This window comes from Staurois parvus, unplaced genomic scaffold (assembly GCF_062004578.1).
Source record: "Staurois parvus isolate SC_StPar_1 unplaced genomic scaffold, SC_StPar_1.0 ptg000126l, whole genome shotgun sequence".
NCBI classification, from domain to species: domain Eukaryota; kingdom Metazoa; phylum Chordata; class Amphibia; order Anura; family Ranidae; genus Staurois; species Staurois parvus.
Genome location: NW_028317922.1, coordinates 3266695 through 3549742, shown reverse-complemented (window position 1 = coordinate 3549742; position 283048 = coordinate 3266695). Strand labels below are relative to the sequence as shown.

The window sequence follows — 283048 nt, the reverse complement described above, 5'->3', positions numbered from 1 at the left end:
AACACTGAATTCAAGCCACAGTACACTGTGAAGACAGTGAAGCATGGTTGCGCAAGCATCATGATATGAGGATGTTTCTCATACTACGGTGTTGGGCCTATTTATCGCATAACAGGGATCATGGATCAGTTTGAATACATCACTTGAAGAGGTCATGCTGCCTTATGGTGAAGAGGAAATGCCCTTGAAATGGGTGTTCCAACAAGACAACGACCCCAAACACACCAGTAAACATGCAACATCTTGGTTCCAGACCAACAAGATTGACATTATGGAGTGGCCAGCCCAATCCCCGGATCTTAATCCAATAGAAAACTTGTGGGGTCACATCAAAAATGCAGTTTCTGAGGCAAAACCAAGAAATAGAGAAGAACTGTGGAATGTAGTCCAATCATCCTGAGCTGGAATACCTGTTCACAGGTGCCAGAAGTTGGTTGACTCCATACAACACAGATGTACAGCAGTTCTCAGAAACAGTGCTTATACAACTAAAAATTAATTAAGTGATTCAAAGGAAAGCAAAATCTTCAAACATTTTTCAGTTTATATAGTGGATGTTTGAGTTTGTAAAGAAGAATACAAACACTGCTATTTTTTTGAACAGTCTAATATTCACTTTTCTTCAATTTTTTAGAGGAACAACAAAAATTTGATATATTTTTCTTCATGTTTTGATTTGGAATAGAATGTGTAGTGTTCCCAATGCATTTGTGTGTATGGAAATAAAAGCTATTAGAAGGATTTTGAGCTTTACTCACTTTTTTCAACACACTGCTATTATTTTGAACACAACTGTATGTCCAGTGCACTGGCGGTGCAGATTCAGTGCTGATTCAGTGCAGTTTTAAAAGAGTCATGTCCGATTTCTGAGCAGTGCGGTCCAGTTCAGGTGCAGATTACAGGCTATTGACTTCTATGACGTAAACTTGATGTGAACCTGTGAACAACTACTGTATCAATTAGCTGTGAAACCTGAGCTTCAATATGCACCATCAGCTCTGAGGACCCACTCTGCAGTTTAACCTTGAAAGCCCTGGCCAAACAAGATCCCAGCCTGCTACTAAATGGTTCTATCATGAACTCCAAGTTAGTCTACAAAGAATGGGACCAGCTGCAGGTACGAGACAACATTATGTTTTAGAGGGGTCCTTCAGAAGATTCGGAATAAAGGTGACAGTTGTTCCCACCAGAGAAACACAGACAGGCTGTACTAATGGCTCTTCATGATGAACACGGCACTTAGGACCAGAGAGGACCTTTACATTGGTTAGGGACCACTTCTAGAGAAGAAGAGAACTACTGTCATTCATACTTACAGTGCATTCAAAGGAAAACTCTACCAACCAAAGCTGCTCCCATGTGTCACCTACAGAGTCAAGGGCCTATGGAGGTGGTGTGCATTGACATTTTATGCCTGGAACCTGATGCCAGTGGGAGAATCTATGTTCTGGTGGTAACCAATTACTTTATTCAATATGCTCCAGCCTTCCCCACCAAGGATCAACAAGCAGTCACTGTGGCAAAAGTACTGGGGGAAAATGTTTTAGTGCACTATGGTGTACTGCAACAAATACAGTCTGACCAGGGCAGGGACACTGAGAGGAAACAAACTTGTTCACAAGCTATGTGAGCTGCTGGTCACCCATAGGGAGATTTTCAACCTGAAAGGTTCAACCGCACTCTGTTGAATATGCTGCAAATTTTTCCCTCAGAAAAGAAACAGTATTAGGGAAATCATATTGCAGCTGTAGTTCATGCCTACAACAGCATGACTAATGATATCATGGAGTATTTCTCCTACAGATTAATGTTTGGGAGAGAAGCTCAACTGCTGGTTGACCTAGCTTTCGGAACCTCTACGGATCAAACATCCCTGACTTCATACAAGGGTATGTTGACCGATTACGGAAAAATCTGAAGCAAGCCTATGAGAAGGTGAGAGAGACTGCAACCACATGAGAGTAAAGGAATAAAAGAAACTTTGACACCTCAAGGAGAAAGTACAAGACTTTCAGCCAGGGGATCACATGCTGTTTAAAAACTTGGGAGCACTTAGGGAGCATGGGGATGTAACCATTAGAACCATGTTTAAAAATAAGTGCTTGCATAATACTGCCCCCTGTGGAGGGATATCAGAGTTATATGCTCTGTTCATTAGTCAACATGCCAAACCATCCTATCAAACAGCTTGGGAATCAGACCTTGTTGAGACGATGAAGAGAAGGAGTGGACACAGTGGTCAACCATTGTGCACAGGGGAATACTCAACACCACTCTAGTGGAGGCGAATTACAAGTTGTTATCTAGATGGTACCTTGTACCAGTGAGGCTGGCAAAGATCTACCCTAGTGTCTCATCTTTGCGCTTCCGAGGAAGTGGGCAAGTAGATGATATGTACCATGTCTGGTGGTCATGCCCAAAGATCCAATGATTCTGGATCCAAATGTTTAGTCATATTATCTCGGTAACAGGGCAGAACATCTCTAAAAATGCCAAAACAGCACTATTCACTGACATCTCGGATGAGATCCCCAGACACCTCCGAACCCTCAATTTCTTTATCTTCTCAGCTGCTAAAATAACTATAGTGTGAGCATGGAAGTTACCTGTGCTCAATATTATTCTATTCAAACATAACATCTCATAGATCATGATTAATGAAAAACTGACCAGCATCCTCAATACAGAAAAGCTGATGCAATCCCAGAGTGGTGATTGGCTTTAACTAATGGAGGCTATTGAAGACCTAACTCTGAACCTCTCTCTCTGTGAAGCTGGACTAATAAAATTTGAAGTGACTGGCGCCCTTCATTGTCATGTGGCACTCTCCACTGCGTCAATGGGCCCACCCTAAGGTAAATGCTAGCCTTCTCCCTACTGGAGATGAGCTCTGAGGTTAATCCTTGAGAGACTTTGTTCATGGTTCACTTAGTTATAGTCAGTTCAGGGATTTAGTAATCAATGAAGATCTGTGTGAGCAAGTTTCAGGAATTGCGGCTGCAACTGTGGTGTTCGCTACCTTAGCTACATTTGGAGCTCTAAAACAGTATTCATAGGTCTGACCGGGATGGACATTAGGAATAAAAGATTTATGTCTAGTAGGGGAACAAAGTGGTACTTTCTAAGGAATAGAGCTTTGGTCACTACTAGAGATGAGCGAATTATTCAAAAATTCGATTCGGCCGATTCGCCGAATTTGCGGGAGAAATTCGATTCGATGCGAATTTATTCGCTGCGAATTTAACTTATTAAAAGGGTTTCTAGGCTTCAGAGAGCCTTTATATTAGTGCAGAACACTGTACCTTTAATTTAAATGCCCTTGGAGTCTGCTGGGGAAGAGAAATAATACTGTCAGTCAGTATGACATGCAGATGAGTGCCGTCGATCTTAGAATCACCGCACACTTCACTCATTTGGGCAGTCACGGGGCACGACGAAGAAGAAGAAGAAGAAGAATGAAAAGAAGAATGAAAAGAAGAAGAAGAAGAATGAAAAGAAGAAGAAGAAGAATGAAAAGAAGAATGAAAAGAAGAAGAATAAAAAGAAGAAGAAGAAGAATGAAAAGAAGAATGAAAAGAAGAAGAATGAAAAGAAGAAGAAGAAGAATGAAAAGAAGAAGAAGAAGAATGAAAAGAAGAATGAAAAGAAGAAGAAGAAGAATGAAAAGAAGAATGAAAAGAAGAAGAATGAAAAGAAGAATGAAAAGAAGAAGAAGAAGAATGAAAAGAAGAAGAAGAATGAAAAGAAGAAGAAGAAGAATGAAAAGAAGAAGAAGAAGAATGAAAAGAAGAAGAAGAAGAAGAATGAAAAGAAGAAGAAGAAGAAGAATGAAAAGAAGAATGAAAAGAAGAAGAAGAAGAATGAAAAGAAGAAGAGAAGAATGAAAAGAAGAAGAAGAGGAATGAAAAGAAGAATGAAAAGAAGAAGAAGAGGAATGAAAAGAAGGAGAAGAGGAATGAAAAGAAGAATGAGAAGAATGAAAAGAAGAATGAAAAGAAGAATGAAAAGAAGAAGAAGAATGAAAAGAAGAATGAAAAGAAGAAGAAGAATGAAAAGAAGAAGAAGAATGAAAAGAAGAAGAAGAAGAATGAAAAGAAGAAGAATGAGAAGAATGAAAAGAAGAATGAAAAGAAGAATGAGAAGAATGAAAAGAAGAATGAAAAGAAGAAGAAGAATGAAAAGAAGAAGAAGAATGAAAAGAAGAATGAAAAGAAGAAGAAGAAGAATGAAAAGAAGAAGAAGAATGAAAAGAAGAAGAAGAATGAAAAGAAGAAGAAGAAGAATGAAAAGAAGAAGAAGAAGAATGAAAAGAAGAAGAATGAGAAGAATGAAAAGAAGAATGAAAAGAAGAATGAGAAGAATGAAAAGAAGAATGAAAAGAAGAAGAAGAATGAAAAGAAGAAGAAGAAGAATGAAAAGAAGAATGAAAAGAAGAAGAAGAGGAATGAAAAGAAGAATGAAAAGAAGAAGAATGAAAAGAAGAAGAAGAAGAATGAAAAGAAGAAGAATGAAAAGAAGAATGAAAAGAAGAAGAAGAAGAAGAATGAAAAGAAGAAGAATGAGAAGAATGAAAAGAAGAATGAAAAGAAGAATGAGAAGAATGAAAAGAAGAATGAAAAGAAGAAGAAGAATGAAAAGAAGAATGAAAAGAAGAAGAAGAAGAAGAATGAAAAGAAGAAGAAGAATGAAAAGAAGAAGAAGAAGAATGAAAAGAAGAATGAAAAGAAGAAGAAGAAGAAGAATGAAAAGAAGAAGAAGAAGAATGAAAAGAAGAAGAATTCCAGTACAGCAAAAAGTGTATCTGCAGAGAGCTCCGCTATTTCTGACAGTTCTCTGACAGTTCCTTCACATTTACAGCGGTTGAAACATTGTATCTATTTATTTCCGAATAAAAACATCTGTATCCTAAATGGAAACAAATAGATACAATGTTTCAACCGCTGTAAATGAACTGTCAGAACTGTCAGAGAACTGTCAGAAATAGCGGAGCTCTCTGCAGTGACACTTTTTGCCGGCTGATCGGGGAAAATTCGATTCGTGCACCCGAAGTTTGCTAAAATTCGGATTCGGTGCGAATCGAATTTTTCCTAATATTCGAAACGAATTCCACTTCGCCAAGTTCGATTCGCTCATCTCTAGTCACTACCATCATGTGAAATTTGCTGTAGGTGTTGTCTGAATATGTTTAATGGTGTTGTTGCACATTTATCTGTTTCTTTTGCCACTGCAGGTAGAAACCAGAGGAGAACTTCAATCAGGATGTCAGGGCCTTTAGTTGCACCAGGATACTGCATGTTTAGCTCAGGGATTAATCAATGTCAGAGAAGAACATGGTGATGTATAGCAGTTGATTAGCCTCTATTTGTTTAGGTACTCTACCTTTATTTGGTTTTCCAGAGTCTGTGGAAGTCGTCTGATTTTAAGGGTGGGGAGTGTGCGTAGCCACCCTATACTTCAGGGATGTTTAGTGAATTTACCTTTCCTAGGTAATAGTTTTGCCTGGAGAATTTGTATTTTCTCATTTGACTTCTCCCCTATGTTGTAGGATTGCTGCAGCACTCTTCTGCCATCACTCGGTGTCACTGGCAATTTGGGCCATAGTTTTAGGATGGTGTTACCAAATCTTGTATTATTGAGCCTTTATATCCTCTCTGACTACCACTAGTAGTTTGGTGTTTGTTGGGGGAGGCTATAAAAGCTTGGGAAATGGCTTAATGAGCTCTCTCCCCCAGGCTATGAAGGATAAAGGCAAAATGTTTGTGCTGTGTAGGCCTGAATCCTATAGGGTCTGGCACAGCATTCTTCAAGCTGCCTTGCCTGTTCAAGGAGGGTATGCTTTCAAGGTGGAAGAGCCCAGTGAATGTCTGCAGGAGGGGGATACCAATACTTATCTCTGCTCTAGCAGTATTCACGAGGTCACTCTCAAGCCAACATCTTCCCTTGTTTTTCATCATATTTGTTCATCTTGATTGGCTGGAATGACATAACTTCAGCACATGTACTGTCAGGGAGCGAGGAGCCAGACACAAGGAGGTGCAATTAAAGATAGGTTTATTATACAAAAACAAGACAGAGTCTATGCAAGTCCAACAGCAACAGCGGATGACTTGGTAGAACAGTAGCCAGGAAGGATGGTCGCCAGAGCCGGAGTCAGAAGCCAGGAAGGATGATCGCCAGAGCTGGGGTCAGAAGCCAGGAAGGATGGTCGCCAGAGCCGGGGTCAGAAGCCAGGAAGGATGGTCGCCAGAGCCGGGGTCAGAAGCCAGGAAGGAGTCTTGCCAAAGCAAAGTTGGTATCCAGGAGAGCAATGAGAAACTAAACAGGAGCTTACTGCTGTGCAACAGACAGGACAAGAATGCAATGGACAGCTACAAACAGCAGATTTATATAAGATAAGCCGCCCCCTCCAGGGGGAGGAGCCGCAGAGGGCTGAAAGCATAAAGGATCCCACAATGCTTTGCAGACACCTAAGATGGATGCCAGCACATGGAGCAGCACAAGCCCTGAGGAAAGGTAGGACCTTGACAGTACCTCCTCCTCAAAGGCCCCTCCCCCTCCACGGCTCAACATAAGGCTTCTTGGGAAATCGGGCGTGAAAAGCACGGAGGAGGGCAGGAGGATGAATATCCGCGGAAGTAACCCAGGAACGCTCCTCGGGACCATAACCACGCCAATGGACCAGGAACTGCACCCGACCGCGGACCAACTGAGAGTCCAGGATGCGACTCACCTCATACTCCTCATGACCGTCAACCTGGATAGGATGTGAGGCTGAGGCGGAGAGGCAGTAAAGCGATTACAAACCAGAGGCTTCAACAGGGATACATGGAAGACATTGGAGATACGCATCCCAGGAGGAAGAGCAAGGGCATAGGCAACCGGGTTCATCCTGTGGAGGATGCGCAAAGGACCAACAAAACGGGGAGCCAGATCCGGTGCGGGCACCCGAAGATTGAGGTTATGAGTGGACAACCACACCCGATCTCCGACCTGGTATGAAGGAGCGGCAACCGTCTACTATCAGCCTGGAGCTTCTGGCGCTGAGCTGAGTCCTTCAAGGACCTCTGGATCTGCCCCCACGAGGAATGCAGGGCAGCAAGATGGTTATCCACAGCTGGAATGTCCTGTGGCGAGAACAACTCAGGCAATACAGCAGGTTGGAACCCATAGTTGGCCATGAAGGGAGACATCCCGGAGCAGGAGTTGACAGCCGAGTTCCTTGCAAATTCTGCCCATGGCAGGAGATCGACCAAATTGTCTTGATGGTCTGAGATATAGCAACGAAGGAATTGTTCCAGGGCCTGGTTGGAACGCTCCGCAGCCCCATTGGACTGCGGGTGGTAGGCCGAAAAGAAGGAGAGCTTGATATCCAACTGGGAGTAGAAGGCGCGCCAGAACCTGGACACAAACTGGCTCCCACGGTCCGAGAGAATCACCTTAGGTAACCCGTGCAAGCGAAAGATCTCCCTGGCGAAAACCGTAGCCAGTTCTTGTGCAGTCGGCAATTTCTTGAACGGAACACAATGGCACATCTTGGAGAAACGATCAATGACCATAAGAATGACCGTATGGCCTCGAGACGCAGGGAGGTCTACAATAAAATCCATGCCCAGGTGTGACCAGGGACGCTCCCCATTGGGAATGGGTTGCAGAAGGACCAATGGAAGATGCCGAGGAGATTTATTCTGGGCACAGACAGAACATGCCGCTACATATGAGAAGATGTCGGAATGGAGAGATGGCCACCAGAATAAACGAGAAACGACCCAGGACAACTGGTTCCTCCCTGGATGACCGGCAGTCTTGGAATTATGGTAGGTACGCAGCAAGCGGGTGCGCAATCCCTCAGGTACGAAACATCTACCAGCCAGTCTCTCAGAGGGAGCATCAGTTTGAGCCGCCAAAATCTGCTCCCCAAGGGGAGAAGTCAGGCTGGTACGAATGGCAGCCAGGATCTGATCCGGAGGTATGACCGAGGTCGGCTCAGAGTCCTCCCTGGACAACTCAGAGTATTGCCGTGACAAGGCATCAGCCCTGACATTCTTGGAGCCAGGCAAATAGGAGACAACATAGTTAAAACGAGAACAGAGCCCATCTGGCCTGATGGGGCGTCAACCTCTTAGCTTCTGAGAGATACGTCAGGTTCTTGTGGTCAGTGAGAATGAGGACCGGAACCGCAGAACCCTCGAGCAGGTGCCTCCATTCCTTGAGAGCCTGAATAATGGCCAACAACTCCCTGTCTCCAAACTGGTAGTTGCATTCTGTGGAGGAAAGCTTCCTGGAGTAGAACCCACAGGGAAGTAGGGGTCCATCGGGCGACCGAGGCTGAGACAGGAGGGCGCCTACTCCCGTCTCAGATGCATCAACCTCGAGGACAAAAGGCAACCCAGGATTGGGATGAGACAGTCTCGGAGCCGAAGTGAAGGTGGATTTCAGAGCTTCGAAAGCTAAGATGGCCTCGGATGACCACTCGTGGGGATTACTACCCTTCTTGGTCATATCTGAGAGAGGCTTGGCCAGCATGGAGAAGTTCCTGATAAACTTCCGATAATAGTTGGCGAATCCCAAAAAGCGCTGAATGGACCGGAGACCACTGTGATGAGGCCACTGCAGAACCACCAAAACCTTCTGAGGGTCCATGGAAAATCCCACAGCGGAAATGATGTAGCCCAAAAAGGCAACCTGGGATAGGTGAAATTCACACTTCTCGAGCTTACAGAAAAGCTCTTTCTCACGTAACCGTTGCAGCACCCGCTTAACATCCTGGATATGAGACTCCATAGACGCAGAGTAAACCAGGATGCTGTCCAAGTAAACCACCACGCACTGCTGCAGCAAGTCACGAAAGACATCATTAATGAACTCCTGAAAGACCGCAGGCACATTACACAACCCGAAGGGCATAACCAGTGATTCATAGTGGCCGGTTCTGGTGTTGAACTCGGTCTTCCACTTGTCGCCCTCCTTGATCCGTACGAGGTTGTACGCAGCCCTAAAGTCGAGTTTAGTAAAGACCGTTGCTCCCTTGAGGCAGTCGAACAACTCGGTAATCAACGGAATTGGGTAAGCATTCTTAATCGTGATTCGTTTGAGACCCTAAAATCAATGCAAGGCCTCAATTCACCTCCCTTCTTTTTCACAAAGAAAAAGCCAGCTCCTGCTGGAGAAGTAGACTTGCGAATGTGCCCCCGGGAAAGCGCATCCGCAACGTACTCCTCCATGGCCTGATTCTCCGCAACCGAAAGAGGATACACCCTGCCACACGTGGAGTGGCATTGGGCTGTAAGGTTATAGCACAATCGAATGGACGATGAGGAGGCAGAGCACCGGCGCGCACCTTGTCAAACACATCCAGGTACTCCCCATAGTCAGTAGGCAACACAGAGTCCGAGGAGGCACACAACACCTTAACAGGTCCACGGATGCAACCGGCCCAGCACTGTGGAGAGCACAAGAGAATCTCGGCCGACCGCCAATCAAAGGTCGGATTGTGCTTCTGAAGCCAGGGATATCCCAAAACCATGGAGTAGTGCGGGGAAGAAATTACCTGGAAACATGCCAACTCCCTATGAACAGCCCCAATAGCTACTTCAACCGGCAGGGTCTCGTGGGTAACCTGCGGCGGTTGCAGGGGCCTGCCATCTATCACCTCGAGGACCAATGGAGTAACTTGAGCCTGCAGAGGAATGGAGTACTGGGCAGCAAACGAACTGTCCATAAACAACCCGCCAGCACCAGAGTCTACCAACGCCTGGGCCGTCACCGAGCCTTCCGCCCAAGAGAGGACAACGGTGATTAGCGGTTTATCTTTGCGGGAAACCGGGGATGAGGAAACTCCACCCAAGATCTGCCCCCAACAGGATCTCAGGTGCGAGCGTTTCCCGGACGGACCGGACAGGACTGCCGAAAATGCCCACCGAGACCACAGTACATTCATGGCATTTGTGTAGTGTCAGGGAGCGAGGAGCCAGACACACAAGGAGGTGCAATTAAAGGTAGATTTATTATACAAAAACAAGACAGAGTCTATGCAAGTCCAACAGCAACAGCGGATGACTTGGTAGAACAGTAGCCAGGAAGGATGGTCGCCAGAGCCGGGGTCAGAAGCCAGGAAGGATGATCGCCAGAGCCGGGGTCAGAAGCCAGGAAGGATGGTCGCCAGAGCTGGGGTCAGAAGCCAGGAAGGATGGTCGCCAGAGCCGGGGTCAGAAGCCAGGAAGGAGTCTTGCCAAAGCCGAGTCGGTATCCAGGAGAGCAATGAGAAACTAAACAGGAGCTTGCTGCTGTGCAACAGACAGGACACGAATGCAATGGACAGCTACAAACAGCAGACTTATATGTGATAAGCAGGAGCCACAGAGGGCTGAAAGCATAAAGGATCCCACAATGCTTTGCAGACACCTAAGATGGATGCCAGCACATGGAGCAGCACAAGCCCTGAGGAAAGGTAGGACCTTGACAGTTACATGGGGGTTCATTCATTCTGGCACTGTAGAATGCTGACACTGCATATTGAGTTGCCATAATTGTTTACTTAAGACAGCTTCAATAAATAAGATATAGGGAATTATTAGGGAATGCACAACATCAAATGAGATATTTTATGGAGGCAGCTAAGTGTCAATTTTATGATAGGAACATATTCAAATTTCCAAAATCACCTTCCTTTGTGGTTCTTGGCATTTGGTCACATGACACACAATAAATTGGTGTTGAAAGACTTCCCTCTTCTTGACACTCTAATTACAGATCTGAACAAAGAGAGATTTATTTTTAATGACCTGCATTTACACTCAGGGCAACCAGCCCAACACATCCTATTAGGACTTAGGATCTTATTACTATGAGAGTTCCCCAGCTTGTCCTCCCCTGGAGGCACTGAAGAGTGTAATAGCATTGCCAAACTAGATATCTAACATTTGTTGACCTAGGTCAGGGTTTCTCAACTAGGGTTCCAGCAGAGGTTGCTAGGGATTCCTTGAACAATGAGCAATTTTTGCCTCTCAAATAAGTTCCCACTGACACCATTGATCTTTTTAGATATCTGTAAGGGAGTAATTCTTCCCGATGTCCAGAAGTGTAAGGAGCATTCTTCTCATTGACCATTACATTTTTGTATCATGACTTGTAGATAGAGTAATTTTTAGCAGGGGTTCCCTGCGACCAGAAACATATTTCAATGGCTCCTCTATGTTGAAAAGGTTGAGAAAGGCTAACCTAGATGCTTTATGAGCTAGGCTGAATATCTTTTTCATAATGGTAGGGTTTAATGTGCAAATAAGGTCTCCTAACAGCTTGAGCTGATGTGGGAGAAGCTAGACTAATTTAGCGAACCCTATAAAAGTTTTATAGTATTGTTTTATACCAAAAGTTACGGTGAAACATGTTTAGGTGCTGACAATTATTTCATCAAAACTTTTTTTCAGAAAGTAAAGGCTCCATAAATCTAATTTAGGAGAGCAAGTCTGGCCTTTAAGCGAGTCTAAAGAACTCCAGTCCAAGGAGGTATTGAGGTGCACTGCTTGTAAAGTACCTATACTTCTCCATTCAAGGCATCAAGCAGTATGCGTCCTCTCTGGGAATAAAAGGATTTTTAATACTGGGTACAAAGAAGATGGCCAAGGAGATATTTGCCGCGATTCACGACTTTTGCCTAGGGCCTGAGGGAATTGTTCTGTCAAGTTTTTTTTTCATTAAAGTTTAATAAGTAACACATACATGACACATCACGATAGGAAAAAAGAAGTTATCACTCTGAAAGTCATGTTCAATACATAGACATTTTATTTTTGTAATGATGAGGATAGCACAGTATGAGCACTGCATACTATATGTCAGCTAATAAAAGTTTGTCCCAAGGTTGCCAGATCATGCTGAATTTATACAGGGAATTGTTCCAACTTGTTCTAAGTCTTTCCATGAATTAGACATCGTTTATGCAACAATATAATTTGTCCCATGAGGGTAGTGTCTGTTTTTTCCATTTTAAAAGATCAATTTACAGTATAGAGATCTGAACATTTTTTAAGGTAATCCATGCAAATGCATCAGAATCTAAAGGTGGCAGGTAGCCAACATAGGGCCTTAGTAATTCACTGATCATGCACCAATATGTCTGTGTTTTTGTACAAGTCCAGAAGATGCAGCATGTGGAACCATCAGCCTCATAACATCCCCAGTTAGGTGGGGGTAATTTCCTGTAGACTAAATGCCTATGTTAACAGGCTTTGGACTTGTGTCTACAGGCAAATGGGGTTTGCTTTTGACAGTATCAGATGCTTCTGAGGTCATTAAGAATATACTGCACGTACAGTAGACATGTAGATGACCTTTTCTGATATGCTTCAAGCTGCTATTGCATGTCCACAGATTTGTATGGGAAGCAAAGCAGTTCTGAAGTGAAACAAAGCATGTAGGCTCAAGCCCAAGAGGTAAAACAACTCTGCAACAAGATTAAAAAGTAAAAAAGATCTATGTATAAAGAAAAGAATTAATACTTAGGAAAGAGTTAATACATATACTGTATATTCAGCGTAGTCCCCCTGCTGAGAGATGTGGTTCTATTCACCCATTTCTACCACTGTGCTTTTTGGTATGTAGTTTGCATCTTCATTGGCTACCATGTAATTGGACAAGAGTTGGAGTGACATCCTTGTTTACTTAATTTCAGGCCACTTGTTCTATGCTAAAGGAGTGACAGTGAAATTGTTCATCAGATGATAAGCTTGACATTAGGATATATGGACTAAAACAACTTCTTGTGTCTTTCCCTAACAATACTTTTTAATAATTTATTGTCTATGGTAGATCAATAATAAGTATAGGAGGTTTTCCTGTATTGATTTTAAACCCTTGGAAGGAATAGCTATTTGTAGTTTTCAAAGTTACATGATAATGTAAGGACATTCTGTACCACAGTTATTCATTGAAAAAATAGATAGTTGATAGGACTATCATATATTCTTCAAACCTGTATGAACATAGAGGCCAAATTGGAAGTAGATAGTTGGGAGCATGTGGATGTCACACAAACATCTAAATATTCCTTCCACACATAGAGAAATTGTAATTTGAATAGGTTAAGCTACTCTAAAGGTATATTGAAAGCTAACACTTTGTAGCTAGGTACAATGACTCTCCTGCTGTAACATTGAGCAGAACTGTGCTGTCGGCATAAGCTTGCATTGGGGCCCTAGCTTAGTAAGTCTCAAAAAGGCGAGGAAAAAAAAACATTTTTTAAAACTGTATTTTGTAAGTTTGGGTTATCCAAGAGGTTGCATAGAACCTAAAATTAAAATTGTGTGAGATCATTTATGGATAACCCCATTAGAACATTTCCAACAAAATAAAGAACAGCTGTGAATGAAAATGTAACTGCAACCTCTCCCAGTCTTATACTTATTGCCCCAATCCAGTGAGATAGCGACTGCAACCGCATCAACAAAACACAGCTGCTTGTCAGAGTCATCTTGGCAGGGCTCTCACATGGGCTCTGCACTCTCATTCAGTCTTATGAGAGTTAGTCTGGATTACAATCTCATATTCCAGATCTCTATAGGATTGGATGAGTGTGCAGAGTGTATGTGCAGGTCTAGTTAGGAGAATTTTGACAGGAGGCTCTGCAGTGCACTTACACAGAGAAGCAGACCAGTTAGATACAAAAAATTCCTTAAAAAATTAGCTTTAACTTCTAAAAACCAATTGTGTCTGAAATTAAACATTTAAAATTGAACTCCAGGGAAAAATAATTTTTGGACATTATATAAAAATATATTTCCTCTAATGATGGGTGTCCAATATGTGGATACTACTGCATTAGGTAAAACTATTAATTCAACCCATACACTACTATAAGCCCTGATTGCCCAGCACTGAAACTTATGCTATGGGCTATATTACAGTGATGATGGTGGGTCAGTTGCTCGCCACCTCTTCCATTCACAAAATCTCTTACAAAGTGTTCCGTTAATGGACAAGGAGAGATTGTGACATTCGTACACTCCTGCTCTCCCACCTTGCTAGTGGGAACACTAGAAATTATTTTATTAAAAGAAGGAAATATTAAAAAAAGAAGTTAAACATATTGGCCTCACAGGACCATGTGCAAGAACATATGTATTATGATTAACTATTTGGGTGTGGATACATTTGAATTATAATGGTGCAGTAATGCTCATGATGAATTCATATTTCCCCCTTGTGCCATCCGTACATGGATTGAAATTTGGCCTGTACAACTGATCAGTGTATTTTGATGGTGAGGAAATCTCCCACTGTAAGAATACAATAGTTCAGTGGGGAGAATTCCCTTACCCACCTTGAGTGCATGGGGTAATTGAGTCAGTTATTTTCATTCTCCCCTTCTGGTTGAACATAAAAATGGCTCATTTGTAGGCTGCTTTACTTATATTGTCTGAGCCTGACACTTGGCTGGAGCATCGGGCTGTCAGAGGTCACATGAAGCCTGACAATTGCTGCTGGTCAACTCCTTGACTTCATATACTGCAAATTCAGAAATGGAAGACAGTGTGTGAAATTAAGAAGTTTACAGATAAGCAAATGTTCTGATTGCATTGGTAGTACCTACACCTCGACATTCCCGTTGACATTCTGATTGCATTGGTAGTACCTACACCTTGCCATTCCCGTTGACATTCTGATTGCATTGGTAGTACCTACATTTCTATACTGTTTTCAAAGCAATGATTTGAAGTAATGAAGCTCCACTTGTTTACAGCATAGACACACACACACATTTTTTATTTTTACATGCCTTCATTAAAAGCATACCATCTTTGCGTGCAATACTATCCTAAACTGGAGAGCGAAGTTAATTTAATAGGAAAGCAACCCTAGGGCGCTTCTACAGCACAATGGATTTTTAACATGGTTACTTTTAACAGCACTGGATCTATTAACCAAGGCAGTAGGAAGAGCAATATACAAAGTACAGTAAACCTTTCTAATTGGACTACCTTTTTCTGATTTCAAAATCCATGACAATGGCTTTAATGGGAGTTGATATCTGGGGCAAGGATGTCCAACCAGGTGCCCCAAGTTCTGTATCCATATACCTCAGCAGTGCAAACACTGTAAATAATTTGTATGATTTGTAATGTAATTAATGCAGCTATGTCATTGATCCAGCCTTGCTGTTGCTCTTCTCCATGTTTCTCTACTAGGCTGTGCAAAATAGATTAGCAGCTCTTTGCTTCCTGAGTTCTTGAGCCTGCACTACTTTGATCTACTGCAGGACCCCCTGTCCCAACAGGATGGTTGGACATAATCTTTAAGCAGTCTATTAAATGCTATAGTAACAGTTTTCTAGATTGTTTGAGTGGTAGGAGGGTGTACTAGACACTGGGGTTGTTGTAATGGGAAGGGGGCAACTTATAAGGTAATGGGGGCCTCCAATGCAGCCCCTAATGTCTCCAAAAGGCTGCATATAATATTTATTACATTTAATGCTTCAGAGAACTGTCAGACTGAAGACTTACTAGAGGAAATGGTGGTAATGATAGTGTTTTACAGGAGTGGTTGGAGACTAAAGTCATGGTAGGAGACAGTTAGAGACTATGGACATGTTGCATTGTACTGCTGGACTTTACTACTACAGTATTTTCTGGCGTATAAGACTACTTTTTATACTTAAAAATATACCCCAAAAATTGGGGGTCGTCTTATACGCGGGGTATAAAATGTGAACCTTGAGTTTGTTTTGGTCAAGCTGGCTGGATGTGTGGTAATACTGTACATACAGTATACCATGCTGAGCCAAGCTGGCTTAAAACAAATGTCCCTATGACAGATTAATCTGTCAGCCCGCTGGATGTGTGGTATATACAGTATACTGTGCTGAGCCAGGCGGTTTCAAAAATGTACCGGTACGTCCCTACTGTAATCAGCCCGCTGGATGTGTGTATGTACGGTAGCTGCGGCTACATACAGTATACACTGGGCCAATCACGGCGAGTGATGTATTCTACTAATGAATACAAAGCCTGCTCGATTGGCTGAGTCAGAGAGGTGGGCTGATGATGTCACAACCTCAGCCAATCCGAGCAGGCTTTGTATTCATTAGTAGAATACATCGCTCGCCATGATTGGCCCAGCATATACTGTATGTAGCCTCAGCTACTGTACATACACACATCCAGCGGTCTGATTACCGTAGGGACGTACCGGTATGTTTTGAAACAGCTTGGCTCATTATACTGTATATACCACACATCCAGCAGGCTGTATATATACTGTATACTGTATGTAGCCGAAGCTACCGTATTACCGCACATCCAGCGGTAACCATCTGATTTGGTATTTGATCCATATGATGACTGTCTTACAAATGTATCACAAGATGTCATTCATGAACTTATGATGTCAGAGGATGAACATGAGGATTTTGAAGGATTTTAAGTACTGGTAAGTCATAACCATTTCAATTAAAATATCTGATGTTTTTAAATGGTGTTGCCTCAGAAGGGGGGTAGTCTTATATGGCGAGTATAGCCCAAAGCCTACGTTTTGACTGGAAAATTAGGAGGTCGTCTTATACATCCAGTCGCCTTATACACCGGAAAATACGGTATTAAGAGACCTTTTACAAATCAATATACCCTCTGCTGAGTGTTGGGGCCTAAGGGCCACACTTCAAACACCGCATGTGTAACTTGAACTGCAGGTTGAGCACCAGGGCTCTAAAGTTTATACTTAGATGAAGATGCTGGATCAGTTGACAAAATGCTGAGAGTGTGATCTACAGAAAGAAACCATGCCATCCAAAATCTACAGCTATGTTTTAGCCATTTGTACAATTTTCAACAAGTGGTCACAATGTGTGTGCAGTGTGTTATCCCTTATGTATCAAACTGGTGCTTCAGGGTGCTTGTGATCTTTTAAAAACCCAGCAATGCATCTGGTGAAAGGAGAATTCTTATTGTAAGTGTTTTCACTGTATTGTTGGTCTTTGCAATGTTTTTTAAGAATGCTTTAAGAATGCTTGCATTTCACAAAGTTCTATTTACTGTATATGTCCTAGAATGGTTTATAAATAAAATTGCTATACTATTTATAAAAAATCTTAGATAGCTTCTTTTTACCCAATATGCATAAATGGTATAGCAAATCAATGCACTGGATATTTAACACTAGGATGAAAATTGGAAAAAATCTAAAATTTTCCCACATCTCGTTTTAGCTAAACGATGGTATGTCTGTAGTATAAATATAATGGATTTTGTATAATTGAAGCAAAAAACGTGAAAGGCTGATACAGGGATGAACACAAGCAGCCATTGTCACATGCAGCTGGACATACACATACTACAATCTAAATTAAAACCTATCTCTTCAGGGAAGCCTCCTGCCTTCAGCTAATAACAGAATCTTCTATTCCTCCTACCAGTCCATCCCCCACAGTTATTACCTTTTGTACCACTGGCCCCTCCCTCTTAGATTGTAAGCTCCAAGGAGCAGGGCCCTCTTATCCCTCTTGTATTGAACTGTATTGTTGCTGTATTGTCTGCCTTTATATTGTAAAGTGCTGAGCAAACTGTTGGCGCTATATAAATCCTGTATAATAATATAATAATAATAACTGTATAAGTCTTATTTATAGAACACAGCTACGTTCACATGACATATATCTGTAATGTAAACTGTAACAGGCACAAATGGATACTTAGGATTAATGGGAAGCTGTCAAAAACCCACAGAGAGGGTGGAGTGATCATGCGGTTGTAATGTGTGTTACTGTTTTTGCATGGAAGAATGTTAATTCATTTTGAATAATGTCTAGAAGACATCATATAATAAAATAATCATCTATTAAATGAAATAGTTCAGGTAAAAATAATAAACAGTAAGACTGGTTTAAACTACTGTGATGCGATTTTGACTCAATTTGCAGTGCGGTTATGTAGTGTGACTTTGATGCAACTTTGGTTGCATTTTGGATGTGATTTGTATATTCTTTGGGGCCAAATCGCCTTGTAAATTTCACCAAAGTAGCACAGGAACCTTTTCCAAAATCGCACTGTACAAATTCGCATTGATGTAAATGGGCGCCATTCACAATAATGTGATTTCTCTTGTCATGCAATTCTGTGTGACTCAAGTTGCATGGAGTGTGAACCAGGCCTTAATAAAACTATACAATTCAAATAAAAAATTGATTCCACTTTTTTACGGCTACTTTAATGTGTTTAGTCCCTATTTTAGTGGACCTCTCGATTCTTGTATATCCTTAGGGTGGATTGTGTGGAACATGCGTGTTTTTATTTTAATGGAATGGTTATATTTTGGACACATTTTACAGCACATCACAAAATTTGAGAATTTAAAGAGAACCTGTGACCAAGCATTTACATACACTTAATGAATGATAAATGAGTTTTAAAACAAGATCTCACTGACCTCTTGTAGCTGCAGACACTGTGGAACAGTTTATCCTCAACATTCACAGTAGAAGCACTTAAAGTGATATTTATTTTTTTTTAAATAACAAACATGTCATACTTACCTGCTGTATGCAATGGTTTTGCATAGAGCAGCCCTGATCCTCTTATTTTCGGGTCATGCGCCGGAGCTCCTGGCTCCTCCCCGCCACTTGCTATGGGGGTATTGGTGTGTGCTCACTCTCGAGCCCCGCTCTATGCATCCATAAGACACATAGAGCCACTTTTCTTTGAAGGTAAAAGACCTTCAGCCTTTACAACCACTTTAAATTGATCAAGTCATTATCTAAGCCTGCTCAGCTCACCCTGCTCTACTCTGAGATTTCAGTTTTAAGGCAATTTTTCCTTCAAGGTTTCCATGCCTCGTAATTTAGGCTTTCTACAATCTGTCACCCAAAGGGCAGGTAGCATAAAGTCTTTGATGCTCTGGGCTGAAATGTGTATGGAACTGATTAAACATATGGAGTCAGGGAAGCATCAGTCATGCTGACTATAATGCAGAATACAGCATTTTAGGAGATACTGCAGTCCTTGGTGGTTTTAGTGGACCTCAATATCACCAATGAATATGAATCTCAAAGGTACAACAAACCCCTCTAGATGAACTATATACATTGCAATGGTTTTAGCAGCTGTCAGCACTTTACAACTGTTAAGTGGGAGATTCTGCCTTCCCTTAAACTAGCGGATCAATTCAGTGTTGTAACATGAAAAGATCCAGGCTTAGCCTCCCTTTACATATCCAAGAGTCTTAGTAAATATCTTATTAAAGATGAAATGCCTCCTGCATGGAGTTTGTGTACTTTGACTTCAAGCACTCTGCTTTTTGTGGGGGAAAAAACAGTGATCCAACCGTTTAGGCATGGGAAATTAGTTATGGTGTATTCAATACATAGAGTACAGTTGTGGTAGTTAAAACAAACAAAAAACAAATACCAATAACATTAAGTTATAAAATGATATTAAGCACTTGCCTTAAGAGGATTTAACCCCCTTCCTGACCAGGCCATTTTTTTGCGTTACAGCGCTGCGAGGTCATGCAACGCTGCACCCATATGAAATTTTTTTCCCCACAAATAGAGCTTTCTTTCTGTGGTATTTGATCGAATCTGCATTTTTTATTTTTTGCACTATGAAAAAAAAGACCGACAATTTTGAGAAAAAAAAACTATATTTTTGACTTTTTGGTATTAAACATGTTCAGTAAAAAAAAAATCAAATTTCATCATAAATTTAGGCCAAAATGTATTCTGCTACATGTCTTTGCTAAAAAAAAAAATCCTAATACGTGTACATTAATTGGTTTACGTGAAAGTTATAATGTTTACAAATGGCGGTATACATACTGGGATTTTAATTTTTTTTTTACTGGTAATGACAGTGATCAACAACTTATAGCGTGACTGCGGGACTGTGGCAAACATTCTGACACTGGGCGGAACTGACTTAGTGTCACTGACATCCCCAGTGACACCAATACAGTGATCAGTGCTAATAAAAAGCACTGACACTGTACTAATGACACTGGATATGAAGGGGTTAACATCTGGGGCGATCAAAGTGTGCTGTGAGCTTTTTTACTAGAGGCAGTGTGTTTGTGCTTCACTGTAAGCACATTGCTTTGCATGGCTGTGCTATGCACAGCCATTCAAAGCAGTGTGCAGAAGCTGACAGGGAGGAGAACTGTTTTGTTTACAAACAGTTCTCCCCTCGTCGGAGATGCTTAGCAATCACTGGGTGCTAGTGAGTAATCACCGCCCGGGACCCGGTGATTGACAGCCGCGGGCATGATTTTGTGCATCCGTGCCGCCCTGTAGCAGTATATTTGCTAAAGTATAGGGCAGCAGGAATGCGGTTAAAGAAACTATAAGCATAGTACAATTATTTTATTGATAGTGGAGTTTTTCTTTTAAAGAGGTAGAAAACTCGTATATTAAAATAAAATAAATAGACCCCCTGCAGGTTTAAGTCATAATGTACTAGTATGCACTGCATACTAGTTTATTATGATCGACTTACCTACAAACGGAGCCCTTTGCCGCTGCAGTGTCTCGGGTCTTCCTGGTCCTCAGTGGCTTCCATCTATGCTTGGTCTTCCTTCCAGGTTTTGGATCTTCTGGCACTTGAATGGTCAGGCCGAGGCAATGTCACTCTTGCGCATGCACACAGGAGTCACATTGCAGCAGCATGCAGAGTGGGCTGTAAATGTGGTCTGAGCTGGTCATGTGCGGCTCAGATCACATTACCCGCTGACATTTAGGTTCTCTTCTGTTATATACACCATGCCTGTGTGCGCAATTTTTAAATCTTAACTTCACTACAACTTTAAAGTTGAACTCAATGCTTATTATAGGTGTTCATTAAAAATATTAATTATTTGAAGGCACCCTGAATTTGTTTTGATTTTGCTTTTGATGTCCATTCATAGCAAAGCTCAGAATTGGAGAGGGAGAAGCAGCAGAAAAAGCCAAGGTCTGCTGTAGTGCTCACATGCTAACAAGCAACATGCTGATAGGAGGAGTAGACAAGACAAACTCATCAGTCTGCTGCTTCTCCCTTACTGCCCAATTACTGGCTGGGGACAGGGATAACAACATATACCTAGATGGATTACTGAAGGGCAGTGAAGAAAATTCAGGCTGACTGTGCTGCTCAGTGGGAATGTGTAAACAAGAATGAGTGGGCAGAAATACAAATCCTTTGGTAGGTAAAACAGTTCTCATATATGTAGTTCTGTTAGCATGCTGTTTATGCAGACATAGGTGCAACAACCATTCTCATAGATTATCCACTTGTAGACAGCGCCATGTATTTTTACTGTGGCAGGGCTCTGTTCTGGATCATGTATACTTACATGATCCAGCATTCCCGAGTAGGTGGTGCACCCGTCACCTCATCTTTGTTGTCATTTGGTACAGCACAAGTCAGTCAGCAGGTCCCGGCTAATGATTTATGGCCAGGACCTGCTAATTGGCCTAGTGAATCACAGTACAGAGGCCTGTGTGTACTAACACAGAGCTCTGAACATGGAGCAGAGATGTGCTGTTTTATTCTCCCTGTAAAGCAAGGGGGAAAAAACACCACATCTCTTAGCAATGCAGCACACATTACACATTTAACCCTTTGATGGCCCCTAGATATTAACCCCTTCATAGCCAGAGTCATTAGTACTGTGACAGTATATAGTATTATCACTGAGCACTGTATTAGTGTCACTGGTGATGTCAGTGTCAGTCAGTTCCCACCCAGTGTCAGTGTCAGATTACCCACTGCACTATAACAGTTGCAGTAGAGGTCGCTGATCACCACCATTACTAGTATATAAAAAAGAAATTCCAGTATATATACCATCCTTTGTAGACTCTATAACTTTCACACAAACCAATCAATATACACTTATTGGGATTTTGTTTTACCAAAAACATGAATCAGAATACATTTTGGCCTAAATGTATCAACAAATATGAATTTAAAATTGTTTTATTGGATATGTTTTATAGCAGAAAGTCAAAAATATTGTTTTTATTTTTCAAAATTCTCCGTATTTTTTTCATTTAAATAATAAAATATATAAAAACGCATTGGTGATCAAATACCACCAAAAGAAAGTATATTTGTGTGAAAAAAAAATTATAAAAATTTCATTTTGGTACAGTTAAAGTAGAGCAGTGCCTAAGAGCAAAAAATTAGCTGGTCATTAAGGGGGTAAAACCTTCCAGAGCTTTTAGCTGAACTACACTTTACATAGTTCATTGGGGCCAAGCTGGTCCAAACAAACTATGTCCCTTACTATGGGCATGTGCTGTATAAACTTTATTTAACGGAGGCTACATACAGTATACAGCACTGTGTTCCAGGTGCGAGCAGAGATCTTCCTGTCTTATATTATACCTGGAACACAATTGTGTCTGGGAGCGGTGCTCAGCCATTCATAGTAAGCGATGTATTCTATCAATGAATACAAAGCTTCCTCTGATTGGCTTCCTCTGAATCAGAGCAGAGGGCTGATGATGTCACAACCTCTGGCTCATCCATTGAGAGGAAGAGTACTATGTAAAGTATAACAAAAGCTGGAGATCCGCTTTAAAGCGGTAGTAAACCGCAAGAAAGAAATTTTTAAAAAAAGTTCCCTGCAAGGTAAGCGCTGTCACCACTGTAGAAGCTTCCATCTTCACCCGTCTTCCTTCCGGGTTTACGAGCTCCAGCCGTCTGACAGGCCGGACCACGATGACGTAATTCCCACGCATGCGTTCGGAATTCCTGGGCCACGGCACACAGCTCTGAAGAAATGGCATGGGTATGCGCCAGCCTTAATTAAGAGAGAATATCTCCTAAACAGGGCACATTTAGGAGATTTCATTTTACCTACAGGTATGTTTTATTATAAGCTTACCTGTAAGAAAAATTAAACAAAACAAGTTTACTACCACTTTAAGTAGTTATACTGTGGTAAATAGTTCTGACAGTTAGTAGTAGTGTGTTTTATGTGTGAGCCTTCTATCATGTAATGTTCTTGTGTCAGGAATGGACTCGCCAATAGTGGTGGGACTCACCTGCCTTGTGGGTTGCAGTACCAGGACTGGCCAGCGGGTGCTCTCAGTAACCAGAGGCTCACTCCTGCAGTCAGCCAAAACACCTGAGGCTGATTGCAGAAGGTGCATATAAGGAATGGCCAGACTTGCAATCAGGGCCTTGGTGTATATTTCCCAAGAGCCCCTGTACCTGCATCCTGTCTGCTTCCTGTCTGATCCTGCTTGGTCCCTGACTCTGATTGAACTCCGCCTGTCCTGACCTCTGCTATTCCTGACCACTCTCCAGTCTGCTTCTTTGTACCTTGTCTGCCTGATTGTTCCTGACCCGGCCCGTCTGACTACGCTCTGCCTGCTCCTTTGTACCTTACCTGCCCGTTTGCTACCGACCCGGCCTGCCCGACTACGCTTAGTATTGTTCTTTTGTTATCTGTTGGGGGTTTGGTTTGGTTTGTTTGCACTGTGTTTATGTTTAGTCTTGCACTGCGTTTATGTATTGTTTAGTTTTAAATAAATTATATTGTTTATACTATATCTGAAGCCTGCGTTTCCCTGTGTCAGTCCACACACCTCTGGTCATACCCGGAGCCCTGACATCATGCAAGTGGAACTACATGGGTGTGATGTCATTTCCTGTCTCTGATTCTGATGTTCCAAATAAATCAAGAAGGATTCACACATGTTTTTGGAACTATTTTGATTGGTAAAAGTCATATCTGCAGCTGCTTTCCCACAACACCATCTATGTATTTACCTGTTTGCCCAGATTTCAGCCTTGAATGAACTGGTGTATTGCCTCAGCCAACAACAGAAAGGTCTTTCACAGCAGTTTAATGGAAGTGAACATTGGCATGCTGAAGAACAGTCTCCAGTACAGGCTCCAGTAAGAGCAGCACTGTGTCCTTAAAGGCTTGAGACTTACAGATAGATTTTGCATGGTCCAATCCCTTCAAAAGCTTTAGTTCAGCTCTGCTGCCAGCAAGATGACATTTCCTTGCTTTTATTTTTCAACAACATCTTATATAAAATTTATCAAGCAAGGAGAGAAAAAAACCTCTTTCCACATGGACACAGTTTAAATATACAAATGGAAAGATGGAAAATCTGCAGCATAGTGAAACCACTTCTCCAGGCTGTCTGCTGCAATGAAAGCACACAACGCGTCTTTTCCGAGCACACAACCAATGAAATATTTAAGGTATGAGAACCGCACTTACTTAATTCATTTTTTTTCTATGGAGCCCTGTAATTTCCTGGTAATTATTGTTTTTAAAGGGTGGCACACAGAAATAGATGGGCCAGCAGAATACAAATTGTCTTTTTTTAAATGATTGAGGCTTTCTGAAATTCCATGGATTTCAGCAGCAATGTCTGCCAAAGGGGAGAGGGAAAAAAATGGTTGACTTGGTAAAATTAGAAATAGCTGTTGAAGCTTTAAATTACAGAGAGACAAGTTGTTCCATGTGAGAAGTGTAGACCAGCCTTGTGGGGAACGTGCAGCATGTAATTCATACGCTAGCAAAAGATGATATGTTATTCTGAATATGGGCACAGGCAATAGCATCTTTTAGAGGATGTGGTTGGATGTTTTCTGTACCTGTATTGCAGCCCTGACAGGCCCAATGCGTTGCCAAGGTTCAAATCACAGCTTTTACCACTAAATGACAGAGATGTGGAAGATGACACAACAGTGTTTTAGTTGCGCTACCATAATAGAGATGTTTCTGAAATGTAGGACCCGAATTTATGAAAGTGTACCCCATATAACTTTTAATTTCAGACAAAGCAACCAAAATGATATGAACTTTGATTAGTACATATTACAATGACTTATGAAAATGCCTGCCCAATTTAAGTCTAGGGTCACACTGATGCAGTGCAAATCAGATGCGATGTCACTTTGTGATTCAAAGTGCGGTTTATGTTGTGACAGGTTACATAGTTACATAGTTAGTCTGGCTGAAAAAAGACAAAAGTCCATCCAGTTCAACCATAGAAAAAAAAGTTATAATCCTATACCCACAGTTGATCCGGAGGAAGGCAAAAAAACCCCAGCAAAGCACAATCCAATTTGCTCCTGCTGGGATAAAAATTCCTTCCTTATCCCCCGAGAGGCAATCGGATATTCCCTGGATCAACTTTACCTATAAATGTTAGTATCCGGTTATATTCTGTGTATCTAAGAAAGAATCCAGGCCTTTTTTCAAGCAATCCACTGGGCTGGTCAGAACTAATTCTTGAGGGAGTCTATTCCACATTTTCACAGCTCTTACTGTTAAGAAACCTTTCCATGTTTGGAGATTACATTTTTTTTCCTTCAGACATAAAGAGTGCCCCCTTGTCCTCTGTGATGACCTCAGGGTGAATAGCTCTACACCGAGTTCACTATATGAACCACTGATGTATTTATACAGGTTGATCATATCCCCCCTTAATCTCCTCTTCTCAAGAGAGAATAAATTCAGTTCCTCTAATCTTTCCTCATAGCCGATCTCCTCCATGCTTCGTATCAGTTTATTTGCCCTTCTCTTGTGCAATTCTAATGCAAATTAATGCAATTTCTGAGGCATAGCTGAAGATAGAATTCGCACCAAACCTGCACTATATTCACACCTGGACCCTTTTTTTTATTGGATCAGAATCGCACCAAATAGATATGAATGGCATTCATAGAAAACAATCTTTTTTCAGATGACAAGTGAATCTATAACTTTCAGATTTGGTCTAATCTGCATGGAATTCTCATCAGTATGAACTGGGACTAAACTGTGCTAGCAGAAATCAGCTTCTCTAATTTCTACAGTTTGTGGTTGTCAGTCAAAAAAATGACTTTGATTGTTGTGGGTAGCAACATATGTTCTCGTTGGCACACTTTACGACCGTTATCAGTTTTTACTCTTAAAGTGGAACTTTGCTCAAGCTCTGGAATCTGACATACCAATTTTTTTAATTTACTTTTTTTCATACTCTAACCTGCCCAACCTCTATTCTCATAATGTTCCCTCTACTTCTACCTCCTGGGAAAAGCACATCACAAATCCCAGGGGGCATTAGCACAGCAGGTGGAGGATCGACCTGGCAGTTCTCCTGATGATGTCAGAAAGGATGTCAGAAAGGAAGATGGTGGTGCAGGACCCAGTATGCAGCAGCAATTTGGACCAGTTTGGAGCAGGACCATGATGGATTCGCTGGGCATGTATGTTTTCTGAAGACAATCCAGCAGGCAAAGTAAGAGGGTAAAGAAACAAAAATATACTGGGGTTAAGATCCTCTTTAACCGCTTCCATACAGGGCACTTTTACCCCCTTCCTGCCCAGGCCATGTTGCAGGTTTCAGCGCTCTCACAATTTGAATGACAATTGCGCGGTCATACAACATTGTACCCAAACTAAAATTTTATCATTTTCCTCACACAACTAGAGCTTTCTTTTGGTGGTATTTAATCACCGCTGGGGTTTTTATTTTTTGCTAAATTAACAAAAAAAGCCCGAAAATTTTGAAAAAAAAACACGTTTTTCTTTGTTTCTTTTATAAAAGTTTGCAAATAAATAATTGTTCTTCATAAATTTAGGCCAAGATGTATTCTGCTACATGTCTTTGGTGAAAGTAACCCAAATTGGGATGTATTTTTTAGTCTGTAGGAAAGTTATAGAGTTCACAAACTATGGTATAGATCTGAATATTGATCAATCCTGAAGTACTGACAGCCAATCTAATTTCTTGAGGCCCAAGAATGTCAGAACAGTACAGATATCCCTCAAATGACCCCTTTTTGCAAAGTAGACAGTCCGACGTACTTCATAAGAGGCATGGCGAGTTTTATGAAGTTGTATTTTTTTTGTCATAATTTTTTGGAAAATGAAAAAATAAAATAAATTATTTTCACTATTTTTTTTTACATACTGTCACTAGTGCACTACAGCGTCATCATATAACTGACATGGCGGTGATCAGGGACACTGACTGGTGACAGTATGAAAAAAATATATATATCATTTTTTAAATTTTTTTTTTTTTATTATTTTTAATTTTTAATTAAAATTTTTTTTTTTTTTAAGATTTTTTTTTCATATTTCACCATGACCAAAGTAGTACAATGTTACCATAGTAACATTGTACTACATTGGGGAAGTGATCAGTAATTTTTTTTTTTTATACACAATTTGCTTATAGCAAAGAATTACTTTGCTATAAGCAAGCATTTACCTGAATGACATCAATTCATTCAGGGTTTTTTTTTTTTTTTTTTGTGCTTAGCTGTGATTTGGCCACGGCTAAATACATGACACAGCTGGGCTGTGATTGGCCCAGCTTGTGCATGGGATCGGCGTGACTATTCACAGCTAGACACACTAGTATACAATGGATGGCATGAATGAAGCCATCCATTGTATACAACTGTCATGTGACCTGCTGTGATTGGTCACATGGTACCGGCAACGGGGCCGGTACTCAGATCTGTTATCGGCCGTGTCTGAGGTACACGGTCAGTGACAGATCGCGCCGCTGCGTGGTTCTGCAGGCGCGCAAACTGTGCATGCCAAAAAGGACGCCATATGGCGTCCACCCGGAACGGTGAGGGTTTTTGCCAGCTGCCATTCGGCCATAGGCCAGGCGGGAACCGGTTAAGTTCTAAATCTTAGAACATGTCACAGGAGCGATTCAACATTTGTGACAACTAGCTATTGACAGAATAGCTACCAAGCTACTAACCTATTCATATGGAATCCCTCCATTACTAGCCAGGCCAGCTTTGAGTTGCTGTCACACTGCCCCTTGCGGCTTTCCAGGCTAGAAGGGAACATTATCATTAGAAGCAGTGGTTCCCTTACCTAGGTCATTCTGCCTATCTGACATCATCCTCAAATTGCATCTAAAAACAAATATGTAAGTATATTGCTTTCTTATTTAGGATGTAGTAGATAGCACAGTAAGTTACCAGATCACAAGCTTTCTGTATAACATATTTTTTTGAACAGGTATAACAAAGTGCTTTCAGAGGTACATTTAATAAACCAAATCTAGCAGACAAGAAAAGTCCTTTGTTATAATTAGGATAAGGGATGAGCCAAACCTACCTAGGTTTGATTAGAGGCAACCAATGGAATCCAAATATTAAAAATCAGTTCTGGTATTTTTCTAGTCTAATAGGCAAGGAAATGTCAAACAAATGGCATTGGGAGCCAAGCTCTGAGGACCTCACGTACAAATCAAGAGAAGAAAAATTGTGAGGTCTCCTCCAAAAGTTCGCACCTGACCCTTACCGAAGCATGCAGCCTGGCAGGCCAGGAAAGAAGGGGAAGTTTGACAAGTGTGCACCCCTCTTCCTGAACTATACTAGGCCACATTCCCTCAACATGGGGGATGGGGGGACACGGCCCACTTCCCCACAAACTTGGCCAGTTGTTGTGGAGGTCTATGGGTAAGTGCGCAGACGGATGTTCTGATAGGTCTCTCCATTCGTTTCGCACGGTCAGGGAAGCAGAAACATAGATCTTGTGAACCGTGCGGCCTACAATCTCATAATTCATATCTACATGATCCTTAGACTTATTTGCATAATAAAATACCCCTGAAGAGGTTGCCGCTTGTGCAGCTGGAAAGTTATAGGCCAAAATATGGATTATGAAAGATGTTGGTTCTAATTCAGAGTTCCGCCCGACGATCCCTCCCTAAACAGAGTATTTGTCAGTTACTCAGAGCCACCCCCCTGCTGGGGGACTTTAAAAAACAGGCTAGCAGGCCTAAAGAGTAAGTTGAAGACATCTCCCATTTGTAACATCAATACCACCTGGGGAGACCCTGTCACTTGCAACTTGTATCTGCTTACATCAATGGCAAGTAACTTAACCCTTTAACTTCTACCTGTTATCTCTTTGCTGTGCTATGGTTCTTTGTGTGTATATATATATATATATATTATATTATATATATATATATATATATATCTTAGTTACATCTTTTTCTGTAAATATTTTATTGCACCTGTTTGACTCTTTTAGTAATAAATCTTTCTTTCTGAAAGTGTTAGACTGTTTCTAAAGCGCTTAATTGCAATTTACGAATTCCTGCCTCTAAAGAGACGCTACTGTATTTGTTTAATCCTCTGCCCAATCGTCCTGTGGTGACCGTATTGGACAGACGACTTTTTAACCATTATAGTGTATATTTGATAAAGAGAGTTTCCTCTTTCTCTGTACAAAAAAGGGGTGGTGGCAGTGTGTAAGGGTCAGTTGCGTAATTAACCTGACCCAGTAACAAGCGCATCCAGGCTGCAGGCACAGATTGAAATCCATTAGCTGGAAAATTGCTGTATAGGGTGCAGTTGGGTGTGGCATTGTTACTCACGTCACATCACAGTCTGGATCGGCCAGTCCTTCGGTCACGAGTTTGGTGAGAAGGTCTGGGGTCTGACGCCGCGATCGTGACATATTTTTGGCAGCAATCGCGGGATTGTCGCATGTTGGTGGTGGCGATCTTGCGATCCTGACAATACCAACCCCCCATGTGACTGTGTAAGAGGGTACACAGTCCCATTGTATAGAAAAGTGAAATAGTAATATCATATGGCTTCAGTTCACACCAATGCGCTGCATTGGTTTGCACCTGATAAAAAAATAAGACATTTAGCTTTTATGCACAAACACATTGAACCACTTTGCAATGTGCTACAGTGCACAGTAAAAGCATTGCATTAAAATATAGGGAAAAGAGGAGTCATAGAAAAGACACTTCCAATGCATGTGCATTGTGTCCTCAGTACTATGTGAGCCAAATCCCCCCACTGTCTCTGATTTTGAGGGACTGTCCTTCATTGGAAAAAAGTCCTTCTGTCCCTCTTTCCTCCTCATTTGTCCCTCATTTTGGGCTGATCTGTATAGTTCTTTATAAAATGAACTACTTATCAAAAAGTGTTTTACAGTGCTAAACCTTTCTGCAATTTCTAAATTGCTGCATTGAAAATTTCGAAAGTCAATATAAAGGAATAGTAATGATACAGAAAAAGGAACTTGTGGGTTTAACCAATTTTTTTGCATAATTCTCTTTTAAGGGGGGCGTGACACAGAGTGTGTCCTGTGCTTTCATACTTTTACTAATGGGTGTCCCTCGCTCCCATCTCAGAATGTTGGGCGGTATGTGTGCACTGTGAACAAGCCCTAACTATGTTGTTCAATGCAACTACCTACATTTCTCATCCTTTTTCCAATCTACTTTTTAAAAAACGTGTGTATGGTATCTTCTGGCATGCTTAAGGAAAAACAGGCACTCCCCTACCATTTGCCAGTCAGTTTTATTCACATTATTAAATTACCCCTTAAGTACCGAGAGGATGAAGGATCTTTTGTGGGGGATTTAGACTCCTAATTATTAGTGCCAGATTGGGGAGAAAAAATATTGCATCATAAAAGACTTTCCAGATGACATTGGTGAACCACATGATGTTTGATTCAGTTGGGCAACAGTATTACTGAGTAAAGTATTGCATGGCTACAACATTGCAAATACATTTCCAGAGAAACATAGCTGTTAAGCCTTTAACTGCTATAAAATGAGGCAATATGTCCAGGCCATGCAACAAGCAGACCATCATTTATGACTTAGTATGGGGTGACACTCCCACTGTCAGAAATCGTGATAATTGCATGCAGATTTTCCCCAAAATTTTGATAACATTTGGAGGTTAATTCTGCCTTTTTATCTATGGAACAGTACATTGTATATACCTGACACAAACAATATTGAATGCCAATGGAAAGTAATATAAACCAGGAACAGTTCCAGTGACAAAATATAACAAAGAAGAATCTAAAATGATTAAATTTGTCCCTACCAGGATTTCTTACCAAGATAACAGCATGATGTTGTGCAAGAGGGGCACAGATTGCCATGAATTTTCACCCTAAATTGGTTGCTAATTGGAAAGAAAACCTGTAACAGTGTGGTGGGTGTCACAGAGTCACTCATAACAGAGTGCGTTATCAAAACACCCAAAGCGCGCTTGTGACCACTAGTCACTTGATAATGCCAATCAGTCCATTGATGAGAGTCTGTTGATGTGGTGCGTGTTGCAGAGTCTCATGCCAATGGATTAATGTGTGAGTTTGGGGACCATAACGAATTAAGGAAAGAGATCTCAATGACAAACATAATATTGATAATAAAGTCTTTATCAACACACCTAAGGTGCGTTTCTGACCACTAGTTCCTTCCTCAGAATAATGGTGCAATGCACTCTGAAAATGCAAATTATTTATTTATTACAGATACTTAATACTTAGCACTGTCAATTTACACAGTATATTACATATATATAATGTACATTCACATCCGTCCCTAACCCTCAAGGGGCATACAATCTAAGGTCCCAAACTTACATTCATACACTAGGGCCAATTTAGACAGGAGCCAATTAACCTACCAGCATGTCTTTGGGGTGTGGGAGGAAAGCAGAGTACCCGGAGGAAACACCCACAAACACAGGGAGAACATGGAAACTCCAGGCAGGTAGTGTCATGGCTGGGATTCAAACCAACAGCCCTACTGCTGCTAGGTGGAAGTGCTAACCACTTAGCCACTGTGCTGATCCTAATCACTTTGTTGATGAGAGTCTCTGAATATAATGTGTATTGAAAATGCACAATCCCAATGCACACTTTCCTGCAAGAAATGGCTGTATGCATAGGTGAGTGCTACAGCGACCGTCGGCTGGAACCGAGTAGAGTCAACAGAGAGAAATGTCACTGGCACACCAAGGATCTCCAATGTGGGTCTGAAAAGGCTTTAATCAAGGTTTACATAGTTACAGCAAGACAATGTTTCAGAGTCTCGCAGGACCCCTTTGTCAGGCACATGAGATCCTTGGTGTGTCGGTGACATTTCTCTCCATTTCATATGGTGTGTGTCGCAGAGTTGCTTGTCAAAGGATTAATTAGTGTATTTGTGGACCATATTAAGGAAAGAGATCCCAATGACAAAAGTAATCTTGATAATAAAGTATTTATTAGAACACCAAGGCGTGTTTTGTGACTACCATTCACTTCCTCAGAATATTGTTGCAACAGACTCCAGATACACTAATCACTCCATTCATGAGAGTCTCTGTGACACACACATCTGTTTTTTTTTCCCTACACCGGCTAAGTTAATTTCACCATCCTGATGTCCCCCAATGTTATCAGTCCATGCCCACTTTTTACCTGTAAACTACAGAACTCCTGCCCCCTATGTTAGGGAGATAAGGCTGGAAGGTGTTTTATAGTCCAAATCAGAAAACTATTTCCTTACAGCACTCAGTGGTTCCTCCTCCTCCTGCCAATCAAACACAATTACTGTATCCTGTAGTGACATGGAGGTCAGCAGAAGGAACCACTGAGCACTGAGGCTTGCACCAGAAATTTGACATCCTCAGAAGTATCGGTTTTTTACAATACTTTTAGGAAATAAAGCCGGGGGGCAATTACCCTTCAACGGGGTGAAGTTTGGTGGCATAGATAGCAGGAGAGTTAAAGTATAACTAAAGGCAAAACTTTTTTTTTTTTGTTATAAAGGAAAAGGATTAGAACATTTGACATTTTTATTACTGTCTGTGCTCCCCTTAGTGATATTCACCCTCTCTACTGTATTTGTCATGTATACTGTTATCAATAAAAGTGAAAGAAAATCCCAAGTTTAGGGTTGTCCCCAGGACAAGACTCTTCCAACAGGTAGTGACTCTGATGACTTCCAGGGATTCATTTACTTTGGAGGGATTTCCTCTCAATTCCTGTTTTGGCTATGAGACAGGAAGTGGAGGGAAATCGACCGAATGGGATATAGAGGACAAAAACCTGTCAGGGGTTATAACCTTCCCTTACTCCATCCCAAGTAAAAAAAAAAGTTTTACCTTTAGTTAGACATTAACCACTTTCTGCCCTGCCGCTGTACATTCACTGCGGTGGGGCGGCCTGGGCAGGCACAGTTATATATATATAGGACTACCCGCTTCTGGGTCTGTGGGTGCACTCTAAACGCAGAACTGTAATCTGGTTGTTATTCTCCATGGAAATCAGGAAGAAAAAAGCTAAATAGTACAGAAAAATCAGCAAATATTACAGAAATTAAACAATTGACCCATTGATTGCCCCTAGATGTTAACCCCTTCCCAGCTAGTGTCATTAGCACAGTGACAGTTTACAGTAATAGCACTGATCACTGTATTAGTGTCACTATTAATGTCAATGTCAGTTAATCAGTTAGTGAACCTCCTAGCCAGTGTCAGCACCAGATTTCCTGCCACATTATCACAGTCCCACTATAAGTCACTGATTACCGACATTGCCAGTGTAGGGTCATAACTGCGTAAATTCTAGTATATATACCAAAGCTATAACTTTCACACAAACCAATTAATATACATTTATTGGGATTTTTTTTTTCTAAAGACATGAGGAAGAATACGTTTTGGCCTAAATTTGTGAAGAAATTTTGTTTTTTTTACTTTTTTTTTTAACGGACATGTTTTATAACAGAAAGTAGAAAATACAGTTTTTTTCCCCAAAGTGTTCGGTCTTTTTTTGACTATATTAAAAAAAAAGCCAAGTGGTGATCAAATACCACAAAAAAAAGCTCTATTTGTGTGAAAAAAAATTCTATACATTTTGTTTGGGTACAGTGTTGCCTGAATAAGCAATTGCCAATTAAAGTGTCACAGTGCTGAATAGCAAAAAAATGCTCTGGTCATGAAGGGGGTAAAACCTTTCAGAGCTCAAGTGGTTAAGTATTTACAGTCTTCATTTTGGTTACCATGTTTACTTTTTTATATATTGATATTTATGAAAGTGATATGGGGATGGCTTTTGCTGCCCCCTTCAGAAAATGCTAGTTGCCTGGCTGTTATGCTGACCCATCTTCAAGTCACTAACCTAAAACAAGTATACAGTTCACTAAAGAAAGTGTGAATTCTATATCTGTATACTTGTCCCAAGTTAGTACCCAAGGTATTGAAGCAAGAGAGCCATTGCGACAACCAAAGAACTAGCATTTGCAGAATGAGACACCGATAATGGCAGCCTCTATACTTCACTCAGGAAAGGTTTTCTTTACACAGGACTGATTGAGGTCAAGCACACCAAACCTTCTGCCTCCTGAAATGAAAGTTTGATAACACATGATTGTGTTCAATTATCCTTGTGCAAACAGCAAAGGAAAAGAAGGATCAGAGACAGTTTGTCCTTCGTTCCCAGTGAAAAATGCTGATGTGTGTTTTTTGCCACCTGAAAATACATGAACCGGCCACATCCACCTCCACACACAGCCCATTATAATTCTGAGATACCCACCAGCCCAGCTGCCTTAGTTATTTCAAGGACACTCCAGGGATTCTAAGCACTCTTATGTGGGCCGCAGACAGCACAGGACGTCAGTAGAGCGCGGTGTGCGTCCTTCTGTGCTGGAGCCTCTCATGTTGGTGCTGTTAGCTAGACCGTGATCTCAACAGTTGAACAGAATGCAGGAAATAATCAGGAAAGATTAACGTTTGGTCATGGTATTATCCCCAAATAAATGTGTTAATCTGAGCAACACTGACAATTTGAAATTGTCAAATCTTAGCTCAGTGTGAATGAACACAGTCAAGTGAATAGAGGGTGTACAGACAAATATTGCTGGAATCCACAGACTAAATCTGTGTTCACTACAACAACAACAAGCATGTTTGTTTTGAAGTGTATGGGTACCTTTGTGTGGAATCTTTACAGATTTCTTAAACTTAAAATCTTAAACACGAATGAGCGCTTCCCTCATAATGTGGAATTCGTCCCATCTTTCCCTATGGCTGTATGATTTATCTTAAAAAAAAAATAAAAATAGGATGGCTTTTCCCTGTAATATTATGGGCACACATTTTTTTAATGGGAATAATCATCTCATAAAACTTAATTTTAACAATTAAAATATAGAGAAATATCTAGTGTAAAAAAGGTGATTCTAGTTGAAGGGTGTTACTTAGAAGAGTCTTTCGCAACAGTTTTTCAACACCCTTAGGCATTTACTCCTATGGGGGGGGGGGCAGTAAACACACATGACTGTGTCACATTTTATGGACAGAGGTCTACAAATGCCACAGCCATGTGCTTTGCATCAAGGTGCGAAACAATTATCCCTGCTGTTGTGTGTGGCATTCAGCGCCACCCACCAAACGTGACCCAATCAACTGAATGGGGGTGTTCTACAACCCCCCCAAATTGGTGTGCAATGCAAATGCAGCAGATGGGGGTCTACATATGGTGCAGTCATGATGCTTCGCATCAAGGTGCAACAAAAATGATCCCAATCACAACCTATTCAACTAAATGGAGGCATCCCACAATTGCCCCACAATGGTGTGCAATGCAGAGGGTTGCAGCATCCTGGTGCAGGGTTAAGGGGTTAATGCAGTTAAAAGGTATGCAAAATCTCAAGCCACCCATGGTGAACTGTACCTTATAAATAATATTATAAAACCTTTTTTCCACCTAAAACACACTTACACCAACCTAGATCAAGCCCTGATCACCAAGAAGCAATGGCTATCACATTGACCAGACGATCGTGAGCTTGTCCTAATGGCTCCCAATTGTTACTCTAAGAGCAGGAGCTGTAGATGAGAGTTTGGTTTCCATGCTGGGGCGTGTGGTTGACCCTGCTCCCAGCACAAACACATACTGTAAATATTATGCACCACAGACTATGCAGTACCATGTACTGTCAAACATAGGAACAGAGTAAATGAGCAGCATGACTATTTATTGTGTTGCAGCCAATCCCTGGGGAGATGTGCCCAGAAGGTGACAAGGGAGCACATAAATAAGCTTTAGAAAAGCAGTGTCTTCCTGTTGAAGGATTCTGCCTGTTTAGATAGAGGGTGGGAACCCCCTGCCTCAAGCCGTTCTGCTGTTTCAAGTTGTAGTTCGTCGAGATCCTGACCTGGCAGAGCCAGGGGGTCTACATCTGGAAGTTCTCTCTGACACCCCAAGATTTCACTCAAGGATCATGTTCCACATAGCCTTACTAAAAGGCACCTGGAGGAAGCTGAAGGAGCCCAGCTGCTCCCCTAGCCTCGTGAGTACTGCTTTACTGCAAGATCCTGGTGACTGTGTACTATTGGAATGGCTGGGCCAGGTAAATCCTCTCCTGAGAGGTACATACAAACTAGTCCCCTATAGTTTTGTGGAAAGACTTTACGCTAAATATTTTACTAAGCAGATCCTCATTTGAGAGGTACATACATTAGTTTCTTGTGGGAGAACCATCCTCTTAACTAGGATCATGTAGTTCTCCTCCTGAGGAGTACATACCTCTGTCCTCTTCTAGGCTTTCACAGGAAGCCTGTGCTCTGAGCTGAGCAGAAGATCTGTTCCTGAAGCTTGCAACATAGAGAAGTGTATTGTCTTGTTTCTGTTAGTGGTTCTAGAGCATCCCATACTACCCTACACCCAAACCAAGTTACCTAAATAAAAAACAAAACAAAAAAAAAGAAATCCCTTCCTGAAGCTTGCAACATAGAGAAGTGTATTGTCTTGTTTCTGTTAGTGGTTCTAGAGCATCCCATACTACCCTACACCCAAACCAAGTTACCTAAATAAAAAACAAAACAAAAAAAAAGAAATCCCTTAGACCGCTCTTTGTGTCAGTGTGCCTGGACTGTGCTGTGTGCGTGCTGGCAGCCTCTGCACTAGTGAGAGAGAACTCTGGTCATCATCATTATCTGTGCTGCTGGTATCAGGGAGGAGTGTAGTGACTATGTTTTCATTACCATCAACCAGTGGCCCTCTCTGGGTTGCGTTACATTTGCTTACTATGCCTTGGTATGAACTGTATCCTGGTGTGAAGGTGGCCATCTTGATAGAGGCAGGAATTTGCTTCCTATATGAGAGCCTCCAGTAAGAAGAACAATGATTGGCAAAGTAGTTGGCATTACCAAATCTCACTGCTCAGTCAGAGCTCACAGTGCCTTAGATTTCACACTGCAAACATATACAGTGGGGCAAAAAAGTATTTAGTCAGCCACCAATTGTGCAAGTTCTCCCACTTACAAAGATGAGAGAGGCCTGTAATTGGCATCATAGGTAGACCTCAACTATGAGAGACAAAATGAGAAAAAAAATCCAGACAATCACATTGGCTGATTTGGAAAGAATTTATTTGCAAATTATGGTGGAAAATAAGTATTTGGTCAATATCAAAAGTTCATCTCAATACTTTGTTATATATCCTTTGTTGGCAATGAGGTCAAACGTTTCCTGTAAGTCTTCACTAGGTTGGCACACACTGTTGCTGGTATGTTGGCCCATTCCTCCATGCAGATCTCCTCTAGAGCAGTGATGTTTTGGGGCTGTCGCTGGGCAACACAGACTTTCAACTCCCTCCAAAGGTTTTCTATGGGGTTGAGATCTGGAGACTGGCTAGGCCACTCCAGGACCTTGAAATGCTTCTTACGAAGCCACTCCTTTGTTGCCCGGGCGGTATGTTTGGGATCATTGTCATGTTGGAAAAGCCATCCACGTTTCATCTTCAATGCCCTTGCTGATGGAAGGAGGTTTGCACTCAAAATCTCACAATACATGGCCCCATTCATTCTGTCCTGTACATGGATCAGTCGTCCTGGTCCCTTTGCCGAGAAACAGCCCCAAAGCATGATGTAGCCACCCCCATGCTTCACAGTAGGTATGGTGTTCTTTGGATGCAACTCAGCATTCTCTCTCCTCCAAACACGATGAGTTGTGTTTCTACCAAACAGTTCTATTTTGGTTTCATCTGACCATATGACATTCTCCCATTCCTCTTCTGGATCATCCAAATGCTCTCTAGCAAACTTCAGACGGGCCCGGACATGTACTGGCTTAAGCAGGGGGACACGTTTGGCACTGCAGGATCTGAGTCCCTGGCGGCGTAGTGTGTTACTGATGGTAGCCTTTGTTACGTTGGTCCCAGCTCTCTGCAGGTCATTCACTAGGTCCCCCCGTGTGGTCCTGGGATTTTTGCTCACCGTTCTTGTGATCATTTTGACCCCACGGGCTGAGATCTTGCGTGGAGCCCCAGATCGAGGGAGATTATCAGTGGTCTTGTATGTCTTCCATTTTCTAATTATTGCTTCCACAGTTGATTTGTTCACACCAAGCTGCTTGCCTATTGCAGATTCAGTCTTCCCAGCCTGGTGCAGGTCTACAATTATGTTACTGGTGTCCTTCGACAGCTCTTTAGTCTTCACCATAGTGGAGTTTGGAGTGTGACTGTTTGAGGTTGTGGACAGGTGTATTTTATACTGATAACAAGTTCAAACAGGTGCCATTGATACAGGTAATGAGTGCAGGACAGAGGAGCCTCTTAAAGAAGAAGGTACAGGTCTGTGAGAGCCAGAAATCTTGCTTGTTTGTAGGTGACCAAATACTTATTTTCCACCATAATTTGCAAATAAATTCTTTCCAAATCAGCCAATGTGATTGTCTGGATTTTTTTCTCATTTTGTCTCTCATAGTTGAGGTCTACCTATGATGCCAATTACAGGCCTCTCTCATCTTTGTAAGTGGGAGAACTTGCACAATTGGTGGCTGACTAAATACTTTTTTGCCCCACTGTAGCTATAAGTCTGCAGACAGGAGTGACTAGGCACATTCACATTACAGGACGTACACTGCTATTTTTCAGGAGGAACTCAAAATAAAAAGTATATTTCTCAGGATATTCATTAGGCACAAATAACATTTCTAAGTGTTCTCGATAACATTTTTATGTTCAGGTCCACTTTAAGATCATGACATATTTATGTTTTAAAATATACTTTGTGAAATAATATACAAAAGAGTTTATATAGTCACTATCTGTTGTTAAATTCCTTCAACAGGGATTAAATTCCAATGAGAATTGCTGATATTCTGTGAAGTCATGAAAAAAATAGGAGAAATAATACAAATAAAAAGGAAGTTGGGGGGGAATGAAAAGAAAAGGGAATGGGTATATCCACAATGGGAAATTACTGTTCTCCAGAAGTCAACTGCATCCATCCCATCAGTGAGTAAGAAAGCGAATAGTAGGAAGTAAGAAACATTTGAGCCAATGTTCCCATATTTTTGATTTGTTGTTAGTAATTCTGTGATAGTAATTTATTGCTGGGACTAAATAGTATATTTTGTCAAAACAAACATACATTATGCCTGAGGTTTAGAGTTAGTTTTGTGGGTTAAAATTAGATTAAAGCTTACGTTTAGTGAAATTTTCTAAAAATGAAACAGCACCAGGGATGGTACTTACCAGGGGCGGACTGACCATTCAGAAGCTCGGGCACTGCCCGAGGGCCCTGGGTCAGTAGGGGGCCCCATGAGATGCCCCTGGTACCTTTGTCATGAGTTGTCAGTCCGCCCCTGGTACTTACCATGAATGAAGTGTCCTTTCTGCTGTGTTCTGCTGAAATCCAAAGTCCTCTGCCCCCAGAAGTTGTAGTTTTCTGGTGCTGAGGGAGTTAATATGAACTGTTGCACCTGTGGCAGCCACTTGTTAAAAGTGCTGAGTATGCCCAACCTTCATGCCCCCTGCTTCATTCATAGAAGCCGTACAATTGGTTTCCATTTACATCATGATTCAGAATATGCTCAGTGTGGTCTTCACTTGCTTAGGCTGCTTGTTGTATTCTACATAATTCAATGTACTGAAGAACAAAGCAGAATTTCTATCTATTGTAGATTACTGTACTGGTAAAAGTGATGGAAATTCTGCCTTATTCTTCAATATATTTGATTATATAGAATATAGAAACAAGCAGTCTGTGTAATAGAAACGTACTCCTTGTGAAAGGCATGTCTGTGCTGGAGGGCCTCTTACAAAGATTATACTAGCTCAAGCTAAAAGTTAGAAATGACACTTTTATATTAACTCTATACTATACACAAGTGGTTGCTGACTATATAACAATACATTTCTCCATTTCTAACTATGCATTTGTCACTATGGTACGTCTATCTTTTATAATAATGTGGAATTTAGGACTGTGAACATAGCTCCCCCCTTTTGCATTCCCAGCACTGGCACTGCACCAGTGAAAAAAAATGGCTGATGCCACCCCTGTAGGCTAGCATTGTTCAGCAGAATTCATGAGCTTAGCAATATTATTTGCATAAGGCTAAACTGACCATAAGAAACAGATAATCATTAGCTGGATTTTCAACAGTCTTATGCCTTTTCGGAAATTTGGGCTGTGCATGCGCACCTAACTATCCTCAGACATATATGACAATCTCAGTGTTAAACACCTAAATATAAATTACTTCAGGTAAATATTAGTGTATAAATACAGTATATCTCACTGGACAGTAACTGCCTTTTGAACTCTTTGGGACCTACACTGCTAATGTACCAAAATGTGCTTCACACCAACCACACATAAAACATATAAACATATTTAAAGTTGTGTAGTGCTCTCTCCAGTCTATATCTAGTATCTTATTCATAATGTATCAAGTGTAAAATAAGTTTAGCCAGGTTTCCACTTGTGTAAATTTTGTCATGTGTATCAAGTGCAAGCTTTATCCACATATACTGTATAAAAGTGATTCCCAATGCTCATTAAATATAATCCTGCACACTCCAAAGCCAAAAATATTGAAAAACGTAATATATTGCCTAAATAGATAAAGTGGACATTAAAGTCCATCAACACAATCCAAACACATTTGTGCGTAAATTGTGTCCATCAGTGCAAATACTGTAAAAAAAACCTCTTTATTCTTCAACCACCACTTGGTACTTCCACTGCCTACACCACATGACTTTGAACATGACAGTTGAATACTTACCTTCTGTGATAGAGCCCTCAAAGGACAGCTTTTTGAGGATAACAGCAATTTTACAAATGTAAACCCACACAACAGCGGACATTCAATCGCCTCTTTTCCTCTCACTGTACTCCTTCCAGTTTAATCTTGTTATTGATTAAGACAAGTTTTTTTCATAGATAAAAAGCTAATAGGGACATCAAATGCCCTTCATAATAAATTGAGTTTATTTAACCTCATACAATTGCATTTAAAATAGGTATAAGGTATAAGATGAACAGGCAAAACAATCTCCCCTTTAGACATAATCACAGCTATGTAAGTAGAGCAGTATCCTGAAACTGCACACCATCCCCATCAGTCCTGACTAGTTCCTGAGTGTCTCTGCCCATGTCAGCTCTGAAGTCACTTCCAGCTGCCCTGAGACAGAAAGAGTGGAGACAAATAATTTTTTTTCAGGTAAAAAAATGTGTATTTACTATTTTTTTCTTAGGAGCCTGTAAAGCAGATCGCGGGTGCAGTGTCAGGCTCCTACAAACTGTCAGTGTAGCTGTCTGCCTGTACCTCCTACATACAGGCAGTTGATTCAGTCCAGGAAGAATCCATGAACTATGTGGATTAGAGATGAGCGAATCGAACTTGGCAAAGTGGAATTCGTTTCGAATTTCAGGAAAAATTCGATTCGCATCGAATCCGAATTTTAGCAAACTTAGGGTGCACGAATCGAATTTTCCCCGATCAGCCGGCAAAAGTGTCACTGCAGAGAGCTCCGCTATTTCTGACAGTTCATTTACAGCGGTTGAAACATTGTATCTATTTGTTTCCATTTAGGATACAGATGTTTTTATTCGGAAATAAATAGATACAATGTTTCAACCGCTGTAAATGTGAAGGAACTGTCAGAGAACTGTCAGAAATAGCGGAGCTCTCTGCAGATACACTTTTTGCTGTACTGGAATTCTTCTTCTTTTCATTCTTCTTCTTCTTTTCATTCTTCTTTTCATTCTTCTTCTTCTTTTCATTCTTCTTCTTCTTCTTTTCATTCTTCTTTGCATTCTTCTTCTTCTTCTTTTCATTCTTCTTCTTCTTTTCATTCTTCTTTTCATTCTTCTTCTTCTTCTTTTCATTCTTCTTCTTTTCATTCTTCTTTTCATTCTTCTTTTCATTCTTCTCATTCTTCTTCTTCTTCTTCTTTTCATTCTTCTTCTTCTTCTTCTTTTCATTCTTCTTCTTCTTCTTTTCATTCTTCTTCTTCTTCTTTTTATTCTTCTTTTCATTCTTCTTCTTCTTTTCATTCTTCTTCTTCTTTTTCTTTTCATTCTTCTTCTTCTTTTCATTCTTCTTCTTCTTCTTTTCATTCTTCTTCTTCTTCTTTTCATTCTTCTTCTTCTTCTTTTCATTCTTCTTCTTTTCATTCTTCTTTTCATTCTTTTTCTTCTTCTTTTCATTCTTCTTCTTCTTCTTCTTCTCATTCTTCTTTTCATTCTTCTTCTCATTCTTCCTTTCATTCTTTTCATTCTTCTTCTCATTCTTCTTTTCATTCTTCTTTTTCTTCTTTTCATTCTTCTTTTCATTCTTCTTCTTCTTTTCATTCTTCTTCTTCTTCTTTTCATTCTTCTTTTCATTCTTCTTCTTCTTCTTTTCATTCTTCTTCTTTTCATTCTTCTTTTCATTCTTCTTCTTCTTCTTTTCATTCTTCTTCTTCTTCTTTTTATTCTTCTTCTTTTCATTCTTCTTTTCATTCTTCTTCTTCTTCTTTTCATTCTTCTTTTCATTCTTCTTCTTCTTCTTTTCATTCTTCTTTTCATTCTTCTTCTTCTTCTTTTCATTCTTCTTCTCATTCTTCTTTTCATTCTTCTTCTTCTTTTCATTCTTCTTCTTCTTCTTTTCATTCTTCTTCTTTTCATTCTTCTTCTTCTTCTTTTCATTCTTCTTTTCATTCTTCTTCTTCTTCTTTTCATTCTTCTTCTTCTTCTTTTCATTCTTCTTCTTTTCATTCTTCTTCTTCTTTTCATTCTTCTTCTTTTTCATTCTTCTTCTTCTTCTTTTCATTTTTCTTCTTCTTCTTTTCATTCTTCTTCCTCTTCTTTTCATTCTTCTTCTTTTCATTCTTCTTCTTTTCATTCTCCTTCTTTTCTTCTTTTCATTCTTCTTCTCATTCTTCTTTTCATTCTTCTTCTTCTTCTTTTCATTCTTCTTCTTCTTTTCATTCTTCTTCTTTTCATTCTTCTTTTCATTCTTCTTCTTCTTCTTTTCATTCTTCTTCTTCTTCTTTTCATTCTTCTTTTCATTCTTCTTTTTCTTCTTTTCATTCTTCTTCTTTTCATTCTTCTTCTTCTTCTTCTTCGTCGTGCCCCGTGACTGCCCAAATGAGTGAAGTGTGCGGTGATTCTAAGATCGACGGCACTCATCTGCATGTCATACTGACTGACAGTATTATTTCTCTTCCCCAGCAGACTCCAAGGGCATTTAAATTAAAGGTACAGTGTTCTGCACTAATATAAAGGCTCTCTGAAGCCTAGAAACCCTTTTAATAAGTTAAATTTGCGGCAAATAAATTTGCATCGAATCGAATTTCTCCCGCAAATTCGGCAAATCAGCCGAATCGAATTTTTGAATAATTCGCTCATCTCTAATGTGGATGCTCACCAGCTCCTAAAAATAGGTGGAACATGTAACATGTCCCCGAACGTGAACTTATCCTTGAAACCTTTATAGAGATCCTCTCCCACTTATTTCAAAATGAAAAACAACATTTTATCTTGGGTACAATTTGTGTGGTTCATACATTTACTTTTAAAACACACACTTAAAACAAGCCCTATAGTCATTCTTCAAAAAAGGTGTCCTTCCATTGCTCAGAAAATAAACAAGTAGGTTACCTTTTACCCAAAATATATAGTATATTTGTATGCTGAGTACAAATCGATGTTTGAAGCCAAGGGTGTGCCATCTCATATTATTTCATTGTCTGCACTGAAATCGTCCCTGCGGTGCCTGAGAATGTGTAAGTGAGGCTTGGACATGAGATCAGTGTCAGTGACGAATGTGAATAGTTCAATGGCCTCTGTAAAATGTTAAAAATAACAATGGCACCAATTGGGCAAAATAAAGAAAATTATAAGAGGTGATTTAAGGTAATACTGTTTGCTCTCTAACAATTGTGTAATCTACATTCAAAGCATTACATCATGGCCGTGAAAGGATATAAGGATATTAGTAGGTTTTACGGACTCGATGTGCACCGCCAGCCAGGACAAGACTCTAGGGAGCCAACAATTTACATTACGTAAAGAGATCAGAAACATCAGCAACAATTCTTGCAGTAAGTCTTGCTCAGACCTTGATGAAACTTATTAAACAAAGGTCATTAAGGCCTCTCATTCATCTGATGTGCCTAGTAATGTCTCCTGCCAGCTTTCCCTGGGCTTCTGTTTTTTCCTTAAACATGTGGTGAGGTGGTCACAGTCATCCACAGATTGAGAGAATGCACCAGTGACCATGTCTGCTTCCTCCCCCGGCACACAGACATCGCTCTCTATTTTTGCTGATGGATAATCCCACAGAAGCAGCTGACTTCCAGGCACACTAATGCTAGCAGCTGACTAGCAGAAGGACTGATCTTAGATAAAATGCAGACTGAAGCACAGCCAGTCAGTCAGTTCACATCATTAGAAGGTTTTCAGCTGTCAGCCAGATACCATAATCAGGTTTTGTGTGTTTCAATGCCGTTAACTCCTTGTGCTCTGACAACTACTAGGAATATACAGTAGGTCCAGATGTAAGTTCCAAGCACAAGCTAAGTTGGAACCCCAAGCACAAGCTATTGGTTGGTACCCCACCATTGGGAATTGGTTACGTAAATCACCTCAGCTGTAACCGGCAGATGTAATGATGGTCCTATTCTTTGCAGTTTTGTAGGCAATGCTGGGTTATTTGTCTCCTGTCAGAACAGCTGTGCCAGTTGTTGATTGCAGTACCTGAGATTGATTGCAAAGCCTGATAGTGACCGCAATGTCTAATAATGACTGTGATGTATGATGCCGAAGGAATCGCCTGATATTGACTGTAAGACACAATGCCAATTGCTATGCCTGATACGGATTCTGATGCAAGAGGTTGAACTGACTAATGCATACAGGTGGGGTTTCAGCTTAGACCACTGGTATTATACTTAAACCATACTATTATTTACATACGTTATTATTATTATTATTTTTTCTTTATGCTTGCTTTGTTACATACAACTTAAATACAATGATCAAGAACTTTGTGGCCTATAGGAAATAGAATAGCATTCCCACAATTTTCCTGTCCAGGTGCTTGCTGTTCCAACCAAGAAATCCAGATATAAAAAAGACACTTGTGTCCTTACTTCAAACTAAGCACAGTAACACATCAAATAAGCATGGTGTCTCATTACATCATTACATTTCATGGCACCCACATATATCTGGCCAGTGCACCACAATCCATGTGTGTTTTAGTGCGCCACAGTGTCAACCATCTGTGCATTGCAGTGCACTGCAGTAGAAGAAAAAATTTGCAGGTCCATAAATCTGCATTATGGGGCATTGGGAGTCTATTCAGAATAAATGGGCTGCCTTCCCACGATGTACTGCAAAAGCCTGACTTGAAAACCTACACCTTCTTCCCCTAGTCATACTTCAGAAGGCCCCAGTCATTTTAGAAGGTCAAAACAAACAAAATAACAGTAGTTCAAAAGACTCCGTCCTCAGTTATTTCCGCTAAGATTTTTTCTCATAAGATCTAAGCATATCTCTTACCTTCAGAATAGGTAGGGAAGTGGCTGATAAGTTCAATCATTATACTCCATCCAATGCCCACTCAGAGCACTGCAGAGCCACACCATCCTGTTTATCACATCAGTGGTATCCTGAAAAATGAGCAGTGACTACAGTGACACTCTCAACTAATTCCAGAAGTTTTGGGTTCTTGTGCAATTTGCAGTTCATATAGCAGGAACATTGTAGAGCATAATTTCATACAAGTGAACTTTATTGAAAGCTGCATTTATTGACAAGGTTTCTTTCAGGAGCAAGAAATGTATTTTAATGTATTTACCTACAGTATACCTACAGTGTCACCATAAGGAAGACATGGATTCTTCAAAACATAAGTCAACTAAATGCATTGGTGCCTTTTTTACCATGTTTCTTAAGAAGATGGATCATCTAATTATTTGTTTTGGGAATATCACTTATTTTCCTATATGGTAGTGATTGTACTATACTGAGTAAACTGTAACGTTAGGAGGACTATAAATCCTTCAATCATTTACAGTTGTGCTCAAACGTTTCCATACCCTGGCAGATATTGTGAAATTTTGTCATTTATATTGAAAATATGACTGAACATGGCAAAAAAACTTTGGCTCCTTTTTAAATCATAATAATAACAGAAATCATCCAAATGGCCCTGACCAAAAGTTTACATACCCTGGAATGTTTGTCCTTGGTACAGACACACAAGGTGACACACACAGGTTAAAATGGCAATTAAAGGTTAATGTCCCACATCTTTGGCTTTTTAAATTGCAATTAGTGTCTATATATAAACAGTCAATGAGTTTGTTAGCTCTCAAATAGATGCACTGAACAGGCTAGATACTGAGCCATGGGGAGCAGAAAAGAACTGTCAAAAGACCCATGTAACAAGGTAATGGAACTTTATAAAGATGGAAAATGATATAAATGATATCAAAAGCCTTGAATATGCCAGTCAGTAATGTTCAATAACTTATTAAGAAGTAGAAAATTTGGGGATCTCATGACACAAAGGCAAGGTCAGGCAGACCAAGAAAGATTGCAGCCACAACTGCCAGAAGAATTGTTCAAGGAGGACATTTCCTTGAATCGTACTATCAATAACTGTGCCTCAAACCTAACATATGATCAAGGGATCAATACAATAAACTCTATGACTTTTAAAAGGAACCTGAAGTATCTGTTTATAATGCTGTTCTTAGAGAAAGCCTGGAGTGTAGGCATGTGCACACCAGAAATCTTTGTTTCGTTTTTGATGCATTCATTCACTGAAGAATTTTGTTTCATCATATTTATGTTGTCCCAATTCATTTTCAAAAATTTGTTTCATATTTTCAGCATTCTTTTTGTATATTTGTTGGTCCAGGTGGATTTGAAAAAATTAGCAGTTTTTCTGTAAGAGTGCTATATATTCAATATATTATTAAATTGGACAGATTCGATATTTTCGTATGCTAGTCCAACCAACAAAGAGAAATGGCATGAGCCGATTGCACATTCAACTAGCGCCATGTGCATCCAAATGGAATGAAATTCAGATCCATTCATTATCCAAATTTAAATTATCAAAGAAATTAAAATTGAATTCATTTCCTCATGGGACGCCTACTATTGCATCATTCATCCAAATGAAAAAAATGCATTTGTTAATTTTTTTTCAGAATCATTGACATTCATTACCATGTCTATCTGAAGATTCATATACTTCAAAAATGTAATTTTAATCCGAAAAGCGAATGGAAACGAAACACAGATGTCTACTTGGGTGACCTATCCACCGTATTTGTAGCTTACATATGCAACTTGATTTGACTAACTGTAAAACAATATGTTATGTCTTCCCTCTTGTACAGTAAGGGCAGCCTGGCCCCAGCAAGACCACCTACATATCACAGACTCCTGGCTGGACCTGTCTGGAGTAAGTCAGTAATAATAGCACAAAGAATTTAGGATGGCACACATGTTGTGATCTTTCCATGGGCATAAGGTCACTGTCTGTTTTGACCACACACTTTGACCAAGAGAATTATATTTCAGATGTCCTATGGGCCTTCTATATGGATATGAATAAGGAAACACACAGTGTTCCAATTCAACTGTACATGCTGTGCTTATCATACAACAGGCAAACTAAGCTAGAGACTGTGCTAAAGCATTTCATACCACAGACAACATCAGGCAAATAGGTATATACACTTACCAGCGTCTTTAGTAGGTACACCTGTTCAATTGCTTGGTAACACAAATTGCTAATCAGCCAATCACATGGCAGCAAATCAATGCATTTAGGCATCTAGATGTGGTGAAGATGACTTTCTGAAGTTCAAACTGAGCATCAGAGTGGGGAAGAAAGGAGATTTAAATGTATTTGAACATGGCATGGTTGTTGGTACCAGACAGGCTGGTCTGAGTATTTCAAAAACTGCTGATCTACTGGGATCTGCATGCACAACCATCTCTAGGGTTTACAGAAAATGGTCCGAAAAAGAGAAAATATCCAGTGAGTGGCAGTTGTGTGGATAAAAATACCTTGTTGATGTCAGAGGAGAATGAGCAGACTGGTAGGGTCTGCCCATTCAGATGGTAGGATCAGAATTGTGTGTAAATGACATGAAAGCATGCATCCATCCTGCCTTGTATCAACGGTTCAGGTTGGTGGTGGTGATGCAATGGTGTGGAGGATATTTTCTTGGTACTAGCAAAGTGTACCTAAAAAAAGTGTAGTTAGTAAATGCATTGGAAAATGCACACCCTAATATGCACATGAACATACTCTGTAATGAGTATGCTAGTGCTGAAACCATAAATTGGGTTTCTTCATAAAAACTCAAATACCCAATAAGAAGAAAATAATGTTTAGCATACAACGCAGCTAATGTTTTCAAGATTTGCAAATATTGTAAATCGCATAGTATTGTTGGTCCATGAAGCTTTAATGGAGTGCTAAACAATACTGAAGGCATGCTAAAATTACATCCCGATATTGACTGAGAGGCCACTTTAGAATGCTTTATGTTTCTCGTTGTGATGTTTCAGTAATTGCAAACTATGTACTCACTCATTGAAGGACACCTGTAGTCAAAGAATTATGGAGGCTCTGTTGACCTCCATCTAAGAATATTAGCTGCCTAAATGTCTCAGCCATCAAGACTTTCTGAGTCACTGACCCAGAACAAGCAAACAGAAAGTGAAGTCAGAACTCCTGATCTGCATACTTGTTCCAGGTCAGTGGTTCTGAATGTATTGAAGCTATTGGATCTTCATGACTGCTAGACAGCTCGAATTTTCTAGTAAAGGTCAGCAATGGCAGACTTCATATCCTTTCAGTATGTTTCCTTTAACAGTTAACATGTAAACAATATAAAAAATGAGTGCGCTGTACACTAAAAAATCATAAACAATAATAAATCAAATAAATACTGCTACATAAAAAATGTGCATAAATTAACTGAAATGATTTAAGTCAACATTCATATATTAAATAATTAAAAGTTCCAAAATCCAAAACACAGTGCTGTGTGCTAAAGAAATCCTCCAACGGAAAGTGCATATGTGTCCACAAATGCTTGACACAAAATAAAAAATCAGCCTCTTACCAGACACTTTGATCTCCAATCAAGAGATCAAATGAGCAGATGGTGTTCAGATCCCACACTGACATCCTAGTTAGCCGTATCAAGGAGATGAATGGACAACTGCAGGTTCACTTGAACAAATGTATCACATCAGACAGCTCTCAACATCATGCAAGGAAAGGTTTTAAACAGAAGAAGAAAACTTCAAAGTGCGACCTGATAAACCAGCAAAGAATTTATTAAAGTGTTGCACTTACATAGATAAGGTGCATAAGGGCAGTGCAAATATTTAAAATTCCCCCAGTGTCAGACCAGGGAGGAGCTTTCTGTGATGTCACCTCGTTCCAACCGTGGTCTGACACCGCGGGTCGCACTATGAAGTTTTCTTCTGTTTTAAACCTTTCCTTGCATGATGTGGAGAGCTGTCTGATGTGATGGATTCGTTCAAGTGAACTTACAGTTGTCCATTCATCTCCTATTCATATCCTTGATAGGGCTAACTAGGGTGTCAGTGTGGGATCTGAACACCATCTGCTCGTTTGATCTCTTGATTGGAGTTCAAAGTGTGTGGTAAGAGGCTTAATTTTTTCTTTTGTGTCACAATTTGTGGACTCCTATGCACTTTCCGTTGGAGGATTTCTTTAGCACACAGCACTGTGTTATTGGATTTTGGGACTTTTAATTATTTAATATATGAATGTGGACTTATATGATTTCAATTAATTTATGCACATTTTTTATGTAGCAGTATTTATTTGATTTATTATTGTTTATGATCTTTTAGTGTACAGCGCACTCATTTTATATTTGTTTTGTATTTTCTGGTGTTCAAGGAAAGAGTAGCAGCAGTTCACTAACTGTTTCACTATTGTTTCAGAATATATATTTTTTTTCAAACATTTATTCACATACTGTATTCGCTGGGGTGTAGCGCAGGTTTTTTCCCCTTTTTTCTGTCTAACATGTAAAGAATGAAATGCAAGAGAATAGCTGTGGTTTATACACTATAGAGGAATTCTGGTGAAGGAAAAACTAGTTTTTGGCTTATGTAAGGAACCAGAGACAAACTTCCAACTGAATTTTTACATTAAATACATTTTAAATTTTATGGTAAAAAACAATATTTTGCCATGAACACACTTCACTGAATCCTTGCCTAGGTAAGGATGAAGTGTCCAGCTACCCACTGCCTACATCACATCCCAGGAGCCAGTATGTTGGTATTTCGGTGTGATATCTTGCTCATACACAGACCCACAGTGCATCTGTGCATGGACAAACTCCCCCTACTCTTGTGCAAACTGCCACAAATCTTTGCTTGTACCATAGACCTGGCATATCTGGGTATGCATGAGCTTGCAATCCAAGATGGCGGTGCAGGAGCAAAGTATATAAAGTGTATAAAGCCTGAAGAAGGTATCTCTTATACCTCATTCACATGTGTGAACTGATTCGTATACTTGTGTGACAGGTCATTTCCACCTATGCGGGATGCACACATGTCCCATATTAAAGGAGAAGTATAGCCATAGCCATTTTGTCTACACTTCTCATATAGATCACAGGAATGCAGTTTGTTCTGCACTCCTGTGACCCATTTTCAGACAAAGTCTGATGATGGCTGATGTCACAGAGTTGGTCCAGGCTCTGAAATTATCTCGACCATATGGTCAGGATTCACCCAGAAACCTGGACCTGCATCTGGCTCAGCCTCTCAGCGTTCTGACAAGAGCCTGAGTGAGTCCTCCCCACTCCCTCCACAACCCAGCGCTCCAGTGAGCACTAGAGGGGCAGAGCAGAGAGCCAGAGACTGACAGTGCTCTCTGATCAGAGTGGAGGAGGGGAACTGAGTGATCAGCATTTTTTGATTGCTCAGTTCTCAGTGCATAGACAGCAGAGGACAGATGCAGCATCAGATTGATGCTGCATCCACCTAGGTGAGTATAATGCGCTTTTTTTTTTAAAGCCCATACTTCTCTTTTAAGAGTTTAAGGCCTTATTTACACAGGTGAAACAATCCGTATGCCCATGCAAAGAGCCATCTTTATCTGTGCGAGATCACATGTATTATGTGCAGCCACATGTAGGCAGCCTGTTCAAATCAAAAGACAAGTGGCTTCATGGATCTGCACGGGTGTACAAACGCATCTGACTGTGCATCAGTGTGAGACTGATGTGCAGATCAGAACACAGACTGACTGCGTCCTAATCTTGTATGGGTTTTGCACGAATGTACAGTCAGGGATGCTCTTGGACATGCATACAGATCCATGCAGCTGCCTGTCTGTCATTGATTTTAACAGGCTGCCTGCTTGCACCTGCAAGGAACACCTATGCATCCCTCGTTGATGAAGGCAGCCCTTCGCATCGGCGTACAGATTGGTTAGCCTGTGCGAATGAGTCCTTATTGAAAAAATACTCAAAGATAGAATTTAGTTGTGTTGCTGCATCCAGCAGCAATTGTCTGGACTGTATTGTCATTAGTCATTTCTGCTTTGGTTGTCATAAAAGATCCCATAGTTTTTTAGGACATTGAGCAGTTTTATAAAAAAATGAACGTGACAACCCATTGTGCCCACTATACAAGAGTACCCTGGCTGTCCAACCTTATAACAAGTAGCTATGCTGTGTACATACGCTTGGTACCCATCGAAGCTTGAGAGTAATAGGATGAGAATATCCCAGGCTATTGTGCTGCTAGCACTGTTTAATTTATTTTTAGATTTCATAATGCTTAATACATTGCTTTTCCATTACCATTAGACTGAAGAGCACACAAGAACTGCAGATTAATTCTCCAAGCCCTGGAAATAAACAAACAGCAATGAACACAGAATGATACTGGGCAGACACGCAGGCTGAATGTTTATGAACCATTCAGATGCAGAAATAACTGCTGTGTTTTATTAGGAATGCCTTCTGTGTGCGTCTAACTTTATAAACAATATTTTTAAATAACTGGTTATCTTTTTATGTGCTAGATATTGCATTCTATCTTCTATATAGGAACAGGTCACAAATTTCCTTTTGTGTTGTAAGGGCAAAATGTTTCATTAAAAGAGGCCCTTTGGGAAGCCATGCTGTGAATCAGGCAATAATAATATACAGATAAAGTTTAGTGTTTACTAGGAGTTTACCTAGTGCCTATAAAACCATTTTTTCTGCATTTTAGTGCATTGTGAGGCCCAAAGAAGTCAATGACATTGCATCAAAATGGCAACAGATGTTAACCAGCCTTGGTCAATGGCTGTTACCTTATCAACTGCAAATTCTAAATTAAAAACCCATTTATAATGTGCATCAAAACACACTATGCATACACAAAACACACATTGATACAAGACAATGCACCTACTGAATGCTACCAAAAAATAATGTCCTCTACACATAAGTATAGATCTAAACAGGCCTTAAAAGATACTAATTAATTTCATGCTTTCGTCCATAACAACCAGTACCAATAATGTTGGAAATTATCACGTAATTCCTTATTCTTCTACATCAGCTTTTCTCAACCTTTTGACCTCAGAGGAACCCCTGAGAAAATTTTCAGGGAGCCCCTGCTGAAACCAATTCATCAGGAAGAATACTCCTTTACAGTGGTGATCAGAACATCCCCTTATAGACAGTGAAAAAGATCACTGGAGTAATGCTGCTAGCTTTGCCAAGTGGGGTGGTCTCTAAAGGTACCATCAGATGGGATATCAACCAGAAACAACTCAAGGAACCCCTATAAAATTCTGGAGGAACACTGGTTCAGAATGGCTGTTCTACATTATGGGTAAAAGTCAGACATGTGTGTTGCAGCCTATGAGGTGTCCTTAAGATAGCCACTCATCTTAACAGTTTGATTGTACAATTTACTTTTGGAAATAACCAAAGCATTCACCATTTTCCTGGATTATTAGGAAAAACTAGACCTGTGCTTTGCATACTACAAGGTGTTCTTAAACTGGCCACTCTTTCCCAATCTGATTGTACAAACATTTCAATTTACCAGCAATTATATATTGTATGTGAGGGCCTACCTGAACAGATATAGATTGAGTGGATTGACCAGGTAGACCCTATGCAGTTTTTGGTAAATTGAAAAATGTGTGACCAGCTTTATATATATTACTTTAAAGTGATACTAAAGGCTCTGTTGTTTTTTTTTCTTAAAATAAAAAAGAGGTTTTTATACTTACTGGCTCTCTATTGTACATTGCAGCCTCTTATCTCCTCTTCTCCGTCCCCCAATAGCAAGCCATTTCTATGGTGGCACATGTGCAGGTTTCCTCCCAAGCCAGGCTGCATGAAAAAAAACCCCTATGACTTTAAAACCACTTTAATGTGAAAAAGGATGCTGGCTCTTCCCTTGAAATACTTCTCAAGCAATTGTGTAGAGGAATAACTCCATTATTATTTATTTTGAAACAATTGTTCAGAGATATAATTTCCATTAATATCTGCATGGTTGGTACAACTTTCTGTACAGTAGATTTTATCTGGCGCCACACCATTGCACTTCTGAAAGCACAAGTAAAAACCTGTGTTTAAGGCTTGTTTCACACAGTCGCCAACCATTGACTTGAAAGCGGACATGGCAGCCACTCAGCTCTATGTGCGTAAAGGGTTGGCATCTAACTGCATCCAGGCTCCAACACCCTTTCCTAACTACAGGTAGATAATTGGTGTAAGGCTAAATACAAAAAGCAATGGCTGCTTTCAGCCTGTCACTACTTCGTACAGGCTGAACGACCACTGCTATTTGCATAAAAGCTGATTCTCGCCACTGGAGTCTGTTGTATGTGGCTAAACGTACATACTGTATGAAGGACACCTTATTGCCTAAGTTCTGGTACATAGACTGGTTACTTTATGTAGAATCATATCTAATGCCTATGTGGCTGTGAGTTCTACCCAACCAGGGAAGCCATGAAAGTCAATATAGCTGCAATGACACAGGAGTGGCAAGAAGCTGCCAGCAATGAACCTGCAATCACACACAGCACAAAATAAAAAGAATGGTTCACTAAGTGTCCCTGTGTATGCAGTCATTTGGTTTAATACATTCTTTCTGGGCTTTCATCTGGGGGTCACTAGGCATCAAAGACATTCACCACGCCCAGCATAGCGATTGTATTTATGGGTCTTCACTAGGTCTGTCTCTTAACCACTTGCCTACTGGGCACTTTCACCCCTTTCCTGCCCAGGACAGTTTTCACCTTTCAGCACTTTGAATGACAATTGTGCGATCATGCAACATTGTGCCCATATGACATTTTTTTTATAATTTTTTTTCTACACAAATAGAGATTTCTTTTGGTGGTATTTAATTACCACTGAGTTTATTTTTGTTTTTGCACCATAAACAGAAAAAGATGGACATTTTAAAAAAAAAAATGCCTTTTCCTTTGCTTCTGTTATAACATTTTGCAAATAAATAATCTTTCTACACAAACTTAGGTCAAAATGTATTCTGCTACATGTCTAGTAAAAATAACCCAAATCAGTGTTTATTTTTCAGATGGTAGGAAAATTATTATTTTTTATTATTATAATTATACAGGATTTATATAGCGCCAATAGTTTGTGCAATGCTTTACAATGTGAGGGCAAACAGTACACTTACTATACAATTGAATACAGGAGGATTTCAGAGCTTACAATCTAAAAGGGGAGGGTCAAGTGATACAAAAGGTAATAACTGTGGGAGATGAGCCGATGGAGAAAATACATGTACAATTTTTAGGTGGACGCAGGATAGGCTTCTATGAAGAGAAACATTTTCAGGGATCACCTAAAAGTGGACCAAGAGAGTAACGTTTTTTTGAGGCGGAGAGGGTGGTCAATGGCAGCTGGGAGGTCCAGAAGTAGGAGTACAGAATAGTGTCCATCGGTTTTTGCTGTTAGTAAATCATTTGTGAGTTTTAGGAGATCAGTTTCTGTGGAGTGTTAAGGGCGAAATCCAGACTGAAGGGGATCAAGAAGGTTATCTTTGATGAGGTGGTTGCTCAGTTGGTTATAGACCAGGAGTTCAATGAGTTTGGAGGAAAAGGGGAGCAAGGAGATAGGATGTAGGGTCTAAGGAAGGCTTTTTAAGTATAGGGGTGACTAGTGCATGTTTTAGAGTGTTGGAGAAGGTGCCAGAAGAGAGGGAGAGATTGAAGATTTGAGCTAGAGAGTGTAAGATAGAGCCAGAGGGTGACCGCAGTATTTGAGAGGGAATAGGGTCCAGGGGACAGGTGGTTAGGTGGGCATTAGACAGAATTTTAGCAACCTAGTCAGTAGTAGAAAGGCTGAAAAAGGCTAGTGTTGCGTATACCTGTGGACATGGGGTTTTAAGTGGGGGAGTTACCTGTAGAGTGGGGATTGTATTATGAATTGTATCAATATTATGTTTGAAGTGATTGGCGATCTCCTGAGCAGTGAGTGAGTTAGTGGGTGGAGGCAATGGAGGATGAAAAAGAGAGTTAAATGTAGAGAAGAGTTGACAGAGACTGGATGAGAAGGTGTTAATGAGAGTGATAAAATAGATCTGCTTGGCAGTGTGGAGGCAAGATTTGTATTTTTGGAGGGCAGTTTTATAATGGTTGAAGTCTTTGTGAGACTTAGTCTTACTCCACAGATACTCAAGAGCGTGGCTGCATTTTTTGAGACTTCTGATATTGTCTGTTTGCCAGGCTTGTGGGGGTCAGGGTCTGATTCTCTAGTGAAAGGGGTGAGCTTGTCCAGGGCAGAGGACAGGGATCTATTGTAAAAAGAAGTGGCTAGACTGGGGCAGGACAGGGGTGAGATATTAAAAATTGTAGGTAAATGTGAGCGCACTAAAATTCAAATATAAAATATAAGCAGCTGTGCACAAAGGTAACCAGATAAAACCTTAATTAAACACTAAATATAAACAAGTGCAGCGCTAAAAGTTAATAGTAGTAATAAATAATAGGTGCAAAGTCCATATGTAATAAATAAATGGTTAAGAGCAAATAAAATTAATAGTTCATATAGGTGACTAATTTGTGCTCTTATAATCCTGATTGCTCTAGTCCGGGTGTCGGCAACCCGCGGCTCCAGAGCCGCATGCGGCTCTTTTTCATCTTTGCTGCGGCTCCGGAGCACACTGCCCACCAGGTGACAGGCAATAGGGTTTCAGTGGTCGGCAAGCTGCGGATCGCAAGCCACATGCGGCTCTTCTGTGTGCCGGGCGCCCGCTCCCCTCCCTCCTCTCGGGCGGCCGCCTCAAAAGTCAGGACTCTTTTAATCCGGCCCGCAGAGCGTGGAACATTGGCTGTCAGGATGTAGGCGGGGCAGCCAGGATGTAGGCGGGGCAGCGTGACGAACTCCTCTCCTCTCACAGTCCGCGCTGAAGACCGGAACACAGCGCGGGAACACAGCGAGAGGAACGCGCGGAGCAAAGGTAAGTGAATTGAGACAATATGGGGGATGAATTACTATATGGGGGATGAATTACTATGGGGGATGAATTACTATGGGGGATGAATTACTATATGGGGGATGAATTACTATATGGGGGATGAATTACTATGGGGGATGAATTACTATATGGGGGATGAATTACTATGGGGGATGAATTACTATATGGGGGATGAATTACTATATGGGGGATGAATTACTATATGGGGGATGAATTACTATGGGGGATGAATTACTATGGGGGATGAATTACTATATGGGGGATGAATTACTATATGGGGGATGAATTACTATATGGGGGATGAATTACTATGGGGGATGAATTACTACATGGGGGATGAATTACTATGGGGGATGAATTACTATGGGGGATGAATTACTATATGGGGGATGAATTACTACATGGGGGATGAATTACTATGGGGGATGAATTACTACGTGGGGGATGAATTACTACGTGGGGGATGAATTACTACATGGGGGATGAATTACTACAGGGGGGATGAATTACTATATGGGGGATGAATTACTATACGGCGTAGCTACTCAACGTGGTTCAGCTCCGCCTCGCCACGAGTAGAGTGCCTGGTGACGTCAGGCCTCCTGTGTGCGAGGGGGAGGAGTGACAGAGCCGAAACCAGCGTGGCTAGCGTTGCATGAGTGTGAAGAAGAACACAGCACTGCGCGGGAGTGAAGAACAAAAAAAGGTAAGTTAATTTAACGTTTTCTATGAAAAGTAGTTCTGAGGGGGGGTTAAAAAAATATTAATAGAAAAGTGACAACAATATAATAATATATTTATAATTTGGATTACATTGGGCCCTCATATTTACCGAAGGCTATGATTGTGATTATGACGATACACTGTGGCCCTGATTAACCCTTTGCTTACTGGGCCCTTAAACCCCCTTCATGACCAGAGCGCTTTTTGCGATTTGTCGCTGCGTCACTTTAACTAACAATTGCGTGATCGTGCGACGTTGTACCCAAACAAAATTGTCGTCCTTTTTTTCAAACAAATAGAGCTTTTTTTGGTGGTATTTGATCACCTCTGCGGTTTTTATTTTTTGCGCTATAAACCAAAAAAGAGCGACAATTTGTTTTAAATGTTGCAATGGTTTTACGGCTCCCAGTCTTTTTTTTCCCTTCGGAAACGGGTCCAAGTGGCTCTTTATGTCTTAAAAGTTGCAGACCCCTGCTCTAGTCGGTGCTTGTGCTTTCATAAACGGAAAGAATGCGCACTCACTGGACGCGCAGTTATAATGCGTGTTGTAAAATATATCCTGGTGTCATCAAAGGATCATCAGGGTCAGGTCTGGTGTGGAAATCACTCCCTCTCAGGGTGGATGGATCCTGGCATTTTAAATGATGATCCAGGGGTGTCCAGAGTTCCCCATAAGGGATGGATGGGTACAGCTCTCAGGATAAACAGGAGGCTCCCTCTCTGGAGGCTTGCAACTGGTAATGGGCGTCTAGGAAATTAGTACTCCACACTGGTTGGAGGCCGAAGTGACAAAAGGGTTTTTCTTTGCAGCTATAGTCCAAGAACCCCTGGAGGTGATCACAAAGCTCAAAGGAGCACAGGTGCTTAGAGCAGTTCACTGGTAACTACTTCAGGAGGGATCAGGTGGGTAGTTCTTAGGCAGGTGGGTGAGACATCAGTAGCTACTTATAAGAGCACGAATTAGTCACTTATATGAACTATTCATTTTATTTGGCCTTAACCATTTATTTATTATATATGGACTTTGCACCTATTATTTATTACTACTATTAACTTTTATCACTGCATTTATTTATATTTAGGGATAAGATATTGTCATAGAGGTGGTCAGTAGCAGAGTGGAGAAGAGAAGGGTTAAAGTGGCGAAGGTCTCTATGGGTAATTGTTAGGTGGTTGGAGTGAGAAGTGGTGGAAGACAGAGAGAGAGTGAAAACTAATAAGGTGGTGATCAGAGAGAGGAAAAGGATTGTTGGAGAGGTTGCACAGAGTACATAGGTAGGAGAATACAAGGTCAAGGGTATTGCCTTCAGAGTGAATAGACGCATATACCCATTGTTTCAGGTCAAATAAGGAGGCTAGACTAAGAAGTTTAAAAGTAGCAGGAGTGTGAGTATTAACAGGGATGTTGAAGTTGTCGAGAATGACTGTGGGAATTTCAGAAGAGAGAAAGTAGGCTAGTCAGGCAGAGAAGTAATCAAGGAAGGTTGATAACGGTCCAGGGGGGCAGTAGATGACAGCAATTCATTAAAAAATTGGAGAAAGTAGATGTACACAGTGAGCTTCAAACAATGAGAGGGACAGAGAAGAAGGAGAGTGAAGCTGATAGGTGCTCTGTGGGGATAGGAGGATTCCCACTCCACCTCGCTTGCATCCACTGGGTCTGTGGGAGTAAGTTCAGAGAAGACCACCGTGGGAGAGGGAAGTAGGAGAAGCAGTGTCAGATTCATAAAGCCATGTTACGGTGATAGCAAGTAGATTAAAGAGGTCATGAACAGAGGTGAATTTGTTGCAGATATAGCGAGCATTCCAAAGGGCACAGGAGAAGGGTAGACTGGTTTTGGGAAGAAGAGGAATGGAGACTAAATTGTATGGATTGCGGCTACTGCCAGAGGGTGTAGGGTGATGGTTCGTTAGTTACAGTTAAATAAAGGATGCCTAGGGTTTGGGGATATCTCTCCAGAGAAGCAGTAGGATGAGGGAGGTAATATGAGAGTACGATTTATATGAGGGGACATGCATGTGGGATTAGAATTAGGAAGATATGATGAGTGCAGTGATAAGGGGAGGAAAGAAGTGAGGGTGATTTATACAGATTGTAGGTTACAGAAGAGGGGTGAAGGAAACAGAGTTTGAGGAGAGAGGACACAACCTTAAAAAGGAAATGTAGAGAGCGCATGTTACAGAGAGGAATGAGAGCTGAATGGGGAAACGAAGTCACCTGCAGTGTGATGTTTTACAAAGTAGCTTGCTGTAGATTTTTGATTTGTGCAGTCGCTGAAGTGCAAGAGCGTAAGTGCCACTTAATTAAAGAACCCACTTTTTTTGTAAGAACCCCAAAATGCACCACCCTGGCATGTGCCCCCCTCAGCATGTGCCTCCCCCATAGAGGTGATCTAGATTTATACTGTGGTGGGTGGGTGTGGAGTTTGCCAATTAATCAATCAGAAGTTAATTTAAAGGCACACAGCTAGCAAATCAAACTGCAAGAGGACCAAGAGGGCGGGGTTATAAAGATTTAGATCAGTCAAAATGTAGGTAAGAAACTTAAAGACAAGATAAACAACACAATAATATGAACAGGGTTTACCAGAAAGACATTGAGAGTTGTCAGTCTGTATTCAGTTTAAGGTAGAGGTGAGTCCACAAACTATGGTAAATATCTGAAAATTGATAAATCATGATGTACTGATGGCCGATCTCATTTCTTGAGGCCCAAAAATGCCAGTACAAATACACCTCAAATGACCATTTTTCAGAAACTATACGATCTGAGGTATTTAGAAAGAGGCATGGTGAGTTTTTTTAAGTTGTCATTTTTTGTCATCATTTTGTGGAAAAATTAAGAAATGAAAAAAATGATGTTCACAATTTTTCAGCATCATCATATAACTGGTGTGGCGATGATCAGGGACACTGACAGTATGTAAAAAAAAATTATTATTCCATCTTTTTTTTCTACTTCTGTGACCAAAGCAATATAATGTTACCGTAGTAACATTGTACTTCTGGGCACGTGATCAGGATGTTTGTTTTACACATTTTGATTGGTTTAACAAATTTAATTGGAATAAGCAAGCATTTTTACTGAATGAAACTGATTCATTCAGTAGTTCCACAAAGTCTGCTATCCTCCAACTGTTCCTGTCTAGCCATACCATTCAGGTAACTACCCCACCTCCTTGCACCCTTTAAATTACCAAAACTCCTCCCATACCTACACTTCCCTTTATTGACTGCTTCTTTAAACTAACACATAAGAGAATCTCTAAAAGTGGGCCACCATCGTGAATATTTACAATTTAAACATCAATATGCAAACCAGTACCATCAACAATATTAGCACCTACCCCTTCCATTAACCTAGAAAAATAATCCAGAGACCCACACTAATTTTCTGTGTCAGCTTCTTGTGACCTTCGACAAATAACTTTGCTACCCCATACCCAGAGCACTAAAATTACACTGTAAGCCCAGTCAGTTAGTGAATGTGAAACTATTCAAATCACTGAAAAGCAACACCAGAAAACTAGTAAAATCGTAAAAGCTGAACTCCAGGAATTATCTATTTTTAAACATACATTGGTCCAGCTTGGTTCTATATAAGTCTTCGTATGACGCATCTGGAGAGATGCAAACATTTACTGTAGTAGCCTGTGCTGCATACAATCAGCGCTGGTCATTTCTAGGTGCTGTTCGAGCAACTTGCCTTCTATATATTGAACACAGGGGGGTTACTGTCTAGGCACCTCTGCCATCTGGTTTCAGTTAATACCAGACCTTCTCTGAATGGATGAGGTAGAGAAGAGGGGCAGCTGATGTCATGATCTCCACCTTGTCCAGTCAGAGAATGCCTTGCATTTATTGGAAAAAAGCAAGGCATTCTCTGAATGGAGGAGGTGCCGAGTGAGTAATCCTGTCTTGTTTCACGACTGTCATATGCCTTTAAGAGTTTCTATATTTTGTTTCGGCTCCTTCCTTTCCTTTGGTTTAGTTAATGCTGTATAGATAGCCCTCCTCCTTTCCCAGAAATGCATTGGAGCTCTAGCCTCATGTCATGGAGCAGGAAACATTATGATCTTTTGACCTATCGAATGTTCATTGTTGTAAGAATCTCTCAGTTTATGGAATAAACTTCACAAGATCTACAAGATGTCCTATCGATTGAGTCACTGACTGTGGTATCAAACTGAGGTTGAAGTTATCGCTATCTCATCACAACGGTAAGTTACAGAGATCACACTATCAATGCTTAGATTGGAGAACAGTCAGAAGATCAGTGGAATGCTTCGTAGGATCCTGGCTAGTCAAAGGATCAGTGAACTGTCTTCATAAGAATCCTTGCTAGCTGGAATACATAGTGAGATGTTATATGGATACTGGATATAACAACTATAGAGAGGGCAGCCACCTCTACACAATGTACATGCCTCCAAGTATATCCCAGCATAACACTCATCAGTGTCAGGACAAATTATTGATGTGAATGTTTTACAACTGCAAGTTTATACACTGCATTTGTATACATTACCACATGGATTGCCTGTGAACTTATAAGAAAGAAAAAGAGAATCTTCCTGCAATCATTACCTAGAAAACCTGAACTCAGCCTCAGAAAAAGTGATACATTTCTCTGTAACCTTTCTATCAACCCCTCTCCTTGCTAACATGATGTTTCAGGAAAGTAATGTACAGTCTGGGGAAACTAATACACAACAGACAATCAGACCTTCATCCAGAGCAGGACTTAGATAAAAGAGAAAAACGCTTAAGAAATCCAACCTGGAAAGTGCAAGAAAATCTTAATGCTGACAAGTTAGAATTGCTGTCTAATATTAATGACTTATGGTCTAATACTGTTAAATGCATGTCTGCTCTCTCCCAACAATATCATGAGCCAATACAACTAGGCGGCGCTATCCAGCAATTGAATGTTGCTTATGAGAATTATCAAAGACTGTATGTTAAATATATTGCCTTGTTAAAGCGGTACAACATTCAAAGGTCATTGGAAGAATTAATGAGTTTTGAGGAGCTCAATCTTGAAAGAGACAATTTAGTGGTGCAAACAAAGACAAAGGCAGAAGTGAGAATGGCACAGCTCCATGAATACAGATCTTATCACTCTGCATCTACTAGACGCTCCTCAAGATCTTACAAATCCCTATCAAGGTCTTCTACACTCGGTCAACAACTATTAAAAGCCCGTGCTGATGCTGAAGCTTCAAAAATTCAGGCAGCTTTGCCAAAAAGAAAGCAGAAATAGAAGCTCAGGCAGCATATAAGAACGCAGAAATGGAGGCTCAGGCCACACATAAGAAAGCAGAAATGGAGGCTCAGGCCACACATCAGAAAGAGAGGCTCAGGCCGCAGAAATAGAGGCTCAAGCTGCATATAAGAAAGCAGAAATGGAGGCTCAGGCCGCACATCAGAAAGCAGAGAAAGAAGCTGAAGCCACACGTCAAAAGGCAGAAATTTAGGTTTTGGAAAAACAATGTGAGCATGCCACAGCCATGGCAAGGTTAAGGGTCTTAGAACAAGCCGCTAGTGAAAACGAAAGAGACAACAGTTCCAGACACTCAGTTGTATCTTATGTCTCAGATTCTTCACACACCTCTCCAGAATGTCAAGTCCCTGTCACAACAGCCAAACTACTCCATCAAAGCCTCTTCTCTGCACCTACCGTACCTCAAGACCATTTGCCCTTATATCCTCCAATACATCAGACTGCAGCATCTCAGCTAGCCGCAGACATTGGTGTGTATTTAATAGACCGTCCATCATACTTTGGCACCAACAGAGTACCTCCTAGCAAACCAACATGCCATTGGACTCTAAGCCAGCTCCGGCATTGAATGCCTTAGCAGCAACATATGTTCTCAAATCACTCCACGTAAGTCCACCAACTGTCACAACCAACTCTGTTCAACCTGCAGTCATGCACTCAAAATATGAAAACACAGACATGTCACAGTTTGCTAAATACATGCTCCGCAGAGAGCTTGTTAAGACAGGCCTCACCAAGTTTGATGACAAGCCTGAAAATTACAGAGGCTGGAAATCCACTTTTAAGGCCACAGTGAGTGACCTAGACATCAATGCCACAGAGGAATTAGATCTACTCATCAGATGGCTAGGTCCCCAGTCTACTGAACGCATCAAGAGGCTAAAAAATAGTTCATATTGACAACCCTGCTGCAGGCCTTAATGCTGCTTGGGGCAGACTTGAACATACCTTTGGCAGCCCAGAGGCCTTTGAAGATGCTTTATTCAAAAGATTGCAAAGCTTCCCAAGGATTTCTGTTAGCGACAATCTAAAATTTCAAGAACTCAGCGATGTTCTATTAGAGCTTCAACTTGCTAAGGCTGACATCAACTTACCTGGTCTCAGTTACCTTGACACCTCTCATGGCATCAAATCTATTTTCAAGCTACCATATGGAATTCAAGAAAGATGGGCAGCGCGTGGATCAAAGTATAAGGAAGTACATAGAGTTACCTTTCCTCCTTTTTCCTACTTCTGCAAGTTCATCAAAAGAATTGCAGACACAAAGAATGACCCAAGTTTCTCATATGGGGACTGTAACCTTTCAGTACACTCTCTCCAAGACCTACAAAACACGTATGTCGCACAGAGACCGTAGAGGTCCAGTGTTAGTGAAAAGGACTAATGTTCTACCTGCACCTGCTACAGTTCTTGAAAAGACTGATAAAAATAAGAGGATTGAGGACCCAAATTGCCAGTGTCCAATACATAACAAACCACATCCACTTAAGAAATGTATCAGCTTCAGAAAGAAAACCCTCCTAGAACATAAGAAACTTTTGAAGAAATTTGGGGTTTGCTACAAATGCTGTGCCTCCACAGAACACTTTGCAAAGGACTGTAAAGCGATCATCAAATGTATAGAGTGTGACAGTGGTGACCATGTGCAAGCTCTTCATCAATATTCGCACAACTCTACTATGCTCACAAACAATCTTCCTGAGGCAAAGCAAGGCGGGGAGTGCCCAGATCAAGCAGCACCTACCACCCTAGTGTTCTCTACATGTACAGAGGTCTGTGGAGAAGGATTCTGCGACAAATCTTGTGCAAATATATGCTTGGTCCGTGTATACCCCAAAGGTCTACCTGAAAAGGCCATAAGACTGTATACTATTCTGGATGATCAGAGTAACAGATCTCTTGCAAGAACACAGTTTTTTGAACTGTTAAACATAACTGGAGATGCTCTGCCTTATACTCTAAGCACTTGTTACGTCACTACAGAAGTCTTAGGTAGGAGAGCCAGTGGTCTTGTAGTTGCTCCTCTGAATGACAATGTGGAAATATCTTTGCCCCCTATCACTGAGTGCAACCAGATTCCAAGCATCAAAGAGGAGATCCCTACTCCTGAAGCTGCTTTTCACTATTTTCACTTAAAGCACATAGCCAACCAAATACCAGCCCTCGATGAAAGTGCCGATATCCTGCTGTTACTTGGTCGAGACATCCTAAGTGTGCACAAAGTTTGTCATCAAATCAACGGTCCACACAATGCACCATATGCTCAGCGTCTGGATCTAGGATGGGTCATCATAAGCAATGTCTGCTTAGACAAGGACAGGAGGTCCTACTCAGTCTCTTCCTTTAAAACACATTTCCTGCCAAATGGACGAACAACTTGTTCTGCACAACGACCACTTAAATATATTGTGAAAGAAAGACTGTTTGAAAAAGGTGCACAACAGCACATCATACAAGACAATAAGAAAGCTCTTAATCTCTGGGATGATAACATCGGCAACACAGTGTTTGAGGTAACCACTAAAGACAATGAGTTGGCAGCTACCATAGAAGTCAAAGAATTCTTGAAAACCATGAGTAAAGAGCTCTACCAAGATGATTCCAACAGTCAGGTAGCTTCTCTACCACTTTGTACCCCAAGAAAGAGACTACCAAACAACAGGGTACATGCAGAATCTCGGTTTGTTTCTTTAAATCGCAGTTTGAACCAGAAGCCTGAGATGAAAAAGCACTTTGCGGACTTTATGCAGAAGATGTTTGAGCGAGATCATGCTGAGCATGCACCTCCTCTTATGGAAGGAGAAGAATGTTGGTATCTACCATGCTTTGGTGTCTACCATCCTTGCAAGCCTGATCAGATTAGGGTGGTCTTTGACTCAAGTGCTCGTCATGAAGGTGTCTCCCTCAATGACAATCTTCTCACTGGGCCTAATCTGAACAACAATCTCATAGGAGTTTTACGTCGCTTCGGACAAGAGCCAATTGCTGTTATGGCTTACATTCAGCAGATGTTCCACTGTTTCATCGTCCGTAAAGATTACAGAAACTTCCTCAGGTTCCGATGGTACCGCAATAATGATGTCAACAATGAAGTCATAGACTATCGAATGAAGGTACATGTTTTCGGTAACAGTCCTTCTCCTGCAGTAGTAATTTATGGACTGAGGAAAACAGCTCAAGAGGGTGAGAAAGAATTTGGATCTGATTCAAGACAGTTCGTCGAAAGGAATTTCTATGTAGACAACTGACTCAAATCTCTGCCCAATGAAGAAGCTATTGACCTTCTTACTAGAACCCAGAACATGCTTGCCACTGCAAACCTCAGACTTCACAAAATCATCTCTAACAGTGACAAGGTCATGGTAGCCTTTCCTTCTGCTGACCATGCTGTCAGTGTGAAGAAATTCCAGCTAGGATCTGACCTGTTACACAACGCAGTCTTGGATTGCTTTGGAATGTTAAACAAGACACATTCACATTTAAAGCATCAGCCTGTGACAAGCCCTTCACAAAGTGAGGAGTATTATCTACAGTGAACAGCATTTATGAACTAAAGTTTATTATAATAGAAATCATAGATTTCGGTGGGAAGTGTCATGTTTCACATGACTGTCATATTGACTGTCATATGCCTTTAAGAGTTTCTATAATTTGTTTCTGCTCCTCCCTTTCCTTTGGTTTAGTTAATGCTGTATAGATAGCCCTCCCCCTTTCCCAGAGATGTATTGCAGCTCTAGCCTCATGGCATGGAGCAGGAAACATTATGATCTTTTGACCTATCGAATGTTCATTGTTGTAAGATTCTCTCAGTTAATGGAATAAACTTCACAAGATCTACAAGATGTCTTATTGATTGAGTCACTGACTGTGGTATCCAACTGAGGTTGAAGTTATCGCTATCTCATCACAATGGTAAGTTACAGAGATCACACTATCAATGCTTAGATTGGAGAGACAGAACAATTCCCCTGCATTCAGCGTACAGAGGGGAAGCCACTGAAGCAGCACCCAGAAGAGACAAGCACTGGCTGCATGTAATGCAGACTACTACAGTGAATTTCTGCATTTGCTGCGTCCCTTTGGATGTGAGATATGAAGAATTAGAAGTGGCTTTTTAAGCTGGTACATGGTGTACTCAGTACGGACACCTCCAGCAAAAGTCCTGACTGAATGTTCTGGTGCTTGGGATATGCAGATCTTGGAATGTGCAAATAAGCAGATGTTCTGATATGCAGATGAGAACTTCTGACCTCACTGCATGACTAGTTTTTCCAAGTGTGTGATTCAGAAAGTATTAAACGTTTCCAATAATTTTCTCATTTAAATAAAGTTTAAAGTGTATCTCCACTTTTGCATTCACATTTGAGAAACCCCCGCTATATGTTTATGTGTTTCCATTCACACTCAAGCCTTGTGATCTATAAATCTTTGTTAGGGCAAACAGTCTTCAAATCTAGTTTACAACTGGTAATTAGATCTGTCAGCATAGTGCAGACTGAGTTAATGATGGTAAATGTAATTCTAAAGCCTCCTCCTTAAAGCGTGTATAGAATCAAAAATAAAAATGTAATAAATTTCAAGTTACCAGTCCATAGATGTAATGGCTGCACTAGTTTTCATTTCCAGCCCTATATTCCTTTGTTTTAACCCAGTAACCCACTTCCTCTCTTAGGGTGACAACACTCACTCGTTGAACTGTATTTATGGAGGAGCAGAACTCTCACACTAGGACAAAGTCCCTTAGGACTGCAGAACAACTCTCTCCCCTTCCTCATCCCTATAACATGTTGTTGGGGGGGGGGGGGGGTTAGTGTTCTGTATTTTACAGAGAACTACTAATAAACATCAGCACAGGCAGAGGACACTAGAAGTTATGAGCTCACAAGTTGTCTTGCAGGATCAACAGGTATTTATATGCACTTACCAAACAGATATTACCAAACACTTTCAATGGTATATATAACAGGCCAAAAGGGAGCGGATTTTACACATACATTACCTAGAAGGGGAAAGCTTTTTTAAACAAGTTGAAAGTTAAGCAACAATTTTGAAATACTATTAAGTTACTCTATGTGAATGTGTAACAAATATAAAGTAGGTGAGATCCCAAATTGGCTGCAAAAGTAGAAATACACTTTAAATTCAGATTATGAAACTTGGTAGTATTACAGTTGTGGCCAAAATTATTCAACCCCCACTGAAATTGAGTGTTTTGGCCAGTTTGACATTGCTTTTGATCATTCAGTCATCTTGCTTACATTTACATTAAAGAGGCACTTGTAGGTCAGACAAATATAACATAACAGTTATAATGAAATAACCACAAATGTCTTTTCTGTGCTCACAGCATTATCAGTTTTATTCAACCCCCAAGTGACATTCAATCTTAGTACTTAGTACAGCATCCTTTTACAGTTATAACAGCTTTTAAACGTGAAGCATAGCTTGACACAAGTGTCTTGCAGCGATCTACGGGTATCTTCGCCCATTCTTCATGGGCAAAGGCCTCCAGTTCAGTCACATTCTTAGGCTTGCGCACTGCAACTGCTTTCTTTAAGTCCCACCAGAGGTTCTCAATCGGATTTAAGTCTGGTGACTGCGATGGCCACTCCAAAATGTTCCAGCCTTTCCTCTGCAACCATGCTCTAGTGGACTTGGAGGTATGCTTGGGATCATTGTCCTGTTGAAAGGTCCAACGTCTCCCAAGCCTCAGGTGTGTGACGGACTGCATCACGTTTCCATCCAATATCTCCTGGTACTGAAGAGAATTCATGGTACCTTGCACACGCTGAAGCTTCCCTGTACCTGCAGAAGCAAAACAGCCCCAAAGCATGATTGACCCTCCACCATGCTTCACAGTAGGCAAGGTGTTCTTTTCATCATAGGCCTTGTTCTTCCTCCTCCAAACATAGCGTTGATCCATGGGCCCAAACAGTTCTAATTTTGTTTCATCAGTCCACAGAACACTATCCCACAACTTTTGTGGTTTGTCCACATGGCTTTTGGCATACTGCAGTCGACTCTTCTTATTCTTTGGAGACAGCAAGGGGGTACGCCTGGGAGTTCTGGCACGGAGGCCTTCATTACGCAGTGTGCGTCTTATTGTCTGGGCTGAAACTTCTGTACCCACATCTGACAAATCTTTTCTCAGTTCCTCAGCAGTCACACGGGGACTTCTCTCCACTCTACGCTTCAGGTAGCGCACAGCAGTCGAAGTCAGCATCTTCTTTCTGCCACGACCAGGTAGCGTTTCAACAGTGCCCTTTGCCTTGAATTTGCGAATGATGCTTCCTAAGGTGTCTCTTGGTATGTTTAACATCTTTGCAATCTTCTTATAGCCATTGCCCTTCCTGTGAAGAGAAATCACCTCTTCTCTTGTCTTCCTGGACCATTCTCTTGCCTTCACCATGTTTGTAACCACACCAGTAAATGTCTAGAAGGAGCTGAGTATCACAGTCATTTTAAAGCTGCCTAATTGGTGCTTATTATGCTTGATTGCTGCTCGGTGACATCCACAGGTGTTTTCAATACCTGATGGAAAGCACCTGTATGAACCTCTGTTCTTCAGAGTGGTAGTCTTTAAGGGGTTGAATAATTGTGGCAATGAAGAAACCACATAAGAACCATTTACTACTGTATTACATAAACAATTGATGTCATTTTAGTTGCATTTGGGTAGTTACAACGTCCTTGTAGGATTTGATTCTGAATACAATTCCAAATGTACACTATAGTCCCTAAACCCCTTTACAGCATTGGGGGTTGAATAATTTTGGCCACAACTGTATGTGGCCATGAGCAGACACCTGTGATAAACATCAGACTGTTTCAGTAGCTGAAAATTTGCATTTCTTTCTGGTACTGTAATTAGTTCTGCGTGTGTCTCTGGGACTTCCATACACTTCATATTTGGAATTGAAATGATGCTACTATGTGGTTTATATGTAATTCTATGGTGGAAAGTATCTGTGGACAGGGTACTTTGGATAGAGCCTGCAGCTATTTTTATCAGAGGCTGTGCCTCTAGAATTTGTTATTCTTTACTCTACACATACCTAGTATTAAAAATAAATATGTATACTATGAAATGATAGGCAACAGCTGTTGGTAATATTAGAGGTGTGGTGCTGTTGCTTGTTTTACATGTATTACCATTGAATTTTACGTAAGAACAATAGAAACCACAGATAAGATGTAGCAACCAAGACTTTTCCTAATACAGCTGAAATGTGCAGGGACATACAAAAGTTACATTAACAGCACCATATGAGAGCTACCCGTGAAACATTACTCAACCACAACCAGCTTAAAGTGGTTGTAAAGGCATAATGTAGTCTCTGCTTCCAGTCCCTCTTCCCATATACTTACCTGAGCCCAATCTCGATCTAGCACTGTGCAGGAGATCAGTGGTGTTGCTCTCTCTCTCATCACAGGAGACTCAGCAGCAGCTGGTGCCATTGGCTTCTGCTGCTGTCAATTAAGTCCTGCAAGCAGGGAGTGGGGGTTGGGGCCTGAGCCACATTGTATGTCTATGGACTGAAGTTCCTATTTAAAGCACAAAGGGCAGCACAGTGGCTAAATGGTTAGCACTTCTGTCTGACAGTATTAGGTTTGGTGGTTCGAATCTCAACCACGGCACCACCTGCCAGGAATTTGTATGTTCTTCCTGTCCCTGCATGGGTTTCCTCCAGGTACTCCAGTTTCTTCCCACACTCCAAAGACATGCTGGTAGGTTAATTGGATCCTGTCTAAATTGGCCCTAGTATGTGTATGTATGAATGTGAGTTAGGGACCTTAGATTGTACACCCCTTGAGGGTTAGGGAGTGATGGGAATGTACAATATATATATGTAAAGCACTGCATAAATGGACAGCACTATATAAGTACCTGAAATAAATAATTAGCCAAACAGCTAAATATAGCGTTTAACCGCTTCCTGTCTGCCCTATAGCAGACATACTGCTACAGGGCGGACCGGGTTCACAAAATCACGTATATATATGTGACTTTGCATTTTTGGGTAGATGGCGTGCGCACCTTACCCATGCTGCGTTTGTCAATCACTGGGTCCCGGCCGGTGATTGCAAGCATCTCTGAAGGGGGGAGAACTGTTTGTAAACAAAACAGTTCTCTCCCGTCAGCTCCTGCACACTGCTTTGCATGGCTGTGTGCAGCACAGCTATGCAAAGCAATGTGCTTACAGTGAAGCACACAGACACAGCCCCTAGTAAAACAGCATACAGCACACTGTTAACCCTTTGATCATCCCACATGTTAACCCCTTCCTGCCCAGTGCCATTAGTAGTGTCAGTGCTTTTTATTAGCACAGATCACGGTATTGTGTCACTGGGGATGTCAGTGACACCAAGTCAGATCCCCCCAGTGTCAGAATGCCCGCCGCAGTCCCGCTATTAGTAAAAATTAAAAAAAAAATACAAATCCGTAAACCAATTAATTTACATGTATTGGGATTTTTTTTAGCAAAGACATGTAACACAATACATTTTGGCCTAAATTTATGACAAATTAGATTTTTTACATTTTTTTACTGGACATGTTTAATAGCAAAAAGTCAAAAATATGTGTTTTTTCTCAAAATTGTAGGTCTTTTTTTTATAGCACAAAAAATAAAAACTGCATAGCTGATCAAATACCACCGAAAGAAAGCTCTATTCGTGGGGTAAAAAGGACACAAATTTCATTTGGGTGCAGCGTTGCATGATTGCACAATTTTCAGTTAAAGAAACTCATCGCCATAACGCAAAAAATGGTCTGGTCAGGAAGGGGGGTAAATCCACTGGAGGGCAAGTGGTTAAGCAGATACTGTATATGTCTTCTGTTTACCTTACAAAGAATTTGTAATTCTATACAATCTTTACACACCTCTGTCTCAATGCACAACCAGGATGATCTGTGCAGTACTCGCTTGTGCAGCTTTACTGCTTACCTTGTCACATGCATGCTAATTTGACAGAGGTGATGTCCAACAACCAAGTTGGAGGCAGAGAATTAACACTGAAAGCTTAAAAAAATCAAGAAATATGTGTATTGTCTGCCTAGCTGGTGACAAGCCAAAAATAAGTATGCATGAGTATATTGTAGATATATACAGTACATAAAGAAAATTATTGGTACCATAGTGGTGAATGTATATGTATGCATATGAATATGTACTGTATATGTATGTACGAGGTCTGACAATTTAATTCCTGGAATGCCTTCAACGTAGCATTATGGTCTTGAGTCACACAGCCATTCACACTTGAGTGTGTTCTGATATGTTCTAATTTGCACTCGCCTGGGTTGCAGATTAGTTGACTCTGTCTTTATGGAGTAGTAGAAGAAATAACGCGTGCGTGCATTGCGCTGTTGGTGTAAGATGAGGGACAGAAATCTGGTGCAGCAAATTAACATCAAATTTGGTGTGAAAATTGGCAAAAGTGAAAGTGTAACTTTATCTCTGTTACAACAGACTTATGGTGAACATTCCATGAAAAAACCAAGTGTGCTCAGATACACGATGTCAGTAAAATAAGACATGCTGCAGTTAAAGCGGAGCTCCACCCAAAAGCGAAAGTTCCACTTTAAGCCTTTGTTCCCTACTCCCCATTAAGGACTGGCACCTTTGGGGAGTGGGGAGGGAGCGGGTGCCCAAATTGACAGGTACCCGCTCCCACTTCCGCTGCAATCACCTAGGAGATCGGAAGTTGTCCTCCCCCCTCCCTCCCCGTAGTCTTCTGGGACACGTGACAGGTCCCAGAAGACTGCGGGGCCATTTACAAAGCACAGCACTTCTTGCACAAGCGTAGTAGGCACTCGGCTGTGAAGCTGCAAACTGTCACAGCTGGGTGCCCACACTGAAGATGCCGGCGACAGGGAGAGAAGACGGCCAGTGAAACCAGCCGTGGTGAGGACACCGCTGGACAAAGGGACAGGTAAGTGGCTGTATTTTAAAAGTCAGCAGCTACAGTTTTTGTAGCTGCTGACTTTTATTTTTTTTTGCAGGTGGAACTCCACTTTAAGCACATCGGAACGCAGTGTATTGATGAAGTAGAAGTAGAATTTTGGCTTCTGCTATGCAAAAAAAGGAAAAATGCACATTAACAGAGCGAGTAAAAGAAAAAAACACATGCACATTAACACCAGTGCATCAATGCACACTAAACACAATGCAGATGTTGTGAATCCTATTTAAGAAAAAAAAGAAAAGAAATACCCCATAAAAGCTTTAAACATGTTAAAAAAGCAATTTGTCCTCTTTTCATATATTTTGTTGTTATTAGAGATCATTTATATTTTTTTTGGAAAGGAAAGGGTAGAGAATACCAACGTTTGCACATTAAAGACTAGATGCATGCTTGTGTGGGTGTATCTCAATTTTTTTTATGTTGCTATATAGCAAAAATAACGCACAAAATTGTCAAGGACAAATCTAATGTCCTTATTGTTATGGATGGATTGGATCACCTATGAGGCCATTTATTGTTTAATTATGTGTTTCAAGGTAAAAAAAGTTATTCATATGAATATAAATTGGTCAAAAAAACAGGCTGTCTTAACACAAATACCTGTTAATGCACAACAAGGGACTGGAAAGGTATAATCAGGATTTAAGGTTTGTGTGCTTTTATATGGTTTTTTTTTTTACATTAACTGCAATGAGAGCTTCAGGGAGAAGTTCTACTTAAATGCTACCTACATATTGCTTTGGGACTTTGGGTACGTGAATACTTTGACATGACAATAGGGAGGGACAATTTGGAGCAGCAGTGACAGGTTCACTTTAAAGTGGAGGAGGATACTATACCGAACACACTTTTCCCCCACCACACAATATAGAATGTTCGGTCACCCACAGGAATTGTCTTCTATTACTGTTTCTGTGGTCCGGCGGAGAGGTAAATTTGTCTTGGTTTCCTCTTAGTGGCCATATTTGAACCTGGTGGGTGAGAGGAAGGGAAGAGGAGCAGCAAGTGAAGTAGTTAGAGGGCGGCAGGCATGGGTGCAAAAACTGGGGTGGAATGTTGTGGCAGGCATAGTGGTGAGGGGGGGTTGGCACAGTGGAGAGAGTGCAATTTGTGGTGGTAAGAGAGCAGGAGGAGGGAGTATGCTGTCAGATCAGACACAATGATGACAGTATGGGGAAGGTGTGATGTGGCAGGCATGGTACAGTGGTGAGGACTGGGAAGGATGCGGAGGCAAGAGTGGAAAGTAGTTTGTTGTGGCAGGTAAGGTAGGAGTAGGGGTAATCAAAGAAGCTGTAATTATTATTATTTTATTATTATACAGGATTTATAAAGCGCCAACAGTGTGTGCAGTGCTCTACAAAATGAAGGTAGACATTACACTTACAATACAATTTGATACAAGAGGAAACAGAGGTCCCTGCTCGTTAGAGCTTACAATATAGGAGCAAGGGTTAAGTGATACAAAAGGTAATAGCTATGGGGAATGAGCTGATGGAGGAAATAAAAGTTATACTAGTTTACTAGTTAGAAGCAGGATAGGCTTCTGTAACCCCTTGACGCCGATCGTACGCAAATATGCGGTCTCTCAGCGGCTGGGCCTTGATGCCGAGTGGCCGCATATTTGCATACCATTTGAAAACACATATGTGCTAAGAGCGCACGCCTTGCGCACTTCCAGCACATATGTCAGTGTGTCACGGAAAGGTCCCGATCTCCCCTTGTGATCAGGACCTGTTCCAATCATGTGACAGTGAATCATGGGAGTCACATGACCCTAAAACCCCACCCCGCCTCCCGGCGTCTGAAATCCCTTAAAGGGCTGGGAGGCGCCGACGTGAAGAAGTTAAAGAGAGAGGTTTGCAGGGATTGTCTAAAGGTGGACAGATTAGGAGATAGCCGAACAGATTGGGGTAGGGAGTTCCAAGAGGCGAGCATGGGAGGAGGTGACATGGGAACTAATTAGAAAATAGAAGGTCTTCGGAGGATTGAAGAGAGCGATTTGGTTGATATTTTGAGACCATGTTGGTGATGTTGCTGGGGGCAGAGTTGTGGATGGCTTTGTAAGTTGTTAGTATTTTGAATTATTATTCGTTGAGCGAGTGGAAGCCAGTGGAGGGATTGGCAGAGAGGGGTAGCAGACACTGAATGGTTGGTAAGGTGGATGAGCCTGGCAGAAGTATTCATGATGGACTGGAGGGGGGATAGCCTATGTAAAGGTAATCCAATGAAGAGGGAGTTGCAGTAGTCAAGGTGAGAGATAGCCATGGAGTGAATTAGGAGCTTTGTGGTATCATTGGTTAAAAAGGGGCGTATTTTGGAGATGAGGCAGCATGATTTGGACAGGGATTGGATGTGGGCCTGAAAGGAGAGTTCAGAATCCAGGGTTACCATGAGCACCCTGGCATGCGGGGATAGGTTGATAGTGGTCCTATTGATCCTGACCGAGAATAATAAAGTGGGAGTAGGGGACGTGGGAATGAGGAGGGGTGGGGAGGGGTCACAGGTGCTGTGGTGAGATAAAAGCACTGTCCCCACATCCACCATCTTCTCCCAATTAAACAACCACCCCCTTTACTTCTTTACCCCCGTTCCACCCCTATAGTACACCTCCCTTCAGATTCAGTGTCAGGAGTCAGAATTAGACATCACAGGAGGACTAGAATGAAAGCAAGATCCTAATGATCTTTGGAGGCAAGCTGGGTGATCTGCGTGGAGTAAGGTGAATAGATAAAATAGAGGAAGGGGACCCCTAGGGCACAGGTGGCCCTCGGTAATCGCCCACTTTGCCCATCCCCTAACCTCAGCCCTGCTGTCCAGTGTGACAGATATGAGTAAATCACAAGATATACAGTACCTTATGTTGTACTGGAGGTCACCTTCAGACGCAACATTTAAATGTGTACTTTGCTTATTAACTTTTTAATATGTGTGTTTTTTTACTAGGTACATAATTGTGTTTATAGCATTGTTTGAACATAGCTTAAAATTCGATTACTGGTTACAATGAGAAGCTGTCAAGATCACTCAACAGTTTTTTTTATCACCATAAAAGCAATGTATTGTAGAAATCACAGCTTTCCTTTCCAAAATTATTCAATATTTAAAAAAATAACAATATGTAAGGTTAATCTCTGGGCAGATGTACATTATCTCCTTAATGCCAGCCATACACATTCTGTATATGTGGCAATTGCTAAAATGACCATCTCCATTTTAACTACAGTTTTCGCAAGTCAGCCCCACTGTACATACTAGTTAAAAACCTAAGGTATATGTTACATTGCCTTGATATTTGTTTATATAATTCACCATAGGGTCGCACTGGTACCATTGTTTTTAATAGGCGAGTACGAGTAACGATACTTATGTCCAAGTATTCGTCGATACCGATACCTTTGCAGTGCGATTTGAGCCAGTACAAAATGAATGGGCTCAAATTGCACTGCAAAGAATAGCATGTGATTTTAACAGGAATGCGGTGTGATTCTTGCCCCAATCACATGCAGTTTCCCTGTGGGTGCGATTTGAACCATACAACGGCCGACCAATTAACCCATTAACGGTCAAAAATCGGCTGATTTTTCTTTCGGCCGAGAAATCGGCCAATTTTCGACCCATCTATGCCCTGCATTAGTGTGCTGCAGCATCGGCCATTTTTCATGTGGCCATTGAATATGAGTGATTGGGCATGTTGGAAATTATTTGAAAAACAAACGAATTCTAATCAATGATTGGAGAATTGTGCAAGACATGTAATTAAGAAAGAAATGAGCATGGGCTGTGACCTGGAAAGAAAAGACTATTCCCAGCCAAGAAAATTATTTTCTGTAGCAACATGAGGTGAAATTGCAGGCTTGGTTGGTCAAATTTTGTAATCAATAGTGGCACCCTCAGATTACAAAACGCACGAAAATTCTGATATAAAGAAATTTAATTCAGATTTCGACCCATGTATGGCCTGCCTTAGCTGGAGTTTGGCTTCAAATTGTTAAAGTCCATTTAGATCTGCTAATCTAGAACTACTCTCTTCCCAGACTGACAATGCTGCTGTCTCCATTCCTCCTCCATCCAGAGTGGAGACACCCTAAAACAGGAAGTGTGTTACTGTTTGGATCACCATGTAAAATTAAGAGAGAAAAGGCCTTTTAAATTAAAAGAAAAAAAAATGAATGCAGCTGCCAAATTTAAAGTGGTTTTAAAACTCAGACATGAAATCTGAATAAAGCATACAGAGTTGGGGGGGGGGGGTGCTGATTCCCTCCAATCAGCTCTCAGAGCTCTCCTCACTGAGCTCTGTAGTGTGTAATATCTGCTCCCTGCCCCATTTTCACAAAGCTCAGACAAGCTGTATACATTCTGGACTTTAAACAGATGTAGAGAAGAGGAGGCTGCACATAAACAGGTACAACTTATGTAGGAGGATTTGTTTCATCTCTGTGTGTCACCTCAGGCCAGTCACTTCACTGTGTATATGTAATGGTTTACAACCACTCTAACACTTGGCAAACTGCATAATATAAAATTTTTGTTTTTAGTTTTAACACTTCTTTTGCTGTATGGGGCACAATAAAAAAATTAGTCCCTATAAGCACATTTGAAAAGTTGGTGCAGAGAGCACTGTGAATGTACCTATACTGAACAAACCATAACAACCAATAAGATTTAACCTTATTGTAGTCCAATAAATTAAGCTGTTATTTCTGAATTGTGACAGGTTTGACATTTTTGTTAACATTTCTTTATTGGATTAGCCAGATTGTGTTTGAATGTCAATGAGAAAATGGTGGCATGCCTACACATATCCTACAACAGTTCTTTTTAACCACTTGTCCGCTGCCCTATAGCAGAAATACTGCTACAGAGTGGCACGGCTGTGCAAAATCACGTATACATACGTGATTTTACATTTCCAGGTAGGGGGCCACCATTGGTGGCTTCAGCTGTCAATCACCGGGTCCCAGCTGGTGATTCCCTGCCAACACCCGGCGATCGCCGAGTATCACTGACAGGGGAGAGGTCTGTGTGTAAACAATACAGATCTCTCCCCTGTCAGCTCCAGCATACTGCTTTGTATTGCACTGCATAGCAGAGCAATACAAAGCAGAGTGCTTACACTGTAAAACACACACAGCACACAGTAAAACAGCACACAGTTAACCCTTTGGTCACCCCAGATGGTAACCCCTTCTTGCCCTGTGTCATTAGTACAGTGTCAGTTCTTTTTATTAGCACTGATCACTGTATTAGTGTCACTGGGGATGTCAGTGACAGTCAGTTCCCCGCCAGTGTCAGAATGCCTGACGCAGTCCCGCAATAAGTCACTGATCACTGCCATCACTAGTATAAAAAAAACCAAAAAAAACTCCAGTATATATACCACCATTTTTAGACGCTATAACTTTCACGTAAACCAATTAATTTACACGTATTGGGATTTTTTCTAGCCAAGACATGTAGCAGAATACATTTTGGTCTAAATTTATGACAAAATTTTATTTTTAAATTTTTTTACTAGACATGTTTAACCACTTGCCTACTGGGCACTTATACCCCCTTCCTGCCCAGGCCAATTTTCAGCTTTCAGCGCTGTCACACTTTGAATGACAATTGCGCGGTCATGCAACACTGTACCCATATGAAATTTTTATAATTTTTTTCACACAAATATGATAAAATGGTGGTATTTACTTGATGCTAGGTGTTTTATTTTTTGTGCTATAAACAAAAAAAGAGCAAAAAATTAGACTAAAAAAGGTTTTCTTTGTATCTATTATGAAATTTTGCGAACAGGTAATTCTTCTCCTTCACTGATGTGCGTTGATGAGGCTGCACTGATAGGCAGAACTGATGGGCACGGATAGGAGGCACTGATAGGTGGCACTGATGAGCTGCCACTGATGATGCTGCACTGATAGATGGCACTGGTGGGAAGCATTGATGGGCAGCACTGGTAGATGGCACAGCTGGGCACAGGTGGATAGCACTGATGGGCACAGGTGGCTGACACTGATGGGCAAAGGTGAGTGGCACTGTTGGCCACAGGTGGGTGGCACTGCTGAGTAGAACAGGTGGGTGACATTGATGGGCACAGGTGGGTGGCACTGCTGGGTACAGGTGGGCAGCACTGATGGAAACAGGTGGGTGGCGCTGCTGGGTACTGATCATCAGTGCACTGATCATAAGTGCCCCAATGATTAGTGCCAATCCCTTCGCTGACAACTACAGGTTCTCAGCAGTACTTTGACAGCATGAGGAAAGTGCAGTCGAGAACCGGCAACTGTATTTCCGTGTATCGCCAGTTCATTGGACACAGCTGATCACGTGGTAAAAGTGTGTAGGACACAGTGATCACCAGCAGCACTCACAGGGGGGCGGGTTCTGGAATGATGTCCATGGACATAGTCCCAGGAATCCACAACCGCGCTGTAGCCGTCCTTCGGCTATAGTGTGGTTGGGAACTGGTTAATAGCAAAAAGTAAAAAAAAAATTTTCTCAAAATTGTCAGTCTTTTTTTATTTTTAGCACAAACAATAAAAAACACCCAGGCAATCAAATACCACTGAAAGAAAGCTCTATTTGTGGGGAAAAAAGGACATAAATGTCATCTGGGTGCAGTGTTGCAAGTCCGCGCAATTGTCAGTTAAAATAATACAGAGCCATATCGCAAAAAAATGGCCTGGTCAGGAAGGGAGGTAAATCCTCTGGAGGGCAAGTGGTTAATCACTGACTATACTTATGAATCATTTTATAAATTATATGCTTTATTTTTTAAATATCAAAAAAGCCAGATTATTTAAAGTGTATCTAAATTCAAGAACAAAAATTCATAGTTACTTTATTAAACCCCTATATAATAGCATTTGGCAGGTGATAGGTACTCATGATACACATGTGTATGAGAGAGTGTGGGGTGCTGGCAGCTGAGCAATAGACTTTTTACATAGCAGCTCACAAAACACACTACAATTTAAAGTGCCAAAGCTTGACATGTTGGATTTGACACTAATTTCCTTGCTACATTATTTTTGCTGAAAATGTGATTTAACTGAGAAACAGTAAAGAGCATGTAGGACTACAAACCAACTTCCTCTCTTCTCCATAACAGGGGGAGAAGTTTGTAGTCCACATGGATAGCAGGGGACAATGCTGATAACAGTGCAGAGTCTAAGAGTTCAGAAAGTTAACAGCTCACAAGATTTCTGATTTTCTGATTGGGTGAACAGCTTTTGTTTTGCACTTTTTTTGCAAACTAATATGTGTTGCAATAAAGGGAGAAGATAAGAGAAATTTATTGTTGGAGTCTACATACACTTTAACCTTTCAAAATACATTAACAATAGGAATTAGCATGGGATCAGTGATAGCCACAGTTGCAAAATATAGTAAAACTAAAGCCATCATTAATATATAATTAGCATTTTCTGTCTAATAATAATGTGTAACAGCTTCATTTGATGTACAGCTATGTGTACAATTTACCCTCCACTCTCAGGACAGATCAGACAGCAAAGGTCGCTGGAGAAATTGGAAGGTCGTGTTCCTAGTGGACAGGTCAAAGGGCAACATTTTTTGAACTGGTGCCAAGAGTCTTCTGTAAATGTCTGCATTGTCCTGTCCATTCATATATATTTATATCTTCACGTATATAGCTCTAGCCTGCTTGAAGATGAGACAAGACATTTGTGTCAGAGAAGAGTTGTAGCCTAGCGATTGTTAGTGATGTTCAGTGAAATGTCAACTTTACATATGCAATTGGGTATTTCTAAAATGTTTGTATGAGATGAAATGGAAAGCTAGCCATACATGGATTGATATTTGGCTGGTTCAGCAGGGACTGGCTGAATTTTGATCCTCGTATGGGCAACCTGCATAGGCAAGAACCCTAACAATATATACTGTACGTATGTAAAGAGCAGCGTAAATTGGCAGCACTATATAAGTACCTGTAATAAAATAAAAAACATGCTTTTGTTTGTATCTAAGACACAGCTCTCCTACTTACTTTATAATACCACTTAGGCTTAGTTTAAACTAAGGGGGATAGTAACAACAGGTGGTTTAATGAACACAGCAGCGGAGGGGGCTGTACACATGTGGACCATGGCAAGAATTATAATCCTTGTCACGTTTTATAATTCAATAAATCAATTCAAAATCACTTACAGACAGGGGCGGACTGACCATTTGGAAACTCGGGCACTGCCCGAGGGCCCGGGGGGCAGTAGGGGGCCTCATGAGATGCCCCTGGTACCTTTTTTGAGTTTAGGCAAGGACACGGGCCCCATGATCCCCTATTGCTCAGGGGCCCCATGAGTTGTTAGTCCACCTCTGCTTACAGACTTTATTGCCAATCACGAGCATTAGGTAATGAGCCCAGTGTGAGGCGCATGATGACATTACTGACCAGGGGCAGACTGACAACTCATGGGGCCCCCGAGCAATAGGGGATCATGGGGCCCCTATGTCCTTGCCAACACTCAAAAAAGCCTATGAAAAAGGTACCAGGGGCATGTCATGGGGCCCCCTACTGACCCTCGGGCAGTGCCGAGTTTCCAAATGGTCAGTCCACCGCTGTTACTGACTCCATCCCACTCGTTTCATCACTTCTGGACTTCCTCCGTGGCATCAATAGGAAACTCTTACTATCTCCACTTCTCAATATCTGTTCAGTTCCACTGTCTCTGTTTTCATTCACCAAACTTATGAAGGCAATAGAAGGCAAGATAAAACGGCCCAATAAAACCGTTAAAGTGATTCTAAGTGTATGTTATTTTTAAATAACAAACGTGTTATACTTAACTGCTCTGTGCAATGGGTTTGCACAGAGCATCCTCAATACTTCTCTTCTTCTCCTGCCAGCACTCTTGGCTTCTTCCCCCACCAAGTGCCTACCATAGCAAGCCTCTTGCTATGGGGGCACTTGTGCATACTCGCTCCAGAGACACTATACGACACACAGGGCTCAGTTCACTAACAGTTATTTTTCTCTTAAAATCTGAGATAAAATAATGCTTTTTTCAAACTTTTTTTTGCAATTCAAAATATAAAGCATGAATTATTTCATCAAAATGTGAGCTATTTTACTCATGAAACCATGCAGTATTTTATCTCATGACAAGAGATCCAGTGGAATGGATACAGTAGAGAAGGATTAGAACCCCTGTCAGTTTTTATTGCTAATAAAGAGGCAAAGTGTTTTCACACCATAGAAATATGCCAACTCACTAAGCCAGTGTGGTCCCTGCAGCATATGTATTCAATCGTGTAATTAGGTTTTGTACTGTCCTAGGCAACACAAAAATTGTCTGCCCCCATGGACACCAACCAACACAACCCCCCCTTCCCCCTCCCATGGAGAGAGCCTGACATTGACCAACAACACCCCTGCCCCCCACCTGGGAGAGCCTTCCACTACATCCACCCACAGCGATAGAGAGACACTCATCTTCACAGCTCTGGACATCCCCAGGAACGTGAGCCAGGCCCTACATACACCATCAAGCAGCCTGCAGCCTCTCTCAGATCCCACCTAGTTCCCATGGTGCGTGTGTCCCTTCTTTCATCGCTTCTTCTGGGGAGAGGTGCTGCCCCCTGAAAATTGCTGCCCTAGGCAAGTGCCTTGTTTGCCTTGTGGTAAATATGCCCCTGTATGTATTAATACAAAAGAAAAAAAGTGACTAGAATACCAGTCAAAGGGAAGCTGCTTTCAAAGGACAGACATGATGTATCAAGAACAACGAAGTTAAATTAGGTAAATACAAAATATCTTTATAATTGTCAAATATTGATTGAAATTGGTATACAAAAATCACAAACACATATATATTAATACCCTTCAACCAATAAAAAAGACAACGTTGTCATTGGGGAGATTTTCCTTGACTTTCAGAACCAGTGTCCCCATCGGAAGATTTCCCCTCTATTACTTTTCTGGGGACAACCCAAAATTTGGGATTTTCTTTTACATTTACTTTCGATGATAATGGTAAATAGGACAAATAGAAAGGGTGAATCTCCCTAACAGGGACATAGACAGCAATAAAAACTGACAAGTGTTCTAATCCATCTCCACTCTATCCAAAACAGAAAGAAAGGGTTTGCCTTTAGTTATACTTTACATAAATCAGCCCCAATGACTCTGTGTCTTTCCATATTTAGCTTTCTATGCATTACTGCTGAGAAACTGATCCAAAGAGGTAGAGACTCCTCCAAATTGGTGATTCTATTTTACATTCCTTAACCACTTGCCTGCTGGGCACTTTTACCCCCTTTGTGCCAAGGCCAGTTTTCAGCTTTCAGTGCTGTTGCACTTTGAATGACGATTACGTGGTCAAGCAACATTGTACCCATATGACATTTTTATCATTTTGTTCACACAAATAGAGCTTTCTTTTGGTGGTATTTAGTTGCCAATGGGGTTTTTATTTTTTGCACTATATAAAAAAAATGTGAAAAAAAAAGTATTTCTTTGTTTCTATTATAAAATTTAGCAAACAGGTAATTTTTCTCCTTCACTAATAAGTGTTGATGAGGCTGCACTTATAGGCAGCACTTATAGGCTCTGATAGACTGCAATGATGAGGCGGCACTGGTGAGCATTGATGAGGAGGCACTGATATAGGCGGCACTTATGGGCACTGATAGCTGGAACTGACTGAGGACACTAACTGGCAGCACTGCTGGGTGGCACTGCTGGGCACAACTGCTGGGTGGCACTGCTGGGCAGCACTCATGGGTGGCACCGCTGAGCACTGGTGGGTGGCATTGCTGGGCACTGATGGGCAGCACTGATGATGAGACCACTGATAATCAGCACACTGATTATCAGTGCTGATGTCCTCTGTGATATTTGCCAGTTAGCGGCAGTACTTTCCTCATGCTGTGACAGCATAAGGAAAGTGCTGCTGATAACCGGCAACTGTATTTACTTTGTGATCTGCTGTGTCATTAGATGGGCAAATCGGCCGATCTTTTTTACTAATAAAAAATCGAAGAAGAAGAAGAAGAAGAAGAAGAAGAAGAAGAAGAAGAAGAAGAAGAAGAAGAAGAAGAAGAAGAAGAAGAAGAAGAAGAAGAAGAAGAAGAAGAAGAAGAAGAAGAAGAAGAAGAAGAAGAAGAAGAAGAAGAAGAAGAAGAAGAAGAAGAAGAAGAAGAAGAAGAAGAAGAAGAAGAAGAAGAAGAAGAAGAAGAAGAAGAAGAAGAAGAAGAAGAAGAAGAAGAAGAAGAAGAAGAAGAAGAAGAAGAAGAAGAAGAAGAAGAAGAAGAAGAAGAAGAAGAAGAAGAAGAAGAAGAAGAAGAAGAAGAAGAAGAAGAAGAAGAAGAAGAAGAAGAAGAAGAAGAAGAAGAAGAAGAAGAAGAAGAAGAAGAAGAAGAAGAAGAAGAAGAAGAAGAAGAAGAAGAAGAAGAAGAAGAAGAAGAAGAAGAAGAAGAAGAAGAAGAAGAAGAAGAAGAAGAAGAAGAAGAAGAAGAAGAAGAAGAAGAAGAAGAAGAAGAAGAAGAAGAAGAAGAAGAAGAAGAAGAAGAAGAAGAAGAAGAAGAAGAAGAAGAAGAAGAATTCCAGTCCGCCATAATATTTGACATTAAAAAGTATTGCTGTTGCAACAATGTATCTATTTGTATCTGAAAAAACCATCTGTATCCGAAATAGATACAAATAGATACAATGTTGCAACCGCTATACTTTTTAATGTCAAATATAATAGCGGGGCTCTCTTCAGGGACAGAAGTAATTAAATGCCGGCCTTGGACAGGAAGAAAATCGGCCAATTTTTTTTACTGTTGGTGGTAACGTCGGCCTATTGAACGACCGATTTTTCATTTTTTTAAAAAAAAACTGGCCGTTTTTTCCCCCGTCTATGGCCTTCATTAGTTCTCTTTTACAAAAAAACTGCCTATGCAGAAAAGGGGCGTCTGTGGATTAAAAACAAACTGTGCAGCTCTGACTAAAATTGAATAATGTCCATACTATAGATGTAGGCCATTTATGTACCTCATTAAGCCTGACTGGACCACTTCTAGGACGTTGCTAAGAGAAGCCTGACTGGACCACTTCTAGGACATTGCTAAGAGAAGCCTGACTGGAACACTTCTAGGACGTTGCTAAGAGAAGCCTGACTGGAACACTTCTAGGATGTTGCTAAGAGAAGCCTGACTGGAAAACTCTCAGGATTTTGCTAGAATGTTGCCCAGGAAAGGCTCAGCTATTCCTGCTCCCCTCCACCATCACAGAAATGAACTCTCAAACGTTGAGCTCCTACAACAGGGGAGAAAGCGCATGTTAGGGGGTCTGAATCAGAGAAAGAACTTGCTCTTGTGATGAAGAAAGTAAACAGTAATAGCTGGGCCTCTCTTAGCAACATGCTGGGAATTTTCCAGTCATGCTTCATGAGGTATGTTGGTGGCCTACACCTATATCAAGGACATTATTCCATTTTGGTCAACGCTGAACAGCCTGTTTTCATCTGCATACAGTACCCTTGTCTGCATAGGCAATCTTTTCGTAAAGGTTAACTATGTCTTTAAGATTTCTATATTCCATTAGCAACATTTGAAAATTTTCCTACGAATCAACAAATAAACATATGAAATCCACAGGGAAAAAAAATGTATGATATTTTACGTAGTATGAGTAATATAAAACACTTTTATGTGGTTATAAACAATTGTTTGCTCAAAAACATCTGTTATCCATCCCATTGTTTCGCAAATAATAAAGTCATTGCGCTAGAATAATAATTCTAATTCGCACATAAATCTTTATACTCCCATTAGCACGATTTCATAACTCAACAAAGAAACAATGACTGCATAAGAGTAACAATGGTGTTACCTAACCTATAAATAGATTTATTTATTTCAGTTACTTATATAGCACCATCTATTTACGCAGCACTTTACATATATATTGTACATTCACATCAGTCCCTAACCCTCAAGGGGCGTACAATCTAAGGTCCCTAACTTACACTCATACATACACATACTAGGGCCAATTTAGACAGAAGCCAGTTAACATACCAGCATGTCTTTGGCGTGTGAGAGGAAACCGGAGTACCCGGAGGAAACCCACGCAGGCACAGGGAGAACGTGCAAACTCCAGGCAGGTGGTGCTGTGGTTGGGAATCGAACCTAAGACCCTAGTACTGCCAGGCGGAAGTGCTAACCATTTAGCCACTGTGCATGAAAAAAATCTACAAAAAATGACACAAACATTTCCACACAGTACTGTGGTCACTCTAGTCACTCAGGACTGTGATGCTGATGTACTGTAGCTGGGGGCTAATTGCCGGAGGCCTAAATGAAAGCCAGCAGTGAGCGGGTTAGAAAACCTACATCAAGAAAACCTGTAAAGAGGGAAATATGGAGGCTGGCAATGATGACCTCCTTCTGAAACTGCTACTTTCCTGTCTTTCCCTGGGTTTAATATTTAGAGACACTGAGCTTGATTTACTAAGACCCCGTTCACACCTGTGTGTAGCAGAAACGTGGGAAGAAACATTGAAAAATGCATAATGCGGTTGTGGTCCTATTAATTCTTAATGGCACCCCAAAACTGTGGGTAACAGTTTCCCATTTTGCCACTAATTTTTTGTGTGAAAAACACATGCAAAAACTCATGATGTAAAATGTTCTTGGCTCAGTGCTGAAATTTGGTACAGGAGCTTCTGTAGTACGTTTTTTGAGTGGAGGGAGACCTATACAGATGACTTCAAAAACAGGGTTAAAAAAAGTGCAACAAAAGACCAAACATACAACGCTGTAGTGTCACTCACTTTTTACCTAGCCTTCCAAATGTATGCTCACTTCGCATTTGAATGTTAGCAAGTTAAACCTTCACTTTTATTGCCCTTTCATGTGTGAGAGAAATCAAAAAGCAGGCTGTTTCCTAGCATATGATTGGGTATTCAAAGTGAACATGGCATCACCTTATTCACTCACTTTGCTAGGAGAACAGCCTCTATGCCTTTAGTAAATCGACTTCACTGACATGGAAGTAGTATGCACATTAGAAAAACAGAACTTTGCATATCTGTCCTTACTTATAAAGGCCGGCCATACATGCAGGGGCGTATCTACCGTGAAGCAAACAAGGCATTTGCCTAGGGTGGCAATTTTTAGGGGGGCTGCAATGCCCCCCATCCCGAAAAAAGGGACCCTTTGAGCAGCGACGGACAGCGGGAAGATCGATTTTTGGGGCGTGGGGGAGGGCAGTTGCAGAGCAACGGTCGTGTACCTCTCCCTCCAGCAGCTGACGAGCCAGAACCAGGGGACAGCCTGGAACAGAGAGAGAAGTGGCAGAGATAAAAGAGCCCAGAGGAGGTGAGCTGTGATGTCATCTGTGGGCTCTCCCTCCTGTCATCCATCCAGTACATTACACACTGACAGATCCTATGGGACTGCACACACCTCCCCCCCCCCCTTCCTGCTGCCGGAAGATCAGCAGCCCTTGGAGGGGGGGTGGTCACATACGATCTGAGGAAGAGGGGGGGAGAGAGGGGGGAGAGAGAGGGAAGAGAAAGAAAGGGAAGAGAGAGGGAGGGAAGAGAGCGGAAAGAGAGAGGGAAAAGAGAGAGGGAGGAGAGGGAGAAAGAGAGTGAAGAGAGAAAGGGATAAAAAGAGAGAGGGAAGAGAGAGAGGGAAAAGAAAGAGAGGGAGAAAGAGAGAGAGGAGAGAGAGAAAGAGAGAGAGGAGAGAGAGAAAGAGAGAGATGGAAGAGAGAGAGAGGGAGAAAGAGAGAAAGAGGGAGGAGAGAGAGGAGAGAGAGAGAAAGAGGAAGAAAGAGAGAGAGAAAGAGGAAGAAAGAAAGAGAATGAGGGAGAGAGATGGAAGAGAGGGGGGGGAGAGAGGGAAGAGAGAGGGGGGCAGAGAGACAGAGGGAGAAAGAGAGAGGGAAGAGAGAAAGAAAGGGAGAGAGAGAATCATATATACATACACACACTTCTTCAACTCTCTCGCTCTCTCATTGGAGGGGGGGGGAATTTTTGTGTTGCCTAGGGCAGCACAAAATCTAAATACACTCTGGCATACGTAAGTCGATTTCCAAAACTATTTTTCGCTGTTAGTGGGGCAATGGCAACGGACGATTTTCGTGGTTCCTCCCCATTTTGTTAATTGGGCATGCTGAAAAATTCATGAAAAATGACCGTTTTTCTAAATCATTGGTGGCACCATCGGATTACAGAACAAATTATGTTTTCAATTTTTGATCTAAAAATTTTTGTCATTCGACCCATGTATGGCCTGCTAAAGTGCTGAATCTAAAGAAACAGCATGACAGGCCAATGAGATACAGTCATGGCCAAACATATTGGCACCCCTGCAGATAATGCACCACTTCGCCCAGAAAATTGTTGCAATTACAAATATTTAGGCCTTTTTATGTTTATTTCTTTTGTTTGTATTGTATGACTCAAAAAAGTGGAGAAACAAAAAGCCAAATCTGATACATTCTACACAAAACCCCCAAAATGGACAAAATTATTGGCACCCTCAATTTAACATTTGGAAGCATACCCCTTGGAAAAATTCACTGAAATCAATCGCTTCCTGTAAGTATCAATTAGTTTCTTACACCTCTCTACTGGAATTTTGGACCACTCTTCTTTCACCAACTGCTCCAGGTCTCTCAGATTGGAAGGGTTCCTTTTCCCAGCTACTGTTTTGAGATGTCACCACTATATCCCCTCACTGTAGGATTCCTTTAACGCTTTCACTGCAAGAGCCGTTTTTTGGGGGTTTTTTTGCGCACATGTTTAAAAAAAATCATTTAGGCCCCCAAAACATTATATATATTTTGAAAGCAGACACCCTAGAGCATAAAATAGTCATAGTTCCAATTTTTTATGTCACATGATATTACCGCAAAGGTTTAGGAAATGCAAAACTTCATTTAAAAACTCACTAAAGTGAATTTTTAGGCAAACAAATGCAAAAAAATACCCAAATTTTTGGTAACATATAAAAGACGATGTTACAACAAGTAAATAGATACCCAACGTGGCGAACCTTAAATTCTTGTGCGTCTGTGAAATGGCAACAAACTTCAGCACCCTACATTATCTATAGGCGACACGTCAAGAGTCCATATAGGTCATCAGTTTAGCGTTGCGGAGGAGGTCTGGTGCTAGAATTATTGCTCTCAATCTGGCCTGCATGACGATATGTAACATTTGTATCACAATCAACAATTTCATGCATAGGTGCCCTCGACGTGTGCATTTACGTTTGTACATATATGTGGGGGTCTCAATTGTTTTTGGGGGGGTGGTGGAGTATATTATGTGCTTGGGTGTAACTTTAATTTTTTGTAATTTATTTATTTTTTTCCTTAAAGTGTTACTAAACCCAGGACTTGCATTCACTATAGCTGGTCTCCCACAGTACACAGAACATGGAAGTGCAATCATCTTAGTAAATATAAACCGCTAAATACCTTTTCTCATCAGCAGTTAGAGCAGTCTAGTGACTTCTATCAGTGTCCAGCTGAGCACTGGTTAAAGCTTGTAGGAGGAGTTTTCATTTTGCTCTAGGAGGATGTAGAACCTTTGCCATCTGTCTAGACAGTTCTGATTGGCCCTGTGCTGATCACATGTACTCTCCCAAGAAAAAAAACCTCTCTGGCAATACACGCCAAACTGAGCATGTGCAAAGTGACTCCTCAGGATATGTCTTATCAGGAGATAAGAAGGAGACACTGGAAGAATGGGAGGATCAGAGAAGTCAGGATCAAATAGCATTTTTACGCAATGCAGAGGATTATCCCCCTAGGTTCCACAGTGAGTATAACAAGCATGCTTCACTGCATATATAGACTATTTTTAGTTTTTTAGTTTGTAGTTACACTTTAATTCTCCTATGTGATGATTTTTTGGTGATAAGTTCTCTTTAATAAGAAATTCAGGGTCTAAAAGACCCTTTATGTCTCCTCTGTGGTCCACTGAATGTAATGCAATGCAGATCATCGCACTGCAGTTCTAAAGAGCTGCAAAGTGGTTTTCGATAAACCACTGGCTGCCTGAAATTGGTAAATATAAAACATTCATATGCAATATTTCCAGGGTCATGCCTCTGCCTGAGGTGCTCATTTTTGCTGGTCCTGTACATTTCATACTAAACTGATTAAAAGAAATTCAAAAAATCTTTAGCATAATAGATATATATTAAACCCTCTACATTCAATTCAGATGATGATGGCTTCAAATGAAACGTGAGATTGGGGCTTCTGTTCTTGGAAAGGCAGGGGTTAATAACATTAAGATTGTCATTGTTGGGTATAAACTGGTATTACCCAAAGCCTGGCCCAAGTGCTGAAAGCTGTGAGCTGGTTGTGACATATCATGCATGTTATTCTTATAGGGGCCTCCGTCTATACATTTAGAGGGGATCTATTGCAGTACCAAAAAGGAACTGTCACATGCAGCAAATGACTAATCAGAAAAGATACTAATAAGGTAATGTAATCTGGGCAATTCCTAGTTTACTTTTTATAATGTAATTACAGTGTATCCATTTATAATAATTCTAGAGTAAAACCAAACATCTGGATAAAGTGGTAAGAGGTTAGAACCTCTGCCAGGCATGTAGTGCTATCTATGTCTCCATATGGGAGATTCACACTTTCTAATTGTCCTGATCACCAAGTTCACTGGCAGCAAAAGTGGGGATCAATCCAAATGTTTTGGTTGTCACCTGGACAGGAATATAGGAAAATCTTCCAATGGGGACACTTGATCCTGTGATATTGTCTAAGTCCCCATTTAGCCTTCACGATTTGGAATTTGTGTGACATGCTTTTGGGTACCATTATCCTTCAATGACACCCCAAACACGATACAATTCTGCCATGATTGCCGTGCAACAGGATCACATGGCAATAGCGGCAAACCACACCTTTAAAAATCGTGTGAAGTTTGTCGCCCAAAAAGGAACAGGAGTTTCTTTTCAGGCGATAAACACGCACAAGGCAGATCATTCAAGTGAGTGGGCTGGCCTTATGAGACATGCAAAATCATGTGAGAATCGTGCTTTTGTATTTTCTTGATATGTGAACGGTGCCTTAGAGGGGATATCCCTCACCTTGGAAAGCTATCCTCTCGATTCCTGTTGAGTCTACAGGACAGCAAGTAAAGGGAAATCTCACAGAAGTAAAAAAAACAATATGACATAAGGTGGACATAGAATGGTGAATCGAAATTCAGCCATTTCAGCAGGCACATGCTAAACTTTGTTCAGTGTGTGTTGTCCTTGTTTGACTGAAGTCAATTGTTAATGTAGATCGACTTCTCTCAAACAAACAAGTAGGAAAACTTTTTTCTAAACTTTTAGCTGTACCCACTGACTACCAACACTGAATCCCACTGTCAGAATACAATGTCCAGTGGCTGGACAAAAAAAAAAGGAATCATCCTTGGCCAGCTTAACTCTGGTGCTCTACTCTTCAACAGTAACACGTCAAGTGTAACGTGAACGATACATGTCTACATTGTCTCAAAAATGTTCTTGAAAAGTAAACTTTGTTCAGACTTCTATGTTGTGTAGCAGCTCATATTTGCTTATTGTCTGGGCACATTACTATTAATAAGTAATTCTCGCTTACCAAGAACATGGTCAGGAAAATCTTGCTACTACTGGAAACAAAAGCATCTCTTCCATCAGATACATTTATTATCATGAGGATATATTCACACCTCTGTATTATGGTATGGTGTATTTAAAGGTGTCCAGGATACTGCTCACAAAAGATAACTAGGGATCACCATACACACTACAATCTGACCATACAATCTTTATATATACCAAAACTATATAATATGATGAGAAAAATTAATAATAGCGCCTATGGTCAAAATTGTATAACTTACTAATAGTGTACCAGCTGCAAAAAAACCACCATATATAAAGTGTACCAATTAATAAATAATTTGCGCTAGTAAATATATATAAATATATGTAAAGAAATCATCAAATCATAAGTCCAGAAAAATATATATATACCAATACCACAGAAAAATATAAAAAACTTTTTAGGTGCAAAAAAACTTTTGTGCAAAAGGAGTGTCTCAATATAAAAAAAGTGTCTCAATATAAAAAAATTTCACCAAAAAACCTTGATAATATAATGGCAGATCATCCATAAAAATATCTTCAGAAACGGAAGCTCTCCAACACACCGATCCTCATCGATCGAAATAACAGGACGAAAAACTTTGTAGTTAATCGAAAATCCACTTCTCCAATAGAAAAAGGACCACCTTCAAACGTATCCATGGGGGGAAATGCCAAGCACTCGAGAGAAACAGAAAGACTTCATGGTGCAATATTATAAAAACCAATTCCTTTATTAGGTACTCATTGCACTTACTCAAGAGGTGTCCCAGCCGACACCAGCATCAACAGCAATCACATAAACGAGCCTGACTACTCAGCACATGTGCAATAGCTGGCAGTCAAAAACGTAATGACATCACATCAATCAAGCTCCGCCCTGATGTGATGTCATTACGTTTTTGACTGCCAGCTATTGCACATGTGCTGAGTAGTCAGGCTCGTTTATGTGATTGCTGTTGATGCTGTTGATGCTGGTGTCGGCTGGGACACCTCTTGAGTAAGTGCAATGAGTATCTAATAAAGGAATTGGTTTTTATAATATTGCACCATGAAGTCTTTCTGTTTCTCTCGAGTGCTTGGCATTTCCCCCCATGGATACGTTTGAAGGTGGTCCTTTTTCTATTGGAGAAGTGGATTTTCGATTAACTACAAAGTTTTTCGTCCTGTTATTTCGATCGATGAGGATCGGTGTGTTGGAGAGCTTCCGTTTCTGAAGATATTTTTATGGATGATCTGCCATTATATTATCAAGGTTTTTTGGTGAAATTTTTTTATATTGAGACACTTTTTTTATATTGAGACACTCCTTTTGCACAAAAGTTTTTTTGCACCTAAAAAGTTTTTTATATTTTTCTGTGGTATTGGTATATATATATTTTTCTGGACTTATGATTTGATGATTTCTTTACATATATTTATATATATTTACTAGCGCAAATTATTTATTAATTTATATAATATGATGCCCTACCTAAATTATTCAATCAGTCTGTGTCCAATCAGAAAAGCCTTTAGGGTCACCATACACTTTACAATCTGACCGAGCAATCTTTGTACAATCCACTTTAGATTTATCAAAACTGTGTAATATGAGGACCTTCCTAAACTATCTACTCAATCTGTATCCAGTCAGACAGGCTTTATGTTACATACTTGTTGGTAGACCTGAAGGAGATCGTACAGTGCCTTGAAAAGTATTCATACCCCTTGAATTTTTCCACATTTTGCCATGTTACAACCAAAAAACATAAATGTATTTTATTGGGATTTTATGTGATAGACCAACACAAAGTGGCACAGAATTGTGAAGTGGAAGAAAAATGATATATAGTTTTAAAAAATGTTTACACATAAATATGTGAAAAGTGTGGCATTACATCCACTGTAAATGACTTATTATTATTTGTCAATAAAGAGTTCCTATTCTTAAACCATTATTATTATTATTCAATAAAGAGTTGTTATTCTTAAACTATTATTATTTGTCAGTAAAGTTATTATTCTTAAACTATTATTATTCAATAAAGAGCTCTTATTGTTAATAAACTATTATTATTATTTGTCAATAAAGAGTTCTTATTCTTAAACTATTATTATGAAGACGATATAGGGGCATCTGTGTCTTGCAGTGTATATATGAAGGAGATCCTGTGTAATCTGTGTCATGCAATGTATATATGAAGGGGATCCAGTGAAGTCAGTGTGTTGCAGTGTATTTACGAGGGAGATTCAGTGTAGTCAGTGTCTTGCAATGTATAAATGAAAGAGATCTAGGGCAGTCAGTGTCTTTCAGCGTATGTATGAGGGAGATCCAGTGCAGTCAGTGTCTTGCAGTGTGTATATGAAGGAGATCCAGTGCAGTCAGTGTCTTGCAGTGCACATAATATATGAAGAAGATCTAGGGCAGTCGGTGTCTTGCAGTTTATATGAAGGGTATCCAGTGTAATCTGTGTCTTGCATGTGGAGGGGATCTAGGACAGTAATTGTTTTGCAGTGTATATATGACGGGCAGCTAGGACAGTCAGTGTCTTGCAGTGTATATGAAGGAGATCCAGTGCTGTCAGTGTCTTGCAGTGTACATATGAGGGAGATTCAGTGTTGTCAGTGTCTTGCAGTGTATAAATGAAGGAGCTCCAGTGCTGTCAGTGTTTTGCAGTGTACATATCAGGGAGATCCAGTGCTTTCAGTGTCTTGCAGTGTGTATATGAGGGAGCTCCAGTGCTGTCAGTGTCTTGCAATGTATATATGAAGGGGATCCAGTGCTGTGTCTTGCAGTGTATTTATGAAGAGGATCCAGCACAGCGCTGTCAGTGTCTTGCAGTGTATATATGAGGGAGCTCCAGTGCTGTCAGTGTCTTGCAGTGTATGTATGAAGGGGACCCAGTGCTGTTAGTGTCTTGCAGTGTATATGAAGTGGATCCAGTGTAGTCAGTGTCTTGCAGTGTATATATGAAGTGGATTCAGTGCAGTCAGTGTCTTGCATTGTATGTATGGGGGAGATCCAGTGCTGTCAGTGTCTTGCAGTGTATATATGAAGTGGATCCAGTGCCTTGCAGTGTATATATGAGGGAGATCCAGTGCTGTCAGTGTCTATCAGTGTATATATAAGGGAGATCCAGTGCTGTCAGTGTCTTGCAGTGTATATATGAAGTGGATTCAGTGCAGTCAGTGACTTTTCAGTGTATATATGAAGGGGATCCGGTGCTGTCAATGTCTTGCAGTGTATATATGAAGTGAATCCAGTACTCTCAGTGTCTTGCAGTGTATATGTGAAAGGGATCCAGTGCAGTCAGTGTCTTGCAGTGTATATATGAAGTGGATTCAGTGCAGTCAGTGACTTTCAGTGTATATATGAAGGGGATCCGGTGTTGTCAAAGTCTTGCAGTGTATAAATAAGAGAGATCCAGCGCTGTCACTGTCTTGCAGTGTATATGTGAAAGGGATCCAGTGCAGTCAGTGTCTTGCAGTGTATATATAAGGGAGATCCAGTACTCTCAGTGTCTTGCAGTGTATATATGAAGGGGATCCAGTGCAGTCAGTGTCTTGCAGTATATATATGAAGTGGATCCAGCGCTGTTAGTGTCTTGCAGTGTATATATAAGGGAGATCCAGCGCTGTCACTGTCTTGCAGTGTATATGTGAAAGGAATCCAGTGCAGTCAGTGTCTTGCAGTGTATATATAGGGGAGATCCAGTACTGCCAATGTATATATGAAGTGGATCCAGTGCAGTGTCTTGCAGTGTATATATAAGGGAGATCCAGTGCTGTCAGTGTCTTGCAGTGTATATATGAAGTGCATCCAGTGCAGTCAGTGCTTTGCAGTATATATATGAGGGAGATCCTGTGCTGTCTGTGTCTTGCAGTGTATATATATGAAGTGGATCCAGCACTGTTAGTGTCTTGCAGTGTATATATAAGGGAGATCCAGCGCTGTCACTGTCTTGCAGTGTATATATGAAGGAGATCCAGTGCAGTCAGTGTCTTGCAGTGTATATATAGGGGAGATCCAGTACTGTCAGTGCAAATATGAAGTGGATCCAGTACAGTCAGTGTCCTGCAGTGTATATTTAAGGAAGATCCAATGCAGTCAGTGTCTTGCAGTGTATATATGAAGTGAATTCAGTGCAGTCAGTGTTTTGCAGTGTATATATAGGGGAGATCCATTAATGTCAGTATATATATGAAGTGGATCCTGTGCAGTGTCTTGCAGTGTATATATAAGAGAGATCCAGCGCTGTCACTGTCTTGCAGTGTATATATGAAGAGGATCCAGTGCAGTCAGTGTCTTGCAGTGTATATATGAGGGAGATCCAGAGCTGTCATTGTCTTGCAGTGTATATATTAGGGAGATCCAGTGTTGTCAGTGTCTTGCAGTGTATATATGAGGGAGATCCAGTGCTGTCAGTGTATATATGAGGGAGATCCAGGCTGTCAGTGTATATATGAGGGAGATCCAGTGCTGTCATTGTCTTGCAGTGTATATATGAGGGAGATCCAGCGCTGTCATTGTCTTGCAGTGTATATATGAGAGAGATCCAGCGTTGCCAGTGTCTTGCAGTGTATATAAGAGAGATTTAGCATTGTCAGTGTCTTGCAGTGTATATATTAGGGAGATCCAGCATTGTCAGTGTCTTAAAGTGTATATGAGGGACATCCAGTGCTTTCAGTGTATATATGAGGGAGATCCAGTGCTGTCAGTGTATATATGAGGGAGATCTAGTGCTGTCAGTGTATATATGAGGGAGATCCAGTGCTGTCGGTGTATATGTGAGGGAGATCCAGTGCTGTCAGTGTATATATGAGGAAAATCCAGGCTGTCAGTGTATATATGAGGTAGATCCAGTGCTGTCAGTGTATATATGAGGTAGATCCAGGCTGTCAGTGTATATATGAGGTAGATCCAGTGCTGTCAGTGTATATATGAGGTAGATCCAGTGCTGTCAGTGTATATATGAGGGAGATCCAGTGCTGTCAGTGTATATATGAGGGAGATCCAATGCTGTCAGTGTATATATGAGGGACATCCGGTGCTTTCAGTGTATATGTGAGGTAGATCCGGTGCTATCAGTGTATATATGAGGGAGATCCGGTGCTGTCAGTGTATATGTGAGGGAGATCCGGTGCTGTCAGTGTATATGTGAGGGAGATCCGGTGCTGTCAGTGTATATGTGAGGGAGATCCGGTGCTGTCAGTGTATATGTGAGGGAGATCCGGTGCTGTCAGTGTATATGTGAGGGAGATCCGGTGCTGTCAGTGTATATGTGAGGGAGATCCGGTGCTGTCAGTGTATATATGAGGGAAATCCAGGCTGTCAGTGTATACATGAGGGAGATCCAGTGCTGTCAGTGTATATATGAGGGAGATCCAATGCTGTCAGTGTATATATGACGGAGATCCAGGATGTCAGTGTATATATGAGGGAGATCCGGTGCTGTCAGTGTATATATGAGGGAGATCCGGTTCTGTCAGTGTGTATATGAGGGAGATCCGGTGCTGTCAGTGTATATATGAGGGAGATCCAGGCTGTCAGTGTATATGTGAGGGACATCCAGTGCTGTCAGTGTATATATGAGGGAGATCCAATGCTGTCAGTGTATATATGAGGGACATCCGGTGCTTTCAGTGTATATGTGAGGTAGATCCGGTGCTATCAGTGTATATATGAGGGAGATCCGGTGCTGTCAGTGTATATGTGAGGGAGATCCGGTGCTGTCAGTGTATATGTGAGGGAGATCCGGTGCTGTCAGTGTATATGTGAGGGAGATCCGGTGCTGTCAGTGTATATGTGAGGGAGATCCGGTGCTGTCAGTGTATATGTGAGGGAGATCCGGTGCTGTCAGTGTATATGTGAGGGAGATCCGGTGCTGTCAGTGTATACGTGAGGGAGATCCGGTGCTGTCAGTGTATACATGAGGGAAATCCAGGCTGTCAGTGTATACATGAGGGAGATCCAGTGCTGTCAGTGTATACATGAGGGAGATCCAATGCTGTTAGTGTATATATGACGGAGATCCAGGATGTCAGTGTATATATGAGGGAGATCCGGTGCTGTCAGTGTATATATGAGGGAGATCCGGTTCTGTCAGTGTATATATGAGGGAGATCCGGTGCTGTCAGTGTATATATGAGGTAGATCCAGGCTGTCAGTGTATATATGAGGGAGATCCAGTGCTGTCAGTGTATATATGAGGGAGATCCAGTGCTGTCAGTGTATATATGAGGGAGATCCAGTGCTGTCAGTGTATATATGAGGTAGATCCAGGCTGTCAGTGTATATATGAGGTAGATCCAGGCTGTCAGTGTATATATGAGGGAGATCCAGTGCTGTCAGTGTATATATGAGGTAGATCCAGGCTGTCAGTGTATATATGAGGTAGATCCAGGCTGCCAGTGTATATATGAGGTAGATCCAGGCTGTCAGTGTATATATGAGGGAGATCCAGTGCTGTCAGTGTATATATGAGGGAGATCCAGTGCTGTCAGTGTATATATGAGGGAAATCCAGTGCTGTCAGTGTATATATGAGGTAGATCCAGGCTGTCAGTGTATATATGAGGTAGATCCAGGCTGTCAGTGTATATATGAGGGAGATCCAGTGCTGTCAGTGTATATATGAGGGAGATCCAGGCTGTCAGTGTATATATGAGGTAGATCCAGGCTGTCAGTGTATATATGAGGTAGATCCAGGCTGTCAGTGTATATATGAGGGAGATCCAGTGCTGTCAGTGTATATATGAGGGAGATCCAGTGCTGTCAGTGTATATATGAGGGAGATCCAGTGCTGTCAGTGTCTTGCAGCGTCGATGGATATAGTTCTCCCTTCTCCAGCACACATCAATGCTCGCTCTCTCACTCACACACCCAGCAGATAGATCTCCACCTCTCGCCTGGCTGACCCTGACACCCAATCCGGATGCTAATTGTATTCTATTAGAGCGGGGCTGTGCCGGGGGCGCTGATTGGCTGCCGGCTGTCAATGTGCAGTGTGCGGCTGGAGTTGAAGCTTCATTCTACACGGGAGGTGCGGGGACGGCAGGCAGGCAGCATCAGTCAGCGCACAGCCGCATCCTCCTCCTCCTCTCCTCATCATACATAGACAGACAGGCGGGGGGGAAGGAGCATCACCTTGTCCTGGAGAAGAGCACAGGGGGCCCAGCCATCATCATCATCCACAGCTTCCCCTGGGGTGACAGCAGCAGTCAGAATGGAGGAGGACACCGCACACTGACCCCCCGGAGCAGGCACCAGGCAGGGAGAATCATGTAGACATACATTGCACAAAGGAGCCCAAGTCATTGCACTGAGCACAGCCACCTCTGACAGATCTGCGGCACCTAGAAATAGGTCATTGGCTGTGATTGCTGGAATCCAGTGCTAATTCCAGGACTACACCCCTCCATCACAAGTGTCCCCCCTGCCTGGCTCCAGCTTCCTTCCATTGCAGTGTCCCAGCACTTCCTGGCCTTCAGCTGTGCCCACTCTGCCATGTAGGAGCATCCACATCCTGGACATACCGATGTTCACCCATTGTGTCTTCTTTGTATCCTGGGGCCCCTGTGTGCCCCTTATATCAGACAGCCCAGCACTCACCATCCACAACATTTGCTAGCTGCTGTCAGTGCTCTCCATACCTCCAAGTCCTGTAGGACCAGATCTGAAGGCTTCTTGGCATTGCCAGCTGGGCTGTGCATGCTTGCTTCCTTTGCCTCTGTGGTCCTGCTTCCTAACTCTTCCAGTTACATTTCTTGGCTGATCCACAGAGGACATGGAGAGGATGTGTGGATACTCATGGTGGCCTCTCGGACTGGTCTTCTTGGTACACTGGGCAGCAGGAGATACAGGGAGCAAAGCCAAGAGCTGTGAATCGGTGAGACAGGTGTACAGTGCCAGAGGCTTTAACCTCAATGGGGTGCCCCTGTCAGAGATCTCAGGTGAGTGGTACAACTTATACTCTGATTCTTCAGGACAGCCAATGATGAAAGGTGGACATTGAGAAAAGATTCTTTTGTTTGTTTTGTTTTTGTGAAATGTTATTCACATGCCTTAAGAAAAGAACTAAATTGCAACGGTCAGCACAATCCTCAGCCACTCCAAACAAAAGCTGTAGAACTCAAGTAATATGTCAACGCTTTGTAGAGGATGGCTCAGAAGAGCAGCATGTGGCCTCCAGCTGTTGAGGAACTAAAGGTCCAAGCATGCTGTAACAGACAGCATGTTGGTACATATACCTCTTCAGTAGTTTGAAGGCATTGATCTTCTAATTTCTGCCTGAGGCTATGGGAGACCATAAAATGATCCCCATTCTATGCTCTGGAATTTCATCTTATTTTGCCAAATCTTCAATACTTGCCATTGTTTGGTTCCGTCACTGCATACATTGTCACAAGAGTCTGTTGAGTTCTGCTAGTAAGGAAGCCAGCAGGTCAAGATCCATTTTGTTGTAGTTCTGAAACTGTACTTATGGGTTCACATTGCTGTAACAAGTTTTTTATAATTCCTACACCAGCCCTTACCAACAAGGGTTCCAGTGAACCCTTGAGTCCCTCTAAAGGTTGCTAGGGGTTCCTTGAGCAAGGAGCAATCACCACTGACACCAGCAATCTTTGTAGATACTGTTCTCCTTATTAACCACCACTGTTATGAGCATTTAGTAGTTATTAGCAGGGGTTCTCTGAGACCTAAAAGTTATTTTAAAAGGTTCCCTCGTTATAACAAGGTTAGGAAAAGCAGAACTAGACTGTATCAGTCACACTGGAATTGTTAGTCCGATCAGTGGACTCAATACATTTTAGTGCTAATTATAAAACATGCAATAACCCACAACCACCAACCAGAAATTAGCTTTTAATTAGACCCCTTCTAACTTGCTAAGAGCTGTTTTCTGTTTTGTTGCCAGTGGCTGAATGCAAACCACCCTTTTTTGCACTGTTCTAATTAGAACGTTTTGTTCAAAATCATGGCAGCGAGAGCTGGAAAATAAATGTTTGAAGTCTCCTAATTTCAGTGTCTTAATTAGGCTACAACTGTCTACCTACTAGATAACCACTGAAGAGCTGTACTCTGAGCTCTGCTGCTCCTACTTTGTGTAGTTATCAACACAAATGAAATATGTTTCTACTTTAGTATATTTATGATTATCATTTGTTACGCAAGGAATAAATAACGCCAGGGACAGTTCTTTGTACTGTATATAACAGAAAAACGTCCAATAATTCTAAAAAAGGAAGTATTTTTCAGACGTTCTTATGTCCATCTAATGTATCTGTCAGTTGACAGTTATACTGTGCAGGGGCGGACTGACCATTTGGAAACTCGGGCACTGCCCGAGGGCCTGGGTCAGTAGGGGGCCCCACGAGAGGCCCCTTGGTACCTTTTTCATAGGCTTTTTTTAGTTTGGGCAAGGACACAGGGGCCCCATGGTCCCCTATTGCCCGGGGGCCCCATGAGTTGTCAGTCCGCCCCTGATACTGTGGTATGTATTGTAGCTTTTTCATAGACCATCTGACAGAGTATGGGGTGCAAGTAATTGTAAGATAAATTTGGGGTACAAGTAATGTTAATGCAAAACTCCATTGTTCTCGAATCAGAAATATCCTGCTACTGACTTAGATAGTATTCTAGTGATATAGCTATGGTATAGTATTCAACTAGTGGTTAGCACTTATACCTTGCAGCACTAAGGTCTTCAGTTCAAATCCCTAACAGGACATTGAATTTGCATGTACTCCCATTGCCTGCATGCATTTCCTCCAGGTACTCTGATTTCTATCCCCCCCCCCATCAAAAGACATACTGGTAGGCTATTTGTTCCTTTCTAAATTGACCCAAGTATGTGTGTATATGCATGTGAGATAGGGACCTTAGATTGTAAGCTCCTTGAGGGCAGGGACTGATGGGAATGTTGAATATGCAAATTGCTGGCGCTATTTAAAAACATGTAATTATATAACACTTACACCCGACTAACCCATGTTCTATATGGTGGGAAAAATGTTAGGACCTGACTGCTCACAAATCAAAGAAACAAATTCTTGTTTATTAACTGATAGAATTACCAGACATGAATAAGGTGTCACAGTCATGCATATCTACCCTGGCATTGTAGCCAATTTTCCAGTACCAGTTCAGTCCAATCCTCAAGTATAATTGCCTTGTATTAAGATTTCAGCCGCACACTGGTAGTGACAGCTTGGGGAGTTCTCTACCGAGCCCTCAGGTGTTTGCCAGCGAGAGACTTCTGAGCCGAGACCTGTTGGGACATGCTGTCATACAGTTGCTTTAGTCTGACTTCCTAGGCCAGTGACACATCAGAAAGCATTGCTGCAGTCATGTGATTATATATGGTAAATCATTTTTCATGACTGGAGGAAAATAGGTAAGACCTTGAAATGCTCTGCCAATGGTCAGAGTCCCTTAGCCTAGGTTCACAATAATGCAGTTCGGGAACCGCAGCGATCCATGCACATTTCCCGAACTGCATTCCAATCTCGCTGCCCTTGCAATCTGCTGCGGGTGTCAGTAAAAAGTTAACAACACCCCAAACAGGTCAGAAACGCAGGGTGTTTTCCTGTACCGGATAGCATAGCACAAAATAACCATGTGATCCGGTTGCGGTGTGGCTGCAAAAATGTGCATGCACATCTTTGGTGTGATTTGAGCCCATTCAAAATTAATTGGCTCACATCGCACTTCACTGAATCGCTTGGGAATAGCACAGGCATGCAGTGCAGTTCCTGTGTGATTCACATGCAGTTCATAGTGTGAACCGAGGCTTAGGCTTCATGCACATGAACAATGAAGCTAAAAGTACGCTGGACGTACAATTTCTAGACATTTTCCCATGCCTTGGTAGCTGCAGGTGTTGCTTAAAGCCTGCTGTACATGGTCATAGTCTTGTAAGTGCTGAAGCTTCTTTGCATTGGCATTTACCCACGCATGCGCATGCAACATATTTCCTGAAACTGGACGTTTTGAAAATGCCCAGAATTCTATACTCCTCATATTTTTAAGCTTTCTCCATCTGTGGTCATGAGACCTTCAAACAGTGAAACAGTTAAACCTAGAGCAAAAGCGATGCTCATGAATAAAGCAAAAGTTAGGAATCATTATTGCTTGGCCAGTAATGTGTTTATTATGGTCCATTCTTCCTCCTTTATTTGTGTTAGTAAACACTGTTTAATGACTGCTGCAGCTCTTAAGTCAGTGTTATATGGCAGTTATTTGTTTAAGTAGACTGATTTATGGCAACACTTGTAAAGCTGGGCACACAGAAACTATTAGAGGAGCTGCAAATGTTTAAGATAAAGAATACCAATCTTTAGACTTTATAAAATCACAAATATATATATAGATCAATATACAGTCATGGCCAAAAATATTGGCACCCCTGAATTTCTGTCAAATAATGCAACACTTCGCTCAGAAAATTGTTGCAATTACAAATGTTTAGGCATTCTCATGTTTATTTCTTTTGTTTGTATTGGTATGACACAAAAAAGTGGAGAAACAAAAAGCCAAATCTGACACATTCCACACAAAACCCCCCAAAATGGACAGGACAAAATTATTGGTACCCTCAATTTAATATTTGATAGTGCACCCCTTGGAAAAAATAATTGAAATCAGTTGCTTCCTGTAACCATCAATGAGTTTCTTACATTTCTCTACTGGATTTTTGGACCACTCTTCTTTCGCCAACTGCTCCAGATCTCTCAGATTGGATGGGTTCCTTTTCCCAACCGCTTTTTTGAGATCTCTTCACAGGTGCTCTATGGGATTGAGATCTGGACTCATAACTGGCCAGTTCAGTACTCTCCTGCGCTTTGTCATGAACCATTTCTGGGTGCTTTTTGACATGTCTTTTGGGTCATTGTCTTGCTGTAAGACCCATGACCTCTGATGGAGACCCAACTTTCTGACACTGGGCCCTACATTGCTCCCCAGAATTCTTCAGTAGTTTTTAGATTTCATAATGCCATGTACACGGTCAAGACATCGAGTGCCTGAAGCAGCAATACAACCCCAAAACATCAGTGAACCTCCACCATATTTGACTGTAGGGACTGTACTCTTTTCTTTAAAGGCCTCATTGCTTTTTCAGAAAACAGTAGAATGATGGGCTTTACCAAAAAGCTGTAATTTTCTCAAAGCTTTGCGCATGCACAGTAGGGAACCGGCTGTGAACCTTGAGATTGTCCATGCTTTTCCACAATTTTTGTTCTCAAATCTTCAGACAATTCTTTGCTGCTCTTTCTTTTCTCCATGCTCCATGTGGTACACAGAGACACACAACAGAAAGGTTGCGTCCTTTTTTCACCATTTTAACCGGTTGCTGATGTGATTTCTATATTGTCAGCAGCTGTTAATTGATACAGGTGAGTTTAATTACAAATTACAGGAGCATCACAAACTTGGAATGCAGTTATTTCTTACAATTTTGAGAATGTGCCAGATTTGGACTTTTGTTTCAACACTTTTTTGTGGAAAGAAAGAAAGAAAGAAAGAAAAGAAAGCTTCTGTATTGAGCCTCACCAGTAGAATTACTATGAATCTTATCGGTTCCTGCACGAACCCTAGCATAGCTATTAACACTACAGTCCTACACCCCAGTCACACTGATCCCGACTCTGAAATCATGCGACTTACAGTGAAGTCACATGATTTCAAAGTCAGATGACATGCCGATTTGAGGTGCGAATTTGCAAGACATCTGACACAGATGTCTGTGCAAATCGCACCAAAAGTATTTAGAAATTGGTGCAGCTCCAACCAAGTAAGAACCAAACTAATATGACTGCTGTAATTGCAGACAATAGGGTGTGACTTGCCATTCGATTTTCAAGTCGTATGGCATGCAGATCGCATGCCAAGTTGCACCCAGTGTGACCGGGGTATAATTGTACAACCTCCTTTGAATTTACTAAAATACCTTTGAATACCAAAATTTTGTAATAAGAGGATCAATATAAAAAAGCCAATCTTATACAATCAGCCAGCCCCCTACATTACATAGTTGCTGGTAAATCTAAAGTTTAAGGATTGTATAGGGTATGCTTTAAGCTCACCACGCATGTTACAATCTGATTGCAAAATTTCCGCTATATCTACCAATCCTAGATTGTAAGCTCCAAGGAGCAGGGCCCTCCTATCCCTCTTGTATTGAACTGTATTGTCTCCCGTTATATTGTAAAGTGCTGAGCAAACTGTTGGTGGTATATAAATCCTGTATAATAATAATATACTAACAAGAATGTAGTGCAAGGGCCTTCCTGATTGGACCCAAAACAACTGTTTAGGTAGGTTCTCATATTGCATAGTTTTGGAAGCTCCAAGGTTGATTGTACAGTCAGATTGTAGCATGTATGGTAAAGCTAAGAGAGATAGCAGATACATAGATATTTCTTTACCTGTAAGCCTCACCAGTGTAATTAGTGTTGATCTCATCAGTTTCAGTCACATAATGGCAACCGTTTTTTAGATCTGGATAGAGCAATTAGGGGTTATAACCACTTGCGGGTTTCTTACTGCATTTTTATCCCCCGACATTGCGGCTGCTTGGGTGCGGACGCATTTTAACCTTTTCATACTCTATCTAAAATGAAAAAAGAAATGTTTTTAGATATACTTTAACCTCCATTTATGTATAGCATTGAAATTTCTGTTCTAGCTCCTATACTGCTGGACAGTCCCAAGCTCATTAGACATAACAGTAGAAAATATAAAGGGGCTGTGATTCAGCAGAGCAAATCAAATAGGAGCCATTAACTGTGTCCTTGCAAATGTCAATAACGAATGAGAACCCCTAGACATAGAACCATGATTGTCTATTAGGAAGGTGTGACATGCTGATTTGCTCTTCTTTGCTTATCCTGAGCAAAGACTGAACTACAACCACCAGCGATATGGCTGCATTCACACTTTCATGTGTTTTTGTGGACATCTGAGGCTTGAGCTTTTTTTTTTTTTAAATAATTTTTAGTTAATAGAAAATTAGTTACAAGGGGAAAAAAGCATGCGTTATGTGCGTCTTTGTGCATTTTTGCTCCTACCAAAGCCTACAGGGGCAAAATATGTTTGAAGCTTGTAGCTCATGTACTTTTTCAAACTACAAACTCCAGCCCTGCTGTGTAAAAACTTAAAGAGACAGATACCAGGTCACATTCAGGTGCTTACACTGCTTCCCTTTAAAAAAAAGACATTGCGTCTTAGGAGGAGCCATTGGGCAGTGATGGGTGGTGGGGCCCAGCCCCACCCTGTGTGTCTTACGGAATACAGGTCTCAGGAGTGAGCACACACAAGATTGATCTGGCGGCACTCAGCAATGGGGTGGAGCTAAGAGGAGGATCAGGGCTGCTCTGTGCAAAGCCATAGCACAGAGCAGGTTAATAAAATAAAAACAAAGCTTTAGAACCACTTTAAGACCTGGTTCACACTGCAGTTCCCACACCTGCTGCGGTGTGGGAACTGCAGCAAATCCTGTTAGTTTCCCATACTGTATTGCAATCGCTTGGTGTCCATGCAATCTAGTGTGGATGTCAATGTTAAATTAACAACACCCTGAAACAGATCACAAAATGCAGTGCGATCGCCAGAATTCACATTGCATGGGTGTTCACACCCATGTGATGCAAATCAGGTGTGGAAAAAAAAGGTCCTGCACCTTTTTGGTGCAGATGGGATGTGATTTGAGCCATACAAAATGTATGGCTCAAATCGCATCGTACATACATTGCATGTGATTTGCACAGGAATGCGCTGTGATCCCTGTGTGAATTACATGTGGTGTCCCGCATCGCACACATGTGAACCTAGACTAAGTCTAATATACCTACTACAAGCTTGACCAGCTATTGTAAACCAGTCATGAGACTAATAAAGAAGCTGTCATTGCTTACCTCCTTTTGAAGATACCAGTTGATTGACTATTATCCTGACCCCCAATTCTCAGTCCTTTGTGGAACAAGTATACAGATCAGGAAAGTCTGAGAAATGTAAGAATTCTTGCTGGAAATCGCAATCTACAATACTGCCTGATTAATATCTTAATGTATGTAAGTGAAAGCGAAGGACTAATTGAATTCTCTATAGTAACTGGGCCTCCATGACAAATTGGCATTGGATGATATATGAATATATTGTGTATGTTTGGCTTACACTTTACTTGTCCTGTATTAAGTGGACAAGTGTGCAGTGCTGGATGTTTATTATATGTGCATGCTGTACTCATGCAAAAAAAAAAAGGTAAAAAAAAACCACTGTAAAAAAAAAAAAAGTACAAATTCCTTACCTGCATATTTGTTCTGGGTTCTGGACACTAGGGGCTTCTACACACTAAGGCAGCCCATAGATTATTCTATTTTTTTTTTAATGAAAACATTAATGACTCAGTTCCCTCATCCACACAATCAATGTGGATGGGGGAATCCTTCCACTGTGTCTTTGTGCTCTGACAACAGAGAGACTTACTTCCCAGCCCTCAGAATATACTGATCAGCACTGCCAGCTATAGCCAGCAGCACTGATTGAATGGAAATTTTCCAACAGGAGAGTTGTACAGAAATTAGTTGGTAAACAGACTTTTGTACAACCATCCTGCCCATATGTGAATCAAAACTTGTCTGGTCCCTGCTGATCTGTGTATGGCCAGCCGATAAGCCTGCACAGGAAAATAATGGCTGGTGTCTGCTCTGTAAGGGGGAGGCAACCAGCTAGTGTTGCCACCTCATCCCTTTAAAACTGAACACATATGAATTACACAGGTTCTGTGGCTAATTTAATGCAAATAAGGCACTAAGTTAAATTACCACCTTAATTAGCCATAGTACCTGTGTAGGTAATATGTGTTCGGTTTTAAAGGGATGAGGTGGCAACTCTACAACCAGCAGAAGGAGCAGTCAGCAATGGCAGCCTCCATGGCTCAGCATGACAGGTGTCCTCCAGAAAGTAAGCATTTGAAGCGTAGAGAAAGTTGGATTAATTTTTACAAGTGGTACATAAAGGGCAGAAGGGCCTCCAGGCTTCATGGCTTATGACTTAGCAGGAAAGTCTATTTTAACGAAAATGTACTACAAATATAGATACATTTATATATACAGTGCTCAGCATAAATGAGAACACCCCAGCAGATTTGTCAGAAAACCTTTACTTTGCTTTCAGAATCAATATTTTCTATAGGACACTATACTACAAAATAATCCCACAAATTCGGGCCATTGCTTGCAAACAAGATTTGTTCATTTGCACACACAAAAAAGTATTTTTCCTAACAAATTCATTAAAGACCATGTTGCAAAAACAAATACCCCCTAATAAAAGTCTTAGGAGCAAAGCTAAATTTTAGACAACAAAATCCTAATTAACAAAAATTCAACTACAGGTGAGTCTAATTATTCAATAAACAGGTGTTAAACAAGAAAACCCCTTATTTCATGCTGTCTGCAATGGCACCACATGGAAGAGAGAGAAAATAATTTCTTTACACAAGAAAGGTAAAGGCTACAAGAAAATCAGCTTTACTTATCAGTCAGAATACTGTAGCAAATGTACTACAAAAATTTAACAAAGATGGAACTGCAACCATCTTACAGAGATGTCCAGGCCATCCATGGAAGTTAATATCTCGACAGGAGCGTCTTCTGATGAGAAGGGTTGAGGAAAATCGCCATGCAAGTTCACTGCAGTCAGCTAAAGAAATAGAAAGCCAAACTGGGGTGATCATTTCCCATGACACAATATGGCGTACAGTGCAGAGGATTGGCGTGCATGGGTGTCGCCCACGAAGGAAGCCTCTCCTAAAGCCCATGCACAAAAAAGCCCACCTAGAATTTTCCAGGGCCCATGCTGAAAAACAAGACTATTGGGACTCTGTACTCTGGAGTGATATGACCAAGATAAATGTTTTTGGAACTGATGGCTTCAAAACTGTACAAAGAAAAATGCATGGTGCCTACAGTGAAGCATGGTGATGGCAGTATCCTTCTGTGGGTCTACATGAGTGCTGCTGGTGTCGGGGATGTGCATTTCATTGATGGTATCATGAATTCACAGATGTATGGCTCTATATTGAAAGAGAAGATGCTACCATCAGATCCGTGCCCTTGGTTGTTGTGCACTTTTCCAACTTGACAATGATCCAAAACACACATCTAAGGCCACTGTTGCATTTCTGAAGAAGAACAGGGTGAAAGTGAATATGTGGCCAAGTATGTCTCCTGATCTGAATCCAATCAATCACCTATGGGGAATTCTGAAGAGACAAGTTGAGCATCACTCTCCATCCAGCATCCAAGTTCTAAAAGAGATCGTTCTTGAAGAAGGAAAAAGATCAGTGTTGCAATATATCACCAACTTGTTCATTCCATGCCGAGAAGACTTGGGGCTGTCCTTACAAATCATGGAGGTCATACAAAATACTAGATGGAGTAGTTTTTGCTGTGGGGTATATTCATTTTCGCATCAACTAATTTGAAATCTAAGTTATATTATTAACCTTACTTTCATATAATGAGCTAAACAAATGTTCTACTATAACACTCAATTTTGGAAATTGTTCTTGTGTTCATTGAGATGTTGCTTAAAATCTTACTTTTCAAAAGGGGTGTACTCATTTATGCTTAGCACTGTGTGTGTGTATATATATATATTTTTTTTATTATTATTTTTTTTTTTATATGGGGGATGTTTAGCTCAGTGGTAGATGTGTTTTTAGCAGTGAGTACACAGCAAACAGGAAATATATTTAATGACATGGTAGCCCATGTTTATTAAAAAGGCAAAAAACAAAACAAAAGTCCAACATAAGCTTTCCCACACAGGGGTTTTTCTCCAACAAAATACAAATGTAAAATACCGAGCCACTTGGCTCTCTCTGGCCAGCAGTACTTCTGCTTGTTTGGGTCTCCCAGACCACTAGCTATTTCATGCACACAGCCTTGGGCTTCTTGAACACACACAGCCTTGAGCGCCTTAATGCACACAGCGTCTATCTCCACACAAAAGCTCTCTCAATGGTAGCACTGCTCCAACTCCCCTCTACTCCTCCTTTAACTCTCAGCAGACCATCATTATAAGGGCTGTGTGCACCAGGGCCCACACCCTGTTGGTTGTTCACAACACCCAAACGCTGATTTCTTCCCTCCTAAGGCACTTTGAAATCTCCCAGACTATGGAGCCCCATCCAGATTAGATTAGATTACATTTTCTCCTCTCTAAATCTATGCTGCATAGTCCTGCACTCAGCATATGTGCAATCCCTGTGTTCTTTTCCTGGCCATTTCTACCTATATTCCCCCACAGATAGAGCCTTGCACTGTTACAATATGTATACGTTATCAAGACTTTTTTTCAGTGGGAACACAGGGGAACGCAGTTCTGGCACCTCCAACACTGAATGTACTGTATGTAATGGCAAGGGGTGCTGGGATGTGCTGGAGGACCTGTTGATGCTGGCTGATGTGGGATCTATTGTTGCTTCAGGGGATCTGTTTTGTAGGGGGTCTATTGTTGCTGGGGAGATCTATTGTTGCGGGTGGGTATATGTTGTTGCTAGGAGTGGGTCTTATGATGCTGGGGAGCAACTGTTGCTGGGAGAGATCTACTGTTGAAGGATGGTTCTATTGCTGCTGACTGCTGGAGGGTCTATTGATGCTGGCTGCGGGGAGACCTGTTGTTGCTGCCACTGGTCTGTTGTTGCTAAAGGGGTATTTTGTTGCTGGTGGTCCATTGTTGCTGGGGGTGTCTATTGTTGCTTGCTGCAGGGGATCTGTTTTTATGCTTTTCTTATCATTAACTACCTGCCGACCGCAGATAGCCGAATGACGGCTTCACTGCGGCCGGCCAGTTCTGGTAGGACGTCATATGACGTCCCCCCAGAACGCGCTCTGGGGCGCGCACCCGGCGATCTCTGTGATCGCTGTGTCCTACGGACACAGCTGATCACGTGATGTGGTAAAAGGCCAATCACAGCGGCCTTTTACCACCTGATCAGCGGTGTCCAATGACACGCTGATCAGAGGGAAATGCAAGTGCCGGTTCTCGGCTGCACTTTCCTCACGCTGTCAGATCGTGAGGAAAGTACTGCCGAGAACCGGCAGTTGTCACAGCGGGGATCGGCACCGATCATCAGGGCACTGATGATCAGTGCCCTGATGATCGGTGCCCAGCAATGCCACCCGCAAGTTCCGCCCAACTGTGCCCAGCAGTGCGCCCACTAGCTCCGCCCACCTGTGCCCAGCAGATCACCCACCTGTGCCCAGCAGTGCACCCACCTGTGCCCAGCAGTGCACCCACCTGTGCCACTCTGCAGTGCCACCTACCTGTGCCCAGAAGTGCCACCTACATGTGCCCACCTGTGCCCACCAGTGTCACCCACCTGTGCCCACCCACCAGTGCTGCCCACCAGTGCCACCCACCAGTGCAGCCCAGCAGTGCTGCCAGTCAGTGCCCAGGGGTTGTGCCAGTCAGTGCCGCCAGTCAGTGCCCAGCAGTGATGCCAGTCAGTGCCGTCTATCAGTACCCATCATCAGTGTCACCTATCAGTGCCGCCTATCAGTGCTGCATATTAGTGCCGCCTATCCGTGACACCTCATTAGTACTGCCTATCAGTGCCCTTTAGTGCTGCCTATCAGTGCCCATCAGTGCCGCCTATCAGTGCCCATCAGTGCTGCCTCATCAACGCACATCAGTGAAGGAGAAAAAATGCCTGTTTGAAAAATTTTATAATAGAAACAAAGAAACTTTTTTTTTTTTTTTTCAAATTTTTTGCACTTTTTTATTTATAGCGCAAAAAGTAAAGCGCCCAGTGGCGATTAAATACCACCAAAAGAAAGCTCTATTTGTGAGAAAAAAATGATCAAAATTTCATATGGGTACAATGTTGCATGACCGCGCAATTGTCAATCAAAGTGCGGCAGCGCTGAAAGCTGAAAATTGGCCTGGTAAAGAAGGGGGTATAAATGCCTGGTAGGCAAGTGGTTAATAAATTCCATACAAATCACGTAGCACCACAAAATAATACTTGGCTCTGTATTCTTTAAAAAGGCTATACTTGGAGGTGGGTAGGGGGTGGAACCAAGGAACAGTCCTTGAAGGTGGGTAGGTGGTGGAACCAAGAAACAGTGCTTGGAGGTGGGTAGGGGATGGAACCAAGGAACAGTGCTTGGAGGTGGGCAGGGGGTAGAACTAAGGAACAGTGCTTGGAGGTGGGTAGAACCAAGGAACAGTGCTTGGAGGTTGGTAGAGGATGGAACCAAGGAACAGTGCTTGGAGGTGGGCAAGGGGTAGAACAAAGGAACAGTGCTTGGGGTGGAACTAAGGAACAGTGCTTGGAGGTGTGTAGGGGGTAGAACCAAGGAACAGTGCTTGGAGGTGGGTAGGGGTTGGAACCAAGAAACAGTGCTTGGAGGTGGGTAGGGGGTGGAACCAAGGAACAATGCTTGGAGGTTGGTAGGGGATGGAACCAAGGAACAGTGCTTGAAGGTGGGCAGGGTTGGAACCAAGGAACAGTCCTTGAAGGTGGGTAGGGGGTGGAACCAAGGAACAGTGCTTGGAGGTGGGTAGGGGGTGGAACCAAGGAACAATGCTTGGAGGTTGGTAGGGGATGGAACCAAGGAACAGTGCTTGGAGGTGGGTAGGGGGTAGAACTAAGGAACAGCGCTTGGAGGTTGGTAGAGGATGGAACCAAGGAACAGTGCTTGGAGGTGGGCAGGGGGTAGAACAAAGGAACAGTGCTTGGGGTGGAACTAAGGAACAGTGTTTGGAGGTGTGTAGGGGGTAGAACCCAGCAACAGTGCTTGGAGGTGGGTAGAACCAGGAAACAGTGCTTGGAGGTGGGTAGAACCAGAAAACAGTGCTTGGAAGTGGGTAGGGGGTGGAACCAACAAACAGTGCTTGGAGGTGGGTAGGGGGTGGAACCAAGAAACAGTGCTTGGAGGTGGGTAGAACCAAGGAACAGTGCTTGGAGGTGGGTAGGGGGTAGAACCAAGAAACAGTGCTTGGAGGTGGGTAGAACCAAGGAACAGTGCTTGGAGGTGGGTAGGGGGTAGAACCAAGGAACAATGCTTGGAGGTGGGTAGGGGGTAGAACCAAGGAACAGTGCTTGGAGGTGGGTAGGGGGTGAAACTAAGGAACAGTGCTTGGAGGTCGGTAGGGGGTGGAACCAAGGAACAGTGCTTGGAGGCGGGTAGGAGGTGGAACCAAGGAACAGTGCTTGGAGGTGGGTAGGGGGTAGAACCAAGGAACAGTGCTTGGAGGTGGGTAGGGGGTAGAACCAAGGAACAGTGCTTGGAGGTGGGTAGGGGGTGGAACCAAGGAACAGTGCTTGGAGGTGGGAAGGGGGTAGAACCAAGGAACAGTGCTTGGAGGTGGGAAGGGGGTAGAACCAAGGAACAGTGCTTGGAGGTGGGAAGGGGGTAGAACCAAGGAACAGTGCTTGGAGGTGGGAAGGGGGTAGAACCAAGGAACAGTGCTTGGAGGTGGGTAGGGGGTAGAACCAAGGAACACTGCTTGGAGGTGGGTAGGGGGTAGAACCAAGGAACAGTGCTTGGAGGTAAGTAGGGGTGGAGGCAAGGGGTGACTTGTAAAGTGAGAGTTCCTGTACCTATTCTCTGAGAAAAAATGCCTTGCATGTTATTCAAGCCATTTTGTGGTTAACGTAATTAAAAATTACCTTTCAATCTGCAGCTGATATGATTTCCTGAACAGTCCCAGATTCAGATGTTGCTTCTTCATTACCAAGACAACTGGGATCATACTTTACAGTGTCTATGTATTGTACTGAACTCCCCAATAAATGTCATTTTCTGCTCACATGATTTCCTCTTATTACAAGATGGGACTGGCCATATGACTATAGCAGACAGACCTTCCCACTTAGCACTCAGGAAGAACCAAGAGACTGGAATGCATTTGTTGGTATTTACCAAGCAGTGTCAGGTAAGAATTTTTAACAAAGTTTGTTAGAGTGGAGTTTGTTAAAGTGGTTGTAAACCCTCACATATACCCAGTGAAGTGACTGGCCTCAGGTGATACACAGAGATGAAACAAATCATCCTACATAAATTGTGCCTGTTTATCTGCAGCCTTCACTTCTCTACATCCATTCAAAGTACAGAATATATACGGCTTGTCTGAGAATTAAAAAAAAAAGGGGGGGAGCTAAAATTACACTCTGCAGAGCTCAGTGAGGAGAGTTCTGAGAGCTGATTGGAAGGAAGAGACATGCCCTCCACACAGCTTACAGGAACAGAGCTAAGGCTGTAAATATCAAGCTGTGTGCTGGAGATCCCTCACCTGTCACCTTTTTTTCTCTTGATGTCAGAAAACTTGTCAGAAGTAACTTATGCAGATAGCAGAGGAATAAAGCAGCAGACAGAAATGACACTTAGCGTTCTTAATTGAGACAAGTACACATTATAGAGGGATAGGCTTTATTCATATTTCATGAATAAGGTTTTCAACCACTTTAACTGTTTCCCCAAAGAAATTTCAGGTTATAAATGTTCCATAAATGTTTTTAAAACCTTAATCAAACATAGAACTGTTGTTTTCTGCATTGTTTTTATTTACATTCCGTCTACTAGCACATGTACAGAGAATGCTACACTTAAGGCATACCCCCAATGAAAACTGTCACAGTTGTCAGTATACTTATGTCAGCTCCCTAATGACTATTCAAGCTGTCAAGTGGCTGGTGTCCTGACTGCACACATGTACAGTATCATGACAACTGCAGATCTGAGAAGAGACTGAGATGACTCTGTCCTCAACAGATAGGAGTCTTTAGTTCTCCTTATGTGTCTTGTTCAGTGGTGGTCGGGTTTCAACCTTCCTTACCTTGGCCTTGTCTCTGAGCACTGAGCACCTTGTACTTCTGGGCACTCCAGGTAGGTTGTAGTTCTGGAATATGATAGCACTGAGGAATAATAGGTTCCTGGAAGCTTAAGTTTGATTCTTCTCAAATCTTTGGCATTTAATTTGAGTCTTTTTTTCTCAGCACATTTCTTGCGAACCTGTTTGACTATTTGCAACAAAACGTTTGATGGTTCAGTAACCATGCCCAAATATCTTAGCAATTTCAAGAGTGCTGCATCCCTCTGAAAAACTTTTTAACATTTTTGACTTTTCAGAGTCAGTTAAATCTTTTTTTGGCCAATTTTGCCTGAGGAAAAGAAGCCGCCTTATAATTACGCACACCTTGATCTCCTTAGGTGACACCGTCCCTCATTACACAAATACACATCACCTGATGCTTAAATCCGATAAGCATTCAAGTTTATACAGTTTGGAGTTGGAGAGTATGCATACACATGATTATTTGATCAACATGCTTACTTGCCTAATAATTGTGCACACAGTGTATTATTACAGCAGTCACAAAATAATTGCTTGTAACATTGTTGTGGCAGTGGGTTTTGAGTGGCGTGTGAGATCCTCATTTACATGTGGGACCTGATGCTGGCAATAGACATTAGAACCAATTAGATCTGTGGATGCAATCTCCTTTCATATAAAGGAGAGGCGTGTGAACATACACTGTTGTATTGACCATCTCACTTGCTCATGAGCTGTGCTGAGGCAGGCCATGCGTGATTTTTTTTTTATAATTCAATCAGCAGGTTAAACGAAAAAAAAAATGATCCGATTCACCCATCAACACGTTTGAGGTGGATGGGGGAATTCTTACCACTGTGGTATTGTATTTTGACAGTGGGGAGCCTTCCTCGCCATCAGAATACAGTGATCAGTGTTGTTGGGTTTAGCTGGTGGCACTGATCGGTCAGAAAAAACCCAACAGGTTGGTTGTACGTAAGTCGATTAGTAGATCAACTTGTGTACAACTAGTCCGCCCTGTCCCTGCTGAGCTGGACAAATTTTGATCCTTGTATGGCTAGCTTTAGAGTGAGCATACACCCCACTAGTTATTTCTCAGGGAAACAGTGGTAACTGGACAAAAAAAATCATCTGTTATCTACAGACACAATCCAAAAAATTAAATATAAATATGTGAAATAACTCACCGTGTTAAGATCAACCTTGATGGTAGTTGGTTGTGAATGCACACAGAAATCTGAATCTTCTGGTACTTCAATAAAAATGAACAATTATACCTTGCAACCATTTGTGTTTAACCCAGTGGAGCAAGGTGGGGGACCATTATGTACACATCTCAGGCACCAACTTTCCAACCTGTCTAATTACTGCTCTGCCTCCCCTGGCATCTCTTAGGCAGCAGTGTCTACTCATGTCATGGACATTAAAGAGGAATTCCGGGCAAAAACCTCTTTACATGTCCATGCTGCTGATTTCCTACCTTCATTGAATATGTCATCCATCTGCTGGTTCACTCGGTAATTGCAATGAGATAGCCTATTCATTTTCATATCAAACAGTTCATTCTCTTTGGTTCCTGTTTTGAAGACCAGTGGCTGTTATGCCTCCTATTCCCCCAGCCATTGGTCTTGGCAGATCCCTGCTGTAACTCTTTCTCCAGGAAGCAGTGATGTAATTTAGCCCCGCTTGCAGTGGCGGGCGGGCCGAGACTCTCAAACACTTTCAACATGTACAAGCCTAGTGTACCCGTCCACATTTACTACAATTCCCAGATGTTGATGGGAACTGTAGTTTCCTTTTACTATAGACTAAAGAGAATGGAGAGGATTTGATGTAATCCCTGCTGTTACACCTCCTGGTTGGCAGTGCAGATGCTGTTATCTTCTGAATTACAAAGATTAGGTCATGACAATTCAGTAAGACTTTTCTCCTAAAAGGTAAGGATTTTTAAAGTTGTATTAACTGTTTAGTGTTTTGTGTAGGGGGTGTACTAATGGGTGATTTTTTTTTGTCTATCCCGGAGTTCTTCTTTAAATCAAAATGTTTTCCAGTAAAAAATAACTGGAAATACTGTCCTCAAATCTCTATGAACATATTAACACTTTTTATTTTGTTTGAGATAGATTGGAGAGAAATTAAACATCTGTCAGGTTTTTATTGTCCCAATTAGGGGGATTCATCCTCTTTATTTGTCATGTACACAGTTATTAGTGAAAGAAAATCTGAGATTTTGGGTTGTCCCCAGAACAGCAAGGCTTGGTTCACACTGTTGTGACTTGTGATCCGTCTTCTGAGACCCCAAATTGCATGACATGTAAAATCCCATGTTTGTCAATGAGAGCTGTCTTAATTAGCATTACTGCAGTTGCTCCGACTTTAGAAAAGGTTCCTGTACTACTTCAAGGTGACTTCTATCCGACATGTGCCCATAGACTTTAATGGAAGTCACCTCCAAGTTAGATCCTTATCTATATTGATGTGATTTGGATCCGACATTACAGGCATTCCCTGAAAGTCGCTTCAAAGACGCATCAAAGTAGTACTTAAGTCACCAGGAAGTCGCCTGGCAAAGTCGCACAACTTTCTGGTCACAGAAGTGTGAACTGAGACTAATAGAGGGGAAATCGTCCAATTTGGCCACTAGTTCTGGTGAGATTTACTCTCACCTCCTCTTTTGGCTATGGGATAGGAAATGAAGTGAAATCTCTGCAATGGGACACGGATGGCACAAAAAAACAAAACCTTGACAGGCGTTATAACCCTCCCTTACTCTATCCAAAGTGAAAAAAAAGTTTTGCATTTTGTTTTATTGTAAGCTGGCCACATACTAATCAAAATTCAGCCAGCCTCTGCTGGACCGGCCAAATTTCAGTGTTCTGCCTTTGCTTCTTAGCATACTAGATTGTAAGCTCGAAAGAGCAGGGCCCTCAAACCCCTCGTGTATTGTATTGTTACTGTCTTGTCTCATATTCTGTCCCCCTTGCTACTGTACAGCGCTGAGCAAACCCTTTGGCACTATATAAATACTGTGTAATAATAATACGTCAATTATTTAATCAAATACTGTTGGTGTCGAAGAAACATGTCAATAATATTTGTGATGATCATCGGCTGTAACCAATCAGCTGCAGCCACTGATCAGTGTATGCTGATAGCACTGGGTACCACTGTCAGAATACAATGTGCCAGCATGAGGGGGCGCATTGGCCACCCGTACAGAATAAGGCAGATTAACGGTTCTTAGTTTGCTTGAAAGAGAAATGATAACATTATATCCCACGTTCCTATTGAATTCTTTATAAAGGCTCTGGGATGTCAGCATGAACAAAGCTATCTGTATTAAGAACTGATAAAAAAAACCTGCAATTAGTGCATGTATCAAGTGTAACAATAAGGCCAAAACCCTTCGCAGTGTCATTCTGGATGAAAGAGCCATTGCAAATAGATGGCATGCAATAGCATCACACATAAGAGGTACTCAGGATTGATTTGTGTGCATGGATTAATGAAGAAAAATAGCTTTGGGGGGCAGAGCACAGTTGAAACAAGATAAATCTGTAATCAAGGAAGTCATCAATGCTATGAGGTTTCCCCCTGAGGTTATCAGAGGAGTGAGAAAGGGGAGAGGAATGTGTGACTCACTGATCAGTTCTGTGCCTGGAGAAGAAGAGCTGGATGGTTGGACAATGGAGAATAAGGAGTTGAAGATCACACGGACAGGAGAGTGACAACAGTCAAGGGTCAGATGAAGGTAGAGGTAGGGGACTTTTGAGCATATGACTAAAGCTGGCCATAGATGATTCTTTTTTTTTTTTTCACTGAAGGAAAAAAAAACCTAAGAGTTTTCTCCACCCACACAAGCGAGGTAGATGGAGGAATCCCCCACACTGGGGCATTGTACTTAGACAGCGGCTGCCACTGATGTCAGAATACACTGATCAGTGGTTGCAGCTGCTGATCCACAAAAATTTTCCAATGTGTATTGTAGTCTGTGTCTTGTGTCTAATGATCGTCTTCTGCCAGACAGGGATAGCCACACACAGATTGAAATTTGGCCAGTCCCTGCTGAACTCGCTGAATTTTAATCTATTCAATCTCAGGTATAGGAGCCCTTACTGCTATGCTTTGTGTTAAAGGATAAGTTCACCTTTCTTGAAAAAAATATAAAATGCACATCTTGTTTTCCTACAGGAGCCCACAGAGCATTGCACCCATGATCAGTGGATTGGGGGTGCAATGTTAGGCTCCTGCAGACACTTTATCCAGCTTCATGATTGTGTATGGGTTCATGTTTGAAAGCTGGAGAAAATGTCAGTGGGATACAATAGAGTGCTCATCAGCGCCCCTTGCAGTTTATGTAGATGACTACAAGCCATTCACAGTTTCTTCATTCACAGATTGCTGTGAATAAATGACACAGCTATGCGGGCAGAGGTTCCCCTCCTGCTGTCACAGAGGAAGGGGTGAGGGGAGTGACTGGGGCAGGTATTGGAACATGTTACATATTTTTTGAGTGTGACACAGGGTTTTGGTCCATCTCCTTGACTTAGAAACCCTTGTTCAAATATTTTACACCTTTCTCAGATGCCAGTTATGGACACCTACAAAAGCCTACCCTTATCTATCTATATGCTGTACTAGTATTTTCTGCTAGTAGTACAGTTCATATAGTGACAACTCTAAGGAGCCTTATATCACTGATGTATTTGGTTAAGCGCCGTGAATTTCTGTTATGCCATTGGGGCTTGTCTTTCACATGAGCTCCCGGGAGGAGGTAAAAACAGGCAGTTGAGCCACAGTTTTACCACCTACCTGTACACGTTCCATGGCTGTGATGCTTTGAAACTCGCTCACTGCGGTCAATAAGTCTGTACCACAAATGTTTGGCTTGCAGTTTCTGTACAAAATTCCTGTTAGACTGGAAAAAAACATATTTTTAGTTACTTTGCAAGTCTACTTAAATAAATTCTCGGCATGGCACATAAACAAAATATAATTTTTCAAAAGTTTTACCTTTTATACCTAAAACGCAGTCCCTGAGCACCAACCAAGTAACTGGTTCAAAATGATGTGATCAGTCTGCTGCAGGCAGGAGGAAGCATTTCATCAGTCTTCCTTCCTTCAGGCCTTATGCACACTGGAGGATTGATGCATGTGTGTTGAATCCTGGTGTATTTGGATGGGAGGCACAGGTATAGTGTCCAGGCACGCTGCCTGCAGCCCATCAAAATATATCTCAGGCTGAAATACGCAGCAGCTGAAGTAGCAAGTGGTACTCGCATTTAGAGCTGTTTGCGTTTTGGGACATATCCCCGGAATGCAGAATTCCAGGGTAGATGCTGACCCTGGGTAATGGTTGGACAAAGTTGGTTCTACCCCCCTGGAAAGGTAAGCAGATGAAGACATTGTCAGGGGGGGTAATGTGGTCTCTGTGAAATGTAATAAGTGATGTCTCTTAGAGTGCAAGCTCCAAGGTGCAGGGCCCTCCTAACCCTCTTGTATTGTTGCTGTATTGTCTCCCATTATATTATATATAAAGCAAACTGTTGGCGCTGTATAAATCCTGTATAATAATAATAATGTAGGTGTTTCATTTACACATTTCTCTGCATGAATATACTAAGCATGAAGAATCATAGCTGATGCTAGGTTGACTTTAAGGGCTCATCCACTATGTACGGAGACCTGCGTTGTTCTGAACCTGATGCAAAGTCTCTGCATGGGGACTTTGAAAACAGTTGTTTTCTATGTGCCCCGTTCACACCATGATGGACCAGAAAGGTGCAGAAAGTGCTGCATGTCTCCTAGATTGAAAGCTCTAACAAGCAGGGCCCTCTGTTTCCTATTGTATTGTAACTGTTATGTCTACCTTCATTTTTTAAAGCTCTGCACAAACTGTTGGCGCTATATAAAACCTGTATAATAATAATAATAATAATAATGTCTCAGACTGTTTACACACCACACCAGAATTTTGGTGCATAGAAATAAATTAATTTTCACTTTATGACATTTCAATGAAGTTAAAAAAAAAAAAAGTAAATAATGTCTTACATTATAAAGACAAGACACAATTCATATAGAACGATCACCAGCCGTGTGCATGGATCATTTTGTTGTAGCAAAATTCTATAGATGACATATACATGGTAATTATTTGTATTATTATTATACAGGATGTATATAGCGCCAACAGTTTTCCCCCAACATGAGGGCAGAGCGTACAGTTAACATACAATTCAACACAGGAGGAATCAGAGGAAGCAATTAGAGCTGTCATCATACATGAGTACATTCTGTAATAATATATTGTATAATATAATAGTATATTACAGACATATCGTGTGTGGATATATAATGGAAATAAGCATGGTCAAACATTATTTAGAAGCTCCCATCTGTTGTTTTGTGGAATTATCATTGGAATCATCTTTCTATTTGAGGTACAGTAAGGGTAGCTGTTTTGTCTTGCTGCAAACACACAAATATGCTGTATAGGCAGTGCGGCTAACAGAGGGCTTGGATATCTTAAAATAGGTGTTTCTATAATAAGCACATAACTGGAAGGCTCATAATAAATATTAAAACTGATGATGGAGAGAATAACAAGTGCTGCTCCTGTTCCCTGTAATGTGTTGCAGAAATTGTTGTTTACCCTCTTATGTAAACCCAATCACTAAAATCTAACATAAGCTTTTATCATGGTAATTTCATTTCAAAGGTAATTTTTAATATTTTTAAATCTGTATCTTTTATTAAAATAATACATTGTTATCCTGCTGTAAATGTCTTTGTTTAGGCATTTTCTGTTATAGGGTGGCAACGTTCTGTTCCTGTCTCCCAGTTATGCTCTTGCATTTTCACAATGTCACACGGGCTTCTAATGGAGACTAAGCCCTGGTTCATATATGTGCGTTCCTGAGGGCCACGTTTTGCGCAGGCACGAGAGCCCGTTCATTTGAATGGACTCCTGTGCCCCGGGACATGCAGGGAAGAAGTCCCTGCACTTCTTTGGAAACCGCAGCCCGCACGGGAACCTCTGTTCCTAATGCGGTTGCAATTTCGAGTGCGGGCGGCGTGCCATTAGAATTAATGGCACCCGCCCACAGGTCCTCATTCTTCTGTGTGGTTGGTGTGGCTGCACAGATTTTTGTGTGAATCCACAGCGGCACCACCCGCACATATGTGAACCAAGCCTAAGGCCTCATGCCCACGGGGTGTTTGCCCATCTCTCGTCTTTCCTCCTGGCAGCAGAGTTTTGGCAGAAAAAAATGCTTAACACTAAACGCCTATGTGTGCATGGACATATAGACTAACATGCAAGGGCATTTAAAGGCAGAAACAAAAAGTCAACTGCCCCTAACAGCAACTTTGAAAACTTCCAGTGTGCTTGAGGACTTAGCAAAATCCGGATGCGTTTCCACATGCTCTTTTTTTTATGCTTTCCGGTGTGTTTTTGATGCATTTTCAATGCATCCACTGCATTTTTCTCCTGCTTTTTTCTGTTAAAGTTTCCTGTATTTTCTCTTCTTTTTTTTGTGCTTTAATGAGCTCCGTTATGTTTTTGATGCAGTTTTTAAGCATTCCAGTAAGCTTTGGTGCTTTTTTATGCTTTTTGTTGTGTTCAAATATATTCCTTGCCGAAAAAATGCAGCTTGTTCTACTTTTGCTGACTGTACAGTGCCTTGTATTGCAAAAACGCAAGGCATCACCCCCCCACAGCCGGCATAGAACAGACACTATCTCAGATGCTAAAAAGGATTGTTTTAGCGTGTAGCTAGTGTGAATAAGCCCCTAGGGTTTACATTTTCTTTATGAGCATCCTATTGATGACCTGTTTTCAAGGATGTGAAGAAGTCCTCAGGAGTCTAAAGCGACACAAGTAGAATTTTGTTAGAACGTTCTTACAGAAATAGTCAGAACATTCTTTCTTGCCTTCATTAAGTCAGCTAGTTTAGTTGGAAAAACTTCATCCAGACCTGCTATTTGAATGGCATCCCAGACGTATTAAACATGTTCCATTACAGTATGTACAATTTTTCCCGTACGAAAACCACATTCCCAGTTAAAGTTTTGTTCATTCGATAAAAAGTTTCCAGCCTGCTCTTTTGATTTGATCCCACCAGCTATTAGAAATTTGAACGAATGTTCTGAAATCAGTTGTTTTTAAATGAAATTTTACCTGGGCGTACCCATCATTATATGTTAAAGAGGAAATAGAAGCATCTTATGTGTTTTAGTTATTCACTAAAATATTAGTTTAATATAAATCATTTTACCATTATCTAGGAACCATGTGATCTTTGCGTAGGGTTGTAGGTGAATTTTAATCATAGCAATAAATAGTTTTTTTTTTTTCATTGAAAATATTAACATGATTTGTTAAAGCCATTCTCTAGGCAGATATAAAAGCCACAAATTAATGCAGCACTGTAATCATTAGTATATATTGTAATTTCAATGCACTTTTCAGATGCAGTCAGCGTAATACCTGAATTTGATCTGGTATCAGCCTTCCGCAGTCCCTGTACAGCAGGGCTGGAGTGAGAGAAGAAGAAGCACCACAAGGAGACAATCAATTATTGTGCCTGCAAGAAGCATGCTAATAGGAGGAGAAAGCAGAGTGAGAGAGAGATGATGTCATCACTGTGCAGCTTCTCCTTCACTGTCCAGTCACAGGCTGGAGGTGGGTCCAGGATGACATGGGTTCAAAGCAAGTGGGTTGAATGATGCTGGACATCAGGCTGAGAACAGCTAGTGGCAGAAAGAAGTAGTATGGGAAAGAGCTCTGGATAGAAAAATATTTCAGCAAAAGCTGCTTTTTATTTTATCTTTTATTGGGATATTCTTTTTTTTATCTTGGTTTAAAACTGACATTGCCTTACTGATTCATTTGCAGAGTGAATTTTAATGATAGGTCCATTATAAGTTAAAACAAGCACTAAAACAAAAAAAAAGAAAAGGAACAACCATAAACTATAAGAAGAGCATTCATGTTCAAAGTTCTTACCTTTCATGACCCTAATCTCAAACCTTATAGAGTACATTCCCTGGGGTAATAGCCTCCTTTGAAATAATTACTGGTGCGGTTTTAGAGGCTCACGCTCACAGGTGTTGTTTTGGTTACCTTTGTAAAGGGTCTCCTTCCATGACTTTAGTTTGTGTTTTTTTGATGCATGGGAGGGAAGACCGTCCGTAAAGTATAGTGTGTGCCTGAAAAAGTGATCCCTACTTAAAGCAGACCTTCATCTAAACGTCAAACTTGGGCTGTCCATACCTATACAAATTTCAGCCAATTTGTAATGATCTGGCCAAAATTCACTCCATGGGTGACTCTTACCTCTTTGCCATCCAACATCCTTTGATTAAAAAATTGAAGGAGCTGGACTGAAATTTTTGGGCCAAACAGCAGCTGCATTTAATAGGATGCATCAGCTGCCATGTTGATTCTGATGTCATCGAGAGGCCTCCCAGCTGTTCTGGGTTCAACTGGCAGGCCTCACGAGGACATGCCACTAGGCCTACCAACCTCCTCTGTGATTGAAACAGTAAGGCCTTCTGGGACATGTGGTGTACACATCCTAGGAGGTACGGGGGGCACAGTACACGTCATTCTCCTAGGTGAACGACGTGTATAGGAGACAGGTCCAAACCCGTTTTTCTAAAAAAAAAAAAAAATGTAAACAAAAAAAAGCCACTACACAGGTAGCAGAGTGGGAGGGGTGGGCAGGAGGCACTTTCAATCTGCTTTAGGCCTCATCAACATAGGATTTGTACGGTGTAAGAATCCAGCATATTCTTGTGGTTGGATTCACAGGTGGATGAGGATAATTGTGCTGGTGGATGTAATCGCACTTGAAGGGTTTTCCTGCAGTTATGGATAGATGATCATCTCAGCACACTCCCATAGCTGTGACTGCTATCAGCCTGGTAACAGGGTCTCTTTAAACTTCAAACTATCTACTAAATGGAACTTTACATCAGCCTAACTCCAGCTTTAAAATAGAATTCCAGTCTAAATCTCACCCCTCTCCTAACACTTATGATGACTAACCTATGTAAACAAGAGGTATATACTTACCTGGTTTCAGCTCCGATCACGTGACCTGGCTCCCCTGTGTCAGCCAGTGGCATCTGCAGGGCAGAGGGGAGAGTGCTGACAATGGTTCCGACATGGGATCTTTTGGGTGACTTCACCACTTCCAGGTATTCCCATCCATTGTTGAGTGTTCTCTTCCCTTCCCTGTAGCCGCTGAACTGCAGCGGGCTGAGAATAGGTAAGTATATACATCTATTTTACACAGATTAGTCAGCACACATGTTAGCAAGGGACATTTTTAAGACTAGTTAAGTTGAGGCTGGAATTCTACTTTAAAGCATGAAAGCAGCTATAAGAGCACTAGAGGGAGTTTGGATTGTGCATGCAGAGCATTCTGTAAACAGTTCTGATGAACTTGCAGTCGACTCCAATGGAATGAGGGAGCAGATTGTAGAATAGTGGTAGCTGGTACCAGCTTGGCAGTGGGTGAACAACAGTGGCCAGAGCTGGATTTGTAACGTGCCCAATTTAATGTTCACTCCAGCAGCAAGTGTCCAACCAGCTTCAGACCACGCAAAGACATGATCCAGTTGATGCATGTCCTTATCTGAAGATATAGTCAGCACATATATTTTATTTTTTGGGCAAAAAAATTTCTTGGGCCAGAACAAACATTATGTCATATATCAGTAACAAACTAATTGAACTAACATCCAAGTTGGCACCAATCCTAAAAATCCAGGCTGCCAGATACAGATGATCCACACTTTCTCTGTTAGATGTGTTGACACATACTGAAGTTTTTTTCTGGTGTTCAAGGACCATACTTCCTGAGGTCCAGTAAACAATATAGTCTGCTCCTTTGATGATGTGGCAGGCATCAAGGGTAGGTTGGACTGGGCATCTGACTGCTCACCTGGTCAACCTGTTACTATGACGTATGGGTGTTCTGTAGGTCATTATGAAGAACAGAGCAGCAAGGGCATGCATGTGCCACTTAGATTTACTTGTATGCCAATCTATCATATCTGGGGTCCTTAATTGCTTGCCATACATTAGAATGCACCCTTGTCTACAAAGGATGAAATGACTCTTCTATTACCCCAGTGCTAGGGTAAGAGGTTCTCATTTGGAAGTCATACTAATTTATGGAAAACCCATCCTATTTCAAGGCAATGCTTGAAGTAAAACTTGGACTTGAGAGCCCTTTTACAAATGTGTGATAAAAATATACAATAAATATAAAGACCACATAGATATCTAAAAGGAGAATAGTTTTAGCTTTCCAATGAGTAAGCTTTCATAGAAGTGTGTGTCACTTACGGTAATCTCTCACAATGCACTTGGTTACAAAAAGGAGAATGTAAATTGATTCTGAGGACAAATATAATGTAGCTCTGAGTATAGTGGGTATGGAAGAAAACATTTACTGTGTATGGAGGTTGGGGGGGGGGGGGGGGGCTGCACACAGAATGAATGCAGAGAATGTATTAAGGTAAAAAAAGAAACCCTGTAGCCTTTAGAACCACTTTAATAAATATTTTCCTAAAGTAAATTTCTGTCTGTTTTTCTTTTGACTAGCTGTTGATTTGCTAGAAAAAGGTGAATGTAATATAAAATAAATAAATACGAATATATATACACTGCTCAAAAAAATTAAAGGAACATTTTGAAAACACATCAGATCTCAATGAGGAAAAATAATATGCTGGATATCTATACTGATATGGACTGGGCAATGTGTCAGGAACATAAGGATGCCCCATCGTTTGATGGAAATGAAAATTTTCAACCTACAGAGGACTGAATTCAAATACACCCCGAAAATCAAAGTGAAATAATGATGCAGCAGGCTAGTCCATTTTGCTGAAATTTCTTTGATACTTTATAATTAGTAGTTTGTATGGCCCCTGCGTACTTGTATACATGCCTGACAACATCGGGGTATGCTCCTAATGAGATGACGGATGGTGTCCTGGGGTATTTCCTCCCAGTTCTGGACCAGGGCATCACTGAGCTCCTGGACAGTCTGAGGTACAACCTGGCGGCGTCAGATGGACCGAAACGTGATATCCCAGAGGTGTTCTATTGGATTTAAGTCAGGTGAGCGTGGGGACCTTTCAATGGTATCAATTCCTTCATCCTCCAGGAACTGCCTGCATACTCTCGCCATATGAGGCCGGGCATTGTTGTGCACCAGGAGGAACCCAGAACCCACTGCACCAGCGTAGGGTCTGACAATGGATCCAAGTATTTCATCCTGATACCTAACGGCAGTCAGGATGCCGTTGTCTAGCCTGTAGAGGTCTGTGCGTCCCTCCATGGATATGTCTCTCCAGACACTCACTGACCCGCCACCAAAATGGTCATGCTGAATGATGTTACAGGCAGCATAACATTCTCCACGGCTTCTCCAGACCCTTTTGCATCTCTCACATGTGCTCAGGGTGAACCCTCTCTCATCTGTGAAAAGCACAGGGGGCCAATTCTGGTGTTCAAAATCAAGCTCTATGGTGCCAGGCAGAGAGCACAGGGCCCACTAGAGGATGTCGGGCCCTCAGATCACCCTCATGAAGTCTGTTTCTGATTGTTGCGTCAGAGACATTCACACCAGTGGCCTGCTGGAGGTCATTTTGTAGGGCTCTGGCAGTGCTCATCCTGTTCCTCCTTGCAGAAAGGAGCAAATATTGGTCCTGCTGATGGGTTAAGGACCTTCTATGGCCCTGTTCAGCTCTCCTAGAATAACTGCCTGTCTTCTGGAATCTCCTCCATGCTGCTGAGACTCTGCTGGTAGACACAGCAAACCTGGCAATGGCACGTATTGATGTGCCATCCTGGAGGAGTTGGACTGCCTGTGAAACCTCTGTAGGGCCCAGGTATCGTCTCATGCTACCAGTAGTGACACTGACCCTAGCCAAATGCAAAACCAGTTAAAAACAGTCAGAAAAGATGAGTAGGGAAAAAATGTCAGTTGCCTCCACCTGTAAAACCATTCCTGTTTTGGGGGTCGTCTCATTGTTGCCCATCTAGTGCATCTGTTGTTAATTTCATTAACACCAAATCATCTGAAACTGATTAACAACCCCCTCTGCTACTTAACTGACCAGATCAATATCCAGGAGTTTAATTGACTTGATGCTATACTCTGACTAAAAAGTTTTTCTTTTTTTTTTTTCAACCACAGTTTAAATTTTCATACCTGCTGAATGTTTGTTCTTTAATTCAGCTGGAAACAATCAAAAAAGATTGAAAACAATATTTCATACAGGTCTATTTTTCTACAGTTAGAATTACAGTCTTGAACAACTGGATGGACTGAAGGACCAGACTATATAATGTGTGAACACAATAGATTGGGGTGACTCGTTTCCATTTGCATGCAGCAGCACAGAACAAATAAAATTTCCACTTTGTCATCTGTACATAGAGCTGTGATCTGAATATAAAATTTGCAACAACACTTATTGTAATAACTTTATGATGCCATAAACTGTGATGTGCCTATGTGGGTTTCCTCCGGGTACTCAGGTTTCCTCCCACACTCCAAAGACATGCTGGTAGGTTAATTGGATCCTGTCTAAATTGGCCCTAATATGTGTATGTATGAATGTAAGTTAGGGACCTTAGATTGTACACCCCTTGAGGGTTAGGGATTGATGTGAATGTACTGCTGTGTAATAATAGGACCAAAACTAGACATAGATTGTATTTATGCTTGTTGAGCACAGATGTTACATGTTCCTGGTTCTGTCTAACCACAACCTGAATAAATGTCTATACTGCTCAATCCATACACTGCTGTGTGCAAATGACTGCTGGGGCAAGTAAAAACTTCCTATAGCATAGGATAGGTGCTAACTAAATTTACAGGGACAGGGTCAAGTGTTGTGAAATTACCTTTAGAGACTTTTGTCCCTAGAAAAGTCTTTTATTTCTGTTATTACCTTAAATAAAAGTAGTTTTACAAATTTTTTGAAACCTATTGAAATTATCTTGACTTTTTCAATTGATACTGTATGTGAAGGTATTTAGAAACATCTTGCAAGATTTTGGACTCTGTATAAACTCCTAGTGACTAGATCAGCCTTTCTCAACCTTTTCAACACAGAGGAACCCTTGAAATAACTTTTTGGTCTCAGGGAACCCCTGCTATAAAATACTACATCTACAACTCACAGTACGTTAGTGTGATGGTCATTGGAAAGAATGCTCCTCACACTTGCTGTCATTTGGTAATAATCTCGTCCTTACAGATAGCTAAAAAGATCAATGGTGTCAGTGGGAACATATCTAAGAGGCAGAAATTGCCCATTGGTCAAGGAACCCTGGTTGAGAAACCTGGGACAAGAGTGTACAACCTGGACTGTGGTCTCACGGGAGATTCATGTGGTTAAGCCCCTCTGCTCTAATAGGAACTATTGTGATTAGATAGAATAGTATGTAACTGATGTAGGTATTGTTGAATGGATGAACTAATTAACTAGGTGTGGGAACTGTATCAGTGGCCTCCATTAACAACAAAGGTGTCAGTAGATGTGTCATCTGATTTCATTTTGGTAGGGAAATATATTTAAAACACTGTGAGGAACCTTTTTGATTTCCTTGCTGACAATTAAAATGATAGAGTGTGTATATATATATATATATATATATATATATATATATATATATATATATATATATATATATATATATTATCCATGCTAAATAAAAAAAATGCTGTCATTAGATTATGTAATACAGAAGCAAGAACCATTTTCAGTGCAGTCAGAGTGAAATAGTCCCTGACAACCTTTTCTCTTCAGATGGGAATAAAAAATGTTGTGTCTCTTCTAATCAATTCTTAAAGGGGCGGTCTTGTCTGCCATTTTCTGCTCTTCCTTTTCTGTTGCCAATGCCTCCTTCTATACATCCTATTGAGTTTCCACCCTGCATTGTGTGCTTGCTTTTTGACACAATGGCTGACAGACCCCTTTGTTTTCCAGTGGATCCCTGTAATTAATCTTATATTCTGCTCAGGGGTGAATAGACCAGTTAGTCTATGAAATGCCTGAACCAGAGAACACTGGGACTAAATGTCTGAGGCAGGAAGAGTCCGCATATGATATGTGTAATTCACAATAAGACATCTCCTCACAGTTCCCTTCTCTGGGGCAGCACGGACAATGGACAGCAAACAAGCTTTGGTACACAATATTATTTGTAATAATAAGTCAGGGTAAGGATTCTCCCATAGTTATAGGATTTCTGTAATAAGCAGAGCTAGTGTCAGCTGTACAGATCATGTCAGTTATGGATCCAAACATGGATTCAGGCTTAACACAGAGCTTCAATAGTATTTTAATAAAACCGACAAGCTCTGCACCCTCGTACTTGAGACAGTTTCTGACGCAGAAAACATAACAACGGCATAGGAAACCATATTCTATAAGTTTCTATGCTAACATCATGTAATTAAGACCCCGGTCACATGAGCATTGCTGAGGCATTGGTGATATGGTCTCTCCTAAAGGTGAAGGACAGCTAAGCAGTGGAGGTGAAGGACCAGCTCTGCCAAAAAATCACTGTCCTGAACCCACATCTCTGGCAATGGTAACATAACTGGACACAGGGAAATCATGGATATTGGTAGTCATGAACTAGCAGCAGGTAAGTTCTCCAAGACCTTTAGGCTTGTTTCAGATCTATGTGGGCTGCGTGCAGGGCAGTCAGTTCATTTCAATGGGCTGCCATACCCAGGAGAAATGTGGGGAAAAAAGTCCTTAAGCTTACTGTAAAATCACGTCACACCAAACTGCATGGTGGTAATGCATGGAGGTGCCCGTGTATCTGCTAAAGAGCCGTGCGTTTCTGCGCATGTTGGGAAGGCACACAATTATGTAAGCGTTCCTGGCACGTATAGATCTGGCCATACGTGAATTGAAATTTGGCCGATTCGGTGGTGACCATTTGAATTTCGATCCATGTGTGGCCACTAGTTGCACAGAATTCAATATACAGATCAGCTTTTGTTCAACCGCCCTGTCTGCATTTTTTCACTCAATCAACGCTGCAGGCTATAGAATGCGTGGATAGGGGAACAAGGCCATTTTTTTTTTCTGTTGAACCCACTGGTTGAACGAAAAAAAAATGAATCCACATATGGCCAGGTTAAAGTGGAGTTCAAGCTGAAAAAAGCAAAATAAAAGTTAGCAGCTACAAAAACTGTAGCTGCTGACTTTTAAAATACAGACACTTACCTGTCCCTCAGTCCAGCGGTGTTCTCACCACTTCTGGTTTCACCGGCCGTCTTCTGTCCCCTGCACCGTCATCTTCAGTGTGGGCACCCAGCTGTGACAGCTTGCAGCTTCACATCCGGGTGCCCACTGCGCATGCGCAAGAATCGCTGTGCTTTGTGAATGGCCCCGTAGTCTTCTGGGACCTGTCATGTGTGTCAGAAGACTACGGGGAGAGAGGGAGGACAACTTCTGCTTCCACTCACCTAGGTGATCGCAGCAGAAGTGGGAGTGGGTACCTGTCAAATTCGGGTACCCCCTCCCCTCGCTCCACAAAGGTGTCAATCCTTAATGGGGAGCGGGGGACAAAGGCTTAAAGCGGAGCTTCCCCTTTTAGGTGGAGCTCCGCTTTAAGTCACATATTTTCACAACTTCTTTGTACATTATTACACTATAGTAACAATTTGTAGTAAAAAAAAAACATTTTAGGGACTGAAAATAATTTATTCTGGCCAATGAAATAAATTAACACTGAAGAGCTAAATGTGCCTAGCATTAACACATGTTTAGATGTATTTACACGGGTCAAGCATTTTTTCTGCCAAAACTCTGCTGCTCCTTAACGCACTGGCAGTGTTTTTTTTTTCCTGCCTCTAAATTTTGTGTTCATGGACACATAGGCTAACATGCAAGGGACTTTAGAGGGGGAAAAAAAAACACCCGACGCCCCTAGGAGCAGCTGCAAAAATGTTCAGTGTGTATGAGGCCTTATACTATATAAATAAACATATGCAAAGCCAATGGTATGGTATGGGAAAGTGAAGTATATCTGAAAATGTTAACAGCATAGACAGCCTCTATTATTATTATTATTATTATTATTATACAGTATTTATTTAGCGCTAAAAGGTTTGCTCAGCGCTGTACATTATACTGGGAGACAGTACATGAGGCAATACAGTAACAATACAATACACGAGGGGTTCGAGGGCCCTGCTCTTTCGAGCTTACAATCTAGGAGGGAGGGGATAGTGGTACAGGAGGAAGTGGCTGTGGGGGATGGAGTGGTAGGAGGAGTGGAGGAGATCGGCTGTTAGGTAGGGGTGGGGTAGTCTTCCCTGAAGAGATGGGTTTTCAGGGTGCGCCTAAAGGTGAGGAGGGTAGGTGACAGTCTGATGGATTAGGGTAGTGAGTTCCAGAGGATGGGGGAAGTCCTGGAAAAGTCTTGCAGTTGGGCGTGGGAGGTGGAGACCAGGGAGCTAGAAAGTAGGAGGTCTTGTGAGGAGTGAAGCGTACGGGCTGGGTGGTATTTGGGTATGAGGTCGGTGAGGTAGTTTGGGGCAGCGTTATGAATGGCTTTGTATGTCAGTGTTAGTAGTTTAAATTTAATGCATTGGGTAATTGGGAGCCAGTGGAGGGAATGACAGAGGGGGGTGGCAGAAGAGGAGCGGTTGGTAAGGTGGATGAGTCTGGCCGCTGAGTTCAGGATAGACTGAAGCGGGGATAGCCTGTGTTGGGGTAGGCCGGCAAGGAGGGAGTTGCAGTAGTCAAGTTGTGATGTGATAAGGGAGTGAATGAGTTGCTTTGTAGTTTCTGGAGTTAGGAACATGCGTATTTTGGAGATGTTGCAGAGGTGGAGTCTGCATGAATTTGTCAGCGATTGGATCTGGGGCTGGAAAGACAGATTGGAGTCTAGAATGACACCTAGTACTCTGGCTTACGGGGGGGGGGGGGGGGGCTGATGGTGGCGTTGTTGGTCGTGATGGAGAGGTCATTTGCAGGCTGGGGGGAAAACTAGGAGCTCGGTTTTGGCAAGGTTTAATTTGAGGAAGTGGAGTGACATCCAGTCTGTCATTCAGAAGGCTAGTGATTCGGGTGGAGACTGAAGGAGTGAGGTGAGGGGTAGAGAGATAGTGTCAGGTACCGTATGAAGTATAGTAATATTCCCCCATAGTAAGCATAGTAATTAATCCCCCATATAGTAATTCATCCCCCATAGTAATTCATCCCCCATAGTAATTAATCCCCCATATAGTAATTCATCACCCATATAGTAATTCATCCCCCATAGTAATTCATCCCCCATAGTAATTAATCCCCCATATAGTAATTCATCACCCATATAGTAATTCATCCCCCATAGTAATTCATCCCCCATATAGTAATTCATCCCCCATATAGTAATTCATCCCCCATATAGTAATTCATCTCCCATAGTAATTCATCCCCCATATAGTAATTCATCCCCCATAGTAATTCATCCCCCCCATATAGTAATTCATCCCCCCTATAGTAATTCATCCCCCATAGTAATTCATCCCCCATATAGTAATTCATCCCCCATAGTAATTCATCCCCCATATAGTAATTCATCCCCCATATAGTAATTCATCCCCCCTATAGCAATTCATTCCCCATATTAATTCATCCCCCATATTAAGTCCCCAAGTCCCCCCTGTGTCAATTCACTTACCTTTGCTCCGCGCGTTCCTCTCGCCGTGTTCCCGCGCCGTTCCGGTGTAGCATGAAAATCTGTCTCCTATGAGGATCTGTCCCCCTCGACGTATCTGCGCATGTGGCAGTTTCAGGCATTAGCAGCCGATCGGCGATCTCCGGCACATGCGCAGATACGTCGAGGGGGACAGATCCTCATAGGAGACAGATTTTCATGCTACACCAGTCTTCAGGGCGGACTGTGAGAGGAGCCTAGCGGGAGCCTAGCTCCGCGGGCCGGATTAAAAGGTCCGCCGGGCCGTATACGGCCCGCGGGCCGTAGTTTGCCCATTGCTGGTCTAGAGTGACACCTAGGACTTTGGCTTGCGGGCTGGGACGGGGTGGCGTTGTTGGTCATGATGGAGAGGTTGGGGGGGGGGGCGCGGGCTGGGGGGAAAACTAGGAGCTCGGTTTTGGAAAGGTTCAATTTGAGGAAATGGAGTGACATCCAGTCTGATATGTTGTTCAGTAGGTGGGTGATACGGGCGGAGACTGAAGGGGTGAGGCGAGGGGTGGAGAGGTAAATTTCCCTCTATGGCTGTATTGACAGACTTGCTAATGCAGGAGGGTATGGGTAGTCTCTTAATTAGCTGTCCAGAGCAGTACCCCGACCTACTGCATATAAGGCTCTATAGGAACATTATTACACTGGAAAACAGCCAAGCACAATCATAGCTGAGGGCCATTGCTCATATTGTTAATTGAACTTTACAAGCAATGGGTGTGGGAGATCCTCTGGCCATGAATATTAAATGGCCATTTAGAAGAAGCTCACATATTCAGTCAACAAACTCCTAAGACAATGAGGTTGTAAAAATTGCACTAGTACAATTTTGTTTCAAATCGTTTGTTTCCAGAACATTTGTTAAATTTTCTAATGGTTAATAGGGTAAAATCCATGTTTGTTTTCAGTTGTAGTTTACAAGAAAAGTCAAGGGAGAAGGATGGAAATTATTTCTCAAAAATCTACCAGTCTATGGCCAGCCTTAAACTTTACCATCCAGTAAAATGTCACTTTACTGTAGTCAGATCAGGAGTACATTTCTGATTGCTGTGGACTTGCGCACTGTATAAATGATCAATGGTCTTTGTCCTGCCTTATTGAACCAACTGATCTGTATATTCCCCATTATCTTTTTCTTTACAGCCATCATGTTTTTACTTTGACATTATAATTGCTGCTCATGTTGTAATGAACAAGTCAAATCTTGCTGTGCAGATGTGCCAAAAATCAGTCAGATTCCTGGGCATACAGTGCTGAATGTCTTAGGTGTGGCCTAAGTCTGTTGAAATGAGATTTTAAACTATCATTCAACCCAGACGGAAACTTCAGTTGTAGAAGCACTGTGACAAGATGAAGCTTAGTATTATGTGAGGGTCTGATCCATTCTGATAAACCACAATATCCTCGTTCAAATGTCCATCTTAGTGTGGTTTTTAGGATTATATAAAAAATGTAGTCTTTAATCAACCATGTCTGTAAAGCGTAACATTAAACCAGATTTACGTGGCTTAAGATGGATAGGTTCAACTAGTAAGGGTTCAACTAGTAGGGGTAACGGTAAACCATCCATGAGACAGGGACACCCAGGAACAGTTCAAACTTGTATTTCGCAAGTCAGCAAACAAACACAGGTCATTGTAGGAGGGCATTGTACAGCAGTTCCATAGCATAAAACAAATAAAACATCTGCTTATCCAAGCCACTAACTAACATATTATGCATTTCTGACCAAATTGGCCATACACGTTTAGATTTTTTCCATTGAGCCTGCAGGCTGAACAAAAAAAAGATATTCAGCCGTCCACGCCAAACAGTGTGGTTTCGCGAAAATATCGTGCTACATCATCTGAATGGATGCTGGTGCTGTTCAGCTAACAATTTCTCCTTGACTCTTTCGATTGTTTAGTCTAGGCTGTCAGGTGGCGAAAAGTGCCAACAGGGCCACCCATTGATCAAATTTTGGCTGCTTCATTAGGAACTGGGCGAAATTCACTCAGTGTATAGGCAGCTCAACAGGGTGATTCCTAATGGGTCCCAGAATAGACAGTTCATGTACCTTTTTAGTGTCCTGTCAGCAGTCAGCCTTTTCACCCAGGAGCAGGCTCCAACAGCAGTAAAAGTGAGAGAATGAAATGAGACCATTTGAACATCAGTCAGCTCAGAAATAAAATGGTCTGAGACTAATAACCAGGTCTGACTATCTGGTAAGACCTAGGGTTGGAGGCTTTATCCCACCCAAAGCTCTATAATGCCCCCATGCTCCAGGACCAGATCAGAACCCTTTAGGATCCACCATAGCATTTCTTAAGCTCCTAGAAGCTAATATGAGCATTTTATTCCGCTCCTAGAAGATAATAGTGTTATCCTATGTCTCCATGTACACTATTTTATGCTAGAAGTACTTTTCAAGCTTCAGCATTTAGGAGCAGAAAAAACATCATTTTTGTAGAGTTTTTGGGAGGCTTTTTCTCAGCAGAAAAAAATGCTGAACGCTCCTAAAACTTCTAAAACTCTCCTAACAATTTTTTTTCGGGCACTTTCTTTCCTTTATGTACTATAAAAATGCTAATAAAATGCTAATATTCCTAAACACATCTAAAAGCTACTAAAACCCTACTACAAGCTGGCATAAAAACGCTGTTATCAGCGTTTTTTATCCAGCATTTTTTTCTGTCGTTTTTTTGAGCTTATAAAAAACGCTAGTGTGCATAGAGCCTAGAGTTTTAGAGAAAACACATTTGTTTTCTCCGTAACAGACACAAATCCTGGAGCCCCTCACCATGTGTAGGTGAAAAACTTAGGTGACACATATACAACACCCCCCACTCTGTAACCAGTGCCCCACAATTGGTTGAGGCTTTCTAATATATAATTCATCTCCTGTTAAAGTGGAATTTTAGGCTATTGCTGACTATGCCTAAACCTGCTCCCCCCTTTCCCCCTTCTAACACCTATACCAACTAATCTGTGAAAGGAAGATGCTTCTACTTACTTATTCTCAGGGTGCATTCCATTCCGGTCTCCCAGTGGTAGCTTCAGGGTAGAGGAGGGACAGCCAACAACAGATGCCCAATAGTAAGCCAGTGGGTAATGTCACCGCCCAGGCCTTCCATTCATTGTTGGCTATCTCTCCCCTCCTCTGAAGCCATCCTCTGGGGGGTATCATGTGCCTGGACCAGAACGCCCTCAGAATAGGTAAGTATAAGCATCTCCCTTTTACAGGGTAGTTAGCATAGGATTTAAAAGAGGGGTCTGAGCAGGTTTAGTCTTAGAAATAGCCTGGAATTCCACTTTTGATGTACAGTCTGAGCATATGGCAGGAGAAAGCATCCTTGTTTATTTTTTTTATAAATGGTGACTGGGTGGGGACTTCTTAGTTGGACTCGGACAATAATCAGCAAGTCATAACTCAGTGTAACATTGTGCTATCAGATCTTCTTCTTAATAATATGCATACCTTTGAGACATGTGTTTGGACAGACACTCAGATTTTATCTAGGGAATGTCGACAGGCATTGCCCAACACATGTATAGATAACATGTAATCACCTTGAGCTACTTTGTGCGTTAATGGTGAGGTGTTCAGGTGCGCAGCATGGCTTTGTCAACCTGATGTAACTTGGAACAAGAAATGCATCATTGTACCACAGCAGAGGTGGATAAAAATACCTACCTACCAAAGGAATAAGTGCCTTTCAAAATAGGTAATGTTTATTTAATTAGAAAAGTGTGTACGGCATACAACGCGTCCATGTACAAATACACACATCTGTAATCTGCATTTCTTTATTTTGTGCAATAGAGGCAACATGATCCATGCTTTGCATTATTTATTTTTGTCATTGAATGCAATATTTCCCCTTAGGGACATCTGTTCTTCAGTACAATAACGCTCCGATTTAAAGGCAACATACCTTTTTGTGTGTATTGTGTAGTATATGCACCCAGGCACTCAGACCCGAAAGTCAATGTATGGCCAGATAGGCACATCTGAGATGTTTAGCGTAATGCTAGACTAAAGATAGAAAACATTTGTGGTTGCATCATGTCAGCACACTGTCGGGTGGCCGGGCTTTACTAAGCCCATTGCTGTTATAATGTTTATATGCTGTTTATGAACTAACATGCTCTAGTTCCTTATTGAGGGCTAAATACAGAATAGGAGAGATTTATCAATTCTGTCTCACAGCAAGGCAGTGCATAACAGCAGCTATGAGACAGATTCTGAGACAGTTCATATCAAATTGCAGGTTAATGAGGGACTTCACCCAAATTTGTTATTTTCTTTTCTCACCTGGTTTCATGGGTCATCCTCAAAACACACATTCAGTGAATCAAGCATTGTCCCGTAATCCACTGAAGGCCATCACACTCCTGGTCCTGTGCTGCCATCTTCTTTGCTTACGTCATTGGGGACTGTCACCAAGAATATGAAAGGGACAGACAGCTCCTAACAATGTAATCAAAGTAGTTGGTGGCACCAGACCAAGCATACTATCGCCTTTGGCGGATTACAGCAGGATAGCACCAAGAACACACAGCAGTGCTTGCTGTCGGTATCCCAGTAGGCAATAAGAAAGTGGAGACATCATTCTCACCTAGCCCAAAAAAAGTTATACACCCCCTTCCACCCAAAAACACACACACATATATATTATTTTCAATTTCATGAAAGGGGGGAGCAATAATCTTTAAAGAAAAATGTGTCAGTGGAGGTCTACTTTATAGCCGAACTTTGGGAAAGCAATAAATACACCGTTTAAATATGTATAGGCACATACAGCTCCTGGAATTAAAGTGGTTGTAAAGGCTCAAGCCTTTTTACCTTCATGCATTCTATGCATGAAGGTAAAAAACCTTCTGTGTGCAACCCCCCACCTCCCTAATACTTGAGCCCCATCACTATACAGCGATGTGCACGGGAGCCTCAGCTCCTCCGGATATCTCCCTCCTCATTGGCTGAGATACAGCACCAGAGGAGCCATTGGCTCCTGCTACTGTTAGTCACAGCCAGTGAGCCAATAAGGAGAGCGTAGGGGGTGGGGCCAAGCTGTGCTCCTTGTGTGAACGGACACACAGAGCAGCGACTCAAGAGCGGGCCTGCTTGGGTGCCCCCATAGCAAGCTGCTTGCTATGGGGGCACTCAGCAGGAAGGAGGTTCCAGGAGCACTGGCAGGGGACTCGAGAAGAGGATAGGCGCTGCTCTGTGCAAAATTATAGAGCAGGTAAGTATAAAATGTTTTTTTTTTTTTGTTTTTTTTAAAGCTGCCTTTAATATCACTTTAAGCTGTTATACTAAATAACACAGCCCTGTCTGTCAGGGCAGGAGACCTGATTTTTCTCTGCTGTAGGTAACACTTACAGGTCTTCTTCATCCTCGGCCTGTGACTGGACATTGAAAGGAGATGCACCAGGTTGACATGCTCAGCTCTGTCAGTTTTGTATGCCATTCTAAACTTTGCTCTTTCTCCTTAGCCAATATCACATGGCCAAATGTGTAGGCTGGTTGTGTGAGAGACGCTATAGAAATCTTGGAGCAACATTTTCTCGGGGAAAGACAATTTTTCCACCCTTCAGTATGCTCTATATATTCAGCGTACTGAAGGGAGTTGAACATGGCTTTATGTCCCTTTGGAGTATAGCTTTTGGGCTCTGGTGCCCAACCTGTGGCCTAAGGTATATGGTCCTTTAGTATATGATGTGTGGCCCTTGGACCTCAGCAATCTGTAGTGGAAACATTGATTAGGGTAGTAACATTGATCTCTACTAGCCTAGTGTAACATGTTCCTAGTTTCATATTGTCTTCTGCAGCATTTACCCAGCAAAAAATGTAGCATGTCCATACTCTCTGACCCTCATTTCCTCTGCTGGTCTACATTTTCTGATAGACCTCTCAAGCATTACATATATTGTACATTATATGTAGTTCTTTGATGTCAGGGGCTTCATTTGAAGTCCCCTTTAACTCTTAAGCTAGCAACCACTGCTTTAGGGGCTCATGCACATAGAGGTATAGTGTAAATTCTTGTGTATTTTCCCAACAGAATGGCAATATGGCAGGGTATTGGAAGCTGATGAACGTATGTGCAGGTACCTTGGGATGTTTCCAGTTTTTATTTGTAACTTTGTTCGTGAGGGGGGCATGAAGGAGGGGGAACATTTCAGATTCCCATTAAATAATAAATACAACAGAGAAAGCAAAGTGCCCTGTAATGGCAGGTAGGTAAGCAGGTGGTGGTTTATGGGCAGCACAAAAGATGTTGCCACTGGAGTCTCTGAGAAATACAAGAAGCTGTGGGGTGATTCAACACACCAATATCCACCAAAAACCCAAGATATTTGTCTGAGGTGCATTAATCATTTAAAGAGTCTCTGTCACTAGATTACAGCATCTTTAAAATAATGAAAATAGTTAACACTTGTCCCACCACACGTGCCACCAATTTTGCTGTATGTCGCTGTACTGTAGGCATGTATAAGCAAGTTCCTGCACAAACATGCGTATGCGTACAGGTGTACAACTCCTGATGCAGACATTTACATCCAGAGTTGTACCCCATATGCATATGTGTTTTTATAAAAGTACACACCCGTATAGCCATGTACAGCCATTGACTTCTGTATGCAGTTGTAAGCAGCACCTGTTCCCTGGTGGGGAAAAACATTGAAATTTATACTATAAGGACATGTGCAAGAGCCCTATGACTAGCTTCAAGTAGTACGAACAGGATGCCATCACTTAAAGAGCACTTCAAATACCCTCGACTGCTGTGATATTATCAAAATGGGTGAGTTTCTGTGAACTCCTTCTCATCACACTGAATCAGACTTTATGTCAAGCAGCTGGGAAAATAAAAGCTATCCTCTCAACAGTTGCTGTTAGCATGACCACCCCCCAGTTTTTTTTCATTGATAGCGGTTATCAATATTTTGCCAGGTACTATCATCTTGGGAAGTGTTGTATTACACTAAAGCCTCTTTATTCAGTGGCCATGCACAATCTGTCCCCAATCAGCTGGGTTAGATGACTTAGGAGTGGACATATTGTGCATCGCCTTTCAAATACACCTGGGTGTGTTGCTCTAGCTAGTCTTGACACTTTCATGTCACTGGTGGTTCATGTGTAACTTGCCTGCAGGCTATGGAGCTGCCTTCCTTTCACTCCGATTTCAAACAGTTTTATGACAATTATTCTGTATTTCGAGAACCAGCTGGGAGGTTTTCCTTAAAGAATGAAGCGATGAAAAGCTAGCAGAATGGCTTTTGAAGTCTTCCAGTGTGAGCTAATGGTGTCTGCATGGCAGGGAGCTGCAGACTGCTGGATGAGGTCATAGAAATCAATTTGAAATGCAATTTGTGATATAATAGAAGAGCCGAGGGCTGAGTTATGGGTCATATTTATGGATCTCAGGAGCAGCTAATTATTAGTGGTTCTAGAATTCCACGGTGCTCTGTGTAATGAAATGGAAGACTAAGTGTTCGATCCATAACTATGAGGGACAAGAGAGCAGAAAGCTGGCACACCAAGGAGTGCACAGCTAGGCATTCCCTGATGGGGAGCTCTTTACATTTAGTGGCCTGTCATCCGGTGTCAAGCTGCCGAGAAACCTTCAGGTTCAAAGTCTTCAACATGGCACTTAAAAATTCTATAAGATCTTTACATTACAATGTATGTGATCAATGCAGCAGTCCTCGTATGCCTGGGTAAATCACTGCTGTTCAGATGAGAACGAACTAGTGTATTCAAGAAGTCAACCTAGAGCATTTAAAGTGACTCTCTCGACAGAATAAAAAAAAAAAAAAATGACTGCCTACTAAGAGTGGATACTGCTGTTCGTACTTCTAATCTTTGCTCTCTTGAAGAGGTACAGTGGCTGGAGTCTTTAGCATCCAATATATTTCCATGTTACTTCTGTATCCTGTAGTGATATAAGGACAAGCTGATGCAACCACAGAGCACAGCGGAGGACCAGGCAGCAAACTCTCCCAGAAGTGTGTTGGTTACTAAGGATTCTTCAGCCAGTTACCTCTTTAGGAGAATGAAAGTTTGTGGCACACGTGATGGGACAAGTGTTAACTCTTTTCTTTATCACAATCCTAATTTAAAAATGCAATCTAGTGACAGAACCTCTTTAATGGGTTAGTACAGCACAAACCGAGGTTTTTGGTGGATGTTGCCATGCTGAATCACTCCTCAGCTTCTTGTATTTCTCAGAGACACCAGTGGCAACATCTTTGTGCTGGAATTCCCACAAACCACCACCTGTCGCTGCCATTACAGAGCACTTCAGTTTCTGTTATATTTATTATTTAAAGGGAATCTGACATTCTACCCCAGAAAAAGTTACAGATGAAAAATGGAAGCACCTCAAGGTACCTGCATGTAGGTTCACCAGCTTCCAATACCCTGCCATTATGGATGAATGCTGGGCAAACCGATCCAGGTTATATGGGAATATGATGCCTGACCATTTAAACTATATGTGAACCTTTACCTTATAAAAAAAAAAGCCCATTCAGTTTAAAATAGAAATTAAAAGCAAAATATTTGTGTGTGTGTGTATGTGTGTATATATATATATATATATATATATATATATATATATATATATATGTAAAAATACCTTTTTTTTTTTCCTTTTTTTATAAGTGATCATATAACATCTGGTCTTGGAGAGGTGGGGATGGAGAAACAGCAGTACACTCATCTTTCCAGTGAATAGCTGTTCAGGGGGTGTGTCAGCACAAGTCTGATCATTGGAGGACAGGCAGACTGTGCTCCCAGCATGACCAGAAAACTGGCAATACTAGGATGAATGTGCTCTCATGCCTAGCGTGGTCAGCTTGAAATAGGAAAGCAGGAGGACTGGCAGGATTACCAGGTATTTCACACAAAGGAAGCAATACAAAGAGAACAGGATACGTTTTAACACAATTACGTAGTACACAATACACATCACAAATATGAAATATTTTTATATTAACTTATTCTTTGCATTAAATGTTACTAATAAAGAAGCATTATACATTTGTGTCTGTGCTGTAGTACCAGCTTTCACCAGCAGGTCTGATCTGTATTTCCTAATAGCCGGAGGGTTGTCTGGAAATGCTGCCTTCAAGTTGGAATATTGACAGCTGACAAGCAAACAGATAAGTTCTACTTCAACTGGTAAAATGAAAAATCCCTGGTAAAGCAACTCAACAGTTTCCCAAAATAATCACATTCAAGGCATACCATGTATGATAACTGTCACAGTTGCCACTGTGCTTATGTTAGCTCTCAGCCAAACTGACCAGCCATCAAATGGTTGGTGCAATTGCTGATCTCATGTACAGCACAATGGAAACTGCAGATCAAACAGAGGCTAAGATGTCAGCTTCCTTGGCTGTAAAGGAGAGGAAGGTTTAGTTCTGCTTTAAGGAAGAATAGTTCAAGCAGTGCAATATTAGTGAGCAACCAATCAGAAATAACTGTTACCTGTTGATATTTTTAAAAACCAAGGCAGGAAAAAGAAAGGCTTGTGGGGCTTGTAATGCTGAGATATAAAAGCAAGAATTGTATCATCTTCATGATGAGGGTCATAGAGTAAGTATATGTTTTCTCTGCTACACAGAGTCCTAGGTAGGTGTGGAAATGATTTATCTGTCACACAAAGTGCTGTGATAATAGAAGGACAAAATGGAATCTCTTGTAAGGATTATGCTTATGGTGTGTGGTGCTCTGTCCCTGTTGGTCAAATCCTATATTCTGTATGGAGCATGTTGACACAGGGATTTGTCTGACTGCTGTTTGGGATCAGAATTTTTCCTGAAAATACAAATTGGGCCAAACATTAGAAGGATAATTGGCCTTCCTTTATATCAGCGGGGATTTTTAAAATGTAAAGATGTTTTTAACCACTTACCCTCCAGAAGATTTACCCCCCTTCCTACCATGCCACTTTTTGCTATGCGGCGCTGCATTACTTTAACTGACAAATGTGCGGTTATACAACACTGTACCCAAGCAAAATTTATCTTTTTTTCTTTTCAAATAAATAGAGCTTTCTTTGGGTGGTATTTGATCACCACTGAGTATTTAATTTTTTATTATATAAAAGAAAAAAGACTGACAATTTTGAAAAAAAGCAATATTTTTTTACTTTTTGCTATAAAACATATCCAATAAAAAATAAAAAAAAAAATAAAATCTTAGTACATTTAGACCAAAATGTATTCTGCTACATGTCTTTAATAGAAAAAAATCCCAATGAGTGTATATTGATTGGTTTGTGTGAAAGTTGTAGCATCTACAAACTATAGGATATATATTGGAATTACGCTTTTTTTATACTAGTAATGGCGCCGATCAAGCGACTTATAATGGGACTGCGATAGTGCAGCGGCCAATCTGACACTAACTGACACTTTATGGAAACTAACTAACTGCCACTGACATCACCAGTGCCATTATTACAGTGATCAGTGCTAATAACATGCAGTCACTGTACTAATGACACTGGGCAAGAAGGGGTTAACATCTAGGGCGATCAAGGGGTTAAATATGTGCCTAACAAGTGCTTGTGTGTGTTCTGTGTGATGCTTTTACTGGGGATCTAGTTGTTTTTATTCCCTGCTTATCAGAAAATAAAAAAAAACAAGTAAATCCCCTGTCACTGAACACAGCTCTGTGCTGTTTACACTCACAGAGTTGTGTTCAGTGAGACTCGGTGAGCCAATTGCCGGGTGTCAACGGTCAAACACTGGCCGGGACCCGATGATCAGCATGTGCTGTGATGCGCCCGCCCCCTGCCCAGAAATGCAGAGTTTTATATATATACAGTGGGGATCGAAAGTTTGGGCACCCCAGCTAAAAATTTGTATTAATGTGCATAAAGAAGCCAAGGAAAGATGGAAAAATCTCCAAAAGGCATCAAATTACAGATTAGACATTCTTATAATATGTCAACAAAAGTTAGATTTTATTTCCATCATTTACACTTTCAAAATAACAGAAAACAAAAAAATGGCGTCTGCAAAAGTTTGGGCACCCTGCAGAGTTAATATCTTGTACTGCCCCCTTTGGCAAGTATCACAGCTTGTAAACGCTTTTTGTAGCCAGCCAAGAGTCTTTCAATTCTTGTTTGAGGTATCTTTAACCATTCTTCCTTACAAAAGTCTTCCAGTTCTTTGAGATTTCTGGGCTGTCTGTCAGGCACTGCTCTTTTAAGGTCTATCCATAGATTTTCAATTATGTTGAGGTCAGGAGATTGTGAAGGCCATGGCAAAACCTTCAGTTTACGCCTCTTGATGTAATCCCCCGTAGATTTCGAGTTGTGTTTAGGATCATTATCCATTTGTAGAAGCCATCCTCTCTTTAACTTCAGGTTTTTCACAGATGGCATCAAGTTACCATCCAAAATTTGCTGAACTTTTATTGAATCCATTTTTCCTTCTACTCGTGAGATGTTCCCTGTGCCACTGGCTGCAACACAACCCCAAAGCATGATTGATCCAACCCCATGCTTAACAGTTGGACAGAGGTTCTTTTCATTAAATTCTGTGCCCCTTCTTCTCCAAACGTACCTTTGCTCATTTCGACCAAAAAGTTCAATTTTAACTTCATCGGTCCACAGAACTTGTTTCCAAAATGCATCAGGCTTGTCTATATGTTCATTTGCAAAGTTCAAATGATGATTTTTGTGGTGAGGACGTAGAAGAGGTTTTCTTCTGATGACTCTTCCATGAAGACCATATTTGTACAAGTATCTCTTTATAGTGGAATAGTGTACCACAACTGCCAGTGCCTGCCAGATCTTTCTGGAGGGATCGTGCAGTCAAACGTGGGTTTTGAATTGTTTTTCTCACAATCCTGCGAGCTGTTCTGTCTGATATTTTTCTTGGTCTTCCAGATGTTGCTTTAACTTCCACTGTTCCTGATGACTGCCATTTCTTAATTACATTCCGAACAGAGGATATTGACATCTGAAAACGCTTTGCTATCTTCTTATAGCCTTCTCCAGCTTTGTGAGCGTCAACTATTTTCAGTTTCAGTTTTCTAGACAACTGCTTAGAAGAACCCATGGTGCTGATTGTTGGGGCAAGGTCAGATGAGTCTGGGCATTTAAAACCTTTGAGATTGACATCACCTGGTCTTCCCAGACGATGATTGAGAACAATCCATGACACTGGCAGGTCTCAGCTTTGCAAAGGGGGCAGTGCATGCTATAAATTCTGCAGGGTGCCCAAACTTTTGCAGACGCCATTTTTTTGTTTTCTGTTATTTTGAAAGTGTAAATGATGGAAATAAAATCTAACTTTTGTTGACATATTATAAGAATGTCTAATCTGTAATTTGATGCCTTTTGGAGATTTTTCCATCTTTCCTTGGCTTCTTTATGCACATTAATACAAATTTTTAGCTGGGGTGCCCAAACTTTCAATCCCCACTGTATATATATATATATATATATATATATATATATATATATATATATATATATATATATATATATGAGTGGCCACCCTGTAGCAGTAAAGCTAGAAATATTATTATTATACAGTATTTATAGTATTTATATAGCGCTAAAAGGTTTCCTCAGCGCTGTACATTATAGTGGGGGACAGTACATGAGACAATACAGTAACAGAACAAAACACGAGGGGGTCAAGGGCCCTGCTCTTTCGAGCTTACAATCTAGGAGGGAGGGGGTAGAGGTACAGGAGGAAGTGGCTGTGGAGGGTGGAGTGGTAGGAGGAGTGGAGGAGATCGGCTGTTAGGTGAGGGTGGGGTAGGCTTCCCTGAACAGATGGGTTTTCAGGGTGCGCCTAATAGTTAAATAGTTAAAGACTGAGTTTAATAAATGTGTCGATTTACCATTGTATGTGTGCATGAAATCCTGCATCTTCTTTAATGCTGTAGTGTGACAATTTGTACTAAGCTAGCATACTTGAACCACGAGAAGATGCTGGAAAATACCTTTCTTATTATAGTCAGTGTTTGTAGGTTTCCTCCAGCAATTACTAAGGCAATGCCTACTTTTAGAAGCCAAGCTTAACCCCGACATCAGCAGTGCCCAGGCCTGGCCATTGGGTGTGGAATGGTCACTGTACCTCTCTGCCCACCCTGAGGGTATCTGGATACCTTGGGGTGGTTGGGGGCCACTGTTAGTAATGACAGAACTCCCAGCTGCCTTCCGGATGTTAACTGTGAACCCTTACATCCAGCCAAGCTGGCCCATGTACAGTATTCCTGGAGTTCAGCTTTAATTCCTCAGTGCTGGACATGTTGGGTTCTTTTTACACAGTATCCCTTTTTTTCTGTTGCTTTGGTCTGAAATACACTTCTTATCTCTGACTTGTGTGTAAATTTCCAATTGGCATTGTGTTGTAGCATCGGTCCTGGTAAGTAAGCCGTGTACAATTAAATGTGGCATTTCTTTGTGTGCTGGATGGGAAGCTTTCTCTTTTCCCTGACGTGGATCTGAGAGGAGCGGGGAGGACATTCCATCTGTGCAAAACACGTTGCTGCTCGTTCTAACACAAATAGCTTGAAATAAAAGAGCATTACCCAGATTTCTCAAAGCTGTCAGTATGGATAGCAGTTCCCTTTACATTCACATCAATCTTTCCCATACACGGCTTAACCCTTCAGCTTCTCACAAAACTGGAGCAGTATCAGGATTCTATACATGTACATGCATTTGTTGTTGCCCGATGAAGTGACAATATCTGCGCTTAGCAGTGCATAAAAAGTTGCTTTGAAGTGGTCTTTGTTCTTAGCAGTACATTGAATTTAAAGGGAAGCCACATACTTTTCATGTATACCATATATGAGAAGGTATGCAAATCCACAATCTATTTTCAGTATGTTTGCCATCACTCCTAACTGTATACAGTTTTCCTAACCACTTGAGAACCAACCTGTATATACAATATCCCCTCAATACCAGAACAGTTTTTAGTTTTCAATGCTGTAATAGTTTGACTGACATTTAACAATGCATCAAAATGAATTTTTTATATCAGATAGAGCTTTCTTTTAGTAGTATTTAATAACTACAGATTTTTGCAGGAAAATGCTTAAAGTAGTTTTACCTTAATGTATTTGATTTATTAAGGTAAAAAAATCTTCTGTGAACAAGAACCGCCCCCGCACCCATTATACTTACCTGAGCCTGATCTCGATCCAGCACTGTGCCCGAGAGTAGTGGGGCTCTCCCTCTGCTCACAAGACAGAGAAGCAGGAGGAGCTATTACTCCTACTGCTGTCAGTCAAATCCTGTGATGAGGGAGCAGGTGGCAGGGCCAAACCACACTGTCTATCGACCCCAGAAGAAGAGAATCGGGGCTGCTGTGTGCAAAACCATTGCACACAGCAGGTAACTATAATGTTTGTTATGTAAAAAAAAATCTGAAGATTTTTAATCACTTTAAGTACTTTAATAATTGCTTCTTTTATTTGTACTTCACCATAACTTATTGCTCTATTCCACCCTGCTGTGAGTAGTGTGTCACCATTTTAAAAATAGACGTCATGGGTGGCCAGCTTCTTCTTCCTCATTTTCTGCATCAGCCCACTGGTGACATCAGTGCCAGATCTCTAGCAGAAAAGAAAAAGCCTCCCCCTCAAAGTATCTAGTAAGTTCTCAGGGGGAAAAGGCTTTGTTTTTTTCAGAGATCTATAATGAGATCTTAGTTACTTTGTCAGGCACTGGTGATGACCCCTTCCAAGGAGGTGGCTGTGAAGCCCTGACTGCGTCACCAGTGCCTCTATAAACCAGACAATGGGATAAAATAAACTGTAAATAAAGACAAAAAATCCTTTATTTTATATTCTGACTTTTTTCTAGATCAACATGCACATGGACTTTTTATGTTTTACAAGTAAAGGGCCACTTTAAAACCCCCCAAAAGATTAATCTCACAATCAGCGGTGATCATATGAAGGCAAGAGAGTAGGCTGGTCAATCCAGCTCAGCAAGCAGACAAGCAATTAGAAGTATATTCTAGCTCTTTTACACAAAGCAGGGTAGATGGTAATAATGTAGCATCAGCCATTCCCAGTGCTGCTGCCTAAATACTCCGCTGGGTCAATGGACATGCCCAGCATCATTTCAGGGAACTCTAGAAGTCCTGTCAAGGATTCTGAGAGAACCATCAGAAGTACTGGCAGAGATACTGCAATTGCCATTGAACGTACTGATAGGGTTACTGGAAGTCTTGGCAGGGATTCTGCGAGTGGTATTGAAAGTCCTGGCAGAGGTTCTGCAGATTCTGGCAGGGATTCCAAAAGGAGTTCTGGAAGTCCTGGTGGATCTGGGAGTGCTTTAACATTTATTGTCAGTATTGAGGAGGACAAAGGCATCTGTAAAGCTCTGTATACATATCGAGAATATCGGACAAATGATCGTCCTTTTTTTTTTTGCATGCTAGTCTCATATCATAAAGTGATGGGGTTACTGAAGTTATGAAAATTCTTGTACGACAGAATAAAAATTCAGAAGTAATGTATTTGTATTGTATTTTCAGAGGAAAACTGTACTGGTTAAACGAAAATCATATGATCTGGTATCATACGACAAACATTTTGTCCCTCCAAATAATTTTGGATGATTGCTATGTACCAACAATCAGATTATCGTATGATCGCTTTGAAAGCGGCATTTTTCGTACAATTTTCTGATCATGTGTACGGGGCTTAAGAGTCAGTATTGATGGGATGAGAAGAAGTTCTGATGTGAACAAAAGCCCATGAACACTGGCCCCAAAGCTGCTTCAGAGTGGTCAATTGCAGCATGGCCGAATTTACAAGAGTGGCTGAACAACATTACAAATCCTTTGGCAGTTAAACCGTTCATATATGTGTAATCCAACTGTGTATTTAGCTGTTAGCCTTAGGTGTTTGCTTTGAGTATCTGTGCATAGTTCTTCCTTCTGTCAAAACTCAATTATCTGAAATTCATTTTCTCGAGATATTCTCCATTGTGGGATAGATCTTTAAGTGCAGTGAGTCATAAATAAATACCCTATCAGCTCTGGTGAAGAAATTACCTTGAGGCTCATACTGAAAGGTTTGTCAGTCACCTCTGACCTAATATTATCCAATACAATTGCTGCCGACTCCTGTGAAGAGACTGAAAATTATATAGTGTCCTAGATCCCATGAGGATTATCACGAAGAGCATGTTGAATACTGTATTTTCCAGGTAATTGCTGAACATTTATACTTTTCCTTTCCACTGGACACACAGCCATCAAGTCTACTAGAAAGTGAAATGTGTTGGCTTATTCAGTGAATTAGATTAGTGAAATATACTTTATAGAGGAAGAGATTAGTGACAAAAGGAGGTCAACATGGAAGTTCACACTGAATGGCAGTGAAAACAAATAGAAATAGCACGATTGCTTCTGGATAGACATGCTGTTGCCTCCGTATGTTGCTGTAGCTGTAATCTTTATCGATCCTTGTTCAGCTAAACTATTGTCAGGTCCTACAGCCCATACTTCCATTATAGAGAGCCACGGACATGTCGCCTGTGCAAAACTGTACATTGGTGCTCCCACCACCACACCCCATGGTTGCTTTTGCTGTACCGAGTAGAACAAATGCGTCTCAAATTAAACCCATTTTTTCCTAAAAGCATGCCACAGTTAATGTGCTTCTGTATTTGAGGCTTGTGTTCCGTTACCCTACAACTGTGTACAATAAAGGGAAATTGTAAACATCAAAAAATGGGGCTGCCATTGCAAAGTTAGTCTGGGGCTGATCTTGGCTTCTCTAGCTATCCAGTCACTGACCCACTACAATCATGCCACCTGTCTGAATATGTTCCAGCATTGCCATGATGCACTTTCAGCCCACACCTTTAAAAAAAGAGCCAACCAATAGTAATCCCCATATGTCTAGGTTCAGGGGTTCTTTTAAAAACCCAATTGCATTTTCATTTTAAAACAGCTAAATATACGGGGTGTGTTAATTCCCAAAATGGACTTGTAATAACCCTATCAACCCCCTCTGCAGTCTTCAAAAGATCGGATTAAATTTGAAGACGGCATTCTTTCTGATCTTCTGTCAAGATTCAAGGCACCATCTCTGTGGAAATCTTCAAATTCCTGAATCCTCTGTTATAATCTGCCACACTATTTCCCTGTTCATGTTCACTTCTTGCATCATTTGCACACTCAGTGTTCAATCTGAGCGTATGAGGGTTTGCACTCTGTCCACAATTGCATCCAATTTTGCATTTTTGGCTGCCCGCTTTTTGCATCATCATGGCCATCTTCCCGTCCCTCCTTGAACTGCCTATGTCATTCAGAAACAATTGATTTCTTCATGGAATGTTCTCCATAAACCTGTTGTAACAGAGCTAAAGTTTCACTCGCACTTTTGCCAATTTTCATGCAAAATTGGATGCTAATCCACTGTTCCAAATTCCTCTCCATATTTTCCACCAACAGGGTAATTCACAATTGTGTTATTTCTTCTACTACTTTGTAAAGAGTCAAGTGGTCTGCGACTTGGGTGAGTGCAAGTTAGAACTTCAGAACATGCTCAAGTAGGAATGGCTGTGCATCTCACCACCATAGTGCTAAGTCGTGGGCATTTCAGTAAATAAATTGTCACACCTTGGATTTCAAATGTGTCAAAACTAATAATTTTTTTTTCTTTAGAAAGCGATTACAGCTTGATGGCTTTAAAGAATACATGGTAGGCTTTTAACACTTTCCTAAATGAAATTGGTTAATTTAACAGGGCAGGAGTATTTGCATACTTTATAGACATCAATGTAAAAGTGAATGGCAGAAAGGGGGCATAGTTTATTGAAAGTGCTTGTGGCTAAGTGGGCATCAGCAAGGTGTGAGTAAGAAAGGTGGGGACCTGTTTAGAGATTCCCTTCTAGTATATTTAGAAGAACCTTGACTGAAGACTAAAGTAATGTTTACCTTCATGTTTTATAGCAGGCTTTGATGCAATCTTCTATTTGCTACTGTAATACATGAGTGTGGTGGGACAGGCAATGGCTTAGCACTTAAAGCTACTAATGTCTTCATCCCCTACCGCAAGCTGTGGTTCCATCCACCGATATCCTTGCCACAGCTGTCTTCTATTGACATAGGGGCCAGTAGAAGGAACCACAGCACGTGACAGGGGACCAAGCATCCATCACTGCTGGAAAACTTGGATGTGAAGATTCTGCCAGAGATTGAAAGATAGAGAAGAATCAATGTCTTATCTGTCAGAGAGGTAATTCTTAAGAATCTTCCTTTGCATAAGCACTTAAAAAAGATCTAGCATCTTAGTTGTAGTAAACCTTTCATTACAGTGACATGTATAAAATGACTCATAATTTTATACCCTCAAGACATCCTACAGCGTAGACCACTGTCTGCATAGATGTCCTATTTTCCTGTTTGTGCCATGGAGCTGCCATATTGAACTGACGTAATGCCATGTTTCATGTCCTCTGTAAAACTGCAATGATCTAATCTGGCTGATACTTTTTAGGGTGTTACACTAGGGTAAATAAAATACTTTAATTACTTGATGTTCAAGCTTTATATGACAAACTCTGTTCCAAGTTCCATTTTGCTATGTGCTGAAAGAAAAAAAAAATCTTAAATGAGGAGTGAAAATAACTGGTAAACCAGACAATTGTCGCTATTTTAGTGGGTCAGAAAAAAAAGTAGTTTAGATTAAAAGAGGAATAACAGACAAATAAAGTGACAGAGCGACATACAGACACAGACATCCCCTATATTTTGGACTTCTTTTTTAATGTTGCATTCATTTGTTACTGTGTTTGTATTACTTTAGCTTTTTTGCTTGCAAAATAAATGCAAATGAGCTGCTCCAAAAAAAGAGAAAAGACTTCTGGGTGTTATGTATTTTTGGTAAACCTGTGCTCAGAGTTGTATGCAATCTGGCATTGTTGGTTTTAAATAATAGCTGTCTCTGGCTTCAATATTTTATAATACACCATCCTAGAACAAGCATGCAGCAAGTGAAATCAGAATTTCTGATCTACATATAGGGAAGACATTGGATCAGCATGATAAGAAACTAGAAATTTAAGAAGGCCAGTAATGGTAACCTACCCCTTTCTTTCAGTACAAGTTTTTTAAACAGTATTAGCTTGCTCTGCTTTAACCAGATCGCAGGACAGAAATTAGGGGTGTAACAGAACTCTGATGTCTCTTCAAAGAGAGCTTGTCACCTGCACTTTGCTATCAAATAGAGAGCTTGTCAGTCCCCTTGTGATAGCAATAAGATTAAAAATTTAAAAATTTACATTTAATACAATAAATAAAAAACTTCTAAAACATTTAAAAGACCCTGCCCCCACATACATGCACATACAAATACAAATGCAAGTGTGGGTTGTGCATACTTATTAACTGACAATATCACAACACATATTAGGTATCATCAGAATAATTTTTCGTACAATTTTCTGATCATGTGTACGGGGCTTAAGAGTCAGTATTGATGGGATGAGAAGTTCTGATGTGAACAAAAGCCCATGAACACTGGCCCCAAAGCTGCTTCAGAGTGGTCAATTGCCTGGCTCCGCAGCATTGCCGAATTTACAAGAGTGGCTGAACAACATTACAAATCCTTCGGCAGTTAAACCGCTCATATATGTGTAATCCAACTGTGTATTTAGCTGTTAGCCTTAGGTGTTTGCTTTGAGTATCTGTGCATAGTTCTTCCTTCTGTCAAAACTCAATTATCAGAAATTCATTTTCTCAAGATGCGCTACTTTAAGGCCTCATGCACACTACTGCTCCTGAACATGAGTTCAGGAGCTTTTGAAATTTTCTTGCCAAAGCCCCTGAACTCAACTCAATAAAAGCCTGTGTGCCCATGCACACATAAGCTTTTATCAGAGTTTAGCAGCAGCAGAGTTTAAGGGCTGTTAAACATCCCTCTCCTGAACGCAGAAAAATCACATTCAGGAGAGGAGCGTTTTGGCAAAAAAAAGCCAAACGTGGCAAAAACTCATGTAAATGCATGTAAACATGCCTAAATTCTAACTGCATTTAGTGCTTGGGTGTTTATTCATTTCAATGGCAAGCACTGGCCAATTAAATTAATAAATGTCCAAGCGCTAAACGTGGTACTGCATGTAGATGCTTTTTTGCTGCATTTAGCAGTTTTTTTGCAAGCAGTAAAATAAATATTCCAGTGTACATTAGGTCTAAGAATCTGTTGCTATGACTGCGACAGATACAAAAGGAATTACTATCAGTTCACTGATTAGGAGATAATTAATACCAGTTAAGAGACCCCAGTGCTCAAAGTGGTGCATGTATGTGTTGGGAAGCTGTCATGAATATGTCAGTTTCCTGCTCAGGGCTCATGAGTTGCTAGGATGTGAGCAGCCTCCTTCATCAGGCAGACAGCATCCTAGCAACCAGTGATGCATCCCTGCCCAGTTCAGCTGCCAGCTGTGTGATTCTCTGGTCAACAGCTGAATGTAAACAAAGACTGACACCATTGCTCAAATCAGGCAATAGTCATATATGATCAGTGACAGGAATCTCCCAACCAGTAGCTGAATGAGACTGGGGATGCATCATTGGTTGTTATGACATTGTAGGATGCACAGCTGACAGCATCCTAGCAACCATTAATATTATGCAACCGACAGCATCAAAGCAACCAAGGACACTTTGCAGCATGAGAGCTACACATGCATTGAGGATGGAGTATACAGTATGGACACTCCGGCCTCAGTGCTGTCCCCCACCTTGTCTTCATACAATAAATTAATGTACCTATTCCTGAAAGGTACATTCACTAGCCACAGCCATCAACACTCTTCCAGGAATTATGTTGTAAGTTTAAGTGCATTTGCATGTAAAAAAAATCAGCATTTTAGCATGTGTGCGAAAAATTTGAAAAAAAGTAGTGAAAAGATGGTATTGTTTTGGTCTAGTGGGGCCCATCAGCATTTACTTGGGAGTCCTTGTGGACCATCTTGACATATTGGTAAGCAGGTCAGGTGCAGTGCTGCAGTGTCTAAGTGTCCTTAGGTTAGAACGCCTCTGACAGTTGTGAGACAGACAGATATGCAGACAGATCACTTCCCATGGTGTGGAGAGTTGTTACAAGTGGAGAAGTTATACAGCCTGGTGTGTTTGGCCAAGGACAGCATTTTGGGATGAGTCAGTAAATGTGTTTTTTCCTTGCATTCTTCCATGGTTAACAACTGCTTCATTAATTAATTTATAAAATAAAACATTATTGGAGAAGGTGGTATACTTGGCCTGCACCACCCTTTTCCCATGTCAATCTGCCTCACTTATGGCTGATCCAATTCATTACTCCTTCTTCAAATGAGCCATAAACAGTCCAATTTAAGGATTTCATACGTGTCATGCACACTCCCAGGAACGAATACTATACCAAGCATGGCAGGAAGCCCAGTCATAGGACTGTCCTTGTGTAGAGGTCTTGCTGCTCTTTCCAAGACAAATTTAATTAGACTGTTGCTCTCCAGATGTTGACAGACTGCAGCGTCTGGAAAAGGGGCAAGAGCACTATCGCTGAGTTGAAGATCTGAACACGGCAGTGCAAAGAGCAATAATGATGTGTGCATTGCAATAACCCATAGTTAACTGGTCACTTAAATGATGGCTGCAAAAAGATAAATTCTAGTTGTTATGGGTTACTGCACTATACACACAATCACTACACACGGTGATAATATCGGATGAATGACCGTCCATTTTTTGGGTTTTTTTTTGCATGCTAGACTTATACTGAAATTTCTCATACAACAGAATACAACTTCAGAAGTGATGTACTATATTGTATTGTAATTCTTTCGTTTCTGAGCATGCATGGTCTTGGTCTTCCAATTTTCCTCAGACGACTTCTGTACTGATTGAATGAAAATCGTTTGTTCTGGTATTGTATGAGAAAAATTTTGCGTTTGTCGCATGAACTGTTGTGATCGTCTCTCAAAAGCTGTTTACTAATGATCAGGTTATCTGACAATCGCTCCAAAAACAGTATCTTTGATCTAATTTTCTCATTGTGTGTATGGGGCATTGGGATTTGTTCACATCAAAACATATGCAATAGTATTAGTTGTGTAGATGTGAGTTTTGGAGGCATTGTGTTGTTTTATGTAAACTAACTTATATGTAATACTGCAGGTTAGTGCATTTAAAGTGGAACTGTACTGCATATGAACACCACAAACCAAAAAGGCATTTTGATTCATTTTTAATATTCAAAGCAAACTCACCCATCCATCCATTTTGTCATGCTTTATTTTGCTGAGAATTAATTTTTAAAAACACCCCCAGCATTTCTGCCCATGGCCATCTTGAGTAAGGGCAGATGATTCACGTGTCATTTACTTCCTGGAAACTGTCTGCCCTCCCCTCCTGAAGACTGCTGGGATGTATGACATAATTTGCCTAGGCATGGAAAACAGGAAGTAACTGAAGGAATGTAAAAAAAAAGTTTAAAACAAGTAAATAGGATATACTTTCTTATCTATTTACTAATGCTAGCAGCATAAGGATTATAAATAGTCCATGTTGATTGAGAGAGTGAAGTTCAGCTTTAAAATGCAGTATGTATGACTTTTTCCATCTCACATAGCTTATCATATTGGTGTGAGCATGTTTTACTGAAAATAATGGATTTTCTCTTGGACTCTGCTGATATTGCATGTGGTGTAATGAGCCACTGCCTAGCTTAAAACATGAATGCCATGCATACATTAAAGGACAACATTTCTGTTATTGAACTTGGCTTTCAAATATTTCACTCCCCTGTCCTTCACTCATCTTGCCAGAACAGCACCGGATACAGTCTTTGCTAAAAGAAGCCCTTGCCATGTCCAGCTTCTACTGCACATGCGGTCAAGCTATATTACTCCAAATGGCTGGAGGCTGCCATATGTACAGATCAGAGATAATTGGTCCAAGCAGTAGGATGGATGAAGAGTGGGAGAGTGAAGAACTGAAAAACAGGGTCAAAGGTAAGTATTTAAGTAGGTGGCTGTGATGTTTGAGAGTGGGAGGAACATTTTAAGTACAGCTTCACTAAAAGGGTAATTTATCCTTTAAGGCAAAGCTGTGATTTTTCTACTATAATGTGTATTTCGTGTGTATTTAGATATTACTTGGTCAGTCTGAATTCCCAGACCATGAGAAGGTGATGGTGGAGGGGGGATTATTTAAATTTTCTATAGTTTGGCTAATATACATATATATGTATTTGGACAAATTGGGATAAGGATTAGGTAGTCTGGGAAAATTCACAAACCACATCACCCTCAGTTAGATGAAATGTGATTTTCACAGGTATACATTTATTGTAGAATTTCTCCTACGTTTGTACAATTTCACTACAGGTGCAAATAAAATATCCAGTAATGTTTGAGTGATTTTTTGTTCAATACTAAACGCGCCATATGTGTGTATGGGTTGTTTTATAGTGGAACTATAAGGGTGAGATGATGTTTTCCTGGAGCAGCAATTAGGTCATCATGGACAGTATCATAAATATGAGTAGATTTTGGTAGTATTTGATACTGATCATGGAAATTGGTGATTAAAATCATATTTTGGTTTGCATCAGTGAAATGCCTATCAAATGCAATGCAGAAGAATAAGCTCATTGTATTCTAACCATGACTCTTCAAGTCCACACACCTGCATACGAAATTCTGTTGAATATGAATAGTCCCAAGTTTTTAGCGAACATCTCATGTATGCGTGTGCAACGCTAAAATCAGAACATGATAAATAGTCAATTGTTAAGGTAGGCTGGGTGAATGAGAGAGGAGAACTGAAGTCATTTGTTAAAATATTGCTGTCAGTATGTATGACAGCAAAAATGTTTTTTAATATGGCAATAAATCATCAACGTCTAACCGCCATCTGATTATGATTCAACAAATCATTGCTCTCATATATTGATAAAAATACAGACATTTGTGGACTATCTGTACCTAGCAAGGGCTGTCTGCATAACTGTAACTTGGTACCCTGCAGCCATCAGCCATTTCCCGGGACCTGAGGTACTGTAGATGATGAGGCAATCCTGGTGAAGTAGTTAAGTGTCATGATAACATCATGTTGCATGCCAGGATGAGGTCATTGGGCAGAAACATTCATATCATACAAGTCCTTGAATGGTATATCTTAGCATTCTGTAAGAGGAGCCTAAACGATGGATATGAAAAGCAATGACCTTACTCCTATGTCACTTAAGAATTAATATCTCCTCTTTAGCAATGCCCATTGGTGCTGTATTCATTTTAGCTTTGCCATGAAAAAAATGTTTACGTCATTGCTTAAAGCTTAACTCGGCTCAAACTTTTTTTCTGGATTTATTAGGGAAAGGACAGAACATCTGTCAAGTTTTAATGCCATCTATGTCTTTATTGAGGAGATTTCCTTGAAAACAGGAAGTGATAGAAGATTTAACCAATTGGGGAACAGTGTCACCATAGAATAACACACTTCCTATGCCTGCATGGCTATACTCACTCCTCCGATGTATCTAAGGAGGAAGCAATGGGTGTCATATAGGCTGAACTACAACTATGTGTACTTTTGTTCTTCTCCATTCCATGGAGGATGGGGTTGGGGGTTTACAGAAGTATGATAAGATAGTTTTTGCTTTAAAGCAGAACTCCAGTTATTTATTTTTTTTGTGTTTTTACCAAGCAGTGCGGCTGTGTCCCCACTGCATGGATCGGCTGTCATTTTTTCTAGGGGTGAGGACTAAGCTCATACTCACCTGACCCACTGATCCTATAGAAAACTGGACTCCACGGTTCAGCGGTGGACTGTTCCTGTCTGGAGCATGCACTGAACATGCTGACGGCAAGAACAGCCCATTTACAAGACCTTGTGGGGGCAGGAGCCAAAAGGACCGGTCTTGTGTGGGGAGGATCGGCTGGTCAGTTGAATATGTCTTCGGTGTCCTCTCCCGAATACAAGAGGCATGTGTACTCATACTTAAATTTTCCTGTCTTTTTTTTTTATGTGCAGCAATCTACTGTGAAACAACCCCTAGACTTTGCTTTTCTGTTGGAGTTTCCTACATTTCATACCGGTAACTGTTGCTCTCTCTCTCTGCTTTTGCAGGGTGACTGGTCTTGTATTGGCCCCCTATAATTTTCTTCATGCGGCCTGTAATGAGTAGACCTGTTGGGCCCTAACCACAGTTCTGCTTTCTGTAAAGGCTATGTGTAGCACAGTGGGGATGTCACTGCTAGTAATATAAGTTAATATCTAGCTTTGTATAAACATTTGTTGCTCACAAAGTGGATTTATTTTCTTTGTAGATATTGAGGAATATATTTAAATGATTGGTTATGTGCACAGAATTCAGCTTTTAAAGTCTTCTCCACTTTAAAAACTCTAAAACCAAAAGAAAAAAAACTTGGTTGAAAGCAGGCTTTAAGATTCATACACGGTAAGTTGTGTTAGTTATAGGTGGATATCACGATGCAGTGTTTTATTTCTCTTGCTTTGAGTAGAGAGACATTTTATCCTGGTGTATAAATATTCACTTGTAATGGATCTGTTTCTGTGATTGCACTTGGCTCAGTTAATTACAGATACCAGGGTGTTCTTAATTGATTGATGAGCTATTAAAAGCGCTTCTGTTTTCTGTTTATGTTGATAGACTCAAAACAATTGTCTCTGCTCTGTTCGCTGCCCCTTAGGGATTCTGCCTTATTAACAGTTTGTGCAACACCTTTGGAAACATGCCCAGCCAGGTAACTGTCACATAGTATTGCGTTTGTGTATTATGTGCAGAATTAATTATATATGAGCTTGTAGATCTTGTGCCAAGGTGAAAAAAGTGAGTAAGTTGTCCTAGAAAGTCAGGTTAAAGAGTCAGCTCTTCCATGTAGACTAGAAGTTCAGGGAATGGATGCAGTTGTCCACTATGTCAAAGTATACATACTATTTTTTCCCCCAGTTCAAAGGCTTTAAGGTTTTTCTTTACTGCGTGCTAAATTGTGTAAGCATAGGTCTCACTTGTTATAAAAAATGGGATATAAGTGGCTGTCTGAATTCAAAACAGAGTAAAACTGTGTTTGACAATCTCAGAATCTCAAAAGGTGCTCATATACTAAAGATGACAACCTCCTGTTTTTGCCTTTTTTAGTTGCATTGGGCAGTGTACAACACCTTCAAACAAGTGTTCTTGAGGAAAAAAGTGATTGAGTAGATTAAGGAACCTTATATAATCACTGTTTTCATGGCTCCAGAACTTTTTGTGAATGGGTTACTGTTCCTCTTTTATTGACCTGAATAGGAACATCTATGTGACTAGAGTGGTCTAATTTAAGAGGTAAACTGGCCCAAGAGACATCGTGAGTTGAGGTCAGTCATTCTTGAGGAGCAAAGTGATTGGGTAGTTTGACAAACTGGGTAAATGCATCTCTCCTACCTCCACTCCTAACTCAAACGCATTGACTCCTGCTGTTTTCCTCCTGGGTAAATGCATCTCTCCTACCTCCACTCCTAACTCAAACGCATTGACTCCTGTTATATTCAGAACAAATGGTGTATTTATATTTGTGTGTATGTTGACCAGTCCTCACCTCCAGTTGCACCCAGTTTACGACTGCAGCCTGGCTCCTAAGAAACATCCCCCACTATTCATGTGAGCCTTATCAGCTTCTAATTGGGGTGGAGTTGAATGCTCATTTGAGCATCTCCCTATAAATTTAGATCAGCTCATGGGGGAGATCTCTGATGGGGGGCACAGTCTCTGATGGGGGTGCTGCTTCAGATTGAGTGCGGCTTCGAAAGAGTGCGAAGCAGTTAAACACAGCAGTTGAACTTAAGCAGCAGGAAGACACAACAACAACAAGAAACTCTACTGCACGCTGGACAGACTGCAAGCAAACACCCTGGGAAACCTCTCTTACATACCTGAGTCCCACTCCGTGTACCTTTTATACAATACATCCCCTCTTCTCCTCTTCATATTACTATCCTCTGTTCCCAAATCTCATTTCTTTACCCCTCTGCTCCACCCCAAAACTTGTACATCTCCCCCCTCATTGCTATCATCTCCCTACTACTGCTCTCATCACCCCCCCAAAATGCCTCTTATACTCCTCCTTCTCATTTTCCTCTCCTCCGTTCCCAAAATCCATTCACTATATCCCTCTGCTCCTCCTAAACATTTGTATATTGTGTCCTCACTGCTTCCTTAGCCCCTCTATGGCACCCACCACCTCCTCCTATTATTCCACTCTCCCTCTGACCCGAACACCTCCACTAGGAGTTTCTCACGCTCCTGCACATCCCGCTCCCATGCCACCTTTCTCACCCTTCTCCTCCTCCTAGCCGCGGGGGACATCTCCCCAAATCCTGGCCCTCCCTCACCCGCACAACACCCTCCCGCCTCCACGTCCTACCGCAACCCCCGCAACCTAGTATCTGTCCCCCTGCTCCCTAAAATCTCCCCCCCGTTTTCATGTGCACTCCTGAACGCCTGATCGGTGTGCAACAAGCTTACCTCCATCCACGACCTCTTTGTTTCCCGCTCCCTCAACCTCCTAGCGATCACAGAAACCTGGATCCAGCCCACTGACTCTACCTCCCCTGCTGCACTCTTCTATGGAGGTCTCACCTGGACCCACTCACCCAGACCTAACGGTCGTAAAGGTGGTGGGGTTGGTCTGCTCCTGTCACCGCAGAGCACCTTCTGAGTCCTCCCAAACCCCCCCTCCCTATCCTTCTCCTCCTTCGAGGCCCACCGCGTCAGACTATTCTCCCCAACCCCCCTGAAGATTGCCGTGATATATCGGCCTCCTGGATCCATACCCCGCTTCCTGGATGACTTTTCCTCCTGGCTACCCTTCTTCCTCTCCTCTGAGCTACCCACCATCATTCTTGGGGATTTCAACATCCCTGTCAACCTTGACAACCCAGACACAGCCCGTCTCCTCCACTTAACTTCCTCCTTTGCACTTGCACAGTGCATACAATCCACCACCCACTCCGACGGTAATATTCTTGATCTTGTCTTCTCCAACCACTGTGCTCCCCACAACCTCACTAACACCCCCTTTCCTCTCTCTGACCACAACCTGATTACCTTCTCTATCTCCTCGTCCTCCAATGCCTACCCCTCCAAATGTCACACTACTACCAGCCGTAACCTCCGCAACCTTAACCCTGCCCCCCTCCACTCTGCAGCTGATAAACTCCATGACAGCATCCTCCCCCTGTCCTGCCCCGACTTGGCTATGACTGCCTACAACAACGCGATGTCAGCAGCCCTTGACTCACTAGCGCCTTTAACCACACGCAACATCAGACCCCGACCGCTCCAGCCCTGGCAGACTGATCACACCAAAACCCTCAAACGACACAGTCGTGCCCTGGAGCGACTATGGCGCAAAACAAAATCCCAACAAGCCTTCACCCGCTACAAATATGCCTTCCGCACCTACACCTCCTCCCTCCACGCAGCCAAACAAGCCTACTTCCTGACCCTCATCAAGACCCTCTCCTCCAACCCTCGCCGACTCTTCTCCACCTTCAACTCTCTACTCTCTCCACCCCCACCTCCACCCAGCACTTCACTCACCGCCCTTGAGATTGCCAATCACTTCAAAAACAAGATTGACACAATTCGCAAGGCCATTGCCGCAACTCACACGCCCTCTCAACCCGTCCCCTCTCACACAGCTACCCCCTCATCCCCCCTCCCCCTCGACATTACCCGCAGGGACTTCGTCACTGCTCAAACTCCCTCCAACCCCGTTCCCCTCACTCAGCTACCCCCTCATCACCCCTCTCCCACGGCCCCACCATTGCTCTGACCTCCACTTCAACCCCACCCTACATTCCTCATACTGAAGCTCCCCCAACACTCCACACCTTTGACCTTACTACCATCGAGGAAGTCTCCAAGATCCTCTCTGATGCCCGCCTCACCACCTGCCCCCTCGACCCTATCCCCCCACAATTCCTACGACCTCCCTCCCCCTCCATCCTACGCTTCCTCACCCACATCTTTAATCTCTCCCTCTCCTCCGGCACTTTCCCCTCCCCACTGAAGCATGCACACATCACCCCCATACTTAAAAAGCCCTCCCTGGACCCCAGTGACCCGAACAACCTCAGACCCATCTCCCTGCTCCCACTTACATCTAAACTCCTCGAGCGCCTCGTCTACACCCGCCTATGCTCTCACCTCAACGACAACAACCTCCTCGATCCCCTACAGTCTGGCTTCCGTCCCCTACACTCCACCGAAACCGCCTTACTCAAACTCTCCAACGACCTTCTAACCGCCAAAGCTAATGGCCACTATTCAGTGCTCCTACTCCTTGACCTCTCTGCGGCCTTCGACACAGTTGACCACCCCCTCCTCCTCAAAATACTACACTCCCTCGGCCTCAGAGATTCTGCTCTCTCCTGGCTCTCATCCTACCTGTCACAACGCTCTTTCAGCGTTACCTATAATGCTACCACCTCCCCCTCACTCCCCCTCTCTGCTGGGGTCCCTCAAGGCTCTGTCCTTGGGCCCCTTCTCTTCTCCATCTACACCTCCTCCCTTGGCCAACTCATACACTCTCACGGCTTCAACTATCACCTCTATGCCGACGACACACAAATCTATCTCTCAACCCCCCACCTCACCCCCTCGGTCTCTGCCCGAATCACACACTTACTGAGCGACATATCAGATTGGATGTCGCTCCACTTCCTTAAACTGAATCTCTCCAAAACCGAGCTTCTTGTCTTCCCCCCAGCCCGAACCCCACCCCCCATTGACTTCTCCATCACATCCAACAACGCCAATATCAAACCCGCCCTGCAGGCCAGAGTACTTGGTGTCATTCTGGACTCCAACCTATCCTTCCAGCCCCAAGTCCAATCTTTAACAAACTCGTGCAGACTCCACCTCCGCAACATCGCCAAAATATGCACGTTCCTAACCCCAGAAACCACTGAACAGCTCATCCACTCCCTCATCATATCACGACTCTACTACTGCAACTCCCTCCTCACTGGCCTGCCTCGCCGCTGGCTATCCCCGCTTCAGTCGATCCTGAATACGGCTGCCAGACTCATTCACCTTTCCAACCGCTCCGTTTCCGCCACCGCCCTCTGCCAATCCCTCCACTGGCTTCCGATTGCGCAACGGATCAAATTTAAAATCCTAACACTGACGTACAAAGCTGTCCACCATACTGCCCCGAACTACATCACCGACCTAATATCCAAGTACTGCCCAGCACGCACACTCCGCTCCTCACAAGACCTCCTTCTCTCTAGTTCCCTGGGCTCCTCCTCCCATGCCCGCCTCCAGGACTTCTCCAGGGTGTCACCCATCCTCTGGAACTCCCTTCCCCAACCCATCAGATTATCACCTACTCTCCTCTTCTTTAGGCGCACCCTGAAAACCCATCTCTTCAGGGAAGCCTACCCCCTGCTAACTTGACCGACCTCCTCCACTCTTCCTACCACTCCATCCCCCACAGCTATCTATTCCTGTACCACTATCCCGTCCCTTCTAGATTGTAAGCTCGAAAGAACAGGGCCCTCGATCCCCTCATGTTTTGCATTGTATTGGTATTGTTCTGTCACATGTTCTGTCCCCCTTTGTAATGTACAGCGCTGAGTGAACTATCGGCGCTTTATAAATACTGTATAATAATAATAATAATATATGATCACTGTTTTCTTGGCGCCAGAACTTATTTTGTGTGCGGCTTACCCTTCCTATTATATTATCATGAACAGGAGCACCCATTTATTATTATTATTTAATAATAAATAATAATAATAATAATATATTATTATTGTTATTTAAGAGGCAAACAGACATCAGAAGATTAGGTAAATCATGTTCGCTATTGCTAGACTTTGCAACCTTATCTTTCATACAATGTGAAACAAGTCAATTATGAATGATATAACATAGGCATTCTGCAGCTGTTACTTTGCCTAGACCCATTTTTTCATCCATTACACAGTGCCTAAGTAGAACCACTTGGCCTTTTCTTAGACCCCGTCCCCAATGACATCACCAATGTAATGTGGTAATTAGAAAAAGGAGTGGGCAGGGAATACCTCTCAAAATCCTGATAGGCTCCTAGCAGCATTTAAATGCCAAAGGTACATTTATTAATAATTGCTTTGTTAAATTAAACTGTGCTAATGAAGCCCTGTTAGTAAAACTTTACATTTTATGTATGAATCTAGATTAATAGTTATTCTTTGACATCTTGCTATAATCATATGGTCTTCCTATGTTATTCTTTGGACCTCACCTAACTGAAAAATCTTTTTAATTTTTTCTCATGCATTGTTTTTATAAACAATTCATATTGTGGAATCCATCTTGTCCATCTTTTGTCATCTTCAGATGTCCTTCACCTTGTTAATTTCAGTGACATATTAGAAATATTACATTTAGACCGTGTCCTCGTAGAATCCACAGTCAATTTTTTGTCATCTTCAGATGTTCTGAGATAATAGAAATATTACACTTAGAGAATGTATTTGTAGAATTTATCTTGTCCATCTTTTATCATCTTTAGATGTTCTAACTCTTGTTCATTCTAGTGAGATATAAGAAATATTACACTTAGACCATGTCCTTGAGACTGTAAATTTAAAATTGGGTGTTTTCTGCCACCTGGGTAAGAGAGATGCCTACACCTTTTTAACTGTATTAAGATTAAATAACATACTGTGAGCTTATCCAAATTATTTTTACTTCCCTTAGCTTCTAAGGCCCATTTGTGGATTTCAATAATGTATTGTATCATTGTTATACAAGACTACTCATTTTAGGTTCTGTCTCTTAAGAACTTTAAAAAAAGCACCCCTCAGGACTGCACATTCTCTCCTTCATTATTTAAAATCACATTAGAAACATCACTTATCACCCTGAAAACACTTAAACCATTTAAAGTGGACCATTCATGAAAATTCATACTTTGTATGACATCTTTCTTAAAGTACAACTAAAGGCTCCTTTATGACAATCTAGACATGTACCAAATTAAGTTACTATGTGATGCACAAGACTAAAGTAAACTGAAAGCTTCCTTTATCTTCCATGAATGAGTCAACTCCTTCTTTATTTGTGTATCACCCTATCCCCCCCCCAGACACTGCAGGTCACAGTGGGAGGGTTTCATCAAAAGAGGCAGTGCTGTCATTACAGAAAGCAGTGGGCAGGACTAGGTGTGGCCAGGTGCTGATTGGATAGCCACAGGTTTGCGAATCAGCAGTGCAATAATAAATAGATTGCACTGCAGATGAAGACTGAAGACGGTAGTATTCATGTGAAGCCTGAATGCATTCATTTTTGTCAGTGGAGCCTTCAGCTTATAAATGATCACTATGTCAGCACTAAAATTGTAATCACATTTATTTATTTCAGGTACTTATAAAGTGCCATCAATTTACACAGCACTTTACATATGTATTACACATTCACATCAGTCCCTAACCTTCAAGGGGTGTACAATCTAAGGTCCCTAACTTACATTCATACATACACATACTAGGGCCAATTTAGACAGGAACCAATTCACCTTCCAGCATGTCTTTAGAGTGTGGAAGGAAACCCACTCAGGCACAAGGAGAACATGCAAACTCCAGGCAGGTGGTGCTATGGTTGGGATTTGAACCAAAGACCCTAGTTCTACTAGGCAGTAGTGCTAACCATTTAGCCACTGTGCAGCCCATGATTTTGACCAGCATTGACTGGTTCCTGATCATCAGTGGAGACTCATGTGTCACCCCTCTCTTGTACTTGCGCAAAGTGTCAGCTGCTGGGTCTCGAAAGGGAGAATGTGTATTAGTGGATCATTGTGGGAACATTAACATACAGATTGCAGGCTAGGAGGGGTTCATTTAGTAGCCCTGAAGAGACAATTCTGAAATGTGCCAACAACAAACATAAATGTTATTTATAAGATGGTCATAGTCAGACATTGCTTAGTTTTAATCTGTTGAATTAGCATAATGTATCGACAGTTATGTATTGGGATGGCCTACCTGATTAGATATGAATGGGATGGATTTCAAGGGCAAAACTGCTATCCTTGTGTTAAACCTGTGCATTTAAAATTTCCTCCAAGAGATGGGGCAAACTATCAGTTGGTGGTAATGTTAGAAACAATTGAGTACTGTCCATGATACTTTTTTTGTTTTTGCACTAACATACAATTTTTCAGGACAAGCTTTCAGGGTGTACCCCCTTCTTCAAGGTCCAAGCAGTAATGGCAGATACGTCTCTGCTCTGATTAGTTCACTTGTGTGTATAAATTTCAGATTAAGATCATGAACTCTGTGGAAACATTCTTTTCAGTAGGCTTTATAGGCATCTCAGCATGTCAAAAGGAGTCTAAAGCTGTACCTACTGACTAAACAAAATAAAAACATTACACAGAAGAAAATGTGAAATACATCACTGCAATCCTACCATTATAGAAACCAATGAGTCTCTATAAACTCCAAAAATGAATTTCTCCTATTTGATCCATTTGGGTCAGTTGAATATACCATTGAAAGTGTTTTGTTATATCTGTTTGATAAGTGCAAAAAATACCTGTGGATCTTGCCAGAAATCTTGTCGGTTACTAACTTCCTGTGCGCTCGGCTTTTGCTGTACTCTAATACGTTACGATGTTCTGAGGACTACAAGTCCCCACATGTTTCTATGTTACTGGCAGAGTCACCAGGTGAAAATAAAGCAAAAAGCCTAAAAAAGGGAAAACTAATGCAGCCACCACCTGACATTACCGGTAAGCTGCAGTGTATTACAGTTTCATTTCTTGGGGTTTGGATACTCTTTTATTTCATTTCAGTGCCATGTGTGCCAGGTGGAGGTGCATTTCCTGAATGAATGATGTGGGATCTCCTACCCATACATAGTTCTAACAGGCTCTGGGCAGAAATTTCTTGGCCTCACTTGACACAAACTACTCTTTGATAATCACCGTAAATTGCTCTCTGTTCCATTGGAGTTATGGATTTTCTGTTTATAGTGGGAAAATCTATATAAAAATTCAATGATCCGCTTGCTTGAAAACAACTTCTAGAAGGAAAGATTTACAGAAACGAGACTGCATTTTCTAAGCTAAGAATATTTTTTTGCCATAACTACAGTCATTTAAAGCAATGACTGCCAGCAGTAGTTGAAAATAAAAGTTGCTACCAAAATGGGACTGGTGACAGTATTTTGTGAAACAGAGAATCTTTGTAACACATTTTCTTTTTGTTTTTATTATTTTTTTTTTAGTTTTGTGAAGGTTCAGAACATTTCTGTTTTATATTGCGGTCTGTCTCTATTAGGGAGATTTACCCTCACTTCCTGTTAAATTAGGGCTAGGTACACCTTCTTGCATTGTGGTAATGCAATTAAAATGGAGCAAAAAAATAAATGCACATCCCTTCTGCAGGCCTACGGTGGTACCATTTGTTCCTAATGGCACCCCAACACACCTTACTGATGCACGCCAAAACGCTTGGTAACAAAGTAGCTCAGTTTTAAAAAGAAAGGGTCATGTTTGTTCCTCCTAGGGAAGCCTATTGAAATAAAAGGGGTGTCCTAAATGTGACAGGTAAAATCACACAATGATGCACTGCTGCATCTACATAGGTATGGATAGAGCTTAATGGATGTCAGAACAGGAAGAAAAGACAAAAGTCCCCTCTGTAGAAACAAACTCAATTTCAGTCCACATTCACACCTGAACAGAGTATTCCTGGTGATTTGTAATCTTTTTTTTTTGGCCATTTTTAAAAAGGTTCTACAATCTTTGTGTAAGGGCTTATTCACAGTAGGGATCGCACAGGAACGCGTCCTGCATTCTTGTGCGATTCATATGTGGTTCAGTGAGATGTGATCTGAGCTCATTCATTTTGAATGGATTGAATGGCACTGGACCGCAGCAAAAGTATGCATGCACTATTTTAAAAAAACACAGGGCAACCCACGATTGTGACCTGCGTTTGGGATGTCATTATCCTAACATTGACACAGTGCCACAGTGCTGGAAATGTGCAATGAACATGGGTTTTCCACAGTGCGTTCTGGCGTGAACAGGCCGTAAGTTCTTTTGCATGTGTATAAAGCTTCAGGCATTTGTTTTGCTGTGCTGAGCAACAGAAGGAGCACGGTTCTAGGGGTGCAGGGGTAAAAAAAAAACATATGAAACACGATGTTTAACGTATTTACAGACACTCCCATTGAAGTCTATTGGGTGAAAAATGCCTGATTACACTCAAAAAGTACTTCTTTGAGCACAAATTATCCAAGCAACTGATCATTGAAATGTGAACATCCACAATTACAAACAATGGGTTTCTGTATGTTGAGCATAGTCAAGTGTAGAGAAACACTACAGAAGGTTCAGGTGTAACAGCGGACTAAAACCCAGACAGATAAAAATCTCAATCAGACACAGATAGCATTTTAAACCCAAAAGAGGGTCTGAACTAAGAAGTTCTTGGCTAGAATTTAGCCTTAAAACCACTCTGTTGCTATTAAATTTAAAAAATGAAATAAATCCTTCACCTACTTGGCACCCTGTAAAGGTGCTATTTATTTTATTTCTATTTCTTACAGGTACTTATATAGTGCTGTCAATTTACACAGTGCTTTACATATATATTGCACATTCACATCAGTCCCTAACCCTCAAGGGGTGTACAATCTAAAGTCCCTAATGCAGGCCATACGTGGTTCGAATTCCGAATGATTTTTTCGTCCAAAAATCGAAAATGTCCTTCGCTCGGTAATCCAATGGTGCCATCAATGATTTTGAAAATTGGCCGACCAAGTCATAAAGTTCACCCCATATAAAAGGCGAAACTTCTGTTCCTTCCAGGTCACAGCTCATGCGCATATTCTTTTCGGAAAAACGATCGTACGATTTGACCATCATTAAGTTGAAAATTGGTAATTTTTCACAAATTTTCCAACATGCCCGATCACCGAAAAGGGGAGGAACCATGAAAATCGGCCAGTGCCATTGACCCACTAACAGAGTGAAAATTGGCCGATTACTCTTTTTTTCCAAAAAAGATTTTTATTAGAAGAAAGCAGTCATAACAGTACATGTACAGACGTGAATCCAAGGTCGGACATATCACTGTATGGCGCTTCCCGTGTCTCAGATGGGTCAAAGCATAACAGGCAATACAAAACATAACATTGTAAAACATTGTGTCAACGTAATATTACAGTCCAGGAAATGAACGGCATATAAGAAATGCGCAGAGAGATATATTGTCTTTTGACCTTTGAGCAGTATTTTCTGTCAGGGGAGTGTGAAGTGTATGATAAAGAATATGAACAGCACTTGCTAAATCTTTGGATCTGATTCATGAGTCTAAGAATTGGATGTGTGAGTGATATGGGGCGTAGTACGTCCATGTGAAGGACAGCGTTCTGTATCGGTTATGGCACGAAAACGAAGATAGGAGTAAAGTATAGGTGGGAGCTCAAGAGCAGGTAGAGAGAAGGATAGTTAGTAAGTAGAATAATGAGGTGATAAAGGTAAGTATAGAAGGAAAAAAAAAAGGGGGGGGTTGCTTACGGTGAGGTAAAACGGAAAGGAGGAGTGAATGTCTGTGGATAGGTGGCTCTCAACCTGTGAAATGATCCACAGTAAAAATACCTACTTATAGCTTAGGACGTGGTGCGTATCAAGACAGTCAACCGGGTAATATGCGGATACAGGTTCTAAGGGAGTAAGCCTTGGTGAAACACTAAGGTATATCTAGGCATATATCGAGAGGTATCTCAGAAAAGAGGACATTCCCCAGTATCAGGATATGTCTGGTCAGCCGATTATTCTTAGGTGCGATTTTCGGATGCAAAATTGGTTGAATTTCAACCCATGTATGGCCAGCCTAACTCACATTCATACATATACAAGGGCCAATTTAGACAGGATCCAATTCACCTACCTGCATGTCTTTGGAGTGTGGGAGGAAACTCATGCAGGCACAGAGAGAACATGCAAATTCCAGGCAGGTGATGCCATGGCTGAGATTTGAACCAATAACCCTAGTGCTAACAGACGGAAGTGCTAACCATTTAGCCACCGTCCTTTTTGTTAACTGATACAAGACATTTTACTGTATATTTATCCTATGGTTTGTTGATATTGTAATTGTGAAACTGTAATTGTGAAGTTTTAATAAAGCATATATGAAAAGAAAAAAAATAACAAATTATCAGTGCAAAGAAAGCAATCTAAAGCAGAAATAAACTTAAAAATTAAAAAGTTGCTGACATGTAGAATATATAGAAACAACAAAATATATTCTGCCCAGCCACATAAACACCGGCAAGGTCTGGGTATTGGTGCTGGGAAGGAAGTGACTTTTTTGTAATTTTTTTCTGCAGAGGTCATGCTTATATCACAGAAAGAACTCAATATATTTCTCTGTATGGCAAACACATTGGGGGGAATTTATCAAAACTGGAACTGACAAAAACCTGAACCAACTGTGCATGGCAACCAATCAGCTTCCATCTTCAGCTTATTTAGTTAAAGTGGAACTGCACTGCATCTGAGCACCACAAACCAAAAATGCTATGTAATTCATTTTGAATATTCAAAGCAAACTCACCCATCCATCCATGTCTTCATACTTTATTTTGCTGAGAAATCATTTTGAAAAACACCCCCTAGCATTTCTAGCTGTGGCCAACTTGAGTAAGGGCAGATGATTCATGTATCATTTACTTTCTGGAATCCGTCTGCCCTTAGCTCAGGCATAAGCTGAGCTGAGAACCCTTCCTTCCCTGCTGAAGATTGCTGGGATGTATGACATCATTTGCCTAGGCATGGAAACCAGAAAGTAACTGAAGAAATGTAAAAAAAAATATTAAAACAAGTAAATATGATATACTTTCTTATTAATTTACTAATGTCAACAGTGTAAGGATTAAAAATTAGCTCATGTTGATTGAGAGAGTGAAGTTCCACTTTAAGCTTTAAAAAAAGGAAAGCTAGAAGCTGATTGGTTGCCATGCACATCTGCTCCAGTTTTGATAAATTCCTCTGATAGTTTACATGTCATTGGAATGGAGACTTAAAAGGTCTGAGACTCTGTGGCTATACAACAGTTTAAATAAATCATACGGTTACCATATCAAATATTCTAATTGAAATTTTGCTGAATAATAAAGCCATTTCTGTGAAGAGGGGATATGAATTTTTGTTTTTGTGTGAATCCACTGCACTTGTCATGGCTGAGCAGATTTAAATGGGGAAAAGGAGTTCCCATGATACAACAGGCACATTCTCTGTCAAATGTTGCTGTTCAGCATGCTGCAATTAGGGGGTGGTGGGGGGTGGTGGATGCAAACATAGACTTCTTGTGGGTGTTCACATCTGCGCTAGACTCTTGCTGCATTTGCATTTTAAGGAAGGGAGTTAAATGTGTTAATTTTTTATGTTTATTGATTTCAACTGTTTCTCATATAGAAAAATTACAAACGTTTTGCTTATACGGTTGTTTTTTTAACTAACAACTACACCTTACACACCTTAACATTTCCAGGAAAAAGCAGTTACGTTTAAGATGATCGCCTTTCGCCTACCTCTTTCTTCTGCTCTACTGTGATGTGGTATTTACAGAAAATAGCAAAAACACTGAGTAAATACCGCATAAAAAGACCCTAAAGTCAGTTCACAAAAGGAAATAAATAATTAAATGCATGCGGTAATTAAGTAGTGGTCCAGGTATGCGGTATGTACTGGTATCTGTCTGTACTGTCATGGGTTGTTAAGGAATGGGTGGTCGCAGAGTTCCTAACAACCATCAGAGTCATCAGCTGCCGGCAATTAAAAAATCATTTAAAAATGACTTGGGGTCCTCCTCGATAAATACCAAGCCCTTCGGGTCTGGTTTGGATTTTGAGGGGAACCCTCATGCCAAAATTAAAAAAACAAATGGTGTGGGGGTCCCCCTCAAAATCCATACCAGACCTTTATCCGAGCATGCAGCCCGGCAGGGCAGAAAAGGGGGGGCGAGCGAGCACCCCCCAACCATACCGGGCCACATGCCCTCAACATGGAGGGGTGCTTTGGGGCAGGGGGGGCTCCCCCAAAATCACCTTGTCCCCATGTTGATGGGGACAAGGGCCTCTTCCCCACAACCCTAGGCTGTGGTTGTAGGGGTCTGCGGGCAGGGGGCTTATTGAAATCTGGAAGCCCCCTTTAGCAAGGGGGCCCCCAGATCTCAGCCCCCCCATGTGAATGAATATGGGGTACATGGTACTGCTACCCACTCACAAAAAAAAAAAAACTGTACTGTGAAAAAAGACAGGAGACAGTCTTTGACAAGTCCTTTATTAAAAGAAGGAAAATAAAAGAATGTCCCGAAATAGATCCAACATCAATCACAATACCCGCCGCCAGTGCTGCTACCTGAAAAAAGAAAAAAAAAAAGGCTCCGGTCCCGACGCTGGCTCCCGGTCATCTGACTGCTCCACTGGATTGACAGTTCTTAAATATGTAAAGGGCAGGGCCACCCAGTGGCATCATATATGTGACCCAGCCCCTGTGTGACATCATTGACCCAGCATGCTCCAGTCGATGATGTCGCACGGGGTGGGGTCACACGGGTGATGTCACTGGGTTGCCCCGCCCCTTACATATTTAAGCACTGTCAAGCCAGTGGAACAGTCAGATGGTGGAAGCCAGCGTTGAGAGGGGAGCCTTTTTTTTTTTTTTTTGGGTCAGCGGCAGTGGGCATTGTGACTGACATTGGATCTACTTTGGGGGACATTCTTTTATTTTCCTTCTTTTAATAAAGGACTTGTCAAAGTCTGTCTCCTGTCTTTTTTTTCCACACTTCAGTTTTTTTTTGTGAATGGGTAGCGGTACCATGTACCCCATACTCATTCACATAGTGGGGGGCCCGGGATCTAGGGGCCCCCCTTGCAGCCCAAGGTTGTGGGGAAGAGGCCCTTGTCCCCTTCAACATGGGGACATGGTGCTTTGGGAGGGAGATCAATAATACAACCATCAGTACCTCACCTCATGCCACGGTACTAAGTGTAATCCTAGACTCCCATCTGTCCTTTCAGCCCCAAATCCATTCACTGTCCAAATATTGTAGACTTCACCTCCGCAACATCTCCAAGATACGCCCATTCTTAATCTCGGAAACCACTAAGCAACTTATTCACTCCTTATCTCTCGCCTTGACTATTGTAGTTCCCTCCTCATTGACTACCTAATCACAGGCTATCCCCTCTTCAGTCTATCATGAATGCTGCTACCAGACTCATCCACCTTACTAACCGTTCCATATCTGCCATCCCTCTCTGCCAATCGCTCCACTGGCTTCCAATTGCCCAACTAATAAAATTCAAAACATTAACAATAACATATAAAGCCAGTTATAACGCTGCCCATAATTACATCACCAATCTTGTCTCCAAATATCACCCAAACCAACCTGTCCATTCCTCCCAGGACCTCCTGCTCTCTAGCTCCCTTATCTCCTCCTCCCATGTTCATCTCTAGGACTTCTCCAGAGCCTCCCCAATCCTCTGGGACTCTCTACCCCAATCTATCCAACTATCGCCTACTCTTCTCACTTTTAGGTGATCTCTGAAAACATACCTTTTCAGGGAAGCCTATCTCATCGTCAGCAAATAATGGCATCTTCTATTCCTCCTATCGGTTCACCTCCCACAGTTTTTACCTTTTGTACCACCAGCCCCTCCCTCTTAGATTGTAAGCTCCAAGGAGCAGGGCCCTCCTAACCCTCTTGTATTGAGCTGTATTGTTGCTATATTATCTCCCATTATATCGTAAAACACTGAGCAAACTGTTTGGTGCTATATAAATCCTGTACAATAATAATAATATTGAAAGGGATCCTGAGGATTTACTGAAAGCATGTTGTATAGCAATGATCTGGACTGCTAGTTTGATCAACCATGTATAAAGAACAACGTATCATATTTTTTTTTTTGTTACCAACCCCATTTATTCCTTATAAATATTCATTAACTTTTTCCAAGGGGGAAGTATTTGATAGATTGCACGGACTTTGAGGACATGTTTTAACCTCGTTTCTCATCGCCTCACTGGGGAATTTTATGTTGATGCTACAAATGATAAGTAGATTTGCAATCTAAAATAGAGTTTTCAGTCATACTTTAAAAGCATTTATCATTTATAAGCAGTAATGAGATTAACTGCAGGTACAATGGAGCTGATATGAGATGATAGACTATAAAGTTCCTCAAACAAATTAATTTACAGTGCGTTAATGACTGCTCATGTAATTTAGGTTAAAACTCTAAGAACTGGTCACATGGAATACTTAATGACACAAAGTTGCTTGTTATTACAGGTAAAGTTGCTCATCAAGATTATCTAGAAGTAGCTAGTTAGCATTAGTGATTACAAGCTCATTCTTAATGTCTTTGAAGTTCTGCTGCTTAGTATCTGATATGCTGGAGCTTTTTGGATCAAATGAGTTATCCTCTTGACCCATTAGGTAGGGTGTAGGTGGTTCTTAGTAGATAGCACCTCCCTTTTATCCTCATTCTGGCTTAAAGGCTAAGTTCACCTTTTCCAGAATATAGTCTATGTAGTCAATGGGCATAATAAAAATCTTTGCAGCTTTGTAAAACGATCATTCATTTTATTATTTTACCTGTAGGACATTTGAGTCAGAGGCCTGGCTTAAAAATTCCTAGTTGGCAACCCTCAAGTTTTTTGCCTTGTTTTTAGAATGAAAAAACTGTTGGTTTTCACTCCTGCAATGCTGGTAGTGAGCATCCAATGGTTTTCAATTCCTATAAACAAGTCAAGCTGTGGGGGTTGCTAACTAGGTGTTTTTCAGCCACACTTCTGAGGGGACCCAAATGGCTGAGCAGAAAAAAATAAAATATCATGATTATCTCATTTTTCCCCCCCAACAAGAGGGAACAAGTTTTCTTAGTATGTGCCAGAACATCATCAAGTTCGATGGGTGGGTGGATGGGTTGATCTTTAAATTTCTGACTGACTGTTTATTAAGGGGCAGCTTAAGAACCTCTAAAAATATTTTCCGATGAACATGATGGAAAACAAGAAATCTTTGATCCAAGAAACTTCCCGTATGACAATATAGGCTGACCAAAGATTTACAGATATCTCCTTGAGAATGATGATGAGAAATGTTTTCCTGTTCCTGAACGACTCTCTCAGTGCTGAGACGCATCACAATCCATGGCTAATAATGACAATAGTTTATTTGCAGCACCTACTCACCACCGGGTTAGAAAATCTCATTGTTTTGTAATAAAAGCCTTGACTGCATTAGCGGGACTAACTGCTTCTGACATAAGCAGAACTAACACCAAACTGTACAGTCTCACAGTAGATCACAAAGAGTCTGCATATTCCGAAGTGATGGTTTACTTCAGCTAAAGAGTCTTGTGGGTCATCTTTGGAAACCTCATCTTTTTTCACCTTCAATTTGGCTGTTTGATTTGTCTGTTGTTAAGCAGACAGGATACAAATATAGCCAAATTAAGCCAAGAGTCAAATTGTCAATTTTGTGCTTTGATTCTGCCTCCTTATGCAATGCCCCCATGGCCCATGAGTCGTAATTTAGAAACTTTGAGATATTCCTTCCAACAGAAACTGTGATCGTTGTAGATAAAAAGGAATCAGAACTTCCACAGACAGTGATACGCATACATATCTGTAAAGCTAGGGCAAGAATCAAAGAGGCTTTCAGATTTAATCGTAGGTACGCAAATGTCAAACAAGTGGGTCATCCAGCTCTCGTCTAGAGCGGGGTTCTGTGCTTCAAGAAACCAGTTTCCTTGAAACTCTGACCTCACATTTCATTAGGATTTAATAAACTTCTAGTGTAATAATATTGTGCTGAGTTACCGTACAGCAGCTGACGGAAGACATGATATTCTGTTAGATCAAAGAGCACAATGAACTGTCTCAAAGATAATTGTCCTTGATAAATTTTTAGAGGCTGCCGTGAATCTGATTCTATTAATGGACAAAGAAATATTGTAATGTCAGAGAAAAACACAGTGTCTGGTGATGAAAAACTGTCTAAAGGGAAATTAAAATCAACACATCTCTGTGGGTGGATTTAATTAAACAGAGAGCGAGTATGTGTTCCTCTAATAACCAGCATGTTAACACTTACCTGCCAGGGAATCCTTGCTCCAGATGACAGGCAATAGCGGTCTTTTAGCCAATAGAACAAATAATGTAGTTTTTCTCAACTTGTGAGATGGGCTTAAATCAAAACCAAATTATTCTCTGCGCTATCTGCGCTGTGAAAGAACAATAAGTATTGTTGTTAAATCACTATTATGCATTCCCGCATCAACCAAATTTATATACATGTGAATAAGTGAAGTGCAACATCAAACCATTAAATTGCCAAACAAATCAATAAATGTGTAATGTCATATTTGTGCAAAAAAAATCATAATTTTTAATGTCCATACATAAATTAAATAAATAAATAAATGTACATACATCACCAGTATTTGTATTCAGCATTTTCTTTGTGCTTGTTAATCACAACTTGTATTGCACCAAAGTACTCCTCCTTCAAATTCATATATGTGCCCAATAGTTACTGTATTCACCACCAGTGAGGGTGCTCCACCACAGTCCAAACAAACTGCTAACCTATATTTTGACCCACTGTGAACTAAGGTCTATTTGTACCTAGCCCTTTAATTAGGGCTGCTAACCTTGTTTTCACCAAATGTACCAATCTTCACTCATCTGTGTGTAGCCAATCCTTTCTTCCGCAATAACTTCTCAAAGAAATAAAACAGCTCTTATAGTGCAATACGCTCAAAAACTCATTCCCCTTAAAATAAAATAATTTTAAAAAAAGTATAGAACACTCTCGAGTACAGTGTGATAAATCCTTTAAGGAAAACCATTAGCATCAGTACATATGAAAGGAGCTTACTTTTGGTTTCCACATGTGCACAATGACGTCACATGGCCCCACCCTAACGCGCTTTGTCGTGCTTTGTGAAGTCTTCTGTTCAAGCTAATGTGGATTCTGAAGCCATCATGTAGTTGTTTTTACCAAATCAGATTTTTATTGTGCACTGTGTTTTGCAAAAAATGTTATTTAAATTTTGATCAACAGTATTTAAAACCACACTATAATTTATAGCAGGTAGAAAGTGACATTTCTTGCACATTCGCTATGGACTTTTTTACAAGTTTTTCTATCTTGAGCTGGTGGATCTGTGCATTTTCACTAAACAGTAATTGCCAATGGGGGTACAGTTGAGAAAATCACAATTTTGACACTGTGGATTGAATTCCTATTTTTGATAATTGTTACAAATTTCTAAAAATAAACATTTAAAAAAGCCTAGCTTCCCTGTCAATCAAAATGAGGCAATGAGCCTGTGACCTTCCTCCATACCATGCTGCGGTACTGAGATGTACTGGATGAGGGGTACACAAAAAGGGAGATAGCTCTTCAAATCACCGGACTCAATGATGACATTGTGGGGACCTCAGAATATCCAATCCACCAGGAGAGGGTAGGAAAACTTGAGGCTTTTATATTAGCTATCTGCACCCTATGAAGAGAAAGAATCCGACCACCTACACCCTGGTGAACTGGTGTTAAGGGTTCTTTAATCCCTTAACCAGCTTGCCATGTGTATATTTCAGAAAAGTGTTAAAAACACATATACACTAAAAAAGGCTCTCCTCTTCCACTACCCCCTAAAAGGAATCCAAAAGCCCTCTCTTTCACTTGTTCAGCAAATGAAGGTGATAACCATTAAGTGACATGTATTCAATACTTGGGGAATGCTGGGGAGGCATGTCTTCTTAAACTGGGTATGCACTTTTTTTTTGGTTCTGCTAGAAGCGACATTGTATTCTGACAGTGAGGACTCTCCTTTGTCAGGATATACTGATCAGCGCTGCATTCAATTGGCTGCAAGCCGCTGATTGGACAAGGTCAACTTTTGTTGTACTTGGAGGGCTACACAAAGGTCAAGGTTTGACCAGTCCTTGCTGAACCAATTGAATTTTGATCTGTGTGTACCCAACCTTAGTCCAAATATGTTGAGTAATGTGATAATGTTAGTGACGAGATGTCATGAAGAACTCAAGGGAGATACCTACCCATAGTTTCCTGTGCATTTAAAACAATTGTTCACTGCAGATTCCCTTCCCTTCTCAGATGGGGGCTAAACAGAGGGATCCCAGTGAGGGCAATTTAAAAAATAAATCTGATAAAGAACATATAAGATGCCACTTAATGGCATCTAAACTTAAAGGGGATGTTCACATCCTTGACCCCTAAAGAAATGAATTGGAGTTGTCAAAGAACCATGGTCCATCAGCATTGGGTTTAGTGCTATGGAAGAGGTACCTCTTTTGTGGAAACGTTTCAGAGCTCCCCCTGATGCTGATATGTTTGCAATCTAATTATTATAGCAGAGAGGTTGGATGCTTTCTGTCCCCTTGCTATAGGGATAACAGTTTAGTTTATGTGCAGTGAGGTAAAGGGAAAGTATGTTTTAAAAAAATATTCTAACAAAAACAAGTTAAAGTAGAATTCCGGGATCAACTTAACTCATCTTAAAATTGTGCCCCCCCTTCCTAACACCTATATGTCCATGCGAAAGAAAGATGTGGACACTTACCTATTCTCAAGCTGATCCAATCACGTGATCTCCCCTGTGTCAGGCAGCATCGGCTGTAGGGGAGAGGAGAAAGCAATCGACAGTGGAAGGAATGCCTGAATGGTGACGTCTCCCATAGAGTTACTGTGGGCCATCCTTTATCGGCACACCCTCCTCTCCCCTGAATCCGCTGCTAGCTCACAGGGGAGATGATCACATGACCAGACCAGAGAGGCTGAAAATAGGTACGTATTTGCATCTTTCTTCCACAGGGTAGTTTGTATAGGTGTTAGGAGGTAGGTGGGAGCAGTTTTTAATTAGATTGATCCTGGGATTCCACTTTAAAGTTGATCTATGGTCAAAATGTAAAATTATTTATCGATTTTCACATTGTATTTCAATTTTTTGTAGCCTTCTCCTATTAATCAGAATGACTTTGAAGTTTGTAACTTACTTTGTGAATTGATTTCTTTGAATTCAGTGACATGTATTCACTGTGCCCTGTGCGTAGGCACTGCTGTGTCACACATTTCACTGAGCCTGCCTTCTGAGCTGCAGAGGTGCTGAGAGGAGGAGTTTCAGGAGGCAGAGTCAGTAAAGGAATCACAGCTTGCAGGCAGCAAGGCACCATGGGATATGTAGCCCTAAAAAAATGAAAGTAAACAGCAGAGAAGATGAAAATAATGCAGGAAATCCATTAACTTTTGGAAATAGATGGCCAGCAGGGATGCAGTAATCACAACACGAAAAGGAGATATTTGAACCAAGCTCATATTGGATTGTCAAAAAGAACTATAGTTTCTATTGTTGTATTACAATTCTAATATTATGAAATGAAAGTGTATACCAGGACTATAGGTCTCCCTTAACCACTTGCTCTCCTGAGGATTTACCCCCCTTCCTGACCAGGCCATTTTTTGCACTACAACGCTGCGTTACTTTGACAATTGTGCAGTCATGCAATGCTACACCCAAATTAAATTTACGTCTTTTTGAGCTTTCTTTCGGTGGTATTTGATCGCGTGTGCATTTTTTATTATTTGCGCTATAAAAAAAAGACCGACCGTGTTGAGAAAAAAAATGTTTTTTACTTTTTGCTATTAAACATGTCCAGTAAATAAATTTAGGCCAAAATGTATTCTGCTACATGTCTTTGCTAAACAAAATCCCAATAAGTGTAAATTAATTGGTTTACGTGAAAGTTTTAGTGTTTACAAATGGCGGTATAGATACTGGAATTTTTTTTTATTAATTCTTACTAGTAATGGCGGTGATCAGCGACTTATAGCAGGACTGCGGTGGGTATTCTGACACTGGGGGATATTATTAAGCTACCAACATTCTACTAGTTTGTCCAGCTAAACAAAAGGCACGCATGGATGACAGTTTTAACATTCAATTTAGGTATGTATACTCACAACCCTTAGATGAACTTGGTTCATTTACTGCAGATTTCTCTAAAAAAGGTGAAAGAAGCATTTAATGTGTTGCTAAACCCTAAAATTTTAAAATAATCTATAATGCTGCTTAAGTAAGTGCTCAGTACTTACTGGGTTTCCTGTGCATTTTTCTTGCATTCTATCTGATAAAAGAGACTCTCCAAAAGTTCCTGCTTTAGGGTGGCTCCATCCTGTTGCAAGGTCTCATGGAGCCACCTCTATGTGTCCATGCTCCTGGCTGGAATGTTTCTGTCATTTAATTGAATAGATTCATAAAAAAATTATGGAATATTTAATATCACTTTAGTTTCTACAAATATGCTAAGCAATGCACTTTATGTACAGTATATAGGTTGAACTATTCAAACATTTACATGTGTGGGTACATGCAATAAAGTCATATAAATGTGGCTGCATGGTTCTGAGATTCTGTACAATAGTTACAAGAGGATCAACTTTGCTCTTCTTAAAATGGTATATACTTTATATGGCTAATGATTTGTGGACACCTGACCATCACACCTTTATTACTTGTTGAACATCCCAATACAACACCAAGGGCATTATGTACAGTTGCCCCTCACAGCTATAATAGCCTTGTTTCTTCATGGAAAGCTTTTCCCAAGATATTAGAGTTTCTGTGGGAATATCAGCCAAATAAGCTGAAATTTGGGAGGTCAGGTTCTGATGTTGGACAAGAAGAACTGGCGTGTATTGACTTCCAGTTCATGCCAATGGTATTTAGTATGGTTGAGGTAGGTCTCTGTGCAGGCCATTCAAGTTCCTCCACATCAAACTCATCAAACCTTAAAGCAGAACTTAACTTCCAAAAAGGAGTTAGTTCCATTTTACACTTCCTCACTTCCCAAGCAGAATGGTGGGAAATGTTTTTAAAAAGATTTTCTATTCTATTTTTTTACTTTTTGCACCTCCACCAACCTAGGCCAGAATGAAGTGTACCTAGTTCTGCAGCCTCTTGGGATTCTTACATCACATCTTCCAGGAGGCTGAAGGATTGGCACACAGAGCCGCTGGAGGACAGGCTGGGAGCAGGTCCAGCAAGCACATCTTCGGAGCTTGCTGCCTGCACCTGGAAAAGCCATCCAACTGAAGAGGACCAAAATGATGACACCTGAACAGTGGATCGCAGTGAGACAACACTGGATTCACTGCATACGTGAGCATGTGTTTTGAAGAGGATGCAACACAACAGGTCGGAGGGAAAAATACATGGGTGGGGGTTGGGGCAGCTGAGTACTACTTTAATATACTTAGGTTTGTGCACCCAAACGTAATAATTTGGAGGGATGTTCACATATATTTGGCCATATAATGTATTGAACTACTTGCTGGCTAATGACAATATTTTGCATATCATGTGTGATGACAAAATTAGAGGAAGCAATGTACGATCAAAAATGAAAATGTATGTGCAGTTGTCCGTAGGCTCTAGTAAAGTAGAACATTCTGACAAATCTATTGGAATATCTACTAAAGAATTTCAAGTTTAATGGCAAGAATGACAGTTTGGGCCTTTGTAGATGGGTGCGGTATGTGGAAACTGTGCTGTGCTCTAGGGCTTCTCTGCTAATGGATAGATTTATCATGCTATGGTAGACATGTTGTCATGTTCATGTCATGTCTTGCAGGTGAGCATCTGAGGATCTGTCCACAAGGCTACACCTGCTGCACCTCGGAGATGGAGGAAAACTTTGCCAATATCAGCAAATTAGATTTTGACAACTCACTGCGAGACTCCAGCCTGTCAGTGCAAACCCTGCTTATCTCACAGAACAAGAACTTTGATAGTAAGAGCGTTCACCTTTTATTAGTAATATGTCTGTATATAATATTGTGTTCACCAGCTGGCACAATAAAATAAATAATGTATATTTAGGAATAGATCCACAGTAATAATTCACATGCTCATGGGATTGTACTTGTACTTTAAATTATTAACACCTTATTGTAACTGGACACCAGTGGTGTGTAAAATAGATGAAAGTCCTACATGTATATTGGATTATGGCAATTACTCCACGCTCAATGGTAATCAGTAGAGAGAAAGAGTGTTTAGCCAAATGCAAAAATGCTTTCAACAATGTGTTACTTTACTATGTCCAGTTAATTCTCTGTTGTCTTTTGTCTGTCATAACCCACCTTGGTTACTGATTGACTAACGTTCATCTAACTGAATCATTATGAGAATAAGCCACCTATTATTCTTATTGCTGGTATATCTAAATTAAATGGGTGACATTTATTTTAAGGTCTTTCTCATGGCTTACTAATAGATTGCACATTGATAACTTTACAATTTACCCACAAAATTTGTAGCAGCAGAGGGTTGTACCATGCTGATTAGCAATAAAAAAAGAAAATGTGATCTTTAAATTTACCAAAAACACTCTATCCCATTTTATTTCTCTCCTGAACTTGTAAATACTGTATATAAACTGCAGACAATGATATCCCTTTCACAGGTCTCTATATGGCCAGTGCTTACATTGGTCAGTGACCCATCTCGCTGCAACCAGTCTTCCAATTCTCTGACCCATGCATGTACATGGGTCAGTGAATTGAATTATATTTAATACTCAATATGGCTTTGCATTAGGGATGGACATCTTTTTTTTTTTTTAAATTGCTGTAACATTCATGTGCACAAGTAGTTGCTAGTAAGGATTTGGAAACTGAAAATGTGCAGCAATATGTAATAATATCAATTGAAATAAAATTGACCTAATATTATTTTTAGTAAATTAAGTACCTCCATCTTGCCAGGAAAAAAAAAACAACTACACCCAAGTTCTAACCTGTGTAACTTAAAGTCGAAGCAAAGATCACTTTGGGGGAGATTTAATAAAAAAGGTGCACACAGAATCTGTTGCAGGTGTGCATAGTAACCAATCAGATTCTAACTTTAGCTTGTTCAGTTAGCTTTGACAATAAAACCGAAAAGCTGATTGGTCACTATCCACCAGATTCTGTGTGTACCGGGTTTAGTACATCTCCCCCTTTGTGTCTATCAAAAAAATTGTGGGTATTTTAAAACATGAGAACAGGAATGTTGAGAGTCTTGTTTTCAATCAGACAGATCGGGGTTTATTTACTAAAGCTGGAGAGTGCAAAATCAGACTCACTTCTGCATAGAAACCAATCAGCTTCCAGGTTTCATTGCCAAAGCTTCATTGAACAAGCTGAGGTTAGAAGCTGATTGGTTTCTATGCAGAAGGGAGTCTGATTTTGGACTCTCCAGCTTTAGTAAATAAACCCCATCCTGTCCGGTATACTTATGGGGAGCTAAGTGGCTGAGCAAGGCACAAGCATTTTGCAGTATTATTGGAAAAAAAGCCTGCAGATCTAATGAGAACAATTGGCAGCCAATGTTACATTTAATTACACCATATACATAGAAACAGGGATTTTAATGTTTACAGTCATTTGATAGGACTATATCACTAGGCTGAACTCTTTCACAAGTATAGCTATAAAACATTCTAAAAGTGACAGTTTCTCTGACACAATAATTACACCGAAATCAACATGCACTGTATCCACACCATTAAAAAAAATAAATAAATCTGACTGTGGCATTTTAACATACATATACCACATCTTTTGTCTTCATGGAGTTAGCTGACACCGCCTTTCTATGTGAATTTTAGACATGCAACTAACATTGAACATTTCATTGCAAAAAAAGGTGGCAGCTGCTTAAACAGGTTCAAACTAGATAGGGAGGTACACAATGGCTAATCCTTGAAGTATAAAATACAAAATTCTCCAGCTCTCATCTCTATTATCCTGCAAAGGGGATCTATTATTTAGTTTTCTATTGTCGTTAAAAACATTAGCATGAAAAAAATAATTAAACATTTTTAACAAACAAAAACTTAAAGGAAAATTGCAGCGTATGTTCAGTGGGTGCATATATTGAGCTGTTATTAAATTGTACCTAATAGTAATTGATTTATGTAATTGTTATCTCTCACGAGCAAGGCCCTCTTGACCATCCTGTATTGAATTATATTGTTACTGTACTGTCTTCCCTATTTTACAAAGTGCTGCACAAACTGTTAGTGCTATTTACACCCTATATGAGAATAATATATTAATGCAGTACTAAACCACAAAACAAAACAAAAAACAAGAAAATCTCCTGCCTGCAAATTAAGAGCGTAATGTGCGTTGCATACCAACACATAATGAAAGACTTACCTTAAAACGAAGCTCTCCAGCTGCACATTGTCAAAGCTGACAGGGCTTGCATTTACACCCGGTCTTCTGTTCAGTTTCGCAGACTCCAGCCATTTGAATGGCTAAGCCGTGGCGATGCCACTCTTTCGCATGTGTGCGGGTGTCATGGCTCCGACACAGCTCTTTCAGTGGATGGCACTCCGTCCATTGAGAGCATAGTGCACATGCGCCAGTGATATCACCACTGCTACTAAAGTAAATATCTGGTAAACAGTGCACATTTAGGATATATTTACTGTACCTACAGTTAAGCCTTATTATAGACTTACCTGTAGGTATGTACCCTTCAAAGGAGATCACTACCTCTTTAAGTCGTGTTGAAGACAGGAGATATTTTCTACTAGTGTGAACATTTGGTGATGTTGGAAAAACCAAGCAGTACTACACTTTATTTCCCTGTACAGTCCTTAGGCTCCATGCACTATTTTTTTGTTTTTTTTAAGCACAAAAAACACTGGTAATAGCATTTTTAGTAGCGTTTTAGAAGCATTTTGAAGCATTTAGGAGCATTAGCATTTATTAGAGTTTTCACAGAGGAAAAAAAATAGCTAGAAAAAAGCTGTTAGGAGCCTTTTAGTAGTGTTTAGGAGCATTTTTTTCTGCTGGAAAAATTCTCTAAGGCTCCATGCACACTAGCATTTTTTAAGCTCCTAGAAGCTATTATCAGCATATTTGTTCTGCTCCTAGAAGCTAAATAGTGTTATCTTTTGTGTCCATGCACATATTAGCATTTTTTGAGCTACAGCATCTAGGAACAGAAAAAAATTTCGTTTTTTAGAGCAGTTTTTCCAGTAGAAACACAAACACAAATAAAATGCTTCTCACAGCTTTTTTGTAGCATATACTGTAAAAACACTAATAAAACGCAAATTCTCCTGAACGCTACTAAAAAATATTATTACCAGCATTTTTTATCCAGCGTTTTTTTTAGCTTAAAAAAATGTTAGTGTGCTTGAAAGCCTGAAAAACTCTACATTTAGCTTCTAGGATCAGAAAAAATGCTAATAACAGCTTCTAGGAGCTTAAAAAAATGATAGTGTGCATGGAGCCTGAAAGTTCTTCCAGGCAAATGAAAGCAGGCAAGTGGTGCTGAAACACAGCTGCTACAAGTGTAACGGTAAAAGTGGCTGGCTGTTTTCATCTGGTGTCTCAATTCATTAAGAAGGATCCTTGAAACTATAAACAAGTGCGCTGGGCCCCTGCTTAGTGAAAAAATCAAGGATTCAGAGAATAAACACGGTGGAGAAATCTGTGGCAGGTAGGATCCAGATAAAAGAAGTTTAGGTAAGCTCAGTGGGACACTGGTAGTTAGGGCCTAGGATGACCTGTTTGCCCAACCCCAACGCAGGGTTCCAACAAGGCTCCTTATTGGCTCCCAATCATGACATGCAGTTTACTGTAATATCATTGCTACTTGACATTTTTAATGAAAGATACAGTAAATCTCTAGTCTAAGGTAAATCAATGTTTTTTCAGACTATAATAATGGTGGATGATTTTATAAATTGTACCTGGTAAGGCCAAAGTAACTGTGTACACATCATGAATTCCAAGCTCATGGGAAGTACTTGTAAAATAGAATGGAGTAATTCACATTTTAAAGGGTGTTTCTCTGTTTGATCTGAGACATCTGTTAGTGAGAATGCCTCATCCTGACTATCCCAAGGACTTGCACACATGATTGTTGGGTGCTATTACACAAAAGCAGTGCTTGCATTTAAAATGCTTAAAATGGCCCATATTTCTGTCATACCGCTGCAGGGGGTAGTTAGGGAGACCTATCAGGTAGGACAGATGCTACTTCTTTGGCATGCTACTACACCAAGCAAGCACTTGTCAGTTTTCTGGGTATTAGAAAGCGCTCAGTAGGTGACAGGGTTGTGTGCTAAGCACCCCATTTTAACACCTATATTATTATTATTATACAGTATTTATATAGCACCAAAGGGTATGCTCAGCGCTGTACAGTAGCAAGGGGGACAGAACATGAGACAAGACAGTAACAATATAAAACACAAGGGGTTCGAGGGCCCTGCTCTTTTGAGCTTACAATATGTTGGGGACCTAAGGGTTGTAACTGAAGGGAAAATGAATGCTGTTGGGCTATCATTGAAAGCAATTAATGGCTATTTTCTTCAGCAGGCCCCGAATAGTACATTCTACTGGACAATATCATAATCTTGTAAACAATTAGGTAATTTCTTATACTTTATTGTAATACCCTTTTGTCTCATTTCAGGATACTTCCAGGACCTGTTGAATAAGTCGGAGCAGACTCTCCTGGACACTTTCCCTAATCGTTATGGGGAGCTGTACAGCCAGAACGATGGGAAGATTTTCAGAGACCTGTATTCAGAGCTGCGTCAGTATTACCGCGGCCCTGCAGTTAACTTGGAGGAGGCATTAACAGAGTTCTGGAGCCATCTGCTGGAGCGTGTCTTCAAGGCACAGAATCCACAGGTCACTTTTTCCTACGAGTATTTGGACTGCTTAGCAAAGCAGTATGACCAGCTTAAGCCATTTGGGGACATTCCACGGGAAATGAAGCTAAAAGCCACCAGGGCATTTATTGCTGCCCGTTCATTTGTCCAGGGACTAGCAGCTGCTGCAGACATCGTCAAGAAAGTCACCCAGGTATGTAACCACAATCGCATGGAATCTCAAAATATGTTATGTTGAATCACACTGCAAACAAACTATTTAGACATCCAGTTAATAAAATTAAAAATATTTTAACGTTACCCTGTTAACAGCTATAAAAACAAAAGCTGCTTGTAAAAGTAGTCATTAATACTTACCTGTCCTGCTGCACACACCACTGTTCTCTGTATTAATGATATACCTCTGCCTGAAGAATCTTCAGCATCAGGTACACTTGTGCCCGATGCCTGGTTCCATATGTCATAGATTGGTCAAATTAAATAGCAGTGTCTAGTCAGTTCAGGGTTGGAGTGCCAACGTCCTGATATTTTATTATAAACAGTTGGGAAGTATATATTACATTATTTTTAGTTTTGCAAAAACAAGGGTTACAACTGTAGTGCTAGCATAGATCTCTTACAAACCCTAAAGTGATTCTAAAGGCTTAGTTTTTGGTTTTTTATTAAATAACAAACATGTCTATACTTACCTGTTGTGTGCAGTGGTTTTGCACAGAGCAGCCTGGATCCTCCTCTTTTCGGGCCCCCCGCCGGCGCTCCTGGCCCCTCCCTGTCGGGTGTCTCACAGCAAGCAGCTTGCTGTGGGGGCACCTGCTGCTCTGTGTGTCCATTCACACACATAGAGCTGTGGCTTGACCCCGCCCCCTCTCTTCTCATTGGCTCACTGGCTGTGATTGACAGCAGTGGGAGCCAATGGCTGCCACTGCTGTCTTAGCCGATGAGGAGAGGGATTCCCAGGATAGCTGAGATTCCAGTGCACATCGCTGGATTGAGAGGAGGTTTAGGTGAGTATTAGGGATGGCTGGGGGGATGCTGTCCAGAAAAGGTTTTTACCTCCATGTATAGAACGCATGAAAGTAAAAAACCTTGAGCCACTTTAAAGTAGTATTGAACTCACACAAATAACATATTGCAGCTTACCAATCCGTCATGTCGTGGCTGCATTAGTTTTCTTTTTTTTAGGCTTTTTTTCCCTTTATTTTCACATGGTGATCTGATAGTAACACACTTTTTGTCTTAGGGTGCATCCACTCTATGGGGGAGCAATAGAATCACTTTTAGACAGCAGCACTGTCAGTCTTTTCCTTTTTAGGATAAAATTTTACACAAATAAAAGCTGACCAGAAAGGTCTATTTCCTGCATGACAGTCTAATCACCCTGGTAATCCAATAGAAGTTGCCTGATGTTGAGGATTTGGTGGCAAAATTAAATGATTGTCCACTTTCCTCACGTCTTTTGAGTGTTGCAAGTACACTGAGAGCAACTTGACCATGTGTAAGGAACTTGGAGAGACTGCCTCACAGTTTTCCTGGAAACTGGATACCACTTTAGAATTGAGCTTTGAAGATGGGTGTAGCATCACTATTTCTAGGTAAAATACACAAAAGGAATTTTTGCAGGAAAGTGCTGCAAACTTCAACACTCTACTGTCTGAAGTACCGTATTTTTCGCACCATAAGACGCACTTTTTTCCCCCCAAAAAAGGGGGGAAAATGTCAGTGCGTCTTATGGAGCGAATATGGAGCGGCCGGTCCGGTATTTCCACTGCCGCCGTGTCAGAATACCGGGCCGGCCGCTCAGCTCTACAGCAGGACCTTATAGAGATGACTGCTGACCTTTGGGGAGGGGGGGGGAGCGGGTACCTGAATTTGACAGATACCCGCTCCCACTTCCGTGGAGTTGTTCTTTCATCTTACCCGTTCCTCTATCCAGCGGCGCGGTCTTCCCGGCTTCTGTAGTGTGGGCATGACAGCCGGGTGCCAAGTGCGCATGCGCAGGAAGTGGTGCTTTTTGTGAATGGTAAGGCGGCACCTGGGACACATGACAGATCCCAGAAGCCGCCGGACCAATCACAAAGCGCACGTGCTTCTCGCTCATGCGCACTGGGCATCCGGCTGTCATGCCGAGCGCCATTACAGAAGCCGGGAAGACAGCGCGCGGCTGGATAGAGGAACAGGTAAGATGAAACAACAACTCCGCGGAAGTGGGAGAGGGTATCTGTCAAATTCAGGTACCCGCTCCCCCCCCTCCCCAAAGGTCAGCAGTCATCCCCTGTACTATCCACAGTCTCTGGTCATCCCTGTGCTGTCTGCAGTCTCTGGTCATCCCTGTACTGTGTCCACAGTCTCTGGACATCCCCTGCACTGTGTCCGCAGTCTCTGGTCATCTCCTGCACTGTGTCCGCAGTCTCTGGTCATCTCCTGTACTGTGTCCGCAGTGTCTGGTCATCTCCTGTACTGTGTCCACAGTCTCTGGTCATCTCCTGTACTGTGTCCGCAGTGTCTGGTCATCTCCTGTACTGTGTCCACAGTCTCTGGTCATCTCCTGTACTGTCCGCAGTCTCTGGTCATCTCCTGTACTGTGTCCGCAGTCTCTGGTCATCTCCTGTACTGTGGCCGCAGTCTCTGGTCATCTCCCGTACTGTGTCCGCAGTCTCTGGTCATCTCCTGTACTGTGGCCGCAGTCTCTGGTCATCCCCTGAACTGTGTCCGCAGTCTCTGGTCATCTCCTGTACTGTGTCCGCAGTCTCTGGTCATCTCCTGTACTATGTCTGCAGTCCATTAGTTCAGAATTTTTTTTTCCTGTTTTCTGCCTCTAAAACCTAGGTGCGTCTTATGGTCAGGTGCGTCTTATGGAGCGGAAAATACGGTAATTGCTGTCAGAAGAACTAGTTTTACCGTGAGGAACACCAACGGGAACTAAACTGTTGGAGCAAATTCCCACTATAGAACAAGTATTTCCTTGTTATATACAGATTGCCACCTGGTCAATGGCTCTTTCACCCATCAGCACCCTGAGAAAGGGGATAAGAGATCTGTACTTTAATGGAGTTGTACTCCAGACCAAATTCTAGCACTGATTGTAAAAGAGTCCAGGATATTGGCTAGAGCTGGGGACGCAGGAGAGAAATAATTTCCTGAGCAACAAAGCAAACTTCTTTTTATCCTCTCATATGTAGAGTTCATGATTGATCTTTTGGCCTTCACCAAGGTTTTAACCACCTTGGATGAGAATCCCTGCACCTCTAGTCCCGCCGATTCAATAGCCAGGCTATTAAAAGTATTCTCACTAGATTGGGGTGCTGCTACTGACCTTGGCATAAAAGATCTTGTTTGACTGGAAACGGGATTGGTGGTGCTGATGATATCTGGAGGAGCAGCGAAATCCCTAGGCCTCCTCAGCAGGTAGAAAGCACCTGTATGGCATGAACATGTTCTGTCCAAATTTTCAGAAGCACCTTCATAATGAAGGACACCAAAGGAAGACAAAGACCAATGGAAAATTCCATGGCACTGTGAACCCATCTTGTATCACTGAGTCTTCGCATTTGTACCTTGTTGAAAATATCGGAAACTGCACGTTCAGTGGAGTCTCCATGAGAGCTATTTCTAGAATGCTAATAGAGCCATTGGATTAATGTAGTCGTTGTTGGAAAATAATTATTAATTAAATAGTTATTATACAGGCTTTATATAGCGCCAACAGTTTGCCCAGCACTTTACAAAATGAAGGTAAACATTACAGTTACAATACAATTTGGTACAAGAGGAAACAGAGGGCCCTGCTCATTAGAGCTTACAATCTAGGAGGAAGGGTTGAGTGATACAAAAGGCAATAGCTGTGGGGGATGAGCTGATGGAGGAAGTAAAAAGCAGTTTACTAGTTAGAAGCAGAATAGGCTTCTTTAAAGAGTTTTCAGGGATCATCTAAAGGTGGGTGGATTAGGAGATAGACCGATTGAGGTAGGGAGTTCCATAGGATGGGAGAAGCTCAAGAGAAGTCCTGGAGGCGAGCATGGGAGGAGGTGACATGGGAACTACATAGCAGAAGGTCTTGGGAGGATTGAGGAGAGCAGATTGGTTGATATTTTGAGACCAGGTTGGTGATGTAGCTAGGGGCAGAGTTGTGGATGGCCTTGAAAGTTGTTGTTAGTTTTTTTAATCTTATTCGTTGGGCGAGTGGAAGCCAATGGAGGGATTGGCAGAGAGGGGTAGCAAACACTGAACGGTTGGTAAGGTGGATGAGCCTGGCAGCAGCATTCATGGACTGAAGGGGGGATAGCTTATGTAAAGGTAAGCCAATGAGGAAGACGTTGCAGTAGTCGAGGTGAGAGATAACCAGAAAGTGAATTAGAAGCTTTGTGGTATCACTGGTTAAAAAGGGGCATATTCTGGAGATGTTGCAGAGGTTGAGGCGGCATGAATCCAGGGTTACCCCTAGCACCCTGGCATGCGGGGATGGGTTGATAGTTGTGCTATTAATGTTGACCGAGAAATCAGGGGAAGAGGCATGTGGGGGAGGATATATTATAAGTTCAGTTTTGGATAGATTGAGTTTTAGGAAGTGGTGTGACATCCAGTCTGATATGTCTGTTAGTAAATCATGATATGTGAGGAAACTGATGAGGTGATTTGAGGAGTAGAGAGATAGTTTGTGTGTCATCGGCATAGAAATGGTATTGGAAACAATGGGAAGCTATTAGCTCACCCAGGGAAGAAGTGTAGATCAAGAATAGGAGAGGTCCAAGGATAGAACCTTGGGGGACCCTAACGGTAAGAGGAGTAGGAGAGGAGGAAATAGAGTTGTAAGTGACACTGAAGGTACGGTGAGATAGGTAAGATTCGCACCTATGGAGAGTACAGTCACAGAAGCCAAGTAAATAGGAGTTTTTTTTTTGAGGAGGGGGTGGTCAACTGTGTCAAACGCAGCGGAGAGATTCAAGAGTAAGAGTACAGAATAGTGACCATTGGTTTTAGCTGTTAGTAAGTCGTTTGTGAATTTCAGGAGAGCAGTTTCTGTGGAGTGCAAATCCAGACTGAAGGGGACTGAGAATGTTATTCTCAAGGAGATGGCAGCTCAGCTGGTTGTAGACTAGATGTTCAAGGAGTTTGGATGCAAAAGGAAGTGAGGAGATGGGCCTTAGGTTAAGATTGGTGGGGTCCAGTGAGGCCTTTTTAAGTATGGGGATGACTAGTGCATGTTTTAGAGGGCTTGGGGAAGATGCCAGTAGAAAGGGAGAGATTGATAATCTACCTGACTGATCCATTGTTAACTGTCTGTTGAGTGGCCCAATGAAAACTTTCGCAAGATGTAAGAGAAAAAACTTTTTTTGCCCGTTGGCGGGCAATGTTACTGCTATCTTGTTGTCAATTATCAACTGTACTCAGTTCCCTTAGAGAAGATCCTGAAAGGCTTGCAATGCTAGAAAAGCTGCCCTACGTTCACGACAGTCGGAGTGTCTGCATTTCACTGGGCTCCAATGGCCTTGCACCTATCTCCTCAAACTGGAGAGAGACTGGCATCTGACATCAGAATTATCCCATCTCCTGGGCATGGCATGCCCTGAAAGAGGCACACTGGTGATGTCCAAAATTCCAGTTCATGCTAAATTTGTGCAAACAAAGACCTGATCCATAGACAGCATATCCCATTGACTGAGGAAGGCAAACTGAAATACCCTCATGTGCCACCTGGCCCATCGCACCACTGGAATGCCTGCTGCAAAAATCCCAATGAGGGTAATGCAATCCCTTGCCGATATGCTGTCTCCATGACTCTTCATATGCAAATTTTAATTTCGTACGTTTTTCAGTTTTTAAAAATTACTTGACTTTTTTGGGTATCAAATACTACTCCAAGATCCTTCATGGATTGAGAAGGGGTTAACTGCCTTCCCTGTTTGTTCACTAGCTGACCGGACTTGGAAAGGACTTCTAGGACAAGGTTGCAATGCTTCACCAGCTCCTGGCTTGAGTGTGCGACAATCAAAACGTCGTCCAAGTAGTGGTAGAGCCTTATCCCCTATAGCTGAATTACTGCCACCACTGCCAAGTAGATCTTCTAAACGATTCTTGGTGCTGTGTCAATTCTAAAATTGACAGACACCTGAACTGGAAGTGAAATCTGGCCATCACAAATCTCAGATGTCTCTGGTGCTCCGCACTGATTAGTACATGGAAGTATGCTTCAGTCAGGTTGACTGATACTAACCGTCTTTCCACTGAACTATTGTCATGACTGTCTGAAAGGAGTCCATCTTGAACCTCTTGGTGTATAAGTACCCATTCAATTTCTTCAAACCTAGACAGGCTGGAAGCTCTTGATGCCTTGAGTACTAGAAAAAATGGGGAGAAAACCCCAGATTCTGTTCTTCTGGCAACACTGGCACTATGGACTTGTTACAGTAAAATTCTTATACATAATCTTGCAAAATATTTTATTTCTTGAGATTTGTTGGTCATGAATGAAATGATTCAGTGGTCGACTTTGGAATCTTCTACTGTACTCCCACCTGTCTTCAGTCTTTTGATATTTGTTGCCCAAAAGCTCCAGAAAGAGAATATATTGGCCCCCGTCGGAAGAGACTGGTTGGGTGCACTAAGCCTTTCTGTACATCTTAGCAGACTGCTCTGAATTTTATTCCATTTAAAAAGGAACTGCAAGAATCTTTCACTGAGATCTGTTAAATTATAAGGCTGGAATATAAGATTTGGCCTCCTGAACCCTTCTGAAGTTTGATTGACTTGAGCGAAAAGATGGCTTCTCCCTCTTATCAGACTGTGGCCACAGTCTGGACTTTCCTCCTGTCACTCATTTAATTGCATCATGCAAAGCTGTGACTGAATGTGCCAGTACTCTTACTGGGTCTGTCATAGACTCTGTCCAAGGTCATCTGCCAGGTTCAACTCCTCCAGAATCTTTCAGGTTCCACTTTTGAATTAAAAGCCATTTCTTAGTGCTTTAGACATCAAACTTAATGCTGTTTCTGAACGACAGGCAAAACCTGCCACAGTACAGATTCTCTACAAGTTTGAGGGCCAGCTTACCACAATTTCTGCTGTTTGGATGTGTTTCTGCATGCATATTTTCAATGCATTTACCATGTTCCAGATACGTTCCATGCAGAAAAAATGCAACATGTTCTACTTTTGTTGACTGTACTGGAATGCATTGCACTGGTGTGAACTAGGCTATTGGAATCCATGGTAAACACTGTCAATGCATATTTGATGCAGAATGCATCTGGTGTGAACCAGCACTAAGACCACTTTTCAATCCATAGGGATATCTAAAGGAAAGGTTATTAAAAGGGAAAGATGCTGGAAGGCCATATCCACCCTGGAAGTTCATCACATAAACATGCATCAGCCACCTTCATCGGATAAAGCTTAGAAAACCTGCACTGTAAATTGGCCATCTTATCAGGTCTCTCCCATTCTTCATCAGTGAGTTCTTTACTCTCTGTGAATGGGAAAAGAAGGCTCGTCCTTCTTTTTTTTTTTTTTGGAAATGTCTGCAAGCTTTTAGCAGAGATTGTGCCTTTATCCCCCTATTCTAAAGGCAATAAGATAGCAATCAAAAGTATGCACATCTGACCTTTCTTCAGCCGCCCATCAATTCTTATGCTCCTTTTTTGTCTTGCCTGTGGCATGGATATTTTCCGCATACTTTTCGATTTAGCCTCCTAAATATAGCCTTTGAAATTTGCACATCCGATTACTTTTCCATTGTCACTTGAGGCAATTCATGCAAATTAATTTCCTCATCACTGCAGACTGCATGCTTGGTTAACATGCACCCTGAGCTGGGGGAGACCACTGCAACGCTAAACTGGTAACATGTAAACATTTTTAAAGTGTCGCCTATGGAGATTTTTAAGTACTGTAGTTTGGTGCCATTCCACGAGCATGCGCAATTTTAAAGCACAACATTTTAGTTATCTAGTTCCTCAGCGTAACATCATCTTTCATAATTTGCAAAAAAAATTGGGTTTTATATATACAGTGGATAAAAAAAGTCTACACACCCTGTTAAATTGTCAAGTTTCTGTGATGTAAAAAATGAGACAAAGATAAATTATTTCAGAACTTTTTCCACCTTTAATGTAACCTATAAACTGTACAACTCAGTTGAACAACAAACTGAAATCTTTTAGGTGGAGGGAAGTAAAAATAAAAACTAAAATAATGTGGTTGCATAAGTGTGCACACCCTTAAACTAATACTTTGTTGAAGCACCTTTTGATTTTATTACAGCACTCAGTCTTTTTGGATATGAGTCTATCAGCATGGCACATCTTGACTTGGCAATATTTGCCCACTCTTCCTTGCAACAACACTCCAAATCTGTCAAGATTGCGAGGGCATCTTCTGTACACAGCCCTCTTCAGATCACCCCACAATTCGGCTTGAGATCTGGGCTCTGGCTGGGCCATTCCAAAACTTTTATCTTCTTCTGGCGAAGCCATTCCTTTGTTGATTTGGATGTATGCTTTGGGTTGTTGTTATGCTGAAAGATGAAGTTCCTCTTCATGTTCAGCTTTCTAGCAGAAGCTTGAAGGTTTTGTGCCAATATTGACTGGTATTTGGAACTGTTCATAATTCGCTCTACCTTGACTAAGGCCCCAGTTCCAGCTGAAGAAAAACAGCTCCAAAGCATGATACTGCCACCACCATGCTTCACTGTGGGTATGGTGTTTTTTTTGGTGTTGTGCAGTGTTGTTTTTGCACCAAACATATCTTTTGGAATTATGGCCAAAAAGTTCAACTTTGGTTTCATCAGGCCATAACGCATTTTCCCACATGCTTTTGGGAGGCTTCAGATATGTTTTTGCAAAATTTAGCCGGGCTTGGATGTTTTTCTTCATAAGAAAAGGCTTCTATCTTGTCACTCTACCCCATAACCCAGACATGAAGAATACGGAAGATTGTTGTCACATGTACCACACAGCCAGTACTTGCCAGATATTCCTGAATTCCTTTGAATTTCTGGATGAGCAAGGAGCTTTGCAATACCTAGACTACATCCACTTGTATTGTTTGATCTGCTATTTGGATTGCTGACAAGACCACCAATTTTGAACTTGCGACATTTTTATGGAGGAGCAAGGTGCTCCGTAGTAATCAGATTATTCACATGTATTATTTGTTACTATTGTCATATTAACACTTAAGCTCACCACAGTGTATGAGTTTGCATCTAGTTTGGGAGTTACGTGGTGTATGCCCCAAACTGGATGCATGCACTTATAGGTATTTATTCACCAAAGTGTATTCATAAAAGGGGAGGTGCATTATAGTTCCCCTCCTAAAGTTTTTTTATTTTTGTATTTTCTTTGTCAAGTTTTATTTTTGTATATTCTTTGTATGCACTATTTAGAGCCATTCTTTAGTTAGAGAACTACAGCACTTATTTCACACCATTCACATGTATAGAAAGGAGAATATACCATAGGAATTTGTAGAGGGAGGTGTATTGTAGCACTGCACACTAACAGCCCTTTCACACTCCATAGAAACCACATGGTAGCACAGCAGTTTGACTCTCCCATTCATACACACACACCTGTGGCCATTGCTAGCAGCAGCCTTGAGATTGATAGGTAAACCACTGTGCAGGATTTTCTAAGTTTACATATTCCTTCTTTGCACTTTCATTCTATCTGTAAATATTAATAGTGGTACCAAATTTATTGAGCTTTATTATTAGAAGTGACATGTACTGAACTTGATTAAATTATCAGTGGGGTTTATTAGAAGATATGAGGGATAACTAGCTCACACACAGCTGTAAAAGGGACTTTGCATATTTATGCCTTGAGGGTAATGACTTTATACTTTCTTTTATCTGGGTGGGGACACATGTTATATCAATAATTCATGTATTAGTCATACTGATTATTTCCGTGAGTGATCAGACACAGTTAATATACATAGAGTTCTGGCCACAGTTTGGATACTGGTTACAGACCATAATTATTTTATTGTGTTGCTGTGGTAGAATGTTGGTAGGCTATAAATAAGCCTGGTATATTGTTCATATTCCCAGTGATGGCACCATTGGAATGACATCACCAACCCTGGCTGTAGATCAGTTCCAGGATATTTGTCAGTTCGTCACCAAATTATATGTTATTTGAGCCTTGTGTGTTATGATGTTCTGATAGTGTGACAGGTAACAAGAACCACTCTGAGGAGTTAACAAGGCTTTTTGACAAAATGCAGCATCCTCTGCACTGCAAGGGACTCTAATCTAATATGGCACTCTGGCTTGTATTAAGTTAAGCCAAGTCGATAGTAATCAGCTTTTTGTCCATTAAAAAAACAGCTTTTTGCAGCCACCTGCAGGCTTAAAAATTGCATTTCTTTTAATTGGTAAATGCGTGTTAGTGATGGAAGCTAAATAGCGGAAAAGAATGCTCTGATCTCCACCACCTCTCCTCTTACTCCTTCATTCTCTGTCAGTCCCTTTATTTGCTGGCACCTGAACAGAAAATATATTTCAAGATGATAACGTCAGCCTACAAAGCTCTCTCCAACCCTCCCCTCCACTCATAGTCTCACTCACTAATTTCTAGACATTTCCTCATGTCCAACCTCTGAACAATACCTTACACTTTCTAATCACACTTCAGTCTTCTAGACCAGTGTTTCACAACCTTTTTCCAGTCAAGGCATCCTCCAAAATTATGGACAGTCTCAAGGCATTCTCCAAAATTATGGACAGTCTCAAGGCATTCTCCAAAATTATGGACAGTCTCAAGGCATTCTCCAAAATTATGGACAGTCTCAAGGCATTCTCCAAAATTATGGACAGTCTCAAGGCATTCTCCAAAATTATGGACAGTCTCAAGGCATTCTCCAAAATTATGGACAGTCTCGAGACACTCTTTAAAATTATGGACAGTCTCAAGGCACCCCATTCTAAAATGTAAAAAACTATTCTAATAGTTTTAAATAATGCAGCGACATCTACACATGTAGGACACCCAACATTAGAGGTGATTTATTTTTCCAAAGCAGATACACTTTTGCACACTGGTACTGACTAGTAATCCAATGTTTCTCTTCTCCCTCAGTTTTTCTCCATTGCTCAGCTAATGTGACCTCAGCACTGACAGAGAGAGACAGGGGACGGTCAAACAAGGATTCTGTGCAGGCAAGATCCTGCTTATCAACTGGTGATGTAATTGGTTGTCAGAACGCTGGTGGCTAGAAGGTCATAATGGTGCACAATAAAAACCTCTGGCTTTGTGTAACTAAAGGGCACTCTTGTATACAAATTTTGGGCAATTTATAGACATTTTTCCAAGGCATCCCTGAAGATACCTTAATGCACCCCAGGGTGCCTGGGCACCCTGGTTGAAAAAGGCTGTTCTAGACTGCTCATATGCCTCTGTCTTCTCTGGGTCTCACTTCCGCTTCCCATTTGTCACTCTCCAAGCCAGAAATCCACCCTTAAGAGCTCTTTCACACAGATGAATCCGATCAGACCACTCACTGTTCTCTATGGGAAGGCGGATATTAACATTTTTATCGCAACCTGGTGCTCTGTTAGAGCCTTGCTTGCTTGTTTTACTAGTGACAATTGTTTCTCCACACAGGAAGTGAGGAGCAGCAGCATAGACCAAAATCCCTGCTAGCTTTTTTATTGCTATCTGTATCATTGTTGCAGATTTTCCTTACACACTGTCTAATGAAAGCATTGTAAGGGTGACAGAAAGTAAGGGTAACTCTAATGGAGCCCCAGATAGTTGTAAAAACCCAACAAACATTCTGATTTTTGCCCATGCTAGTCATCATGCTGAAGGCAAATGTATCTGTATTAGTGCACTTGCTACAACACAGTTATGTATGTATGTGATACTTTTTTTTATATTTGCACTAAAAGTTACATTTGTGGGACAAGCTTTTAGGGTGTTTACTGCTTTTTTCTAAGGTACTGTGTTGCTTGGACCTTAGAAGAAAGGGCTAGGCACCCACACAGCTTGCATGAAAACTAAAATTTTCTTAATCATACAGGAGAATAATTCTTAGATCTAGGAGTTACGCTCTACTTCAAAGTAGCAAAATAGCAAAAGTGGCAAATAGCAAAGCTTGACTCTTTCCTGCATAACCTCTCCCACTCCCAGCATTTTGTTTTTTTTGCTAATGTCTATAGATGATGGCCCGATTCTTTTGACTGAAAGTGTTTTCTACTTTGATACACTACATGAAGATTTAAAACTGCTTTTGGCTGCTAAGCCTCAGTGCTCCAGAGTAGCTGCAGTTATCCACATCAATCCCTAGATATTTTTCTATTTGTATAGGTACCATGAAGTGAGGAATGGAGACGGCCTGTAGGCTGGTACTAGCACTGGATCCTGCAACAGGTGCTCACTAGGCAGGCAGTTGCATTCTGTGAGTTAGCTGGCGGGTGCTATATAGGTCAAGGATCATAGTCTGTTGTGGCAGAACCCCGTCCTGAAGACCCAGAAGGGTACACCTGACCTGGAGAGGTGAAGATTAAGCCATTACGCTCTGTAAAATTCAAAGTAAGAGTTTCCTGAAGACACCTGATTGGTAAAACTCATTTTAATAGGTGGCCGTCACTTCCGGCTCCATAGTGACGTCACATGCAGTGCAGTGTTTCCGACCATTGGAAAACATGCTGGATCTAGTGATCCATTGGCTCACTGTTCCATTATACTTATGTTGCACATACTGGAGCCTGTATCCAAGGCACTTGAAAATGTAAGTAGTGTCTGTTTTTATTTTCTGGTGGACCCTATATTTTAATCAATACTACACTATATATACACATTTTCATCTTTTGGCATTTCTTTTTGGCAAAATAATGAGGATGTGGCTAAATCTGACTGAACCAACAAGAGTCTATTGTGGAAGTATGAAAGAAACAGTTACTGGGTGATACATCAGAGCAAAGCGTATATTGACCTTCTAATTTAAAAGAGGTCAATGATCTTTGGTGATCATGGTTAAAAAGAAAAGAGACACAGGTGTACTTTTATTTAGTGTTGGGATATCAACATTGGACTTTATTTTATGATATTTGGATTCGGACTGTATTGTATATTTATTGGATTATATTTTAAATTTGGTTATATAAACTTTGTTGTGGATTAGGTTTGAGGAATATCACATGAAACACGTGCACTTTACTAATTACTATAGGTTTAAAGGCGTTGCACACTTTATAAAAGCACAGCTACACAATTGATATTATTGGAGTTGTGCACCTTATATAATTTGGTATTGGTAACATTCAAGATAAATTGCCCCTGTCTGGAGTTCCTAGTGTTGGTTTCTACCTTGGAGGCTTTGAGAAACTTGGGTGAAGTAACAATTATTCTCACCATGTGTGGGAGCTGCAGGGAGCTGTCAGCTGGAGCTCATGGCAATTTTGCTTACTTTTCAGCAGTGGACCCCCCCTCTTCAGGGGATTGCCATTCCAATCTGACAAATGCAAGTGCTGTACATGAATCATCAAGGTAGAACAAGGAGTCAGGCACCTCTTCAAGAAGCAGTGCTCATTCTGACTTGGGTAGAACTTTATGTTACAGCCCTGTCTGTGGTGCTTATTGCAAAAGTGCAAAATTGGCAAGGGAATTTAAGAAGTGTTGATGCTTTGTGCTTCAAGTCTCCTTTTTCCCATGTCTGTGAGGTTGCCACTTGGTCTTCGGCACATAGTTTGCCAAATTTTACAATGTGGATGTTCAGGCCTTCGCAGACGCCGGCCCTAGTCAGAAGGTCCTTCAGGTGGCCCTGTGAGGACCTTCTCTGTTTATTTCTCTTTTTTTTATTGGTAATAAGTTGGTTGTTGGTTGTTGCTGGACAGCTGTTTGCTGTTTGCCTCCCCTCATGCAATTGCTTTTTGACATCCCAATGGTCTAAAAGTTAACTCTCCTGTGTCCTGTGCTGTATGATTAGGAAAACAGGATTTTGACTCTCCTGTAAAATCCCTTTCGTGGGGTACATCACAGGACACAGGTTGCTCCCCTCTTGTTTTAATGCTTGCAGATAAACTGAAGCAATGCTAGGAGTGGGAAGGGTTATGCAGGGCTAGGTCAAGCTTTGCTGTTTGCCAGGGTCCAATCACTTGGAGGTGGAGCATAATTCAATGATTTAAGAATTAACTATTCAGTGTTCTGTATTTATTCATATACTTCACTATAAAAACTATTATTTTTTGATTTTAAGCATTTCTTTATATAGCACCAAGGGGATGGTGACACTAATTAAATCAATAATAATATTGTTAATAATAATCCAACAAAATGCACGTGGAGTGAAAACAAAAGGTTTGTTAACATGTCTCCTCCCTTCAGGTTCCCATAAGCAAAGAATGCACACGCGAAGTCATGAAACTGATGTACTGTCCATTGTGCCGGGGCCATGCTAATACAAAGCTGTGTGATAACTACTGCTGGAATGTAATGCTGGGATGTCTGGCTAATCAGGCAGATTTGGACTCTGAATGGAGAAATCTGATTGGTGAGTAGAGAAAAATATTTTTAATTCACAGATGGAGTTAAGCACTTTTTCCATTTGAGTTAAGCTCTTATCATTGCGATTCAATGCTTTCTGACTCTCAGGCCCAAAGTAAGATGAGGAATCCTTACATTTCTCTGACTTGTGTTTTCTGCATGCTTGTTCCAGGAATGTGACTCAAAAGTGTTGAAGCCAGATACACCAGGCAACTAGTCTGTTCAGGAGACTCGTAATGGCAGTACCTTGTATATTTCTCATGCCAGGAATAAACTAATAAAACATTCCAAATCAAAAACAACCATTTTATTTTGGGTGGAAGGGCAGTAGGCTGTCCACAATTTTGGAATAATTATTTTTTACAAAGCCCAGGAATGCTAATTATGTTGCTAAGCATAGAGATAAGTGTGCCCCCTAGTGGCTACATATATGTATATGGCATATTAATAATGAAAATGTTTCCAAAAAGAATGTTAAGATATCAAAGACATGTCAGAAATTTATTCTCAGATTAAATAATAATGACAAAACAAAATGTTCACAGGACATTAGTCAGTTGTGACCATTTGGCATGCCACATATGTACAAAAAAAGCCCTGTCCTTCCTTCCTTCTCTTTTTTTTTTTTTATAAATGTTCCTATTTAGTCCCTTATTAACCCTTAGTTTACCCCAGAATCTATAACAGAAAGCATTTTTCATAGCTCCAAGTGGATACTGTATTACCAGTTTCATCAACATCTATTATGTCCTTTGGTTGGGCGTTTTTTGTCTGTATATGTATATATTTCCATTGATAACCATTTACCATTCCATATACTATCTGTACAGTTGAGTCTATCTTGCTCTAAGTTAGTGGCTGTAGTTCACCATTGCTGATGCCCGTGATGCCTTCTACGTCTTGGGCACCGACCCTGGCTTACTATAGCCACCCCTTGCTGATTTTAATTATATGCCTTTTTGTGTTTATGTCTGACTAAACTTTTGCCATCGATGGGTGGTTTTTTAACCTAATAAAAGGGTTTCATTTTTATCTACTATTTTCATTTTTTTGTACTGGTATGGTATGGTACCTTTAAAGCCCCATTTAGCTTTTTAGGTTAGGGATTTTGTTTCAATTATTCCATTAGGGGTGTGGTACCAGTAAAACCGTTACACAAGGATTGGGAGAATTATTTTCTCTCCACCTCCCACTTTCCCCTTATCCTTTACCCCAATTGACCCTAATTGACACCTTCTGTTTACATCCCCTTTTAGCTATTTTTTCCTGTTGATTTGTGTTTGTTTATTTCTATTTTTCTAAACATCAACATTTAAATATTTATTAAGTCATTTAAACTTTTTTTATCTGTTTTTTTTTTCTAATTTGTCTTTCGTGTCACAAATTTGAAAAAAAAAAATTATTTAGTTTGTAATGAAAATAACATTTCATTACAAACTGTGAAATGCTTTGTACCCTAAACATAATTTTAGTTTAATGTGAAACTGCGCTGAGTGCCAAAAAAATCCAAACATCCAAACAGTGAAGCAATAGCTGCTCTCAAAAAATACCAATACAAATACTCAATAAGTGATATCCAGTTGTTGTTGAGCTAATAATAGAAAATATACTAATAGTGAGTCATTAATAGTTTAAATGTGCTGCTACAAATAATATTATTAAGTCAAAATGCATGAAACACCAAACAATGAAAACGTCTTTTGATGACAAAATCCCGATTCCGATGAACAGCCGTGTCCACAATAATCCTCCACGTGTTTAGTGAAATAGAGACTGTCATGCCCACCACCACAAAAAACACACTGCTCCTTACTGAATAGTTAGACCCCAGATTATAGGCGGTCTAACAGAGCATGATGCTGAACATATCTTGCTTGTAACATCCTAGATGGAAAAAAGGTGTCACAGACTTTGGGTATCTCTCCTCCTCTCTTCCTCCCTTGTTTTGATCCTCTGTATACATAATGGCAATTATGACTTGCATGCTCATTTGTCTTTGAAGTTTGTAAGAGGTTTTTAACCTATTTTAATAAATCATTTGTACGTTATCACATTATCTGGAGTATTATCCTTTTTGACCGAGTGCACAGAGGATCACAATAAGGGAGGAAGAGAGGAGGAGAGATACTGAAGTCTGTGACACCTCTTCTCCATCTAGGATGTTACAAGCAAGATATGTATCATGCTTTTATCAAGATATGTATCATGCTCTGTTAGACTGCCTATAATCTGGGGTCTAACTATTTGGTAAGGAGCAGTGTGTTTTTTGTGGTGGTGGGCATAAGAGTCTCTATTTCTTTACAAAAGTGGAGGATTATCGTGGACAAAGCTGTTCCTCATAATTTTAGTTTAACAGGACAAATTTTAGAATAAGATGTATACTTTTTAAATACAGTAATGCTGATCAAAGTAGAAAAGTGATTTATTTTGGTTTTAGGTTCTTGTCTATGGATTGCATAAAAAAATAGAAAACATTTTGCAGGACAATATCACCAAAAGAGTCTCACATTTTTCTTAAAGTAAAGCATTTTTTGGTATACTTCTATGGATCACAGGAGTGCAGTTAGTTCCTTGAAGCCTGCTGTTGGCTGATGTCACAGAGCTGGTCTGGGCTCTGAAAAGATCCTGACCATAAGGTTGGGATCCTCCCAGAAGCCTGGTTCGGCAGCTGGCTGAGCATTTCAGCGAGCTCCTGAGAGCCTGAGCCAGCTGCTCCAGTTCCCTGTACAGCTTAGCACTCCAGGAGGGGCAGAGCAGAGAGCTGGAGACTGATAGCCAGAGCTCAGAGCCGAGGGGGTGAACTGAGCAATCACGGTGTTTGATCACTCATTTCACTGTACAGAGCCGGTGGGGAACAGATGCAACATCGGATCAATGCTGCATCCACTTAGGGGATTATTTTTTTTCTAAAACCCATACTTCTCTTTTTAAATCTCATATACTGTTTGTATTACTGTGTTATCTTAAAGGATAAATATTATTATTATACAGTATTTATATAGCGCCAATAGTTTGCTCAGCGCTGTACATTATAATGGGAGACAGTACATGAGACAGTACAGTTACAATGCAATACACAAGGGGTTCGAGGGCCCTGCTCCTTGGAGCTTACAATCTAGGAGAGAGGGGAGAGTGGTACAGGAGGAAATAGCTGTGGGGGATGGAGTGGTGGGAAGAGCGGAGGAGATCAGCAATTAGGTGAGGGCAGGGTAGGCTTCTCTGGAGGGGTGGGTTTTCAGGGTGCGCCTAAAGGTGAGGAGGGTAGGTGACAGTCTGATGGATTGGGGTAGTGAGTTCCAGAGGATGGGGGAAGCCCTTGAGAAGTCCTGGAGATGGGCATGGGAGGAGGAGACCAGGGAACTGGAGAGTAGGAGGTCTTGTGAGGAGCGGAGAGTACGTTTTGGGTGGCAGATGGATATCAGGTCGGTGATGTAGTTTGGGGCAGTGTTATGAATAGCTTTGTACGTCAATGTTAATATTTTGAATTTTATGCATTGGGCAGTCGGAAGCCAGTGGAGGGATTGGCAGAGGGGGGTGGCGGATACGGAGCAGTTGGTAAGGTGGATGAGTCTGGCCACAGAATTCAGGATAGACTGAAGCGGGGATAGCCTGTGTTGGGGTAGGCCGGCAAGGAGGGAGTTACATTAGTCAAGTCGTGATATGATAAGGGAGTGAATGAGTTGCTTTGTAGTTTCTGGAGTTAGGAACATGCGTATTTTGGAGATGTTGCGGAGGTGGAGTCTGCATGAATTTGTCAGCGATTGGATCTGGGGCTGGAAAGACAGATTGGAGTCTAGAATGACACCTAGTACTCAGGCTTATGGGGGGGGGGGGCTGATGGTGGCGTTGTTGGTCGTGATGGAGAGGTCATTTGCAGGCTGGGGGGAAAACTAGGAGCTCGGTTTTGGCAAGGTTTAATTTGAGGAAGTGGAGTGACATCCAGTCTGTCATTCAGAAGGCTAGTGATTCGGGCGGAGACTGAAGGAGTGAGGTGAGGGGTAGAGAGATAGTGTCAGGTACCGACTGGCAGTGACTCTAGAGATCCACAAGCCAGGGTTCCCCAGAGCGCAGAGTCTAAGCCCCAGTCTGCTTATTCACCAGAGCCCCTGATGGTGGGGATGGACTTGGAGCAGGCTGAGACCAGTTCGCAGCCCCTGAGTACACCCAGCTGTGGTAGAGGTAAATGCCAGTGGTATGAAGTGGATCAGAGCCTGCTGTGAAGAGGCGGAGCAGATCTGGCAGCAGCGGGTGGATCCGTGCAGGATGGATGGATGGATGACACCTTGGAGAGATAGCGAAGTCAGGCAGGCCGGGTCCGTAACAGTGGAGACAAACGGTACAGATCAGTAAGCAAAGAGTAATCGGGTCACAGGCCAGGTTCAGCAGCAGGAGGTCAGATCATCAGGAACAGGCAGAAGAGAAGTCAAGATGAGCCAGGGGTCAGGGCAGGAGACGGTCAACGGCAAACAGGGTCAGGCTAGGTCAGCAACAAGGCAATCTCAGGAACAGAACAAGCAGGAACAACAGGAACAAGACCAATACAGCAATGTGAGCATTGCAAGAGCTGGTTTAAATAGCCCGCCCGGCGCCGACAGGCGCGCCTGGGTCTTAATGCCTGCTCGGCACCGTCATTAGTGACAAGCGCGCGTGGGTCCTAGTGCCTGCCCGGCACCGTCATTAGTGACAGGTGGGCCTGGGTCCTAGTGCCCGCCTGCCTGTATGTCTTGTCGGGATCCTACGCATGTGCAGATTCGTGCGCCGCGGTGATCTTCTCGTTCCCTGACAGATAGATTTGAGTGTCATCGGCATAGAGATGGTAGTTGAAGCTGTGGGAGTAGATCAGTTGACCAAGGGAGGAGGTGTAGATGGAGAAGAGAAGGGGCCCGAGGACAGAACCTTGGGGGACCACAACAGAGAGGGGGAGTGAGTGGGAGGTGGCAGCGTTATAGGTAACACTGAAGGAGCGTTGAGATAGATGGGAAGAGAGCCAGGAGAGAGCGGAGTCTCTGAGGCCAAAAGAGTATAGTTTTTTGAGGAGAAGTACACCTTTGTAAAAAAATAAAAATATATAAATGCACATCTTTTAGTAGGTAAAAAAGGAGCAAGGCAAGGCTCATGTAGAGTGTCAGTGTAGCAGTCCCTGACTAACAAATAGAACCAAAGAACTACCTAGAGCACTGATTAGTGCCCTGGTAGCTCACTGAGAGCTAAAACCATCAGCCGCTATGGCTGACGATATTTGTAATTCTCCCATTCACAGAAATCTGTGAATGAGTGATGCAGTTGGATAGGAGGAGCCCCGCACGGTCACGTTTTTAAAAAATTGCAACAGCGGGTATGGGGTGAAGATCTTCAGCTTGCTGTCACAATGGAGATGGGTGCTGCTGCAACAGTACCATGTTACATGTTACGCCCTGAATAGGGGGTGTAACGTATAAGGATAGGTGAACTTATCTTTTTAAGTAATGGCAAAGTTATTTCCAAAAAACAGCTTGTAGCAGAAGTGTAAGAATTGCTCAGGTCAATAGGGGTGTGTACAGGGGTGAAAGCTGAGCTGGTTAAAGCACAAATCCAACCAAAAACCAGAGCTATGGCCAACACAATTTTAAATTGATGACATTAACATTAGCCTCAGTTCTAATGACAAGGCTAATCTTTGTGTGAGAATACATGGATAAGAAAATGTTGTATTATATACAAGCAAACCATAAAATGATTGTTATCTCTTCTTGTGGTTTTCAGAGTCTTTATTGCTAGTTGCGGGCAAGTTTAATGGAGCTGCTGGAGTGGAGTACATTGTGGGAACCATCCATACAAAGATTTCTGATGCTATAACCTACATGCAGGAGAACAAGGACTTAGTAACCAACAAGGTATTTTCAGGCAATGTATTGCGGTTTCATCAGACATCCTAATATAAACATTCACTGGAAACACAATATACAGTCATGGCCAAAAATATTGGCACCCCTGCATTTCTGTCAGATAATGTACCACTTCGCCCAAAAAATTGTTGCAATTACAAACGTTTAGGCATTCCATGCTTATTTCTTTTGTTTGTATTGGTATGACACAAAAAAGTGGAGAAACAAAAAGCCAAATCTGACACATTCCACACAAAACTCCAAAAATGGACAGGACAAAATTATTGGGACCTTCTCAAAATTGTAAGAAATAATTGCATTCCAAGTTTGTGATGCTCCTGTAATTTGTAATAAACTCACCTATATCAATTAATAAATCTTAATGTTCCTGTGTCTACTGTGTGCAACATTGTCAAGAGGCTTACAGCCCATGGCACTGTAGCTAATCTCCCTGGACATGTACGAAAGAGAAAAATTGGTCAAATATTGCAACGAAGGATTGTTTGAATGGTGGATAAAGAACCTCGATCAACTTCCAGACAAATTCAAGCTGACCCAACTGTGTCAGCTCGCACTATACATCATAATCTGAATAAAAAGGAACATTATGGTAGGAGACCCAGGAGGACCCCAATGCTGACACAGAAACATAAAAAAAGCCAGATTGGAGTTTGTGAAAATTTACCTGAGGAAGCTAAAATCTTTTTGGGAGAATGTGCTGTGGACAGACGAAACAAAATTACAGCTTTTTGGCAAAGCCCATCATTCTACTGTTTTCTGAAAAAGCAATGATGCATTTAAAGAAAAGAATACAATCTCTACAGTCAAACATGGTGGAGATTCACTGATGTTTTGGGGTTGCTTTGCTGCTTCAGGTATTGGATGTCTTGACCGTGTGCATGGCATTATAAAATCTGAAGACTACCAAAGATTTTTGGGGAGCAATGTAGGGCCCAGTGTCAGAAAGTTGGGTCTCCATCAGAGGTCATGGGTCTTACAGTAAGACAATGACCCAAAGCACATGTCAAAAAGCACCCAGAAATGGTTTCAGATAAATCGCTGGAGAATACTGAACTGGCCAGCAATGAGTCCAGATCTCAATTCCATAGAGCACCTGTGGAGAGATCTCAAAACAGCAGTTGGGAAAGGAACCCTTCCAATCTGAGAGACCTGGAACAATTGGCAAAAGAAGAGTGGTCCAAAGTTCCAGTAGAGAGGTGTAAGAAACTCATTGATGGTTACGGGAAGCAATTAATTTCAGTTATTTCCAAGGGATGTGCTACCAAATATTAAATTGAGAGCACAATAATTTTGACCAGTCCATTTTTGGGGTTTTGCATGGAATGTGTCAGATTTGGCTTTTTGTTTCTCTACTTTTTTGTGTCATACAATGCAAACAAAAGAAATAAACATGAGAATGCCTAAACATTTTTGCTTGCAACAATTTTCTAATGCATTATCTGATAGAAATTCAGGGGTGCCAATATTTTTGCCCATGACTGTATGTAAACTCAGTGGCCAGGAAAATGGAAATCCTTGCAATGCAAATGTGCCTACTCTTTCCATTTACACACATGAAACACCTTTTGATATGCAATAGCAACTCCATTTTTGCAATTGTTTTGCAAGCTTTTTCTTTTTACTTCTTTGGGTAAACAAATAGGCGAATAAAACATCAGAGAGAAGGTTAGTATAACCAGATGAGGTGACAGTTAAATGAACCTTTTACTTTACCCAGTAGCCTGAGGGGTATATAATAAGTGATCCAGAAAACAGGACCCTCATCAAAGCAAGTGGGAAGTAGATATGGATGGTTGAACCTTGGTAAGGTTGGGTGCCCTGGGCCATAATGGCTAATAACTATTCTTCACAAAATAAAACTCCGTTAGTTTTGGTTTACTGCAGCCAGTATGTGACACTCCTGGATTTGTAGGGCATATTACCTCTCCCATGCATGTTAAACCTCTTTAAATGGTTGCAGTAAACCAGGGATCATCAACATTGGTTTATCTATGATTGGAACTACATAATTTAGTGAATCCACTTCCAGCTGCATAACCTCAGTATACTTAGCAAGCGGCAGAATTCCATTAATATAGATTCAGATGCAGCATTCACCATAATACTCAGCTAGTTGTCAAGAAAAGATGTCTGAATTGTCAGCTTTAAGTCTTTGACAGACCACTCAGACAGTTGCTTTCAATCCATGTATGGTCAGCATTATTTTTATTCCAATCACCCTTTGTCATGCAGTTGTTGATCTGTTGTTGGCTAACAGCACATCAGTTTCTGCAGCCATACATTGGGTATTTTCCATCTAATGGTTGAAAAAAAACCAGCGCTGAGAAAGCTGTGGTGACTTGATAAAGCACATTAGTGCGAAACTCATTGTCGTGGTTATCAGCGAAGCTTGTGGTCCAAGCCCAGCGGTCAACTTCCGCTTCCTCCCGGGACCCTGTGACGTCAGTTCCGGAGCGCCGCGGTCCCCAATTGAGAAAGTGGTACACCGTGAATACCACCATCCCACATCCCAGCCCGGGGGCATGAGTGAGCGGATGTTCCACTGGTACCACTGAGGGTCACCGCATCTTCTGGATGAGCTTTGCTTTTTTAACGTAATGCTTTTTATGAAGTACTTATAGAATAAAAGTAGGGTGAGTATTGATTACAAGCCAGCTTTCTCAGCCCTGGTTTTTTTGCAACTATTTATCATTTCCTCTATTGTGATACTATCAGCCGTGAGCAAGTGGCCCCAATAGATCTCGGTCCTAGCACTTGGACTTTTTGCTCTTCTTGTTTTCAATCTAATTTCTATCTAATTCATTTAAACTGGACTATTATTATGCTCCTGTCTAAATTGGCCCTAATATGTGTATGTATGCTTTGATTGTACGCTCCATGAGGGTTAGGGACTGATATGCATGTACATTATATGTAAAGCTCTGTGTAAATTGATGGCACTGTATAAGTACTTGTAATAAATAAACAAATAAATATTTGTGTGGACCATTTTATTACTACCAGGTTAGACCTCTACACAACCAGAGCAGTTGTCCAGTTATAAAGACAAAACCGTTTTTATGGATTCTGACCTGATCTGAATATTGTGATTTCAGGACAGATGAGAATATTATTATTATTATACAGTATTTATATATTATAAATACTATATATAAATAGAATATATTATAAAAGCTTTGTTAATACATACAGTATATATTGCTATACATGTTTGCTACATACTCTGCAACTTAACAGAAAGAGTCTCTTTCATTTCTGCAGTTGTTTAAAAGTTGTGGAAACCCCAAAAAAGGTGGCAAGACTCCCAAACCAGAGGAGAGAAAAAGAAAAGGAAAGGCTGCTCAAGAAGATAAATCTACGGTGCCCAGCATGGAGAACCTGGTGAGTGATGAAGGCAGGAGTGCTGGACATATTCACAACACAACTGTGCTCAAAGGTTTGCATACCCTGGCAGAAATCATGAAATGTTGGCATTGATATTGAAAATATGACCGATCATGCCAAAAAACTGTTTTATTTAACCTCTTCACGCCAGCCTAGACGTCAAGCGGCCGCACATTTGCGTTCTATGAAAAAAGGACATATGTGCCGAGAGCGCGTGCCCTGCACGCTCCCAGCACACATGTCCGGTACTCACGGAAAGGTCCTGATCTCCTCTTTCAATCGGGACCTTTCCCGATCATGTGACCGCCGTGACGGCGTGTCACGGCAGTCACATGACGCTAAACCCCGCCCCGCCTCCCGGCTTCTGAAACTCTTAAAGGGCCGTGAGGCACCGGCGCGAAGGGGTTAAGGATAGTGAACATAGGAAGCCATTTATTATCACATAGTTGTTGGGCTCCTTTTTAAATCATAATGACAACAGAAATCACCCAAATGGCCATGATCAAAAGTTTACATACCCTGGAATGTTTGGCCTTGGTACAGACACACAAGGTGCTGCACACAGGTTACAATGGCAATTAAAGGTTAATGTCCCACATTTGTGGCTTTTTCAATTTGCAAATAGTGTCAGTGTATTAATAGTCAATGAGTTTGTTAACTCTCACGTGGATGCACTGAGCAGGCTAGATACTGAGCCATGGGGGTCAGAAAAGAACTGTCAAAAGACCTGCGTAACAAGGTAATGGACCTTTATAAAGGTAGAAAAGGATATAACAATATCCAAAACCTTGAATATGCCAATTAGTACTGTTCAATCAAGAAGTGGAAAATTCTCTTGATACCATGCCAAGGTCAGGTAGACCAAGAAAGATTGCAGCCGCAACTGCCAGAGGCATGTCAACACCTTAACATGCCTCACAGCTTCTGGCACACTGTAATCTGGAGTGAGGAGACCAAAATAGAGCTTTATGGTCACAACCATAAGTGCTAAGTTTGGAGAGGGGTCAGCAGTGAAAAGAATTACCATCCCCACTGTGAAGCATGGTGGTGGCTCATTGATGTTTTGGGGGGGGTGAGCTCTAATGGCACAGGAAATCTTGTGAAAATTGATGGCAAGATGAATGTTATCAGAAAATACTGGCAGAAAATTTGCATTCTTCTACACAAAAGTTGCGCATGGGGCATTCTTGGACCTTCCAGCACACCAATGACCCTAAGTACAAGTAGTTACAGCAGAAAAATGTGAAGGTTCTGGAGTGGCCATCAAGGTCTCCTGACCTTAATATCATCAAGTCACTCTGGGGAGATCTCAAATGCGTGGTTCATGCAAGACAACCAAAGACTTTGCATGACCTGGAGGCATTTTGTCAAGATGAATGGGCAGCTGGAGCTAGAGGCATTTTGAATATGTATCCCATAAGAAATAAAAGAAATGTGTTTAGCCTGCTCACACACGGTTTCTTTAAAAATGGTACATGCTATTACCAATTCTCCAAGGGTAGGCAAACTTTTGAGCACAACTGTACAGCCTTGTGTCGTAAAATGACCCAAGGACAATCCATTATGGTGATAAATAGGGTATTTGCAAAGACACTGCTGCAGACTAGAGCAAAATACAGGCTGGGAGTTTCTTATTTGATAGAAATGGGATTTCCAGGTAAACTCCGCTGTGGCAGCCTACATGTGTATCTTAGTATAGCTTTCCTTTAGGGACATATATTTCAGACAATAGGACTGCCTTTAAACAAAGGGGAGCCCAAAGCTCTAAATGATAGTAATGGACTGTTGTCTAGCAGTCTGAAGTGCAAATAAATGCTTTGGATGACATTTATCAAAACTGGAGCAGCAGTTTAGCTTGTTCAGTTAAGATTTGAAAATGAAACATAGAAGCTGATTGGTTGCAATACTAAACTGCTCCAGATTCTGGCTCCTCCAATTTTGACAAATTCACCTTTTTATTCTCCTACATATGGAGAATGAGAAAATAGCAACTCCAAATGTATCATTAGAACTGTCTGGATTATACAGTAAGTGAAGTTGTTTTTTATCAGTTATAATATCTCTTTCAAATTCTATCATTTATATATGTATACCTTTTCCCTGTGTACCTATAAGATAAGATCCCTATCAAAATGTGTGAATTGTTGAGGCTTTGCCCAGAAAAGGTAAGCAGAGTACAAAGGGCTGATAAACAGTATTGCCCGTAGGCTCTCTGCATCTGATCATCTCCCCATTGCTGATGTACAAAGCATTGTTCCACACTGAGGGGTTGATTTACTAAAGCTGGAGAGTGCAAATTTGGTGCAGCTGTGTTTGGTAGCCAATCAGCTTTCAACTTTCAACAATTAAGCTTTGGACCTGGATGCTGATTGGTTTCTATGCAGAGCTGCACCAGATTTTGCACTCTCCAGTTTTAGTAAATCAAACTCACTGTCTCTGTGTGAGGATGGTCATCTTGGAAAATGAGCAAGACTTTACTTCTTCATGTCAGAGCTGACCCTCTGGTGACTGGTGCACTGATGGGGCAATCGATCAGAAACTGCAGAAAGCGCAGATCCACAAAATGAACTATTCGGAATCAGAAAGTTCCTTGCACCGCATGCCTTCAAGCACAGCTTCCTCCCCAGCTAGCCCCCAGAACAGTGAGCAGTGCAGTAGTGACTGCAGTAAATATCACTCCAATTGTCCTCAGTAAGTCAGCCGTTACTTAGATGATCTCACACTGCAGATTCACACTTATAAAGCTGTAGGCAGAGGGGTGCCTAGGCTCCCTCACATTCCAGAAAGTGCAATGCTATTTTTCAGAAGAAGTTACAGACAAAGGTAAATTATTCAGGGTACTGCTTAGACACAGTCAACATTTCTAGGTGTTCCCTATTCTCATTTACTTGTTCAGGTCTGTTTAACCACCTGCCGACCACCAGTTCTGGGTGGGCATCATATGACATCCTCCCAGAACGCGCTCTCCTGGCGCGCACCCGGCGATCTCCATGATCGCTGTGTCCTATGGACATAGCTGATCACGCGATGTGGTAAAAGGCCAATCACAGCGGCCTTTTACCACGTGATCAGCCGTGTCCAATGACACGCTGTTCACCGGGAAATGCAATTGTCGGTTCTCGGCTGCACTTTCCTCACGCTGTCAGAGCGCGAGGAAAGTATTGCTGAGAACCGGCAGTTGTCAGAGCAGGGATCGGCACCGATCATCAGGGCACTGATGATCAGTACCCTGATGATTGGTGCCCAGCAGTGCCACCCACCAGTTCCGCCCACCTGTGTCCAGCAGTGCGCCCACCTGTGCCCAGCAGTGCACCCACCTGTGCCCAGCAGTGACACACACCTGTGCTCAAAAGTGCCACCTACCTGTGCCCAGCAGTGCCACCCACCTGTGCCCACTCACATGTGCCCACCAGTGCCACCCACCTGTGCCCACCAGTGCCACCCACCAGTGCCCATCAGTGCAGCCCAGCAGTGATGCCAGTCAGTGCCCAGTGGTTGTGCCAGTCAGTGCCTAGCAGTGCCGCCAGTCAGTGCCCAGCAGTGATGCCAGTCAGTGCCACCTATCAGTGCTGTCTATCAGTGTCACCTATCAGTGCCGCCTATCCGTGACACCTCATTAGTGCTGCCTATCAGTGCCGCCTATCAGTGACACCTCATTAGTGCTGCCTATCAGCGTTGCCTATCAGTGCCCATCAGTGCTGCCTATCAGTGCCCATCAGTGCCACCTATTAGTGCCCATCAGTGCTGCCTCATCAATGCACATCAGTGAAGGAGAAAAATTACCTGTTTGAAAAATTTTATAATAGAAACAAAGAAACTTTTTTTTTTCATAATTTTTTCAATTTTTTTGTTTATAGCGCAAAACGTAAAGTGTCCAGCAGCGATTAAATACCACCAAAAGAAAGCTCTATTTGTGAGGAAAAAAATGATAAAAATGTCATATGGGCACAATGTTGCATGACCGCGCAATTGTCATTCAAAGTGTGACAGCGCTGAAAGTTGAAAATTGGCCTGGTAAAGAAGGGGGTATAAGTGCCCAGTAGGCAAGTGGTTAAGGTGGGATTAGATGTTTGTTGCTCAGATATTTATGAGAATACATGGATGTCAATGGACACTCCTAGGTGATGGATCTCTTGGCTGACAGATATTACTTTCTCAAGGTGGGAGCAATGCAGGCAGTATTTACTTTTTAATTTATGTAGGAATCTTTATCTTCTAATGTCTATGGCTATTATATTAATAAATCCACAGAGATAGCTTTGTTACTGATTTCAAAATCAGAAATGATCTTTAACCAATGTGACTATAGCAAATTCACCTTTGGGAGCATGTTACAAGTTACACCCATATTTAGGGTGTAGCCAGTGGCATCTTAATAGCATCATGGGCCCCTGGGCAACGTAATGCACTGGGGCCCCTACCAGTCTGCCCCAATATACTCATCTACTCTCAAGAATTAAAGTATAAATAGTTGATAGAATTAAACATATATTTATTAGTACTTTCAACAAAATTGTCTTTAACCGCTTACCCACGGCCGTACAGCAGATCTACTGCTACACAGCGACACTGGTGCGCAAAATCACGTATATATACGTGATTTTGCATTTCCGGGTAGGGGCACGCACGCCATTTGCGGCCACGGAGGTGAGTCACAGAGTGATTACCCACTGGCGTCCGGTGATTACCAACAATCACCGACGGGGAGGAAGACTGTTTTGTTTACAGTCTTCCTCCCTGTCAGCTCGGACACACTGCTCAGGATAGCTTTGCACAGCACAGCCATCCTGAGCAGTGTGCTTACAGTGAAGCACACACCCCCATCCCCTAGTAAAACACTCCCTACACACAATTAATTCTTTGATTACCCCTCACATTAACCCCTTCCTGCCTAGTGTCATTAGTACAGTGTCAGTGCACTGATCACTGTAACGGTGTCACTGGGGATGTCAATGACACCAAGTTAGTTCCCCCCCCCTCCCCCCAGTGTCAGAATGCCCACTGCAGTTCCTCTAAAAGTCACTGTTCACCGCCGTTACTAGTAAGGAAAGAAAAAAAAATTCTCAGTATCTGTACCACCATTTGTAAACGCTTTAACTTTCACTTAAACTGATTAATTTACACATATTGGGATTTATTTTTAGCAAAGACTTGTAGCAGAATACATTTTGGCCTAAATTTATGACGAAATTTGATTTTTTAAAATTTTTTACTGGACATGTTTAATAGCAAAAAGTCCAAAATATAGTTTTTTTCTCAAAACTGTCGGTCTTTTATTGCTTATAGCGCAAAAAAAAAAATTGCACAAGCAATCAAATACTACTGAAGGAAAGCTCAAATCATGGGAAAAAAAGGACGTAAATTTAATTTGGGCGTTGCATGACCGCGCAATTGTCAGTTAAATGAATGCAGTGTCGTAACACAAAAAATGGCCTGGTCAGGAAGGGGGGTAAATCCTCTGGAGGGCAAGTGTTTAAACAATAAGAAAACATACCATAAATCAAAGACTAATCAACACAAATATCTAAACAATATAAAAAGTTAGTAGAGCAGACGACAGGGCATCAGAAGGGCAGAGTACAGGGGAGTCAGGAGGGTGCAGTACAGGGGGCAGGTGGGTAAAGTACAGGGGGGGCAGGAGGGTACAGTACATGGGGGCAGGAGGGCACAGTACAGGGGGGAACAGTACAAGGGGAGGGTAAGCAGGCACAGTACAGGGGGCAAAAGGGTACAGTATAGGGGCAGTAATGTATGATACAGGTATGGTCTCTTCAAGCAGAGCTGCGCAGGGAAGCTGCTGTCATAGACATTCTTATCTATTCTGGCAAGCTGTCACTGGGCTAAATCTACATTCGGAATGACATCTCCCAATAACCTTCCCCTCCATAGTTTCTGGCTCTCTTCCGGTGCTTTGCAGGGGTTAAGGAAGAACCTGAGGCGGAGCTTCTTATTACTGCCACTGCTTGTGTGGGTGTGATATGTACTGCCCTGATCACATGGGATGAATGGAAGAGGGGAGTAAGCAAGGTTTGGCACAGTATACATTCCACCCACGCAAGCAAGCAGAAGCAGGAGTAAAATGTTCTATGAGTTCTCGAGTTTCTTCTTTAACACCTGCAAAAAATGGGGGATGGGAATGGGAATCATGCGGTAGGGGGGAAAAGGAAAAGTATGGGTAGGAGATGGGGAATGGATAGAGAAGCACTGAAGTGAAACTGAGGGATCCTGGTCTCTATAGAGGTAAAAACAGGGTGAAGGATTTGTGCAGGTATGAGTGAAGAGGGTAGAAGAGGCAAATGGATGGGGGGGGGGGGGGGCAAGGGTACTGGAGACGGATGGTCGGGGATGGGCATGGGGAATACTGTTGACTGGTAAGGAACAGCCACAGTATAAAAAAGCAATGGGCTGGCTGGCAGGGAGGGGGAGAGGGAGTGATCTCCATTTGATAGCAATGAGACAGTGTTGGGGTGTTCAGGGTGGGGATTCCGGCCATCTGCAATGTATGTGTATGGTGGGACGAACACCTGTGTGAAGGTGCAGAGCCTCCAGAGAACAAGCAGATGAGGAGGGAGGGAGTGAGAGAGAGGGAAAGTGATATGGAAGGACTATTGTCAGGAAGAGAATTCTGGCTGGGGTCGGATGAAGAGGCTGTAAATTAGCAGGGCTGCTAGATGTTGGCAAACCAGCTGGCTGAGAGAAGGGAGTGAGTGTTAACAACCATCCCAGAGATAATGAGAGACGGTGTGACAGGCAGAGGTGGAAGGATCTGTGTGAGGATGAAAGGGTGCAATACGGGATAGTGGCTGAGGTGGATAGAAGGATGGCGGGGATGGAGAGAACAATGAATGAGTGAGAAACAGGGATAATGGAAATAACCTGTAGTGGTAAAAATGGTAAAGAAAGGGAAACTGTTGGCAAGAAACTGCAAGGATCCCCTATGCACCCAGTGCTGGGTGTAGCGTGTAAAATCCTCCATTAGTTGACCCCCCCTCCCCCTTTCCATTAAAAATAGCAAGCCTGTGCGGGGTTCCACCTACAGCCGTGTCATTCTTTCACAGCAATCTGTGAATAAATGAGCTACAAGTGCCTTCTTCCACCACGGCAGACAGCTTGTAGTTCTCAATGACCTGCAAGAGTACTGGTGAGCCCTCTTGTAGTTCATTGATCTTCCTGCTCTTCAGTAATTGTCTGCCCATACAGGAGGTATGGTATACTGAGAGTCTGCAGGAGCCTGACCGCACATTTGTTATTTTTTTCAAAAAAAGTGAAGGTTAAAGCTGAATTCTTCCATTTGTGTATTGAACTGTCAGTAGAACAAGGACTTCTTATTATTCTAACATGCTCATTTATTTTATAAATGTAATCATATTTATTTTTGTAGGTATTAGATGTAAAAGCGACACTCAGTGACATCCAGGATTACTGGATATCATTACCAAGTTTATTCTGCAACGAAAAGAATATTGCTGGCCAGGGCAATGAAGACAAGTGCTGGAATGGAATGACCCGAGCGAGGTAACTCATTCTGTGTCTAGCAGCTGGAAAATGCCATCTTGGTATGACATGTTCGGTGAACCTAAATAACTGGACTTGGGGTCTGTTGACATTGATCTGCAAAGAGAAATATACATTTATAGCATTTTAGCAGAGTACTACCTTAACCAAATGTCTTAATGTTCCAGCTATGGGGCTGTAAAATCATTGGTGAACCACATACACAGCAATTGTTAAAGTATATCTAAACAAAAAGGGTTAAAGTACGGCTGAAGGCTCCTGTATGGCAGCCTAAACAGGTCCAAAATCTTGTTACTTACCATGTGATGTGCAAGTCTCCTAAAGTAAACAAAATCCACCTTCATTTGTGTTTCACATGTTTCTCCTCCCAGACACTGCAGCTAATAGTGGAATGGTTTCAGCAACAGATACAGTGCTGTCACTCCAGAGATCTGTGGGCAGAGCTAGGTGTGACCAGGTGTTGAATGGCAGGCTACAGGCTTGTGAATCCGCAGCTTCACCCCCTGCAATATTTTTTCATCCCACTGTAGTGCCCATAGCCACAGCCTACATGAGAATGACAATTCTGCTCGTAATTCAGGAGCAGTGCAACTGTGTTTGGTCATCCATCACGGGGAGCTGCACAAGGTGGAATTCACTGGCAGGTTGAACAAGTATTTTTGATACTTTGCAGGGGCGGCTAAGAGAAAGCTGGGAGTGCAAAGGCACTTACAATTAAGTCTGTAGCACTTATGGAGCAAACATCAAAATACTGTTTGTATTCGTAAGATTATTGTGCGGTATTACTGAAATTTCTAATGATAAGTTGTGCTTTGCTTTAGGTACATGCCAGAACGGATGGGCAGTGGCCTTGCCAGCCAAATAAATAACCCTGAGATTGACGTAGATATTACCAAGCCTGATATGACCATCCGTCAGCAGATCATGCAGCTGAAAATCATGACAAACCGTCTCCGCAATGCCTACAATGGAAATGATGTGGACTTTCAGGACACAAGTAAGTAAAATTCTCAAATGACAGCTCATATTTGTAGGTGGTAGTTGGTATATCTATTTAAATATGTGCTCTGGGTTTTTCAATACTGATGGTTAAACATACACATCAGTTCTTCTTAGCTGTTCAGTGTCTGCAATTGTTGTCTGTGCCTGGTGCTTACAGTAAGACAGCCCATACATTATTCATTTGTTTTCATTCAACCAGTGGGTTGGACAAAAAAAAAGACCCTCGTCCCCCATCCACACACTTGATGTGGATAGGGGAAACCTTGCACTCAGCCTTTGTATTCTGACAGCGAGGAGCCTTCTCCACCATCAGAATACACTGATCAGCGCTGTCAGCTATAGCCAGCGGCAATGATTGATTCAGAAAAATCAAATACAGTCAGGTCCATAAATATTGGGACATCGACACAATTCTAACATTTTTGGCTCTATACACCACCACAATGGATGTGAAATGAAACGAACAAGATGTGCTTTAACTGCAGACTGTCAGCTTTAATTTGAGGGTATTTACATCCAAATCAGGTGAACGGTGTAGGAATTACAACAGTTTGCATATGTGCCTCCCACTTGGTAAGGGACCAAAAGTAATGGGACAATTGGCTTCTCAGCTGTTCTATGGCCAGGTGTATGTTATTCCCTCATTATCCCAATTACAATGAGCAGATAAAAGGTCCAGAGTTCATTTCAAGTGTGCTATATGCATTTGGAATCTGTTGCTGTCAACTCTCAAGATGAGATCCAAAGAGCTATCACTATCAGTGAAGCAAGCCATCATTAGGCTGAAAAAACAAACCCATCAGAGAGATAGCAAAAACATTAGGTGTGGCCAAAACAACTGTTTGGAACATTCCTAAAAAGAAGGAACGCACCGGTGAGCTCAGCAACACCAAAAGACCTGGAAGACCACAGAAAACAACTGTGTTGGATGACCGAAGAATTCTTTCCCTGGTGAAGAAAACACCCTTCACAACAGTTGGCCAGATCAAGAACACTCTCCAGGAGGTAGGTGTATGTGTGTCAAAGTCAACAATCAAGAGAAGACTTCACCAGACTGAATACAGAGGGTTCACCACAAGATGTAAACCATTGGTGAGCCTCAAAAACAGGAAGGCCAGATTAGAGTTTGCCAAACGACATCTAAAAAAACCTTCACAGTTCTGGAACAACATCCTATGGACAGATGAGACCAAGATCAACTTGTACCAGAGTGATGGGAAGAGAAGAGTATGGAGAAGGAAAGGAACTGCTCATGATCCTAAGCATACCACCTCATCAGTGAAGCATGGTGGTGGTAGTGTCATGGCGTGGGCATGTATGGCTGCCAGTGGAACTGGTTCTCTTGTATTTATTGATGATGTGACTGCTGACAAAAGCAGCAGGATGAATTCTGAAGTGTTTCGGGCAATATTATCTGCTCATATTCAGCCAAATGCTTCAGAACTCATTGGACGCTTCACAGTACAGATGGACAATGACCCAAAGCATACTGCAAAAGCAACCAAAGAGTTTTTTAAGGGAAAGAAGTGGAATGTTATGCAATGGCCAAGTCAATCACCTGACCTTAATCCGATTGAGCATGCATTTCACTTGCTGAAGACAAAACTGAAGGGAAAATGTCCCAAGAACAAGCAGGAACTGAAGACAGTTGCAGTAGAGGCCTGGCAGAGCATCACCAGGGATGAAACCCAGTGTCTGGTGATGTCTATGCGTTCCAGATTTCAGGCTGTAATTGACTGCAAAGGATTTGCAACCAAGTATTAAAAAGTGAAATTTTGATTTATGATTATTATTCTGTCCCATTACTTTTGGTCCCTTACCAAGTGGGAGGCACATATGCAAACTGTTGTAATTCCTACACCGTTCACCTGATTTGGATGTAAATACCCTCAAATTAAAGCTGACAGTCTGCAGTTAAAGCACATCTTTTTCGTTTCATTTCAAATCCATTGTGGTGGTGTATAGAGCCAAAAATGTTAGAATTGTGTCGATGTCCCAATATTTATGGACCTGACTGTAGGTTGGTTGTACGGAAATCAGTCAGTAGACTGAATTCTGTACAACGAGCCTGCCCATACATAGATCGAAATTCGACCAATCCCTGTTGAACCTGGTGAATGTCGATCCATGTACAGTATGTTGTCTTAAGAAGATAAATGTTGGTTTGAGACTTTTAGAGTAGCTGTAGGTTTAAGTGAACCTAACTTGGCCTAAACTGTTTGTCAGTGATAACAATGCAGAAGTGCAGATACTGTACCTTGTGGTCTTTACAAGCATCTGTGTTTGTCTTTAAATCAGTCATTGGGATTGATTTAATGAAAGCAAATAGACTGTGCACTTTGCAGGTGCAGTTGCACTCATTTTCCCCAGAAGTTCGTGAATGTGGTGGAGCTCTGCTGATTTCCGTCAACCAATCATGTGCAAGCAAAAATGCTTTTTTTTATTTTCCTTGCACCTGATTGGGTATTCTTTACACAGTAAAGCCTCACCGCATTCACTAAGCTCTGGGGAAAAGGAGTGCATCTGCATCTACAAAGTGCAGAATCTATTTACAGCTGTGCATGGTAGCCAATCAGCTTCTAACTACAGCTGGGCCAATCTAGCAGCTTTTTATGTCTTTGAAACCAGTTGAGAGTTTCCTTGGCTTCGTTTTTGGTATCATTGTCTTGCTGAAATGTCCACCCTTGTTTCATCTTCTACATTTTTTCCATTCATCCTTCCTGAAATGATATGAAGTTTGCCAGTACTGTATGCTGAAAACAGCCCCACACCATGATGTTCCCACCTCCAAACATCGCTGTTGGTATGGTGTTTTGTGGGTGATGTGCAGTGCCATTTGACCTCCAAACATGGTGTGTGTTATGACATCCAAAGAGTTACATTTTGGTCTCATCTGACCAGACTATATTCTCTCAGTATTTCACAGGCTTGGCTAAATGTTGTGCAGCAAACTTTAAATGAGCTCCAACATGCTTTTTGTTCAGCAATGGAGTCTTGCATGGTGAATGTGCATATAGGTCATGGCGGTTAAGTGCATTACTTATTGTTTTCTTTGAAACAATTGTACCTGCTAATTCCAGGTCTTTCTGAAGCTCTCCACAAGTGGTCCTTGGCTCTTGGACAACTCTTCTGGTAATTCTTTTCACTCCTCTGTCAAAAAGAAATCTTTTGAGGAGCACCTGGTCGTGGCCAGTTTATAGTGAAATTATGTTTTTTACACTTCCGGATTATGGCGCCAACAGTGCTCACTGGAACATTCAGAAGTTTAGAAATCCTTCTGTAACCAATGCCATCAGTATGTTTTGCAATTATAAGGTTGTGAAGGTTTTGAGAGAGCATCATGAGATGTTTCTTTCTTGGTAATGAGACACCTTTTTATAGGCCAACTGTTGAGACTGAACCAGCTGATATTAATTTGCACAGACAAGGGGCAGGATTGCTTTTAATTACTGATAGATTTCAGCTGGTGTTTGGGCTTTCCATGCCTTTTTGCACCTCCCTTTCTTCATGTGTTCAATACTTTTTCCCTGTGTCATTCCATTTTATTACACAAAACTTAATTTCTGAACTTATTTGTTTTGGTTTCTCTGTATGTATGTATTGCATGGGTTGTTACTGACATGAAAATTTCATGTCAATAGCACTTTTAGAAATATATTTACCTAGAAAAATGGTGACATTTTCAATACTTATTTTACCTGCTGTATTTCATCTGTATATTTAGCTGTTTGCCTGTAACTGTATTTGTCCAAGTTGTATGTTTATGTCTTCATGCACTAATAATCACTATTGTTTTTATGCAGGTGATGACATCAGCGGATCAGGAAGTGGAGATGGCTGCACTGACAGCGTCTGCATCAAAACAGCATCAGGAGATGCTTCCGTAGTGCACACACAGACACATATCACTCACAATTCCAAATCATCAGAAAAGCCAGGGAACAGTGCTTACGTCCACTCATGGAACCTTCTTATAGTTGTCGTGGCTTTGCTTGTGGCATTTTCTGCCCGATGGTAACTTATGTGAATTTTCGTAAAAAAAGGGAATGCTGTTTACTTCGCCCTGTCCAAATAAACTCGACCTTCTCAGTTTGGATGTAGATGACAATGGAAAGGGAGAGAGTGCTGGAGATTAGGCCTCTATAACACTGTGTTCTTCTACAGGCTCACAACGTCTCCATACCTGTACATTTTTTGTAATTGTGTGTATTTTATTTTCAGATACAGATAAACCTTACTGGGCTGTTTTTTTATTCTTTGATTGATAGCACAATATTGTTATAAGTGGCATAAAAGCCTCACTAATACCGTGTCTCTTTTCTAAGATTAAAATAAAATACATGGAAAAATGTTAAATATTTATTAGTGCAAATACACACATTTCTCTGCCTATAGTATTGACAGATTGAGAGAAGCATTGTATGCAGTTTTCTTTATGTTTCTATATAAAGAGGGTTTCTCTTTATTTCTGTCACCAGGCGTGATTTTGTGGAGAGGCATGAGAAGCCATCTTGTCAGCACAGATTTTATTAAGTCTATTTAAGCAGTTGTCCTAGTACAAAAGGGTCATAGACTGCACACAAGAGATTTGTGGAAACGGAAAAGAGCACGCGCTTGCTTATTCAGTATTGTAGTCATCTGCATCACAAAACTGTAAACACAGACTGGGAGCTGGATCCTTGGGAAGAGAGCTCTGCTGTTTCTCACTTGCTATTGACTAGTGCTTAATAGGCCTCAGCCAATGATCTGCTGACTCCTCCCCTCCATCTGCTGCAGCCAGTGATCTTCAAACTTACCCCCTTCCTCTGCTGCAGCCAAAGATCTACAGACTCCTCCTTTCCTTCCACTGCAGCCAATGATATGAAGACTTCTCCCCTCCATCTGCTGCAGCCAATATTCTGCAGAATTCTCCCCTCCCTCTACGGCAGCCAATGATCTAAAGACTCCTCCCTTCCTTCCACTGCAGCCAATGATCTGAAGACTTCTCCCCTCCCTCTGCTGCAGCCAGTGATCTGCAGATTTCTCCACTCCTTCTGCTCAAGCCAATGATCTACTGACTTCCCCCTTCCCTCTGCTGCAGCCAATGATCTGAAGACTTCTCCCCTGCAGCCAATGTTCTGCAGAATTCTCCCTTCCCTCTGCAGCAGCCAATGATCTACAGACTCCTCCCTTCCTTCCACTGCAGCCAATAATCTGAGGATATCTCCTCTCTCTCTGCTGCAGCCAATGATCTGCAGAATTCTCCCCTCCCTCTGCTGCAGCCAATGATCTACAGACTCCCCCCTTTCCCTCCACTGCAGCCAATGATCTACAGACTCCCCCCTTCCCTCCACTACAGCCAATGATCTGAGGGCCCCTCCCCTCTGTTCAGTGCAGCCACTGATCTTCAGACTCCTCCCTTTCCTTTGCTACAATCAACAATCTGCAGACTTCTCACCTCACTCTGCTGCAGCCAATCCCCTTCAGACTCATCCCCTCCCTCTGCTGCAGCCAGTAGTCTACAGACCTTCATCCAAGGATCTGCAAACTCCCCCATTCCCTCCACTACAGCCATTGGTCTGCAGACTTCTTCCTTTCCTCTGCTACAGCCAATGATCTGCAGACTTCTCTCCTCCTCCTGCAGTCCATGATCTGCCCTCCCTTTGCTACAGCAAAGGATCTACAAACTTCTCTGCACCCTCTGCTTCATCCAATGATCGGCAGACTTCTCTCCTCCCCTTCCTTTGCTGCAGAACCCTCCCCTCCTTCTCCGGCTGTGTTAATTTGTATCATTGTTAGAGACAGGCCTGACAAGAAATGAACCTAGTGATTCATTGACAAGGGCAGCTCAGGGGAGGCAATGTAAAACATATTTTGCTACTACTACTGAGAAATCACACAGCTTTACTTACAATATTAACAAATACATAGAGTGACTATACAAAACTTTATTCATTTGATGGTTAAGTAGAACTATGGGCAAAATAAAACTAAAAAAAACATATACTGTATATTGCAGTCTGTCAATAGAATTACCACAGCAGTTTTTCTATGTCCCCCATAAGGACTCTTCACATTTGTGCTGCCCTCTGAAGAGCAATCCATGTTCAGATCGCATTTCAGAGGGCATTTGATAGCGAGGAGGCCTTATATGGCCTCCTCACTGCCTGATTTGACCCTGTAATGCTGCACTACTGCATTGCACTTGTGTGCATTGCTAGCCACCCCTTTTTTGTATCTCCCCATGGCGGCCATCTTAAAGGGCCTTGACATAGTTTTTTTTACCTGTTGACCTTGCCAGAAGTTCAAATATTTTTCTGCTTTCTTTAAGAGGCCAAGATGTCCAGTGACAGTTACATGGTTGTGGGAAACCATACCACACTGACAGGAGTGATTACAACAGTTGGCTTTTGTTCATATGGTCTAAACCTTTTTTCCAAAAGAAAAACAACTGTTGAATAACTGCTTAAAAAGTGTTATCTGGAGTTCGAATTTTATTTGTTTGTCTTTTAAGTCCATTTAAATTTACATGTCCCTCTAAGACTATCCTGTCCATAAGGTGACAACACTGCTGTGTGATTTTACGCAAACAGTGTTGTCACCCCATGTCAGAACATGGAACAATAATTGTTAGGATCAACAAGTATTAAAGCTGTGACACAGGGTAGACTGCTTGATTTTGCCCATAGTTCCGCTTGAAGTAAGTTAGGAAATTTGACTTGCAAGACATAAGCAGTTAATGATATGCACATTTTTTGTTATCTGGTGACATGGGGGTTACCAATATGTGCTGCATTCTGATGCTAAACTGGGCTAATTTGGACAATTTTGTATTAACAGATCTGGAGAAATGTAGGGATTTCTCTGGTCTAGGACCAATGTGTAAATTTGCTTGTTGACATAAAAACTCTTTTGTGATTTGTTTCTAATTTAACCAAACATATCACTGATTCAAACTATCGAAATAAAAATGTAATATCTTAATAAACAGGCATTTTTATGCTTTACAAATAGGTAGTATACCTGTCTTCACGTTTGTCATTGACCTTTCTTTTGGACAAGCAGCCTGTAGTCAGAAGTTTTGACAGGTTCAACTGGAATTTGTTGGCCAACTATTGTACCCACATTTTAAGTGGAACTCCAGACAAAACATAGGGGGACCAAAAAAAACAATGGTGTGGCATTAAAATAGTGCAGATTGCAACATTTTTGCTAAAGTGACAGATAAACAATGATTCACAATGCATGCCCTTGTGGAATGTGACATGCGGCATAACAATGAAATCCCCATTTGTGACATTTTTCCAAAATGTCGCAATGTGTGAAGCATATAATTGAAAAGATTGAGCCTTTTCGGGGCACATAGACATAAATGCTTTAGTAGATGATGCAGTATTCCTTATAAAATGTATGGTTTCTCATTCTGCATTGCAAATACTTTATCAGGCACAGGTTCTACAGTGTGGATAAAACAATTGTGTTTTTGATGTCCACTGTGCATGTGTATATAGAAGTATGATTTCTCAGTTCTATGTATAAAATAATGCCTGTCAAACTGAACTGAGTGTTTTCAACATCTTACACCCCCATAATAGTTTCAGTTAACCATCAGAAGGTATTGCCTACATTTTTACTTTACTGTTGAACACTTTGGGGAGAATTTTACTAAAACTGGAGCACTCAGAATCTGGTGCAGTGGTGCATAGTGACCTATCAGCATCTAACTTCAGCTTGTTCAAATAAGCTTTGACAAAACCAGACGCTGACTGACTATTATTATTATTATACAGGATTTATGTAGCGCCAACAGTTTGCACAGCGCTTTACAATATAAGGGAGACAGTACAATTACAATACATTTCAGTACAGAAGGAATATGAGGGCCCTGCTCGTGGAGCTTACAATCTAAAGGAAGGGACTGCTATGCAGAGCTGCACCATACTCTATGTGCTCCAGTTTTAGTAAATCCCCTCCTTCTCCCTTAGTGTCCCATTTTTAAAGGCTAAGTTGACCATTTCCAGAAATTGTAGTCAAGGGCTCCAGTGGGTACTAACCCCCTATGTAGCTTTGTAAAATGTTAATTTATTTTATTGTCGTATCTATAGACCATTTGCCCCCTCCTAGAAGCCTAAATAGAAAAAACTCAAATTTAGAAATCCCTATGTCCTGCCTTAAACATGAAATCCTTTGGGTCTTGCCCTTCTAATGTTGGGAGTGGGCATCTCAGTGGTTTTCATGTTCTAGCAACAAGACAGAATTTTGAAATGGAAGCTTTCCCTCCAATCTTCCAAGGGGGCCCAAATGGCCCCTTGACTCCACAGGCTATTTTCTAGAAAAGGTGAATTTTAAAAGCCTTAAAGCAGTGGTATGGCCTTGCAGCGGCTATTCTCAACTTTAATAAAAATATACATTTATAAATGAATGTGGGGGATCTCGGAAGAAAATCCTGATCACATGACCTGACAAAATCATGTGGCTGGACCCTTCTCCTGTTACAGAGTGTTCTTCGCAGCGTTATCCAGAAAACACTCTCATGGATACTGCGGACTCCACACCATCTTTGCATCTACATCTCTGCATTTTAGGAATGACTTGTCAACACTGTGAGGTGTGGATATCATCATTATCTATCATATTTCCCTTTTAAATAGCCCCTTTAGTGCTGGATAAAACAAGTTAATGTTCTACAAAATGTCTGTTCGCTAGAAATGTATCTGATCATGTCTTGCTTATCTGGATTCAAGACAACATAGTATCTATTACACACAGTGCAGTGAGCTCATTACCTATACTTTTTACATGATAAGAGAAGTGTGTTCTCAGCTGTACTGGAAGGATGTACAACATTCAAAGTGGAACTGTAGCAGCTCAAAAGGAAAAAAAGAAGTAGCAAGTGTGTATATCTTGGCATTTTGTAAGTTTACTGCTGATTTCTATACAATAGATTACCCCTTTAAATGGTGTTGAGAAAACAGAGTAGCTTACATCCAGTTACATCCTTGTACAGTTTTGGTGTAAACGGTGACCAGCTAAATTTCTATCCATGTATGGACAGGCTGATTGTATCCAAGTCAATCCACTGCTAGTGGTCATCATTGTATTCTGCCAGACAGAAAGGCTCCCCTAATCCCTCCCTCCTCCAGCAGAATTCAATAGCATTGCGGGAGGGAATCTCTCATCAACACTGACTGTTGATGGGGGAATCAAGTCATTTTCTTTCCTTTCACTTGTGATTCAGCTATGGCTTGCTTAAAGAATGGAGGATCTTTTGATGGTTTGGCCATTTCCCCCACTGCCTTTTTGACATATGCTGTACATTATAATATTTTAGTAGAACAATTTGTGTTTCCCCTTGGTCCCCTTGCCATGCTTACTGGTTCCCAAGCCTTGCTCTAAAAAGCCATGGTTTCCTTTTTATTTACTGATCATATCTAGCAAGCCTGAAACAGCCTCCTGGCAGCTGAAATAAATGTCTGCATAATTTTAGCCTATACCAGTGCTATCAACCAGCATTTTTAATTGAATATTTGACCACCACTTGTTAATAAAGGCAAAACCCTTTGTGAGGATTGGATGGAAGTGATGGCGTAGAAATAACTTCTGCTTCAAGAATGCAATGTTGTAACCTAATGTTTACACTCACTTTATGGAACACATGCATTTAAAATGTGAAGTGCTTGTTTATTTCAGGGGCTACCACAGATAACCCATTAAATGGGAAAGCGATTAGTGCAAAGGTGTGTGATTGTATTTTTTGCATTTACCGCAGTATTCTTGTAGGTGTCCTGAAGGTTCGGGGTGCAAAAATGACCAGCCTTATCCGAACAGTTAATGTTTTCTTCAGAAGATCACTGGTGAATTGTAACGAATGAGCTTGTCACACCTGGCTGGTGATCTGGAAAATAAGCTTTACTGCTTAATTCTGCTGTTCAGCATTTCAAGTGTAGAAACAAACAAATGTCTCAGAGGGATCAATAGCTCTATTTCTGCTGTGTATGCTCTCCCTCTCCATGAAGCAATGGAGCGCACACAGCCTATATGAGTGCATGAACTGCAAGACACAGGAGCATGGCTCTTTACACAGGAGAGATCAGGTCATAGTTATTCTAGAACACCTGATCACTGGGAAACTGGTATATGGTAAATAGGTTGTCTCTCACTTGGCTGGCTCTGCTGTCTTCTGGTACACCTGTATTTAGAAATAGGGGCCCACTAAATTCCAACACCAGAGGTTGTAACTACCTTCCCCCCGCAATCTCCACCTCCAAAAAACTCCCTCTGGTGTTATGGAAGCTACAGCGCCCTGCTGAAAAGTGCAAACTTGAGCCCCTCATATATCTTGCAAGTAGTTTCAACTGCTATGAAACACTCTTGAGGTGTTAATTCTCAAGAGAAATATACATTTTAATATTACTAGGTCTCCCAAAGGATAGGAAAGTATAGCTGTAGATCACAACAAAAAAAATGGGAAAGGCAAAGGCTTCTCTAAAAAATGGTGTAATTAGAAGCTCATGTAAATGGTTAGGTTTCTTCACATCATGTTCCAAAGATCAGCTTCTACCGTTATTTGGGTAATGTAAGTGCTGCAATTGTAGACATTCTGGTTCTGCTCAGTAACTACCTCCCTCACCATGTGCAGGCGACAGGTACACTTAAATGGTCTAGGTATTTTGTAGACCAGCAAAAGAACATGTATTAGGGTTTATGTACATGGGACTTACACAGGCATTATGGATACCTGGTGTCATTTCCCAGCGCTTTCCTGTATCTGGAAAGACACATGTGCAGCATACAATCTATCAAACAATTGAATGGCAGTACATGGTGTGCTCTTGTAAATGCTGATGCTTCTTTGCATCTGAATTTACCCACATTGTCTTTTATAAAAGAGAAAGTTTGTGTTCAGAAAATACGTCAGATGCATATGTGCCAGTAAACGCTGATACAAAGAAGCACTTGTATGGCAGGGCCAGGAAATTACACCAGGCATCTAAATTACCTGTGTTAGCCTCATGTGCATTTATTTATTTAATATTACAGGTACTTATAGAGCACTGTCAATCAATTTATGCCGCACTTTACATATAAATTCACATCAGTCCTTACCCTCAAGGAGCTTACAATCTAAGTGTATATGAACCCTTACAGTTTTCTGTTGAGTGGTTCAGCAAAAAAGGCACACAAAGTGTTGCATCAGATATGCCATGCTCTTGTTTTGTAAAAGAGGTTGAAACAATTAGGAAATAGAAGGATCACATGGTTCACCACCTGTCATGTGTCTGAAAACATGCAAATCATGATTGTAATGGTTTTCTTTATGAACACTGACAAATTCCTGATGTCAAAATAATGTTAAATAGGAGGAGCATATGTATAAAAAATAGCTAAATCTAAAACAAAATCTACTGCCTGGAGATACAGGATTATGCCAGTTTGGCAAGATCATTGAAAATAAAAACAGAAACAAAAATCACAAATTGGGAATCACCCAGAGCAGCTTTCCAAAGAGACAAAGCTGTACAAAAAAAGCCATAAATCAGGAGAGTGGCTTTAGTGTGTAGCAGACATACAGATATACTATATATGCAAAAATAATATCAGACACTCAGCTATTTTACTAATAACATTACTGATAAAAATGTTATGGAAAAAAAAGAGAAATGTATTAGGAAACCTGACATGAAAGCAATGTTCAGGCCTCTTCTTATAATTCTGTTTACCTGGCTATCATGGCAACCCTCTATATTCAATCATTTGTTTCCTAATCTGCATACTTGTTTCTGAGCAGTGGTTCAGAAAATTTTGATACCAGGGGTAAGTATAACAACCAGGTAACTACAATTACAGCAGAAAATTAACAACAGAAGCCCCGATATCTCTCTCTTTACTTTAAAACCCACTTGAACTTTCAATTTAAATGAGCTTCAGCATAAATATATTGCAAGTGTATTAAAACAAGAAGTGTGCAAAGACTTGGATGGATGGACCTTTTCTCATTGTGTGAAAGCAGTGGTCTCTCTGCAGAGGTCTGACCTATAGCTCTACAAGCAGCAAAGCACATGTTCCTTGCTCTGACTTGGCAAGGGGACATGTTGCATCTCTACATCACACTAGTGGGAAGCATTCTTTTCTATTTAGGATGTAGCTTCTTTTTAAAGAAAACCAAGTCTAACGCCTTTTGTTTTGATGTGCCTGGAATATTTTTAGTGGGTTTAAACTGAAAGTTCTTTTGAGGTTTAATCAAGACAACTCTCTGTACAAGAAAGTAAAGCAATGCTGTTACAATACTGTCCATTTAATTTCTGTTAATTAAAGCTATAATTTTCAGTGGTGGCAGCTACACTGTGCCCACCAGTATAAGGCCTGGGGCCATGACTCAAAGGTTCCCCGTCAGCATGCAGGCTCTTTGTAGCACTGTTCCTCTCACCTCTGGCTGGAGTCATCTTACTGCTGAGCTTTCCTTAAAAAATAAAGAGAAGTGGAGTTAATTCTCTATTGTAGGAATACTGCTTATATTATCAATTACCCACCCATTTGCCCCATCTTCTGCCCACCATCCTTTCCGATGCTTTCCAATATTGAGATACATGTGGTAATCCCCCTGCTGTCCCAATAATGCAGTTCTCAGAACCAAAGAAGCCAATTGCCAGGCCCAATGCTGCTATGGTGTGTGTGTGTATGTTGCGATATATTAAACAAGTACCAACATTACTGGCTATTGCCACTATTTTCTAGTGGTGGGGATCAGGTGAACAATGATCATGTTGAGATATTGGAGGGTGCCTAGCACAGAGTACAGGAATTTGGATTACTTTAAAGACCAATGCTAGTGGCTGAAATGACCCTTAAAACCCCTCCTGTGAAGTGAACATAATGTGCAGTATATGGTGAAGCCTCTGTAAAACCTAAATCCATGAGCAAAAGTCTCATTTTTTTCCAGTGCACAACCACTTATTCTCTACCAAAGCAATAAAACAAATCAGCTCCCATGATGCCATGTAGGCTTTCGGTGCTTCCCTAACTGTAAGCTGTGCTGTCAATTAGCATGATATAGTACAGGAGAAGGAACAAACACCATTTTCCAGGATGTCAGCTACTCAGTTACTTTATAAAGGTACCCGGCCATTTTAAGAAATGTAGGTGAAAGTGTTAGCTTGTTGTATTTAAGGATTTCAGCAGCTTTGCATTTTATAACAATATTCTGATTTACCATTATACAAAGTGGTGTTTTTATATGGAATGCAATATGATTTTAACAGGAACATCATCACTTGGTTTCAGCACAATAAATATATGTTTTTAGGATTTTCATAAAAGAATATGCAAGAAAATTCTATTCAAGTCCTCTTCCAAAATTAAAATTTTAACTACAGTAATTTACATAGCACTGATGATTTTATAAAAGTGCTTTACAGAGTACACTGAATTATTCATATCAATCCCTGAACCTAATGGAATTTAGTGGAATTCTGGCTATACACTTAACTAGTCTTAAAACTGTCTCCAACCCACTCCTAACACCTATGGTAACTAACCTGTGTAAGAAAGATGTATATACTTACTTATCTTCAGGCTGCTCTGGTCTAATTACGTGATCCAGCTCCCCTGTGTCAGACAGTCGTGGCTGCAGGGGAAAGGAGGGAATATCAACAATGGATGGACCATTGAAGCCTTTGGCGAAGTCATAGCTCCAGGCTCTACTAGAGAGAGCTCTCTCCTTTGCCTGCAGCCACTGTGGGCTGACACTGGGCAGATCTCGTAAAAGAGCGGAATGCAAATAGTTAAGTATATCCATCTTTTCTCACACAGGATAGTTAGCATAGGTGTTAGGAAGGGGTATGGGACAGTTTTAAGGCTAGTTAGGTGAATAGCCAAAATTCAACTTCAAAGTGTATGTAAATAAAATAATTTTGTTTTTATAGTATGCCCATTGATTTACTGCTTCTAATGTGTCAATTATGAAAGGGGAACTAGAGATACTTAACCCCCCCCCCCCCCAAAAAAAAAATTGTCATTCATTTCCAGAAAACATACTCTAGCAACAGTAGCAAACAGCCCACCAAGGGGTCCTCTGAACTGAATTAACATCCAATACATCCATGAACCTGAAGCACCCCCTACTGTTGTACTTCAGTAGTTAGGATCAGGGAATCAAGGCGTGAAAAGGGTCACCTCTGCACTTTTGTCCTAAATGAGAAATATGCCTAGCAATGAAGCACAGTTCATAATCCAACCTATGTTTTTTACCACACCGACAGTTTACCTGAAAGCTGGAGACATTCATCTTTGTGCAGTTCAGTCCACGATTTGTGCTTGCATTGTTTGCTGCAGGTGTATACTGAGTAACAGCGCAAACATGGGGTCAGCTTGACTCCAACAGAACGGCCGCACTGATAACAGTATTTGAAAAATGTTTTTCTAAATACACAAATATAAAAAGAGTAAAAACCTCGGAATTAAAGGTGTACCAAAATAAAAAACAAAAAACATAAAAACAGATCACTCACTTGGGAACATACATGTGCCCTTCTAATACTTCATGTCTGTTCACTTTTCTCTCTGGATCTTTGTGTGTACAAGATCTACCTGCAATAAATGTCATCATACACAATACTATTATGACCTCCAACAAGACCTGTTCACTGCGCATTTATCAGCAGAACAATTATAATCTATAAAGACATAAATGAGTACACAATCAATGCAGGCTGACCACTTCATGTATAAAACAGTTCTGTCACGCTTAACACATGCCCAACATTACACAGCTTAAAATATGTCTCCATCCAGAACTGTGTTGGTTAGTTTGGATATAGGGGGAAGACCTTTTAACAAGTTTTCATGCTGTCGGGGTCACTATTTTGGGCCATTGTGCCTTGATTGCTGTGCCAGTGACAACTGTCTCTGGAACAGAAACTGAAGAGAATCAAGTATAACATAGTTTTAATATATTTTACATGCACACAGAACACTAACTGAAACATGACCAGGCAACTAGACTTTACAATAATAAAATTAAAAATATAAGACAAAGCACAACTCGAGAATCCCACTGCTACTCCTACACAGTTCCAAAAACGGTTTACCAAAATCAAAGGGACTCAGACAGTGCAAACCAAGGCCATCCTGTATTGAAGACCATGTAGGTAGGACAACATTAACATCTTTTAAATTATTTGCTGACCTTAGGGCAATTTCAGAATGTGTTTATCAGTTGCACTATACTGCAAACTGGACAAAAACTGAAGTGGACTTGCTATCTTGGAGACAATTTTGTCCACTAGACAATTATGTTAAAGTTACAATAATCTTATTTTAGAAACAATACCAGGACAAGCAGGTTCAGTACAAAATCTTCAGAACCTGGGACTGTCTTGGAAAGCACAAGAATTGATATGCACAGTTATGTACGTACGGATTATACCATCATTTGCCCACTCCTTTTCTTTTGCTTTAACAGCCTCTCGAGTAAGTTCTCCCAAGTGCTCCAAGAGTTGTTTTCGTGCTTTAAAAATGTCCCTCTCCTCTGGGGACAAGGCATGGTATGGTGTGTGCGCTATCTTCTTATCCTGTAATATACAACTTATGTTGTATGATAAACACTACTCAATAGCAACAAGTTTATATTCAGGCATGAATGCTATCATAAAAATATACCTACTTCACTGCTTGCACAAAATTGATATGTTTTCTCATTCACCACCTTAGAAAATCAGATATACTCTACCTGGAAGTACTTATAGTAGGCATAGTCTGTAGCTGTACCCAGTGCAGTCCTCTTTCCTTCTCCTATAAGGATTGGCATCAATATATTGGCTCCAGATTTTATGAGTCTGTCCACCTATGAAGGACAAATAAGTGGTATGAGAGAAGAGCAGTTGTCCCAAAATGTCATATTTGTGATATATTCCTGTGCTACCTTGTACTTGTGTTAAAAAGTATCCTGTTCTCTTTGTAATGCTACCTTTGTGTCAAATAATTGGTATTCCAGCCAGCTGTCCTGCTTTCCTTGCACATCCTTCCCAAGGTGGTCAGTTTTGTGGCTGTGCTGGGAGAATAGCCTGCGTATCCTGACATGCCCCCTGCACAGCCATGCACTGGGAAAATCAGTAGTGTAATGCTGTTTCTTCACCCCTAGCTTTCTAAGTCCCCTATAAGAAGCTGAGTACAGAGCTTTTAAAAATTTAAAAAAAAAAAAAAAATATATATATATATATATATATATATATATATATATATATATATATATGTATATATATATATACAGTGGGGCAAAAAAGTATTTAGTCAGCCACCAATTAAGCAAGTTCTCCCACTTAAAAAGATGAGAGAGGCCTGTAATTGGCATCATAGGTAGACCTCAACTATGAGAGACAAAATGAGAAAAAAAATCCAGACAATCACATTGGCTGATTTGGAAAGAATTTATTTGCAAATTATGGTGGAAAATAAGTATTTGGTCACCTACAAACAAGCAAGATTTCTGGCTCTCGCAGACCAAAGAGCTGTCGAAGGACACCAGAAACAAAATTGTAGACCTGCACCAAGCTGGGAAGACTCTGCAATAGGCAAGCAGCTTGGTGTGAACAAATCAACTGTGGAAGCAATAATTAGAAAATGGAAGACATAAAAGACCACTGATAATCTCCCTCGATCTGGGGCTCCACGCAAGATCTCACCCCGTGGGGTCAAAATGATCACAAGAATGGTGAGCAAAAATCCCAGGACCACACGGGGGACCTAGTGAATGACCTGCAGAGAGCTGGGACCAACGTAACAAAGGCTACCATCAGTAACACACTACGCCGCCAGGGACTCAGATCCTGCAGTGCCAGACGTGTCCCCCTGCTTAAGTCAGTACATGTCCGGGCCTGTCTGAAGTTTGCTAGAGAGCATGTGGATGATCCAGAAGAGGATTGGGAGAATGTCATATGGTCAGATGAAACCAAAATAGAACTGTTTGGTAGAAACACAACTTGTCGTGTTTGGAGGAGAGAGAATGCTGAGTTGCATCCAAAGAACACCATACCTACTGTGAAGCATGGGGGTGGCTACATCATGTTTTGGGGCTGTTTCTCCGCAAAGGGACCAGGACAACTGATCCATGTACAGAACAGAATGAATGGGGCCATGTATTGTGAGATTTTGAGTGCAAACCTCCTTCCATCAGCAAGGGCATTGAAGATGAACCGTGACTGGGTCTTCCAACATGACAATGATCCCAAACATACCGCCCAGGCAATGAAGGAGTGGCTTCCTAAGAAGCATTTCAAGGTCCTGGAGTGGCCCAGCCAGTCTCCAGATCTCAACCCCATAGAAAACCTTTGGAGGGAGTTGAAAGTCCATGTTGCCCAGCGACAGCCCCAAAACATCACTGCTCTAGAGGAGATCTGCATGGAGGAATGGGCCAACATACCAGCAACAGTGTGTGCCAACCTTGTGAAGACTTACAGGAAACGTTTGACCTCTGTCATTGCCAACAAAGGATATATAACAAAGTATTGAGATGAACTTTTGATATTGACCAAATACTTATTTTCCACCATAATTTGCAAATAAATTCTTTCCAAATCAGCCAATGTGATTGTCTGGATTTTTTTTCTCATTTTGTCTCTCATAGTTGAGGTCTACCTATGATGCCAATTACAGGCCTCTCTCATCTTTTTAAGTGGGAGAACTTGCACAATTGGTGGCTGACTAAATACTTTTTTGCCCCACTGTATATATATATATATATATATATATATATATATATACTGGATTCATAAAGTATTCAGACCCCTTTCACTTTTTTCAATTTTGTTATGTTGCAGCCTGATACCACAGTTGTTTAAATACATTTTTTTTCTCAATAACACTGTTCAACAAATTTTTATTTTTTGCCAGTTTTGGAAACAAAAGGATCCATTTCTTAATGAATTTCACATTCCGAGTTCAAATATAATAATGAAATTTGTCAATTGGCTCTAGTTTTTCTGTAAACTGAAAGTTTTCTACTATAGGCGTAATGACTACATAATGCACAATAATTATATAGATGTCTTTCCACAAATATAAAGCAAGTGATATTGACTACATAACAAAGCCTAAATGGCATAATATATTGCATAGGATTACCAAGAAAAATTATAGCAATAAGCTAAGTTGAATCATTTTAATACTTAGGATTCTCACTAGTTTTGTCTTCAGTTTGTGTCGGTTTTGCTTCTCTTGGCTTTTCTCTTGTATTCGAGGAAAGGGCTATCTCTTACAACTGCACGTGACTACACGCTTCAGGTTCTTCCTCACTTGACTCAACCACGAAGGATTCTGGTGCTTTAGGAATTGGTAGCCCCTCTCCATGAGGAACTGGACGTATTGCCAATGGAATATTTGGATAGTGCACAGATAACTTTTTCTTCTTATTTAGCCCTTTTACAATTGGAGGCACCATACAAAAGTAACAATTACTAACATGATCTGTTGGCTCTCTCCAAATCATTGGCACAGCGAAAGGCATAGATGCCTTTTTTCCATTCAACCATTGCTCCAGTGCCGTCCCACAAGAATTGCAGCATATATGTGGTGCCCAGCTCTTGTCCTGGTCTCCTATCTTGCAGCCAAAATACAAGTTGTAGGCTTTCTTAATCATTCCTGTTATCCTCCTTTTTTGTGAGATAAAAGTTATTTCACCGCAGATATAGCAGAAATTATCTGCTTTATTCACACAAGTTCGAGGCATTACCGAGTAGCCTATATAAGCATAAAACGAAATGTAAAGACGCTGTCGAACTACAATCAGCTACAGATACTGCAGCTTTTATGCAGTGAAGTGATGCAATTAAAGGCTAATATTGCATCATCTCAGTATACATGCAATTTTCTATTGGTCACCAGTATCAATTGCGCAATATGCAGCTGAAGTTGCATCATAATTTTGAATGGCTTACGTCATTAGATGGGTGAATATATCATGGAAACTAGAGCCAATCAACATTTTTTAGGGTCATTTTTGTTTTCATCACCCCAAAATTATGTAAGATTAGCTAATTTTATGCCCAAAACTTTTTACCTGTTGAACAGTGTAATCTACACTTAGTACCCCATAATGACAAAGTGAAAACAGAATTTTTGAAATGTCTGGGAATTTATTAAAAAGCAAAGCTGAAATATCACATGTACTTAACCACTTGGCAACTGTACTATAGCCAAATGATGGCTACAGCGCAGTTGTCCAGTTCTGGGAGGGCATCATATGATGTCCTCCCAGAACGCGCCCTCACACGCACTCCCAGCGGCGTGCACCCAGGGATCTCCATGATCGCTGTGTCCTACGGACACAGCTGATCATGTGATGTGGTAAAAGGCCAATCACAGTGTCCTTTCACCACGTGATCAGCTGTGTCCAATGACACAGCAGATCACTGGGTAAATGCAGTTGCCGGTTATCGAATGCACTTTTCTAATGCTGTCACAGCGTGAGGGAAGTACTGCCGCTAACCGGCAATTGTCAGAAAATGGATCGGCACTGATGATCATTGCCCAACTGGCTGCTGATATCTTCAGATGGCCGGCTCCCTGGTCCCGAACGCCTGCCACTGTCATTGGCAGGGCAGGAATGATGTCACTCCTGTGCATGCACGGTAGATTCGGCAAATTTGGCATTGCCGAATTTGTACAGTGAGCTGCGCGGCTCACTGTACAGGGTGGACAAGCAGGTAAGTAGCTTTAATGCAGAAGAGACAATGCATGTCTCTTCTGCATTAAAAATCCGGCCTGTCCACCCATTTTTAATTTGTTACCTAAAGTTCCACTTTAAGTATTCAGACCCTTTGCAACAAGTCTTGAAATTTAGCTCAAGTAACACCCATTTCTCTTAATTGTTGTTGAAATGTTTCAACACCTTGATTGGAGTCCACCTGTGGTAAATTAAATTGATTGGACATGATTTGGAAAGGCATACACCTCTCTATAACAGGCCTCAGAGTTGACATTGCATACTGTATCAGAGCAAAAGCCATGAAGGCAAAGGAACTCCCTGCAGAGACAGGATTATTGCAAATCTGGGAAGGCTACAAAACTTTCTGCTGCACTAAAGGTTCCCAAGAGCAAAGTGGCCTCCATAATTCTCAAATGGTGAACGTTTGGCACAACCAGGCTTTTTCCTAGAGCTGGTCACCCAGCCAAACTGAGCAATCAATGGAGAAAGACCTTAGTAAGAGAGGTGACCAAGAACTCAATGACTGAGCTCCAGAGATCCTGTGTGGAGATGGGACAAAGTTCCAGAAGGACAACCATCACTGCCGCCCTCCAGCGATTTGCCCTTTATGGCAAGGTGGCTAGACGGAAGTCTCTCCTCAGTGCAAAACACATGAAAGCCTACTTGGAGTTTTCAAAAAAGCACCTGAAGGACTGTGAGAAACAAGATTCTGGTTTGATGAAACCAAGATTGAACTGCTTGGCCTCAATTCTAAATGTTATGTTTGGAGGAAACCAGGCACTGCTCATCACCTACCCAACACCATCCCATCAGTGCAGAATGGTGGTGGCAGCACCATGCTGTGGGGGTGTTTTTCAGCAGCAGAGACTAGGAGACTGGTCAGGGTTCAGGGAAAGCTGAATGGGGCAAAGTACAAAGATATCAATGAAATCCTGTTCCACAGCGCTCAGCACCTCAGACTGGACTGAAGGTTTGCCTTCCAACATGACAATGATCCCGAGCACACAGGCAAAATAACACAGGAGTGGCTTAAGGACAACACTGTGAATGTCCTAGAGTAGCCCAGCCCTGACTTGAAACTTATTGAACATCTCTGGAGAGACCTGAAAATAGCTGTCCTCTGATGGTTCCTATCCAAGCTGACTGAGCTCGAGGGGATTTGCAAAGAAGAATGGGAGAAAATCCCCCAATTCAAATGTGCATCATACCCAAAAAGACTCGAGGCTGTAGTTGCAGCCAAAGGTGCTTCAACAAAGTACTGAGTGAAGGCTGTGAATACTTAGGTACATGTGATATTTCAGTTTTTTCTTTTTAATAAATTCACAGTTCTAAAATTCTGTTTTCACTTTGTCATTATGAGGTACTGAGTGTAGATTATTAAGAAAAAATGTATTTAAACAACTGTAGTATCAGGCTGCAACATAACAAAAATGAAAAAAAGTGAAGGGGGTATGAATACCTTATGCATTCATAAACGATTGGGGCCTTTATCTCTAACCAACAAAGCATGGAATTGTAAAGCAAGGTAGTGGGAGAAGTGGAAAACATTATGGTGTGGAATGGCAGAGATGGGGAACCTTTTGCAATCATCAGAGCTGGACACGCAAACAAACCCTTTAATTAGCTGAATAGTTGGAAATTTGCTAATGATCTGCATGTAATCAGAAATTAGATTTTCTTTGGCAAACAAACATGCTGGGAAAAATCTGTCAACTTATCTATTCTAAACCCATGCTGCAAACCCTAAAGGCTGATACCCCAGATGCAGGCCTACAATACATTTCTGAGAGTTCCCAGGTTGTAAGAAAACTGGATTTTTGATTTACCTGTAAAATCTCTTTCATTGGATGTATGATATAAAAGAAGAGTTAATTCCTAGACCATTAGGTTATGATCCAACTCCAGGCTATTGGACAGTGGCAAATAGCAAAGCTTGACTTAGCCCTGCGTTACTTTTCCCACTCCCTGCATTGCTCTGTTCAGGAATGAAAAACCTTGCAGTACTCCAATGGAGGGTTAAACTGCAGCCTTGGGAGTCACTACAGTAGCTGATTTCCTAATATATATTATCATAGTTACATAGTTAGTCTGGCTGAAAAAAGACCAAAGTCCATCCAGTTCAACCAAAAAAAAAGTTATAATCCTACACCCACAGTTGATCCAGAGGAAGGCAAAAAACCCCCCAGCAAAGCATGATCCAATTTGCTCCTGCAGGGGACAAAATTCCTTCCTGACATCCCAAGAGGCAACTGGATATTCCCTGGATCAACTTTACCTCTATATGTTAGTATCCAGTAATATTATGTGTATCTAGGAAAGAATCCACTGAGCTGCAGCTGTTATGGACTACTACTCTTAAAGGATAAGTTCACCTTTCATAACATGTTACAATTACTGTACACCCATATTCAAGGTGTAACATGTTTCAAGTGGACTGGCCCCTGCTCCTCCCTGCTTACTATTGTGACAGCTAGTACGGGATCTTCTCCTCCCTGCTAGCTGTCACAATTTAAAAAAAATGAGGCCACTCATTCATTCACAGAGTTCTGTGAATGAATGAACTACAAGTCCTGACAACTTTTGCACGACAGGCTTTGCTCAGTGATCTACCATGGCGCTGTGACTGCTATGGTAGTTCATTCAGTCTTCCTGTCAGTAGGTATCTGCTTGCCTGTATGTGATGTACGAGCAAGCAGGTCTACAGGATACCTGCATTGCACCAGCAATCTGCTAATCGCCAGTGCAATGCTTTAGATGCTCCTGCAACAAAAAATTATAAATGCACATTTCTTTTTACCTGCCGAAAAAATGTGCATTTGCATTTTTTTGTCAAAGGGTAAACTTATCCATTAAACCAGGCTAACATGGCAAATAATAATATTGACTCCGGACTACTTTAGCATACCTTAAGCACATTTTAGTATGTAGCTTGATGAATCATGGTAAATGAGTTATGTGTGGAGCACTAGTGAGAAAATGTCTTTTGTTTAGGTTTATATTTGATAGATGTGTTGGCACTCTTAGGCACCCGTTAATAAGTGATCCACTGACTTGTTTGTATATATTTATTTGCCTTATGTTACTTGTGCTGTGAAATAATTGACATTCATAGGCAATAGACAATTCCAATATGTTATAATAATAATAATAATAATAAAAAAACAAAAAAAAACAAAGATCTAACCAACGTGGGAGTACAGTATATTATATAGCTACAAGGTCAGATAATGTTTGTTATCATGTCTGCAAGTATAACATTTTTCAGAAAAGAGGGACATTATTTTCCTTTTTTATCAGTATGTCAGCATTTACCAGTCATTCAATTTTTGATTAAGATCTCCTACAGATGCAATATAATTCCAGTGTTTGAGCATATGCATAGTACCTTTAATTGTCTCACACAGAATGTATTAAATACATTCCTGTCTCAGCACTAGCGAACTAATTACTGACTAGCTCAATTACATTAACTGACCTTGGGAATATTCTTTAATGAAAACTATAAATCAAGACATGAGCTAGACCTTCAGAAACAAGGAAACTGGATGGCTGACAAATCTGGGTAAATGAAGGAGCATGGAAAATATGTAATATGTGATAAACTGCTGAATTGTAGATGACGGTAGTGCTGGTGCTAACAATCTATACTTGTACAATGTTTCATGTATTTAGAGTATAATAATCCTGATCAATTATATTGGGTTATGCTAAATGCATAAAAAATTGGGGATCATAACACAAAAAAAATGAGGAATGACAACTGGAATTTGGCAGATGGCAATGGAAACAATGTCACTATTATTTCTGTTTTAAGTTACAGTAGATATTTTCTAACAAAAAGTCCTGACTGAAATTACTTCGCAAAGTAAGATTTTTGTTGTACCAGAGCAATTCTTGCAGCCAGAGTCCTGTGTTTTTCATATGCAGTGTTCACAGCTGCACACAGAACACTGCCCACTCCTCTGCTCAGAGGCAGGTTGGGATCTGCACCATTTGCTAGTAGCTCTTTCACAGCCTAGAAAAAAGCAGCACACACCACATAATCAACACTCTAAAGTAAGCAGCTTTTTTGCACTGATAAAGTTACATCAAAGAAAGGTTAATGTGCTAGAGGACTGTACAAGGAAGCCACAAAACAGTGACAAATGCCAAATGTGTAAGATGACCTCAAGTGGATGTGATATACTTAGCACAACCGAAACATGGATATAGGAAACATTTTGTATGTGATTTTTTTTAAAGTGAAATTATCATTAACATTTTAATGTCATAGGAATCAAAAGTGAAAAGTGCACCTCAGCATGACTAAATTGCTTTTTAAATAAAAACAAAAAAAAAATCCTTTTCTGTCCTTGAATAAAAAGAACTCTAAGCTTGGCTAAGAGAACATTGTCTTTAGCCATTTTTAGTTTTGGATGGAGTGGAGAGGGATTAGAACACCTGTCAGGTTTTTATTGTTTTCTGCTTCCCCGTTTTAGAAATCCACCCTCTCTATTTGTCCTATTTATTATTATCACTGAAAGTGAAAGAAAATCTCAAATCTGGGTTTACCCAAGAACAGTAAAAGAGGGGGATATCTTCCAGTGGGGACTCTAGTACTGGTGACCCAAGTGACAACCAGGGAATTCTTCATTTTGGAGTGATTTCCTGGTCCTGAGCAAGTCTCCCCAATGGAACACATATGACAAAAATAAAAAGAACAGAAGTTATAACCCCCCCCCCCCCCCTAACACTATCCAAAATGAAAAAAATATGGTTTTGGCTATAGTTCTACTTTAAGTATTGTGTAATTAACAAAAACTGAATGCCAGCAGGTAGAGCTCTTGGCTCCTTTTCATGTTTTTTAGAATATTATTAATTCCCCTGCTATAAATAGCCTGCTATTTATAAATCTCAGCAGCTCAAATGTACACACATAGGCAAACAACTCAGAGCTGTGACAAATTCCCCTTTCATCCAAATGCTTTCTACAAACTGCTCTGTGCAAAGTTTCAGTTAACTGCTTCAAAACTATAGGATGTACCCATACAAGGCCCATGGCTGCAGTTGTAGCCATGACTCCAGTATCAATGTTTTAGGCTGGTGATGCTGAAAACTGTAAAAGAAATCCAAGTAGCTACAAAGCCGCTAGATTGCTTTTACATGCGGCAGAAGGGGGTCATCCCCTCTCCTGCCACCTTCAGCTGCCTTCCCAGGCTCTCCCGTTGCACTAGAGAGCCCAGGACTAAAGCCAGGGGTTTTCGCAACCTTACCATCAAGATGACTGAGGACCAGAATGGACCTGATCATTTCTATAGTCTACTGGCCTTTAAAGCAGCCAAACTGATCTGATCGGCTGCTTTAGAGGCCAGAGGAGACATCTGGGGATCTAATAAATGTTGTTCATCCCTTGTGAGAGCAATAAAGTTGATCAAATAAAGAAAATTAAAGAGACAGTGTAAAAAAAAATTATAAAAAAACAATTAAAAATTAAAAAATTGCAACAACCACCATTTTTTTTTCAAAGTAGTTTTCTAGCAAACAAAAAGCAGATTTTTACATGTAGGAAAATAAGTGACAGAATTGGCACAGTAGGCAAATGGTTAAAAAAAATAGTGCAGGTGTGCTCTCTCTTTCAGAAAACCATAATTATGTGTCAGTTGTAATTTTTAAAAAAAGTTTAAAATACAACTGACCCACAGCACTGAATTTTCCCTTTTAAAAGTCTGTGGTTTCTCTTGACACTGATATACCTGAATATAAAGTCATCTCACCATATCATTTCCACTGGCGATGGCCAAGGATAGAGGGGAGTGCCCACTCCACAGTGTGATCAGCTTGGTATTGTGAGCCAGAAGTAAAGAAACTGTATCCTTGGCAAGCTGTATGAAAAAAAAAGACAAATTTACTGCAGACCTACATAATAAAGTTATCTAACCAATATTATTTATGATAAATAAAGTGCATCCAATCAGATATCATACTTTATCAGCTGAAAGCATTCAGAATATCAAATCTCAAGCATCAGTACAAAGCTAATACAGAGGAATTACCTGCAATAGTTTAGCATATCAAAGAAACTCAAACAATACACTGTTGTATAAACTTCACCTTTCCACTTGGTATTTGTCACAGCTCTATTCAATGAATAAACAAAGGCAGATTTGCTGTAATTACAGCTAGATTTTGATTTTATTTTCTTTGTTGCCTTCTGAAGCAATTCCACAGTTATGGTGAATTTTGCAGATCCACCAATATTAAGCATGTGTAATAGTTCTAACCCAGGATGACTGATTTGTAGAAAGCAGGATTTGACCTTTACAGCAAGCATATATTTTCTATGGATCCCTGATCTACCGGACCAATTGCTCAGCTCAGTAACTGAACAGGGAAAAGGGTCCCATCATAATATTGACTTAATTACATCCTTAGAAGGTTAGTTAAATCAAAGGAAGCTACAGTTCTCAACCTATAAACCACATTGTTACTCCGATTCTGCTTCATTCTTGGTGTGCTGGCTCTCTGTTAGATAATAGGGTTCTGGATGACCAGCTTGAAGCACTGTTATGGTCAATATGTAGAGGGTGCTCTCGACCATTAATAACTGACTTCCCTTGTCTGACTGCAATTTAAAATAATACATTTAACTGGAGAACCCATTTCAGCTACTGTATAGTCTATAATAGTTCAGATTTACCTTGTAGTTGTCTTCTCTCTCACAAGCTACATGCAAGGGTGTACGGCCACCTTCTTCTGGGACATGGGGGCTTTTCTCATAATAGTTGTACAGAGGCAGACCTGAGTCAAGGCAGCCTTTCATTGGAAATCCTAGAATTGCTCCAGGGCTCTCCCCCTGTGGATACACATACATTTTATGCCCATGAAGATACTCTGGGTTTGTTTGAAGGAGCATTCAAAAGAGTTAAGACCAAATGAATATGCAGGATTTTATTTAGTCAGGAATGGATCTCCTACCACTTTGTTTAACATAAACACAAACAAACAAATCACTGACATGCTATCCTCTCCTTACATCCATTCAGGTGGTGCAGATTTAAATCTGCATGACATTGTTTTGTGCTTTAGAACCTGCACCATTTTAGTAGCCCTAGATTCTATTTTTACTATGTGATCAAGTAAGTATAACTTCAAAGACATGGTGCAATTTGCAGTGATGTCTAACCAAAGTTCTGCATGTAGTGATGTCTAACTGAAGCTCTCTATGCAACAATATCTAACCAAAGCTCTATGCACAGTGATTTCTAATCTAAGCACTGTATCCAGTGATGTCTAACCAAAGCTCTGTACGCAGCAATGTTTAACAAAAATATGTATGCCTTGAAGTCTAACCAAAGTTCTGCGCACAGAGATGTCTAACCAAAGCTGTGTATGCAGTGATATCTAATCAAAACTCTGTATGCACTGATAGCTATGCAAATGTCTAGGTATGGTGATGTCTAACAAAACTCTGTATGCACTTATTGCTATGCAAAGCTCTATCTATGGTGCAGGTGCGGACTGACAACTCATGGGGCCCCCGGGCAATAGGGGATCATGGGGCCCGTGTCCTCGCCCACACCCAAAAAAGCCTATGAAAAAAACAATGAAAGGTACTAGGGGCATCTCATGGGGCTCCCTACTGACCCCGGGCCCTCGGGCAGTGCCCGAGTGCTCGAATGGTCAGTCCGCCTCTGGTATGGTGATGTCTAACAAAACTCTGTATGCACTGATGGCTATGCAAAGCTTTATGTATGGTGATGTCTAACAAAACTCTGTATGCACTGATGGCTATGCAAAGCTCTATGCATGGTGATATCTAACAAAACTTTGTATGCACTAATGGCTATGCAAAGCTCTATGTATGGTGATCTCTAACAAAACTTTGTATGTACTGTTGTCTAATCAAAGCTTTGTACCCAGCAATGTTTAACCAAAGCTCTGACTGCAGTTATGTCTAGGGGATGATGCCTTGGTGCAGGCACCTGTAGGCTGCTTTAACCCAGGATCAGTGAAAGTAAACTGCTATTAATGCCCCCACAAGATCAAGACCCAGGGAATCCAGCTGGGTGACCATGTTGAATCCAAAGATTAAGAGGCAGGGTATGTACACGCAGTAACCTTCCTTCAAACAAGGAAGCACATGCAGTGTTTCAGTAAAAAGCCACAGAGTAGCAATGCTCTTATGCTAATTCTGTATGACGCACTACATGCCAAGGAAAGCTCCAACAGCAGGATCCTTTGCAAAACAACATTACAAACCATCCCCGTGTTTTTCATCAGGCAGGGTCCAGGTATGGTCTGTCAAGGCTCTTCCAAGGAGTGCATAAAGCTGCATAAAAAGTCGCAATGGCTACAGTGCAGCCAGGTGATGAAAACATCATCAGTAGAATTATCTAGAAATAAATCATCCACAGAGAAAAAAACCTCATTGTAAGATGCTACTCTCAATAGTCAGAAGAGGCCCCTCACCTAGCAAAAAAACTGAAGCTAGGTGAGAGTGGGAGAGGTTATAGGGGGATGTCCTGGCAGCATTTCCTTTTTGCTACTGTCTAATCACCTGAAGGTAGCTGTATACAACCAGGGCAAAATGATTTAAAGAAGCCTGGGACCTGTATTGTACAATCAGGACATTATTTGATAACATGGACTTTTCCCTCTGGTGTTTATAAATAAGTCATAGTATTCATTGGAACAGTTTTTCTCAAATTTTGGGCCAGTTGTGTGTCCCTAACACAAACTTTGTATGTCTGGGTGCCTGCCGTGATCATATCATTTACAGTTCATGATCATTACATATGCTGCAGATAGGTACCACTTATCTATACCACACCAGCTATGTTCCAGCTTTTCCTGCTCTTGCTGCTACCTAAATCTATAACTTCTTTTTGTGCAGACTTCAGGTCAGGAGCTATCGCACTCCAAGAGATCTCACATTAAATCAAGATGGTGTTCTCTCCATATAATCATCCAATAAATTACAAAAAAAACTTGATTTTTAAGGTGTCAAATAGAGGGGCATACTTTACTTAGAGGATTCTCTCCAGAAAAGACATGGGAAATCACATTGTGTTTGTGACTAAAATCACGGTGCCTGCCACTGCTAAGATAAACATACTTGATACCACATTGTAAATAATTCGGACTTTTCTGACAATTAACAGTGTACAGGTGACATTTTTGGGGATTTTGAAGGGTTTTTTTGCCTAAGCCCCTGAACACACCTCAAAAAAAGTTTGTGGGGTTGATTTACTAAAACTGGAGAGTGGAAAATTTGGTACGGCTGTGCATGGTAACCAATCAGCTACCAACTTCAGATTGTTCAATTAAGCTTTTACAAAAAAAACCTGGTAGGCAGTTGGTTTCAATGTAGAACTACATCAGATTTTGCACTCTCCAGTTTTAGTAAATCAACCCCTATGTGTCCATGTACACATAGGCTTTTGTAGGAGTTTAGCAGCAGCAGCATTTAGAGGTAATAAAAGCTCCTTCTCCTGAAAGCAGAAGAATACGTTCAGGAGAGCAGCTTTTGGGCATAAAAACCACCAAGCGCGAATATATGCGCCTACGTGCTAGACACATTTAGTGCTTAAGCATTTATTTCAATGGCCTTAAAAAAATTTAATTCTGAGCAATTAAATAAACATCAAATGCTCCCGAACACGTCTAAAAAAACGCAACTTAGATTTGTTTTTCAGGCTGAATTTCTCCTGTTAGGAGAAACAGTGTTTAAAATAAACCACTGCGAATGAGGCCATACTGTTAAAATAAAAAGGGCAGTAGTATACCTTCTATGGGCCCCTTCCAATCATCATTTCAGAAGCCAAGCCTTGCCATGTACCTCCCAAGGTGAGAAGTCTTACAACCACTTTGGAACAGTGTGCCTTAGCAAAACAGATGAAAGGAGACAGTGGAAAAAAAATCTAGTTTCCAAGTTGACCTACTCTGGGAAAAACTGCTAGTGGGATGATTTCTACAGATGTGCACTAAAACATATAAATAAAATAGGGAAGAATAAATACTGCCTGAGTTACAAACAGCTTCTCTTATCTGCTGTCAAGTAACGGTGCCTATGTGACATTTATCGGTGTTCATTGCTGCAAAAGAACTTCCAAGAACAAAAGACACCAAAATTCCTGAGGAGTTATTCAGCTGTGCTCTGTCATCTTCATGACAGACATGTGTCTATGCTGTGTTCTATTTTTATTTCCTGCACACTAATTACATGTCCCTGTGAGAATAAGTGCTGCAAATATACTGTACCCTGTCAGGATCATACACATAGTCCTCATCCTCAACGCTGGCATTGGGATCTGAGGCAGCAAATAGCAGAATCTCTGTGATCCGAGTTCCTTCAGCTACAGGCAAAGCTGCCGCTATGTGGAGAGGAGTCAAGGAACCATACTGGAAAATAAAACATACAGTCATGATGCCACTTTGAAAACAATGCAGGACTCCTGAAAACAAGCTAATCAACCAAAAACAGCAATGTGCAGGCAATTGGGAATTACTCATTCAACAATCTGTCACACATTACAGTGTTGTAAAGAGAGGTGAAACAATGTAAAGATCGCTTTTTCTCTACTGCCACTGAAAATTATATTTCAATTTCTAGAGAAGAGAGTTGTATGGGACTTCCAACATTGCTCCTTTCCTATGTACTGCACATAATATAGAAAATGGCAGCACCGAGAATGATTTCAATATTCCATTGTAACATTATACAGTAAGCACACGTTTATAAAGTATTCCCTCTCTAGACCTCAGATGCAGATATATCTCAACACTCAGTGCTTGGCCAGTGCAAATTTATAAATTTATGTCATATATATACAGTTGTGTTCAAAATAATAGCAGTCAGACATCACTAACCTGATCAATCACTGTTTTTGGTAGAAATGATATTTCTACATGGCAAATAATTTACTAGTAGGTGTAGTAGAGTAATAGAAATCCAACAGACCCAACAGTCATGACATGCAAGCTGCTGATTCTGTGTAATTGAATCACTAATTGAAAGGGGCATGTTCAAAATAATAGCAGTGTGGAGTTCTATTAGTGAGGTCATTCACTCTTTGAAAAACAGGTGGCAATTATTGCCCTTATTTAAGGAAGGAAGGCAGCAAATGTTGTACATGCTGGTTACAGTGCATTTCTCTCTGAAATTCTGAGGAAAATGGGTCGTTCCAGACATTGTTCAGAAGAACAGCGTACCTTGATTAAAAAGTTGATTGGAGAGGGGAAAACATATACAGAAGAGCAGAAAATGATAGGCTGCTCAGCTAAAACGATCGCAAATGCTTTAAAATGGCTGAATGGATAGAAGAATAGCCAAATGGCAAGGACTCAGCCAACAATCAGCTCCAGGAAGATCAAAGAAGGTCTAAAGTTACCTGTGAGTACTGTTACAGTTAGAAGACTCCTATGTGAAGCCAAGCTATCTGCAAGAAGCCCCCACAAAGTCCCACTGTTGAAAAAAAGACGTGCTGAAGAGGTTACAATCTGCCAAAGAGCACATTGACTGGCCTAAAGAGAAATGGCGCAACATTTTGTGGACTGATGAAAGAAAGATTGTTCTTTTTGGGTCTAGTGGCCGGAGACAGTTTGTCAGATGACCCCCAAACATTGAATTCAAGCCACAGTACACTGTGAAGACAGTGAAACATGGTTGCGCAAGCATCATGATATGGGGATGTTTCTCATACTACGGTGTTGGGCTTAGTTATCCCATACCAGGGATCATGGATCAGTTTGAATACATCAGAATACTTGAAGAGGTCATGCTGCCTTATGATGAAGAGGAAATGCCCTTGAAATGGGTGTTCCAACAAGACAACGACCCCAAACACACCAGTAAACGTGCAACATCTTGGTTCCAGACCAACAAGATTGACATTATGGAGTGGCCAGCCCAATCCCCGGATCTTAATCCAATAGAAAACGTGTGGGGTGACATCAAAAATGCAGTTTCTGAGGCAAAACCAAGAAATTGAAAAGAATTGTGGAATGTAGTCCAATCATCCTGGGCTGGAATACCTGTTCAAAGGTGCCAGAAGTTGGTTGACTCCATGCAACACAGATGTACAACAGTTCTCAGAAACAGTGCTTATACAACTAAATATTCATTAAGTGATTCAAAGGAAAGCAAAATCTTCAAACATTTTTCAGTTTATATAGTGAATGTTTGAGTTTTAAAGAAGAATACAAACACTGCTATTTTTTTTAACAGACTAATATTCACTTTTCTTCAATTTCTTTAGAGGAATAACACAAATTTGATATATTTTTCTTCATGTTTTGATTTGGAATAGAATGTGTAGTGTTCCCAATGCATTTGTGTGTATGGAAATAAAAGCTATTAGAAGGATTTTGAGCTTTATTCACTTTTTTCAACACACTGCTATTATTTAAACACAACTGTATATAAATATGTATATATATATATAAAAAAAACACACTATCTCTCGACCCCTCGCCTCACCCCTTCAGTCTCCGCCCGAATCACTAGCCTACTGAACGACATATCAGATTGGATGTCGCTCCACTTCCTTAAACTGAACCTCTCCAAAACCTAGCTCTTAGTTTTCCCCCCAGCACGCGCACCCCCCCCCCCACTGACTTCTCCATCACGTCCAACAATGCCACCTTTAGGCCTACCCCGCAAGCCAGAGTACTTGGTGTCATTCTAGACTCCAATCTATCCTTCCAGCCCCAATTCCAATCGTTAACAAACTCATGCAGACTCCACCTCCGCAACATCGCCAAAATACGCCCATTCCTAACCCCAGAAGCCACTAAACAACTCATCCACTCCCTCATCATATCACAACTCGATTACTGCAACTCCTGCCTCACCACAGGCTATCCCCGCTTCAGTCGATCCTGAATACGGCGGCCAGACTCATCCACCTTACCAACCGCTCCGTTTCCGCCACCCCCCTCTGCCAATCCCTCCACTGGCTTCCGATTGCCCAACGCATAAAATTCAAAATGCTAACACTGTTCAAAGCTGTCCATAATTCTGCCCCAAACTACATCACCGACCTAATATCCAAATACCACCCAAAACGAACTCTCCGCTCCTCACAAGACCTCCTTCTCTCTAGTTCCCTGGTCTCCTCCTCCCATGCCTGCCTCCAGGACTTCTCCAGGGCATCACCCATCCCCTGGAACTCCCTGCCCCAATCCATCAGACTGTCACCTACTCTCCTCTCCTTTAGGCGCACCCTGAAAACCCACCTCTTCAGGGAAGCCTACCCCGCCTTCTGCTAATTGCCGATCTCCTCCATTCTTCCTACCACTCCATCCTCCACAGCTTTTCCTCCCGAACCACTATCCCCTTCCTCCTAGATTGTAAGCTCCAAGGAGCAGGGCCCTCTAACCCCTCGTGTATCGCACTGTATTGTTTTTGTACTGTCTCATGTATTGTCTCCCATTGTAATGTACAGTGCTGAGTGAACTGTTGGCGCTATATAAAAACTGTATAATAATAATTATATATATATATATATATATATATATATATATATATATACACACACACACTATATTGCCAAAAGTATTGGGACACCTGCCTTTATGCATACATGAACTTTAATGACATTCCAGTCATAGTCTGTAGGGTTCAATATTGAGTTGGCCCACCCATTGCAGCTATAACAGCTTCAACACTTCTGGGAAGGCTGTCCATAAGGTTTAGGAGTGTGTCTATGGGAATGTTTAACCATTCTTCCGTCAAACTTTACACTTGGCACAATGCAGTCTGCAAGGTATGTTTGACCATTCTTCCAGAAGCGCATTTGTGAGGTCAGGTACAGATGTTGGACGAGAAGGCCTGGCTCACAGTCTCCGCTATAATTCATCTCAAAAGTGTTCTATCAGGTTAAGGTCAGGACTCTGTGCAGGCCAGTCAAGTTCCTCCACCAAAACTCACTCATCCATGTCTTTATGGACCTTGCTTTGTGCACTGGTGCGCAGTCATGTTGGAACATGAAGGGGCCATCCCCAAACCGTTCCCACAAAGTTGGGAGCTTGAAATTGTCCAAAATGTCTTGGTATGCTGAAGTCTTAAGAGTCTTCTTCACGGGAACTAAGGGGCCAAGTCCAAACCCTGAAAAACAACCCCAAAGCATAATCCCCCCTCCACCAAATTTTACACTTGGCACAATGCAGTCAGGCAACTACTGTTCTCCTGGCAACTGCCAAACCCAGACATGTCCATCGGATTGCCAGACAGAGAAGCGTGATTTTTCACTCTAGAGAACATTCTCCACTGCTCTAGAGTCCAGTGGCGGCATGCTTTACACTACTGCATCCGACATTTTGCATTGCACTAGGTGATGTAAGGCTTGGAAGCAGCTGCTCGCCATGGAAACCCATTCCATGAAGCTCTCTACACACTGTTGTGCTAATCTGAAGGCCACACGAAGTTTGGAGGTATTTAGCTATTAACTCTGCAGACAGTTGGAGACTTCTGTGTACTGTGAGCTTCAGCATGCGCTGACTCCGCTCTGTCATTTTATGTGGCCTACCACTTCATGGCTGAGTTGCTGTTGTTCCCAGTTGCTTCCACTTTGTTATATTGCACAGGTGGCAAACTATTATGGTACCATGCTTGAATTCACTGAGCTCCTGAGAGTGACCCATTCTTTCACAAATGTTTGTAGAAGCAGTCTGCTTGCCTAGGTGCTTGATTTTATACACCATGGAGGTAATTGGAACACCTGAATCCAATGATGTGGAGGGGTGTCCCAATACTTTTGGAAATTATATATATATATATATATATATACATATATACATACATACATACATACATACACACACACACACACACACACACACACACACATATACAGTCATGGCCGAAATTGTTGGCACCCTTGATATTTTTCCTGAAAATCAAGTATTTCACACAAAAAAGGTATTGCATTAACACATGTTTTGCTATACACATGTTTATTCCCTTTGTATGTATTGGAACAAATATAAAACAGAGGCAGAAAAGCAAATATGACATAATGTCACACAAAACCCCAAAAATGGGCTGGACAAAAGTATTGGCACCCTTAACTTAATATTTGGTTGCACACCCTTTGGAAAACATAACTGAAATCAGTCGCTTCCTATAACCATCAATAAGCTTCTGACACCTCTCACCCGGAATTTTGGACCACTCTTCCTTTGCAAACAGCTCCAGGTCTCTCTTATTGGAAGGACACCTTTTCCCAACAGCAATTTTAAGATCTCTCCACAGGTGTTCAATGGGATTTAGATCTGGGCTCATTGCTGGCCACTTCAGAACTCTCCAGCGCTTCTTTGCCATCCATTTCTGAGTGCTTTTTGACGTATGTTTGGGGTCATTGTCCTGCTGGAAGACCCAGGATCTTGGACGCAAACCCAGCTTTCTGACACTGGGCCCTACAGTGCGACCCAAAATCCTTTGGTAATCCTCAGATTTCATGATGCCTTGCACACAGTCAAGGCACCCAGTGCCAGAGGCAGCAAAACAACCCCAAAACATCATTGAACCTCCACCATATTTTACCGTAGGTACTGTGTTTTGTTCTTTGTAGGCCTCATTCCGTTTTCGGTAAACAGTAGAATGATGTGCTTTACCGAAAAGCTCTATCTTGGTCTCATCTGTCCACAAGACGTTTTCCCAGAAGGCTTTTGGCTTACTCAAGTACATTTTGGCAAACTGTAGTCTTGCTTTTTTATGTCTCTGTGTCAGCAGTGGGGTCCTCCTGGGTCTCCTGCCATAGCGTTTCATTTCATTTAAATGTCGACGGATAGTTCGCGCTGACACTGATGCTCCCTGAGCCTGCAGGACAGCTTGAATGTCTTTGGAACATGTTTGGGGCTGCTTATCCACCATCCGGACTATTCTGCGTTGCAATCTTTCATCAATTTTCCTCATCCGTCCACGACCAGGGAGATTAGCTACAGTGCCATGGGTTGCAAACTTCTTGATAATGTTGCGCACTGTGGACAAAGGCAAATCTAGTTCTCTGGAGATGGACTTGTAACCTTGAGATTGTTGATATTTTGCCACAATTTTGGTTCTCAGGTCCTCAGACAGTTCTCGTCTCCTCTTTCTGTTGTCCATGCTTAGTGTGGCACAGACAGACACACAATGCAAAGGTTAAGTGAACGTCTCTCCTTTTTATCTGCTTTCAGGTGTGATTTCTATATTGCCCACACCTGTTACTTGCCCCAGGTGAGTTTACAGGAGCATCACATGCTTGTAACATTCTTATTTATCCGCAGTTGTGAAAGGGTGCCAATACTTTTGTCCAGCCCATTTTTGGAGGTTTGTGTGACATTATGTCGAATTTGCTTTCTTTCCTCCCTTTTTTTGTTTTGTCCCAATACACACAAAGGGAATAAACATGTGTATAGCAAAACATGTGTTAATGCAATACGTTTCGTGAGAAATACATGATTTCCTGGAGAAATATCAAGGGTGCCAACAATTTCGGCCATGACTGTATATATATATATATATATATATATATATTGTGGGGATAGCTCAGGTGGGGGATCTCCTTCCCTGGGAAAAAAGGTAGACCGTACAGCAGGCTTTCGTCAAAATCTGACTGGTTGTCAGTTTTATTTAAAAAGGTTTGCAGAAAATATCAAAATAAAACAAAACATCAAAATAAACCCTCGCCACCCAGGCACTAACTAAACAGAAGATGTTCCTCTCTCAGAGGTGAAGGGCTTCTCCCTGTCACCAAAAACAAAACAAACGCAAACCTTTTCTTGTAGGTATAGTCCATACACACAGCTCTCTCAGAATACCTCTCTGAGTCCCAGGCCACAAGCGACTCCTTGCTCCAGCCCTGCCCTTTTTATACCACCTGTTGGTGGTCATCAGTGGAGCCCAAACTCTGGTCCGAACCCACCTGCTTAACTGTGGCCCCGAAAACCCGGAGTGGACTCCACCTAAACTGTCAGGTATGAGCATATGCGAGGTGACACATAGCGTCCCTCTATCACCTCGCCGTTCATCCTGTCACAATATATATATATATATATATATATATATATATATATATATATATATATATACACACACACATACATACATACACACACACACGCAGACTATATTACCAAAAGTATTGGGACGCCTGCCTTTACACGCACATGAACTTTAATGGCATTTCAATCCTAGTCTGTAGGGTTCAATATTGAGTTGGCCCACCCTTTGCAGCTATAACAGCTTCAACTCTTCTGGGAAGGCTGCCCACAAGGTTTAGGAGTGTGTCTACTGGAATGTTTAACCATTCTTCCATCAAACTTCCATCAAACTTTACACTTGGCACAATGCAGTCTGGAAGGTACCGTTCTCCTGGCAACTGCCAAACCCAGACACATCCATTGGATTGTCTGACAGAGAAGCGTGATTCGTCACTCAGGAGAGCACGTCTCCACTGCTCTAGAGTCCATCGGTGGCGTGGTTTACACCACTGCATCTGAAGCTTTGTATTGTACTTCGTGAACGAGTCTTGGAAGCAGCTGCTCGGCCATGGAAACCCATTCCATGGAGCTCTCTACCCACTGTTGTGCTAATCGCACTGTGCGCTTCAGCATGCGCTGACCCCGCTCTATCATTTTACATGGCCTACCATTTCGTGGCTGTTGTTCCCAGTTGCTTTCACTTTGTTATAATACCACAAACAGTTGACCGTGGCATATTTAGTAACAAGGAAATTTCAGGCATGGACTCTTTGCACAAGTGGCGACCTATGACGGTACCACACTTGAATTCACTGAGTTCCTGAGAGCGACCCACTCTTTCTCAAATGTTTGTAGAAGCAGTCTCCATGCCTAGGTGCTTGATTTATACAACTGTGGCAATGGAGATGATTGGAACACCTGAATCCAATGATTTGGAGGTGTGTCCCAGTGCGTTTGACAATATAGTGTACATATATACACTTCTCAAAAAAATGAAAGGAACGCTTTTTAATCAGAGTATAGCATCAAGCCAATTAAACTCCTGGGATATTGATCTGGTTAGTTAAGTAGCAGAGGGGGTTGTTAATCAGTTTCAGCTGCTTTGGTGTTAATGAAATTAACAACAGGTGAACTAGATGGGCAACAATGAGACAACCGCCAAAACAGGAATGATTTTACAGGTGGAGGCCATTGCCATTTTTTCCCCTACTCATCTTTTCTGACTGTTTTTCACTAGTTTTGCATTTGGCTAGGGTCAGTGTCACTACTGGTAGCATGAGATGATACCTGGGCCCTACAGAGGTTGCACAGGCAGTCCAACATCTCCAGGATGGCACATCAATACATGCCATTGTCAGAAGGTTTGCTGTGTCTCCCAGCACAGTCTCAAGAGCATGGAGGAGATTCCAGGAGACAGGCAGTTACTCTAGGAGAGCTGGATAGGGCCATAGAAGGTAATTAACCCATCAGCAGGACCAATATTTGCTCCTTTGTTTAAGGAGGAACATGATGAGCACTGCCAGAGCCCTACAAAATTACCTCCAGCAGGCCATTGATGTGAATGTCTGTGACCAAACAATCAGAAACGGATTTTATGAAGGTGGCCTGAGGGCCTGACGTCCTCTAGTGGGTCCTGTGTTCACTGCCTGGCACCATGGAGATCAATTGGCATTTACCATTGAACACCAGAACTGGTAGGTCCGCCACTGGCACCCTGTGCTTTCACAGATGAGAGGCGGTTCACCCTGAGCGCATGTGACATGTGAAAGGGTCTGCAGAAGCCATAGAGAATGTTATGCTGCCTCTAACATCGTTCAGCATGACCGTTTTGGTGGTGGGTCAGTGATAGTCTGGGGAGGCATATCCATGGAGGGATGCACAGATCTCTACAGGCTAGACAATGGCACCGTGACTGCCATTAGGTATCGAGATGAAATCCTTGGATCCACTGTCAGACCCTACGCTAGTGCAGTGGGTCCTTGGTTCCTCCTGGTGCATGACAATGCCCGACCTCATGTGGCGAGAGTATGCAGGCAGTTTCTGGAGGATGAAGGAATTGCTACCATTGAATGGCCACCACGCTCGCCTGACCTAAATCCAATAGAACACCTCTGGGATATCATGTTTCGATCCATCCAATGCTGCCAGGTTGCACCTCAGACTGTCCAAGAACTCAGTGATGCCCTGGTCCAAATCTGGAAGGAAATACCCCAGGACACCATCTGTCATCTCATTAGGAGAATGCCCCGACATGGTCAGGTATGCATACAAGCACATGGGGGCCATACAAACTACTGAGTACCATTTTGAGTTACTGCAATGAAATTTCAGCAAAATTGACTAGCCTGCTGCATAATTTTTTCACTTTGATTTCGGGGTGTCTCTGAATTCAGTCCTCTGTAAGTTGATCATTTTCATTTCCATGAAATGATGGGGCATCCTTATGTTCCTAACACATTACCCAGTCCATATCAGTATAGATATCCAGCATGGTATTTTTCCCATTCAGATCTGATGTGTTTCCAAAGTGTTTCTTTCATATATATATATATATATATATATATATATATATATATATATTTATTTATTTATTTATTTTTTTTAAATCAATTTTGTTTGAAGTTCAGAAATAAAAAAGTACATTATTTAAAAAATATATTTTTACTAAATATATAAAATATTGCTCGCTCTCTGCAGAAAACGTGTAATACATTGTAATTCCTGTGTCATGGGTGCACCAGAACAAACATGTATAAAACTAACACTAAACAAAGTTAATATATATACTGTTTAGACAGACATTACCAAAAGTTTCCATACATAGGAAAAATTAACAAACTCATATTATGAATGGAGGAGAAGACTTTGTCTTTGTGTGTGTAGAAAGAGGTGGCCAACATAAAAGAGAGTATTTTGTAAATAAAGGCACATTTAGCTACAATTTCCCATTTTCCCTAAGTATGGCAACTTTTGCATGTTCAAACACCATTTAATGATAAAAGACTACCTTTAAAAACAGGGCAAAATGATAAAGCATCTGATCCCATAATCAAATTAATAAAAATCCATTTTTATGATGGCGTTGTGAGTTATATTCTATGGCTAATGAAGACAAAGTCATTTTTCTGTCTTCTGTGACATGCATTGATCTAGGATTCATGGAGCTGGCAGCTAAATCCAACAGTGTAATTATAAAAGGAAATTACAAAGCATGCCTTCATGTGATTAGGTGGAAGCCTGATCACTGCCATCATTCTGGTTAACATTGTGCAAATATGATTCCCAAGCTAATTATTTTAGTTCTACAGAAAGTAAATGTTTTATAAGAAGTTGTTTGTTCTACAAAATCTCTTATTGAGCAATATTAGGCCAAGTACATTACCGGTGTCGACAGACGGATATCAGTTCTTGCTCCACATTCCAGCAGTAACTGTACAGTATCGGCATCTGCAGCTCTGACTGCAAAGAACAGAGGATGCATGGGGATGGAGCCCATATCCGGGTCAGCACCTCGCAGGAGAAGCAGGTTGATGGTAGATCTTAGGTTTTTATCCCTACATCAATGAATATCATTGTTATTAGACCACTCTTGAGAAAAAAATGTGTACCTGGAACTATGTGCTAAATGTACCTAACATGAAACTGCTAGTCTCAAAGAGTGTCTGTATCTTTAACCCACTTGGGAATAAACGTTCCTGTTGTGGACATTTTGGTTAACAAGGTCCCCTGTGACATAACTCCCAGCATTCTAGAAAATTTCACATCTACTTCCCTGTGACCAAATAAATGCAATATTGGCCGTTATGTGTACGGCTAATCTCTCAGTAGAGTAAATCGGAAACCAATGCTCGATTCCTAAAGCTAAAATGTATCATAAACACTTTCCCCAGTATAATCAAATAGTCTTATAGCCCCTGTAAATGTGGAAATCAAAACACATTATAGTTTCCACATGTGAATCCTTCTTCAGATTTTTTTTATCTTCCACTTGATTCTATGCCCCAAGTGTGAATAAACTCTCACCAGATATCCTGACCATTATGTATCAATGAGTGTAATGCCTACGAAATGTGTTGACCTTGGACCCTTTCTTTCTTGGGTAATTTTTACAATAAAGCATTGTCGCCCAAATGTCGGGCATGAGAAGTGATGATGTCATTTCTTTAGCCAAAGGAACAGAGTCACAAGATATTCTGCTGAGAGCAAGGTAAAACCTTGTTTATGGAATGAACCGTGTTTATGGCATCTAGTATCCACACAATAGGAGATAAAAACCTGATTAAGGACATTTAAGTTAGAAATCCTTAAGTCTGGGGGAGATGAAAAGAGGTTTTGGGGTTTATAAGGTGAAGATCCGGGCAAGACCAGTGGAAGCTCCCCTAGTGGCCAGAGGATGCTCTGACGCTGGGATTTTTACCAAGGCTATATGGGCTCATCAACTGGTCGTGTCTATGGCTTCTACGTGACCCCCTGGGCAGTTTTGTACCAATGGGATTTGTGCCTCCCACCTTCCACATAGCTTCGGTAATGTATTAATTCTATGCTGTGACGCTGTCAAATGATGTGTTTATTTCATGCTGTAATGCTCACATTATTATTGGTGTGTGTTATTATGCAGATTGTGATGAACATAAGATATATGCTCCTCTGTGTCGTGTGATGATAAAAGTGGAGGTTTTGACAGTGCAAGGATATTGCAGTTGGATTCTGTTATTTCTTGGAGTGCCGGGTGAATGCTATGATGTGCTAGGGCAGGTATTCATTGGGTAGTTGGTCTTTCATAATGCATAGAACATGCAATGGTTTAAAAGCTGATTAAAAGTACCTGCACGACTGCATGTTGATTGTGTGCATGTATATGACTTGTTTTTAGTAATTGCACCCAGCATCACTATTACATTGGGTCAAATCAGGCTTGATGCAAATATCTTTATCGCCTGCAGACATATCCCAAGATATTCCACTGTCCTTATGACACTCACAGCAACTCTTCCAAAAACCAAAAATACCACATCCATATTGTAGCATATCATATTAACCAGTGTAATACAAAACAAATATGCTTACATTACTTATAAAGATATTGTTCCCAAACTAGTGCTACATTTGCTTGTGCAAATCCACTCCACAACCACCACCATGCTGGAACCCCATGTAGATGGATTCTCAGAAGAATCTGCGACCCCTGGTTCTCCCAGGCTCCAAACAGCCTCAATATATGTGGACACAACCACCACTTGCTCACTGCCTGTGCTACAACAAACTCACACTCGGGGCATGTAAAAAAAGGGAAGATATGAGATTTGAAGAATTCACATGTTGTGGGGATTATAATGTGTTTTTTGATTTTTCAAATTTACACGGACTGTAAAACTATTTGACTATACTAGGGAAAGTGATTATAGTATGTTTTAGCTTTAGGAACAGCACAGTGGCTAAATGGTTAGCACTTCCGCCTGGCAGTACTCGGGTTGTTGGTTCGAATCCCCACCATGGCACCACCTGCCTGGAGTTTGCATGTTCTCCCTGTGTTTGCATGGGTTTCCTCCAGGTACTCCAGTTTCCTCCCACACTCCAAAGACATGCTGGTAGGTAAATTGGCTGTAGTATGTGTATTTATGAATGTGTGTTAGGGACCTTAGATTTTACGCCCCTTTAGGGTTAGGGACTGACGTGAATGTACAACATATATGTAAAGCGCTGCATAAATTGACGGCGCTATATAAGTACCTGAAATAAATAAATAATAGGAACAGAGCTCTGGTTTCTGATTCACTCTGTTATTATTAACCAGGGGGATAGGATACTTCCAGCTGCTAGAGATAAGAAAATTTGGAGTTGGGGATGGCGCCTGAAGCGCCGGGTAATTGATAGTTTTAAATCTCTCAGTAGTCTAGCTAGTCAGTAACAGCATACAGCCAATTAATTTATAATGTGTGGTCAGAATAAAGGTTGGGGATGTGTTGGGCACAAACAAAACAATAAAAGTGGCAAGGCAGTTGACAGTCATACTTGTGAGGTTCAGAGGTGTAATCCAATGCTTCCAGCCCAGGGTCAGTCTCATTAAAGGGTACATCAGGACATGCCTCCAAAACTGTAGAACTTTGGTCACAGTTCTTCATATCCTTCTCATGGCCAGCATTCCCTTCACTTCCAATGATACCCAGCGTGAAGTCACTTGATTCTTCCTATACTTGAACATAATATATTAGTTTGCTTTTATCGTAAAAGTATTGGTTTTATTTTTACAGTAAACTCAAAAGTGTCTATTCGATAACATGTGGAGAGGTGCAGAGCCAGCCCCTGGCTGTCTTAATGTCATGCATATTACAACAGTGAGATTTCCCTACCATAATTTCTGCCTCTGTTCCTCATCACTAAGGATCAATTCAGGCATATTCGGATCTCAGTCCAAACACCACCTGAGCATTTCTGCCAGGAAGCTATCACTGCATTTGGCCAATCATAAGCAGCCAGGGTATTCTCTGCCTTGCACTTGCACATATACAAGGGGCGTGTGTAAGTGTGGCTGCAAGATGCCTCATTCACTTATGATTGGCCAAGTACAGTGACAATTTCCAGGCAGGATTGCTTGAGTTCATCCCTACTCTTCACCTTGAAGCTTTGGGAGTTCCCACTCAACAATGCATATCCTAGTAAATCTTTTCCTTTCCTTTTACATTTTCAGTAATGGTAAGGTGAGTATTAGAGGGCCCTCTTTTAAACATTGTCACACTTGCATGTCTCTTCTTTAAAGAAAAGTCTTTCCTTTGCACAAAGCAATTTTTTGTTCTGTTCACACTGACTGTAGCACATGCACAATGCAGATGCCAAGAATGGAGCCAGGTGATGGGATGGAGTTGCACCATCAGTGGCCCTCAATGGCCAAAGATTAAAGTGATACTAAACCCAAAAGCAAATATTTGTTTTCCTGCATCTTGCAGGTTCCTAGATGTGATAGCTGCATTAACTTTCTTTTTTTTAGATTTTCATTTCTTTATTTTCATCTGGTTACACACCCAGTAAGTCTGTTGTTTTTCAAGAGAACAAGCAGAGTGTTAAGACAAACCATTTAGCACTGACAGGGGTGCTTACAATGAGCAGTTTTATTTATTCATGTAAAACCTTTATTACAAAAGGGAAAAAATGTGTAACTGCTTATAAAATGTTAGCTGGAGTTTGGCTTCAATTTATTAGTGTTTCTAAATCTGCTAGTATGAACAGATGGTCCCCTGGGAAAATGACGAATCAGAGGCATACAAAATCATATTGTCTGTATGGAATCATTTCAGACATTCTTCCGACTTTGCTTCATACTTGTGTTAGTGATATCTGTATCTATCAGCAAACAGTGATCCTCACTCTCCATCACAATGAGTGGGACTTAGGAGGTGGTGAGTGGCTCTGTTTCCTTTTCCCATTTCCCCTCTCAAATACCCCTCTCACCGCCCCTTCTTTCTCCCCACCCCCAATCCCTTTCCCCCCTCCTCTCTTTTTCTCTTCTATCCTTCCTTGTCTCTTTCTTCACTAATAGTTTCTTAAATACTTGAGGACTCAGTACAGGATTGTGTGTTCAGCCCCCCAGAGTATCGGGTTGAGCGACAGAATCATTGTAACGTGGCCTCATGCTATTTTTTTAGGTCCTCACACTTACGTTTATATGTTGGTTTTATTGATCTGTGCTTTCCCTATATACTGGAGAAAGTGGAGTTCCACCCAAAAGGGAAAACTCTGCTTGACCGCCTCCTCCACTCCGTTGTCACACTTGGCCCCTTTTGGGGGGGGGGGGGGGGAGTGGGTACCTGGTTTTGGCAGGTACCCGCTCCCACTTCCAGCTCAATTTGCCACGGCAAACTGACCTAGAAGTTTGCCCCCACCCCCCTTCCCCCTCCACACTTCACAGGTCCCAGAAAACTGCAGTCCATTCACAAAGCACAGCGCGTTACGAGACCAGCTGTGAAGCCGCAAGGCTTCACTGCCGGTTTCCCTTAGTCGAGATGGCAGCACCAGCACCCAATAGCCGACTGAAGATTCGACTTGGGTGAGGACACCGCTGGATGCCTGGACAGGTAAATTCCCTAAAATTTTGTGGGGGGGGGGGGTGTAACTCTAAGTTTAAATTCTACTGTTAGCTACGGTTGTTGAGGGTATGTTTTTCATTTTGGGTACCTATGCTCCTTCATTCAGAGCGGAGGCACTCTAATACAGGAGGTGTGTTTCTGGCCAGATCACAGGGTGAAAACAGGGGAGAAAAAAAAGCCTAAAAAAAAGAGAAAAAATGCAGCCACCACATCTAAGGATTGATAAGATGCAATACATCAATATATTACATTTTTGGTTTTGAGTTTAACAATGCTTTAAGGACACGGAACCCAGAAGAAGAGGCAGAGGAGAATGATGACATGGGCAATAAACAATGGGGAGCATGGACCTTCCAGTGCTGGAGAACATTTGACTGATAGATAAGTCTAAAATAATGTGAAATTATGCTGTGTCCAGTTGTACATTACAGAGGTCCCCACCCAGTTTGCGGTAATGTCCTGCTTTATTATTTTATTATTGCTTTATTATTTTCTGAATCTTCGTTGCAGTTGTGCCCCAGGGCTGTTAGTGACATAGCCCCTAGTTAAAGTATAAATGGGGGTATGGGTAAGAATATGTGGATTAATACCTACCTTGCTCAGAGGGAAGTTCCTCTCAGCCACATTTGGCCAAAATGGTTTGGAGCTGTAAAAAAGCATCAGGCACAAGGACAAAGCTGATAATCCTTCATCATTGCTCTTATTAACATCCGCTCCACTGTCAAGCAGAAGGTTAATGATGTTATTATGGCCATTTACCTGAAACAGAATTTGTTATTATAATATATTACAGTGTATCACCATATATTACTTGTCAGAAATGAGTTATAGTCCCTCTGGGTGAACGAAAGGGACATTTATAATCTGAATGTATATGTACAATGCTTCCATTGCTTCCAAGATAGACAGCGAGAAAAGCTCATGCAGTGATGGAATATTATGACAAAAGAAGATTGATCTTCAGATTTCCTTAAGGTGATTTGTCATAATAGAAATAAGGGTGCTGTGATTACCTAATTCTTTTACAAGGTGCTACTTTCCTGCCTATCACCCTCATCACATGCTTTCTCTACTCTGCAGCCTATTTTTAATGGAGAACAAATACGGTTATCTGCAGGATACCACAGTAAATACTCCGCACGTTGCACCAGCTTTTCACATTTCACTCATTAAATGCAGAGCCTGCAGTGTTGTAGAACATTTTTTGAATTATACAAAAAGGAACTCAGGAGAACCCAGTCACAAGGCCTTTAAAAGTCATGTGATTTCCTTCTCTTCTTAATACCTTGTGCCCATTCATTAAAACATGGGAGGGATATACTTGCTCACTTTGAGAAACAAAAGTAAGGGTTTGGAAAGGTCTTTTAGCAAATCTGGCAATTCCTCCTGAATCAGGTAAAATTTAAGTTGTGAATTGCCACCACTCGGTTTGACAAACTTCGACTAAAAAAACGATTATCAACCAAACGGGTATTCTGACAGTAATGGCTGCTGCGGCTATCTGAGTACAATTGCTAGCAGCTGAGATTCCTCAGTGTTGTTTAGCGTGGCATGCCACAAACACATGTACAAATAGTAAACATAGAAATCCTTTAGATGAGGTTTCTTTTTCTGAGTTGTGGGAACTCGCTTCAAATGGTAGAGTTTTGTTAAACGCACACAGCAACTCGCTTTCTTTTTTAAGGCCTTTTTAGCCCACTTTTATTTAAAGAAAATGTTCCATAAAGCTTCCCACGCAGGGGTATCCACCATCAAACACATGCAAATGAAAATTCAGCCTCCTGGCTTGTACACAGTTTTATGTCTGTCTCCTACAGACTCTTTCCAAAATATGGCTTTCGCACACAGCTGGCCACTAGCACACAGCTGGCCACTAGCACACAGCTAGTTTGGCTTCCACCTCTCCTTGGTGAAGCCCTCCTGACTCCAAGGCAGAGACCTCCTGTCTGCCAGGGTGGAGCCCTCCTGACTACTGTCTACTAGGATGGAGCCCAGAACCCTGGTCCTGACTTTAGAAGATTGCCCTGCACACCTGAGCAATCAGTATCCTGGCCATTCCCAAAACCTGGTCCCAGGATTGGAGATTTCATCCCTCCCAAATCGCTTTGAAATCTCCAGGCTCCAGATCCCAAAATGGACCTTACAAACAAATGATTAAAGTGAGAATCCACTTTCCTCTGTATTAAACACGTACCACAGAGCCCCTCAACCTGCCTTGTTGAGAATCCTGGGTGAAATAACCTTTCCACATCGTGACAGATCGCCCCACTTTCACAGAGTGTAAAGTGCAATGTTGGCTGCACTTAATATTGTAAATCACTTTGTAGCAAATTTCTTTAGTACTGGATCAAGTTTGAAGTGGATATGGGGATCCTCCCCGCTGTACCATTGTATTCTGACAGTGGGTATACTCCCCTGCAATCAGAATGCACAGATTAGTTCTGCAACCTGTTATACTAACAGGGTGGTTAACATAAGTCATTTGGTAGATCGACTTCTGTTTAACCAAAGCGACCGGATCGAAATTCATCTGGTCCCTGCTGAACTGGCCAAATCTCAATCCATGTATGACCAGTTTAAGTATATGAGAGTAATTAAGGTTTATGATTAAAGTACAACTAAAGGCAAAACTGTTTTTCAGTTTTGGATAGACTGGAGAAGGATTAGAACCCGTCAGTTTTTATTGCTGTCTGTGCCCCCAAAAGAGAGATTTACTCTCTCCATTTGTCATGTTTTCCATGATATTTGAAAGTGAAAGTAAAGAAAATCCCAAATTTTGGGTTGTCCCCAGAAAGTCCAATAGGGGACAATAGTTCTACTGACCAATGAGTCCCCAAGGGATTCCCCTAATTTTCAGGGACGTCCTCTCACTTACTGTTTAGGTTATGGGCGAGGAAGTTAAGGGAAATCTCCAATCTTCAAAATGGGACAAAAAATCTGGCAGGGGTTATAACCCTTCCTTGCACTATCCAACATGAAAAAAAAAGTTTTACCTATAGTTCTACTTTAAGTATTCACGTGTGAGACATGTCAAGGCTCCAGCTTAAACTGTTGTAAACCCTTTGATAGATACAAGCAATTTTTGGACCTTTCTTCAGTCATTTCACAAGAAGCAGCAAACAATCCCTTGAAGCTATTATTAAATGTTGGCATCTAATAGCTGTAGGATCACAAATTACTGATAGCAGATCTACACAATGCTTTCTGTTTTCTTCCTGCTGGGAAAATATGCCATGGCTCTATCACACAGTCATGTCTCATCAACAGAGAAGACAGAATCACTGACCCCCTTAGACATTTTCCCAGAGGAGTCACTCTGGGTGATGTAAGCAGAAGGGTTCTGGATTTTTGATGGACAGATCTATAAGTAAAATCACGCATACAGCTGGAGGATTTGAGCTATGTTATCTTTTTAAGAAAAGTCAGGTATTTGGCCAGTACTGGAAAATAACATACATATCCTGCAGGATGACATGCCGGTAAACACATTCAGCATACAGCCATAAAAATACAATATAAATGTGATCATCTATAGCTTACAAAACACATTTTACATGTCTGCTCATCTACAAACTTACTGGGGAGATTTACTAAAACTGGTGAAGTTGTGCATAGTAACCAATCACCTTCTAGGTTTTATTGTCAAAGCTTAATTGAACAAGCTGAAGTTAAAAGCTGACTGGTTACTATGCACAGCTCCATCAGTTTCAGTACATCTCCTCCATTGTGTCTGTTATGTGAGTAGTCAGTCAGGATCCAACTGTAATTTTTCTTATGAAGGTGAGAAAATGTGTCTCACTGACTTATAAGGGAAACAATTAATTTTATTTTATAGAATTACTATCACCAATGTACAAGAAAAATAACATCTGCATACTGATTTGTTGTTAGGTTCATGACTACGTTCCTTTGGTTTTCTCCAGCCTACATATGAAACCTATTGGTCTAGATTTATACAATAGCAGGCTAAAGGAAAATGAGGCAATTGCCTTCATAAACCAATAAGATTAGCATGATAATGTATGTAAACCCAAGAACAAAAATGTAATACCTTGCATCTTACCAGTTCATGGCCATACACTGTTTAAAAGATTTCTCCATCCACACAAATCAGGTGGATGGAAGAAACTCCCCTCTGCCAGGACACTGTATTCTGACAGCAGCATCAGCTGCACAAGCATTTTTGCGGGGACAGTTAGAAATTTGGCCAGTCCCTACTGAACCAAATTTTGATCCGTGAATGGACAGCTTTAGATGTGCAAGTTGAGTTAGTCTTATCTTTGTAGGCTTTTTCATTCTGTATTCTTATCTGGTGATTCTGACAGTAATGCACCCCTTGTCCTAGGGTGATGACTGTCACTGTACTATAGCTATGCATAATTAGTGCTGTCACCTTATGACAGAAAGTGTGTTGGGATTACAAGGCCATAATATAGCGGGGGGGGGAGTGTCTTTCTGTAGTCCTAACACACTTTATTTATTTATTTTTTTTAAGGTTTTTTTACCTAGATCTATTCATATCCAGTGAGCAATTCTTAACATATACACAGTCTAAATTCATATTATATATATACATACACTCAGTGGTGTATTTAGGTTTCGTGCTGCCCTAGGCAACACAAAAATCGCCCCCCCCCACAGAGAGACCCTGACACAGACCAACATCCCCCTCCCCCACAAAGAGAGCCTGACATTGACCAACAACACCCCTGCCCCCCACCTGAGAGAGCCTTCCACTACCATTGCCCCCTATACACTGGCAACCCACCCCTCCACCCCGGCGAGAGAGAAGACACTCACCTTCATAGCTCTGGACATCCCCGGGAACAAGAGTCAGGCTCTGCATACACCATCAAGCAGCCCGCAGCCTCTCTCAGATCCCACCTGGTCCCTATGCTGTGTGTGCCTCTTCTGCCATCCTTTCTTTTGGGGGCAGCGGCGCTGCACCCCTGAAAGTTGCTGTTGCCCTCCTGAAAAATGCCGCCCTAGGCAAATGCCTTGTTTGCCTTGTGGTAAATACGCCCCTGCATACATAATCATACATACACAATGTACATTAAGGATACTCAACAAGACACAGGGGTGGTATTTGCAGCAAGGAAAAAGTTTATTTTTCGGCTCAGAAAACAAAGACTTTGCGGTTGCAATGGAGCCAGCTTTACATATCCTGTGATTCAAGAATTGCCTGGGCCTGGCATATACAACAAAATTCCAGTAAAATAAAACTGCTTCATACTCTTGCCTGTCTCGCCTGACCTTAAGTTCACCATAAAGTTGCACAGATGAACAGACATGGAAGAAAAAAAACCCAGATGCCTTTCGCACATAAAGCGAAAGGATAAACTGTGAAACGTGTCATGGTTTCCTACCAATGTCGGTCCATGTAGGCAAGTACATGCATCCTGACAACAAACCCATGGTCAAGCAAGAGAAACAAGAGAACGAAGCAGTCCCATGTTCAATTCTGCTGGAATTCAGCTCGGAAAGGGTTATTTTTTAATAGCTATGACTGTGGAATGTTCTTCAGCATGGCTTTTTAGGACTGTTGTCACCAAATTCTCTATAATTTCTTACTGTAAGCACTAAAGCAGTGGATTCCAAACTGCAGCCCGGGGGCCAAATATGGCCCCTTTGCTTGCATTTATCTGGCCCTTGGGTCACTATTTCACCAACTGACACCAATGATGACGTGCCATTCCCCCCACTGACACAATCAATGGGGTACTATTCTACTATTCTATTCATTGATATCAACAATGGGACACTAATCCCCCTATTAAAATCAATGATGGGTCATTGATGCTGGGGCATTTTCTAATGCCACTGGCCACAGTTTGGCCCCCTCTAAAGCCCGAGAGACAGTAAACTGGCTCTTTGCTTAGAAAGTTTGAAGACCCCTGCACTGAGGCACAAAGGGATGTGGAAGCAGAAATGCTAAATCGTGTATGCTCTGGTGGAATATGCATTGGAATATATGAAAAATTAACACCAGCACTGGTGAGAACAGTAACTTGACTACAGAAGCAAAATCATACCCTAGTGGGTCAAATTTCACACTAGATGCTCTTTAAGGCAAAATGGACCATGGTTTTTACACATTGGCCACAAATGCACTAATGGGAAATTACTTTTACCTTCAGAAAACTTCAAGAGCACCAAAGGAACCCCATAAAAACATAGAATGCCCTAATCCATAAGCTTCAATATTTTCTTGGAGTGTTGAGGGACAGCCTAACACCTCTTAACACCCCTACCTATTGGCCAATGATGCCACTAGATTTAGAAATGTATCAATAGATAATTTACGAAAGGAGGGAAGGGACATTCAACACTACTAAATGGCGATAACGTTTGTCGATTTGAGTGGCCCAGGTTTTGGGTGTACCTAGAGGTGCCTGCAAGCTATGCTTACTAGGCTTACACACTTTTTAATAACATTGATTGAGATAAGATTGCAGTGTGCACAGTACAGAGAACAGTACTGTGTTTTGGAAGGGTCAACAAGTATTTTTTCATACTTATCAAACAGATATAATCAAACTCTTTCAATGCTATATTTAACAGACAAAAAAAAGGCAGCAAACAAAAGATGATATTTATCTATTCTGTTCTGGAAAAGTAATTGTTGAAATCTATTTGGTGCTATGAGCAGCACAAGCATTTTAACCCCTTGGCGTCAGCGCCTCCTGGCCCTTTAAGGGTTCCAGAAGTCGGGAGGCGGGGCGGGGTTTTAGGGTCATGTGACCACTGTGATTCGCTGTTACGGCGGTCACATGATCGTGAAAGGTCCAGATCGAAAGAGAAGATCGGCACCTTTCTGTGAGTACCAAACGTGTGTGCTGGGAGCGTGCAGGGTGCGCGCTCTCAGCACATATGTTTTTTTTAATAAAACACAAATGTGCGGCCGTTCAGCGTTTAGGCCCAGACGCCGGGAGGCCGCACATTTGCGTTCGGCTGGAGCAAAGAGGTTAATATACACAGATCTGCATAAATCAGCTTCAGTATTACTTGCTATGTGTTATTTATTTATTTTTTTTTATAATATTCCTTTTCTACTTTCTAAAAATGTATCATGAAATTGAGAGTCAATGAGAAAATGCACACATCCCTTTTCTTTAAAGTGTTACTAAAGCCACAACAGTAAAATCAGTCTGTATATGCAGTAAAGCATGCTTGTTATATTCACTGTGAAACCTAAGGGGTTAATCCTCTGCATTGTGTAAAAAGGCTATTTGGTCCTTTCTTCTTTGCCCCTCCTCCTGTTGAAATGACCAGCTGATACAGACTGAATCTGTAGTCACATGCACATACTCAGTTTGGTGAGTATTGCTAGAGGTTTTTTTTTTTTTCTTGGAAGAGTGCGTGGGATCAGCACAGGGCCAATCAGCACTGTCCAGATAGATGGTCAGGACTTTCACATCCTCCTAGAGCAGAAAGAAAACTCTTCTACAAGCTTTCTACAAGCTTTAACCAGTGCTCTGCTGAAGTCACAAGACTGCTCTAACTGCTGATGAGAAAAGGTATTTAGCAGTTAATATTTACTAAAATAATTGCATTTCCATGTTCTGTGTACTGTGGGAGACCAGATATAGTGATTGCAGGGTCCTGGATTTAGTAAAACTTTAAGGATGATATGCAAGCAGGGGTCATAAGTGAATGCACTCCTTTACATACCGCTGCAGCCTGCAGAGCAGTCAGTCCACACTTGTCGGACACATCCACATGGGCCAGATCATGTCTCAGAATTGTAGAAATGGTATCATAATCTCCTAGTCCAGCTGCCACTATCAGCTGCTCTGCCATGCGCTCACGAGGACCTTTTGGGCCAAACTTACATCTGTCTCCATTCATAATAGAAATAATTCCCCATTTCAAGTGCTCTGGGTTATGTCTGTAAAAAAAATGACCATCGAAAAGTGACCATTTGCAAGACTGGATCATAGTATTTAGAAATGTCTGTTCACTGACTTTATTCTACCCCATCATTAAAAAAAAAAAACAAAACAGTTATTTACATCTTCAATAAACACAGGATTAAAAAAATGTTTTAATGATCTATATCAGGGGTAACTAAACTTTCCAAACATAGGGCCAGTTTACTGTCCTTTAGGCTTTAGAGGGGCCGGACTGTGCCCAGCAGGAGTAGAAAATGTCCTGTTGTCAGTGGCAGTAAACAATGCCCCATTTTTGGTATTAGTTGGAGGAATAGTGCCCCAGCATTGGTGTCAGTGGGAGGAACAGTGCCTCATCATTGGTGTCAGTGGCAGGGATTATACCCCATCATTGGAGTCAGTGGGAGGAACAGTGCCCCATCTATGGTGTCAGTGGCAGGGATTATACCCCATTGTTGATGTCAGTGGGAGGAATAGTACTCCATCGTTGGTGTCAATGAATGAAATAGTGCATGGAAAATGCCCCATCATTGGTGTCAGTGGCAAAAATTATGCCTTATTGTTGGTGTCATTTTATCGTTGATGTCAGTGGCAGTAATTATGGCCAATTGTTGGTGTCGGTGGGTGGAATAATTCCTCATAATTCCTCATATAAGTGGGAGAAATAGTGCTCCAAAGGATGAACAGAAGCAAGCAAAGGGCCACATCCGGCCGCCAGGCCGCAGTTTGGAGACCACTGATCTATATGAATGAATAACAACACAAATTTTTGTGAGCCCTTTATGCAACTCATGTTGTTTGAAAGGGTCAGTTCAACAAAACGATATAAAACTTTAGGAAGATATTAGAGAAGTGTAGCACCAGACAATTTATTTTTGGACACTATTGGAAATCTGAATGCCTGGGTCTGCACACTTGAATTTTTTATCTATTCATAATATGGACAGTGTCAACAGAGATGCTAGAATGTGGTGAGGTGGGAGAGAACACCAAAAACTTGGACAAGAATAGAGCCAGGAATTATGACAAGGAGATTTTGCTGCAACAGTTTCTAAGATAAACATTGTATAAGATAGTAAGCTACACAAACATATCACCAAATTCTATATCAGTTCCATATAAAATCCTGTGTTTGTTGTTCTATTCTTCATATTTCAAGCTAAGGTTTAACTTGTTAATATTTTGCCTTCCCTGGTCCCCCAGCACGGTGGGACTGTCACCCCTATGTGTAGGATCAGATGGTGGGGCAGTAAGGCAACATAAGAAAGAGAAAAAGGAAAGGCCTCAGGCACTCATAAAATGCAGTTTTGGCAGGTGAGGGTCAGTTGGCTGAAGGTGAACAAAGTCATTGCATGTGGGCAACAGGAACGGCTCGAAGAGCGAAGTTCCTTTTGTTTCTTTGCAAAGTAGAAGCAGCAGCAGCAGGGAGATAGATGTTTCTTCAAAGCTGTATGGCATAAAAGAAAGCAGAACACACATGCACGCAATACTTTACCCAGCAAATAGCATAGGACTTCCTCCCACAGCATCAACCTCTACCACAGTGGAAACTGGGGGAGAAAGGGGAATTTCAATGGCATCCAGCTCCTAATGCCTGGTCTGACTAGAACATTGAAAAAGGGAGTCTTCATAGACTAGGCAAGCACTCAGGCCCTGGACCTAGATTGACCTGAAAGGCACCTTACATGACACCCAGTGCTTGAAGGTCAATTCCAGATTATCATTGCAATGTACAGTACAGTGGGGTTCAAAAGCCATGCTGAGGTTGAACTTGCAGGATAGCTGCAATCAGAGATCCCAGCTCTAATAGGAGTGTAGAAAAGTCTTTATTGATAAATTATGAAGAGTAAGAAAAAATGGTGCTATAAAAAAGGTTTTGACACAACAGAGCTGAAGAAAAGACATCTACTGTATGTTCCCTTGTCACTGGCAAAATCTACCCATAGGCAGCAGTATAACTAGAAGGTGAAAGACTTCCTTTGACCTTCAGTGGACACAAAGGAGAATGTAAAATGTATATATAATAAAAATCCACTTCAGAAGCCTTAATATTCTACAGATATACTATGTCCTCAGCCCAAATGGATGTCAGTTGCTGGCTCCTACTTTGCTTGTCTCCACCTCAGGAATTAACATAAACATAAGGAAGGAGAGTCAGACTCCAAGCCTTTAGCGTCTATACCAGGGGTGGGCAAACTTTTTGACTTGAGGGCCGCAATCGGTTCATATATTGGACCCGGGGGCCGGACCAAGAGTAGATGAATGATGTGTATGTGTCATCCATAGTAAGTATAGTAATATTCCCCCATAGTAAGCATAGTAATTAATCCCCCATATAGTAATTCATCCCCCATAGTAATTCATCCCCCATATAGTAATTCATCCCCCATAGTAATTCATCCCCCATAGTAATTCATCCCCCATATAGTAATTCGTCCCCCATATAGTAATTCATCCCCCACAGTAATTCATCCCCCATAGTAATTCATCCCCCATATAGTAATTCATCCCCCATAGTAATTCATCCCCCATAGTAATTCATCCCCCATAGTAACTCATCCCGCATAATAATTCATCCCCCATATAGTAATTCATCCCCCATAGTAATTCATCCCCCATATAGTAATTCATCCCCCATAGTAATTCATCCCCCATAGTAATTCATCCCCCCTATAGTAATTCATCCCCCATATTAATTCATCCCCCATATTAAGTCCCCAAGTCCCCCCTGTGTCAATTCACTTACCTTTGCTCCGTGCGTTCCTTTCGCCGTGTTCCCGCGCCGTTCCGGTGTAGCATGAAAATCTGTCTCCTATGAGGATCTGTCCCCCTCGACGTATCTGCGCATTTGCCAGTTTCATTAGCAGCCGATCGGCGATCTCCGGCACATGCGCAGATACGTCGAGGGGGACAGATCCTCATAGGAGACAGATTTTCATGCTACACCGGTCTTCAGGGCGGGCAGTGAGAGGAGCCTAGCGGGAGCCTAGCTCCGCGGGCCGGATTAAAAGGTCCGCCGGGCCGCATACGGCCCGCGGGCCGTAGTTTGCCCATTGCTGGTCTATACAGTAGACTTTATTGCTGCACCTGATTCTAGACCCGCTAGCTGAACAAAGAAAAAATTACAAAGTATGGCCTGCCTAATAGCATCAGATTTATCACCTATCGTAAATGGTTTAGCTGGAATATAGAGAATGCACATTCTTGGCCAACTATCCCTATCTGTAGAATCAAAACTACATTGAGTTTCATAACTCCTGAGATGATAACAGTAAAGCCAGAATAAGAACATGTTTACCTGTATCAATTAATTAGCAGCAATTTAAGTTGGAGGTGGGATGGACACATTACATCTCCGAGGTGAAAGAGGCATCTGATTGTCATCTTATTTCTATTTGTTCAATCAATACTTTCATGCTGGACAATATTATACAAGTTACCAGAATGTAACCTGTAGATATTGCAAGATAATAATACACATATACAACTGTATCTGAGGGGGTGGCAGTTACATAGTCATAAACATTATGACATCCCATAGGCCACATCTCAGACCTATTGATTGGTCAGGTAATTTCTGTCAACACCATCCTCGGACTCCAAGCCTTTAGCTTCTATACAGTAGACTTTATTGCCGCATCTGATCTTGGACCCGCTGGTTGAACAAAAAAAAAAATTACAATGTATGGCCTGCCTAATAGTATCAGATTTATTTTTACCTATTGCAAATAGTTTAGCTGGAATAGCTGGCTACCCATCAGGTTTCGGATAGACTTTAATATCCTCTTGCTCACCTATAAACCTATAAGGCTCTCCATGGCTTGGTATCCCATTATCTGTCTGAACTTTTATCTACTTACCCCCCCCCCCCCTTAACCCACACTCTTCTGTGTATCCCCCCTACTAACCTACACTCGATGGGAGACAGAACTGTCTTCTGCTATGCTCCAAAACTCTGGGAAACACTTCCAAGGAACATCAGAGAGTCATCTTCTCTAAACTCACTCAAATCTAAAAACTTTTTTCTTACTGCATTAGCAGTCTGGAGCTCTCCTTTAACCATTAGAGAACAACAGCCAAGATTTATTTTATGAGAGCCACACTGATTCATCTTGCTCAGTGACTGGATATTGCTGAACTCACAGAACTAATACTTTAAGTATTTTCACTCTCAAACCCTTTTTGTTTTCTGTCTCTTTTCCTTTGTAATACAATTTTTCTATGAATATTTTATTTGCACCGTTTTACCTTTTCTATTATTAAACAATGTTCTTAAAAGAGTTAACATCTTTTCTAATGCACTAAGCTAGAACCTAAAGATTTCCTGTCTCTTTTAAGCATGCTACTATACTGAAAATTTCTGGAATATTCCTGTCTGTGGTGACAGTGTGTATTACAGGCATTTGTTAAACTTCATAATTGTTGTTGTGAATGTTTGATAAGCCAATAAGCTATCTGGTGGCAGTGATTTGGGGTACAAAGTATTAACTGTGTAGTAAGAATCACTCTCTACTGGCACTTAAGACTGTGGTCCCATGAGCTGGAAAATCTTTGTGCAGGGTGAGGCTGAGAACGTCCTTGTCACATATCAGTGACAGCGCAGTATGAGTTTGAACAGGCAGTTGTTGCAAGGTTGGCTGTAATCTATAAATGTGCATAAGAGTCTTCCCTCTCTTTCTTCGTGATATACACTGCATTTTTTACTAACCTGTGTTTATTAACATGCAGATAAATCTTCCTCATTCCACTGTTAGGCTGTATATTATCAAAGGAAACATGATTCTGGATCTCTTGCTGGTCTTTGTCCCTGTAAAAGTGCTGATTAAATTCTAGATGCTCAGTAGGAGTGATAGGGAGGTGGTCAGTATCAGAGGAGTAAGAATAGATCTTCTCAGGAAGGGTGAATCTGTCCTCCAGCAGTAGGAACTTATATCTGAACAAAAAGGGGTCCTCCTTCTTTCCCTCCTCTGTAACAGAATCTTCACTAACAAATCTTTTATTTGTCTTCTGAGGCTGACAAAACTGTGGATAAGAAAGGATGGAGATAGAGCCAGGTACCACAGTGCACAATCTGAACAAGTGCGGTCCCTTCCAGATGCCAACATCCTGGCACTCATCACTGTACATTTCAAAGCCAGGTCCATAGCGCACATCCGACTTGTACAGCCCCTGAGGACAGGAAGAAATCAAGAGGTTACAGAGACGATTTGAATGCTGACATAAGAGGAACACACTTCACAGAAACACTGGGACAGTGGAAGGCAAATCTGAATTTTCTTTATTGTCATCTGTATGCTTTATTAGTAGGCATTGGTGTGTCTGTCATCCTGACACATTGTCCAACTATCTGTCTATCTATGTAAAATAAAATACACACAGTTCTGTATAGTTCAGTGATGTAATACATACAGTATTCTAAAGAATACTCAAAAACCTTAGTTTAATGGCTGGATCAAAAACATAAGAAAGGTGCAACATCCCTAATAATAATAATGCAAAAAATGTATGTTGAATGAGATTTAATAGGCACCGAGTACAGCACACAAATATAAAAATTATGTTTCATTATTTATAAAAGGTTAACAGATCTGATACAGCATAAATGTAATAAAACAGACCACCATAGAACACTGTCATGTTCATGCACAAACATCCCATGAAATGGCTATTCTAATGCCTGCATAATGACACTGCCGCGTTTCAACTTCAGCAGAGCCTTCTTCAGGGAATAAATAGCATGATGACCACTATAAAATAAATACATATCAAGAATATAATCCAACAGATCAATTATATTCTTGATATGCATTTATATTTTAGTGGTCATCTTGCACTTTAACCCGAGGAAGACTCTGATGGAGTTGAAACATATTGGGATCTTTATGCATGCACTACAATAGCCATTTCATAGTATGTTTATGTATGAACATGATAGCGTTCTATGCTAATATTGATCTTTTCTTTGGTGGTCTATTTTTATTACATTTATGCTGTATTACAGATCTGTTAACTTTTCTAACTTTTGAATAAATAAACATACATAATTTTTTTATTTCTGTGTCATATTTGGTGCCTATAAAATCCCATCCAATGTACATTTTTTTACATTATTCTAAACAATAACGACACATTTACCCGGAAACTTTTGCCATCAGGAAATGTCATGGTCCCATAGCCTTCTTTACGGCTGAGGTAAAAGAAGCCAGTGAATTTGGAGCCATCAGGCCAGTAGTACATCCCCTTGCCATGGTGATGATCTTTGTAAAATTCACCAATATAACTCTGAAATAAACAAAATAAATACATTATGCAATTTCAATTCTTGTAATAGTAGACAATCAGCAAGCAATAACTCAAGCTTAAGCTTCATTTTTTAAATGTGTTAAATCTAGCTTTGGATCAGCTGCAATGGTTACTCACACTATAAAAACCCAACAGATATATTACTACGTCCCAAAACCGATGTTTCAGTTCTCGGCAAGTATGGGTGCCTAAGTCACAGCTGACTTCTTATATCTCATGGAGACATCAGTAACAAGATTCACTTATAGTGTTTTGAGATAAGTGTAAAGGCTATATTCCTTTGTAAGTAAAATATGTAACGAAAACTGCAAACCGAAGCAATATATACATTGTAAGAAAGGATGTATGCAGACAAGAGAGGAATTACAGCAGGGAAACCTGTAGTGGATGAAATACTAGGGCTGTCATTGCTGACTTCCTTCTAAGAATACTAGTTACTTGGCTGTTACTGGCTTTCGTACTATCTGCAGGGCCGATGCTACCACTAGGCAAATTAGGAAGCAGCCATGGCCAGGGCTGCCGATAAGACAGTACAGCTGGCCCTGCAGTAACATTGACTATATTTTCCCTGAACCTCATCAGTTCATCAGAGGGGCCCAGGAGGCAAGGAGCACAGAGGGACTCTTTTTTTAATTTTGAGTGCAGACAGCTAAAGCAGTGCTGTGTTTTGCAATGCTGGTCAGTGGTGGCCAGCCACGGCTGCTCGCAGCCTTTCACTGGCAGAGTGATTCTTTCACTGGCGGAATTATCCTTCCTCCACTGAGGAGGGCAGAAGGCAAGGCTGTAGCCTGATGGCAGAAGGCGATTCAACAGAGAAGTTGCCGAGGGCACAGGCAGCAATGGGAACCCAGTGCACAGGCAAGCTCACAATTTCTGTTTTCTGAGGCACAGAGATACAGCCGTATGCTGAATACAGACAGACATTCAGCACCTTCTGTAATGTGTGACCATCATCATGATAATGATGACAAGCACATTGAGATGCTTCCTGTTAGTTATTTACACTTGTGTTTGAGGGACATTAAAAATGTGCAGCTGAGCCACACTTTTACTGTCCCCAAACCACTCCCCATTATGCTGCAAAGGCACTGCCACCATAGTATGGCAATAGTGACTGAGTGTTGTGTAAAACCCCTGCTGCTATACTACGGTGGCAGTGCCTTTACAGCATAATATGAAAGTGGTTAGTGGATGGTCAAAATGTGGCTCAGCCACACATTACTAAATGCCTCTCAAGCACAAGTGTAAAAATTACCTAACAGGAAACATCTCATTGAATGTGTGTAAATCTGACAGGCTGACTGTCAGGTGGAAATTATTCAACAGCTATGCAGCCTTCAGATCGCTTCCGCATCCCCCACACCTCCCCAAACAGGATTGGATGATATTAGCTGGAGACAAAGCCGTCTCCTGCAAACTTCAGCCAATCTGTGGCAAAGAGGTATCGAGCCAATGAGGTGCCACGCAACATCACTTCCTCCCAGCTCCCCAGTCAGCCTCCGCACAGAGCTAACTTTGGCAAGGATTAGCTCCACGTGGACTTTCGTTTTGAAATTTTTTTTTTTGGAAGGGGGGGGGGTGCAAGTAGCTGATCTTGCCTAGAGCTCAAAATAGTCTAGCACCAGCCCTGACTATCTGAGTCACTTACCTGGAATAATCAACCTTCAAATGTAGATTACAAAGTCATTGTGACATTAGAACTGAGTTTCCAAACAATGCCATAAAATGGAATAAGGCCATTGAATCAGCCAGTCGACTAGTGTTCTCACACAGAGAGGTTAGCAATGACACTGTTCATACTCTGTTAGTACAGGTTTCTTTTAATTGCTTTGGAAAGCAGTACATAGCAACAGCAGTTGGGTAGAGTTGGGGTATCTAGTGGAAAGATTTTGCCACTCGAGTCCCTGAGAGCATGTAACTGAGGCTGATAGCAATCACAAAAAAGATTAACATTCAGCTTTGAGTATGGTAGATCTTTAATAACACTTAGGATGACCATAAAGGTTACAGTGTGATTTTAGCTTGAAACCGCCGCTTGCCCTTACCGATCCTAGTATGGATGTACACATGTGAAAGCCTCAGTCAATGTCACTCCTCCAGCCAAGAGAGGCACAACAAGTACTTATGGCCTTATCGTTACAGTGTGATTATACAATCTCCATTAGATCTAACAACGATTATGTAATTGAAGGGTCTGTCTGATTGAATTGTTCAGGTAGGCCCTCACATTACATGGTCATTGGCAAATTAAAAGGAATTGCATCAACAGATTGTAATTTGTACAGCCAGCTTCACACACCACATTTTCTAAGGACTCAGGATTTTCAATTATCCCATATTTTCATATGACAGCAGTCACACACCTCTCCATTGGCCCATCTGAATTCCCCAACTCCCAGCTTCATGTTCATAGTAATATTTCCTCTGTAGCTAGAGCCATCAGACCATTGCTGAAGTTCCACATCTTCCTCTGCATGCCACTGCAGTGCTAGCTCCTCCTGGTCTGGCCGAGGATCCAGGCTTACTACGTCTTTTCCATCTAGAACTTCTGATCTGTTCTTTATTTCTGAGTCCTCCTCATGTATCTCTTGGTCTAATTCATTTGGAAAACAGTGCCTGCATATATTTTCCTGTTGTTCACTGTCCACATCTGATTCTTCAAGTCCTTTGTGTAGACTTGACTCATTTGTTGATACCAGCGTGTCGGGATCAGACATGTCGTTTTCTTTTTACAGACCTGTGGGTGACACAGTTTGGCCAAATCAGAACGTTGGTGAGGAAGGAAGACATTTTATTATTGTAGATTAGATCCATCAAATCCAAACTGCCAACATAGTACAAATATGGATTGTTACTCTATCAACAGGAATTCAATTGGTTCAATGTTCCATCGTGAACTGCTAGTTAGTGGTTCTACATATGAGATAAAGTTAGAGCAACAAGCACATTATAACAATCCTCACTGACATGTTTCAGCTGACCTCTGCTATAAAGTAAACCCATACCTTGCCCACTCAGGTCAAAGTAGTAAGTTTGCTGCATAATAGGCATGGTAAGGATTTCCTTACCTTCCACATTCCTCCTCTTCTGCCCCATAAGCAGGCTTGGCTTCCTGCTGATTCTATCTTACGTATACGATCTGTCTAAGTGAACACTGTTCATTCTCTACAGTCTCCAATCATGACAAACACCCACAGTAACCATGGGATCATTGCCTAGCGTCCATCTTTGTTGCCTGAAGTGTGAGAAAAAGAAGCATAACAAGATGCCAATCAGACCATGTGCTGACAAGAAGCATGCTGATAGGAGGAGAGAGCAGAGCGACAGAGAGATAGGTTCATCACTGTGCTGCTTCTCCTTTCAATGTCCAATCGCAGGCTTGCGTGAGTCTAAGATAACCTGTGATCATAGGAACTGGGTTGAATGATGATGGACATCAGACTGAAAACATCTTGAAGTATAAAAAAGTACTGTGGGGAAAATCTCTGGATTCAAGGTAAATATTGCAGCAAGTGTTGGGATTAGAACACCTGTCAGGTTTTTATTATTGTCTGTGTCCCTGTTATGGAAATTCAACCTCTCTATTTGTCTTGTTTACTGTTATGACTGAGAGTGGAAGCAAATTTTAAAATTTGGGTTGTCAGCAGAGCAGGAAGAAAAGGAAAATCTAGAACATTAGTTCTGGTGACAACCAGGAATTCCCTCTCTTTGGAGGGTTTCCTCTCACTTCCTTGGAATGCAGATAGTTGACTTATTTCAGAGGTGGCTAAATGCTGCCTCTGGACTTAGCAACATGCTGGGCTATGGCCATATACTGTACAAACTGTCCAATTAGCTGCAGCCAGTTTGTCTGTGGTCAAAACTTAGCAAAAACACTGGCCCATGATACCGGCTACATCTAGCGCCAGTCAGAGGCTCTATTTGCATTTAACCACTCAGATGAGTGGTTACATGCAAACAATGGCAACACCAGGTATTGATTTGTACAGAATTTGCTGCATTCCGAGATGGCTAAGCAATGCCTTTGGACTCAGCAACACCCTGGGCTATGGCTACATATAAATTGGCTGATTGGCTGTAGCTAGTTTGTCTGTGGCCAAAACATCCAGCCTGGACACTGGCTGCATCTAGGGTCGGTCAGAGGCTCTATTTGCTATTTAACTGCTTAGATGAGCAGTCATATGCAAACAGTGATAATGCCAGTTATTGATTTGTACAGAGTACACATCTAAGAGCCGCAGCTGTTTGCACAGTGTGCAGGCAGTATTTACAGCCACTAGCAGGAATCTGATTCTTGCTGACAGATGTCCCTGGCTGCTGATATTCAACCATGGCACCGTAGCCTTACTCTTGCATTGAGGCTTACCCCCTTCCCCTGCACCTCAATGGTTAAAAGAGAAGTGAGGGATTTCAAAATAATAATCATTCATACTCACCTGGGTGGATGCAGCACCAATCCGATGCTGCAGCTGTCCCCCGCCACCTCAATTCTGAGAACTGGGTGATGAAAGACCATTGATGGTCCAGTTCTCAGGTCTGTTCTGTCAGTGGCCACTCTATGCTCTTCCCCTCCAGCATTCATTGGAGAACCAGCCAGGAAAGGGGGTGGCTGGCTCAGGATCCCAGAAGCACAGTGAGAGGCTGAGCCAGCTGCCAGTAAGGTATGTGGGTGGATCCTGACATTATTGTTGGGATTCCTGCAGAGCCTCCACCTGTGAGAAGCCCAGCAGGGGTTCCTGTGATTAGCTGTGGGAGACAGTGCCATTGAAAACAATGGGAGACTGCCAATTCTCGCACCTAATCACAGCCATTAGCATGTAAATCTCTCATGCAGCAAACACAAGTGAGTGATTGGCCATGGAAGCATGCAGTCTGTGTCCAGGGCCGATCACTTGCATGAAATCACTGCTTGAGAGATTACATGTTAGGCTCCATGCACACGGGGCGTTTTAATAACACTGGTAATGTTAGCCGTGTAAAGTCACGTTAAAAACATGAGTTTTTCAGCGTTTTTTAGCACTTTTGTATTAGCGTTTAGCCGCTTTATTTTTTAAGGGGTTTTTTTTACCAAAAAAAAAAATTTTTAGTTGGTCAAAAAAACCTCAAAAAAATGTACCACGTTTTACCATGTTTTTCAGCGTTGGAGCGTTTTTACAGCTAAAAAACTCCTTTAGAAACCCACTAGTCCTGGGGTTTTTTTCCAGCCAAAAAATGCCCCTGCCAAAAAACAGTCTGTGTGCATGGACACATAGGATAACATGCTGGGGAGTTGACTGGCTGCAGAAAAAAAACCGTCAAAAGCCAAAAACAGCAGCTGTAAAAACGTCCAGTGTGCATGAGGACTAAGTCGGCAACCTGTCATTGTTTTCAATGGTGCTGACTCCCATAGCCAATTGTGGGA

The 283048-nt window shown here is 41.4% G+C and overlaps 2 protein-coding genes across 2 annotated transcripts; one reads left to right on the top strand and one right to left on the bottom strand.

Annotated features, from left to right (window-relative positions):
* Positions 1–98127: 98127 nt before the first annotated feature.
* On the top strand, positions 98128–228467 carry GPC1 (glypican 1). Its single transcript, XM_089672359.1, has 9 exons — positions 98128–99059; positions 181429–181587; positions 186279–186673; positions 200808–200973; positions 206709–206839; positions 210113–210232; positions 217617–217750; positions 218572–218747; positions 222556–228467. Exons 1-9 carry the CDS (start codon positions 98894–98896, stop codon positions 222768–222770), a joined length of 1662 nt encoding a protein of 553 aa, XP_089528485.1. The 5' UTR covers positions 98128–98893; the 3' UTR covers positions 222771–228467.
* Positions 228468–229426: 959 nt separating this feature from the next.
* Positions 229427–280380, bottom strand: ANKMY1 (ankyrin repeat and MYND domain containing 1). Its single transcript, XM_089672358.1, has 16 exons — positions 280011–280380; positions 277480–277626; positions 276053–276513; positions 271127–271343; positions 264047–264211; positions 261384–261559; positions 258754–258925; positions 248670–248810; positions 245107–245262; positions 244184–244291; positions 242314–242445; positions 234459–234572; positions 234147–234300; positions 233239–233317; positions 232995–233149; positions 229427–231191 (listed from the first exon to the last, which is right to left on the bottom strand). The coding sequence occupies exons 1-16, from the start codon at positions 280362–280364 to the stop codon at positions 231037–231039; spliced, it is 2886 nt and encodes a 961-aa protein (XP_089528484.1). The 5' UTR covers positions 280365–280380; the 3' UTR covers positions 229427–231036.
* Between the last annotated feature and the right edge of the window lie 2668 nt (positions 280381–283048).

Coding starts and splice junctions, on each gene's coding strand:
- ANKMY1 (XM_089672358.1), bottom strand. CDS start 280,364: ATGTCTGATCCCGACACGCTGGTATCAACAAATGAGTCAAGTCTACAC. Junction 277,627..280,010: donor TCAGATGGGCCAATGGAGAG/GTGTGTGACTGC, acceptor TGTTTATTTCAG/AGTTATATTGGTGAATTTTA. Junction 234,573..242,313: donor TGGCTGCAAGAATTGCTCTG/GTACAACAAAAA, acceptor TGTCCTTCATAG/GTGGACAGACTCATAAAATC.
- GPC1 (XM_089672359.1), top strand. CDS start 98,894: ATGGAGAGGATGTGTGGATACTCATGGTGGCCTCTCGGACTGGTCTTC. Junction 99,060..181,428: donor GCCCCTGTCAGAGATCTCAG/GTGAGTGGTACA, acceptor CATGTCTTGCAG/GTGAGCATCTGAGGATCTGT. Junction 217,751..218,571: donor AATGGAATGACCCGAGCGAG/GTAACTCATTCT, acceptor GCTTTGCTTTAG/GTACATGCCAGAACGGATGG.